Genomic DNA, 288,358 nt, shown 5'->3' on the forward strand with positions numbered 1-288,358 from the left:
GTAGAATGCTGCCATATGAAAAACTTACCCTTGCTTTATTTTCAGTCACTCAGAAAAGCCACCAATAGCCAGAAAGCAGAAACAACTCAGAATAAGAATAAAAACTCTCACTTACAGATTTCAGTTGCTGGTTGCCTACTAAGATTTACAAGTGATAGTTTCTAAAACCAGCTACAGATTTGAGGAGCCATAGTCTATACTAATTCAAACTGAAGAAGAAAATCCAACCCTAATGAATCTATCAAATTGCCTGGTAGATGTCACCTGAGTGACAGCTAGAATCTGTGGGACCATTGTATTGATCAGAATATCTATTCTTAGCTGAGTTTCTGGCCATTGGGAGCTAGAGCTCAGTGAGGACTCTACATGGAACAAATTCCAGTATGACCTTTCCTCTGATGGGATCCCCTCCTTTGCCTGCCTGATTTGTTGGCATAGCCTGTCTCTATCCACCGCACATTCATGGTATGACTCTCTGCATAAGGATCAGCAGGGAGGTCGTCAGCGTACTGCACTGTGAGGTCAGGTCTGGGGCGGGTAGGAACCATCATGTTTCTCAGAGTAGTTCTGTGTGAGGAGACAAGGCATGCTGATGGTTGGCTTTAGGTTAGAGGCAGGCATGAGGAGTTGTGGCACTGAACAGGGGAGCTTGGAATGTGAAAGGGAAGCCACACTTTTCTCAAGAGCAGGAGAGGAGAGGAGAGCAGCAGGATTGGTGAGGGACATGTGGGGAAAGATAAAGGGACTGAGGGTCTATTATCTAAATTATTTCTCTCATTTATAAAGTGCCTCAAACTGTGGAGCAACAAAGCACCAATATATACAGTAAAATAAGAATGGCAAAAGTGGGCTATGCTCTCATCCTCCTGGTATTTGGTTGCTTATACTTAAAGGTGTTTATTATTTTGTTTGCTTCTTTTCCTTTCTCATTCCCCTGCTCTTCCTTTCTTTCTACATGGCCCATTTTCTTCCCTTTCTCTTTGTTCCTCTGGGCTTTTGTTCTAGATGTGATAGAGCAGGGTACAATCCAGGCTCATGTGTAGTGTGTTACCCCTGCCCCGAAAGCTGGGGTACCCTTTACAATGGCTTGCTTCTCACAAACAGCCTCCAGTGTGTAAGTGATTCACTCCAAGCTATGCCTGTTTGTGTGCTTTAGCCAGCCAGCCACACCTTAGCTCTTACCAGCCTTAAAGTTTACCAAAGGGTGACCCCAATACACTCCCAGTCTCAGATTTTCCCCCAGCCCTCTCCTGGACAGTACAGATATACTGAGTCTGTTATTCCTTTAAGGAACTTGTTGCCCCAAATGGAGTCACCCAACACTTCAACTTGAACACCCTGGATTAGAAAAAGCCACTTTATTAACTACAAAGAGATAGATTTTAAGTGAATACAAGTAATGAAGCATAAAAACCAGAAATGGTTACAAGAACAACAATAAACCGCTCATTAATGCCTAACTTAAACTATATTAGATTCAAGCAAAGTTTCTCACCTCATGCCCCAGCAGCATTACAGACCAAACTCTCAGATCAGGACCCCTCCCCCAAGTCCAATCATTGCTTCCTTTGTCTCTTCAGGTACAGTGAATGTGATGGATGTGAGGGGGGATGCCTTGGGGTGTTTGTCCGTCCTTTTTATAGTTTCAGTCCCTTCTTGAAAAACATTTCCAGCTAGATATCAGGAGACAAAAAGTGTATGTGGAAGGATGTTCCCTGCTGTTGTTTTCACTTGTTTAAAGTTCCTTTGTCTTCCCTTCCTGCTTGATGAGTCTGTTTACTGCTTAAACAAAAATTAAGCAGAGCACATATCTCTTTGTTTAGTACAGAACTGTTTGCCAGCCTCTGTTTGAGCAGGGCTGTGGGGCATGGAGCATGTGTTAATAATACCATACAGGGGAATCTTAAAACTTCACATACAGTGTTGCCACAGATACTTTATCAGGACAATAGTGACCAACAAACTATAAGTTTTAGATATTCAAGGCATATTTTGAACAAAGATTATTACAATAGCGTATAAGGTGTGAATATGGGGGTAGGGGAAGGTGTTCTGTCTAGTAGGCTCTTGTGAAAAGGCTGAGTTTTGCATTGAGCCTAGAAGACATGCATATATCTTTTGGGATGGTGTTCCAATCTTCAGACTTGACACAAAAACTGCTTCTCTCCATGTTCTGATGGGTTTACACTGCTTGTAGCAGTGTTTCAGAGTAGCAGCCATGTTAGTCTGTATTCGCAAAAAGAAAAGGAGTACTTGTGGCACCTTAGAGACTAACAAATTTATTAGAGCATAAGCTTTCGTGAGCTACAGCTCACTTCATCGGATGCATCCGATGAAGTGAGCTGTAGCTCACGAAAGCTTATGCTCTAATAAATTTGTTAGTCTCTAAGGTGCCACAAGTACTCCTTTTCTTGTAGCAGTGTTGGAGGCTTACATATGGAAAGGCAATTCCTAAGATAGCCTGGTCCCAGCCTATTCAGATTTTAAAAGATTAGGACCAGGACTTTGAATTAAACTCAGTAGTGAGTAGGAGCCACTGGAAGGCATAGGGCACTGGTGTGAAAAACTAATGTACAAATCTGCAATCCAGTAAGGTACTGGCTAATGTGTATGTGCTCCTACCTGATAGACTGTATATGAGATTCTATCATCCTCTAGCAACTGATGTACAGAGCCTTTAAGTCCTACCACTCCTAGATCTAAAACAGATTCTCCTGTAGCTCAGGTGGTAGAGAGCTGTGTAGAGAGCAGAAGGTCTAGAATTGTACACCTGTAGCATCAGGCATAAAAATTAGCTAGTGACTATGGTCATAAATTCATGTTGGTACCTTAGTGCTGAACCCTGGGGATGAATATATTTGTCTTCCATGTTTTCTATGCTCCAAAGTCTAATTAACAAGTGAATAGGGATTTTTAATATGTTTTCCTGTACTGTTTTCTTTAGATAAGCAGAATGACTTTTCCAATGGCAGATTGGCTAACACCTTTCAGTGTGCAAAGTTATGCCTGATACCTGAACAGCTGGAGACTCTGTCAACCAGTCAGATCCCCTCTTTCATTCTTCATATTTTATCAGTAACATGTAGTGATGTAGTGTCCTTATGTAGGAACGGATTCTGCTCTCAGTTACACAGGTACAACTCCAGCTGAAAATCAGTGCAGCCAATGAAATCAGTGCAAGCGCTGTGTGTGTCTGGGAGGGCAGAATATGGCCTGTGCTGTATACTCACATCTTTGTATGTAATAGATAATAAAGGCATATATGAAGAGCCTGAAACCTTTTTGGCATCACCTATCACATTAGCTCCAGGGCGGCTTACAATAGAAAAGGTTTCTTTCCTAACCTTAGGAAAAGCTGAAAGTGTAGTATGCTGGGGAATTATACTTAATGGGTTTGTTTATCCAGATTCCCAATAACTGATAATATGTATGTCTTTTACACTAATATTGGACACTTTGGGACTTCAAATCACATATGATTAAAGCATTCTTCATCACTGTAAAATACTTGCTTAGTCTGGGGCTGGTGTGTTGAGAATTGCATCAGAATATTGTGAAAAATATATAGCAGAATTACTGCTAGCTTGAGACGATCAGAGAAAATCCTTTTTGATTAACTGGCAGACACTCTTCTGGGAAGTAAAAAAAAAGTGATATTCATCCCCAGCATCAGACTGTGCAACTACCAATAACTAAAATGGGAGTTGCACCTGCTTATTTGATCCACAGGATCTAGTATCCTGTAAATTAATTTATTATAATGGGCCAAATTCATCCTTTATATAAGTGCATTGAAAGCAGTGGAGTTACACCAGTAATGAATTTGGCTCAGTATGTCTCCTTATTTAAAGAGGAGTATGACAGAATCTTTGGCTGTATATACACAGAAAAATATCCCAATGGAAGAATCCTTAGAAGGGTGGAATCCAAAAGAGCTATTTGACAGCTACTCTTCAAGACGGGTTATTCAGCCTATCTGACCTCAGAAACATTGGGAGAAAACCTGTCCTTGCTCTAAGGAAATACAGGAGAGTAGTGGGAAGGATCAGAGAGGGTGACCATATTTCCGTAGCCTGAAAACAGGACACACGGGGCTGGCGCAAGTCACTTGGCATCGCCGCTCGTCCCCTGAACCCCTGTGAATGTTCCTCTGCGCCCCCAATTGAGCCAAGTAGCAGAGATGGGAGCGGGGGGGGGGGGAGAAATGGGTTGGGCTGGGATCTGGGTAGCAAAGCAGGATGTGAGTGTGCGAGTGTGAATACTTTTGGGCTCAGAGCCAGGAGGTGAAGCTATTGGACTATGATCCAGTTAGCAGTTTGGTGCCCCTTTGGGGGTTGGGATAGCAGAGGGGCAGGAAGGAGGCTCTGGGTAGTGGGAGGGATCAAGGAGACTCCAGAGAGCAGCCCTGAGGAGGTGTGGGAAGGCTGGGGTGCAGGGCCATTTCAGACTTTGTTATTGGAGGGGGCGATTCCCAGCCAGTGAGGGGAGGGGAGGGGAGAGAGGAGCAAGCAATGTGGGACCAGGAGGAGTCACTCCCAGCCAACGGTACAAAACTCAGGTGAGGCAGGTGTCCCCCACCGCCCTCCCTAAATGGCATCTCTGCCAGGATGTGACAGAAGCAGGCAACTGGAGGCAGACTGGGGAGGGAAACAAACTGGTTGGGTTGGGGGGGAGGCCTGGAAAGGGCTCTAGGGACCAGCCCTGAAGGACAGTGGGTGGGGAGGATATGAAGTCAGGGTGGGAGCTGTGGAGACCGCTTGGGGGGCTGTGGCGGGGGTGGGGGACCATGCCACACTTGGTGCCTCAGCACAAGCCAATATTGTGGAACCCAGTCAGGCATTTATCAGCCGGGTTGCCTGGTAGGACCTGGTTCCTGCGAGGTGCGGCTCCACGGTCTGGACAGAGAAGAGTTTGAATTAGGGCCCTGACTGCACTGCCCTCTAATCGGGTTACAGAGTGAGCATGTGTTATCCCATTGTTCCCTGATTGGAGGGACAGGCTCCTGTCCCCCTCCCCAGAATGTTGCCACTCACATACCCCAACATTCTTCCATACCTCCCTAGGGAGGCACGCCCCACTTTTTTTTCAAAACTGGGCATTTGTCCTGTTTGCTCTTGCCAACTCATTGGGCAAAAGCAAACAGGACAAATGCCTAGTTTTGCCAAAAAGGTCAGGACATCAGGGACAGGGCTTAAAAAAGTCTGTCCCAGCCAAAATGGGACATATGGTCACCCTATCAAGGAAACATCCTGACAACACAGAGGGCTGGAAAATATGTACCCTGATTAGACCTTATTGTTTTTCCAAAAAAGACACAGCATTACTCCTTCTAGTATGTGAGGAACACAGCATATTCACCAGGAGTGCCCTGTCCAGGCCCTTCAGTCAGCAGACCCTTTGGGATCTATGAGGCTTTGGCAGGCCTGTTAGCCAGTCCTCACTGCTTTTACTATCCTGCCCTGCTGCTATGCATGTGCTGTTGGTAAAACTGGGAAGGATTTTGCATATCCTATGAGGTATCATGTTGCATTTTGTATATGTGTGCATTTGTCTGTATCTTAATCTGTATATGTGGGTGTGTGTAGTGCATATTGTACACGGAGAGAGAGAGAGAGAGAGAGATTTGCATTCCTTTTTCATTTTTATTTAATTTTCCTTAGTTTACTGGAGAAAATAAGTTTTGCTGCCTCGGTGTTGCAACTTGACTTGGGAAAATAAAGTTATAATCTTTTTCATTGTATATCATTACAGATAATGAACCAGTTTCTGTAATGTGCATATTAGTTGATTGTTGGTGATGGCACATACATCAGAAAGCATACAAATAGACTTTCTCAGACTCAGCTGACGCTGAAAGTAACATGAAACTTCTTTTGACTTGTAAACTAAACAAACATGACATGGCATTGGTAGGATAATAGTATGTATGTGTCTTCCAGCCTGTGTTTTGATACAGTGACTTCTTTTTCCAGAGGAACGTTTACCATTTTTTCCAGCATGTTTCATCTTTTACTGGTTATAAATATTGTACAGCCTTTCCTTAACTGCTAAGTTATTATTCAGGTACCCACACATAAGCACTGGGTGGTTAATCTTTAACTCTTTTTGGCATTTACTTGAACACATCTAGTTTACAACTCAATTGGAAGTTCTAAGAAACTGAGTGCATGGGGAACAGAACAAATTTAATAGAAATTCAGAGTAACAACTTATAAACATTGGAACTATTTATTATTGAAAATATTTAATAATAACTGCTTCAAGAAACCAAGACAAACTCTGCAATTATTTTGAAAAGGTCTTTTTATTTTCTCAGTTAGTTTATTTTGGTGCTGTATTATTCAGGGCCAATTGAGATAATTTTCTTGTTTGCATGTTGTCACACATAGGCCAAATGGTACTATCGATTTTTAAGCAGAACTCCTTCATTGGATTCATTGAGAGGGTTCTGCTTAAAAATTAATTATTCAATATGCCTATAATATTTCCAAACTCACAAGCTACAAAACACAGTTGATGTGGACATGGATATAATCCTAACACAGAATATTTAAAAAATACACTGGAATTTTAGTCTGATTCAGTGACTCAACCGTAGTGCCCAGTCCTGCCACCCTTCATGATAATACCTGCCTCTTATCTAGTGCTTTCATCAGTAGATATCAAAGCGCTTTACTAATGAGGTCAGTATCATTATCCCCATTTTACAGATGTGCAAATTGAGGCACTGAGCAGGGAAGTGCCTAAGGTCACCCAGCAGGTCACTGGCAGAGCCAGGAATGAAAACAGAACCCAAGTCTCCTGAGTCCAGTCCAGTGCTCTAATCACTTATTGCCTTATTACCTCTCACAAATAATCCTTTTTCACATGAGTGGTCCTATTGAATTTAAGGGGCCTAATAACAGAAGTAATGACTGCTTATGTGAGTAAAGTTTGCAGATTTGGATCCATGTTTTCATTTGCTGAGTAGCTTACCATGTTAGTAACATCCCTTCCAAGTTTTGCAATATCAAAGTGTCAAGCCAGGAAGCAGAGGGGCTGTATTTACAGGAGTGAAGAAAAATCTGTGTGATGTGTAAGAGTTAACTGTATTTCTATTTATTTAAGAGTAATAACCAGTCTCCACTGTAAGGACATTTTAGGTATCATCTCCATGACTGATATATGCTGCTGAAATGAGTGCTGTCATAAAGGAATTTTTCATATAACGAGCAGAGAACAAAAGGGAAAACATGGGTATTTGTTATAGAACAAAATTCTCCAGTATTCTACGTGAAAGTTACCACTGCACTGTGCTTCAGACTATTATTGCAGAACACTAAGGTATTTTGGTCAGGCCTGAAATGATGCGGAGGTTCATTTGTGCAGTAAATAGATCTCAGAAAAACAGCTTTTATCTGTCTCTAAAGATTGTTTGTTTTGTTTTTTCAACAGAGCTACAGTGAACCTGTTGATGTTAAGGCACCCCAACCGCCTCAGATGATTAATTCAAAACAGTCAGTGTTCCATGGGCCCACACAGGCTCATTCCACACTGTACCTAAGCTCCCATTATCACCAACAACCTGGAATGAATCCGCACATAACTGCCATGCACGCTAATATCCCCAGGAATATCGCACCCAAGCCCAACAACCAAATGCCAGTGACTGTTTCCATAGCAAACATGGCTGTGTCTCCACCTCCACCGCTTCAGATTAGCCCACCTCTCCACCAGCATCTCAACATACAGCAACACCAGCCAATTACAATGCAGCAGTCCATTGGAAACCAACTCCCGATGCAGGTCCAGTCTGCTTTACATTCACCTACAATGCAGCAAGTAAGTTCTAAATCATGAGCTTTCAAGCTGTTTGGGGAACAGTTTCATTTGAATCCGTAAAACTGGTCTTCCAGTAGTGAATGTAGGTTTTTTAGATTCATGGTTTAGCTTTAATTTTGCAACATTCCAGTACTGAAGACCCAGCTCCCAGTCCTGCAGCTCTTTGAGCACGTGAGCAACTTTATTCATAAGGCTAGTTCCATGGGCTGCACCAGGACAACTCATGTGAGTAAAGTTATCCAAGTGCCCCTGAAGATTGGTTCCTGAACATTAAAATTCCATCTCTCCCATAGGAAAGGAAGTTTCTTTTACAAAAAATATTACTGTTACTTGTGAAATCAGCCTGTGAGGTAGAAAATAACCTAATGAACAGATGAAATGTTAAGGTTCCAAAAATTTTGATTTAAAGACACAGTTTATAAAGTAAGATAACGTAAATAAGGGACCAGTTCCTGATGTTCATATTAAAGTTTTATTCATTTTTGTATCAGTCCCTGCTCTAACAAATTCCCATTGAATTTCAGTGGGAGTCTGATTGATTATGGCCTCACTACATACTGGAAACCTCATAATATGGACTTTCAGATCCCAATCCTCCAGTGATGCAAAGCAGTGTAACTTCACCGACGTTAAATAATTTTACAGAGGATCTGTCTCTCAGTCAATTTTCTAAAAAATAGTCCAGAATCGACAATTTTGGGTAGGGGAGTAAGTCAGTGTGAATCTTGAGATCTCAAGATTTAGATAAAAAAAAAAGAAGTACTTGTGGCACCTTAGAGACTAACAAATTTATTTGAGCATAAGCTTTCATGTAGTTCACGAAAGCTTAAGCTCAAATAAATTTGTTAGTCTCTAAGATGCCACTAGTACTCCTTTTCTTTTTGCAAATACAGACTAACACGGCTGCTACTCTGAAACCTGTCAAGATTTAGATGTAATTGAGCCTGATTTTCCATGGCACCTTGTGTAATCATTTGCACCATTGTAAAGTGAGTGTAAAATCCTACCAAGTTAGAATGGTATATTTTACACCCACTTATTATAAATGGCTAGGCAAAGTGCGGGGCAATAGAAAATCAGGCCCATAACTGAGTTTCATGTTCAATGTTTTCTGCTCTTTTTTTATGCTCTTTCAGGTTTCTGAAATACCCAATTTGTTCATTCAAATGCCTTGTGTGCACATAGTTTGTGGGCACAATTTATGAATCCAGGATTAAAAATCTGGCCGTGATTATTCAATGGATAATACAATTATACTTAATAGAAGGTGCAATGCAGGAGTTGGATGGTTTTAAATAGCATATCTGGTTATTGGCACCATGCCATGATGATCATCATCATCACATAAATTGAAACACTGTTCCATGGTGCATTATTCAAAAAGTATATTAAATAAAATGTGACTTCAGTAGCTTCCATTACATCATGTTGAACATTACCCAGAAGGAAAGAAAAAAGTGGGACTACCACTTCTTGTAGCATGCTGTATGTATTTCAACAGTGTGAAAGAACTGCCACTTATAACAAATGCTGCTCACTACGACATATTACATATGTTGTGCAGTGCCATTTCTAGCCTGGGGCACAATATACACTGTAGAAAATAGGCATCCTGAACTCCATAAGTAGATCTGTGTTATACTGTACCTTTTGCTTTCCTGACATAACATACAATATGATAAAAAATTATGTGAACCTTTTTGCCTACTCCCCACAAAATTAAAAAAGCAGTGTAAAATATGGTATCCTGAAATAGGAATGGGAATCTTTATCCATATTTCTCATTCAAGGAATCTGACATTACTATCAAAGATACCAATGTGTTGTCAGGCACCTGGGACAGTAGGCATCATTGAATTAGATATTGTACTTTTCCTCGGACCCAGCGAAATTCTAGAAAATTCTGAACAACATATTCTTCTTGGATGTGGATAGTTATAGGCGGGGGTGTAGGGAGTAGAATGAAATAGGAAGGGATTCTTGACCAAGGGTTTTTGAAGAAAGATGTGGAAGATGGGGTGAATTGGAGGGAATCTGGTAGCTGTATCCTAAATGTAGCAGGGTTAATCTTCTTAGTGATCTAGAAGGATCCTAGTTATTGATGGTTTAGCTTTGCAGAGGGGTGAATCAATTGCAGGTTCCAAGTGCACAACCAAACCTTATCCCCTACCTCAAAGCCAGGTGTTGGCTGGTGGGACCACTTCACATACCATTTGTAAGTTGTCTTGGAGACTTCTAACTACTTCTGGAGTTCTTAGTATACCTACTAGATGTGGGCAATGAATTCAGTGACAATGGGCACAAGGGGATCTGTGGATGAATGCGAGGATGGAGACCATAATTAGCAAAGAAGGGTCTGCTTTGTGGAAGTGTTGGTGGCATTATTTTAGATAAACTCAGCATGAGGGATCAAAGAGAGCCAATCATCTTGATGATAGATTAAAAAGTAGCATAGGTTCTGTTCTAGGATCTAATTGTCTTCCTCAGCCTGACCGTTGTTGCTTGCGTGATAGGCCATAGAGGTTAGGCCATGTTTATACTCAGGTGGATGGGAATTCCCAGAAGCAGGAAATAACTATGGTCCCCGGAGAGATACCATACTCATAGGCAAGCCATGGAGATGAAAGATGTTGTTCACAAACAGGTGGGCTGTTTCCTAAACAGAGGGAAGAGCCCGGTATTCAACAAAGTGTGCCATCTTGGTTAAGTGGTTGATCACCACTAGAATTGTGGTGTGGCCTTGGGAGGGTGGTAATTCCATGGAAATGATAGCCCAAAACCGGGGCAGAGTGGGTAAGGTTTGGAGGAGACCCAGTGGTCTTGAACAGGTTGTCTTGGTCTGGGTGCAAATATCACAGGAAACTACATAAGGAACAACAAGACACACACTGCTGACCACCAAAGCTCCCAGACACTAGTTCTTACATCTTGGAACAGCCAGAGTGGCCCTCCACGGGAGCATCATGGCAGAGTTGTAGGACTCAAAGCTGAGTAGACCCTTCAGGTACATATATGCATCCTTCATGATACCAGATCCTGTCCTGGAACATGAATGCGGCAGAGGTCTGGTCCTGCTTTTGGTCTAAGGCTTGATGGATTTGGATGGCAAAGGGGTTGCAGGGCAACTACGAACAGATAGAGGTTATCAGGTTGGAGGCTATGATGGAAGAAATGAAGTTTGAGGGCTCAAGGATTATAGACCTAGTTTCTTTGCCAGGCTCGAAGTTCTCATCCTTCCACAACAATGCATCTGTTTTCCTATTTGTCCCAGAATGGTAGGTGACCACAAACTTGAATTGTATGAAGAAGAGGGACCAGCATGACTGCTGCTGTTTTCAGGTGCCTGGCCATCTTCAGGTATTCCAAGTTTTTGTGATCTGTGAGAACTTGGACAAGGAATCTATCCTCCCCAGAAGGTGGCTCCATTCTTCGAAGTCCATTTTGATGGCCAGCAGTTATTTGTCCAGGGTGTCATAATTCCCCTCAGCAGGAGTGAGTTTTTGTGAGTAAAATGTGTATGGGTGAAGCCACTCTTTTGGAGCATCAGATTGGGCTAGAACTGTCCTAGCCCAATGGTTGAAGCATCTGCCTCCACCATAAATAGTGTGGCAGGGTCTGGGTGGATGCAGATGGGAGCTGTTGATGAATCTCTGCTTCAGATTGTCAAAAGCAGCCTGAACTTCTGAGGATCATACAAATTGCATTCCCTTCCGCAGTAGGACTGTGAACAGAGCAGCCAACACAGAGAATCTTGGGATAAATCGTCAGTAGAAATTAATGAAAGCCAAGAAGTATTGGATTCTGTGCGCATCCTTCGGAGACGCCCACTCCATGCTGACTGCCACTTTGTGGGGTTCCATTGCCAGTCCGTTGGATGAGATAATATACCCAAGAAATTCAAGGCTGTCCCAGTCAGATACACATTTCTTCCACTTGATAAATAGATGATCTGGCATAGTCTTTCAAGAACACCGCCCATGTCCTGAAGAACCTGGTCCTCAAAAGAATTGAGGGTCATCAAGGAAAGTAATGACAGATTCGTCCAGTATATCCCAAAACATATTGTTCATAAAGTGTTGAAAAGTTGCTGGAGCATTGCATGGGCTGAATGGCATGACCAAATATTCATAGTGACCATACTGAGTATGAAAGGCAGTCTTCCATTTGTCTCCCTTGCACACAAACACCAGGTTATAGGCCTGTTCAGGTCTAGCTTAATGAAAATGTGAGTTGCATGTAGTCAGTTTGAGTTTGCTTATGAGGGGGAGCCGTGAGCAGTTTCGTATGGTCACTTTGTTGAGGCTCCATAATCGATATAAGGCCACAATCAGTCATCCATATTTCTTGGCAAAAAAGATCTGGACAAAGATCTGCCAGAGTTGTGGATGAAACCCTTCTGTAGGTTCTCCTGCAAATACATGGTAGGGTCTGAAGTTCTGGCATATATTTGACTTAATGAGATCTCAGCTCCAAATTGGAGGTCATTGAGGGGGTCATTAATTCTGATGGGGGGGGCAGAATGTCTGCCTTTCCCTTGTGAAAAACATTAACAAAGTCACAGTATTTGTGTAGGATCTCTGCTGAGGCAGAACTGTGAGTGGCCCTTAGGGTCCTGGTGGCTTGCTCTCTGAGGTTTTCATTGTCACATATACAGTGTAACAGTCCAGTTTTTGGACCCTGGGAGGCAAGACTGCCAGCAATATCAAGAACTAAAGAGTAGTGTCTCCTTCCACCAGCAAATCTGGAGGTATTGGATAGTAAGCCAGGGCAAACCTATGATGCCGGAGCATGGGGGGGCCCAGATTAGCCCAAATTTGAGGGTTTCCTGATGACCCCAGAGAGTGACAACTATCACTGGCAGGTCTTGTCTCCCAAGGAGAGAAGGGACCCATCAGCAGTCTCAACCAGATCTGGAGAATTCTTGTGTATGGTGGGAATTGCATAGACTTCAGCAAAGTTCAGGTCCATATAGTTACCACAGCCCACAAGTCAACTAGGGCCTCTTGGTGAATCTTGGGGCTTGCTGGTAGCTGAATCAGTAGATGTATTTGGAGCAGCATCAAAAACTGGCTTGATGGTCCTGCTCTGCCGACTGTGGCCCATGGGTGCTGGGGACTATCTGGGGACAGGAAAACCAAACCAGCACTGATCAGCTCCTTGGGGCTGGGAGCCGAGTATTTTCCAGCCTCAGCGCTGTCCAAGTCTGTGCCGGGCATGTCAAAACAAGAGAGCTGGGATCCCCTCAATATAAGCATTGACCTAACATCCAGCGCTGGTACTTCTGTGCATTGGAGAAGTGTGTGCGGGTCTAGGGGACTTGCATGGATTCCAATCCCAGGTAAAACTGATATGGCTGGGGTGTTGTGCACTAGAATGCTGACTGTCTCCAGAGAATTAAGGCACACTCTCAGGCCACTCCTCGCAGTGGTGAGTATGAGCATTGAGCAGCCAGTGATCTGCTGCAGCTTGCTGACTTAAGAGTCAGTCTGCTGGTCCTTCCAACCAATCTGGCGGTGTAACCAATCAGGCAACCCGCGGCAGGCCAACTGCTGTCGTGGGTTGCCTAGAGACTAGCTCTGCTGCAGGCCTGATTCCTACCATGCATTTTCAGAGAGGTTTCTGAGTTTCATTTATGGTGACAGGTACTTATTACCTGTTGAAAGGCTGTGCTGCTGATCTTAGGAAAATGGCTACATTTCCCCTCTAAATATCATGAAGCATGTGTGGGATGGAGTCCATACATCTTATGGTGCCATTTTGTATTTGAAGGCTACAAACTGCCTGAGACTTCTGCAAAGTCTATACACTGGACTTTATTTTGTAATGTTTGTTTAACATTCATTTATATGTTTAAGTACATTGTTAAGAACAGATAGACAACTTGTCCTACAGAACGTTATATGTAGTTTAATTACATAATGAATTTACTATATTTACAAATTTTCTTCTTTTAAAATAATTTTAAATTAATTTAAAAGAATAAAATTGTTTAAAAATAAATGTATCATTAAGAATTGTAGATCTGTAGCTGTACTAGAAACATAAGGATTGCCATACCAGATCAGACCAGTGGTATCCAGTCCACTGTCTTGTCTCTGACAATCACTAATAATAGATGCTTCCGAGGAACTTAAGAGTAACCTCACAGTGGAATATTGTGGGAATTACCTGCCCATAAGGAAAGTATTTTCCTAACGTCCTAGAATTATTGGTTGGCTTTTTGACATGAAACACTGGAAGTTGATATGCTTAATGTTTTTATCCTACCTAATACAACTGTGCGTGCTCTCATTATCCATACAAAAATATCTGCTTTTTATTTATGTATTTATTTTAAACTCTTAGTTGCAATGATATCTTGTACAAAAGCGTTCCATAGATTTGTTTTGCACTATTGGAAAAAACAAAATCCTTTATCAATTTTTTAATTTGTTGTATTTGAGTTTCATTGAAGGTTCTCTCATTCTAGTATTATGAGTGAGTGAATAGGACTGCCTGAGTTAACTCCTGTATAGCGTCCATTATTGTTATACCTCCTCTTATTCATCTTCACTCTGAACTAAACAGTCCCAGCCTTTTCAGTTTCTCCTCATATAGAGCTGTTTTATTGCCCTGATTATTTTCATTGTGCTTCCCTAAAGCCATTCTATTTCTGCTATATCATAGTTGGGATGGGGTGACTAGAACTGAACACAGTAGTCCAGGTGAGACCATTCCATTGATGTAGGAATGACTATAATATTTTCAGTATTTTCTATCCCAGTCTTTATACATCCTAACATTTTTTATTTATTTTTTGCTTTTTTCACCACAATACTGCACAGTGAACATGTATTTACATTCAGCTGTTCATACAGATGGTCAGCTTTTTTTCCTGAGTGGTTCCAGTTAATTTAGAACCCATTAATATGTACAAGCAATTCAAATGATTCCTTCTAATGTCTTGGAACTTGCATAGGTCAAAGTGAATTTCATCTATTACCACATTGCCTATACATCAAGCACTGATAGATTTCTTAGAAGTTCTTCACAGTCTTCTCTAGTCTTGGCTAACCTAAATAATTGTTGTCATCTGCAAAGTAGACCACCTCATACTTCACTCCTTTTTTCCAGATTATTAATAAATATATTAAACAACACTAATCATAGGGCAGATCCTGGAGGTGCTCCTTTGGTAACCTTTTGCTGTTTGAAATTTGACCATTTATTCCTACTCTTAACTTTTGTTCTTTGACAGTGCTTTACTTCTCACCCCATGACTTCTTGCCAGAGTTTCTTTATTCTTTCTGGTGAGGAACTTTGTCAAAGGTTTATTCAAAGTACAAATACATTTTTTAACAGATTCTCCTTTATTCTCCTTTTGACATACTCAAAGAATTCTAGTAGATTAGAGAGGCATGATTTTCCTTTTACAGAAACACTGCTGTAACACTGCTATCATATCATGATCACAGAGGCACTTACTTGCCCAGTTCCCGGGGCGGGGGGTGCTCGAGCCCCACTCCACCCCAGGCACCGCCCCCATTCCACCCCTTCCCAAAACCTCCACCCCTGTCCCGCCTCTTCCCGCACCCATCCTCCCACTCCCGCCCCACCCTGTTCCCCCTCCCCCTGCCTTTTCCTGCCCCTGCTCCTCCCCCACCCCCCAGCACCTCCTGCAAACTGCTGAACAGCTGATCGCGGTGAGTGGAAGGCACTTGGAGGGAGGGGGAGTCGCTGATCGGCGGGCCCTCTGGTGGGCAGGAGAGGGGGAGGGGGAGGGGCTGATCCATGGGACTACTGAGACTGTCAGTTCTAAGAGTAGAATTTGGCCTCCTGGAGCAAATTCTGCAGTCATTACAGAGAAAACTCCCAATGAAGCTCATAGGGTTTTTCACTGATTTAGGGAGGGCAACATTTGGCCCATAATCAGGAAAATTACTTGTGACCTGTGGATCAGATACCAGCTTTAAGCCATTGGCTTCACTTGGGCATTGTGAAGAATTCTGGCTGAATCAACCAAGATTCCTCTGAGGTTCAGGGGAAACCCATGTTTAAGTAGGAGCCTGTTTGCTGTTTGAAAGGGTATTCACCCCCGCCCTCCCTCTACACACATTGGTGCTCCCTCCCGTTAACTTCCCACTCTGAAGCTTGTTGAACTCTGTAGGCTTGTGCAGAGAAGGATGGAGACATGGTCTCGTCGTCTCCCAGCCACTCCTTGACCTCACTGAGAAGGCTAGCCTAGCATTGCTACTGGAATTAGTCCAGCATAGTTAGCACCTGCTTTCCTCCTCCGTCTCCTGATGAGCACTGGTCCTGCAGTGGGGCACAAAGTGGAGTAAGGCTCTTTATTACCTCTGTCCCACCTTTGTACACATGCAGGGGCAGCTAAAACAAGGCTCTTACTGTCTAATACCCATGGATGCAGGAATCCATATAGTATATATAGAAAAAAGGCAGAAGATTAATGTACACTGTGGGTTTTTCTTTCAATAATGGCTCATTTCCGTACACCTTTGGTTGTTGTTTTTTTAAAGAAAATAAATGTATACTGCAATGTGATTGCCTAGCCTGCCAGAAATAATAGTCTCATTTTTTTCTACTACATATTTTATAAAATAAACTCATGGGCCTGCTGTATTTGTCCAGATTTCTTCCCCTTCTTGTTACACTATGTCTTCGAATGAGGTCAAGAGAAAAAAAAAATCATTAATATCTGTCAACTTCCTTTATAACCTTAAGGAAAAATCTTTGTATGATATCACACAGACAGATTTTCAATTTCCTTGTGTAATAAACAGATGCTTTAGGATTTGGATGTAATTTAAAGGTTTAAAAAAATCACATTGAGATTGATGAATAAATCAGTTGTGAAGACAAAAATATTGATGCCTGTTGAAAATACCTCTCCAGACAGGCAGGAAATGAAATTAGTTCCCAGTAAAGTGTGGAGATGAGGATCACTGTTTAGTTCTGCTGCAGGCTTTTTAGGACTTGCTGTAGTGGCGCAACAAAACAGCTAAGGCTACAGAAATCTAATTAAAGAGCAAATGTCCCTTCTGACACCAAATTAATCTTTATCAAGTTCCCTATTTTTATTTCAGTCTGGCACAAGAAAATGAAATTTAAAATTCTAGGCATGTTGCAAAACAGTTGGTGATTTTCTTTTGAGCATTACAATGAAAAACATTCAGCATTGTTTAATTAGACCTCCAAGCACTCATTTTCTGAACACTTTTTATTTCATCATTGTGTGTTAAGGACTTACATAAATAATGCACAAATATTTACTACAGGCCTAATATGAGGCTATCTTCCTATGTTATGCAGATATATATTTCTAGGGTTCTTACTTGAAAAGGCTGAAATATTTATTGTTTACATTTTGGATATGATTATCATTTATTGGTCCTTCATTTTGAGTTGTTCTGGGATTCTTAAATTATCTTTTGCTTTGGTGTATATGTGCTCAACAATGTAAATTATCATTTGTATTATAGTAGCTCTACAAAGCCTTAACCAAAATCAGTGCCCCATTTTGCCAGGTGCTGTACATACAGAGTAAGAGACAGTCCCTACCCCCAAAGAGCTTACAATTTAAAGGCATGTCTTCACTGCAGTGTTAGCTTGAGATATAACTCAAGTGGGGCCCATAACCCAGCTCTCATCCACACACAAAATTTTCTTGCTCCACTTAAATAGGCCTTTAAACTTGAGCTAGCTGACCCGTCATGGAATGTGGGTCAAAGCTCAAGGGCTGTGGGCTGAGGGCAGAAATGTATTGGAGACTCCGTGCTGTAATCCAAACACTCTGTGCAGCTTGAGTGTTGTTTGAGCTTCTTTGGAGTTGTTTATTGTGAGCACGCTCACCTGAGGTAGGCTGACGCAAGAGGAGTTAATTTGAGGAGAGCAGATAACGTCAATGAAGCCCGGCATAGACATGACAAACAAAGGTTGCAGAAGAGGAAGAATTATTGTCCCTGTTTGACAGATGGGAGAATTGAGGCATAGCAGGATTAAGGCTCTGATCCAGCAAAGCACTTAAGCATAGGCTTACATTTCAGCACAAATAGTACCACCTGTGTCAGACTATTCATGTGCACAAACTTTGCTGGACTGGAGCCAAAGTGACTTGTCCAAGGTCCCATAGGAACTCTGGGGCAGAGCCTGGAATTAGAGCCCAATCAGTACCAGGCCAGTGCTTCGACACAGAACAGTCCTTCCTCTCTGAAGATGTTTATTCATCCTTAGTCTAGCCAAAGTGTTCATAGTGTTGTACTGCTGTTCTCTTCCTCTGACCTTGAGGAACCATCTGTCTTAGATAGAAAGTATATTTGACTCTCTCTGCATGTTCAGCTCCATGCTTCTCTAAAACAGGAGGTACCAACCCTATTGGATGGTCCTGTGTATATGTTTGCTTCATAAAGACTGGAAATAGATCACTAAGGAGGCTGTACCTTCAAGGTATAAAAGTAATTCTAAATGCCCGAGAATATGCTCTTTTATGTAGTTTCCTCTTGCAACTGAATTAGATATGGCCCCAAGACTAGTGTTTTTTATACAAATTATGATAATAATATTACAAGACCCAATTCTATGGTCTTCAATCAAGCAAAACTCTGATCAAAGTCAATGGGAGTTTCGCTCAATTAAAGAGCACAGAATTGTTTGTTATTATGAAGCATTATTTGTAGTCCTGTAGTGCCTCAACTAGGTTAACATAATTCACATTCAGGAAGACAGCATCCATACAACTGAAGAACTTTCAGCCTAAGACTCCAAATGGAATGAGAGTTGGCTTATACAGTTTGTCTTGCAGGATCAGGGCCTAAGAAGACAAACAACTTACATAATGAGGGTGAAAGAGTAACAACAAAAAATGTATATATCTTTTGTACACAACCATCTATATGTTACACATCAGCTATACCCATTATCCCTCAACCTATCCACCATTAGTTGGCCAGTTTCTTGCAGGCAGCCCTCACAGAAGAAGTGGGTCTTCTGGAAGGATCTGAAAGAGAAAAGGGTACTGACCTTATGAATCAATTCATGAAGGTCATACTATCATAGGAGGCAGTGTGGAAGAAGGTCTGAAGAAGGTTGTAGGAGAAGTGAATAAGTTGGTGATCAAGACTAGCATTTTCGATGGAGTGATGGACTTGATAAGACACAACAGCAGATACATGGGGGGGGACAGAGCTCTGAAGGGCTTTGAAGGTAAGAATAAGAAACTTGAAAATAATGCAGTGAAAAATGGGGAGCCAGTGGAGTGATTAGAAGAGGGAAGTGACATTTTGTTTTTAAAGGAGGCTCATTCCTAGGGGCCTAACAGAAACTAAAAATACTTTTTCTTTCTTTCTTTCTTGAAAAAGACAACATGGCTCAGTTATTAAACCAGAAACAGGAAATAAATCTCCCTAGCAGCCTCTCCTACTACAAAGTGTATATAAAGCAACCACATACAAATCACTTAAACTAACAAATAAAACTGAAAAGTCATGCATTTAGTCACAAGTATGCCATATATGAACTCTGGCCAGAAAGAGTTGATTTTCAAACTAAATATGTTAGACCAAGTTCAGCCTTTGCTTTAGCAGTGCACCTTCTATTGACTTCAAAGGGAATTATACTTGCTTGCCCCAGCACTGAGTTTGATCTCCATTTTTTTCCAGCAACAACTGATTGGTTTCATACTGCATTCATATGTTCTAAACTATGAAGTACTTCTAACTTATGGAAACATTCTTTATGTTTACTTAGGGTAAACTTGGTATAGGAAATCAATACCTGATGCCCTTGAAATTCTAACAACTCTGCTAATTTTGAAAGACAGCATTTAAACATGCTACTGTATTGAAAGAATATGCCAAAAACCTTTATAGCTTCACAATTACTATTTCATTTTTTTAAAAATATACATTTCTTTCCATCCTCTGTTTGTTTTCTCCTCTCCTTGGTTTCAAACTGCTTTCACTACATTAGTCCCCCAACTGTTAAAAAGCTTTAGTTGAATTTTTGTTTAGTTGAGAAAGAAGTACAAATAAAAGAAGAAGCAGATGGTCCCTTTGTGACTGAACGAAGAAAAAGGGTTTAGAGAACAATATGTGAATAGGTGTAGTCTAATAAAACACTCAGCCACCTGCTGCCTGCATCCTTCAAAAAGATTCTGTTGCATATTCTGGGAATTAACTACTAGTGTATCCTTAGTTTAATCAAAATGCAAGCTCTAAGAAGCAAACAAACTCCCCCCCCCCCCAAGTTGATTGAGTTGTCCTCAGCTTTAAATTGTTTCTGTTCCATGGCTCTTAGTTCCATATTATAACTGTGTGTTATCTAACAGTTTGATTTGTTTTGTTTTGTTTGTATCCAAAATCAAGGAAAGGTTTTCAAAAAAATAAAAACACCCACACATGTTCTCTGCCTGTTTCAAGTTTGCCAATTCTGCTTATAAATACAAGGTCTCAAAGGGACATGCTACTTTTAAAAGATTTTTGTACCTAAATTACTGCCTGGTTTATTGTACATTGTACTTTTTCTTATAGGGATTTACTCTTCAGCCTGATTATCAGAATATCATCAACCCTACATCTACAGCTGCACAAGTTGTTACCCAAGCAATGGAGTATGTTCGTTCAGGGTGCAGAAATCCTCCAGCACAGACTGTGGACTGGAATAATGACTACTGCAGTAATGGGTAAGCAGCCAATGAATGCCACCTGGTGTTGAGCAACCTTTATGACACAAATGTCTGGCAGGGGGTGGGAAATAGCTCTGTTGTCTGTTTTGCTTTTGATTTTGATTTTTTTTTTTTTGGAAGGGCATCTGTATTGCTGCTGTGTTTATTCAGTAGTTGAAAGCAACACATACAGTATTAAAGATTGCTCTCAAATAAGTGCATTTTACTTCTGGGAAACTTTAATCTGCCAGAGAACTGCAATTTGATCATTAAAGGATAAGATTGGGAGGGCCAGACCAATCCTTCCTGCTTGACCAGGGCTGTGCTAAGAGGGCAATGTCACAAGTCTCCCCTCATAGAATTTTCTTATAGATTCTTCCATCATTGGGTAGAATTTTTTCCCCCATTGGAACAAGTGCCATGATGCTCAGATATTACAGTGATGGGCATGGTATAAGAACAGAAAAGATTGAATCTCAGGGGATTCAACAGAGAGTCTACACAACCACCCGACTCGGGCTCGCTGGGCTCGGTTTGCAGGGCTGTTTCATTGCTGTGTTGACTTCTGGGCTCAGGCTGGAGTCCAGGCTGTAGGACCATGAGGGGTGGGAGGGATCCAGAGCTCGGGCTCCAGCCCAAACCTGAAAGTCTACACAGCAATGAAACAGCCCCGCAGCCCCAGCCTGAGTCAGCTGGCTTGGGACAGACGCAGGTTTTTCTTTGCCGTGTAGACATACCCGCACTGTCATCCTCACAGAAGCTCTATTCCTCTACCATGGTGCCCCTTCAGACCCTCTCCTCTAGATCCCATGCAGCACAACTTCAATGGAGCCATGATGACAGACTCCTCAGGCTACTTCAGGAATCCCTGATGTGGGGGGGGGGGGTGTGGAAGGTGGCAATTCAAGGAGGAATATTGCTAATAGCTATCTTACCTATTGTATGGATTCCTGATCAGTCTTCAGCAGGTAGTTACTGTGCCTAATATACTCAGACCCTAGCCTTCCCCTTCCCAGCCTCTGGCATGCCTCCCCACCACAGAGGCTGCTAACAGCCCCTCTTCACATCATACACGCTGCTGTACAAGAAGGTGGAGATCTATGTACAGAGAAAACCTTGGGTGAAGGCCCTCTTGGGAGCCAGGAAACAATAGTTCTGTGCTTGGGTCTACCACAACCTTCCTGTGTTATCTTGAGCAAGTCACTTCACCTTTCTGCACCTCAGTTTCCTTATCTGAAAAATGGGGATCATAACATTTCCCTACCTCACTGGGTGTTGACAGGTTATTTCAGTCAGATAGGTAGTGCACTTGGAGATTCTCCAGTCGTGCTCTGGAGGTACAAATGATGGTTAGTATTTTTGGTTATTTTTGTTAGAGCAGTGCAACCAGTACTTCAGTGGGAGGCTCGAACTAGCGACGCCCAAAATATGACAAGTTTCTTTCTTGTGAGATGGTAGGACTAATAAAAATTTGACAGGTTTAAAAAGTATTTGCTCTATTTCTTTTTGAACAGGGGCATGCAGAGGGACAAAGCACTGTACCTTACCTGAAAATCTGGAAAACCTCTCCTTTCCATTGAGGATTGCAGGGAAGTCTTTTCATCATGGATTGCTTTATGCAGTCAAGGCAGTTGTGCATTTTATTAGAAAATACAAGTTGCTAAGCACTTAGGACTATTTGAGCTTGTGGGTCACCCACTCTGGAAAAAATAGTCTTGCTTCTTTCTTTCTTTTTTTATTTTATTTTATTTTTTTCCTCAGAGATCCTTTAACGGACATTGCTTTCCTTCTTTCCTGAAGGAAAATTGGATTACTCAGATTTTATGTTGATTTTTGCTGTGAAGTGCTGCGCTAGTAACTGCCTTAGCAACTGTAGATAAAAGTCCTGGATTCTCCATTGGTTTTCATAATGGGTGTTTATATGAAACTACTAAAGACTTTTTAAATGGCTTGATGTAGCAGTCATAGCAAGTTTGTAAATAGCATCTATGTTACACTCTCCTAGAGTATAAAATGTGAATGTTTTTGTAGCTAATTGTAATTGAAACTGGCTCACAATAGGGGTTAAATTGGCAAACATTCATATTTTTACTTCATTTTTAAACAACTGACTAATAGTTCTATATTTTCAAAGTATTTGGAAAAAATAGTATTCCCAAATGAGGTTAATTAAAAATATTGGCATTGTCTCATTAAATAGATAAAAGGGTGAAAAAACCTAGTCTTGGGAAAGAGCACAAACACATTTATTTTATACTGCCTAAAAATGCTTTTTTTAAAAAAATCACTTTACGTGTAATGGTTAGTAAACATCATTTAAGTCCTTTTATGTATAAAACTGCCAAATGCTTACCTGATATTTTATTAGATGCAGAAACAGATTGGAGACAGCTAAATTATAATCTTTACATATGGCTATGTATTATTGTTTCTTCATACTGTGTCTGTATTTAATCTTTTTTTTTTAATGGAAACTGTTGCGCCTATTTATGAAATAATAAATATAGGTGTTTGTAAGTAAACTTGTTAGCATTTTAAAGAGGTTTCTTTGTGTTAACTTTTGCTGGCAAAAAATTATTCACAACTGATGTGAATATTTTATTTAGTTTTTCAATGACATGAATCAAGGCAAACCTGCTTTTTCTGAAAGTACCCAGCATTTATTTCTGCATTTCTTTGGCTGGTGGAAAATGGAAAAAAAAAAGATATTTTAAGTACTTCCCTTTTTAATGCATTGTAACAGGGAGTTGCCCAAAATGAACTTCTAAGCCAACAAGGCTAACTAAACGGAAAGGCGCCGTCTGTTAAATGCTGCCTCTTGGAGCTCAATCAGTTTTGGTTAATCAGTCAAATGAAATAAAAATAAATAAACTGGAAAAGTTAATAAACATGCTTCAGCCATTTTATCATGAATGCAATAAGTCTTGTAATAAGAGATGAGTGACTTTGCTCTGAGCTTGAGGAGGGTATCACAAATACTTACTAAAATGCCAGGTGACTAACAAGGCAGTAGGATAAGGAGTAAGAAAGCCAAAATAGAACATTCTCAAGGTTTTAAATCAGGGATAGCTGGGGAAACCTGTTACTGGGGGATGTCAACTGGGATGCCTGTCCAACTGATGATGAATACCACTGATTTGTATTTCCTATGTGAAATAAAAATGACAGTTCTGATTCAATATATATTGTGTAATCCAGTCAACATTTTTAAAAAACAAAAGGTACAGTATGCTTGTTTTGAAATGATTTTAGGCAATGTACAACCTGAATCACTTGAGCGTGTAATAACTAATAAATAATGCAGATCACATGTGATTACTCAAATGACTGTAGCTGAGAGCTCTAATTTTCCTGTCTTGAAAACTGTATAAGAACTCGTGATTAAGTTCACAGTTTATTGTTTGTCTATTTAGTCCTTTAGAAATATACCAGCACTGCTAATTACCCAATGTCTTCTATTTATTATATTATAATAAACTACATTTTCCACTCTCATCAGTTCTAAAATGAGAAGATAATTATTGGGACAGGAAAAATCAGCTATAACTTTGACAGGCAGATTTTTTCTTGTATGGGAAAGATCTGTGTTACCTTAATCTTTTTAGAGCAGCTGCGCAGACAAGGTGTAAAAGCTGTTAATTACAATATCCAAGCAGAATTCAAAATACAAGCAAAAATTAATGTAAATAAAAATGCATCATGAATAAAATACTTATTCTGTATGAAATCACCGCTACTTGGTCTTAGTCTTTAAGAGGTTGAACCTACGACACGCTGAGCACTCTGGCCCCAATCCAGCAAAGCAGTTAAGCCCATGTTTAGCTTCAAGCACATTACTGGTTCACATTGACTTCAGTGGGAATTCTGTGCCTGAAACTGTGGTAGGGCCTGGCCTTCAGAAAGAGCAGCAGTGTTTATCTTGTCTACATGGCATTCACCTGAAAATGCCTTGAGTCCACATGCAACCTGTTTTTAATCCAATTTATTTGGCCTCTTAGGTTGCAATAAGTAATCTTCCTAAGAACAGGAGTGAATCCATTGTGTCATGAGTGTGTTCATTTTAAGGTTCATGTGGACACAGTCCTAACTATTCTGCCTCTGACTCCCAACTACTCTCCCATGTTGCATCGCTTCACATGCAGGTCAACCTGTCCTTGTGCGCCCTGCACTGTTCCAGGGTCATTTTGACCAGATGTCACTTTTCTGTTGAAATGCTGGCAGGGAGCAAAGAGTGCCTTTTTCAGTACCAGGTAGTAGTGAGTTCACATACCTATTATAGCAGCCATGCCCCACAAGCCTTCAAGTGGACATCTTTAGAAGTTCTGGCCTAGACTGCCCTCTTTGGAGAGCTACGTGTTCGTCCTATCTGGAGAAGAACTGGGACTGAACATATATTAGTGGATGCCAGGAGAGGAATCCTGGGAGTTTTAGTATGAACTCTCAGGGCCAGAATTCTTTTAGTTTCTGATAGATGTCCCTCCCACAATGCACCACAAGAAAAATCACAAATTATAGAGCTGAGTGGTAGAACATTGCACTATGGGAAATCTGCTCAAAATACTGAGCAGTTCATTCAAAGGAGCACAGAACTGTGTGGATGCAATGATTACCAACGAACATACCTTAAACCAGCATAACAAAGCTGTGTCGATGCATTTCAATCCAATATAGTTAAATCACTGCACTTGGAGTGAACAAACTGAATCGATGTAACATCCCTGTGCCCATTGGCCTTAGTTCCAGAGGAAAGATCTAGCATTGAAGCCACAATGGCAACTTTTTGTGGCTGATCTCAGAAGAAGCAATGGCTGGTTACTATCTGCAAGGAGTTACTTGATACGTTTTTCAACTGCATATTAGCAGATATAAAGGGTCAACAGCAGGCATCCAGAAGATGGAGACCCAGGGTCAAAATTAGCCCTTGGAGCAGGTGAAACTCCATGGAAGTCTATGGTGTTGCAACCTTTCCTCCAGCTCAAGAATGCTCAGCTAAGGCACACGTGTAGAGCCAAGTGATAGGTGAAGAATACAGGAATAAAAACCTATCAATTAAAAAAATACAACTAAGATAAATAATGCAAACCTGGCAAAAGCATCCAACTTTGATATCAAAATAACAGACACTGATGGAGATCATTTCTTCCATTAAAGCAAATTAACAACCATTTCCATTCTGATGACTTGTAAAAGGCAGTAAATTGTCACTGAAAACAGATCTGGTCAGGATGATAGTAACACATGAGCTCCATAAGATCAGAAACCTGATGGATTGTCCCCAAGGTATGGAAGAGCTCCCAGAAGGAAAATCTTTGGAATTCACCTCTTGCAATTGCCCAACAAATCCTGGAAACACACTACCCGCTAGGATCCCAGTCCTGATCTCATTGAAATCAATGGGGGTCTTAACAAATAATGGGCCTGATTGCCACCTCCGACAGTAAATCCCATGGGAGGAGAGGGAAACGCTGTTAGGAACCCACTGTAGAGTTTCTCCCCACTCATTTTTCCAAAGCCAGCAGGTCTGGCTGGATGCATAAGGGGCCAGGGCCATCTACAGTGGGGCTTGTGTATTCATGCCCCAGTGCACCCTCCACCTCCCATTTGGTGACTCCAACAGAAGGGCCTTCACTGGGAAGGTAAAACAGCACCAGGCTTATCTTTCCTACAGAATCACTGCAGAGCTGGTGAGGGGACAGTGCACATCAACCAGCCCCTGTCCAGTGCTGGGCTACCAACTGCCTGGCCCTATCTGCTTAATCCTCACCCCTCCCATACACATCCTAACCCCATGGAGTGCCCTTCACATGCTCTGAGGGAACAGGGGACAATGCCAGTGAGGTGGCTGACAGAGTGAACAGTGAAAGCAAGAAGTAGCTGTATGGAACACACCAATTAACCTAAAACTTGACCTTCTTTTTAATACATTACACACACACACACACACACACACACACGCACAGAGTCACCATGGTAAGTATTTGGTTTATTTAGTCTCTTTGATTCTTCTGGCAATAGAAGAAAACATAAAACTCATATCCCTCACACTGCTAAGTCTCTGAAGTTAATGGGAGGGGAGTGCTCTCAGCACCTGGCAGGATGCACTCAGCACCTCAAAGAATGCAGCCCTTGCTTTGTATCAACACTCTCATATTACAGAATTTGCCCTCCTTTCCAAAGTCATGTGTGCTTTGTTTGGTTTTCTATTATCCATCAGCAAAATAAATCACAACTCAAATGTAGTTCTTATTCCCTAGACTCAGCTTGTGTAGAGCCAAGTGACAGATAAAGAATACAGGAACAAAAACAACCTATCAATTAAAAAAATACAACTAAGATAAATAGTGCAAACATGGCAAAGGCATCCAACTTTGATATCAAAATAACAGACACTGATGGAGATCATTTCTTCCATTAAAGGTAATTAACAACCATTTCCATTCTGATGACTTGTAAACGGCAATAAGTTGTCATTGAAAACAGACCTGGCCAGGATGAGGGGACAAGTGAGAACAGTGACTTGGAAATTTCAGAATCTGTCACGGTACCTTCCTACTTAAAGAAACCTACCAGTAAATGTACATCCACATGGATCATACAAAAGTCAACATTTCACATTCTATTAAGGGTTTGCTGGGAAAGACGCTTTATAAGGCAAATTTAATTCCCACTAATCCAATGCAAGGGAAAAACATAGGTAGCTAGAAAAATAAAATAGCAGAAAAAAGCTTCCTGTTCTGAAAAAAGGCTCTGTTCACAAATCTACAGTATACTGCAGATCAGAGCCTCGCGTGCTGACAGTTGTGTGTTTACAATGAGCCCGAGCATAATTGCCCTGATGGGCTGTCAAGGAAAAGATTAATTTGGCAAAGATTAGCATTGACTTGCTGTTTATTAAGGCTTTTAAACAGCTGTATCTGGCAACATTCCTGTAAGTGCCTGTCGTATCTGAAAATCAGGCTCACACCCGGGTGCGTGCCAGCTGTTACTAAACAATCTTATACCACTTTGAGTAGTTTTCTCCAGGCCAAATAGCAAAAGCAAAGTATTGCCAAATGAGTCTCTCTTTTTCTCTCTCACTCTCTGTCTCTTTTGCCCCTCCTGTCACTTTTTTGTGGGAGGGGAAAGCTGAAATGTCAGTTTACGGCTGATGGCTGAGCTGATAACAGATACCGGAAGCCAGTAGGTGGTTAGAAAGGTGCTAGAAGAACATGGCCCACATGTAGAGAGTGGGTAATGCTGTTAGTCACCTCATGAACACAGACAAACCACAGTTTGCAACTGTTATATGAAAAGAGTTTTTAAAACTGCCAGAAACTGTGATCAAAGGTTTATAAGAGACACAATTCCAAAATTAATGCTTCCTCAGGCTTTTGCACATGCACTGTGGGCCATCATGGATTAAAGAGAACACAGTAGTATGATGTGTAAAAGTATAGACGACACCATTAATCTTTATAAAATGAACCAAGGTTTTCATCTACAATTCTTTCCCAGTCTGCAGATAAACAAAGTCATAAAAGGTACACATAGTATATCTTGGGTCAGTGGAAACTTGTAAAAGGAAAAATATAGGTTGGTGGGGGGGGTTTTGATGTCACTGAAAAGGCAGTTTAGCTTTTGTTATAGATGATAACTGATAGCCCAGAATCAAACAAATAAGGCCAATGGAAAAAATACTATTCCACTGCAGCTAAATGCCAATATCAATACCAATGTGTTACAATTAAAGTTGATTTGGCCTTTCCCATAGAACTCTGATTTGCTGGGATTAATCTCGACCTTTTCAAGTTGCATCAGGCTGAAATAAGTTGTCAGAACAGATGTGAATTTTGTATGCAAAGAACAATTATGATCTAGTAACCCTTAGAACGCCAGCATTTTCCAGGCTGCTGGCCAGAAGACTAGTTAGGATAGCTATGGACAGTAGTATGGTATGCCCACAGCAGGCAGAGCCAAAGGGCTCATAACAACATGCATAACAACGTGGAAGCTGAAATCAGAACATTTCAAGCTGGACATAAAATGCAATTTTTTTTAACTGTGAGGGAAATTAGATACTGGAAGAGCTTATCATGAGACGTGATAGATTCTCTATCATGTGGCATCTTTAAATCAAGACTGGGTGCCTTTCTAAGAAATGTGCTCTGGTTCAGCCACAAGTTATTGGGCTCAATGATTGAATTACTGGGTGAAATTCTATGGCCAGAATGCTGCAGCAGGTCAGTTAAAATTATTGTAATGTTCCTGTATGGTCTTAAAATCTATAAAGCTACGAGGTGTCCAATTATTATGTGTTTTAGATGCTGTTTCAAACAGGTTTCCCCAAGATCCCAACAATAAATGACTCCAATTTTTAAAAATAAACTTTTGTTCATGGTTGGTTCTTACATATTTTGGTACCAAGAGTCAGAATTTTCTGAGGTGCCTGGTGCCAGTAGAACTAAAGTGGACCATGTTCTGTCTGTTCCTGAGCGGGTGAAATGGTAACAGCCAAGATGTATTCATTTACATATTAGCTACATGTCAAATGTGCAAAGCAACAGGGATATTACTGACTTTGCAAAGACACAAACTGCTGACCTTTTCGTTAGTTACACTAGCAAAAAGGTCGGCAGTTTGTATCTTTGCAAAGTCTTGAATATCCCTGTGATTGCAGTACTTAGATTAGGGGAATATAGGTGACTATGCCCCACTTCTCAATGGAGCAAATTTTTTTCCTGATTCCTATACGATCACTGTTTAAATACAAATGTGACTTCCAACATACATTCAAAAATAAACAAAGGGTATTCAGCAGTATAATTAGCACAGTGATACTTGATATTTCAATAGTTCTTTTGGTTCAAAGATCTGTAAGCCATTACACATTAAGGAGCTAAGCTTTACAGCACTCTGAGGATAAAGAATAAACTGAGAGCACTGCAGTGTTTCAGGCAAAAGGTCACAAGAGTTCCAAGTAGGGTGACCAAATGTCCCTATTTTATAGGGACAGTCCCAATATTTGGGGCTTTTTCTTATATACTGATTACCCCATCCTGATTTTTCACATTTGCCATCTGGTCACCCTAGTTCCGAGGTCCCACACTTTAGTCACTAGGCTACACTTCTTTTCTTCATCTTAAACAACTTTATTAAGAAAAAAGAAAAGAAAAGAAAAGAAAAGAAAAGAAGAAACAGTGGTAGAGCATTGCCAACCCCAAACATACAAAAATCCGGAGTCAGTCCCCACCCCGAAAAATCACAAGATTGGCTTAAAATCATGAGATTTAAAAATAAATAAATGGGTGGGTCTATTTCTTTGCTCCTGGTATTTTTTAATCTTTAAGGTGCAACCAAGTGACATTTTCCAGCTTTTCTCTGCAACTCTGAGGGCTAAGAAGCATCATTTTAAAAGAAAAAAATGGAAACTGTGATTCTCAAGTAATCACTTGTCCCCAGGTGCTTGGACTTTAAGTTAAACATCAAATCTCATGAAACTCAAAATTAAATCATGGGAGTTGACCACACTGAAACTACTCTTGCTCGTTGCTTTACTTAGAGCTTCTGCCTAGTATTCCCCCAACTTACTTTTTGCTTGGCTTCCTGCTATAGAAACAGTACACATAAAGAAACAGTACACATATCCTCAAGCCTGTATGATTCAGTAGGTGCATGTGTTTCAGGAAGAGTGAGGTATTCCTGTTGGCTGAATAGGACTGGCCCAGCTGTCAATTCCAAAACAGAGCTGCCACGTGAAAGCAAGATGCAGATTCTTTGTGCCTTGTGCAAATATCAGTCTTACAAAGCGCTTTCTGGAGTAAGGGGAGATTATGCCATGGAGGCAGCTGATCCTCCACATGTGGGAGGGAGGGAGATCTTCACAGGGAAGGGTTGTATGATCCAGACCTTGGATAGAAGAAGATCCAGGTCATGGGGTAACTCTCTGGCCTTATGTAAAGACATCAGAATTTGCCCCCCAGTTAGGACAGGAAGTGAAGTGATGCTGTAGTTGTTGGTTAATTCCTGTTAAACACAAATCATCTTGTGTGCTACAGTAACTCGGGCTATTTTAACTTTGGGTTTCACAGCTTGGTTTTACAAGAACAGAAAAAGCAAAAGTGAGTGTCATTCTGTGTAGTAGTTTCCTGTGGAGGTTTATTTAAGGGGAAAACCCTCCTAAACTGCTCTTCTCCCCCCCTTTCCCCCACCCTGCCCTGCCTCCCAACCCCAGCACACTGAGCAGTTTCCTGAAATGAATTTGGCTTGCATTTTTGGGAGCGCAAACCTTCATGCAAAGACAGCACTGCAAACGGGGCTAATCTTTGTTGCCAATGCAAAGCTAATTGGCCTGAAATGCACTCCTGTGAGTGGATGGAACCACAGATAAATGAGGGGAAAGAAACAGGATTTTCTGTTTTTAATGTATAGCAGTCAAAAGTAGTCTCTGAGGGCTTCCATACGTGACTTCACATTTTAATGCCTCTCCACCAACAGATGGTTTAGCTAAAACCTATTAGTTTCATTTGTGCAAATGGTTTCATACAAAATATGCCTATTTTTAATGTTTTTGCCTCAGGGCTTGGATTTAACATTTTTTGCAGAAATGGGGAAGTGGGGAAGTTTTGCTAGTGTCTAATATTTTAATCATCGTCATTCCTGTCGTCAAATAAGTGTTCCTACCAGAATGTGACTGAGAAGTCCTTTTAAAGGGAATTTGTCACAAAAGTGTGTTAAAATTACTTTGTACATTTGATTTATGTATCTTTTCACACAACCTTTGTGTGTGTGCAATTTTCCATGAGGTTAGTTATGATCATTTCAATTTCTGTATAAGTAGCAGGTATGCTCTGTCAAACATAATGATGCAAGCCCTTTATCTTGCTTTTCTGGCCTGATGGCATTACTTTGGGGAATATGTTCAGTGTGTGAAAGCCGGACAGCGCACAGTACTGGAAACCCCCTAATGACTGTTATGGGCAAATCCAACCCATCTCTGGAGTCACAGATGCTGCTCTGGCCACTAAACTAGTGTGGCTCTGCGATGTGCGAGACTGGGTTTGAAGAAGCAGCACAGAGGTTGTTCCAGCTCTGTGGGATATCCTTGTATTGTTCAGAGACTTGGTTGGAGGCAAGGCAGGGCTGAGCCAGGGAAAAGGCCAGAGGACTACTTCAGCCACTGGAAAGAAGTGGAAAGGAGTACTTGTGGCACCTTAGAGACTAACAAATTTATTTGAGCGTAAGCTTTTGTGAGCTACAGCTCACTTCATCAGATGCATGCAGTGGAAAATACAGTGGGGAGATTTATATACACAGAGAACATGAAACAATGGGTGTTACCATACACACTGTAACGAAAGTGATCAGGTAAGGTGAGCTATTACCAGCAGGAGAGAAAAAAAACCTTTTGTAGTGATAATCAAGATGGGCCATTTTCAGCAGTTGACAAGAACATGTGAGGAACAATAGGTGGGGGGGAAATAAACATGGGGAAATAGTTTTGGGTGCTGAGCCACTCTGGGGCTTGAACAGAGGATTCCTATGGAGACACCCAGCATCACAGGCCCTTCCTTGGGCTGGGACACTGGGTCCAGGATGTACGATGCTGATCGCTAAATCTAACTAAAAAAGGTTAAAAACATAAATCAAAAATTGCTGTGTCGCTCCCCCTCACCACCACCACCCTTTTTCTTTTCTTTTTTTTACTGTGACTCTCTCTTCAGACCCTTTTCTGGAAAATAATAATATTTGTGGCAGAGTAAAGCAATGTGGCTGCATTGGGAATGAGCTGGAGCAAAGGAAAAAGCAAGGGAGCAAGGCCCCTTTTCTCTGTATGATTCTGTTGAATGTGCTGCGAACTTGAGCATATGTGAACAGAAACCACTTTACAGAACTCTCCATGCAATAAGGGGATTTCCATTAATGAGTCTACTGGTTGCAGGAATTTCACAATAGGGTGTCAGACCCTGATTTCATATGTATATAGTCATATTATTTTACTTGTTATGAGGCTCATGAGGTTGTAAATTAGTGAACAGCCGGGTATGTAAAAACCCATGTGGTGCTGTCGGGGCTAATCCATGTCGCTGCTTAGAGGCAATGATGGAAAATAAAAAATCTCAGTGCATAGCCACAGGAAAATCTAAGCAAAGGTGTCACAAGGCCCAGCGATGTACAATGAAAGCAAACATAGTCAGCGGACAAGAAGAAGGTGTTAAGCCTATGTTTAGTTTTGTAGTGATATCACCTGTAGATTTTACGTAGTAACATGGCAAACAGGAGCATTATGGGACACAACTCTTTATGGTTACTCCCCAAAAGGAATCCAGACCAGCTGCCAGCACCATAAATACAGTTATCAGGAGTTTTTCAAATACTTTGTCAAGAATCAATATGTCATACATAGGCAATCTCTGGCCTGGCATCATAGCTGGGCAAGTCCTGGACATAGTTATGTATTATCCTTGAATTCAGACTCCTTCTGCTGGTCTGCAGCAGTATTGCCCCCTGACACCAACTCTGCCTCCTTCTGAGTGAGTGTCTTCAGGGTCACAGCACTTCTCTCCAGTGAGTCTGGATCCATACACCTAAGGTTATAACGTGTTAAACAAATATCTGAGTCAGAGGAACTCAAAGAGGAGCATCTAAAGCTGGTGAAATTTTGTAAAAAAAAAAACACTCTGCCAAAGCTCAATGAAATTTCTAAACTAATTAGTTTGTGTGAGCTTGCATCCCTCCCACTCCACACTGTTCTGCAAAATAGCAGGAAAGTTCATGAATACGGAGCAATGTGTGGCTTTTGAATGTGTAATCATGAGTATTTGCACAAGAAAACTGCTTTTAAGAGTAATGCACGTCCAACCAGAGAACATAAACCTATCATGTAACCTGTGTGAGCATTCAAAAGAACACATAGTTTGAATATTGACTGCTCTCAATGAACTTCTCGAGAACAAGCTACAGACTGAGATCTATTAACAGAAATCTGTGGTGAAGAATTGTGAAAATTGGTCTTGTAGTATAAATTTGCAAATAGCAAAAAGGTGCAATTCATCAAATCAATAATTTGTTATGAATTATTTGCACAGATTTAGAATGATCGTGTTTGCCCCTGTGGGAAGGATAAGCGGGAATTTCTCTTGAATTACTCAGACTTTTTCCAACAGGAATCAGAATTTTTTTCCTAAGGGAAACATCCAGTTCAAGAGGTCTGAATCCACACTAATCTCTTAGAAAGGACCTGTTCCTGTACCACTGGAATCAAAGGGAGTTTTGCGATTGCTTTGAATGCACATAGAATCAAGCCCAGAAAGAGGCTTCTAAGTGTAGGAGAGCTTAGGCTTTAACCAAGAGCAGAATGAATGTGTTGAATGCTGTGTTGGTCTGATGCATCACTAGTAACATCATCCTTTGAAAGGCAAAATATCAGCAAATAAGCCAATAAACACTTTCCAGGAACCAGCTCTGTTTCAAGAGAAGGTAGAAATTTTCTTGTGTTCTCAAAACAGAGCCTTCCTTCTTAGCCTTCAGCAAGAGCCCCCTTCAATCCAGTTAATGTGCAGCATAAGGAGAAGATGCTCCCATTTATAGTTGCACTGATAGAGATATATATTTACAGTGTTACAGTTGAAAGTTCCATCGGCACTGGACCTAGTGGAGAAAGTCAAAGGTCCTATCCTTCCTCCTCAGGACAGTGCTGCCATGGCCCACCGGCTAGAATCTAAGCTTCAAAGATAAGAGGTACAGCCTGAGATGACTTCCTAGCAGTGCCAGGCTACACAAGGCGTGATATCCAGTCCACTGGATGCCTTAGTATGAGAAACAAAAATGACAGGTAGCGAAACTAATTTCCCCTTAAGAATTAGTCACCTTCATGCTTAAAGCCACCTTAATACCCTTCCCCCTTTTCAGTGCCCAGCAGAAAAGCAGAAACCTATAATGTGGCCCAATATGACCTTCAGACACATCTAATAATATACTGAGGGGAGGGGTCTTACAAATTGGTACCATGATGTAAGCACCAGAGAAGAAAGACCTGTAGACTTGTTCTTGCTTATCATGTATCTAGTTAGAGCCCAGATTAGAGAAAATGAATTAGCAGGTGTGGTGGGGGTGGAGAAGTTTTAGTTTCCAAGTAGAACAGATAAGATACAATTTTGACAGATTTTGCTACAGTAATTCATAACATTTGTAGATAAAATAGGATTTTTTTGTAACTGGTGCCAAGCATATTGTAGCAGTTAAGGCAAAACCTAGAAGGAATAAAATAAAACAGTTTATGAAAGAATATAATGACTATGAACTGAGCCTATGCATTTGACAGTTTCCCACTGCTGAGTATTATTATTATCAGTAGCACTATATTCAGCTATGTGAAATATCATCGTAGTTATGCTTCATTCTATAATATGAAAAGGCTATGTTTGAAACTGCTGATCGGGATAAATTATGCAGCTCATAAGTAATTTCTAATTTATGTTTTGTCTCATACTGCAACTTACTGTGATAGTGATATCTTGATCCCAACACACTTACGAGTCTGTTAGATAAAACACTGGAATACAGTTATTCCACAAGCAATAAATGTACTGTCATAGGGAGGTGGGGGATTCCACTGTGCCACTGATCTGGCTCGCATCACAGCAACCAGAGCTGGTAATGACTGGGATATTCGGAGGTTCACTACTTAGTCATAATCCTGTCACTACCAACTTAAATAAAAGCACAAGAGTTTACCCTGTTTGGAGGACTAGGGCAAGTAGTTCCAGGAATCACACAGGTGCAGCTGGAGCGATCCAAGAAGAGGATCAGTTGGGAGAAGAGGCAGACTTGAATGATCTTGGAATGATTCTGTCCTGGAGGGGTGCTTATTTTGGGCATGTGTACCCAGGACATGCGGGGTTAGTGCACTTGCTTTCTATCTTCTCCTCCTCACACAGACTTCAACCAAAGCTGAAGAGTGTCTTTTCCAATAAAGCATGAGCCAGAGAAGCAGCGGTATAAAGTGACCTGCTCTCACAGCGCAGGACATGACCATAATAGCATTCATATGGTAAGGCTTCACCATTTATTATTATAATTGTTATTAGTGTCAAAATGGTGCCAAGAAACTGCAACCAAGATCAGCACTCTGCAAATACATAACAAAAGGCATTCCCTGCCATGAGATGCTCACAGCCTAAACCAGACCAGATGGACAAAGGTGGGAGTAGAAACAGATGCACAGAGCAGTGAAGTGATTTACCCAAGATCACACAGCAGATCAGGGGCAGAGATGGGGTAAGAACCTAAGCTCAGCCTTGCCACGGCATCAAACTGCCACTCCCCCCATTTACAACAGATTGTAAGCTCTTTGGATCAGATTGTTTGCTGTAAGTGTGTACAGTTCCTAGTAAAATTGAGTCAGAGATTCATAGGTTCATAGATACTAAGGTCAGAAGGGACCATTATGATCATCTAGTCCAACCTCCTGCACAACGCAGGCCACAGAATCTCACCCACACACTCCTGCGAGTCCTGAGTTTGGATCAGATGCTGCTGCAATACAAATAATAATAGTAATAACAGATTGGGGGGTGACTGCATGAAGTCCCAGCATACCACGGTCAGGACATAGGTAGTCTCTGGCTCTGACTTGCCTATGGTGCCAGCCTTAGTGGATGGGTGCACAGAGCTGTCCAGTTTATCAATACATGCTGGTCCAGATTGTACTTGGCAAGAACTTACTGTTTTGGGTTGAACTGAGTTTAGTTCAATTTATTATTAATAAAGGCTGCAGCCAATTTGACCCAAATGTCTGTCTTTATTGGTTGGCCACTTGTTGTTAAAGAGATGTTATAAGGCCAATAAGAAGCAGTGAGGAATGCTCTCTATCCAATAGTACATGTGCACTTGATTTGTTTATTGTAAGACCCACAAGAAGTCACCTGCCATTTTGTTTTTCATTTTGCCCAGATCAGAAAAATCAGTTTAACAGAAACAAGAACATGCCCACAAAGGTAAAAACCCAGAGGAGGAGATAACCAGATGGGACACTGTCAAGGTAGATTGCATATTTCTCAAAACGTAACGGTAAACTCTTAGCATTGATAAAATCTTACAGCCAGATTTCATTTGATCTGAAAAAGCATTTGTGTGAGGGAAGCATCTGTTCATTATCACTCATGGGTTTAATTGTGTTTCTTATCACCCAGCGGTGTTTGTATACTTACCACATGCACTTCCTTATGTCCTACTTCAAAGAGAGAACAAAATAGCATGGAGCTTTTCAGTTGCTTATTTCACAAAGCAAGGTAGTTTCAAATAAGTTCATTTTCTTTAGAGGAATTAGAAGAGGACCAAATCTAGGGAACAGAATCTTCTACTGGAGGTTAGAGTGAGAATAGTAGGGGACTTGTAAGAGTACAAGAATTCAACGAGTTTTGAATGCTTCTATCTGTGCTCACAGGAGATAAAATATGACTATTTTTTTCCAGTAGAAAGCCACCATTTTTGCCTCAAATTTAAAAAGGAAAGGTTTTTGTTACTTCTTTGGAACAAGCAAATAAAGATTTAGAAATGAAAAGGCATTAGAGAAAAAAAGTTAAAAGATATCAGAAAGGAATGGAAGAAATCAGGAAAGAGAACAAATTAATTTGATGAATGATAATATTCCAGATGTTCCATCAGTTACTTCATGCAGTGCTGACCACTTCATTGTATATTCCCTCTCACCTCATGCTCTGCTCCCCAGCTCAGACCTGTGGCTTTAGCATTGGTTTCCATTGCTCTGTATTTGAAGCCTCCAACATCAGAATATTAAAACGTTCACCAAATTTTTCATCTCTTCAACTGGCATTTCTTACTTTCCCTTGAAAGAAAGCAATAATCATTGTAGGGCTAGAGTTGTGGTCTGGGTGTGAGGTTAATTGAAACAGGATAGTCTCCAGGAACTCCATCCTAATTCTCCTCAAAAACAGTGTAGTAAGTAACCCCACAGCTAGAGTTGACGGATTTATTTATTTATTATTTATTTATTATTTATTACTTCAATCTCAGACTTTCAAAAGTCTTTTTTGGTAATTCAGCCATAAGTCAGCTGATTTAGGTGCTTCAATTCTTTTTTCCCTGATGATTTCCATATTATTCTGTATTTCCGAACAACATGTACATGAAAAGAGAAGAGGTAATCTCTGATACCTACTTGAAAGCTCAAATTAAAAATAATATAGTGTCATCATTTTATTTCTTTTTCTGTAGGTTTGTACCGTATTTGCAATGTTCAGATGCTAAGGTGTTGAGCGAGAAGTTTTTTTCCAGAGAGAGCTCTCTCAGTGTACTCTTCTGCTGAACTCTGATCAGGAGTTGCCATACACTACATTTTCATGACATAGCACATTTTTAAATACCTTTGATTACATTACAGAGACATCTGAGGATACCTTCTCCCTAATGTCATAAGGAGCTTATTTAACATATGCTTGTATGTGCTGGTGTAAAGCTACATTGCCACAGACTTGATGTATAGGGAATAAAGCAGCCAAACTTTGTTTTCAAAATTTGCACCTCTCAGATTTCACCAGCTGTTTCTCCTCCAATTTAGGCATTTCACCAGCATTGTATCATTTGTAGTTTTGAACATATCACAATTCTCAGATTGCCCTTCTCTGCTTCTCTTTTCCTGTGATCACCAACACTCTCCATTCTGTTCCTACTTAGGCTCAGTGCAGCTTTTGATACTATCTATCACTTTGATCTTGCAAACAATTATCCCTAGGAGTGAAGTTATTCCCATGTGGAGACTCATTTATGCTTCTTGGGTACTTAAAGCATTAAGGTGGTGTTTCCAGCTCTTTTTTCTTCCATTTCAAATTCTAAGGGTTAGCTCCTGAGTTCTGCTGGAGCAGCACTCAATACAGCTGAGGGGAGTGGGCAAAAGTAGTTTTCTACCACCTGTCGCTTCTTATGCCCCCAGCTCATTCTGGCACTAGTTTGACCCCCAGCACAGATTAGAGCAGCCTTGGATCTGCTTTAAACTTTGCCTGGCTGCACCAGCTCCCATCCAGCGATAATTGAAATGCAGCAGCATTCTGGCCTTATCCCCAGTTTGTCCCCTATACTGGGACTGGGGTTAGAGTGTCATAGAGCTGTCTAGGCCAAGGCTCTACCATCTAAGGATTCCCAGATGCCAAGTGAATCCCGGTGGTAGTTGTTAAACCAGACTTAAGGCATCTTTGCACCACCAGAGAGGCAAAAAGCAGCTTTAACTGGGGCCGTCTCACCCTAAATCTTGAACTTTTTAAAGAACATTCTTCGCTCAAGTTCCATTTTAAAGTTTTCAACTGCCTCCTACCAATTCCAGTGAGTTTGGAACAGAGCAAGAATCGGTTGATCTACCAGTTCCTGGAGTTCAGTATCCAAGGGCTCTTTGAAATAAAAATAGACCAGAAGAAGGATTTTCATGGAATCTGCTGGAATTTCCATTTGGCTTTATACCTTCCCCTGTGGTTCTCATTCTTTCTGTTACAGAGCTCTGCTGGGCTCTCCCTTGACCATTTCATTCCTCTGTTTCCTCAAAATGGCAGAACTCAGTGGAGATCTCCATCTCTTCATCTTCATCTCTGGAGATCTCCTCTACACTGAGAATTATTGACAGTACAACTCTCCATTACCTTGAACTCTGAGCCCTGCATCTCCCCTCTAGCCACACTTTGCCAGTTCCTGGCTAAGCCATAACTTCTTGCTGCTGAAAGTTTCAGAGAAGAAGGTTCTTCTTCTGAGTAAAAGTTCCTTCATCCATTAGCCCTGGCTCTGATTTTACTCTTCAAATCAGAATTTAACTCTGCTCCCACAACTAGAAAGCCATGAGCAGGAGCTTCCTTGTTCTTCTTCCCTTTTCCCCTTGCGGGTAAATCAGTACAGCCACGGCCTTGAGAGAAGTGCCAGAACTCACTTGGTTCTGTTTCAGCTAAACCTTTATTAAATCCAAACTGCTGTATTAATGCTATAGTAAGTTTGCAGTTAAAAATTAAAAAAATAGGGTATGCAAAAATTAAGCTTCTAGTGGTAGCATTAACTCAGCTGCACTGAGCCTCATATATGCTTTCTAATAGACATTTGACTACATAAAAAGTAATACAGAATATTAAGCTACACATCAAACCAGAAAAACAAAAATACAGACTATACTACATAAGTATTCTACAGCCAAGCCAATGCTGCTGAGGGCATCTTAACTTTTGCATTTCTTGACTTTTTGTGATTTTAACTGGGCAAATTTAATATTGTGTTAATGCAGATAGTTTACATTTCATGGCCTAGATTTTTTTTTTAAGAAAAGAGGAGAATTTTTGAGTTATTTAACTTATGTAAATGTCTAGGAATTGTTGATGCCAATTCCTAAACATTTACATAAGCTGGCAGAAATTTCAGGGATTGTGTCTTTTTCCAGCGCAGTCAGAATGGCAGTCTTCACACACCATGGACAGCATTCGGGTGTCCATCCACCCCGTGATTTTCAGACATCCCTTGGCTTATTAAACCATATACTGATGACACCAGCCTTGACAGGTGTTGCTTCAGCTTCCATCCCATCAAGCGCAGAATAGTAGAACAATATACATCTAAAAGGATCCAAAACAAGCACAGTGATTTTGCTATTGAATATATTATCACCATGATTTCTAAGTGCCATATTCTAGTGTTTGGGAAAGAAAAGAGGGTGATCCACAATTGAGGGACCACAGAGGAAGAAATGGGTGAAGAATTTCTCAAGCCAGAGTGAGAATCACTTGGTCAGGGCATTTCAACAGCTGCCTGTAATTGCCAGGCTAGTATTATAATAGCCATTGGGCCAGATTCTCAACTGGTGTAAATTGATGTAGCTCCACTGATTTCAAGAGAGCTGTGCCATTTACACTAGCTGAGGATCTGGCCCATTATTTGTTACCTTTTGCCAATGGAGATGCAGGGGACTCTGGTGGGGATGACATTCTTTGTTACCAATATTTGTATAGTTGTTCTGTTAAAGATTTGCTGGTTCTTTGACCCTGTCAAGACTTTGACAAGTCCCATTTTAATCACTTGTAACTTTTAGCTGTTCACTTTATCTGACCAATGAAATGATCTCTGTTGGTGAGTATTTTCTTTTTAACTTACATACCCATCCTATACTCAGTTTGACATCAGCAGAGTAGAAGGCTATTTTTCTTTCTACATGTAAGCAAACAGGGAAATGAAATGATTTCTGTTGCTTGTCATTTTGTTTTCAATGTCCAAGCATTTTAACATCTGCAGGTGGGCAAATGTTTGTTTTTTCCTGTGTTTTGGTAAGGAGGGAAACAACATTTTCTCTGGTGATGGAAGAGGCAATAAAATTGCCTGTTAATACATTTCACATGTACACAAAGGAAAGGCCACTGGTAATTGTATACATAGGTAGTCCTTGCTCAGGTGTCTTAGAGCGTACTATGACAATATACATATAAAAAAGGGACAAAAGCTATTCTTTTTCTAACAACTCATATGTAGCTGTGCTGCAGTAACTATAGGAGACACCACAGGTTCCTCAACCAACTGCAAACTACATTATATTTAAATCCAATGAAAGCTAATCTATGACTGAATGGACTTAAGGATGGACTTAATGGACTAATGGACTTCTCTCCTGGTTTTGCTCAATATGGGTTAGAACCATGCTTCTGGATGGATCATTGGCAGCAGGAGGGAAGTTGGGACCTCTGGTTTTAAAAGCTTAAGCCTCAGCTGCCTGAAGTAAAAGACCCAGCTCTGTGTAGCAGGTACACTAACATCTAGACATGACCCAGCCACCACTAGAGAGGGACAGAGTGCCATACTGATGATGGTTATGGGTGACACATGCAGAGAGTAGGCTCATTGAAGAGTGGGAGAACTGAAGGAGCTCCAGAATGTTACGCGGCAGTCCTGCTGCTTTGCATTGGTGGAGACACGGTAATGAGAGCCCTAACAAGGAGCTGAATGAAAGAAAGTGGACGATGAAAGATTCAGGACATTCCTGGAGTGGCACAGAAAAGATCAGGAGGAGGATCGTAGGAGGTTGAAGGAGTACTTACAGCTGATCTAGGGCATGTTCCTGCACCCTTTGAAGCTCCCATTGACTTCAAAGGTGCAAGACTGGCCCCACAGTGTGGAGGCAGGAAAGTGAAGAACCACTCACTCAGGTCCCAACTCAGCAAAATACTGAAGCTTTGCTTAATGTTAAGCATGAGCTTTTAAGTCCATCCCTTTTTGGCAAAGCCCAAAGCATATGCTTAAGTCCCACTGACTTCAGTTAATGGACAGAGAATGACAAAATGAGCATGAAAATGAAAAACAAAATTGGAGGCCATAGTTTGACAATAACACCTTGTTCAAGCTGTGAAAAAATAGATCAAAGCATGTTGGATAGAAAAGAGATGGGGAAGCTATTAGCTGAGAAATATGAATGCTGGATGGAGGAGAGGATAAGGATGAGATAGTTATCGAAAGTGTAAATTAGAGGTGGTGGCTGCAAGCTGAAAAAACAGAGATCACAGGGCAAAAAGAAGGGCTCTTTTCTCTGCTAGATGCATAAGTGCATTATTCCCATTACTGTTAATTAGAGAAGCCAACAGGCGCCATAAGTGAACTGAGGGGTAAGAGTCCAATTTCTGAAATAAAAAATCCAGTGATGTTAAACTATGGACAACAACTGGAATCAAGCAATGATAACAGTAGCAGGCTATTTGGGCACAAGATAGAGGGTTTGTTCCTACACTCATTGAAGTCAATAGCAAAACTCCCATTGACTTCAATAGTGTAAGATCAGACCTATAGACATCTAACTAGGTAAAATGAGAAGAAGAAAAAAGTGCTTATTACCTACCGGTAATTATTAATCTTTTAAACTGGTCTGTTTCTTTGCTGTGTCTTTGAGACCAGTTTGCTACTCTCAAAACTATAAGGAGCTATGCTGTGATCCATTTTATGGAAAAGGATCAGCACCAAGTTCCGCACAGAGGTGTCAATTCAACCTTATTCAGCAAAGCACTTAAGCACACGTTTAAATCCTGTTGATTTAAAATGGTTGCAGATTAGACTATGGGCATATTCCCAAATAGAATTTCCTCCTATAAGATTTAAATATGTGCTTAAAGGTGTTCATTTTCACTGAGTATTTTGTTGTTCATTCATTCATTTTTTTTTAATTCTTATACTCACAAACCAGTACTGGACCATCAGAATGATTAGTATTCTAGTTATGGTATAGGACATGGTGAAAAAATGTCACACCCTCCGTTTTCCCAGTCCCAGGTTACAAGAAGAGGTTGCTTAGCTAATAGCAGCTAAATGAAGAACAAATACAAAGAAATTTTTATTTCATTCAATGTATGGAATTCCTAGCCCCAAGAGACCATTGAGTGAAACAGTGAATTTTATGACTGGATTCTAAAAAGTTATAGATAAATTATGTGGCCCTTATTTGCATTTGCATTTAAGATAATAAAGTATAATAAGTATAATTAAGCACATGTCATGCTTGCTATCAGGAAGGATGTTTTCTTATAAGGTTAGCATTGCACAATTGCCCAAGTGCACAATGTTTTTGATGTGTATTTTGGTTTTTGACATTTGCAGCCAGACTCTGGTCACAACTGGTGGCAGAAAGCTAGATTTGATGGACCAATGATGTGCTCTAGGCTAGCTTTAAATTGCACAGCCCACATATGAAACTGAATTTCAATATTTATCAAATATTCCAAAAATTCAAAATTGCCATGAAGGAAATTCTACTTGGAAATATGCCTATAGCCTAATCTGCAATCCCACCTTCTGGTCTCCCTTTCAAAACCATCTGTTTAATTGATGGGCAGGCTGATTTTAGAAGCCAGATGTGTTTTTTCAAACAAGAAGCTGTTGATCTAATAGGGGGCAGAAATCCTGACAAAAGACAAAAAAAAAGTGTTGTTCAAGTCAATGTTTGAATGGAGACAAAATTAAGTATATCTTTTATTTAAAAAAATCAGTTTTGCACTTGAATGGCTCTCTGGTATTTACAAACTCACAAGCCTCTCCTAATGCATTTAGCAGACAGAATTTCTTGGTTTTTTTTAAAAAACAATTAAATAAAAAAACAGATGTCATTCTTTTACTATAGAGAGACACCTAGCACTGTATTCACTCCTTGCTGCCGCAGAGGTTATGGGCCTGATCCTCTGTGTAGTCATTTATATATGTAGTGATTTACATCTGTGCAAAGAGGGTGTCAATGTTGTGCACCCCTTTTACACTGAATGACCTGCAGGATGCAGGGCTACAGTTCCTCGGGTCCAATACATCTGTGGGGCTAACTACCAGAGGGAGACCAGTATCTGTTTGCACAGGAGTTATGGTGCAAAGGAAGAGTCAAGCCACTGGCAATAACCTCTGTTCCTGTGTGGCCGATTTTTAGCATGCGCTTATAGAAGACAGAAGCATGTTCTCACTAGAAGGGAGTGTGGAAAATGAGAGGAAAGCTACACCAGGTGTAAAGAATCATTGACTTGAAGTGCAGTTCAGTATGTGGGCAAAAGTGCATCGTCCTTGAGAGTGTTGCAGTTGAGAGCCTCAGCTAAAGTTTTCAATTAGCAATAATCACGCCTCAGTTTAACCTCGCAGATTATGATATTGCCACTGCACATGGCCCATGAATCCAACAATTTGATGACCTCTGTCTTAAATTATTAGCTTTACCTTCACTTTTCTGATCAGTTATTTGGCTCATATGATTGTGGTTGGATTGTGCTAATATATTTATTTTAGCTGACATTATATGTAGCTGAATTGTCTGCCTCCAACAAGTCAAAAATGAAAGAAATGGAATAACAAAAGGAAATTGTTAATAAGCCACATATATATTGTAAAAAATAGAAACATAATAATAAATGCTCAAAAAAATTCTATTAGAGTTTAATCTTGCATACATTGGTATACTTTTACATTCACTGAAAAAGATAATTTAGGTAGGAGCAAAAGCAACCCTTCAAACCTTACAAAAATATTTCTCTTCCCCTCTGCCTTAATTTCTGCTCTTTTAAACGGTCAGTGATCCCAGCGATGGCCCTTGTGTGCTCCATAACTGAGTACTATGCACCAGTATGGACCAGAAGAAGCTATACTCATCTTGTTGATGTCCAACTGAACACTACAATGTGGTGCATCACTGGAACCCTTAAGTCGATCTCAACATCTTGGATGCTGGTGCTGTTGCACATTGCTTCCCCCATCCATTTGCTGTAATGCCACAACTCTTCAGGAATTCCAGCAGATCGTGGAAAATGAATGTCACCCCATCCACCAGGACCTTAACAACATCCCTCATCACTGCCTGAAGTCGCATAAGCCCTTTTGGACCCATGCACTTATGCAACTTCAACCCTGATGAAGCTTGGAAAGCCAAACGGAGTTCACAAGAAGCCATAACTAAACACCATGTGAAAGACGCGATGCAGAAGGACCCTGGCTTTGATCTGCCACAAAGCTCATGGACAACCCTAAACCGCATCTGCACACACCATGGCAGATGCGGATACTTGCTGCACAGTGGAAAATTAAAGACTACAGTGTGTGACTGTGGTCACCCAAAACATACCATGGAACATATAACAACTCAATACCCCTGCTCTGATGGGCTGGCCCTGCTGGAGGAAGGACTTCCCCTCAGTAATTGACAGAAGATGCTCCTCCCAGTGGTGCCAATTAAGCCAAGTCAAACCAAGATTAAGACAAATGTCAGGGTATCAAATCCTAATGTATGTTTACCTCATTTCATGGTCTGAACAGCTGCTTGCTTTCTGTCATTGTGTGTTTTCCTGATTGCCGTTTTTTCATTAACTTATTGGCTGGCCCTATCTATCATCATCAAGGACAACATAAGGCCTGATACCAAATCTGGGAAGACTAGGTAGGAGAAATTGCTCCTAATGGTGAGATTAGGGATGGGTGTTCAGAGAAAGATTGGAAGGGTCTATTTGGAAAGTAGTTAAAGCAGTACCTAGGGATTGCAAAGGCTTATAAAGGACTTGTGATCCCTAGATGGAAGGCACTATAGAAGTATAAAGTATTATGTTTAAGTATTCAAACTTTGGAGACTTACTTGAACCCGAAAAATTGGACTAGCAATCATATGCAAACTGGCTTTGTTGTAAGATTTCTGTTATTTCCTGTTAATAACCAGGTTGAAAAATAGGCAGGAACATCACTCTGGCATATTTCACTATTTGGCATCCAGAATAATCAGGAAGTAGAGAATCACAGAAAACTGGATGGAAAAAGAGAATCATAAAAAAATATTAACCACACTTTTATGAACATCAACATATCATTGAATTTGAGATAGAAGGTTCAGTTTGGTTTATTCTTTGTCTGAACAAGTTCAACCCTTCCTTTCTGGGATTTCAAAGAGAAAATTAAATGTTGTTTTTACCTTGAGAAAGAATGACTCCTGGTGTGGGAAATGCTGAGTATCAGATGTTTTAGAAATGTGTACCAAGTAATGGAAAAGAACAGTACAAGAGGCGGGGCTGCAGGTAACAAGTTGAAGGACAAGGCCAGAAGATTTTGGCTGGACTGAGGACTAAACTTTGGCTGAACTAAGGACTAATGATATAAGCAGCACCTGAGAGTCTTTACCACCACAAGATAATGGAACCCAAAGATAAGAATGATGAGAACATTGGGTGATAAACAACAGAAAAGGAATAAACAAGTGCTGTATATATATGGCTGTGGGAAGGGAAATAAAGTGCTTTTTACCAGCAACTGTTTCAGTTGTCCTGTAAGCCAGCCTGCTAGCAGCAACAAATGGTGACCCCGACGTGATAGAATTCTGTGAATTTGGTACCACGGACAGAGGAAGAAATAGCAGGGACCGCCACTGCCGGAGTCCTCCGTTCGGGTGAGGAACCGGGACGCCCAACTGAGGCGGGGGGAGCTCCCACTGAAAGGTGAGCGGCGGGGAATATCTCTCATAATGGGAGTGGCAGCATCGCCAGATGAGCAGGCCGTGTTTAAGGTCTTAAGCAATCTGCTTAATAACCAGGGAGAAAAATTTTCCCCAGAAGCTCTGCAAAAATTGCTTCGGTGGGGAAAGCGACGGGGTTTCCTGGTTAATGCAAAGAATGTGTTTGACTCTTCGGTGTGGAAAACATTGGGGGAAGACCTGTGGGACTCTGTGGGGGTCGGAAATAAAGAAGCTACTGCCTTGAGCCCTATCTGGCGGACTGTTCATCGAGCCGTTACCACCGCAGCGGCTCAGGCAAGGGCGCGTATTGCATTACGCGAGGCATTAGAATCATCAGCGAAAGGGGCCTTCACGGTAGGAGCAAAAGACTTTTTTGGTAAAACAACGCCTATGATTCCTTTGGCGCCGTTGGACCCCAGTGAGGTACCATTGCCCTTGGAGGATGATGACTCAGATCGGGGCGAACCGATGGCCGTGGATCAGCCGGTGTCGGGGGAATTGTCATCGGGCAATCCAGAGAACCCGTTACAAGGGGGCTCAGGATTGCCGCCCGCGGTTGTGCCACCAGCCCCTCCCCGACACGTTCGGATTATTGACTTGCCTAAAACTGGAGAGTTTGATAACTTGACGCAGGACCAGATAATTCGGTGGTTATATAAGGAAGGTATTGCAGCTCAACAGATGATGGATGAGCTGGATAGAAAGGAAAACAGACCGCAAGGATCGTCACGATCGCATCTGCTACAACAGCTTCAAGAGCACGGCATACCTGACCCCTCACATTTGCCCCATATTTGTAGGTTGTGTGGGTATTATGGTTGTACGGAGCACCTCACTCCCGAGGAAGAGTTGCAACCGACAGTAGAGGAAGAATATCGCAAAATTTATGCCCCCGCTACGCAACCGGTTCGACCAAAAGTGAAACCTCCGCCACCTACGTGTTCTTCAATTGGACGAGGGCAAGAAGAACAGGGGACGGGGGTGATTTGGAGGGATGGAGGGGGAGGAGCGGGATCTCCTGACCCAATTAAGCGCTGGCATGGATTGATAAAGGATGCTATAATTGAAGGGGAATTTTTGGATGCCATGCCGGCTACTTTCCCGGTATTGGTATCAAGGGAGGGGGTTAAATCTTGGGTGCCGTTAGACTGGAAATTGATGAGGGAGGCTCAGAAAGCTATTGTGGCATACGGCTTGAAAAATCCGTATGTACAAGCATTATTAGAACAAATATTCTTGGGGCAAGCGATGTGTCCCTTTGACGCTCAGAAATTTGCAGATATGTTGTTAACACCCACACAGAGATTATTATGGAAGGATTCATGGAGAAAGAAGGCTGAGCACGCGGCAGTGCTTAATTTAGATAGACCCCAGGACGACCCTCTCCATGTAGCAACTATAGACATGTTGTTGGGACAGGGGCGATTTGAAGAGCCTCAGCTACAGGCGCGATTGGTACCCCAAATATTACAACAGTCTCAGCTTCTAGCATTGGAGGCATTCAAAGAGCTCCCTGACTTGGGCGCCCCGTCACCTCCCTATTTAAAAGTCACGTAGGGAGTGGGCGAATCTTTGGCCCTCTTTTTGGACCGCCTAAGGACGGCATTGGATAGGGCCGCTAATTTAACACCAGACGCCAGATCAGCATTGGGGGTAGATTTAGCCCTTCAAAATGCTAACCCCACGTGTAAGAAGATTTTGGTGACTTTACCCAAATCGGCCTCCCTAGTCGACATGATTGAAGCCTGCACTCGTGCTCCCTTGGTGGTGGAGGAGGATAAGGCAAAGATTCATGCACGCGCCTTGGCGGTAGCCTTGAATACCTCCAAGTCGAATTGGCATAGAGGAAGGGAGGGGGCGTGTTATCAGTGTGGAAAGATGGGTCATTTAAAACAGGATTGCCCCAAGAAAAGAGGTCATCCACAAAACCATGCACTTCCCTCCCCATTTCCCGGGACATGTAATTGATGTGAAAAATTCGGTCATAAAGCTACTGAGTGTCACTCCCGGTTTAAAAAAGATGGGACCCCTTTGTCGGGGTCGGGAAACACCTCGCGGAGCACCAGCCGGCAGGGCGTGAGGACAAACAATACGCTGGCTGCTTGGACAGCCTCCGCGGGGCAACTTCCGGCAGTGCCGGAGTTGATTTGGCCACCGCCGCCGATGTCTCCCTAGAGAATGATAGGGTGACGCTCGTTCCATCGGTGGCATCTGGACCGGGGCATGGGTTAAGCGCATTGTTAATAGGTAGATCATCCGCCTCCTTACAGGGGCTTTTTGTGCTTCCAGGGCTAATTGATGCTGATTATAGAGGGAACATTGGGATTATGGTACGAGCTATATGCCCGCCTATTACAATAATGGCCGGAACCAAAATTGCACAATTAATACCCTTTCGTGCGAATGTTCCTGTGAAGTCATCCCAGATAAGAGGAACTGGGGGCTTCGGGTCGTCCAGTCAGGTAGACCCCATACCACTAACCACGGCATTTGTTTTGTCAGTGGGACAAGATCGTCCCACTAGATTAGTTCAATTTAAGGGCTCAGATGGTGATTCTTTCGAGCATCAGGTCCTTATCGATACTGGGGCAGATGTGACGGTGTTGCCCCTGCAGGGTTGGCCAGTGACATGGCCACTTCGACCGGTAACCACACCTCTTCAGGGCATTGGCGGACAGCGTGAGCCCATGCTAAGTGAATTTTTTATTGACATTATTGATGCTGCCGATAATGCATTGAAGGGGTCAGTCCGCCCTTACCTTGTTGATACAACTATTTGGCTGTTGGGGAGGGATTGCTTGAGTCAATGGGGGGTGGTGATCAGCTCCCCCCCTTTCTAGTAGCGGCCACTGAGGAGCGGCCAACCCTGGCATTGGAATGGAAATCCGATGAGCCGATTTGGGTTGCTCAGTGGCCGCTGCCAACAGAAAAACTTGCCGCATTAACAGAACTAGTAGAGGAGCAAGTACGTCTTGACCATCTAGAACCCTCAGTTAGTCCATGGAATACACCTGTATTTACTATCCTAAAGAAATCAGGAAAATGGCGCTTGCTCCAAGATCTGCGTGCCATTAATGTTATTATGGTCGACATGGGTGCTTTACAGCCCAGTTTACCTGCCCCATCCATGCTCCCATCGGGGTGGCCATTACTAATCATTGACCTGAAGGATTGTTATTTTACTATTCCATTACACCCGAGAGACAGAGAGCGCTTTGCTTTCTCTATTCCGATGGTAAATCGTGAAGCACCTTCCGTACGGTATCAGTGGAAGGTTTTGCCCCAAGGAATGAAAAATTCCCCTACCATCTGCCAGCTCTTCGTTGCATGGGCAATACGCCCAATCCGAGTGAAATATCCCCAATGGAAAATATATCATTACATGGATGATCTTTTATTTGCGGCACCAGTAGCCTTTGAACCCATGATTATAACACAGATCACCTCCACGTTAGCAGAAGCTGGTCTGTTTGTGGCCCCAGAAAAGGTTCAAACTAAAGCCCCTTTTTTGTATTTGGGACTTCAGATCTCTGACTGCACCATACGCCCCCAGCAGTTGAAAATCTCCCCTCATGTTCGCACACTGTATGATGCACAGAAACTGCTAGGTGAACTGCAATGGCTTCGCCCCCTTTGTGGCATCACAAATCAGGATATAACTCCTCTTCTTCCCTTATTAGAAGGGGGGAGAGCCCCTGGAGATAAACGACAACTGTCGGTACTACAGAAGCAAGCATTACAACGAATAGGACAGAAGGTGGGGGAGGGTTATTCCGGGAGATATCAGGAAAACTTACCCTTCGTGGTAGCGGTCTTTAGCCTAGATGCAGTATTGGAAGCGCTATTATTTCAGTGGGATACTAGGGATAAAGACCCCCTAGTCGGTTTGGAATGGATATTTCCACCGTGTAAAAATGTGCGTACGGTAACTTCCAGAATTGAAAAAATAGCCATGCTAATAGTGCAAGCGCGGAAAAGAGTAACTGTAATGACAGGAATTGATCCGCATCAGATTTTGTTGCCATTTTCAAAAACGATGATTACACATCTGTTGATGTATGACACTGTGTTTGCTGTTGCCCTCGCAAATTATCAGGGACAATTGAGTTGTCATTACCCTCCCCACCGCCTGTTTTCTTCCCCGTTGCAATTGGAAAAACACCTTATGAGACAGGAGAATCCAGTGACAGGAATAACAGTATTTACCAATGCGGCGGGGCGAACAGGGAGAGCAAGGGTAGTCTGGTGGGAAGGACATACTTGGGCCCATAAGAAGTTTATTAGTGAGGGGCCGGTACAGATATTAGAACTCCTAGCTATACTTTTGGCATTCGATCACTGGAACCAAGAAGCGCTCAACGTGATGAGCGATTCTAAGTATGCCGTGGGTTTAGTAAACAGGCTGGAGAGAGCTATGCTGGGAAAGGTTCATAATCCAGCATTGCAACAGATACACTTGCGCCTTTGGCATTGACTCAATGAAAGAAAGTACCCATATTTTATAGGCCATATAAGGAGCCATACTGGCCTGCCTGGATACTTAAGCACGGGCAACGATCAGGCGGATGCACTGGTGGGATCTGTAGTAGTACCCAATCGGTTCGAGCAAGCTCGCCTGTCTCATGGATTTTTCCATCAATCAGCGAAAGCCCTAGCGCGACAATTCTCTCTACCTATATCCCAAACCCAAAGTATTGTAGCCTCTTGCTCAGAATGTAATAGGTTGACACCCACCTTTCCCGCTGGGGTTAATCCCCGAGGTCTAGAGGCTTTAACATTATGGCAGTCAGATGTCACCCAATATAACCAATTCGGAAAGCAGAAATACATCCATGTGTCCATGTGGAGTTATCTGGGCTACACCCCACGTGTCCACGGGCAGTAAGGATGTGATAAAACATTGACAGGCATGTTTTGCTGCATTAGGGGTGCCCCGATCGATAAAAACAGACAATGGAGCTGGGTATGTGGCCAGGCGCACTGCAACCATTTTGCATATGGGGGATAATACACAAAACAGGAGTGCCAGGCAATTCGACAGGCCAGGCCATTATTGAACGATCTCATAGTACTTTGAAAGGAATGTTGGATAAGCAGGCACAAACTGGACAGGATGCAGTAGTTCAGACACCAGCTGGGCGATTAGCTAAAGCGGTATATGTCCTTAATTGGTTGCAACCTAGTAGTGCTGATAACAATCATGATCCAATGCAAAGACATCTAGGAAGTATTGGGATAGAACATAAGCAGAAGAAACCTAAGGTGAAATGGTTTGATTATGCCTCTCAACAATGGAAGGGGCCAGCACAATTGCTAACCTGGGGACGGGGTTATGCTTGTGTCTCCCTTGATGAAGGTCCTCGGTGGATACCTGCTAAGTGGGTGCGGCCGTGGCTACAGCAACCTCGCTCGCCCTTGAACCCGGCACCTGGAGAACAAGATCCCGCGCTTGGAGGGGAAGCATCAGAGGAGGTTGTGCTTGTGGCCATATCCTGTTTATTTCCAGAATGAGGATGTGGGTTATCGATATTGTTATAGTGTTATTGCTTGGGTTACAGGGTGGTTGCCTTCTTTGGGGTGGCTTCGGCAATTATTTGGAATTATAGTTTTTGTATGTATTGGCCTTATTTGCCTATGTTGCTGTTTGCAATGTCTCCCCTCCTTGTTCAATATGTTCCGTGAAATGCATCGCTCCGTGCCTGTTGGGTCGCCCTTGCTGATGAATGAAAATTGGATGGAACTATGCAAGTAGCCGGTGGTTCGTGTATCATGTAATAATAAGGGGGGAGATGTGGGAACATGGTGTATTTGTGAGCTAGTTGGGAGCGCGGTGAATTTTTAATGAACTTTTGGTGAACTATTGAGAGGTAGCTACAGGTTGACCAATTTGCAGCGTTTTTTGCCTTTGGTGTTGCTATTATGGAAAATGCTTTTAATTTAGAGAAACTAGTGTGTTGGAATATTAAACAGTGTAATCTAATTGCGTTATTAACCGATGTAGATAGCATTTGCCATGCAGTTTTACAAAATTGTGCTGCAATTGAATTTTTGTTATTAGCACATGGACACGGATGTGAAGATTTTGAGGGTATGTGTTGTGTTAATTTGTCAGATCATTCTCACTCTGTTCATGAGTTACTTGCAAAATTAGAACAAAATATGAATAACATCATTATAGCACACTCTTTTATTAATTGGTATCTGTATTGGTATAATTTGTTTGTGTGGTCAATATATAGTTCAATGTATGCGTTGGGGAATGTCACGGATGATTCAATCTGCTTTTAAACAAAAAGGGGGAGATGTGGGAAATGCTGAGTATCAGATGTTTTAGAAATGTGTACCAAGTAATGGAAAAGAACAGTACAAGAGGCGGGGCTGCGGGTAACAAGTTGAAGGACAAGGCCAGAAGATTTTGGCTGGACTGAGGACTAAACTTTGGCTGAACTAAGGACTAATGATATCAGCAGCACCTGAGAGTCTTTACCACCACAAGATAATGGAACCCAAAGATAAGAATGATGAGAACATTGGGTGATAAACAACAGAAAAGGAATAAACAAGTGCTGTATATATATGGCTGTGGGAAGGGAAATAAAGTGCTTTTTACCAGCAACTGTTTCAGTTGTCCTGTAAGCCAGCCTGCTAGCAACAACATCCTGGTTTGACTTTCCAAACTTCCTTTCAGAGAGCCTATTATGGATTATATAATTACATTTGTTCTTGCTTTATAATATGTGTGGAATATAAACTATCTTGGGGCATGCAGCTAAATAAATCAGCTATACAATATTACACATTTTATTCAATGCCAATGAAGATACTAAACTTGCCTCCTATAAAAAAAAAGGAACTTCCAACCCATCCCAAAAATCCCCTTAATCAAATACCTGTGTAAACTGATGAACCTTACCGGGGCTCAGTTAGAGCAGGAAGATGGGATAGTTTTGGGGTCAAGGCTTTTCTACCACCGGCAGCCTTGAACTGAACATTACCTCAAGTGCCCCAAACTAAGCTCATCTTCTGCAATATCAGAAGAGAGGTGAAGTCAGATTTGCTCTGCAGCCCATTTATGCTTATGCTGGGTGCAGCAAAGATGGGAGGTTATCAAGGAGCCTATTATGGCTCCTTCATTCTCTGCCTAGCCCCAGGTGCAGGTTAGAGAAGCCTTGTCGGATGATTATGCTCCCCTACTTAGCATGCACAAGCTAGAGATAGCAGGAGCACTTTTCACTCTGGCCATTCCCTGCGCCTTCCCCACCCCCATCCAATACACCAGCAGTACCTGGGACTGGGAGGGAAGTTTTAGGAGTCAGCTGTGCTGGCTGTACACCTACTGAGTCTCATCTACACTATGGGACTACCGAGAAGGGGTCTTGCAGTAGCTTGCCACTACTTTGCATTGTCTGAGCAGCATAAAGGGAGCTGAGTAGGTCTGAGAATCTGTTCCATCGTCTATAAGGCAGCCAGAACTCAAACGATATTGGGATTTACTGGTAAAAAACAACTTGAATTGCACATAAAAAAATGAAGAGCAAGCACAGATGTCATGCATTCCTTTTAACAAGCTTCACAAAGTGAGTAGAGCACCACAGCCTGGTTAAAGATTCTGAGTAGTATTTCAAGCACCGTGCTGTATCATGAGATGACAAGACATGGCTAACCATGCTACGATCTGAAAGGAAAAGTTACAGTCTCTTAGCCACAAAAAATAAAATAAAATAAAATAAAATAAAATAAACCAACCATCCTGCATTTGGCCACCTCAGCAACTTGATCTTCTAAATGTAGCTAACTGCTTACTTTCCTAGAAACAGGTGGGCGGAACCACTCTATGATGGGTCAGATAACAACTCCTCTGTCTCTTTGAGAAATTTTCCTTGGCCATTGAGCATCAGATCCACCTTTCTTAGCTGGATTGAGTCTCAGCCAAGTAGCTCTCACTGAGGCCTCAGTTTTAGCTAAAATTGGCAAAACTGAGGGAAAGCCCACTTGGCTTAAATGAAAGAGACACAAAGCTGTGATATCAGCCTGATGGCACTGGCATTCAGACTGCCTCACTTCATCCCTCTGTGGTCTCACATAGTTACTGAAAAGGTGACAAAATTATCTGTTGTATATATATGGCCCCCTTCAAAGTAGTATCTGAGCATAATTTTGAAGCAGTTGAAATGAGAGAGACTTTGAATAGCAAACACTCAACATTAACCTTTGGGTTCTCTCAGAGAAAGGAAAACAAAGTGCCCATGTGCCTCCATCCTTCCAGAGTCTGAGGCCATGTCAACAAACCCTCCTGGTCAGTGATGTCAAAGGCAGCTGACAGATTAAAGCTTCTGTCTTAATCTTGTTCAGATCTGAGGGCCACCCAAGGAATATTGCTTTCTGGTCCTTATAGGTGCCCTACATGTTTCAAGAAAGTTGTGTGTTACTGGAATACCAGCACACAAAATCTTTAAAGACTCATTTCTTGCTAAACTGCTTTAGCTTCAGTCTGCCGGCTGACTGGGCCCAGCCTGGGTTATATTTCAGTCACTTTTCCAAAATCCACTACTCCTGAGACCTGGATTATCCATCTCTAAAAATTCAGTCCTCCTGTATCTGAAGGTGAAATTCGGTTTAGCTGCAGGAAGGTGTTAACATGACCACATTATGGAGATTAACATTATAGCAAATCATCAAAAGAACCAGAAATATCCAATGCACTCAAATGGTCTATTTCTGGTGAAAGTCTCAAGAAAGTAACAAGAGAACAGTACTGTATAGTAGGCCAGTTATTAATTTTTCTTGGAATCCCAACAGAAACAAGACCTGTCAAGAATCAACATGTCTGCACTGTAATTTTTTACTTTTTATTTCATAACATGATCCACATATCAATTAACTTTCTTTGCTCAGCTAAGTATTGTTTCACCTGCTTTTAACTAGGAGCTGCAGTTATTTTACTACATGGATAGAAAGAGTATTTAGTTTCACTGTACTTACTGTATGTACCTTTGTATTCTGTAATGAAGTGTCAGCTTGTGATACCTCACAGCAATATTCCTTAGTGAGTCATAACAGTAAGCCATACAACTCCCATAGTTAGGGCCAGGTTGTACCCAGCTGTTGCATGGTGGTACAAGAGAAAATGTTAGAGCGTGAAAGCATTCCCTCTTCCCTGTTGTATCCCTGAGCAGGACCATATCTGCAATCCTTGAGCTTCTCTGGGAAGTCAGGATAATCCTGGTTATTACCTCTAGCCATCTCAAAAAGAGTAAGAAAGTTGTGGAAGAGGCAACCATGGCTACCTTTCTCCCAGTATTGGCCAGCTATATTGGCTGAGCTTGGAAGGGAGTACACAGTACATCTTCTGAAAAGGTAGCTATGCTCCCTGGAAATTCTTGGAGCCACACATACAATGCCATGGAGCTCCTGGTAGGGCAGTGCACCTCTCCACCACTCTCAATGCATTGCTGTGCCTCCAAAGCACAATTGAGACCTGAACCAGTAAGAGAGTCTACATTAGACAGGGGACTAGCAAAGGCAACTGTATGTTTAGTAAACATTCCAGAGGCAGGAGAAGATGCACTTTTTTAAAAAAAATTACTACTCAATTCAGTCGAAGTCTCCTCTTGCTTCTAGCAATGTCTAGTTCACAGTGGGCATGCTCATAGGTTACCATATCTATTATCATAGTCATGCCAGATCATATGCCGAGCCTCTGACCAACCGTAGAGATGTGGGACATGTATGGCTGCATTTGTAAGGCGCTGGCTAGAGTATTTATGGAATTCAGACAGTATTTTGTTGGTATGTGCAAACCTTTCAAAGAAATGGTGGACACACCACTACTTCAACAAGGAGTCTGGATACAGACTAACATAGCTACCCCATGATACTTGATACCACTACTTCAGTAATTTAAACTAGACTGGTCAAATAATTGAGAATATACTACAGGGGAAAGTCTTGAATTGCCAAGAGAATGCATATCACCTAGAAGTTATCAATGGGAAAGGCCTTTTATGATGCTATTCTTTGATTCATATATTTGAGGCAGTGTGGAGAGCAAAACATTCATGTTTGTAGGCCACGTATGGCAAAATTCATACCAGCTGCATTTGTTACGAGGGATATTCCTTGTGATACTCAATATTGACCAAGTAGTAACTGAGGAGGCACAATGAAAATAATTTTCTAGTATCTATCTATCTATCTATCTATCTATCTTATTCCTAAGGCCAATGCTGCCAAACCTACAGTCACAGCAGGTCTCCTGGTCATTAGGGCCCCATTCCATCAGGGACAAGTTGAACAGATATTGAGATGTTTACCGACCATTCTCCTGTGATATTGGTATCAGGTACAAGCTGACTATGATCTCTGTAGAGATCATTCAATCCCCCGAGGGGAAATACATGCACCAATTTTGAACATGTTCCCTAGTGTCACCCATTCAATGGAACTAACACTCCATCTGATAGGGCAGTGCTACTTTAGGTAGGTTGTGGGGGGGAAAGGTCATTACTTGTAAATAGGGGCCCAAATGAATGGTTTGTTGGAGCCACTCCTGTCTCAGGCACATATCTAAATGTTATTAGTCTGTGCAATCTTTCTGTGTGAGGATTGCCTCACTTGAACTCAATGGTTTCACTCTGGCACTTCTATTATGATGAGAAAGAAAGAAAGGACACACACAGCACTATCATTGTTCTTGTTGCAGTAGACAGAAGAATAAAAATAAACCAAGGTGTGACCACTGTCATCTGCTCTAAAACTTACAGTATGTGAACTCCAGTACAGATGGTAGTCATGCATGCTCATAATCATGTTAAAACTGAAAAACCATGAGCCTAAACTCAGACTCAAATAGCAGTTCTCTGAAATGACTCAGACAACACATAGAAGGGCTTTTCCTGAGTAGTTTCTAGCTTTGCTACATCATATCCTCATATACTGCATTGGTGGATCAAGAGGAAAAATATGATTAAGGTATTTCAAGCCCGACATGAATATTTTTCCAGTGGAAGGAGTTTTGATAGTGTAGATTTGTGGACTGAATTTGGAATTTGCTTTGCTGCTGTAATTGTGCTTCTAATGCTTGGAGAAGAATCAAGGCTTAAGAAGCCAAGTAAAAAAAATATTTCAAATGAATGCTCATCTGTGGTACAGTAAATCTATTCGACTACTGAATATCTGTTTTAAATTATTGTATATCAAATCACCTGAAGACCATATGGCAAATGGAAATTTGTATCTTAACTTTTGCTGCCTTTTACAATAACAAGAAAGAATCTTTGTTGTTAGTTAAGCCTATATCATTTTTATACTAATATGCCTTGAACTTTTTGTAACCGGTAATTGAATGTCAATTTTGATCTAAGTGGATCAATTACACATAATTTATCTGCCAAACAGTTAGATAGAAAATATGGTTACATTTTTCAAAAGTGGGATTTTAAAGTTAGGCAGCTAAGCCAACATTCATCCACCTAATTCTTAGAGGTAATGAGTGAAGTGGCTGTTGTTGAATTCAGTGGGGGGTTCAGCACCTCTGAATAGGAGGGTAAGATATGGATTTAACAGTGCAAAGTATTTCAAAATAGGCTCCCTTGTTTGAAAATTTCAACCTGTTTATCAGTCAAAGCACTGGCTTTCAGAGAGCACTCTACCTCTAATGCATTCCCATTAGCTATATGGATGTGTGGGGAGGGGAAGCAGTTGATGAGTTTTCTTGCATGGGGCAACCCCTAACCCTGGACAGAAGATTCAGATAAAATGCTTAAGGGAAACCTTGCAGAGTTTCCTAACGCCTATATGGGTATTTTTGCATGAGTGCATGATTTGGCCCTACTTTAAGTATGACGCTTACCTAAAACTCTTACATGGTATAGGAGCCTTTGCCATCACATGATAGGATTTGGATTTGTGAGCATGCCAGTGTCCGATCATATGTCCAGTCAGTCTCAGGGATGTATATCTAGACCCAGAAGTCTTGCAACTTCTTCGCTAAATCTAGGCTCTTATCTATCCTAAAAAGTCCACAGTAGTAGAAACTAGTTTAAAGTTCACTTAATATGGCTCAGATTTCCTGGTCTTTCCTAAAACATATTCCTCACCACTGAAAAGGAGCCTTTTGTTTCCCTTCTTGCTGCAGGGATTTTAATGTTCATTAGAATAATATCCTTGAGATGGGCCTTTTGTTATAGGTTTGGGCAGTCCCCACTCAAGACCACTTGTAAACAAAATAACTACCCTGGGCAGATATGTAAGGCAGATATTGCATTGAATTATTCCCTCATGTATACATTGAAAACAATGATAATTGCACCTGTGTAACTGAGCACAGAATTTGGCTCATTGATTTTCAGATAAAATTGACTCAGAGGTTTAATATGTCCTCATACCTCATATTTTCAGTCACTCACAGGTTGTTTCTCTGATGCTTCTCTGTCTTTTGTCTTCCCACAAGAGAGGATCTGTGTAATATAATAGCTCTGCTACAAAGCACTTATCTCTTTAGAACTACTAGTTGGTTTATTATTCATGTTCAGCTTTGTCCCTGTGAGAAAAGAAGAGCTTTTCTAGATCTAAGGGGTTATATGATCCATCCTGTCTAATGAGACATGAAACTTTACCATAGCTAAAAGAAAAGGAGTACTTGTGGCACCTTAGAGACTAACAAATTTATTTGAGCATAAGCTTTCGTGAGCTACAGCTCAGCTTATGCTCAAATAAATTTGTTAGTCTCTAAGGTGCCACAAGTACTCCTTTTCTTTTTGCGAATACAGACTAACACGGCTGCTACTCTGAAATTTACCATAGCTATATCATAGTCCATTAGCTGGGATGTAACAAAACAATGTGTTGTACCTACATCTCAAAATTAAAAATAATTTTATTTTTTTTAAATGACATGACCTGAGAAAGTTACTTTACTTTAACCCTAAAAAATACACGACAGCCTGATTTCTCTACTGCTGTTTTGATACGTTTTGAAATCATTTTTGCACGGTTACAATAAAGGTATTTGTCTAACACTTGACTGGGATGAATCCCTTTTCTGTTTTTAGGACATATTTGTGCAGGACTGCATCCTGGGTGCTGCATGGTGCTGCTTTGCAGCATTACTATGTACTCTTTTGGCCTGATCCTGCATTCCTTGTACATAAAAAGCTTCCATTGATTTCAGTGTTAAAGAATGCAGGACTGTTTATATTTAGTGTAATTACGTATACATTGTGCCTGATTCTCCACTCACATTGGTTTGATCTCTGTGTAATTCTACTGACTGCAGTGGAGTTATTTCTGATGTTCACCAGGGTAAGTGAGTGGAGAATCAGGCCCATTATTTCTTATGCTCACCCAGGGTAACTGTAAAATAATCTCCTCTGCAAGTTTCCAGGCCTCACTTGACTAAGGGCTTGGGGTGTTGCATTGCCAACTCTAAGCACTGTAATTTTATTTCTTTGCTAAAGACCATTAGGTCTTGCATGCACTGTTAAAGATCAATTAACATTAAAAGATTCTTTATTAATAGAGAAATGGAGAGTTAACACAGAGCAAAAATCTTTATTATTGCCAGTGCTTTTAATTTCTGAAGAAGCAAAACAAACTGAATTAAATCTGACGTTTCATGCAATTTTTCATGGATGTAGATCTTGGTATGGAACAAAAGCATGCACTTTGTGTGAACTCCATACCCTCATTTTTTACTTTTTTATGATTTTTTCTTTTGAATTCACAACATGTTTCTGTTTCTTTTATGGAACGATACGAGACCTTTCCAGTGGCCAAAAATAATATCTCTAAATTCTGATGGCTTTTAACCAAAGAGTATGTAGCCCAGTGGATAATGCCTCTGCCTTATATTCCAAAGATATTGAGTTCAAATGTTATCGGTGTTGCATTTTTATTTTTAAAATTTCATGGGCCAGATTCTCAGCTGGCATAAATTGAAGAGCTTCATTGACTCCTATGGAGTTATGCTAAGTTATACTAGTTTAGGATCTGGCCCCATATCTTTTTTCTCTCAGTATCAAATGCAGCATTCAGTATTCATACACTAACGATTTGTTTGATGTCTGTAACCAAATGTTTTCATTGTCAGTATAAATGTACCCTGTGAATTCATGAAAATGACTAGGCTGTATGAAAACGGGATCGTGGGCATGAAATTATACTAAAATTAGAACTTCCCCAAGCAGATACCTCCTGACATCTATAGAAAAATTGCCTGAGTAGGGACTGAGAAATCCTAACTGTACTGAAGTCAATGGGAGTTTTACTATTAATAGCAATGGGGCTAGGATTTTAACCCATCATCTTTTGTCTAAATACCTATGAGGTTCTGGGCCTAAAGGACTGAAAAGGACGAGGTCAGAGAACAGAGCCATGGTTCTGGTCCTGTGAATGGCCAAGAGAGCTAATCGGGGCAAAGGAGGGAAGATGGTTCATGAGTAGTGCAGTGAGTGTTCATGAGTGTCCTATCAGAGAGTCCCAAGGAGGACCTCTGATTGAGTCAAAAGCTTACTCTAAATTTTACTCAGTCCTTACTCAGGCGAAGGTTAATTTGGGATCTGTTTGAGTAGGGAGCAAAGGATTTGGTCTACACTGAACAGGAACAATGCAGGTAGCAGCACTGTTCTGTCAACATGTTGCAGTGCTGTAGTGGAAGGTCTCTATTTAGGAACAAGAGGATAGGTGAATTTCCAGGTCCTTTCAGTTGGCACATAAAGCAGAATCTAGCCCTTAGTGAAGGGATGGGGGTTAATATTTCTTATCAATATCATTATAGACTGATTACTTTTAGAATTAGCCAAGTTTATACTATTTCAACAAATATGATTTAGGAGATAACCGTACTATCATATGAGGAAAGAAAGCTTCTGAGCTGCCATGAAAAATTAATTATTCTGGTTACAACTATAATCAAGGCCCTGCAAGTAATTAAAATGATAATCATTTTTACCATGGCTGTAAAAATTAGTTTTCTGTGTTCTGTGATTCAAGCAGGCTTATGGAAAGTATTAGGAAATTGTGATGTGTAATATCAGAATGCTTCCATGACTGCCTGTAGTTTTAGAAAAGATTTTAATGGGCATCTCCTTATCCTTCTGATGTTTTGGCTTATTTCTGTGAGTGTTGGTTCCAGAGATAAAATACAGAGTTGGTTTCCAGTACTCCTATTGTCTGCAAAAAAGGCTAAAAATGCACATATTTTTTCTGGCACTTTTGAAAAGATCTTGATAATGATTTTAGAAAGAAAAGTTGATTGTTGCTACAATGAATGGTATGATTTTCAAATGGTTTGTATTAGTGTAGCTCACATTTATTCAATTTTATGATCAGATTAAGTTTTGTTATATTTGGATGAAATTTAGTGAGCCTATATTCAGAAACCAACAAAAAACTAGTTACTTTTAAGGAGAATGCCCAAATTCTTCCCAAATATATCTCCTGTGCAAACGCATTAACATCCCGGTTGTAACTGAGGCAGAGTTTGGCCCAGTATGCTGAGGAAATTAATGTGAGTTTTTGCCAAAAAAACCCGGCAACAAACACAACTGAGCTTTAAGTGGATGGAGTCACATTAGGTCACAGAGCCAACCAAATATTTTGATAAGGACTTCCTGATTGAGCAGCGACACATTTGTCATAGTTAAGGGCAACTGTACCTGTATTTCCCCCATGTGATCCAGCAAGGGCACCAACTTTTAAGTTCCCAGAGAGCGGAGCGGAGACCCACATCTTTTGCCCTCCTAGCCACTGTTTTTCCAGGCTGTGCAGCTCCTTGCCTACAGTATGAGTTCCCCAGTAAGTCAGATTGCCTCAGCAGGCCTGTTTTACTTTCTTGTCAGAGACTATGAAGACTATAATTGCCCAGAGTTATAGGTTACTGCACAGCCCCTTCTACACAAGCACATTTATTCTTAAGGTGAAAGCATTATAGAGAAACTTTAAAAATAATAAAAGAACCTACACACATGTTAAGAGCTTACCAGAGGTCACTTCCAATTCCAACAACAGCTCTGGCAGGTGATCAATCCTTCAAACCCCACCAAGGGGATTTTTCTATGGTTAGGAGTCTATTACAGCTGTTAGCTCAGAACAAGCACACCTATGAATCTGTGAGTCAGTCCTTTGTACAATTTGGGTCTTTGATCTTGAGACCCTGGGAAAAACATCAACAGGCAATCACCCTTCTGAGGGCATAGTTTCAAAGGGATGGGTATTTGCATAACCAGAGATGGGAGGGGAAGAGAAGAGGGAAACTGCATTCTCCCCCCACCTCCGATATTTCCTAGGAAATCCACTTCACACGTATTGTCCCAAAAGTTCATTCTTGTCTGCCACATTGTTCAGTACAGTTCTTTGATGATCTAGGCCTGTAATACATAATCTTTTCTGTTTGACTCCAAAGATACTTAAACTTAATTCAGTAAGCTCTCCCAAAGATTGCAGGAAATTGCCATCTCTGTCACAAGACCCACCATGCAAAAAACCATACACTTCTTCATGTTTGAAGTATCATAAGTGGATGAGAGGAAGAACTGAAAATCATTAATACCCACCCCCTGCAATTGTGTAAAATTGGTATGTGAGAAACATCCATCTGATCCTAATAGATTAACCCTGCTCAATGCTCCACAAGTAGTTGTAAATCGCTTGGTGGTTTATCCTTCTGCCAGGATCATCAAAGTTCTGTAGCACAAGGAGTTACAAATATAGTCAGTACTAAAGCAGGAAGGGAAACAAAGCAAAAAAAAAAAGTTAAATGTAATTCTAAAACTTCTTGATGGAAAAAGAATTGTTTTAAAACACAAGGGCAAGGACCACATTTTGTCCTCCAGTTTTATGACTGCAAGAGAATCTGCCCCATTAGGTCAAAAATTGGGGTAAGAGTTCGAAGCATCATGGAATCACCTCTCTGTATTCAACTCGGTGGAAGTCAGGCTGTGCAAACTCCCCTCAGTTATGGGTGCTCTGATTTTAGGAGTGTGGCTAGGTGGGGAGCAGTTGCACTCCACAGCATCATTTCCCTGAAAACTCCTCTGAGGGCTCCATGTTTCTAATGGGGAATTAGGGTTCTGAAGAGAACCAAACGGAGTGCAGACATTTTCCTGGATAATCCAGCTATCCTAAATTTGAGTTTGGGGGGATTTCCTTGTGGCTTTTGGGATTTGCACAGGTCAGGATGGCCGTGTTCCCTGCCCACTACTCAAATTGGTCAGACCAACCACCTGACTGCATAGTTTAACAGAAACTCCATGGTCCTAAGACAGCAAATATTTCTATCTAAGATTTTGTGTGGGAAGGCAGGATTTGGGGTTTTATGTTTTACATTAAACTACTGTAATTTATTTGCACACTGCTATATATTACATTACTTTTCAGATTTTTAGAAATACTCCATTAATTAACTTTTACAAGACAGGTAAGAACACATAGGAGAAGCAAAAAGAAAAGGAGTACTTGTGGCACCTTAGAGACTAACAAATACTCCTTTTCTTTTTGCGAATACAGACTAACACGGCTGCTACTCTGAAACCTGTCATAGGAGAAGCAGAGACTTAGCCAAGCAGATGAGTTTTGTTGATCTTTTGGAGATCTTTTTTGTTCTGAGGTAGAATTTCACAACTGATTTTTGGTTTGGTTTTGTTTTGTTAATCTTATTATATGTGGATCTAGCCCTGAGCAAAACTAAGCACTTTGCTTCAGGCCAAGCATTACAAAAGTATACTAGCAAATGAATCTTCTTATGTTGTGGGTGATTAAAATGATACAGTGTTAGTTTAGTGCCATCAAGTGACCAAAAATGTGAAACAACGCTTCTACATTTTGTAATCAAAGGAAAACTGAACTGTTACCCTTTTCATAAAAGAATGGGGAACTTTCTGAAAAGTTTTATTAAAACAAAAGGTATTTGTAAAAAGTGAAAGAATCTAAAAGTTAGTTTCAAAGTCTCTCACATATTTTGATAAAACTAGGCCTCCACTCCTTACTAGCTAAATTTCTTTGAAGAACATGAACTCTTGGGGTAAAATCCTAGTTCCATTGCCACACACACACCTACCTCTTATTCCCAGTTATATCCCCTGACTCTTCACTCTGATTTGGGATTTAGGATGGAGTGCTCTCTTCATTTAGTGAGGAAGACATTTGTTTTCCTCAAGTTTAGCTCTGTATTTGTAAATCAGCCAGCACATCCCTCAGGAATCAATCACCTCTCACGGTCAGTACTTTCTGTCTGCAGATAGACCATCAACCTACCTAGCGTTCCATAATTGCAGACCCTAGAGAAAAAAAGGGGTGTGGCCAAGCTACAAGGGTTAAGGAACAATTACCTCAGTGTGGCATATTTTCCCTTTTTCATGGCCCTAATACTATGTTAAAACCAAGATTTTCCAAACTGGTATGTAAATCCTTATGTAAGTCCCTGACATATAGTACTGGGGCCTTTTAGAAACAGGATACTAGACTACATGGATACATAGATCACTGGTCAGATTCAGTATGACAATTGCTGTTTTTCTAGAATATATGATGCTGCCCCATCACAAATTCATCTAAACAGTACAACTTTTCTACAAATCTATCCATCTAGATAATGAAATCAAAATATTTCTATAGCACACTTTGCTGTAGTAGCTAAGCACTAACAAGTTGCCATTTTGATTTTATTGAACCATTTTAAAAATAAACTTTTATTCTGAGATGAAGTACTGGCATATTTCACTTTTTAGGGTGGATGTGTTGTAATAGCATCACACCAGTACGGGGAGCTCTAAATCAAGCTGCAGGGAAATATTAGAGCCCCCTCCCTCCCCTCCTCCCCCACACACAAGCAGGAAATACTGTAATGCAATCAGATAGAGAACTTTAAAACACATTTGATAAGGAGGGAAATTATCAAATGTGCTGAGAAAACCAAGTGCAAGTGCCTGAAAATCAAAGGGAACACACAAGAAGTATTCACAGTAGCAGCTGTGTTAGTCTGTATTCGCAAAAAGAAAAGGAGGACTTGTGGCACCTTAGAGACTAACTAATTTATTTGAGCATAAGCTTTCGTGAGCTACAGCTCGCTTCATCGGATGCAAGAAGTACTAAATTATCACCCTTGTGGAGTTTGATTGTTGCCACAAGGATGGATTAAAAATTATGTAGTAGGGGACAGCCCACCCTGTTAAAGTGGTAGTGCAGATATAACTAATAAGGCTATGGATGACTTCTAAAGCTATTTTGTCTGTAGCATCCAATACCTCTAAATATATGCGTGGAACAAACAGGAAGCAGGAAGAATGAAGCTCCAGTGGCTTGACCATTTTACGAGAGCCTGTTATTTATAGGTTTCAGAGTAGCAGCCATGTTAGTCTGTATTCGCAAAAAGAAAAGGAGTACTTGTGGCACCTTAGAGACTAACAAATTTATTTGAGCATAAGCTTTCGTGAGCTACAGCTCACTTCATCCGATTATGCTCAAATAAATTTGTTAGTCTCTAAGGTGCCACAAGTACTCCTTTTCTTTTTGTTATTTATAGTTGTCTACTTTTTTAAAATACTAGGATTAAAACCAAAAGCCTTATATGTGTGCCCTTTAACGTTCAAAGTGTTTGGTATGTTGGATGTTAGGGTTCCCATACACGTTAGTGACAGTCGTGCACCAGCCCAATGCCTTGAACATTTAGCATCACTGTAAACTTTCAAATGGATATCTAACCATTGACATCCCCTTCCTCTCTTCTTCTTGCACTTGCATTGGTTTGTTCCTCTACCCTTCTACTTCTCTAGTTTTTTCATATGAACGAGTCAAGTGAGTATGTTAAAGACAGCTTCCTTTTCACCAGAGAAGTTACTTAAAGCCCTGTGGAGAGAGCCAATGCGGGGAGCAGGATACGAGTGCCCTCCTACTCCCCGCAACCCTGGCCATGTGGGGCTGGAGCTGTCCCCCAGGAGGTGGCTTTGGCCTTAGGGTGAGCACCTATCCTTAATTGGGCGGGAGAGTCCCAAAGTGTAGTCCCAGGCTGAATCACTCCGAGGCAGCATTTGTCTCAGTTTCCCAGTGGCACTGCTCTGTGCCTGAGGTTCAGGGGCAGCGCCAGCCTTTTCCTGGTTGGGGGGTTGGGGGGAATTAGATGGGCCTTAGCCCCACAATGAGGCCCTGTCCCCTGCTTCTCCTCTCCTTCCCCCCACCTCCCAGGCCCCGCCTCCTGGCCAGGCCAGAAGCTGGAGTTGGGCCACTGTATTTTCCATCAAATGCATCCGATGAAGTGAGCTGTAGATCACGAAAGCTTATGCTCAAATAAATTTGTTAGTCTCTAAGGTGCCACAAGTCCTCCTTTTCTTTTTGCAAATACAGACTAACATGGCTGCTATTTGTAAGCCACTGAGGTATCCCAGGTTGCTGTGGGGATTCCTGAACCCTCCACCTGCTCTTTGGCACACCCCAGGGGGTGGTGACACAGGCCAGGGGCTGTTATTGGGCACCCCAGCCCCCCGTGCAGGGCAGGTGGAGGGTCATGGGCTCCCCACAACAGCCCGGGCTCCCTGGGTGGCTCTTACCATTGTCAGGCTCTGGCTTCTGGCCTGGCCAGGGTCGGGGCCTCAGGGGGAAGAGGAGGAGCAAGGGGCAGGGCTCCAGCATGTGTCCTGCTTTTGCCTTTTAAAAAGGTGATCACCCTACTCAGCCTATGTCTTCTTCAGGAAGGCACAGAGCAACAGAAGCAAAGGAACACAGCCATAGAGGTGCCCTCTACTGTGGAAAGAAACAAGGGGGAACACAGCTAAAACATCTTCTCTTCTCCTTCACTGCCAGATCCCCTCCACTTCTATGAAAGATCCCAACTCTCTGTGGAGGGCAGAGTGGCAGTAGAAGCAGGAAACAAAGTGTCCCAGCCAGAGAGGCCCACCTCCCCACTTGCTAAAACCTTTCGCAGGAAATAGACAAAGTGGGGGAAGCAGGGCCCAAGTGTTTTTCCTCATCCACTGACTGGAGTCCTCATTTTCCCAAGAAAGACACATAATATTGGCAACAGCAGCAGCACGGACCAGAAGTCCCAGTCAGAGAAACCCCACTGCCAGACATGCAGAGAGAGACAATGGCAGAAACTGCGCCCAAAGGCACTCTCCCTCTGCCACCAACCCCTGTCTCTCACTCAGTCACCAGTTTGGCAACCTTGGCTTTGAGGAACTGTACTTGAACACCTGACTGAAGCTGAAACATGGAAAGATAGAGACAATACTGGTAGCAAGAGGAAGTACTTACAAGAATTTGCTTCCTGCAGAACATCTCCCCTGTAATCAAAATATCTGCTCAAAGATTGCTAAACTGAATCACAGCTTTGGGGTCTAGCTGGACTCCACAAACCTACTGAGATCCCCAAATAGCCATGGCAGGGAAAAATATCTACTGCCATCTGTGGCTGCCTAAAAGATTGCATACCATCCACTGGGCAAAAACTTTACCATGATGATCCCCATATTCTTGAAACCGAAGCACGATTACTATGACTTTTGGTCCTGCTATGTCATTGAGTTTTGATGACACTCAATGCTGTAAACCAAAATGCTGGCTGCTTTTATTGCCTGATTTCAGAACTACTGAATTCACACAGCTCCCTTTGAAGTCAATGGGATCTGTATTCAGAACCTCTGAAAAATAGCCAGTCTCCTTTGTTTTATTTTTTTTAAAAACTCTTCTTAGCTACTTACTGGATGCCATTGCAACATCTCAATCCTTTAAACTATAACTCTTATAAATGCGGAGCCAGTCATTGCTTGACTGCCTGAACCTTCTTTCCAATATCTTTCTTTACAAAGGTGTGAGTGTCATGCTTCCTGGAGTGGCTCAGGACCATGAGTTCCCACCTCAGGGCAAACTGTCAAAAACAGGGCAGATACCTCAAACTGGTAGTATGTTCTATAATTAGGGCCCTACCAAATTCACAGTCCATTTTGGTCAATTTCATGGTCACAGGAATTTTAAAATAAATTTCATGATTTCCGCTATTTAAATCTGAAATGTTATGGTGTGTAATTGTAGTGGTCCTGATCCAAAAGGCATTGTGTGTTGGGGGGGAGAGGAGGGTGCATTGTAGTCTGTGTTGTGGTACTGCTACCCTAATTTATGCACCGCTGCTGGCGGTGGCGCTGCCTTCAGAGCTGGGAAGCTGAAGAGCGGCAGCTGCTGGCCGGGAGTTCTGAAGGCAGAGCCGCTGCCAGCAGCAGCGCAGAAGGAAGGATGCCATGGTGTGGTATTGTCACCCTTACTTCTGCACTGCTGCCTGCAGAGCTGGGCCCTCAGTCAACAGCTGCCATTCTCTGGCTGCCCAGCTCTGAAGGCAGCAGTGCAGGAGTAAGGGCGGTATGGTATGGTATTGCCACCCTTACTTCTGCACTGCTGCTGGTGAGCATGTGCTTTTATTAATGGCTTTTTCCTCTTAAGAATTTTTTGAATGTTTTAATTACTGGAATATAGTATGAGGAGCTGCTTAATTTATTTCCTGCATATTGCTGAATGATGCAGTTCTGAGTAGATTCTCACACATTGTACTGTTTCAGCTCTTTGAACATAAGGCCACTGAACTGAACTGTGATAGTGGCATAAATATGAATCCTTCATACATACATTCATACATACAGCCAGCTATGCCTGCTTTACATAGCTACTTTATACTCCCTGACCAGAACAAAGTGACATGGAGCTGAGAACCTGACCCTTAGTTTCTGTATACATTAACATGCTGGTGAAGAAGAGCTGCTAGTTATGTTAAGGAAGGAGTAGAGCATTCTAGAGTTTATTTATTGATTGCTGAATGCTTCTCTGTATAACAAAATCAATATAACTTCATGACCAAATCCTACTCACTTTAAACATGTGAATAGTCACAGTGAATAAGGTGAATTGGATTTGACCCTTATTTTGTATAGAATCTTTCACCCCAACTGTTCCCTAAAATACTTGTACAGAATTATCTCCTCCTGTACTGTTTTTGAGGTTGTCAGCAGTGTTACAATATAAGGGATGCCCCTTTTTTAAATAAAAAATTGCATGCCCCATACTAAATGGGTAGGGGATGTCTTTTATCCTATATTTCCTCTTCTGGCCACTCCCTCTCTTTTTGCAGGCACATCTAGGCATGCTGAAGAATAAAACAGGAAGAGTTCATTGGTTGCTTTTTCCTTCTGTACTAAGTTCTGATTGGTTGCTCTATCCCCTAGGAGGTGGGGATATTGGGGAGGCAGCCAATCAAGAGGGCCCTCCCTACAGCTAACAGAGCCAGCCCCTGCAGGGTAGCTAGGCTTGGCTGAGTCAGAAGTCAGCGGTGGAACTGGGGACTGGCTGGGGAGCTGGGAGAAGGACCAGAGCTGTTGCATAGCCAGAAGCATTCAATTGGAATGCCTGCATTGTAAAGGTCCTTGTGTGTGTTTTGCCCCACCTACCGGGTAAATAAGGCCTTGTTTAAAATCAAACAGTTAAATTGGTTTAAATAAAATAAGATTTTAAAATCAATTTAATCAAAGTGGTGCACATTTAAACTGGTTTGCAACTGACTTATATACATTTAGCAGAATTAAATATAGAGTGACCATATTTACCAAAGGGAAAATGGGACACCATGTGGGGCGGGCCTGAGCTGCTCGCCTGAGCCCTGCATCCCTCATGTGCAGAGCTCTCAACTGAGCCCAGCCGTCTCCCCATGTGGGACTGGCATCGCTGCTCACCCAAGCCCTGCCTGCCCCCTCTACCTGGCTAGTGTCGCTGCTCACACGGACCCTGCCTGCCCCCCGCACATCAGTTGGCAAGAGCAAATAAGATAAATGCCCACTTTTGCCAAAAAAGTCAGTACGGCCAGGGCAGGGCTTAAAAAAGGGACTGTCCTGTCCAAAATGGGACATATGGTCACCCTAACTAAGTAGATATAAGCCAGTTGTAAACTGATAATTAAGTTTGTTTACATCAAGGTTTTCAATGGTTTAACTAAATCAAATTAAAAACTGATTTTAGTTAAACTAATGTAACTTTTGTGTGTAGGCAAGGTTGTAGGCATTCCTCTGTGCAAGACAATAGATAGCACAAATTTTTGTTCCTCAGACACAGTGGGCCAAACTCATCCATTATTAATATTTATTATTATTGTAGTAGTATGCAGAGGCATCAGTCAGGGATTGAGCCCCATTGTGGTAGGACCTGTACACATACATAATGAAAAGATGACACCTGCCCCAAAGAGCTTACAATTGGAACTCGCATTACAGAATTTAGCCCAAAGAAAGCTATTTTTTAAAAGAGCAAAAATATTAACTCAGATCTTCTCAACATAAACTACTATTCCCATTAATGTATCAGTTAGTTGCAAAATGTGAGAGAATTATAAGAGCTCATTTGAAAATGTAAATTTCAAAATTTCAGTGAAAAATGGTGTAAAATTATCTGATTAAAATATGACCATATAGATCATTGTCGCAACAAATCTTGTACAAAGGTTGTCAAGTAAGGTGTCTATGGAAAGGTTATAATTTGGTGAATATGATTATGCTATTTGTATGCATGTATGATTTTTGTATTTGAAGTTATGAGTATTGGCTCTATACCTGAATTTCAAATGTTTGCTCCTGGGGTAATGCCCACAAGGTATTTAGCCTGCACATTTTGGAGGGACTATTCAGATTAAGTGGCCCATCAAGAAACCCTTAACTGACAATGGACCAGGGGAGACGCCCATCTACACTGAATGGACTGTCCCGTAAATGTTCTGTCTGGGGTATAGGTAATGATTTCCTGCTGTGACTAAGCAAAATTATGCATGGACATGTGACTTGCCCATGTGATTCCAAACACCATCTTGTTACTGTAATTTTCCACAGTAAGGACAATGGGATTCCCTCCACATGGCAGAAGATATAAAAGGCCCTTGAAACATCTCCATTTAGCCTCTTTCCTGCTCCAGCCTCTGGACTATGGATTTACACTACTGGGAGCATTCTAACCAAGGAATTGAGGACCTTCCAATGATTTGGAAGCAACCAGAGACTTGACTTAAGCCAGCAGTTTGTTCCATCACTGCTGAATCTAGAACTTTCCAATTATTGTATGTATTTGATTCCTTTAATCAATTTTAACTCTAACCTTTTCTTTCTTTCTTTCTTTCTTTCTTTCTTTCTTTCTTTCTTTCTTTCTTTCTTTCTTTCTTTCTTTCTTTCTTTCTTTCTATAAATAAACCTTTAGATTTTAGATACTAAAGGATTGGCAACAGCATGATCTTTGGGTAGGATCTGAGTTGTATATTGACCTGGGTGTGTGGCTGGTCCTTTGGGATCAGAAGAACCTGTTATTTGATTAAATTGGTTTTAAAGAACCACTCATCTATAAGTCTAGTGTTTTTGGTGGTGGTACAAGGACTGGAATGCCTAAGAAAACTGCTGTTCTTACTTCTTGTTAGCCAATGTGGTAAAACAGATGTTTACTTTTGTTGCTGGTTTGGTATATCTCGTGGGAGAATAACTTCCAGTTTTGGGTGTGTCTGCCCTATTTCTCAGCAGTTTGTCCTGAATTTAGGTATTCTAAGTTGTGACCCATGAAGACACGGTTACAAATGGCAACAAGTTTCAGTGCAGTTTTTCTTGGAAGGTTATATTTGCTGACCAGCTCTAGTAATAATTAATAGGCCAGAATATCTCATTCCAACTCCACTGTTATATAATACACCACTAGTTGCCTCTTGTCCACCGCTTAGTGAATTTGAAACGTCCTCAGCAGTGGCCAAATATTGCTCCCATTAAAGAGCCAATGGAAGTTTTACTGTTGACTTAACCTGAGGCAGCTAGGACAACATTAAGCACTTCAGAAAACTTTACTCATACTAATTTTATAGACATCCTGTGAGGATCCTAAAATGATCCTTAGCACTGAAAGCTAAACAGGAAAATGCCTTACTTATATCCATTAAATGAGATAACATGTTCTGCATACATATTACCCGAGACACCCCTGCTAATAAAATACTAACCACACCTGAAACATGACACCTATATTCACATCCACAGTAATGAATACTAGGCAGGTGGGGTGGGGAGTGTTGTGCATATATTCTCCCCTCTCCTGAAAAGATTTATGCACATGCTTAACTTTATGCTTTTAGATAATGCTGATCAGAAATTTTATGACTAAACTTAGTTTAGTAGAAAAATGCCAATTTGATAGAACTAGTGCTTAATGTCTGGAGGACTGAGGTAGGTTGTGGAGGGGTCACAGATCTCAGATTTTTTTTTTTAAGTTTTAGAAGGTCACTCAGGGTTAAAAGCTTCTACTAGAGCTGCTGACCCACACAGCCCCTGGGCTCTGCTCCACGTGGGCAGGTACTGCCCACTCACTGGCCCACCTACCCATCCATCATGCATACAGGGGTCTGTATCCCTGGGGGAGTAGAGTTGAGCCCAGGCTGTGAGCAGCAGGAACCAAGGGAGCAGTAGATGTAACTTGGCTGGAAAACATTGCAAAGATTTTGGGTGAGCTAAACTTCATTAGACAGGAGAGCATTTTGTTAGTTAGCATTAGTCTAGGAGCTAGAATGTGTGTTAGGATTTTATTTTACATGTAACCATTTCTTTTCAATATTTTTACTTGCTACTTCTTAAAACTTTGTTTACTTTGTTAAATACATTTTTTACTTGTTTTCACTATAAACATGTCTACGATCTGTTTGTTAAAGGGGGTGGTGATCTGAGGTAAAACTGACAAGCAGATGTGCACTAATTCTTTGTGAGCAGCAAATCTGTGATTTCTTTGAGTGTCCAGTGGACCAGGGGGTGGATACTCTAGGAGGACACTCTGAGGTCATGGGGCTTGGAGTGTGCCTAATGCTGATTGTAGAGAGTGGATCCTGCACAGTCCCAGAAGGGAGTGCTTGTGTTGCCAGTGGCCGGTGGAGTGTGGGAGCTGACCTGCAGTGGGCTTCCTCACACTAAGGGCAGGTGGTAGCAAGGAGCCTCACAACCCTAGGTACTGTCACACCCAGCCTCAGAGACTCCCCTAACCCCACTGTCACTGCACCCCCATGAATGGAGAGAACCCCAACCCCACTGATTGCCACTTTAACCCAATTCCCAGAGAGACCTCCAACCTCACTGAATATCACTGCACCCCATTCCCCCATTCCCAGAAAGACCTCCACCAATCTATCACTGCACCCATTAGCCCCAGAGAGATGCCACTGAATATCACTGCACCCCCAGACCCCTCTCCCTAGAGGGGCTCCCCAAAACTCACTGAATCTCACTGCAGCCTGAGCCCTCTATCACCAGGGAGACCTCAGTCACATTAAATTTCACTGCACCCTCCAGACCCACCACCTCCCAAACTTCCAGGATTGTATTTTAATAATTTGTATGAATCCCATTGCCACATTTAAAAACAGTAACTATAAATAAGCATAAATAGCTTAATGAGCTACAATTGCATGCAAGTATGTAATATATGTATAAAAGAATTTGTGAATTGTCTGTACCAAGTGCATGAAAATTGACCTCAGATGGGTTATGACAGACCCATACACACACTATTTTTAGACTGGGTAGAGAAAAATGTTTCACTGAATCTATTACAGATTACATGAAACACAGGAAGGTTTCCACCTCTCTCCCTTCTAGCTCCAGGAAATGGAGAAGCACAGAGCTGGTGCTCTGCCTCCCTGTCTGCCCCATCTCCATGGGACAGAGCAATCCAATACTCTGCCTTCCTACCTAGCTCTGGGAAACAGAGAAGCTCTGGCAAATAAAGAGACACGGTATCAGGCCACTCTCTCTCCCCACTACATTGAAGGGATGGAGAGGCAGAGTACTCCGCCATCCTGCCTAGCTCTGGGGGAAGGACTCCAAGAACTGGATGGTTGGTTGGGAGACAGAGCTCCCAAGCTCTCTGCACCTTTCTCCAGCAGCCAGATGGAAGGCACTTGTAAAACTGACAAGAGCCTTCCCTGAGGGCAGCTGGCAGAAAATTTTCATTTGGGGTCTCCTGAACTGAATTAGTCTTTAAAACCTTTTCTCAAACAAATTTTGTGTTTTTGATGTTTCTTCCTGCTTCAGGATGAAACTTTTTCTTAAAAACACATAATATTTTGTGAAAGGGATTCCCTTTTTTCAGCCAGTTGTACTTGTAATGCCTTGACTGACTGGGACTACTCGTTAAGTGGGCACTACTGGAATACAAATAATAAACTGATGATGGGAGTATGGTCTAATGATTAGGGCCCTAGCCTGTGGCTTCAGAGAGGTGGGTTCAATTTCCCTATTCTGTCATGGACTTCCTAGGTGACCTTGGGCAAGTCTCTTAGGTGTTCTGTGCCTCCATTTCCCATCTCTAAAAATGGGGATAGCAGCACTTCCCTACCCCATAGGGATGTTGTGAAGCTAAATATAGTGAAGGTTGTGATATGCTCAGACACTATGGTGATGGGGGCCATTTGAACTAAATATAGTTAAGGGTAAAAACACTTGGAAGTTTGGATGTTTGTCTACCTTATATGTTACTTTTCTTAGATTTGGAACCCAGTGGTGTAGGAACTGTATCTTGTATGTGTGGGCAGCCCCAAGCACATTGTGGGTATCACTGGAATAAAATAAAGTAAAAATAATTGTACATGGAAAATACTGCATTTGCACTCTTTATTTTAATAAATCAGAAATTACTTTTTTAATTCAAAACATTTATGGTTATAAGAAAGATAAATTAAAGGCCAGTTAATGAACAAATATCCAAGTGAGTTAATTAGCAAGATAGGGCTACTTCTATTCTAACCCTTGGCTTTTTCAAAATCACCTTTCCTAAAAGATCCTAAATTGTTGGGTCAGATACTTCCTGGGTGTAACTCCATGGCCATGGATTTACAACCCGTGATGAATCTGATCTAGGGCTTTCGATTAATCGCAGTTAACTTACGTGATTAACTCAAAAAATTAATCGTGATTAAAAAAATTAATTGCGATTAATCACAGTTTTAATCACACTACTAAACAATAGAATACCAATTGAAATTTATTAAATATTTTGGGTGTTTTTCTACATTTTCATATATATATTATATTCTGTGTTGTAATTGAAATCAAAGTGTATATTATTTTTATTATAAATATTTGCACTGTAAAATGATAAAAGAAATAGTATTTTTCAATTCACCTCATACAAGTACTGTAGTGCAATCTCTTTGTTGTGAAAGTGCAATTTACAATTGTAGATTTTATTTTGTTACATAACTGCACTCAAAAACAAAACTCCGTAAAACTTCAGAGCCTACAAGTCCACTCAGTCCTACTTTTTGGTTCAGCCAATCGCTAAGACAAACAAGTTTGTTTACATTTACAGGAGATAATGCTGCCCGCTTCTTATTTACAATGTCACAAGAAAGTGAGAACAAGGCATTTGCATGGCACTTTTGTAGCGGGCATTATAAGGTATTTACGTGCCAGCTATGTGAAACATTCATAAGCCCCTTCATGCTTCCATGGGGATATGCATCCAGGGGACATGCATCCATGCTGATGACGGGTTCTGCTTGATAACAATCCAAAGCAGTGCAGATTGACACATGTTCATTTTCATTACCTGAGTCAGATGCCACCAGCAGAAGATTGATATTCTTTTTTTGGTGGTTTTGGGTTCTGTATTTTCCACATCAGAGAGTTGCTCTTTTAAGACTTCTGAAAGCATGCTCCACACCTCAGCCCTCTCAGATTTTGTAAAGCGCTTCAGATTCTTAAACCCGGGGTCAAGTGCTGTAGCTATCTTTAGAAATCTCAGACTGGTACCTTCTTTGCGTTTTGTGAAATCAGCAGTGAAAGTGTTCTTAAAATGAACAACATCTGATGGGTCATCATTCAAGACTGCTATAATATGAAATATATGGCAGAATGTGAGTAAAACAGAGCAGGAGACATACAATTTTCCCACAAGGAGTTCAGTCACACATTTAATTAATGCATTATTTTTTTAACAAGCATCATCAGCATGGACACATGTCCCCTGGAATGGTGGTTGAAGCATGAAGGGACATATGACTCTTTACCGCATCTAGCACACAAATATCTTGTGATGCCAGCTACCAGAATGCCATGAGAAGGCATTGTATATTGCTAATGCTTTCATATGCATTGGAAAGGCGCTCGGGATGGATTAAAGGACTGTGGAGTGAAAGATTCCTTTGCAGGTTGCAAGAAGCTGAAGGGGGAGGAAGGGAGAAAGGAATGGGTTATGTTGATGCTCCAGCTAGGTCTGAAGATAAGAAGCTGAATCCAGCCCAAGGTTACTGCACACAACAGATTCTCTGCTACCTGCCAAAAAAGACGGGAGCCTAGATTCCAACGCCAACCAGCCATGAGAAAGGAGAATTACTGAACAGAACTACAGGGGCTGTGAAAATGAGTGAGACTGAGAAGGTCAGCGAGTGGGAAAACAACAGTCTCATGTCCCTCAAGGTGTGTTTTGGGAAAGCTGAGGAAGCTGCAGAAAGCCAGTGTGGACAGGTACAAAGAGCACAGGGTGCAGAGGTCCCTGAATGAAACACCCCAGGGCTTAAAAATCCTCTCAAGAGCCAAAGCAGGTCGGAGATCAACAGCAGACCTTGGACAGCCTGTGCACAGGACAGAACTCTTGTCCACCCGTCCCCCTCTTCTTCTTCCGTTACACCCAGGCTTGGCCGGCCTTGGGCTGTGCGCGTGAGTATGAAAGCAGATGAGGGCTCAGGCACTAATCCTTTCTTCCTTCCTTTGAGTGACGTGGGGAGAACCCAGCACTCACCGCTGTTATTTTATTAACAAAGCTTTAAACTTAAGTCACTGGGTGTGCTCCTTCATCTTCTCCCCTAAAGATCCTCAGCCCGATCATCTGACGCGGCAGGCAGATCGGTAACCTAAATCTGTCAGGTTTCAGAGTGGCAGCCGTGTTAGTCTGTATCCGGGAAAAGAAAAGGAGGACTTGTGGCACCTTAGAGACTAACAAATTTAAATCTGTCACAGGCTCAGGGCCTTGGCTCCTGCCCGGCTGGGTGGGCCTGGGCGAATCCCGGCCGGGCTCTGCGGCTCGGTTACGGGGAGGGAGGCTAGTGACGATGCCCGGCTTTGCATCCGGCTCTACATGACTGACAAGGGCTGCGAGCCCCGCTCGAGCCCGCCCTCCGGGTAGCCACGGCCGGGCCTCGCTAATAGCCAATAACAGCAGCGGCCGCGGCTCGGTGGGAGTGTCCCCCGCCCGGGGCCGGCAGCAGCAGGGCTCTGGCACACCCCCTGCAGCCGCCACCGCCACCGCCGAGCGCCGTGTGGAGCGAGCCCGGCCCGGGCCTGGCCCGCGGGGACCGCAGCCGCCCGCTGCGCGCGGCGGGATAAATGCGTCCGAGGCGGCGCGGGCGCCCAGGGCAGTGAGCGGGAGGCCGCCCAGCCCCGCCCCGCCCCGCGCTCTCCGTGCCCCGGCGGGGCCTGCAGGCGGCCCCATGGCTTTCACCCGGAAGAGGCGGCAGGAGCAGCAGCTCTACTCCAAGGAGAGGTGGGGACTCCGCGGCGGGGGCGCCCCTCCCGGGCCGGGCAGCGTGGGGGCAGGCTTCGGCTCGGCCTCCTGCAGGGGCAGGGGCGCCGACAGACACCCCCTCCCCCCCCCCCAGCAGAGAGGAAGGGCAGATTTGGGCAGCACTGACGGTTCCCGTTTCCTTTCACAGTGGAGGTGTGGGGGTGTCTCGTACTGGGCTGTGCATAGTGCAGACTCTGCCTCCCACTCCCACTCACTCGCTCATGCCCACGGCGCAGGTGTTCAGGACATGTGGGAGCGCAGGATAACCATCTGTGTATGCAAAAAGAAAAGGAGTACTTGTGGCACCTTAGAGACTAACCAATTTATTAGAGCATAAGCTTTCGTGAGCTACAGCTCACTTCATCAGATGCATTTGGTGGAAAATGCATCCGATGGAAAATTTCCACCAAATGCATCCGATGAAGTGAGCTGTAGCTCACGAAAGCTTATGCTCTAATAAATTGGTTAGTCTCTAAGGTGCCACAAGTACTCCTTTTCTTTTTGCCAATACAGACTAACACGGCTGCTACTCTGAAACCTGTTAAAACAGTAGCTGTGTCAGTTGTGTACTCAGTAGCTTAAAACATTGCAAGCATTGTTTTTGGCACACATTGCAGTGTTATATGTTTGAGGTTTTTATCTTAAAGTAGGGTCAATTTCAATTTACAAACCCTTTGGCAATTTAATATTAAAGAAGTGTCATATACAATTCGCCTGTGATTTTTATTTTTGCTGTCCCTGAGTTCTCTCTTGGTTTGTGTTCTTGTGGCTCCTTTAAACCTGGAAAAAATACTCTGAACACACACTTAATTCAGGAAAACGATAAATCTCCTCTGCTTCAGTTGTGTAGGACCTATTTTATTTGTCTTGTCTTCATCTAAATTGAGACAGCTTTTTGGAAACAAAATGTTTTGTAATTTTAATAAGTGTGATAACAATTGAATTGTTGTAAGATTATTAGACTTTAATTAGTTATCTTCCTTTCAAAGGGTATCCCTGTCTGTATTTCTAATTGGAGGGCTGCTAAGAAACAGTACTACAGTGTAATTGCCTTCCATTTGAGTAACCACAGTGCCATTAGCAATGGGGATGGAGTAGTAAACTAATCACATGTGCCCATTTTACAAATGCTATTCTTGTGAGTGCATCTTTACAGTTGTTGGATGCATTGCACTCTTCATCCTTGGCAAGGAAACCACAGAACGATGAGACAAACTGAATGGCTAATTGACCAATGGCTAATAGAAAAGGGGAGCCGGGGTGATAATTAGTAAAGCATTCTACATATGGATTAAATGCAAATATCCATTGGATTACTTTTATATTATTGAATATTTAATTCTGTTTTTTATAATAAAAAATACCACTTTTATGCTACTCTGATGCTTTTGGGGTAGTGTTGGGCACTGCCGTAGGAGAAGGGTGTGATTCTTAGGAATATACCACCTTGAGGGTGAGATGTATAAAGTAGAGGGGAAAAAATCTTGTTTGAGGAGGAGAAAAAGAACAATCCTTAAAGCTCTGATGGTGCAAAGAAGTTCTTAGAGGGAAAGAGGATAGGAAAGAAACACTAAATCTCTTCCACCAAATTTCTTATTTTGTGGAAGAATGGTTTTCTTTTGTTTGAATGGAGAACTTTTAAACTGTAAAAAAACATGATGAGATTGGGGTTGGAAAATGTAGTAGTGGCTGATGGAAAAGGTGAAGGACCCATCACCTGGGTCTGTGGGCAAACTCATGTCTAATTCATTGTCCATTATTTGTGGATTGTCATCACTGTTTCTGAGACTTCTTTTCACTCACTGAAATCTGATTATTTTTCTCCCAAATTTAATCTCACAATTTTATTGCCTACTGTTTCTAATTTCAGCAATTCAAGAAATACTGATTTCCATCTTTATTAGTATTTATAACCCCTCTCAGTTTAATACCTGTGAATTTCATTTCAAGTGCTTGCTCCTTCCCAATCATTAGTCAAAATCAAAGTTCCCTTGAGCAGTCCATGGGGCTGACCTGGTTAAGTGACGTCAATTTCATAGCCAACAGTATACAAGGTAATGATGTGGCCAGTGTGTCCTGGTGCCTTTGACTGCCCTAACCTACTGGACCAGCTACACATTTTGCAGCTGGGGAACTGGAGCTGGCCTTTCAGTGTGAAATTGAGTGAGACTTGAACCCACAACCTTCAGAATTGTGATCATGTGATTGTGCCTGTAGATTCCTTTGTTTTGATACCCAAATAGATGCTCCCGCTTTAGTATATTGGTTTGTACCCTTTTTATGACAAAGAAGACTTGAAAACATTTAAAGCAGGGGTAATCAGTAGGCAAACCCCGGCTCAAATCCAGACTGCCAGATGCTTTTGAATGAACCCTGAAATATTTTTATTTACGTATTATCATTATTGTTATTTTTTAAATTATTTTTCTCTGGAGTCTGGACCTTGTCTATACATTGACCAAGAAATTTGGACCTGGACAAAAAATAATTGACTACCCCTGCTTTAAAGTGTTTTTCTCCTCCACTGTTTTTGTTGTTTTGTTTTTTTCCCAGTAATTTAAGTCTTGGCACTCCTGTTTTTCTTAGGTGCTTTTTCGTCCCTTAATTGAAGGGCTAAGCTGTTGAATCTCTAACAGAGAACTTTTCTTCTATTTGCTTGCTGGGTATTTGTTAAAGGGACACAACTTTTGTCCAATGCCTTTATCTACTAATGTGATCTCAGGTGTTGTAACTATATAACTGAAAGAGATTTGATTTTTTTCCCATCTTATTTACTTTGTGCATTTGACAGTTTGTGTATAGTCATTTTGTTGGCTTTTTACACAGCAGCATAGAGAAATATTTAAGATGGTAAAAGTAGAAAATTTGACTGAGGCAGGCATAATACCTCAAACAACATTTAACTCTCTTTATGAAACTGACTAGATTGATAATTCTATCCTTTTAGATAGATGTCCCACAGAAAGTTTTTAAATAATCTCAATAAAAATAATTCCCTTCTCACTTAATCAAGTTTAACTTTCTTAGTATCTGATTTCATAAGCCTCCTACTTCTCCAGTTATCTACAGTTTTTCAGAAAAACAGGACAAGACCCAGAATTTCTTGTGTGTACAAACTGAGCAAATAAAAAAGCAAGACTTCTTTGTATTTCATAAAAAATGTCAAACACCACAAAAAAGGGCATAAAACCCAGTGTCTCTTTTTTTCTTTGCTGACCATCTTTAATAGGTTTGGAACAGAAATATCCCTCTCAGATGCATAGACATCAATTCTTATTTCTCTGACACTTTTTTCTCCCATTTGCTTTGTAAGAAAATTACTTGAGGGGCATGTATTGTCTCTTTTAATTGACTTGAATGAAAATCTTCTGTTTTGTACCTGCTATTTTTGCTGTATGTTTGCTATTTGAAGGAAATAAAATTAGGTTTCTAAAAAGTACACTAATTTTAGTTACAAAATTTACAAGTAAAATGATATGGCTTTATTTCCTGTAAGATCATTGTAGTATTTATGGATTGAGTTCTCTATGCTGTTGGCTGTTAATGTGAACAGATGGGAGTGGGATTAACTCATTGGTCTGACACCTGTTACAGAGGAACTTCTAAACAGATATCTTTTGATCTACATCTTGCATTCTACACTGTTTCCTGTTTTAGGAAGCATATCTGTTTCTGCATTAGTGTTCTGTTTGTGTGTAAAATATGGCAGCATACAGGTTCTGCAGGTGGATCCTAAGCAAAACAATTGTTTGGCTTTTTTTTTCCCCCTAAGCTAATAACCTTGTCATCCTCTTGGAGCAAAATATCCAAAAACTTACTGAGGGCTGTCGTGCTCAAACATCTGTAAATGAGTGCCACTTCTTATTTATGGATACTTTGTTCAATTAATAGTGTCTAAAATTTTTTATGAGTTTTAGTTTATGAATAACCTGGTGATTCCAGCCATTGCAAATGTTACTCACATTCTGATGCTGCAAGCTATTCTATATAGATAACTTCAGTGGGGCTCTGTGCAGGCACAGAGGTCCACCCATGTGGGACACATTGCAGAATTGAGGCTTAAAGCTGCACAAGTTGGAAATCCTACCTAAGGTTGCCTCCTCTCAAATAAATATACCTTTGAAAGTCTGAGAGTGAGCTAAAGGTGGAAACTGAACTTCTATTTATTTTGTCTTACTGAAGGCTTTAAAACTCTGTAGTTATCTAAAATCTTCTCTCAGTGAATATAATTGGGCTGATTTGGTAAGCAGACAGCTTAAAGACCCAGTGGGAAGGGAGAGTGGTGAAACTTCAAATTTTCAGGCGCCTACTAATCGGATTGATATCAGATCTCAGCAAGATCCAGGGAGTACCCTCTCTGCTTAGGCGCTGAGGATGGTAATGATAGAAATGGGCTTCTCACAAGAGATTGACCTTGGTATCCTCGCTTTCATATCTACCACTTTTTAGTAGGTTTGACCAAGGGGTTCCTGAGGTACAGACTCTTAGGAGAAAAAACAGCTTTTCTTAATGACGACACACTCTAGTAACATTTTTTTGCTCACAGATAGAGATGAAACCAGAGCGCTGATTATCTCACTAGGGTCTCAATGGCTCGAGGGTGCCTAGCACCCATCAGCCTTTTGCAGGAGCTCAAATGAAAGCATTATTTGAAAGAGTTTGGTTCTCCATGTTTGTGCATGTGAAACAGTTCTAAAGCACATGTGCCTATTTATATAGCTAATGGATTTCACAACACATGTGCAGAGAGAGAGGCTAGCTATTTGGAAAACTATCTCAGCATCACAAGACCTGAGGATGTGTATGGTTAAGGCTGCGAATCTGTCATGGAGGTCATGGATTCCATAACTTTCTGCGATATCCATGAAATTCTGCTGCTGCAGCGGCTAGTGTGGCTAACCCCCATGTTGCCTTAGCAACTGGTCCTGGGGTCAATTGCTCAGGTGGCTGTAGGGCCAGCCACACCGGCCGCTGCTGGAGTGGCCCCACGGCCAGCCACATCAGCCGCTGCTCGGTGGCCCTGAGCAGCTGGCCCCAGGGATTGCCCAAGCAGTGGCCGGTGTTGCTGGTCCTGGGTGCTCCCCAGAGTAGCAGGCCCCATTACAGCTAAGATTTAGTCGCATGTGTTTATAGTAAATGTCATGGACAGGTTACGGCTGTGAATTTTTTTGTTGCCCATGACCTGTCAATGACTTTTTTCTAAAAAATACCCATGACTAAAACTTAGCCTTATGGTCACTGGATCTGAGCACCACCTCAGTCATTGTAGGTTTCAACCCAAACCAGGGCAGAATCTGAACTGAAAAAAGCAGACACAAAGCTCCAATCCGCCTCTGTCAAAAGGCGGTTCTTATTTTGGGGAAAAGTAATTTGAATACAGCAGAATATTCAAAAGGTGCTGAAACCATTTTTTGAAAAGAAAGCAAACTACATAAGCAAATGCTTACTGGTAGAGGAGATGATTTGGGTGGAAGAGCAGGTGGGACTAGGGGAGAGGAGTGGGGGATGGGAGGGACAGATGGGGGAGTGGGAAGGAGGACATGAGTGACCGGGGGGGGGGGATTGGGGAAGAATAGAGGCAAGTGCCTGCCAGCCCCACATTCCCCTCCCCTATGTGTGCCATGATCAGGAGGCCCCCAGCCCATTTACAGGACTGTGACCCCCCCCCACACCGTGCCTCCCTCCCATTTGAACCAGGTTTTAGAGGGAGCTTGCCTATCTGAATGAGGAGGTCTGAGTCTGTCTCGCTGTGCTTTCATGTGAACTGCAATCTGGGGGTTCCTGTCCTTTGGGAGTGTCTGAGCCCTGAGCCATGCCCTCGTGGTGTGCCAGGATCTGGGGAGACTTTGCCCATATAAGGGGATGTGACCTCCCTTGGGATGTCCCACTCACTGCCCCACTCTGTGTTCCAGAATCTGAGTGCTCCTGCCCATCTGGTAGGGGTCTGATCCCACCATGTGAGCTAGATTTGAGGGAGGGGACTTGCCTCTCTAGGAGTGTCTGGGACTTTCTCCTTACCCCTTCATGTGAACTGGGATCTGGGTTTTCTTGTGTGTCTAAGGGGGCCTGAACCCATCTCCCTACCACCTCCTTCCATGTAAATTAGGATCTGGGGAAGCCCTGCCAGTGGGTGGGCAATTTAGGACAGGTGTGCTCAGGGTATTCCTGGACAACACACTGGGGTGAGGAGCTGAGGATGGGTATGTTTGATCCACCCCAGGACTGGAGAGTTTCTGAAATGTGGCAAGGGAACGCTCACTGACATGAATGGAGCAGTTTGTGTATCACAGAGCTATTCATAGATTCTAAGGTTAGAAGGGACCATTTTGATCATCTAGTCCGACCTCCTGCACAGCGCAGGCCACAGAATCTCACCCACCCACTCCTGTGAAAAACCTCACCCATGCCTGAGCTATTGAAGTCCTTAAATCATTGTTCAAAGACTTCAAGGAGCAGAGAAGCCTCCCTCAAGTCAACCATGCCCCATGCTACAGAGGAAGGCGAAAAACCTCCAGGGCGCCTCCAATCTGCCCTGGAGGAAAATTCCTTCCCGACCCCAAATATGGCAATCAGCTAAACCCTGAGCATATGGGCAAGCTTCACCAGCCAGATACTACAGAAAATTCTTTCCTGGGTAACTCAGATCCCATCCATCTAATATCCCATCTCAGGGGATTTGGCCTATTTACCCTGAATATTTAAAGATCAATTACTTACCATAATCCCATTATCCCATCATACCATCTCCTCCATAAACTTATCAAGTAGAATCTTAAAACCAGATAGATCTTTTGCCCCCACTGCTTCCCTTGGAAGGCTATTCCAAAACTTCACTCCTCTGATGGTTAAAAACCTTCGTCTGATTTCAAGTCTAAACTTCCTTGTGGCCAGTTTATACCCATTTGTTCTTGTGTCCACATTGGTGCTGAGCTGAAATAATTCCTCTCCCTCTCCTGTATTTATCCCTCTGATATATTTATAGAGAGCAATCATATCTCCCCTCAACCTTCTTTTAGTTAGGCTAAACAAGCCAAGCTCCTTAAGTCTCCTTTCATAAGACAAGTTTTCCATTCCTCGGATCATCCTAGTAGCCCTTCGCTGTACCTGCTCCAGTTTGAATTCATCCTTTTTAAACATGGGAGACCAGAACTGCACACAGTATTCTAGGTGAGGTCTCACCAGTGCCTTGTATAATGGTACTTAAACCTCCTTATCCCTACTGGAAATGCCTCTCCTGATGCATCCCAAAACCGCATTAGCCTTTTTCACAGTCATATCACATTGGCAGCTCATAGTCATCCTATGATCAACCAATACTCCAAGGTCCTTCTCCTCTTCCGTTACTTCTAACTGATGCGTCCCCAACTTATAGCTAAAATTCTTATTAATCCCTAAATGCATAACCTTACACTTCTCACTATTAAATTTCATCCTAGTACTATTACTCCAGTTTACAAGGTCATCCAGATCCTCCTGTATAATATTCTTTTGTTTCAGGCTGTATTAATGTCCATTGGGTGTTCTGTTTCAGCTGAGAACAAGGCCATGTCTTTACTACCTCTTATGTCAGCAAAACGTGTGTCACTCAAGGGTGTGGAAAAAAACCCACCCTCCCAAGCGACTTATGTTTCACCGGCATAAGTGGTAGTGTGGACAGTGCTGTGTCAGCGGGAGAGCTTCTCCTGCCAAGATAGCTACAGTCGCTCATTGTGGGGGTTTTATTATGTCGATGGGAGAGCTTTCTCCTGTCGACATAGAGTGGCTACACAAGCAATCTTACAGAAGCACCACTATGTTGGTACAGCGGTGCTGCTGTAAGGTCTCTAGTGTAGACATGGCCCAACTCATTGAGATGAATGGGCTCTTATCACCTCTCCGAGCCTGCTATGCTGCTCCCTTCCAGTCTCCCTCTAATTTCATAAGATATTATAATGAAGTGTCAGCTTAGCTGTAGCTATACTTGGGATTCTTGCTTAAAGGCTGACTCTTCTGAGGGTGTAGCTACACTTAAAACACTCTAGTAGTACAGATGTGCCACTGCAGCTGCACCACTGTAGTGCTTCAGGGTGAACACTACCTACACCGATGGAAGGGGTTCTTCTGTTGCTGTAGGTAATCCACCTCCCCTAGAGGCAGTAGCTATGTTGGCAAGAGATGGAAGAATTCTTGGGGAATAGAGATGCTGGAGGTAGTCTGCAATCCTCTGCCCAAGACCTCTTGGAAGGGCTGCCTTGTTTCTTCCCCCATGGTCGGACACTTTGCCATGCCACTGGGCAATGACTTCCGGAGGCACCATTGCGGCACACAGGCTAGCAGCATATGGACCTGGTCTGCAGCCAGATGCATGCAGGAGCTGTTGCCTTGTAACTTCAGTTTCTCTCAGGAGTGAGACATCACCAGCTGTGAAAGACTGAGTTAGTTTTCAGTGCAGTAGCCCTCTCCGCTTGTACTGATGCCACAGTGCTATCCCCTCCTATTGTTCCAACTCACCTGCTTCTTCCCCGGCCCATGCTCAGCATAGCTAGGGCTGCCACCATGCTCTGAGTCCCAAGGGGAAGTGAGAATGTTGTGCTTGTAACTTGTGTGGATCCAGAGGAGTAAATGAACTGACAGTAGTACCTCTGCCCATTGTTTCTTTAGCAGATGCAATGTAGCATCACAGCAACCCCCATAGTTGACTGACACCAAACTGATTCCTGACTGATTGATAGCAGTCTGGCATTGCCAGCTTCCTCGTAGTGATCACCGCTTGCTTCTCCACTGTGAATGCAGCTCTCATTTTGGTGTTGCTGCTGGGGCGAGCTCCATCCACGGTTCCAGGAAGGTGTCCTTGCCCATCCGAAAGTTCTGCAGTCACTGCTCATCATCCCATACCTGTATAATGATGCGAGCCCACCACTCAGAGCTTGTTTCTTGGGCCCAGAACTGACGGCCCCCCGTGTGCAGCTGCTCTGTAAATCCCAGCAGCAATTTGAATTTTCTTTCCATGGCACCCAGCAAGGCAAACACCAAGGCATCTTCATCAGATTCGCAGCTCAGGAAATGCTGCAGGGTCAGATGTGTTCATAATGCTCAGCACAATACTGAAAAGCAGTGCAGGATCCATGCTTTCTGACAGAGATGGTGGGCATGCAGGTTACTGTATGAAAAGTTGTATGAAAAGCCTGTTGAAAAGTGTGGCGAAACCTACATGGAATGATGGGCTGGAGAAAACTGCATCATGGGATTCTGAACCTACCCCCAGGAGGTATTGCACACCTTTTCTAAAACACCCTGCAGTATATGGTGGCAAGTTGCAAAGTGGGATAGCTACCCATGGTGCACTGCTCTCTTTGTCAATGCAAGAGCTGTTACTGTGGATGCACTCTGCTGATACAAGGAGTGTAGTGTGGACATGCAATAGGATTCCGTTTTGGTTGGATGTATTCCTGGAGAGTTTATCATTTGACATAATCTTTAATTAAAGAGTAATCTTTAATTCCTGGAGACTCCAGGACAATCCTGGAGGGTTGGCAACCTGACAGTGGTTTAATTACAGCGGCAGCTATATTGCCATAATTTAAGTCAATTTAACTTTGTAGTGTAAACAAGCTCTTAGTGTTAGGATGTTTGGCTGTTTTCCTCCATAGGTACAGTGGCTTGTGCCAACACCCTCCTCCCCTCCCCTACACAAAGTTCAAGTGTAGACGATCTGTTGCCAAGGGTCAAGTACTCAAGCAGTTTTCTGTACATGTCTTAGCATCTCCGCAGTCAAGATTTTTTTTAAAAATTTCTTCTTCAGAAATTATATTCCACTTAGTCTCCACATTGATTTTTCTTGTATTTTAGTAAATTAATCCATTAATTTAATTGGCACAGTGTAGAAAACAGAGCTATAAAATGAAAGCTGTTCAAGCAAAACTATATAGGCTGTTCTTGGTTACTACAGAAAGTGTCCTTATGTAGGCATTTTAAATTCAGTTGGTTCTGTGATATGTACAGTATTAAAAACGTGCTAAACACTTTCAACACCCACTGACATCAATGGGAGTTGAAATCACTCAGTACCTTGCAGGTTCTAGTCCCTAAATACAGATTATTTTTATGTAATCTCTCTTATACAATAGCAAATGCTTTTCAAGTCTCCAGTTACTAGGTTCATACCCCTCCATTTCCAAGTTGTATTTCAGGTTTCAGCACAACTCATGAAAGTAACTAACTAACTAACAGGCAGTCTGGAAGTCCCCCATCTCCGGTATGTTTTTTAAAAAGCTAAAACAAACATGTATTAATAGCCTTTAATAATCTCATTACACCATTTCAGGGAGATATCTATGTGAGCCAATATACACCACGCTTCCTGTTTCACAATCAGTCTGACTAGGTTAATTTAATATCAGCTGAATTCATTTCCATAAACTCACATCATCTTCTCTTTTAATGTACACATCGATACTGATGTGCATCCTAAATGTTCCCCCCCCCCCACTCTCAACAAATATTTTTACCTGAAGACGTGAGACCAGTTTGTGATCTTAGGTAGTCTCCAGAGTTTCATTGATGCCTTCTGATTGCCATGAACACTTCCTGGAGACTATTTCTGTGGATGTAGCCCCTTTGCAGACATGGTGTATATTCAATTGAGATCCCTTACACTGGCTGCTTGCTGGTATCGTTAAGTTGGAGCTGGTAGGATAGTCGCTTCCACATCCAGAAAAAAATTATATTGAACAGCAGAGTTCCTGGAACCCCAACCAGGGGTATTCTGTCTGCTATCCAAGATCCATAAACCTGGAAATCCTGGACGCCCGATCATCTCAGGCATTGGCAGCCTGACAGCAGGATTGTCTGGCTATGTAGACTCCCTCCTCAGGCCCCACGCTACCAGCACTCCCAGCTATCTTCGAGACACCACTGACTTCCTGAGGAAACTGCAATCCATCGGTGATCTTCCTGAAAACACCATCCTAGCCACTATGGATGTAGAAGCCCTTTACACCAAAATTCCACACAAAGATGGACTACAAGCCTTCAGGAACAGTATCCCCGATACTGTCACGGCAAACCTGGCGGCTGAACTTTGTGACTTTGACCTCACCCATAACTATTTCACATTTGGGGACAATGTATACCTTCAAATCAGCGGCACTGCGATGGGTGCCCACTTGGTCCCACAGTATGCCAATATTTTTATGGCTGACTTAGAACAACACTTCCTCAGCTCTCATCCCCTAATGCCTCTACTTGTGCTACACTGATGACATCTTCATCATCTGGACCCATGGAAAAGAAGCCCTTGAGGAACTCCACCATGATATCAACAATTTCCATCCCACCATCAACCTCAGCCTGGACCAGTCCACACAAGAGATCCACTTTCTGGACACTACTGTGCTAATAAGCGATGCTCACATAAACACCACCCTATACCGGAAACCTACTGACCGCTATTCCTACCTACATGCCTCCAGCTTTCATCCAGACCACACCACACAATCCATTGTCTACAGCTAAGCTCTACAATACAACCGCATTTGCTCCAACTCCTCAGATAGAGACAAACATGTAGAAGATCTCTATCAAGCATTCTTACAACTACAATACCACCTGCTAAAGTGAAGAAACAGATTGACAGAGCCAGAAGAGTACCCAGAGGTTACTACAGGACAGGTCCAACAAAGAAAATAACAGAATGCCACTAGTCATCACCTTCAGCCCCCAACTAAAACCTCTCCAATACATCATCAAGGATCTACAACCTATCTTGAAGGATGACCCATCACTCTCATAGATCTTGGAAGACAGGCCAGTCCTTGCTTACAGACAGCCCCCCAACCTGAAGCAAATACTCTCTAGCAACCACACAACAGAACCACTAACCAGGAACCTATCCTTGCAACAAAGCCCATTGCCAGCTGTGTCCACATATCTATTCAGGGGATACCATCATAGGGCCTAATCACATCAGCCACACTATCGGAGGCTCGTTCACCTGCACATCTACCAATGTGATATATGCCATCATGTGCCAGCAATGCTCCTCTGCCATGTACATTGGTCAAACTGGACAGTCTATGTAAAAAAATCAATGGACACAAATCAGACATCAAGAATTATAACATTCAAAAACCAGTCGGAGAATACTTCAATCTCTTTGGTCACTCGATTACAGACCGAAAAGTGGCAATTCTTCATCAAAAAAACTTCAAAAACAGACTCAACGAGAGACTGCTGAATTGGAATTAATTTGCAAACTGGATACAATTAACTTAGGCTTGAATAAAGACTGGGAGTGGATAGGTTATTACACAAAATAAAATTACTTTCCCTTGTTTATCCTCCCTTCCCCGAACTGTTCCTCACACGTTCTTGTCAACTGCTGGAAATTGCCCATCTTGATTACCACTACAAAAGGTTTCCGCTCGCCCCCACTCTCCTGCTGGTAATAGCTCACCTTACCTGATCACTCTCGTTACAGTGTATATGGTAACACCCATTGTTTCATATTCTCTGTGTATATAAATCTCCGCACTGTATTTTTCACTGAATGCATCCGATAAAGTGAGCTGTAGCTCATGAAAGTTTGTGCTCAAATACATTTGTTAGTCTCTAAGGTGCCACAAGTCCTCCTTTTCTTTTAGCAGAGTTTGAGTTGGCAGATTGTGTTGATAATGTCAAAAAGGGGAAACTGTACTCCTGTGGTATTCTCTTGTGGTTTCCATATTAAAATGAATTTCTCTTTGCTCTGGCCTTCTACTGCTATAATACAAATAATAAATAATTATCTTAATAATTTTCACATTGGTCTCAGAAACAGTAGATGGTAATCCAATGTATCCTAGGTGTCCTGCTCTCTCTTAAAATACATCTCCAAGGCCCCAAAAGTTGGCAGGGTGGCTCAGGCAGATATAGTACCAGAAATTCCTTTTAGCTGACTAGATTTTAAATGCTCCAGTCCAATATATGAAGCCCTTTCCCCTTCCTAGGCTTCATAGCCTGAGCTCCAGCTTGAGCTGCAACTTCAAAGCAATATCTCTACAGCTATGTTTAGAGTGCTAGTGTGAGCCCTGCTAACCCGAGTCTCTTGACCTGCTCTAGGAGGCTCGCTCCTACTAGTAGCTCCAAAACGTTGAGTAGAGATACTCTTTGAGCTCTTTTGAAAGCTGCCCCCTTTTGTTTAACTCATCAAAGATGTCCTTTTTCTTTGTCTTCTGTTTTAAGGGTATTGTTGCCTTTAAAAGCAGTCTACTATTTTTCATTCCAATCCCACACTTAAGATAAAATATTTAATGAACCTCAAAGAAGTAATAATTTATCAGATACTCATTGTATGATGTGTTCCTATCAATGTATTTCTGAGCAATTAAACAGCCTAGTGGTCCTACAACTTGTGGCCATAGCGATGAAAAGTGTGTTCTCTTGACTTACAGAGAAGCAACATAATTTGATTATATTACATACCCCTGGAGGAGTTCTGCACAATGCAGAATTTTTCAGAAATTTATGTGCATGCAGAATTTCCTTTTTCCCTCCACAGAAATGTAATGCAGAGATGTTGGCCGCCACTAGGGGCCGCTGGACCCAGCAGAGCCCAGCGCACAAATAGATAAGGCTAGGGGGAGGAGAAAGGGGAGGGAAATTGAGGGTTCCCAGCAGCTGCAGTTCCCAGCATGCTCTCAAGAAAGGAGAGGGCAATGCCATGCAGGAAACTCTCTGAAAGCCTTGGACCCTGCATCAGCTGTTTCTCCCTTTGGATCCCTGGGCTCTGGGGGGTAGAGGGAGTGAGCATCTGGGCTGGGGTGGCCTGCAGCTGGGCTCTGTGGGGGAGGAAGCGTAAGTGTCTAGGCTGCGGGGGGGAGCAGCTGGCCTCTGAGGAGTAGGGGATGCGAGTGTCCGGGCTGTGGGGGGGGCCTCTGGCGGAGGTGGGCTGAGAGTGTCTCGCCCTCTGGCTGGGCTCTCGGGGAGGGGGCAGAGAAACAGGAACTGGGCTGTCCATAGGGGTTTCTTTAAATCTCTACTCCTGTAAGAATTTTTGTCTGTCTGTATTATTACAGATCTATTTGCTGACAGGTATTTTGGAATAAATTACCAAAGTAATTGAAACTGGCATGATTATATAGTTTTATTTTGACAAATACAATTTGCAGAATTTTAAAGTATTGTGTGCAGAATTTTAAATTTTTTGGTGCAGAATTCCCTAAGGAGTATATTACACAAGTGCTTCCTATGATAAACTTAAAGTGACGTTTTAGTATCGGTCGCTTAGGGTTTGAGCCCAACAGTGTTGAAGTCAAAGGTGGTATTTCCATTGCCTTCAATGTGCTTTGAATCAGCTGGTTATGTATATAGTGCTGAGTTATTTAATATAATTAACAATTAGTGTTAATTAGTTAAGTGTCTTACACATGGCAAATTTCCGAAAGCAATAGTCGATTTTCACACTTCCAGAAAACTGACCACTTTTTGGTGTGAAGAGAAATCTTAGTCATCCACAGTTCTCTCTAATTTCACAAAGATCCAACAGGTAAGGGCCAGACATTAGTTTTCACTCATACCAAATAATGGGACTGAGAAGGGCTGAAACAAATTTTGCCTGAAAGTGTGTGTGTGGGGGGGACATCACCCTTTTATTTCTAATACAGAAAGCAAAGCCTTTCAGAAGGATTCATTGTTATGGTTATTCACAGATTACCCAAACAATCTTGACAGTGCAGTTTTTAAATGTTTATTATAATTTAAAAGATTATGCATATACATAATGCTTTCCTTGTAATGCTTACAAGAACATGTAAATCTAAGTGATGATGGCATAGATGATATCAAATGATTCAAGGCTATGTTGTAGAGAGAAGCCTTACTTATTTTGAAATAAATGATTGCTTCCTGATTCCTTTCAAACTGGTGTGAGGTCAGCTTCTGTGAATGGTGCTTGGTAATACTTGTTCCATGGTTTACCTTGATCAGGTTGAGCTATACTGGTCTTTGTGGTCCTGCTGGGTTCATCCAGGCAATCAGGATTGCTTTTTTGACCAGAATAGTAACAGAGCATAAAAGATTTCTTTTATGGAGTTTTAACACTTCAGAAATGCCTAAAACACAATTGTGGTATTTTTTAGGAAAATCAGTTTCCAACATGTCTTTTATTGTTACTCCTGCCCATTTGACAGTATATTTTAATAAGAACAATGCAGAGTCTGATCTCTGCATGAAGAACAAAGTTTCTTTAAAAAAAAAAAATTCCTCTCGTTTTTATTTGTAGGTTTTCGCTGCTCCTTCTTAATCTGGAGGAATATTACTTTGAACAGCATACAGCTAATCATATTATAAAGAAAGACTGCAGAGATGAAAGGTAGAAAGCCATTTGTGTTTTGAAAATTATACTGTAGTCATTCAGCTATTGGATCTCAATTTAGTTATGCAAATTTTTTTTCTTTTTTCCTTTTTCTTAGGAAAATCAGAGGTTCACTAAAAATCTGCTCAAAATCAATTATTTTTGAACCAGATGAGAAAATCCAGCCCATTATTAAGGTAGATTGTCCAGTCTGATCATTTGGTAGTAACTTAATTTCTTTTTAAAACATATGTTTAAAGAAATACATATTTCTATAACTTCCTGCAGATCCCATTGCGAGACTGTATTAACATAGAAGCACCAGAAAATAATGAAGAAAATAACTCTTTCACCTGGTATGTGAATTTAAGATGTTTAGATACTTCTATTTTTGTTTTTAATAAGTTGAATACTTGTATTTCAAGTACCTTATCTGCATTATAGGTATACATCTGGAGTGATTTCTGTTGTATCCAATCAGGTAAGAAATACATATAACAAATTTGTGGCTCAAAAATAAGAAGTTTTTTTTCTAGGATTCCTTTAAGTATTTAAAAAAAAAATATTGGACACAGTGAACTAGAAAACAATATGTCACATTACATTTCTTAACATCTTTCATAAATAAGTAAATACAGAAAAACACAAATGTTCAAATCAAACTAAGTTGAGGTTGACATGTTGAGGGCATCTCTTGAATAGATGGTAAGTCAGATACGATAAATTTACCTCCATGCTCAATTGCAAATTGCCTAGTAAAGATAGTATTTTCAGAAATGAATGGATACAGGAGGATCACTTTTATCATTAAAAACCAAGGGAGATGTATTCCAACTTTGATACTTCTTGTTTTGGTCTTTCTGCATGTGTTTCCGTTTTTCTGACTCTCCACTCTCACCATGGCTTATATTTGTCTTTTGAAAGATTCAAGTGGAAAACTGTTCAAAGATTGGACACTGTACTGCGTGCGCATTAAATTTGTCAGTAACTGGTCATGAAGTATGGAAGTAATGTTAGAGCATGGAGTGTCTTGGGTATGATTAATTCAGATTTGTAAATAATGTTCAACACTCTATGCTTCATTTTAAAAATGGAGTGGAGATAAAAATTTCAAAATTAGAAAGCCTTCAACAAAAAATGGATATGCTTTTCATGAAATCTTTTGAGGGAAAAAAATCAACCCATTTTTCATGTTGGTCCACTGGTAGATTTCACACTTGTAATCTTGTTTTTGCCCTAATAAAGAACAAATTGCTGCAGCCCAAAATTGATTTGGGCAGGTTACTAGATTGTCTACATGGGAAAGTTTTACTAGTTATACTGATGTAGTTATACCCAGTACAGTTAGTTATGCTCTTTTCAGTGTAGAGCTTCTGTAAAAATGATATTCTGCAGTTGTGGGTCCAGAGCAACAACTTCTATATAAAATGTCCTCTGTTTACAAATATAAAGATGCCTTTCTAACAACCAGTCCTGCAAACTCAGTCAGATCCCTCAGAGTGGAGCTATGTTCTTTTCCTTTTCGTCCCCACACTCCCTTGTTAAAGTTGTGAAGAACAAAACACGTTATCCCAATCTGTGGTCCAAGAAGGATTTCTCTTACAGTATCTCAAAAGTGTTTGGCAAACTAAATATGGGGTAGTTAGATGCTGCCATCTCCTCCCTATAATCAGGGGTGCTGGAACAATTTTTATGAGGGGGTGCCTTTGGTGTTTGTTATTACTACTTCAAGCCAAAGGATGCAGGAGCACTCTTAGTTCCAGAACCACTGCCTATAACATTGGTAACGTATTGAAATCCTTAGATGAAAGCTGTGATATAAAAAGTATTTTATATAAAAGAGGGGGAATTTAAAGTGTATAAAATTGACATTTTCTGATTTCTGTCACTCTGTGCAGAGAAACCTTTTAGTATATAAGAATTAGACATTATTACATCCATTTTGTAATAAGTTGTAGTTATAGTGAATTATAATGGAACATGTGTACAGTATAATCACAGACAGGATTACTTTCTCTGTAAACTCAAAATTCATTGCCAGTGCATGACTGAATAAGAAGCCTTTTGTTTTGACTGCGAATAATAGGCAAATGAAAAGCTATTTAATGCCATAATAGCTGCGAAATAAAACCTGTAATGTGAAGGTCATTGGAGGTTATCAAAACAGTATAAAAAAACTCTGTAACTTCTGCTTTCGTTATCTCTGAGGAATAACAAATTGCATTAATATATGTTAAAACCTGAAAGAGTCTTTTCTGTTATGCTTGTTTGGTAATACAGATGCTTTCAACCTTCATGTTCTATTTGGTAATTTTAAATTTGGGATTTGTATTTGAGAGCTCTCCAAACTGTAAAATATTCATTTAACATGCAGTAATACAAGCTAACTGCAATGTAAGCAAATCTTAGGTATTAGGCCCCAATCCTGAAATGTAGGCAAATCTTTGTGCCTGCACAGAGCTTTGTTGCTAGATTAGGGCTTTCATAGCCATAGTTTGATTATTACAGAGCACCTAGGAGCTCTAGTCATGGACCAGTACCCCATTGTGTTAAATGTTGTACAAAGCCGGAACAAAAAGACAGTCCCTGTCCCAAAGAGATAATAGATGTCTACAGAGATAGATGGGGGAGTACAATCAATATTGGTCAGCACAGCCCCCAGTGCTCTCAGCACACCAGTACCCATTGTCAAGATTTTTGTAGGCATTGTTGAAAAGGAGAGTTTTTAAGGAGGATAGTGAGGTAGCTTTCTGGATGTGTACAGGGAACTACTCCCAAGCATGAAGGGCAGCATGAGAGAAAGCGTAAAGGTACTTTTTTTTTAAAATTTAACAGGTGGCCAGTTGGAGGCGACATCTTTTCAATGGACCGTTCTGGCCTTGGAATCTATGAATCTTGAGAATGAATGAGAGAGAGAGGCCATGCAGGGCCTTGAAAGTGAAGACAGTTTGGAATAGTAGTTTGATTTAAACATTAAAACTAATTCAAAGAACAACATTAGAAATGTTAAATGCAAAAAAATTTCTAGGAAAGATCTGTGTATCAAACAGCTTTCCAATAAATATAGTTAGACTTCAGTGCTCTTTCTGTACATTGCATTTAATCCTCTAAATGTTGTGGAGTCTTTTAGTGAATAGAATAAAAATGCAGTAAATCAAAAAAGATATTTAAGAAATTAAGCTTCTTGGCTGAATTGAACACTTGTGCCTTTTGTAAGTGGTGGTCATATTGCTGAATAGCGATAGCTCTCACTAGCAGAAGTCACTCAAAGCAAGAATGCAGTCCTGCTTCTATCTTGCTTAATAGTAATTTACTATCTTTAAAATCAGAAAGTGCTTAAAACTTGGTAAACCTGTTCTTACATCTGTGTGTGTGTGTGTGTGTGTGTGTGTGTGTGTGTGTGTGTGTGTGTGTGTGTGCGCGCGCGCGCGCACACACATTATGAATGCCTTTCTTCAGCAGTATCATCAGTGAACCTGCCATGCTAATGACAATGTAAATTCTGGATACAGCTAATTGAGTGAAAGGCGTCATAACATAATTTAGTTAAAAACATTCAATGTAACTGACCTTCTTATTAATATTTGTTTCTATCTTCAGTCTTTTTACATAACTTAACAAAACAGTGAGGTTGACAAGTTGTTTTAACAGTCATAAATCTTTAACTTTTTGAGTCTCAACATCTACCGTCACTAAATAGTTATTGTCTGATCCCTTCATGCTTTCCTGCAACTGTGAAAATTTAAGCGATAAAAAGCTTAAAAATAAACATTGATATTATCCATCAAAATTATATAAAAAAAATTGAATTCTGCCAAGCCTAATTATGTAGGATTAGAAAACAAAGCAAAAGCTGCGAAGTTTAAGAATGGATACAAGTCCTCATGCTTTAGGGCATAAGCCAACTTCTAAATAAAGAGTTTTATGAATGATGTCTTATGAATTTCTAAATGAAGAAATTTTCCTTACAAAAAGGTAGTTCCATAATTGCCCATTTCTCGGTTTCTTGCCCCTTACTCTGAAGTCTCTGGTACTGGCCACTTTTGGCAACAGGATACCAGATAGAAATTGCCAGGAATGGCCCATGTTCCGACCCCTTTGTCACCGTCACTCCCATCCTGCTTCCACCCCAAGTTAATAAAAGATCTCTCCTCCCTGTACAGACCTCCACATACACATCATGAGCACACACACTTTATCCACACATTATCACCAAACAATGTAATTCATAGAGAATTTATTGTCCAAGCATATTCTGGCTAAATGATCTTTTATCCTTTTTCAGGCTTTTCTCATTAAAGAACAAAACATTATTGCACCCTATAAAACTGAAAGAGTAAGTAGACATTTTTCATTATTTTAACAATCTAAGGATTTTATATGAACTATGCTCTTGTTCCTGAAAGAGCAAGATTATTTATTTAATTGCCATCTGAGGTTTATGGGAACAAATGCAAAGTATTCATAATAAGTACTTCTGTGTACTGTATAATAAACGGTGTCTGGGTATTTGTCTTAATGTACGCATGATGTGTCGTCTAAGGTTGCCATGACTTGGTATTGAAACAAATTTTGAATGCAAATAAAAGCTTTTCAATTGCTAGGTTAAACTAGATCAAGGAAAGGCAAATGAAAGAAAATGCAGTGTAAAGAAACCAACTTTTATAAATTTTCTGTGAAAGAACCTAAGCGCTCAAATACCAACAAACTTCGTTCTTACCCAAAAGTTATTGGAACAGGGTGAACAGGCACAAGAATTGTTTAAATTGCTCAAGATATTCTGTCATCCTTGAAATCTTGCCCTTATTTAAGGAAAACACGGCCCACAAATTCCTATTTCTATAATGAACAGCAACATGTCTTGGAAATGCTCTCTTGCTCCCTTCACAACTTTTTTAGGTTTTTTTATGTACTCTTTATTAACTAGATCTCTATTCATAAAACATAAGCACTCTTGAAAGTTAGGGGGAAACAGTGAAAACCTTGTTGCACTGCTTTTCCCCTGATTCACCAGCAGTATGTTGGCAGTACAGAAAATAAAACCTTATTGACAGGAAAAGGTCATTGTGATGGGATGCTGGGCTGGGATTGTTGTGCTAGGTCTCTGTCATGCCAGCTCCAATTAAGGGAGGTAGATTAGAGCGGCCTAGAGAAACCTGCACCTGATTGGCAAAGGGGAAACATCTGCCAGCCCAATTAGCCTGTGGCTACATAAAAGCCTCAGTGGAAGGAAGCCAAATTGGGGCAGACAGAAAGGGGGAAACTAGAGAGTGGAAGGAGAGGGGTAGTTCTCTTCCCCCCAATTGCAGAGATTGAGAAGCTCTTAAGGCTGAAACCTCCAAGCTTTAGATGGTGAGAAGGTGGTGGGATTACACACTGTAAATAAATTGCACCGATGATTGCTGAGCCAGAAGGTCTCTGACTGGTTTTTGGAACAGAGCAGAGGCAGAAGCAAAGGAGGCCATGCTACGCCCTGTTACAATCCCGGACAACAACAAACCCAGCTGGATTGAGTTTGACGGGAAGAGATTAAGTCCTTGCTCCAGAGTTCAAACTTACTGGAGGCTAACTAATTGAGAGGACCTTCTTCAGTCCAGTTCGTGACCGGTTCAGTCTAGTGTGTGTCAATTATTTTTAGGTACTGGAGATGATGTATTTATGTGAGTGGTAGGGAATCGTAACTAACACCATAAAGGGATGAAGCTGTATTGCTGTATGTTAAAACAAGAAACCTAGTGTTTCTTCCATAGCTTCAAGGGCCCACTTGTTCTGCTGTTGCCAAACCGATCTTCCCCCTGAATGATTACTAATTCCAGACACTCATACGAGTACTTTGCTCTGGTACTAAGTTTAGGTGTATGTGTTTTGAAACTCCACTTGTCCTATCCTACATAGAACCTATGCAGTAACACACTCCAACAAATCAGAATATCCTGAATTGTTGTTTTTATCTTTCCATGTGACCAGGGAGATAGACTTTTTCTGAGATACCTTTTGCCTATGATGGCTATAAATAACCCACGACACTATTCTCTAGCGTTAGAGTTGGTCTGGAACTTCCACCTTTTCATATTTTCTGTATGTATATATATCCTCTTACTATGTGTTCCATTCTATGCATCTGATGAAGTGGGCTGTAGCCCATGAAAGCTTATGCTCAAATAAATTTGTTAATCTCTAAGGTGCCACAAGTACTCTTGATCTCCCAGAGTCGCTCCTAGCCATTGAAGGAAAGGTGCAATTCCCAAAATGTGCTATAAGGGTCGTCTTATCAGGCTAGCACCAGAAATATTTTGTTGTTCAACCCTCTTTCTCTTCACTCTAACCCCAAGTTCTTTGAGACTTCCTGTTTTCTTCACTATCATATCCAACGTTTTATTTTTATTTCCTTAGTTGGATTGCTCTCTACCTTCTGTGAACTGGGACTGTAAAACTGAATTGAACATAATCCAGATATCACTAGTTCTTTGAGCCTGAAAAGCAGCTTTTTTGCAAAATAAATCTTTCATTGCATCTACCTATATCCCAGTGTCACAAAATACTTCTTACTATTCATCTTGCCTCATTAGGTTGTATATTTAAAAAAATCACAGGAGTTTTTTGATATACTTTTATACCATATTTAAGGGTTGTCAGAAGATTCTGGGATCTCCTTGCTGTGATGCAATAGAGTGCAGACGTAAAATAGAGAGTTAAAATTGAACCTTGTTTTTAATGTTAGGTGTTTTTCCATTGTACATATTCTCCTTCCTCATTCAGAGACCTGTACTGCAATTACCTGTATAGCCTGATCTTCTAAGATGATGTAGATTAGAAACTTTTGTCTAAAAGATATACAGTAGCACTAATCGTATCCTTCAATAAAAATGTCATTCGCTAGATAATCATGTACTGGTTCTAAAGTTACAAATAAATATGTTGATCCTCTTTTTTAGGTGTACAAGCATTTAAAAGCTTTTACTTCTAACTAGGGCTGTCTATTAATTGCAGATAACTCACGCGATTAACTCAAAAAAATTAATCGGGATTAATTGCAGTTTTAATTGCACTGTTAAACAATAGAATACCAATTGAAATTTATTAAATATTATTAGATGGTTTTCTACATTTTCAAATATATTGATTTCAATTACAACACAATACAAAGTGTACAGTGTTCACTTTATATTTTTATTACAAATATTTGCACTGCAAAAATGATAAAATAGTATTTTTCAGTTCACCTCATACAAATACTGTAGTGCGATCTCTTTATGGTGAAAGTGCAACTTAAACAAATGTAGAATTTTTTTTGTTACGTAACTGCACTCAAAAAGAAAACAATGTAAAACTTTAGAGCCTACAAGTCCACTCAGTCCTACTTCTTGTTCAGCCAATCACTCATACAAACAAGTTTGTTTACATTTATGGGAGATAATGCTGCCTAGTTCTTATTTGTGACACCTGAAAGTGAGAACAGGCATTCACATGACATTTTTGTAGCCAGCGTTGCACGGTATTGATGTGCCAGATATGCTAAACATTCGTATACCCCTTCATGCTTTGCCATCATTCTAGAGGACATGCCTCCATGCTGATGACACTCATTTTAAAAAAAAAAAAAAGGCGTTAATTAAATTTGTGACTGAACTCCTTGGGGGGAGAACTGTATGTCTCCTGCTCTGTTTTACCTTCGTTCTGCCATATATTTCATATTCTAGCAGTCTCGGATGATGACGCAGCTCATGTTGTTCATTTTACATTTTATTTTTGAATGCAGGGTTTTTTTTACATAATTCTACATTTGTAAGTTCAACTTTCATGATAAAGAAATTGCACTACAGTGCTTGTATGAGGTGAATTGAATTGTTTTTTTACAATGCAAATATTTGTAATTAAAATTATAAAGTGAACATTCTACATTTTGTATTCTGTGTTGTAATTGAAATAAATATATTTGAAAATGTAGAAAACATAAATATTTAAATGGTATTCTATTTAACATTGCAATTAATGATGTGATTAATCACGATTAATTTTTATAATCACGATTAATTTTTAATAGCTTGACAGCCCTACTCCTAACACTATAATAATCTGAAAACTTGTCTCAAAATGTTTATTAAATACTGACTAGCTTGCCAATAACCACTTAAAAAGCAAATTTACTTCAACAAAGCTGCATTTTGTAATTTATTGTATATTTGTCATGGGTATGAAATCCAAAATAGTTCAAGAATGCCACCTTCTTTTAACATACATTTTGGCTAGAGAGTGTGTGGTCTTTTGGTACTGTGCTTAATTATAGTCTCTCATCCAGTACTAAACATACTTTTCGTCTTTTGTTAGGGTAAAACTGAATACCTCTTTCAGTTGGATGTTGCTGGGAAGACAGATGATGTTATACAGACTCTACTTCAGGTACAAGTGTTTGACAGCTTTGCAGACTTCACCACCACATAATCTAATTTTGGAATATGTGATACAGGTAGAATCTCTCTAAGCAAATAGTTTGAATAACTTCACCTTCTGAAGGCAAATGAAAGGATTTAGGACACTTGCCTAAGAGTACTACTGATTTGCTTGGAGAACTTGTGATAAAGTACACTAATCAAACATAGTGCTCATTTTGAAATCTGCCTTGTACGTCTCTCGTAGAAAACTTTTATTTCTTGATGGTGCTTGTCTGCATAGACCACTTATTAAAATGACTTCAAATTTGAACAGTAGATCTGAGTAAAAATTTCTTTTAAAATTAATGCACGTCATTTCTGTAAGTCAGTGTGCAAGTCTGCTGAGCGCCATCAACTTCTATTGACTGTAGTATGAATCTATATGGTATTTAATTTTAACTCCTTTTTTAATAGCTCAATCGGGCCTCTCACCTGGACAAGCTGGGAGATCAAGCTGCCATGGTAAATCCTTGACATATTTTAAGGGCATGTTGATGATGATGATGATCCAACTGCAATTAAGAACATAAAACATTTTAACCTTTTTTCATTAGATAACTGCTATATTGCAGTCACGTTTGGCTAGAACATCATTTGATAAAAACAGGTATGTTTCTAATTATTTTTTACTACGAAGTTCAAGCTTGTTTAGAGATTAACAAAAGCTAATTAGCTTGTTTAAAGTGTTTAGGAAAACCATGTTTACCACAGCATGTGCATTTTAATTTAGAGGATCTTACTTCTCTTTGCATTATGACTCAGTATTGTAGCACTTTACATTTAGCAGAGGATGGAAAATTCTCTGCTATAAAGTTAAATTTGTTACCATTTTATACATCTTCATACTGTTCTGGGTCCTTTTTATCCATGAGTTTCTGGTAGAAATAAGGCATTTCTGAACTGACTCTGGAAAATGCAGCAGTGCATGTGAAGCTGCCAATGCTTTAAAATGATAGCTGCTGCAGAATGTGATAGACAACTTTTACTTTGAAGTAGCCGGGAAGATGAGGAGAAGACTCTGGTACATTTTTCAGAGACCCTGTTTAGGCATGCAATAAGGTGCACATAAAAACATTTCTAGAGCAGTGTGTGACCGCTTCAGTTAAGCAGGAACTAGTGAGAGAGAAATTGACTTCTGTGGTATTGTTTTTGTTTTTTTTTTTGTTTTTTTAACTTTTTTCAGATTTCAAAATGTTTCTGAAACCTTGCATATGGAATGTGAAGCAGAAATGGTGACACCACTGGTGACTAATCCGGGGCATGTATGCATCACTGATGCAAACTTGTATTTCCAGCCTCTTAATGGGTATCCTGTAAGTAAATAAAACTTCATGTGTATTTTACCCCCCCCCCCCGCTCTTCTGTGTACCATATATAACTTATTTTTTCTAGATTACTCCTCGTAAGAAAATGCCTTCTCTTGGAACACATGCAATAAGTGCCTACGTAAATGTAATTTGTTGTGTTGATTAAAGTAATAACCATTTAATTTTCCACAGTTGACTGTTCATATGTAATATTATACATATCACTTAAATTGCTGGGACTCTTTCTTGGTCTTGACTATTTCATTGAAATGAAAACATAGTTCTTACTTTTTGATTTGTCAGAGAGAGATTATTTTCATTGGATTACTGGCCTAATAGCAATTATTAAATTACTTGGTAGACTTTCCTTGTCTGACTGTTCCCTGTAATTTACAATTTATCGGACCTTATTCTAAAGTACTGTCCCTGCATAGTGGAGATTTGAGTACATTCTGTGTCTGGTTAAAACTGAACAAGGTTAACTACACGTAGGAGTTAACTACTCTCCAGTTCCTGGCCTACTAAACTTTTTTTTTTCCATGGGGGTAAAGGGAAGTGTGTTGTAGATTAAACTGGTTGATCATTACTGCTTCATTCATGGGACTGTTTTTTGTTTGTGCTGTCAAATGGTTTAAAACAATTGTTTACAAATCTGTTCCAGAACCTACAATAGATTACCACTATGTCCTAAAATCAGATCCACTGCCACCTTGGGCTGTGTTAGGTGAAAGAAATGCTGTTTTATCTTTGTCCATAAGGTGGTATCCATAGCTAGCAAATATTTTTCCCAGCATGCTTACTCTTCAAGGACCTTTTCCATATTCTGACAACTTCCTCGTTTTTGTCTTCTACTGTGGTGTGACTAGTGTTGTTTGAGAAAAATTTCGGAATGACATATAAACAATGGAGTTGTCACTAAAGTTGCTTCTGAATCTGGGAAGCAGCTAATAGCAAAATAATTATTTCTCCTACAAAATAACTATTTCTTAGGAGAACACGGGTAGTTTCTTCTCTAATGTGGAGAATAAATCTTGCCTCCAGGGCATTACATGCTAACAAACAAAAAAAACCCTTGTTTAATTTCCTTTAATGTTATTGATCTCATATACAAGAACCTGTGGAATATTAATGCTTTTGGGGTATGTCTTGATTTTTATTTTACAGAAACCTGTGGTTCACATAAAGATGCACAATGTCCGTCGCATCTACAAAAGAAGACATGGTCTAATGCCATTGGTGAGCTGGGGTTGTTTGCTTTTAGCTACATATATTGCTAATACCTTTCACACTTTTTTTCTCCTGTTGGATAGATTCAGAGAAAGTAACTCCTCTTTCTTTCTGAGAAGTATGAATTAAGAATAGGACTGCAGTTTTCACCCACCATTTGTTTTGTTAGCAAGGTAGAAGTTATAAACTGAAAGGAACAATGAACTGTCTGTATGAGAGGTGAGAAGCCTCTTCCATAGTTAGTTTTAAAAAATTAATATTTCAGTTTGATGTTAGTGGGGACTAGTCCAGATCTTATGCTAAAAATCTGTTTAAAGGATTTTACTTAATTTGCTGATTATTCCGATGTGTGAATGAGATGGAAACTTAAGTAAATGCTCAGGTTCCACTGACCTATATTACAGTTATTTCACAGTGAAGTAACCGACCTACTTTCTTTTGTTTTACATAAAATAATTTGGTTTATACATTAACTTCTGCGACTTTACAGTGTCCAAATTTGGGATATGTTGACGTCCCTAATGATTTTTTTTTAAACAACATATTCTTCTGCAAAATGGCCCGCTTGGTAAATGTGAGTCCTAAAGATTATATATAATCTTGAAGTACAAGAAGGAAATTGTGTTAGGTTACATGACTGATGTGAGAGAGTGGCAAATGGGCAGCACAACAATTCTGCAGTGAGATCTTGGTTGTACATGTTCAGTGTTTTTGTTTCAGTTTTAACATAATGTAAACTCTAGGCATAACAAAATTTGAGGGGAGGGACCCAAACTTTTGCATTGTTTCAGTCAATTAGTATATATTTTATAAAGTTAAAATGTGTACTGTGTATTGTATATGAAATTTTGTTAGATTGTCTCATGTGGATCAAATGTGTACAGCTATAAATTTCCTTTCTCTGATTACAAGAAAGTGCATGTGTATGTGGTTGAGAAGGGGAGAAATCTTTACAACAGGCAGCGTATTAGCCAATAGTTAGGCAAAACTGCTGGCAAACTTCTAATATAGGAAAAGTCTTAAGTTTTGGATATCACTAACTGGAATGGGCTGTTAGTAACATGGCCAGTGGGGCTTGTTGCTGAATTTCTACATTTAATTTTTCTCCTTTAATTTCGAAGGGCCTAGAAGTATTTTGCACGGAAAATGACCTGTGTTCTGACATATATTTAAAATTCTACAACTCTCAAGATCGAGATGAGCTCTATTTCTATATTGCAACATATCTAGGTTTGAAACCATTTATTTATTAAATGTCGTCCTCCTCCTCCCCCTTGTGGGAATATGCTGGGTTCTGTTGTCTTGATGTGTGGGAAGAAGTAGGTCAGTTATGCACCTTTTTAATAGGTGAAAAGTGCCATTCCTCTGTAGACTTTTGGGCATATAGCAGGTCATTTAGAGGCCAGCTGTACCCCCTGTTCATAGAGATCAGCAACCTTCAGCACGCGGCCCATCAGGGTAATCTGCCAGCAGGCTGCAAGACATTTTGTTACGTTGACCATCCGCAGGCACTCACCCTGCAGCTCCTAGTGGCCGCAGTTCACTGTTCCTGGCCAATTACCCTGAGGACCACCTGTTCTGTAAAGGTTACTAGGTAGCTGCAGGGGAAGTTGAATGAGAGGGTATGAAGAATAACTGGTTTCTATATATTCGTGCTATAGGAGCATATATAGGCTGCCCTCTTCCCCTCACTACAGGTTATCATGCTTGCACTGTAACTAGCTAAAGATTTTTTTATTTTTGATGGAGGTTGGCAGGGGGGTTGGTTTCTAGGAGCCACCCACAGACTTGCATCTAATCTTTGATAGTGTTAAGGGACCTGTCGTCCACTACGCCACCACCCCCAAGTTGCCTGTATCTGCCTTTGTAACTGTGTCTTCTAGTTGCAGAAGATTGTATCTTCCACCTTGATTGTTGCCTTCTTTGTCTTTTTTAAAAAAGAGATGAATGCCAGCCATTCATCAGTAGGATTAAAACAGTGTGTTTGTTACCAGATTTGGCCAATATTGTTAGGGCAGTTCACTTTGTGACCACATGTATTTGTGAAATATTAGGATGCACTGTTGAGAGCTATCTCTTCACCTTACAGACTTGGTGAAGGTGTTAACAACAGGATTGTCTTAATGAATAACATAATTAATGTTCTGTGAATAATTTAATAAGAGGCTGTCATACAAATCCAAACCCCCTTAATCTGTGATTAACCCAGTGTGTGTCACAGGGGTGACATAGCAGAATCTACTTAGATATGCTCACACATAATCAAAGAAGCAGCCAACGTGGCAACAGTAACATATTCTGGAAATGGCCTTTCAGAGTTCCTTCCCCACTCTGGGGATCCGATGTGGGGACCCTGATGCAAGACCCCCTAAGCTTATTTTTACCAGTTCAGGTTAAAAACTTTCCCAAGGCACAAGTTCTACCTTGTCCTTGAATAGTATGCTGCCACCACCAAGTGATTTAGACAAAGAATCAGGGAAAGGACCACTTGGAGTTCCTGTTCCCCCAAAATATCCCCCCAAGCCCTTACACCCCCTTTCCTGAGGAGTCTTGAAAATAATATCTGAACTAGTTGGTTACAAAGTGAACACAGACCCAAATCCCTGGATCTTTGGACACTGGAAAAAAAAATCGATCAGTTCTTAAAAAAAGAATTTTATTTAAAAAAAAAAAAAAGTAAAAATCCCCTCTATAAAATCAGGTTGGAAGATAACTTTACAGGGTAACAAAAGATGCACAAAATACAGGGGGAACCCCCTCTAGCCTTAGTTTCAAAGTTGCAACAAAGCAGGGATAAACCTCCCTCCAGCAAAGGGAAAATTCACAAGTTGAGAAAACAAAGATAAACTAATACTCTTGCCTGGCTGTACTTACAATTTCTGTAATATGAAGGACTGGTTCAGAATAGTTTGGAGGAAATGGTTTGATGTCCGGTCCCTCTTAGTCCCAAGAGTGAAAGAACACAGAAACAAAGCCTTACTGCCACCGCCCCCAACTTGAAAGTATCTTTTGTCCCCATTGGTTCCTTTGGTCAGGTGCCAACTGGGTTATTTGATCTTCTTAACCCCTTACAGATAAGGAGGAAGGCTAGACTACCCTTATGGTTATGACATGGCCTGTCAGTTCAGTCCATCTTTTCCTTTAAGAGTATGGCTTGCATATCCATACTTCCATTATTTGGTTTTGGAGCTAATGGAGGGGTGGATCTCTGAGAGATGCTCCACTCGGTATTCCAGAGACAGAGATCCTCCTGTAATAATTTCCTTTTTTCAGTGTGTTGGTATTGCACCTTCATCAAATCTGTTTAAACAGGATCTCATTCACACAAAGGTGAGACCACATTTCACTAATAGATGTTAAGCAGGCACCATTAGTTACTCCATAGCAGAACAAATTCCTTTCATGTAGTCTCATCCCTTAGTAAGCCATGGTCCAGAATCTTAAGGGTCTTCTCACTGCTAAGAAGAAAATTCTTCAAATACTATAGACGTCATGTTTCTCTTTACTTTAACAAATGTTTAGTCTTTTTCCCCTGTCTATTCAATTGGACTCCTTAATTTTTATGCATTTTAAAGCTATAGATAGGTATGTTTTAATTAGATTGTTTAAACTACTACACATTTGCAGTGTATAATGCAGTGAAATAATTCAAGGTGCTGTAGAATAGAGAGAAGCTAATTTTATTTATTTTATTTATTTATTTATTACAGAAAATCATATTACAGAGCAGACAGCTGAGAGTTACATGTTGCAATGGCAGCGAGGTCATATTTCAAACTACCAGTACCTTCTTCATCTCAACAATCTGGCTGATCGGAGCTGCAATGATCTCTCCCAGTATCCTGTATTTCCTTGGATCATAGCAGATTATTCTAGTTCGGAATTAGGTAAACAACATATATAGGAGGAAAAAATAGTCTGCACATGATGTACAAATCTGAAACTGCTGCTTTTACACTGCATAAATATCATGCCACATCAACCTGAGGTTGGAGGGCGAGGAACAGGATGTTAATCAGTGTGCTAATCCCAGCTCTGTTATGTCAAACAAGTGACCGTGTCTGATTTCCCCATCTGTAAAATGGAGATAATACTTGATGAGGTGTGAAGCTTAACTAACGTTTGTAAAACCTTTTGAGATGCTTGCTGAAAGAGCCACATTGTCGTCTTCCACAATATTTTTTTAAGAATGAGTCAACAATATCTGGTGGTCAATAATCTCAACAGCTTTTTGCATTTTTTTTTTATAAGTCTATATGGACCAACCATATGATAAAGTACAGAAGAAATGAATGCACCAGATGTTGCTAGACTGGGCCATCTCCACTTTCTGAGAAACGCTTCCTAAAAAAGGAAGGTTCAAGGCAGGGTACTAACTGTCAAGGTTAGTGCCTAAACTGGCTTCCTGAGCAAGGTTCTAAGTGTAACCTGTTTGTTGCTGGTAGCTTGCCCTCCTCAGAATTGTGAATGCCTTTGCTATTAATGGGCCCAGCATGTCTTTGCTTGTGCTTCTCAGCTTCCACTCAGACACCTCCTATTCAAACAATGTTGTCATGACACAATGTAGGTGTCAAGTTATTTAAAGGATGGTGGGGGGAGATATGCCATTTATCTGTACCTCAAGGCCACTGGGGACAATATTATCAGATGGGAGATTTTTGCCTAATCGGAGTGCTGTGGAACATATAATGTTAGCAAATCCTACTCCACAGCTAGCCGTTATGTGCAGTTTTTAGATAAGTAGCTGAAAAACTAATGTTGGGAACAGGGTATATAGTCACTTAGGGCAAGTCTACACTACAAAATTAAGTCAACCTAAGTTATGTCTGCATGCAGCCACCACAGTAATTTAATAGCTTTTGCATGTCCACACTACATACCTTGTTTTGGTGGTGCATGTCCTAATCAGGAGCACTTGCACCAATTTAACTACGAGTGTAGGAAATTGTGGGACTGCTTCTGAAAGGCAGCAACAATTGATGCAAGCAATGCACAGACACTGTGTCGCCCTAACTACATCAAACTAAGCGCTACGCCTCTCATGGAGGTGGCGTTAAGTCAGTGTGATAAGTGAGTTACATCGGTGGGAGCTACTTTTTAGTGTAAAAAGAAAAGGAGTACTTGTGGCACCTTAGAGACTAATAAATTTGTTAGTCTCTAAGGTGCCACAAGTATTCCTTTTCTTTTTAACTCTGTAGTGTATGCCATGCTTAGTGTGAGAGTTCCTTGTGCCTGTAGGAAGAGGAGGAAAATGTTGTTGTTTTAAAATATTGGTTTACAAGTGATTCCTATCAGTGAGAGCAATCCATACAGATTAATTTCTTTTCTCTTTTAGATTTGACAAAGCCTGAAACATTCCGGGACCTTAGTAAACCAGTTGGTGCCCTGAATAGGGAAAGGCTGGAAAGACTACTGGTATGTGGAGTTCAGGTATTTTTTGTTCTATAATTTGTGACCTACAAATCTTACTACTAAGAGGACTCAGTTTTCCATCTAGCATCTCTTGTGAGGATGATATTTGCACAATGCAAAAATAAAATAAACATGCTTGTATGACTTATATTCAGATATTTCTAGGATTATTCACTGTATTTTCTATGTTCTGCAATTCTTAAAGCTGTTGTTGAAATGTAGACTACAAACATTATCAGAAGCAAACTCTACCTGTATTAAGTTAGTGTGGTGTGGCATTCGATAAATACATGATTAATAGTGCAAACTTAAATATCTAAGAAGCACTGCATGTAAAATATGGAAAAAAACTCTTTAAATCTCATTACAAATATGAGGCTTTATGCCTCTTTAAAATGAAGTCCAGTAGGTTAACTGTTGTGATTGCTTTTCCGTGAATACTACAATGACTAGCTATATAAAACCCTATGATAGATGGATAGATTATAATGCATAATGTAAAATAAGTGTGTGTGGATCAGTCAAATTATTTTTTAAAAACAGAAGAATCTGTTTTAACAAACACTATAGTTACAAATTAAGGTAGAACATAGGCACATGCTTCTAAAGCCATGTCTATATTTATGTCGGCAAAACTTGTGTCGCCAGAGGGGGTGCGTTTTCACCCCCCTGAATGCCATAAGTTTTACTGGCATAAGTGCATGGTGCACAGCGCTATGTCTCCCACCGACATAGCTACTGCTGCTTGTTTAGGTAGTTTTATTATGTCAGCCCAGTGGCTACATGAGCGATCTTGCAGCGGCACAGCTGTATCGATACAGCTGTGCAACCATAACCATGTGTAGACATGGCCTAAGTCTCTCAGAAAAAGGGTTTAATGGGGAGAGGAAGGGAGGAGAATATTTAAAAAAAAAAAAAATTGCAGACACATGGCAAAAGACCAGGGTAAAAAGTCAATGCAGTTATAGACAATACCACATTAGAAATTCTTTCCCATTCCACATCAGGCAGGAATTCTTTTCATGAACAATCTAACATATAGATGAAAGATCCCTTCACTAGCATTAGACTTCATGATTGTAAGTCTTAGACATAAAGCTGCAAAAATACTTTAGAGAATCCTAGTATATTCTTTATAGGACCTGTCTTATTGGCAAATTGACAGCATTAAGTTATCATAAAGGAACAATCATATGAAGAATATAAATATCCTTTTATAATTATCCCCATGTTGCTGAACTACTTACCTTGTTTATCTCTTTAAGAAGCACTGGGACAGGAAATTCTTGCCAAATCAATAGCATCTTTACTGGTAAAAAAGAGAAAAGGATTTTAAAGAAATAAAGATTCTTAATACAAATTCTGACTTCCACCCCTAAATTTCTTTGATTCTATGCTCTGAATCAGTTGATTGCTTTATTTGTATTGTAATACATTCTAATTTCAAAAGGTATCTTGAAAATATTAGTTTCTGCTAATAGATACCATTGAGTTGGAGTTGCATATGGAGAGGCAGCATGTCAAAATAAAACACTTAAAAAATCACTGTAGTTATACATGTTTGGAAACTTACATAGATTCTTAATCTATGATTGTTATGGATGATTTAAAAAAGTATAACCTTTAACTTGTCCTAAAATGTGAAGAAGGGCTATAACACTGAATGTACAGAAATGTGTTAAACTTACAAAAATGCAAACTGCCAATGTACTTGGTGTTTTTTCACTTTTAGTCTGTTCTGCTCTTTTCAGCTTAATAGGAATGCATTTCAGATCTTGTATATAGAAAGATGTATACATGGGAATACAGGAATTCTTTCCTTAGATTAAGTATCTGTAACCATACAATTTAAAAGCTTTGTATTGTATTTTTATCTGAATGAGAAGAAGTGTTTAATCCTGTTTTAAGTTTTCTGATAAACGTGTGTGTGTGTTTAATACAGAAAAAAATACTACTCTAATTTTAAACAGTTAGTCTCTTTTTCAATATGTTGCAGACACGTTATCGGGAAATGCCAGAGCCTAAATTTATGTATGGCAGCCACTACTCGTCTCCAGGTTATGTTCTGTTCTATCTTGTTAGAGTTGGTAAGATTGCTTTCATTGCAAGTCTTTTTATACCTGGTGGGTTTGAAAATAGTAGCATTTGGACAGATCTCACTTCCATTCTTATCTCCCCAGCACCAGAGTACATGCTTTGTTTACAAAATGGAAAGTTTGATCATGCTGACAGAACGTTCAATAGGTTTGTTTAAATTAAATTTAACAGATTTATTTTTCACTATATAGTGGTTTCCTTTAAATTGCATACTTATATGGGGCTTAAAGTCCTTCACTGACTGATATACCATTGACTTGTATTATGTCTAGTATTGCAGAAACCTGGAAAAACTGTCTGGATGGTGCAACAGACTTCAAAGAGGTCAGTAGCCAGAAGCTACTTGAGGTCGCATAACCTGAGTGCTCTGTCCTCCTTTTTTCCAGTTCAAAATTTTTTAATTTCTGTTGTTTTGCTTCCTTATGGTGGTGAAGACTGCCTTGCTATGCCTGGTTTGATCTTGGCACTGAAGATAGGTTTAAATTCCTTCTCTTAATGTTCACATGGCTTCTGGCGGGCTGCTTTCCTTTTTTTCCCCCTATTTTGATTGGATCATTGGTTGGAGATTAAGTGAAGATCATGAGATTATTGTACCAAGTTCCTTTCTTCATTTAAATGTAATTGGGACTTGGCTTTTATAGTGCAGTCCATTTTGAGGGTTTAGAATTATAGTGCATCTTTTTTTGGTATCTTCTGCTTTTAAGCATCATAGAAATATTGCATTTGAGGAGTCTTAAAAGCCTTCTCATTAGTTTTTTAAAAGACATTAAGAACAAAGGAGATCTGTCAGGTAGATGTTTGGAGCTGGTAAATTATGCTTCACTGACATCAGAGAAGCTTGAATTGAGAAAGGAGGCTTTTCTTAATATTGCAATCCAGTTTTCCACTGCAGAATTAGGAATGGTTAATTATATCTGATCTTAAACAACTGGCTTACCTGAAATGCTTTAGAACCTTGGCCTGTTTCATAGATTCATAGATACTAAGGTCAGAAGGGACCACTCTGATCATCTAGTCCAACCTCCTGCACAGCACAGGCCACAGAATCTCACCCACCACTCCTATGAAAAACCTCACCCATGTCTGAGCTATTGAAGTCCTTAAATCATGGTTCAAAGACTTCAAGGAGCAGAGAAGCCTCCCTCCAGTCAACCATGCCCCATGCTACAGAGGAAGGCAAAAAAACCTCCAGGGCCTCTCAAAACTCCCTCCCGACCCCAAACATGGCAATCAGCCAAACTCTGAGCACATGGGCAAGATTCACCAGCCAGATACCCAGGAAAGAGTTTTCTATAGTAAATCAGATCCCATCCATCTAATATCCCATCTCAGGGGATTTGGCCTATTTACCCTGAATATTTAAAGATCAATTACTTACCAAAATCCCATTATCCCATCATACCATCTCCTCCATAAACTTATCGAGTAGAATCTTAAAACCAGATAGATCTTTTGCCCCCACTGCTTCCCTTGGAAGGTTATTCCAAAACTTCACTCCTCTGATGGTTAAAAACCTTCGTCTGATTTCAAGTCTAAACTTCCTGGTGGCCAGTTTATACCCATTTGTTCTTGTGTCCACATTGGTGCTGAGCTTAAATAATTCCTCTCCCTCTCCTATATTTATCCCTCTGATATATTTATAGAGAGCAATCATATCTCCCCTCAACCTTCTTTTAGTTAGGCTAAACAAGCCAAGCTCCTTAAGTCTCCTTTCATAAGACAAGTTTTCCATTCCTCGGATCATCCTAGTAGCCCTTATCTGTACCTGCTCCAGTTTGAATTCATCCTTTTTAAACATGGGAGACCAGAACTGCACACAGTATTCTAGGTGAGGTCTCACCAGTGCCTTGTATAACGGTACTAAAACCTCCTTATCCCTACTGGAAATGCCTCTCCTGATGCATCCCAAAACCGCATTAGCTTTTTTCACAGCCATATCACATTGGCAGCTCATAGTCATCCTATGATCAACCAATACTCCAAGGTCCTTCTCCTCTTCCGTTACTTCTAATTGATGCGTCCCCAACTTATAACTAAAATTCTTGTTATTAATCCCTAAATGCATAACCTTACACTTCTCACTATTAAATTTCATCCTATTACTATTACTCCAGTTTACAAGGTCATCCAGATCCTCCTGTATAATATCCCGATCCTTCTCCGAATTGGCAATACCTCCCAGCTTTGTATCATCTGCAAACTTTATTAGCACACTCCCACTTTTTGTGCCAAGGTCAGTAACAAAAAGATTAAATAAGATTGGTCCCAAAACCGATCCCTGAGGAACTCCACTGGTAACCTCCCTCCAACCTGACAGTTCGCCTTTCAGTAGGACCCGTTGCAGTCTCCCCTTTAACCAATTCCTTATCCACCTTCTGATGTTCATATTGATCCCCATCTTCTCCAATTTAACTAATAATTCCCCATGTGACACGGTATCAAGTGCCTTACTGAAATCTAGGTAAATTAGTTCCACTGCATTTCCTTTATCTAAAAAATCTGTTACTTTTTCAAAAAAGGAGATTAGATTGGTTTGGCACGATCTACCTTTTGTAAAACCATGTTGTATTTTGTCCCATTTACCATTGACTTCAATGTCCTTAACTAATTTCTCCTTCAAAATTTTTTCCAGGACCTTGCATACTACAGATGTCAAACTAACTGGCCTGTAGTTACCCGGATCACTTTTTTTTCCTTTCTTAAAAATAGGAACTATATTAGCAATTCTCCAATCATTCGGTACTATTCCTGAGTTTACAGATTCATTAAAAATTCTTGCTAATGGCCTTGCAATTTCAGGTGCCAATTCCTTTAATATTCTTGGATGAAGATTATCTGGGCCCCCCGATTTAGTCCCATTAAGCTGTTTCAGTTTCGCTTCTACCTCTGATATGGTAATATCTACCTCTATATTCTCCTTCCCATTTGTCATGCTACCATTATCCCCAAGATCCTCTTTAGCCTTATTAAAGACTGAGGCAAAGTATTTGTTTAGATATTGGGCCATGCCTAGATTATCCTTAACCTCCGCTCCATCCTCAGTGTTAAGCGGCCCCACTTCTTCCTTCTTAGTTTTCTTCTTATTTATATGGCTATAGAACCTTTTACTATTGGTTTTAATTCCCTTTGCAAGGTCCAACTCTACTCGACTTTTAGCCTCTCTCACTTTATCCCTACATCTTCTGACCTCAATTAGGTAGCTTTCCTTGCTGATCCCTCCCATCTTCCACTCCCTGTATGCTTTCTGCTTCTTCTTAATCACCTCTCTAAGATGCTTGCTCATCCAGCTTGGTCTACAACTCCTTCCTATGAATTTTTTCCCCTTTCTTGGGATACAGGCTTCCGATAGCTTCTGCAGCTTTGATTTAAAGTAATCCCAGGCCTCCTCTACCTTTAGATCCATAAGTTCTTCAGTCCAATCCACTTCCCTAACTAATTTCCTTAATTTTTGAAAGTCAGCCCTTTTGAAATCAAAAACCCTAGTTGCAGATTTATTTTTGTTAATCCTTCCATTTAGTTTGAACTGAATTAGCTCATGATCACTTGAGCCAAGATTGTCCCCTACAACCATTTCTTCTATGAGGTCCTCGCTACTCACCAAAATTAAATCTAAAATGGCATCCCCTCTAGTCGGTTCAGCAACTACTTGATGAAGGAATCCATCAGCTATCGCATCTAGGAAAATCTGAGCCCTATTATTATTACTAGCACTGGTCCTCCAGTCTATATCTGGGAAGTTAAAGTCTCCCATGATCACGCAGTTTCCATTAGTATTTACTTGATTAAAGACATTAAAAAGGGCTCTGTCCATATCCAAATTAGATCCCGGAGGTCTATAGCACACCCCAAGCACTATCGTTGGAGAGGCTTTACTAGTTTTCTTCCCCAATGTAATTTTTGCCCAGACAGACTGTCTTATCCATTGCATCGCTTCTTATTTCTTTACATTCTACCTCATCGTTGATATACAATGCTACTCCACCCCCTTTACCTTTGTTTCTGTCTTTCCTAAACAGCACATACCCTTCAATACCTGTAATCCAGTCATGACTACTATTCCACCATGTTTCTGTTATCCCTATAATATCTGGTTTCACTTCCTGCACCAGTAGCTCTAGTTCCTCCATTTTGTTACCTAGACTCCTCGCATTGGTGTACAAACATCTTAATTTTTGCTGTTTGGCCTCGCTCACATTTTGTACCCTATTAGGCACAGTCATTCTACATCCAGTATAACCTATTAGACTAGTATCCACACCGCCCTCGCTCCTTATATACATTCTCCTACCCATGGCTGTATCCTTTCTTACTTCATCTTCTTCCCTCTCAATGCTAAAATCTGGCGTGGAGATTTTCTGGACATCTCCCATCCATCTCCCCCCAATTCCTAGTTTAAAGCTCTCTTTATCAGTTGTGCCAGCCTCGATCCTAGAAGTCTATTTCCTTCCCTACTCAGATGAAGTCCATCCCGAGAGAACTGACCTCTGTCCGTGAATGCCTCCCAGTGGCCAGACATCCCAAAGCCCTCCTTATAGCACCACTGCCTAAGCCATCTGTTGACAGTCATAATCTTGTCAGACCTCTGTTGCCCTTCTCTAGGAACAGGAAGGATCCCGCTAAAGATCACTTGAGCCTCAATTTCCTTAAGTGTCTTCCCCAGCCTAGCATAGTCTCCCTTGAGACTTTCCAGTGAGAATCTGGCTGTATCATTTGTTCCCACATGAAGGATAATTAGGGGATTCTTTCCCGCTCCCTTGAGGATCCTTTTCAACCTCAGGTCTACATCCCGTATCTTAGCACCCGGAAGACAGCACACCCTTCTATTCTCAGGAACAGCTTAAACCTGTTGTGTTTAAGTCAGAGTTCTATTTGCTATTTTCAGAACTTTAAAATTGAATCTATACAAGACTTGGTTTTTTATCTACTTTTAAGATGCTTTGGAGACTTTCCAAAATGTTGACAAGTTTGTTATACTGTAATGTTACAATATTCCATGTGTTTTTAGCAGTATTGTTTCAGTATATGTATTGATCTATTTAATTTAAAATGATAAAAAATAAAGGAAATCCTGAAATTTTTTTCTTCTCTCCCTCTTCCATCCTCGCACTAGCTGATTCCAGAATTCTATGAAAACGATTCCAGTTTTCTAGTAAATAGTCTGAAGCTGGACCTAGGGAAAAGACAGGGTGGAAAGATGGTTGAACATGTAGAACTTCCTCCTTGGGCATTAGGTAATGGCACTCTGAATGCTTTTACTAAACTCAATACTGTACACAGTTTACCTTTATTGTTTTCAGACTCTTGGAATCCTTTGTCTTCCCCTCCCCCCCTCAATTTTATTTTTATCTTCTGTTCTATTTTCTGTTACAAAAACTTAAATAAAAAGAAGTGCAGATATTGGAGAGGAATAATCTGAAGTGGCTATTAATAAATGAAGATCATATTCTTATATGAATGTATAAATCCAAAACTTTTTTCAGAATGTTACTAAATAGCTGGAGTAGTGTTGTTTTATTAAATCTAGAAGATTTCTCCTTCGAATGTCTTTGGGGGTGAGAGAGAGGAGAGTTCCTCCACATTTAACAGTGGTAGATTTCTCCACTGATTAAACTTTCTCTTGTTAGATCCTGATGACTTTCTTCAGAAGAGCCAAAATGCCTTAGAAAGCCAGTATGTGTCAGAACATCTCCATGAATGGATTAACTTAGTATTTGGCTACAAGCAGAAGGGAAGTGAAGCCATTGCAGCCCACAATGGTAAATTGTAAAATTCTCTAAAGAATCACTTTTTTGACATTCTAGCTAAACTCAGATGGAAAACGTAACTAGCAAGGTTTCCATGCTGCCCTGCATTCTTTTGAACCTGCATCATGCCTGTGCTTGATCCTTTGGCAATTTTCTCAATTACTCATCCTTTTCCACTGAAAATTGTGACTCCTCTTCTAAAACTTATTCCCTTTCTTGTAATGTCTGTCTTCCCGGAATACAGTACATAAATGAGAAATGTTTGATTATGTATTGTGTGTAGCTGTTGCACTTAAAATGACAGTCAAGGGAGACAGACAATATTTTTGTCATTTACTCAAGTCCATGATAATGGCAATTTGGTGCTGAAATAGTCTCTTGTATAGTTTTAAAATGGGGCTGGCACACAAACCATTTGTGTATTTCACATTTCTGCCCAGAAGTTGCAGCATGAAACTTCAGGTTCATGTGGGTAACATTGGTTTCCAAGAAGAAAGTGAGAGGGAAGGGAAAGGATAAATAGGTTGCTGGGCTTCTCTCTGTGTGCCACTTTAGCGACAATAACTCTTTGACTCGCTTGCAATGTTTCCTCTTTTTTAAAATTTTTTTTATCTTTATTTTGAGTCTTATTGTTCTGTCTTTGCTGTAATTAGCCCAGAATATTAAGGCATTGTAAATACTGAAAGAAAAGTAATACATTCTTTTTTGACAGCTTTCATAGTAGCAGCCGTGTTAGTCTGTATTCGCAAAAAGAAAAGGAGTACTTGTGGCACCTTAGAGACAGATGCCAGAAGTACTCCTATTCTTTTTTGAGTGACTGAAAACTGTTTGCAGCATCAAAAGCAGTTCTTTCATGATGAAGTTCTCTGAATTAAACTATTGAAAGTCTGCTACATCAGAAATCTGGTGTCTCGTTTAGTTGGGTTTTTAATACATTAACTAACTTCACAATGAGGAAACACAACATTTTACCATACCAAGAGGATTTCAGAAAGAGAGGGGGAGTGGATAAAACACCTTTATCTGTTCTGTCTGTTCTTCCCCTACACACACATTCTTGAGTTTCCTTTATAACCACCTCTAAGCCAAATAGCCATGTAGTCAGTTCTCTCCGGTCTTGTTACATAGCTTTAATTTAGATGTAGCTGACTGAATGTGAGGCCCATGTAGTAGTTGTACTATGCTTAGTTTTATGTCTCTGAATTACATTCAATGTTTATCTTCCTGGGGAGCAAAAGATTGAGATCTGAAATCTATCCTAGACCTATTAGCAATTGAGTCCTTCAGAGATCTAATGAGGAAGCAATATTTGGGGGAGGTGGGGGGGTGTTAATACTGAACTAACCCTAAATCACCAAGCCTCTCAGTTTATCACTTAATCACAGTTTACAAAATTCTCACTTTCTTACAGATATGGGATTAGTCCACTGTGATGATGGGCTCTTATAATGATCTGATAAGATCACTGTTGTGTATCCAGTTACTGAGAGTCTTTGAAATCACAGAAAACATGCTAGTGAAATGCACAGAGTCAGGAAAAGTGGTATCTGAAACTGTTTTTTCCTCTTTGGCCTAGCTCATACTTTTCTATGCATCAAATGGCTTGAAACAAACTATAACTTGCAATAGGTGTGAGGTGGGTGGAATTGCCTAGATGTGTAGCACAGTTAAATATTCATGTAGTTTACAGTTTGTGTGCGAGTTGAAAAAAATAAGCCATGTTTTTTTACATTGTGCAAATGGCTCTTTTCTGCTTCTTTCAGTGTTTCATCCATTAACTTATGAAGGTGGAGTGGATTTGAACAGGTAATTAATGTTTATAAGCAATGTTTGGTAGAGGCACGTATTAAATTTCTCTTTATCCCATAAAGTTCCCTGTTAACTATCTAAGTGTTCCCAACAATTGAGGTAGCCATTCTGTTTTGGACTCCAGAAGACACTGACCACCAACCTTACTATTGTGACAAAGGTTGTATTGAAGTACTAAGCTCTCAAATGTCTGTGCAATTTAAGATTTCAGTTACACTGATACAAATTGCTATATTTGCAGAGTAGCATGCCTGCAATTATTGCTTTTGTACACACAATCATTGTTATGTGCTTGCATGCAATTCTCCGGTCAACTGTGTAACAGGTCAGTTGTGTATGCCTTTACTGTGATTGTATTTTACAGCAATAACTGCACACATATGCCTACATTTTCAGAAACAATCTTTCTGTCTTAAAATATTTCACTGAACACTTTTTGGTTTTCTTAAGTATTATGGACCCCAATGAGAAAGTAGCTCTGTTGACACAAATCTTGGAATTTGGACAGACACCAAAACAGTTGTTTACAACTCCTCATCCCCGGAGGATAATACCGAAGTTCAAAAGTTTGTCTCGAACATCGAATCACAATGTTTCCATAGCTGAATCTCCAGGTAAATGTATAAAAGAATGGTAGTTATTTTTTGTATTGCTATCTGAAAACATAACTGACTTGACCTTATTTCTGGGAGGGCTGTATATCTTTTGTTTCAGAGAATCATATGTTATATAATTTGCGTGGCTGCTTTCCCTGTAAGTCATGGAGAAATAACTACACGAACCAAAGACTCTGACAGAAAACAGACTTTTGCCTGGCAACTCTTTTTATTTTGTTTTAAACAACCAGAAACAGAAGCATTGTCTTGTTGAGCTCTGATTATTCAGTTTGCCTCTTAAAATTGTTTCAAGGGTTTAAATGAACATCAGACTTTACTTCTATCATCGATATACAGGCCTATAAATATACACGTCAATAACTCCTGCAGTTAATATGCAAATTATAGCGCTTAGTTTTTGTTCTATGTGGTGGTGACTTTACCAAAAAAAAAAAAATGAATTCTGTGACCTGTGAAGTACCAGATTGACAAAAGTGGCAATCAAATTAGCCTGTCCACAGCATAGGTACCGGATGCCCACTGGTAGTGCAAGCTCCACACAGTGTCCCACTAATGTACTTTTAATCCTGTCCTGGAAGGGTCACCTCTAGGGTGAGAGAGTAATTCAGTTCCTATGTCCAGTCAATCATTTAGCCACCACTGAAATGACCAACAAGGGTGCCAGTCAAGATGGAGGCTCTTGTGATGTGGACAGTGGGCCACTTAGAATTGGACTGAAATGTCAGACCACGTATATGCTTAAAGCAGTCTCTGTACCAGATGACTGAAGGGTAGCTAATGTAGTGCTGATTTTTTTTAAAAGGCTCCAAAGGGGATCCTGACAATTACGGGCTGCAAGCCTAACTTCAGTACCAGGCCAGCTGGTTGAAACTGATAATTCTGCTTGTTACTAGACATTTAGATCAACGCAAAGAGTCAATGTAGCTTTTGTAAAGGGAAATAGCGCCTCTGCAATCTATTAGAATTCTTTGAGGGGGATCAACAAGCATGTGGGCAAGTCATTACAGTGTACTTGAACTTTCAGAAAGTCTTTGACAAGGTCCCACTGAAAGGCTCTTAAACAAAGTAAACACTCCTGAGATAAGAGAAAAGATCCTCTCATGAGTGACTAACTGCTTAAAAGATAAGAAACAAAGGGTAGGAATTAATCATCAGTTTTAACAATGGAGAGAGGTAAATAGTGGGGTCCTCCAAGAATCTGTACCAGGACCAGTGCTGCTCAACATATTCATAAATGGGGGGTGAACAGTGGGGTGGCAAAATTTGCTGCTGATAAAAAAAAAAAAAAAAAAAAAAAAATTAATCACAATAGTTAAGTGATTGTGAAGCTGACTGCGAAGAGTTATGTGGAGATCTCACAAAACTGGGTGACTGGGCAACAAAATGACCTTTGACAACAAAATACGTTGTAATGCACATGGGAAAAAATATTCCCAACTATACATACAAATGATGAAGTCTAAATTATGAAGTCCAAGATCTTGAAGTCATTGTGGATAGTTTTCTGAAAACATCCATTCAATGTGCAGGAACAGTCAAAGCTAACAATACTAAGAACCTAGGAAAGGGTTGGTTAGATAATAAAACAAAAGATATGATAATGCTACAAACCTATGGTATGCCTATTTCTGGGGTTATCTGAACCCCAGAAAATGGTAACTAGTCTGTGTTTTCTAGGCAGTTTCAGGACATAAATCACTAGGGACACAGCTTGTCTGTCTGATAAATGATTGGTATACACAAAAGTGCTTTCAACCAAATATCCTTGTTTTTGAGTCCATAGCACACACCTAAAATAACAATAGTCTTGAGCACCCCCAATATAGTTACCCAAAGTCTGAGATTGTGTCAAGTGGTCAGCAGTACATTTCCAGTGGCCAGCTTTTCTCCTAGCTGCGGGGGAGTTGTATGTCAGTCTCTTAGCTCATCAAAATCCTCTCCAAAACGTCTCTAATCTCCTCTATTGGTTGCTCAAAACAAAGCACATAACTCATAGTAACCCGTAATGGGCAAATAATTTCCATAGCAACAGCCAAAAAAAAAAATCTTATTAGCAAAGCAACGCCCACACCCAGATCCAAGGTCAGCTATCCACACTCCCTCCCCATCTCATGAGTCTGTCATTTTGTCTCCTTGTCAGCAACAGTGAAGCTGTACAGCTGTTTTGTCTGCTCCGGCAAAGGCCGCGTTATTCCTGACTATGTGGTGGTCTCACTTCCAAATAATGATGGCTGAATACACAAAATGGCTGCGGTTATGTTAATTACACTTTGTCATAACATGCACACACCTTGAATACCACATGCAGTTCTGGTCATCCCATCTCAAAAAGGCTGTATTAGAATTGGAATGCAAGATGCAATTCCAAGATGCAGAGAAGGTGTTGGAATTATTAATGTTTATGAAGGGTATTAGCGTGACACTAATTTAACCATAAATTCCTTTATTAAATTCAAAGGTCAGATGGTATTTATACAATTGCTCTAACAAGCCTATAAAATCTAACTAATAAGCAATTTGCTATACCTATAGTAACAAAACATTTTTATAGGCATTTGCTCCAGATACTTACAAATGGGCTAAATGCATCCATATTGGTTGGTTCCGAAGTGGTCAGGCAGGTATTAGCAATGAAGCTTTTAAGAGTTTCCTTTCTATACCCTTTAACAAACAAATGATGTCATTTCCAATTACTGACTTCAGCTAAAGACCAATTTGGGACAAATCCCCCTTATTTGCAGTCTTAAGAGATGGTAAACTTTATCTGGATTTTCTCCCCAAGGCCTTTCCTCCCTGTCTCTTTCCCTCCTTGCTGATCAACAGTTTTTTCTTTTGCATCTGGTTCACATCGGCCCTCATTTTTGAAATAAGACTGGTGCATGGGTCATATTGGCTCATTTAAAACTGATTCTGCTTCCCGCAGTTCCCATTGGCCGGGAATGGCGAACCACGGCCACTGGAAGTTGCGAGTGGCCATACCTGCGGACGCTCAGGTAAACAAAGCGTCTCGCGGCCCGCCAGGGGCTTACCCTGAACAAGCCGCGAATCAAGTTTGGGAACCCCTGCGTCTGAAGCAACTGGCATTGACCACTATCCAAAGAGAGGATACTGGGACTATATGGACCATTGGTCTGGCCCAGTATGGCCATTATGTTCTTATACTGTGTCAGCCAATAACTATGCTTTTGATCACCATCTTAGATTTATACCATTTTCCTCATTCCCCTATTGGGTGATCTTTAACTTTGAAGTAAAGGAGTGACAATACAGGTTGCTGTTTTAAGTAGAATATCTCTTCCAAATGACTCTCCTAGAATTAATTCTAAAATTTATGTTGGGTGATTTGTCAAAATAAGATTCTATTAAAAAAAAAAATTCTAGAAATTTAAACATTTCTAAATCGTGCTATGTATTCTCACGGCTTGGCAATTCTTATTGACTTGGTGGTATTCTTGGTAGCAGTTGCCTCATAGTTAGCTCATTTAATTTCTTTAAACCCCCATAACCTTTGAAAAACATAAGCCATCATTTTAAACCTACAACTTTACAGAATTTGACTCTTAAATACATGAACATAAAAGTGGCAGCCAGTCAGAAGAACATATACTGTCTAAAAACTTCTGATCCATTTAGGAATTAACCAGAAGATTTCTGGCTATTTATGTTCTTGAACTTCTATCAATAAATATTGTGAGACAGTTAAACAATCTGGCATAAATTCTCTTCTCTCTATATTAGAACTAGAAATGATAGAGAGTCTGCATATGTCTTTTTGTATCATTTAATGTATTCATATTTGGTATAACTTCAACTCATTTATCTGAAGTATTATCTTTTTTTTAATTTTCAATTTATGACTTCTCATTTCATGGTGGTATTTTATTTTAGTTTCTCCAAGTGAAGAATCTTTTGAAGATTTGACAGAAGAAAGTATAACGCTTGCATGGAACAACATTGCCAAACTAAAGTTAGATGAGCAACATAAAATTCATAAAGAGTAAGTCTTTGTAGTGTCCTCATCTGTGGTATAATTATTTCAAAATCTATTAATCTCCTGTAGTCATCCTGATAGTTATTGGATCACATGTTTATCTGGATGCATTGTGTGAAGGAAAGCTTCGAGAAGGTGCATTCCTTCATGAGGTTATCTGGTTGTTTGGCAGTGAAAAATGAGTTATATACTAAGAATGGGCCTGATAGCTTAACAGTCATCTTATTATTAGCTGACCCAGTAGAGGCTAAATGATTTAAGTGGATGTGGGCCAATTTAGGCTTTCACCGCCTTAGGCAGGTTCTTTTTGGTTAGGGTTGAAACTTGCTGGCAAAACAGTGGGGGGGGAAACTTGCACTGCTCCTTCTAGTTCTTTGGCAAGGTCTATTTTGTCTGTAGAATTGTGATGCGCTCTACAACAATCATCTTAATTTGTTTGTGTCTAAATTAACCCTTGTGAAGATCAAATACTGAATTGCAGCTGTAAAAAAGTCACTGTATAGTATGATTGATAGAATGAAATACCCTTTGAATTCACTTCCAAATTTATTTGCCTTGAATAGGGAAATTACTGGAATAGCAGTCTCTTGCAATGGGTCTTCAGTTTTCACTACATCTCAAGGTTGGTATTCTCATACAAGTGTCTCCTGTAAGACACTGTGATGCAAACATTGCATCACTGTGTTATAATGTCTTGGCTTAATGAAGTTTCATGAAACATCAAAAATTCATACCACTCAAAGTATACTTCCTGCTTTTTGGATGGGATTTGCGAAAGCGCTTAGCATTGGCTTAGCTCTGCTGTTCTTGAATTCATGCAAGTCACTTCACTGAAAACAGAGTTAGGCCAATGCAGTGATTTTGAAAATCCCATCCTTAGTTTGTTTGTTTGACTTTTTCAATAAAGTAATCCACTGTTTGATCTTTAGACAGGTTTTAATGACCTGTTGAATGCAAAAATCTGTTTCAGCCTGTACTCTGGAGCCACCATCAGCGTTTCCATTATGTGTCTGTTTCTCTCAAAAAACATGTGAATAGATACAGGCTTAAAAATCTTCAACAATGGTCTAATGTGGTGTGAAGGCTTCTTATTTGAATGAGTTTGGGATAGTCAGGTTATCCAGCTCATGCCAAATAAATGTTAAAACTGTGTGCCACATTACAATGTGTATTCTGCCATATATTTAACACTAAAAAACGGTATAAAAACAATTTTAGGTCACTTTTCATATACATAGTTGTCATGCTGTTGAAGTTGCATCTTGAAAATTTGCAGGTGCCAAATAACTGAGAAACTGATGATGCTGGTAACTTTTCTCTTTTTTCTAATCTTACAAAGTTCTTTGAATGATTGCTCATGTGTATTCCACAGTAGGTGTGCATGCTTGCCACGTGCACCAGTGCCAGAAGTTTTTCCCCTAGCAGTACCCATAGGGGAGAGTGCCCTCTGCCTGGTGCGGTATAAGGGGAGTTGTGCGCTCCTCCCACCCTCAGTTCCTTCTTGCCACCAGTGAAGGTGCGTCGGAACTGCTCTGCTCCAGCTTTGCTGTAGCTCGTCCCCAGAATGGTTCATTCATTCAGCGTTAGTACCTGTAGTTAGTTTAGTTTAATTAGTCAGTGAGCCTGGGCTGGGGCATGTCCAGGGGTTTAAGTCTTGCAGCTCTTGTAGGTGTTCTATGCCACGTAGTGACCCGCACACAGACTGCGCTGTTTGGGAGAAACCCATATCAGCGAAAGGTGCAAGATTTGCAAGTGATTTAAGCCTTGGACCAAAAGAGAAAGGGACATTAGGCTCCAGGCCATCCTGATAGAGTTGGCGATGACCCCGACCACGGCACATCGCTCTGAACCGGTACCTGGCACCGCGGTGTCAGTATGCGGCCACCCTCTGGTGCCATCGACCAGTCAGCACCATTCCCCATCCACGAGGCACGCCAAGAGGGTCAGGAATACTTCCTCTTCGCAGCGGCACCAAGGGAAGTCTGAGACAGAGGCTAGGCCCATGTTGGGCAGTCCTTGATCCCATAGGGCCCCAGGCCTCTGACTCGGGTTGAGCGGAGTAGCCCAGCCCCTTCAGAACAGGCCTCTCTGGATGTCAGGATGCCGTCCACACCTGAAGCCCTCCAGGTGGCCCGGGACATTATGTCCATGCTGGTACCTGGAGTGCCGCCGATGTCGGCTCCGTGCTTCAGAGGCAAGCCGCCGCTGGGATCTTTGCAGTCGCCTCCAGCCCGTTATCAGTCTTGGTCGAGGGAATGTTCCCAACACCGCTCACCAATTGCTCGGGGCAGAGTTCAGGTGAATCGCCCTCGACGCAGACCAAACTATCTGGCTGGATTCCATCCGGATGGGACTCGCGGCACCGCTCGTCCCTCAAGGAGCGAATGTTGGCGGGACCGCGGCGGGCGTCGCCATCAGTTCTTGTTTCGGAGAGGATACCACAGTCTATCACAGCACAGTCGTTGACACTGTACCTGCTTGGACGCCCGCTCCAAGTCTCCACCAAGACATCGCAGCCCTGGGCATCGATCGCCGGCATTTCGCTATCGCAGGTCCACCCGTCGAGGCTGTTTGCAAAGCAGCTGTTACCGCCAATACCGGTCCTCCACGTTGAGATCACGGTCTCGTAGTCGTCATAGATCCCGGCACTGCTGCTCCTCCCGGTCTAGAGTCAGCAGCAGATCTTATGCCAGTCTGGTCTCCATTCATAGCCGTCCTTCGATGGGCCAGGCCAGCCAACCTGAACAGCCGGCCCTACCAGTGCCACAGCAGGTGCAGTGGCATCGAGCATCGTGGCCGGCCCAATGGTAGTAGTGGGCATCGTGGCTTCCAGCGCAGCCCCCGGTGGGAGCTTGCTCAGTGGCTGGAGTTTCATAGGCATTGTTCGCCTCTCTCTCCAGACCTCCGAGAAAGGAGGCGGTGGGACGTGCATCCTTGGCACCATGCCCGGAGTCCGACCAGGTGGTGGACCCTCCAGTGCCGGCCAAAACCCAGAGCACCACACCGGCCTCTTCGCTCTGTCCAGACGAGGTGATTGCTGCCTCACTCCCTTCCATCCCGCAGGAGGACTTCAGGGCCCACCAAGAACTCTTAAAGAGGGTGCCAGCAAGCCTCCACCTCCAGGCAGAGGAGATGGAGAAGCCCTCAGACTCCCGGTTTATCGGTGTTGTCCCCATCGGCACCAGGTAGGGTGGTCTTGCCTCTCCTTGAAGGGGTGGCTAAGATTTCAAATGCCCTGTGGCAAACACCAGTCTCATTGGTCCTCATCTCTAAAAAGGCGGACTTTGTACCCACTAAAGGGCATGAGTACTTGTACACCCACACGGCACCCAACTCCCTGATGGTCGAGTCTGTCAACCGCAGGGAACGGCAGGGTCAGCCAGCCCCGACCCCAAACAACAAAGACTCTGAGACTGGACTCTTTCGGAAGGAAAGTTTATTAATCTTCGAGCTTCCGGTTAAGAGTGGCAAACCATCAGGCTCTCCTGGGCCGGTACGAATTCAGTCTGTGGGGGTCCCTGCCCAAGTTTGAGGACTCCCTCCAGAAGCGTGATAGGAAAGAGTTCAAGGCGCTAGTGGAAGAAGGGGCAGCGGCCGCTAGGGTGTCCCTGCAGGTAGCCTCGGATGCTGCAAGCACAGCCGCACGATCAGTGGCCTCCGTGGTGTCCATGAGATGGCTCCTGATCTCTGGGCTGTCCAGCAAAGCGCAGTCTTCCAGGCAGGATCTCCCGTTTGATGGGAGAGCTCTGTCTGCAGAGGAAACGGATACAAGGCTGCATGGCATGAAAGACTCCCGCACAACCCTCCACCTCTAGGCCTCTATGTCCTGGCTCCAGCAAAACCTAAGTTCAAGCCACAGCAGACTCCCGCCCAGGCCGCCCTCCCAAAGTATGAGGCTGCCCATAAGAAGCAGCGGGACTATAAGAGACGCCCTCAGAGGCAGTCTTGGCCCCTGGATCCTCCAAGGGCAAGCAGGCAGAGAAAAGGGGTTTTTGATGGGACCCTCGGGGGCACCCCACCAGCCCTTATCAGGGATCCACCCCCAATAAAGCTCCCCTTCTCCAACTGGTTGGGGGGCTTTCCTCCTGGAATGGTTGCGGCTAACCTCGGACCAATGGGTCCTCAACACCATCTCCCGGGGTTACACCCTCCAGTTTACTTCCTCCCTGCCCAACCACTCCTCACCCTGTCCCCCCTTGGGGGACCCCTCGCATGAAGCTCTGCTCTAGCAGGAGGTGGGGCAGCTCCTAGGTCTAGGAGTGATGGGGGCGGTGCCCGAGGAGTTCGTGGGGAATGGGTATTACTCCCGTTATTTCCTTATCCCGAAGGCCAAAGTGGGGCTCAGGCCCATCCTGGGCCTCCGAGATCTGAACCAGTACATGGTGAAGCTCAAGTTCTGCATGGTCTCCCTGGCCTCCATCATCCCCTCCCTGGATCCCAGGGATTGGTATGCTGCCCTCGATCTACAGGACTCGTATTTCCACATCCACATATTCGAGGGGCACAGGTGCTTCCTCTGTTTCGTGGTGGGACAGAACCATTACCAATTCATGGTCCTCCTATTTGGTCTGTCCACTGCCCCCAGGGTGTTTACAAAATGCATGTTGGTGGTAGCAGCCTACCTCGGATGGCGGGGGGGTCCAGATATTTCCTTATCTGGATGATTGGCTTGTCAAGGGCACCTTCTGGTCGCAGGTGAGGGATGGTGGTGCTGCTCCTGTCCACAACACCAAGTCCACGTTAGTCCTGGTCCAACGCATAGAGTTTAACAGGGAGCCCCTGGATACAGCATCGGCCAGGGCCTCTCTCCCGCCAGACAGATTTGAGACCCTGAAAGGTCTCATCGACTCAGTCATAAGGTTCCCGGTGACAACAGCCAGGGTTTGCTTACAACTCTTAGGTCACGTCAGCGTGCGCATATGTGGTTCGTTACGCCAGACTCAGGATGAGGTCCCTCCAGCTCTGGTTGGCCTCGAAGTTTTCCCAGGCCACGGACAGGATGGACAAGGTCCTCAGCAGCGCTGTCCTCCGCCCTGGGAACTTGTGAACTCCTACCCACCTCCAACAGATACAGCTTGTAATCACCTGTTGTGGAATACACATGAGTAGTCACTCAAAGAAGAAAAGACAGTTACCATTTCCATAACTGGGTGTTCTTCGAGATGTGTTCATGTCTATTCCACATCCCACCCTCCTTTCCCTCTGTCGGAGTTGTCTGCCAAGAAGGAACTGAGGGTAGGGGAAGTGTGCAGTTCCCCTTATATTATACCAGGCAGGCACTGCTCCAGGGGTTGCGGGGGGGCACTCCCCCCTATGGGTACTGCTAGGGAAAAAACTTCTGGCACCGGTGCACATGGCAAGCACACACACCTATCGTGGAATAGACATGAGCAACACATCTCTAAGAAGACCAGTTACAGAAAAAGTAACTCTTATCCCATTTGGTAGCTTATTGGCTCACAAGATACCTGACATCTAAACCTGTCAGTGATGCAAAGTAGATTATTGCTAGTCCTGAACCTCAGACTAGTGTAAAATTTGGTGTAGGGGATTATTTTTAAAAAAATCTCTTCCAAGGAGTATGTGTCAACTGATGGATTAGTGGTTAGAGTGTAAATGAAATGGAAAAAGGATGCATGCTCGATTGAGTTAAATTGCAGGACTCTTCAACTGCTTTTGGATACTAGATCAGCGTTACAAGCATGCAGAAGTGAGTCCTATGGGAGCTATACCTCTTAAACTTCCTGACTCTCTTGCACATTAAAGTACCAGTGATGAACAACAAATCAGAATGTTTAAAGGTTACTTCAACATACTTCCGTTATCTTGGGTTACCTTTGAATATAAAACACTAGGACTGCCTTTCCCTTCCTCATTCACTTCTTCAGAGTTAAGAAAGAAAAATGCTCAGTAGTTTCTGTATTTAACAGTAGCCTACATTGTGCCTCTTATAGTGACTTTTTAGAAGTGATGTATGCATCCCTCGCCTGCTGTTAGAACTAAATATTTTAATATTCACACAGGAGCAAAAATTATTAGTTTAGATTAGAGTATTGCAGAACAGCCCTGTTCTGTCTTCATAATTACCTTCCTAATGTTTGCATTAGATTCAACCTTGAAGATGTTTTCTAAAGAATCAAAAACACTCCAAAGAAGTATATCCTTTTCAAACATGGTGAGTAGTTGTCATCATTAAGGGAAGTCTTCCTGAAAGCTACCCACAGAAAGATGTCCCTTGTCAGCAGTATATCAATGAAATGCCAGATTTGTCTTTGTTTCCTTCTCTCTCCAGCCTTCTGCATTTTTCTCTTGCATGAGTAATTTACTGATGTGGGGTGAGGTTCAGTACTGTGCCTCCAAAGAAGCATAGCACAGCTTGTGCCCTCCTAGGTTTGGGCTGCTCTGAGGCCCAGCGTACACCTTGTGATGTAACTAAGACCGTCCAGGGGTCTGCCTATATTACATAAATTCATCACTGGTTGTCTAAGGCCAGCTATGCTGCCCAGAATCTCTGCAGCACTACATGCTCTCTCATGCTCCTAATATGTCCCCTGTACCAGGGCTTGCAAGGGGATCCTTGGAAGAACATCTTTTCTCTATCTTCCTCAGTTCTGTGCCAAGGGAGTTATCCTCCAGAGGGAGCTGAGTCTTTTAGAGCCTCTTTACACAGCTCCCGTCATTTTAGTTAACATAAAGGTCTGGAGCAAGGGTGAGAATATCACCTGTGGCATTGACTAGGCTGCTGCTACTTCTGGCTGTGACTGCTGTTTACTTTTTCTTTAGTACTTTTTTCCTAATCCTTGGCCAAGGAGCCAGTTTCTCTCATTAATGGGCCTTGTCTACACTGACATTTCTCTTAGTCTCCTACAGGTGCGGTGCAGCTACATTGCAGAAATGGTGAAACACCTAGTAGAGACTTGTAGCTGCCTTTCTGCCACTGTTACACCTAACCCTGCTTTGGGCAGGTGTAGCACGCAAGGCAATAAAAACACCAGCAACAGAACTACACAAATTCTCCCACTGTTGCTGGTAGTGCTGCTGGTTGTGTAACTGCAGCAAATTTCAGTAGACAAGCTAGTGTAGACAAAGGCCTTAGCACTAACAGTACTGTCCTTCCTTAAATTGATAGGTATTCTTCACTTGTTCAGAGCTAACAGGGCTGCTTTTTTACTTATGCACTGCAGAGAGAATACCCTTTCACAATCAGAAAAATATATAATCTTCCATGCATCCCTTTTCATGAAAATATCGTTCTCTGACTAGTAGTTATCATGAGATGGTTCTTTGGCAGTGTAAATAAAGAACAAAAGCTTCCTTTTACTTCGGTGGTTTTAGGTTTGTTCAGTATTTGCTGTGTCTCAAGTGGATAGGTTGCTGCAAAATTGAAAAGCTTGCTCATGCAAATAGGACGAAGCAATGCATTGTATTCTTGAAGCATGAACTAAGATTTACTGTATCCTCTATAACATACTGGATGGAGTTGGAACTCTTATGTGAAGCTGGTAACTCTTTTATGTTGATCATAGTGAATCCACCATCCTTTAAGGCAGTAAGAGTTAATCTCGGACACCATCTTTTTTTTTTTTTTTTTGAGAACATGAAATGCATAGGATGTAGATACTGTTTGTTTTTTCCCAAATATGTGCTAATGGACTTTAATTGATTTCTATGCTATCTGGCACTAAATTGAACACTGCTCTATTTTCCTTATAGGCTTTGTCATCTTGTTTAATCTTACCGGGAGATACCACTGTCATAAGTTCTTCGTGGGACAATCATATGTGTGTATTTATTTTGTGGATTATATTTAATAATACAGTTTTTCGGTAATTGTGCTTTATGAAACTTCTTTTGAGAACATGGAAGTAAGTCGCTGTTGGGAAGCATTTACTCTTTTTTTTCTATAATTTTTTTTTTTGGCTGATTTCTATCTGTTTAGAAATTATAGAAGCTAAATTTATTTTAACTTATTTAAAATCTATAAAAGTTTGCTCTCTAACGCTGTACTTTCATAACTCATACTTTTTTCCTGATAGCTATTTTTATTCAGTCGCATTTGGAAGACGGCAAGACACCTTAATGGGACATGATGATGCCGTCAGCAAGATCTGCTGGCATGATAATCGCTTGTATTCTGCATCTTGGGACTCCACTGTAAAGGTTTGTATGTCAGCCACTTTACTATTTATACTCATGGTTTTCATTAAGGTAATAGTGGAATACTCCAGAGTTCATGATGGTAGCTTTCCTGTTGCTAACAAAGATTGCTGTAATTGTGTCTTTAGGTCCTTTATAATTAAGGCTGCGAGTTTGTCACGGAGATCACAGATTCTGTGACTTTCCGTGACTTCTGCAGCAGCTGGCCCAGGGGCTGCCCAAGCTGCTCAGGTGGCCCCTGGCCAGCTGCACCAGCCGCAGCTTGGGAAGTCTTGGGTCACTGTCTCCTCCCCCCAGCAGCAGCAGGAGTTTGGGTGAGGTGCTGGGGATTGGGGTACAGGAGGGTGTGAGGGCTCTGGAAAGTGCTTACCTCAGGGGTGCTCCCTGGAAGTGGCGACATCCCTCTGCTCCTAGAGGGTGGCACAGCCAGGGGGCTCTGTGTGCTGCCTCCACATGCAGGCACCGCCGCCTCAGCTCCCATTGACCGTGGTTCCCGGCCAATGGGAGCGGAGGAGGCAGCGTGCAGAGCTGCATGGCCTTATTTCTGCCTAGGAGCTAAGGGATGTCGCCACTTCCAGAAAGGCACGGAGCCAGGAGGGAGCCTGCCAGCCCCACCAACCCTCTTCCCCCCCCCCCCCGCACCAAGGGGGATTCCAGGCCGCCCTCCCTCCCCCGAGCACCCACAGCACCTCTGGGTCACCCCTTCTCCCAAGAGTGAGTTAGGGGTCTAGTACAAGTCATGGACAGGTCACAGGCCGCGAATTTTTGTTTACTGCCCGTGACTTTTACTAAAAAATCCATGATTAAAACGTAGCCTTATTTGTAATAGCCCAGTGGTTTTCAACCTTTTTTCATTTGTGGACCCCTAAAAAATTTCAAATGGAGGTGTCTTTGGAAATCTTAGACATATTCCACAGGTTGAAAATCACTATTCTATGGAATGACAACTTTTGCGGACCCCTAAGACATAGTCTACAAACCCCCAGGCTCCAACAGGTTGAAAACCACGGTACCTTAAATTCACTCAAAAGTTAAAGGTAATGCACTACTTAAGTGGAATATCTTTCAATGAAGCCAGTGCTCTATGATCAGCATTGACTACCTATTGGGCTTTGAGTGGAAATTAAGGTGCTGGCTTTGCCTTATGACCATTAAATGGGATAAGATCTGCCTAATTAAAATATCACTTCTCCCTGTCTAATACTGCCATAGTTGGAATTGGAGACCTACCCCCAAACATTTGTTTTAAGAGGGGGAGCATTTGGAATTTTGAAATTCGTCACTGCCCTTAAGGGTATTCTGCAAAGCCTGTCTGTCTGTTTGGTGGATTGTTTTATCATGTTTTCTTGCTCAATGTGTAGAGGATGCTTCTGTTTGGTTGAGAGGAATATGCTGCTGCTGCTACTGACTGTTTTTAATTGGCATAGACTAAGTACTTTGTGCTTTGTCAAGAGAGCTTAGAACTCTTGACATGCAGGTTTAATGTTTAAAACAAAAGTAAAATAAGAAGAATAATTCTGAACTTAGAAACAAGGAGGAAGTTTCTTGAACTGACCTTTGTACAGTTGAACTGACCTTTGAACAGCTTTTAGTTAGCATAAACAACTTACCTAGCAATGACAGAGCTAGGTAATTAAAAGAAAAGTTAACATGACTAGTCCTAATGCTTGTTTTAACAAACTGCAATGTTGGTATTCTAGGTGTGGCACTGTGTTCCTGCAGAGGTTCTGGGCACCAAAAGACATCAATGTGAATTGCTTGCTGAGTTAGAACATGATGTTAGTGTGAGTATGGAAATGTACACATATATATAACTTCTAATCAATCAAAGACTGGAGTTACTTGACAATATCTCAATCAAGCTTTAAAAGAACTGGCATAAACCAACAAAAGTGAAAATTCTAAATTAAGACTACCATTCATCAAAGGTGTCCAGTTGCTAGATATTGCAAGAATAGCCTAAGGGGAAAGTGAAAGCTAACTCCAAATATTTTTCTCTTTTCTTAAAAGAATTGGTTCAAATGTTCACTTCGGGAGAGTGGAAAGGTTGTATAAACAAAAGAGTTTTCTTATGATTGGTCTGGCTCTTCTTGTGGTGGGTGCAAAGCGTTCATGGGCTCTTTCAGTAAATCAAAATAAATTTGTCTGAAGTATTTGCATCCTTGTGTCTTCTGCACAAATACCACATGTGCCTGTTTAGAGTTTTTAGGTAAAAGTCTGACTTTTGTTTTCCATATTTTGTGCTTTGCTATGATGTATGTTATCATAAACACCAATGTGAATATCTAAATATATTGTATGTGTTTAGCTCAAACATACAATTAAAAATAAATATGGGCAGATACTGGAATATAAACGTACCCAAATCCATTAACTTCTAACATCATTCCTGCAGAGTATTTAGAACACTTGCATTGAATTTCTTAAACCTCTCAGTGGATTTATTTATAGATCACAAGGAGGCAACAATGCCTGGTAAAATTTACCAACAGCATCCAAGGATATCAAAAACAGATGGGTTGGGCAAAGTGCAGGCTAGTGGTTTTTTAGAACTGCTTGCTATGGTTAAACATTTCTTTAACTAATTAGAAATGTAGGCTGTAATCAGTCATCTTCTCTTGGATAAGATCTTAAATGTCAATTCAAATTTCTGATTCTGCAAGGAAAAAGAACACTTATAAATCTGCTTTAAGACTCCATTTCCTGCTCACATATAGTTGGCAAGGATTTTACATTTAAAAAAAAAGTCGGGATTTTATATAAAAATATGTAATCAACTGATGTCATAAAATTAGATACTTACGGAAGACAGGCTTGCTTTGTGAACACTTAAAGGTCTATCAAGAATGCCCATGTGAGAGCTGAGTAAAGAAATAATGTGGTACTTAATTGTCTAGGTAAATACTATCAACCTAAATGCTGCAAATGCAATACTGGTGTCCGGAACCAAAGAAGGCACTATTAGTATTTGGGATGTTACTACTGCCACTATGTTGCACCAACTTTCATGTCATTCAGGGACCGTGTATGATGCTGCTTTTAGTCCTGGTATGTTGTGTTTAAGTCTCTTCTAATATGTAGGTGTTGAGAGAGATGAGAATTGCTAGAGGAATCTCTGTCTTTATATAGCTCTATTGTACATTGATATCCAGATTTTTAATGTAATTGTGGATTTTTAGATCTTCAGTTATAGTCAGACACAAATCTCTAGTCTCCAGGTTTTATCAGTGCTTTACCATACTTGATGATAGAATACTTTTCTGGGCTAGTTATAAATTGCTTCCGTTTTTTTGCTTGAAGATTTACCTACTCATTATCTGAGATGTGACTGAAATAACTGCTTTTAATTAAAGCATGTTTTCTGACATACCTAACTAATGTGCAGTATTAGTCATCATTCCTTCCTTTGACCACTGGAAATACTAGATATGCAGTACTGTACATGTTTAATACATTTAATTTTTGTATAGACAGCAGACATCTGCTCAGCACAGGAGAAGATGGCTGTTTTAAAGTAATAGATGTGCAAACTGGAATGCTCATCTCTTCTATGGCCTCAGAGCATCCTCAAAGGTAATGCTGAGAAAAAACCCTGTGTGAAGCGCAACCCCTTCTAACTACAGTGGCTGTATGGATAATTGATAGTTATGTCTCTGAATTATAGTGGCGGGGGGAAGTGGACATCTGTGTTTGCGTCAAATGCCCAAAGGGAATGTGAAAATGACACAAATATGAAACATTTCTAAGGTATATGTCATCTAGGAGAAATGGGAACATCTTAACAAGAGATGCATTATCAACAGATGGATAGAAAGGTTGGAATTCTGTGTGCATTGTCTGCTGCAGCCAAAGTTTCTCAACTTGGATGCTAAAGCTAGGCACTTGTATAAATGACCAGCCTGTCAAATGTGCTAAGCAGCTGCAGTTTTCACTGAAATTAGTGAGAGCTGACACTGAAAATTGCTACAATTAATAGATGCAATTTTGTGTGTAGTTCAGCAGCTTTAAAACATCTTGGATTCAAAACTGGTTAGTTTGTAGTATACCAAAAACTATAGAAGTGTCAGCCTTGTTATCTTACACTGAAGAAAGTGTCAATTTTAACTTGAGGGGCTCTTTCCCATCTCTCTCTACTCAAACTGATCTAGTGTTTCAGAATATAGAGCAATATGATTTGTGGTTTAAACTATCGACAGCCAGTTTTCTTCATTTTTAAAACTTTCCCTTTTACCCTTTCACCTAACTCTCATTGCTTAATTCATAGTGCAGCATTGGCCTCAGTACTAAGTAGAACAGTTTCTTTTATGCATAGGTGATGGACTAAACTAACAGGTAGAAGAATCTTAAATAATGACACCCCCTTAATGCAAATGGGATAAAAGATTACCGAATTATTTTGCAGATGTTTCAAATGGGACGGACATACTGTTTTATCAGGAAGCCAGTCTGGAGAATTGTTGGTTTGGGACCTTCTTGCAGGAAAAGTTATTGAAAGAATCAAAGGACATACAGGTGTGTGTGGAGTACTGTGTAATCTCCTAGGGCCAGATCCACAAAGGACCTTAGGTGCCTAAACCCCAGTTTTAGGGGCCAAAGTTCCAGATTTAGGCTCCCCTGTGATCCCTGTAGTGCCACCTACTCCTGTGGCGTCTAAACTCACTCATCCCCTAAATTTTTGCTGTAAATGTTCCCTCAGCATCTATGTTTCTGCCTTTGCACATGCAGACTGCTGCCTCCCTCTGGGTATCTGGACACCTATCTCCTGTCTAGGCCCCAGCACCATCCACAAATGGGGGGAAGATAGGTGCTACTCTGCCTACCTTGTCTGCGGAGCCTGATCTGGTAGACCTGCTCAGAGCAGCCTAACTATACACACAGCAACCATAGTGTGACGTGGAGGAGGACTCTCTTTTAACCTTCAGCACAATGGCTAGGGTACTCCCAGGAAAGTGAGAGACCCAGGCGAGTTTTTCCTATTGAATCTGTTCCACTTGAATTCAATGTTTGAATAATTAAATATGAATTGGGCCAGAGGGAGTGAGGTCATGTCTACACTATGGGCATTACAGTGACACTGTTATGGTGGTGTAGCTCTGTAGTGTAGATACTTCCTACCGCAGGAGAAGGGGTTTTTCCTTCATTATAGATAATCCACTTCTCCGAGCAGCAGAATGCTACGCCGGGGGTTCAGTTGGCTTAACTATAGTGCTTAGGGGGTGTGAATTTTTCACATCCTTGAGTGATGTAACTAGGTGAATCTAAATTTTAAGTGTAGACCAGGCCTCAGAGTGATTATATAGTCCACTGGCTTCAGCGCTTAACTGAGTGGGGGGAACCCCCTCTTCAAATCCTGTCCCTCATCAGGCAGAGGGGGAATTGGTCTGTGATCTTCTACATCTGAGATGAGTGCTCTAACCATTGAGCTAATGGTTATAAGGGAAGTCCTCCTTCTCTTGTTTTGTGTGGAATGAGACAGGCATCTAACTTATTGCTGCAAAAAGGGGCTTAGGCACCTAAGCTGTCTGACTTCAGGAGAGGGGTTTCTGGCTGTGGGTCATAGGCAGAGAAAGGCACCCCGCTCCAGGAGAAGGGTCGGACTGAGGATACACCCCTCTTATTGGCATCTCCCCTTGGCTGGTTTGCACAGCTCCTCATCTAGCGTGCTGGCTTTTGTGGAGCCCATTCTCTCTCTCCCCATGTTGTGTAATAGTGAGCCCAGGCACCAAATTCAGGCTTTGTGGACCACATTGTTCCAGTGATTTTCTAGGCACCTAAAAGTTAAGCATTGCAACACCCTACATACCTTTGTGAATCTGAGTCCCAGTTCTGTGCAAGGTTCCTTTTTCCAAAGGAGCACTGTACTCTGACGTGGGTCATAGAACGGTTACAATTTCTGACACAGTCGCCAGTTTAGGTGAACTGGAATTTCGAATCAAATGACAATTGGATCAGATGCTAAATTTAAGACCATAGAAAGTCTCCCATTGGTTTTAGTGGAAGATGAAGAGGATCCTTCATCTCCCTTTATAATGCTGCTGGCCCACGAATAATGGATGATATGCCCCTGGGTGACCTGAGGAGGAAGAGAAAAGATTAACAGGAGAAATGTTGAATTCTACTGATTTGGATGTTGCAGTGGTACTGATGAAAACAGGATGCTCTAATAACATGCAAGATCTAGTATACTCCAGCTCTGGCAAAATACCCAGATTTCGGCAGCAGATGTGAAATTTTGGGAAAGTCAGAGTTTGTATTTTCCACACTTAATAAAACCTAATTTTGAAAAAATCTGTCCAAAGTCCATATATTTATTTTGATGTCAAATTCAGTTTTACAGTCAGCACACTTTAAGGTTTCCGTGTGTTAGTCTGACCCAAACCTGTTTCAGGGCATCTAAAGGCTTGAAGGTAATACTATCTAGCATCAGTTTGCTTGTAAGGTTTCCCTTGCTCTTATGAGGGCTGGAAACAGCAGTGTAATAAAAGCTTACTTGTGGCATTCAGCTCTGCATGGAGGAGGTAGAATCTCAGAAAACACACGGGTTCTGGCCATATGCTCCCACTGAAGTGTATTGTAGGATTGTGTAGGATGCCAACTCTGATTTTAACGTGAGAAATGGGTCAAGTGGCAGGGGCTGAGAATGCTGTGAAGGGTCCTCTGAAAGTTGGGCTAACGGAAAACTCTTGTAGCCTTCGGCCAGTTGACTAGAGTGGAAATGGCTGTGGCTAAATTGACTCATCCAGTTCAAAAGACTGCTAAGGATATGCAGCATGCTAGAGTTAAGTATACATACTGTAAATGAGATCATTGATCCTCACTGAGCATGCTCAAGCAAGAGAAATTTTAAGGCTGTGCTGTTAAATACTATTAATTTGATCAAAACTATCCATCAAATACCTCCTGCAAACTTGTTTTTAAAATAGTACCCTTCTGATTTGTTCACACTTCTCAAATATTCCCACTGTATTTGTATCTAACACAAAATTCAATTATCTGTTTTTCTCAGGTGCTGTAACATGTATGTGGATGAATGAGCAATGCAGCAGTATTATCACAGGAGGGGAAGATAAACAAATCATGTTCTGGAAACTGCAATATTAAGTGCCTTTTCCCTCCAGATATTTAAATGAACTCAATGTATTTTAAACCAGACTTCGTAAAGGAACTTACCCATGTGCAATGATGGCTGCTGAAGGTCAACCAAAATAGAAAGCTTGGGTTATCTAAAGCTTTCTAGCTTATGGTGACTTCATTTAAAGCTCTTGTACTGTAATTTCCATACTGTAATATTTTTGTTTGTATTTCATTATGGCTGTCATATATTGTCTCAACTTGAAAATGCTTGTCTTCATTTGAGATGAGACTTATTTTTCTGTAATTAAAGAGATTTTAACTTGCAGTCACTGTGTGATCTACTTGAACTGCATCAAATAGGGTAATGTATGTTTAAATTAATAAAGCAAGCCTCTCATATTTCCACAAGGACCACATTCATATCATCTGGTGCATCTTTTTTTTTTTTTTAATTGGAAGCTTCTAAGCAAAAGCCCTTTCATAAACCTCTGTGCTCTTTACAGATTTATTAGAAGGAAACATTGTGATCTTCCCTTAGCCCTACCACTCTAAAGAGTCTTTCCCATCTATCACACCTACCTGCTTTCTAGTGTAGTAGAACCTCCAACTTCTTGTGTTGAACAGGGGCTAAAGGAGGAATCTTTATTCATGAACAAAGTGTTTCTATACCTGAGGCAGCTGTCATACTTTAATCACCTACAGGACAGCTGCAGTAGGTCCCACTTTGTGCAGGAGAAACATTTGTTCTGCTCCAAGGGAGCAGAATTGGGGGTTGTGAGAAAGAGGTTACTTACCAATAACTTGTTCTTCCAGTTGCCTCTGTATATTCACACTGCTGCCTCCTGCTGTTGAGCTGCAGAGCCACCATAAGGGTGGACATGTACATTCAAATGCAAAGGTGATTTCAGCACCTCACTCCTATATGTGTCCTCCCAAACTCGAGGTCTGATTTTTTTTTTTGTACAATGTAGAGGGGACGATGCAAGTAGTGTGATGGCAGAAGTGACTGAGAACAGTAACCATCTTATTTTAGGCCCCTGTGTACCCTCAGCAGGAGGAGATTAGTGAGTAGTGCCCCATGTTGGACTGTGAATAAGTTCTGTAGATGCATATGGACTAGCACTGCTCTCCCAACTGGGCATGAAGGTGAAGTCTGATTAATAGTGCTTGCTGATTGTATGGCTGGTGCTGCTCCGTGAATTGGAATGTGCCTGGAAAAAAAACCCAGATGCTGCAGCAGCTCTGTCAAAGTGTATTTTAATCCCAGGAGCATTGTGGTTGTAGCTAAACTATCATTTCACTGTATACATCTTTGTATCCTTCCAAGGAGTGTCAAGTTAGAGCTGAACCCTAGGTTACCAATTGATTCCCTTTGTTCCACTGGCAGAATCTAGTAAGGGACACCATGATTAACACTTGGAAAAATATTTTGCCCAAAACTTTTCCAGTAAAAAATAGATTCAGTTGCATTGAAAATTTTGCCAAATTGGGGTTTTTTGGGGGGGGGTGGGGGAAGGAGACCTTTTTAAAAAAAAAAAAATTGAAGGGTTTTGATACTTTGGAAATGCTTCCATTTTGTAATGTTAAATGCTCAAAATTGAAACATTTGATTTTTTTAATTCATTTTTGGTTTGACCCAAAATTAATTTTTTGTAATTGCCAGAAAACTGAAAAGTTGGTTATTCACTTAGCTGTCCTTGTGGTGTCCCACAAGCTGGTAAGAAAGAGCCAGGCAAACTTGAAGGTTGGCCATTCAAAATCTACTGAGCTAGAAGCAAAGGCATTCTGCCTGAAGATCCATTTCCTGCTACTCTAGTCAATGGTCATTGTGATGGGTTAGGTCACAGAAACCTCCTGGGACTGTCTATGCTGGGGCAGATGTAATGTCCTGGGGAAGGAGCTGGTCTCTTACATACAGTACTCCATGAAGGCTCTTACTGAAGCTAAGGACATAGGAGAAACTAGAGTGGATGCTGCATTATGGTGTTTCCATAATGCCTGATTGAGGATACGTTTCAAAGTAGCAGCCATGTTAGTCTGTATTCACAAAAAGAAGAGTACTTGTGGCACCTTAGACTAACAAATTTATTAGAGCATAAGCTTTCGTGAGCTACAGCTTGCTTCATTGGATGCATTTAGAAACAGTATTCTGAGATCAAGTCCTGGGATCCTCCAAACCCATCTCTGATGATGTGGAAGGGGCTCAGGATTATACCAGATTAGCATTGAAGAGCTAGGTGTGGGGCAGTATCAAATGGCAGTTGGCAAAATGGCCATTAGGCACTGTACTCAGATGGTGTCCTTGGGATTTGTAATGGTGAAGTGTTCAGGTTCATCAGTGCTAAGAGGTCCAGTGTATGAGATGTGTGGAAAAGGTGACAACTGCCATTTGAGAGGCCCCATACCAATCCTATATTGATGGGAGTGTATGCTTCCTCTTATTTACATCTCCCACCCTTGTGGGGAATTGTCCTTACTTTTTCTCCTTCCCAGAGGGTACTCTGATGGGTCCTGTGGAGCAGTTATTAGTGCTGGAGGACAGGCCCAGTACAGCACTCAGAGCTGGTGCAGATAGCAGTGGTGCTGGTTGTAGAGGTAACAAACACCTGAGTCTACACAAGAGCTTTTGTAGCCTTGTGAAACAGGACTGCCTTCATCTCAGTGCTGTACTATGAATCAACATTGGGGCAAAGCAGTGTTGGCTGATTCACCCCATGAGTGTTACTGATGAACTCCCACCTCTTTGGTGGAAGGGTGTGCTGAAGCCAAAGTAAAGGGGGGGGGTGTATCTTCCACCCCACAGGGTAAATACTTATCCCTGAGGCTGCACTTGGGCTATGTACATTCAAGGCCAGATGAGCCTGGGACCTCAAGTCTCAATCCCTGCTCATCTGAGGAGCAAGGGTACAGCAGACTGGGTGAAGCTTACTCACCTCCATGATGTACAAACAGCATCAGCTATGGGTATCAGATACCAGCATAATCATGTTTGTCTACACTGCAGCTGGGAGCAAGCTTCCCACCTCAGCTAGACAGACTTGTAGCAACAGGCTTGAGAGCCCATGCTGCAATGACATCACTGCTATTTTTAGCATACTAGCTAAAGCTCTGCACCCATGAATCTGGTCTAGGTGATTTACTCCCAGCTACAGCACAGCCTGATGGGAAGCAGCTCAGGCCTCAACATGGTCCCCGTAGACGGCTTTGAGTGCTTGCAGGACAAGAAAATGGACTATTTAACTGAACAGTGCCCCCTTTCCCAGAATCTTGCCCAAAGCAGTGCTATTGCTTGACAGGAGGGGGAGTCAATCCCACAAGGGATGCACAGAGATGGTTTGAAGAACAATGTGGGGGCATAAATGTCATCCCTTCCCTGTTGCCAACCTACATAGGGAATTTGAATGAAGCACTACTGCCTAGGCCACCTAACTCCCCCCTGTAGACTTAACTCCCTTTCACACCCAGACACTCAGCTGCGGGTACAGATGAAGCCACCTAGATCCTGATGCTCCCCCAGAGCTAATGGCCTCACTCACATCTCAACCCAAGTGGGAGTCTCAAGGTAGCTATTCAGCCCCTATCTCTGCAGTGGCAGCTGGGGCTAAGCAAGTAGCCTAGCACTTAGGAAAAGCACCTGGGATATGGAAGACCTAGGTTTGAAATCCCTTCTGACTGATTCAGCCTACCTACTGAGCAGAAACCATGCAAAGGGCTGTGCCTAACTCTCTTTGAGGGGCAACACTTAGGTTCCCCTCCTTCCCTCAGCATTTCCTACTAACTAGCTTGGTTTACTGGCATCTAGGAGTTAGGTTCTTTGCCTCAATGCCACAAAGGCATTTAGGTGCCTAAGTCATGCAGGGAACCTGACTCCCTTTCCTGTCAGACTGACTCCTAGGATGATTATGGCATGCATCTGCTTCTCTTTAGGAAGGGAGGTATTTTTCTTCCTTCATGAGCAGCAACAACTCGATTGAGCCTAAACAGCTATTGCATTTTATTAAAGAGTGGGAATTTAGCAGATTCTCCTTCAACAGTCCCCCAAGTCAGCACCAACCTTCTGTTGATCAAGTGACTTTTTTTTTTTGGACAAGTTCACTGCAACAGAGATGATTTGCAGCTTGCAAACAACCTGAAATAACATGAGTAGTTATGATTGGTGAGGCCGGAGAAACTTAAACCACTCATCACTGAAGTCAATTACACTCACACAGACATCCCCTCCTCTCAAACAGATCACAAGGGAATTACCATCTGATTTTACCAGTCTTGCTTGAAAGCTTTCCTTCCCACCATTTTTCAGAAAGCAAGTTTAGTGTGAAAGACCAGTAGGTTCTTGACAGGAAGGAGTGCACAATTAGCTGTATGTACTAGAACAACCACAAATGACCCAAACTCAAAATAGGCAAAGACTTCTTTTGTACTGAAATTGGTTTAGGAGCAGCTCACCCTCTAAAAACTTTAGCTTAGAAGATTTAGGAAGCAATGGACAACCCAATGCTCAAATAGTTGGTGTCCTGGTGTAGGAGCACAAAGCAGGACAAATCTGTGCCAATCATTGGCCTATGGCATCATCTGGCTCCATTTCATTAGTAAATATGGGAAGTAGGGCCCTATCCCTCATGCAAGTTATTTCAGCATGCATTAAACCTTCATTTCAAACTTTAAGAATGTAATGTTTGTAGTTGCCTAGATTTTGTTAAAAACTAAAATTAGAAGTAATTTCACTAATTACTCTTCTGCTGAATGCCTTTTATTTATTTCCTAAATGTTTTTCCCCCTATAGCTTGTCCTGTTTCTTTGGAAGTCTGACATAGCAAACTCCATAAAGGGGAAAGAATGAAATTGACACCACACACACGAGAAATACAGGATGCTCTTTACAATACGTTTGTTCTGCAAGTATTCAACTTGCTGTTATTTGCAACATAGGTAACGTGTATGTTTAAGTTAACAGTGTCCATTTAAGTCTAAAAAGCTCTGGGGCTGTTTCAAACCAAGACTGCTGCTAGCCAAAACCATTTACAGGAAAAGGGAAACTATTTCTACACTAACCCATTGGAACTGCTTATAATGTACAGCTATTTGAATTGTAACATTTAACATAGGGGAGATTTAGACTCTGTTGAACTACCAATAGAAAGAACCATCTCTTCCTTGAAGGAATGCTTCAATTTTTCAGATGCTGATCAGGAATAGCATTTTGCACAAAGTATCAATTTTAATTTTATTTGGATATACTTCCTGGTTAACACTTACCCTTAAACTCAAAAAGAAAAGGAGTACTTGTGGCACCTTAGAGACTAAAATTTATTAGAGCATAAGCTTTCGTGAGCTACAGCTCACTTCATCGGATGCATTGTGAGCTGTAGCTCACGAAAGCTTATGCTCGAATAAATTTGTTAGTCTCTAAGGTGCCACAAGTACTCCTTTTCTTTTTGCGAATACAGACTAACACGGCTGCTACTCTGAAACCTTAAACTCAGTTTGCTTGAATAGTCATTAATTGACAATGTTACTCTGCATTTTAAAATGTTCATCCTACATCTTAAAAAAATATCCACAAAGTTTTGCAATCTTATTTGGTTATTCCTGAACTTTATTTTTAAACATGTTTAAGGATACAGAATTTAAGCATATTAGAGAGTTACAATTTGTATAATAAGAGTAGTAAAAAGTTGAGTTTAACAATCTATTTTTATCTATATACTTTACCCTTTTAAAGCACTTCTTTAAGGTTTAATGCCAATATTAGCTAAACTTGGTTTTCAAGTGCCTTTTTTTGCCAACATTACTTGAACAAAAAGTACACCACCACTAAAATAATCAATTTTCTAAATATACTGTTCTAAATATATGGTTACAAAGAGAAGGCAATAAAAATACTTACTCATCCGAAAAAGAACATACAAAGAGCAGCAATATGTTTACATCATGGATAACCAATATCATCACTTGCAGAAGAAACACTTATTAGTTTCCTTTCATTGCAATGGCTTGTAACCATAGAAACAGTAGTAAATTAGAGTAGCATGATCCTACAGAAAAAAAGAGATCAGCAGAACTTTGTTGAAAATTTCACATTTGTAAAATCAGCATTAGGCTACAAACAAGTCTTACGGTTGTTTATTCATGCAAGATAACATGTTGAACCGTAACATTCCCAGCCATGATATATAATGTAAATGCTCAATGCAGCAAATCTCCTCTTGGACTCAAGAAATGCTCATATGCAGAATGCAGAAGTTGTCGAGTATAATAGCCCAAGATTAGCCCAGTTCTCATTACATATGCATATACAATACAATGGCTTTAAATTTAGACCTCAGGGATTGTATGGTCCATCAGACTTTTCATGATGCCAGAAGCCATCCTGGGGGAAGGGGAAAAAAAAAAGTCCTTTACTAAATTAAAAACAAACAAAAAACAAACAAACACTCCAAATCCTTACTTTGTTATTAAAAATAAGGCAAAGAAAGAGAAACCAGAGAATACTTGACACAAAAGTTTAAGACAAAATGCTTTGATTTTAGATTAACAGCAAAACATTGCAGCAAATGATATAGAAAACTAGAAGGTAACCATGCTGTTGGCATTTTGTTCTACCTTGTACATTATGAAAGAACATAGAATATTCTAATATACCTTGTGAATGGGTGCAGAACCGGCAGGTGTATTCTGCCTGATGTCAACTACAGAGAAACTGCTAAGTGTAGCAGCTAAGGATAACTTTTTTCCCCATCAACTTTGAAAGCAATGTTTTTGTCATACTGCAACCAGAACAGGTGCTCAGGTAGTAGCAGCGGCTTAAAGCACAAATGAAGATGGCAAAAATGTCAGTTTTACATAGAGAATAGTGGAGTCCTAGTCCATCTTTAACAGAAGCTGGACTAGTTTTAGTGCATCACCATGGTCTAACGGGGTGGGCAAACTTTTTGGCCCAAGGACCATATCTGGGTATGGAAATTGTTTTGCCGGCCATGAATGCTCGTGAAATTGGGGTCAGGGTATGGGCAGCAAACCACTGAAGTAGCTGAGATTTCAAATACATTGCTACATTCAAAAATCCATTAGAAGTCTGAAATATTATTTGGCTAAATTTTAGAGAGAGCTGTTACTTTGAAAAACATTAATGAAGCAGAAAGTTACATATTACTGATTTTTTTTTGTATATGAGATGTACGAGACATCTTTCAATCTGACTGGAATAACAGGATTAAAAGACAATGATTTCCCTGTCCCAAAAGACTCCATTTCAGGTTTACAATTGTTTGAAGTAAAAGGTATTCCATTTCTGTAATCAGCTACTCTAACATTACACATGAACTCTGCCTGAGTCACAGCAGGACTGAAATGAAATACAAATCTTGTTCTAAAATAATCTGCGATCTAGTCTAAACCGTGGGAATTTTGTATGTTACAGACTTCCCCCATAAAGCTATTCCAGTGTGCCCTAATTCCTTCCGTAACAGTTTACTCTTTCGTTTACAGAAAACAAGTTTTCAAACTTTTGTCTTAAAAGGATACCATGGTCATCCCCCACAAATTCAGATTAAATCATGTTAGTGAACTGAAACACATATTACAGCAATGCCCTAGCGTAAATGCATTTCCACAGCGTACCTGATGCCAGATTTGGCATTTTCTTGACTCAAAACACAAAAAATGCATTTGTGTTTGAGAGTTAAAAATTTACCCTAGAACCAAAAGGAGTAATCGTCCATTGGAATATTGTTTCCACAACACTTAAGCAGATTCGTGCAACTAATTAGCTATATTTAAAAAATGAATCAAAATTTTCTTGCTTACCTCTTAATTATATGTTCAAAGATATATGAAGGCATGATAGTAATAGTCACAACATTCCCAGCTGTTGCCAATATGTCTGCAATTTGGGGGTCCTGTTAATGAAATACAAGTGAACAAAACCTCATGATGCGAATCCCTGAAATCCTTCTGCATCTGCCTAGCAGCTACGGACTATAAACAGGGCAAAAAGAACCTTTTCAAAATGTCTGCAAGGAAGCACTAAGGGAAGATATCTAATGTAGACTAGGACCAAACAATAGTTAGCATCATTAAAAGATCCCTGGTCTTGGAATACAAAGGTGAGCCTGTACCCAGACACAAGGACATCCTTGACAGTAAGCCATAAATTTGCACGGCAATCACTCCCAATGTTGATACTGGCAAGCGAACATCTAGCAAGCTGTACCTCGTGTCTCCAGATGAAGCAGGAGAAGAAATACCACACACACATTTCTTAGAGAAGCTATACTAATACAGAGAGAGTAAGAAAGTTGATGACAAAAACTTAAGAATAAAGCTAGTTAAGAGCCTAACTCTTAGTAGCCATTTCTATCTGCTAAGACACACAAAACTGGAATAATCAGATAAAAGACCTTCGGATATTGAGACGTTAAAATTTTGTTGAGCATTCTTGATTACATCGATTGGTAAAAAGTCACATCAATAAGTGTTCAGAATGACACTCTCTCATACCATACTTGTGATCTTCTAAAAGCCCCACTCCCCTCTCAGAAGAGTGTGAAGATAGGACTATTGTTACACTGAATTTGTTTTTGTAAAGCACATTACTTTACCTTCAGTCCAATTACATTCTGGCCATTAATTTCACACATGTTGTGCTCTGTAAGAAGACCATTTCTAGCAGCAGAACTGTCTTTTACTATTGAGGTTACTTTTCCATTTTTGAATATGAAGCCAACATGACCTGTGCTGTCCTTATGCATAGTAAGAGTTCGTTCAAAAGGCCTGTAAGAAATATGTTCACAACATATTATTGTACTATATTCACTAAGTATTCAACATATATGGAATAATTCCACAAGAAATTATAGAGTTACTACTAAAAACTTGCAGAGCTGTTAGTGTATCCCATTTACAATCTCTTTGACCTACAAGTATTTGTGTCTGAAATGTCTGTTCTCAATATTGGTACTATTCACCTTTCTAGCTAAAACATTTATAAAAAATTATACAGATTAAGATACAGTACATTCCCAGAAGTCAGTTTTGATTATTCAATATTATGGAGTAATTGCCATTTCAGTTTCAAGTTATGATTCACACACACACACTTCACTTCAGTGTTGAAAGAGACTATGGTATTTTAGGTGACTATGTACTCTACACACCCATACTTTTAACTATATGCTGAAAGTGGTTGGATATAACCAGCTACTCACTTAATATTTTAAGCTTATTTTTCCACTCAGGCTATAATCATTGTTCATTGGCTTTTTACCTATATTCCCCTATGCCACAGGAAATACACAAGTTTTCCACCCTCTAATATATGTACATTTACATTTTAAATTACGCGTTCTTGTAGAATGGATTGGTCAGCAAGCGTTACAAGAGAACTAAAATAGCAATGGCATATATAGTAACAACATTGGTCAGATCACTGATCTCCTTTTTGAAGGCCTAATACTTGCCCACATACAAACTTGCACTGCTGTGTTTTTAAATCAGTTTAAGTCAACAAGTGCAAATGTGTATGCAGACACTTATTTCAGTTTAATTAACAATGTCAAAAATACACCTCTAATTAAACTTGTACAAGTTTGTATGGCTAAAAACCTTGGTTTAAAGCAGGAGTGGGCAAACTTTTTGGCTCGGGGTTGCAAAATTACATGGAGGGCCGGGTAGGGAAGGCTGTGCCTCCCCAAACAGTCTGGCCCCCACTCCCTATCCGCCCCCTCTCACTTCCTGCACTCTGACTGCCCCCCTAAGAAACCCCAACCCATCCAACAGCCCCCTGGGACCCCAACCCCTTCTCCCTGTCCCGACTGCACCAACCCCTATCCACACCTCCACCCCGACAGGCCCCCTGGGACTCCCACACCTATCCAGACCCCCCTGTTCCCTGACCACCCCCCTGAACCTCTGCCCCATCTGACTGCCCCATGGGATCCCCCGCTCCCCGCCCCCTTACCATGCCAGAGCCAGCCATGCCCCCGTGCTGCCCTGTAGGAGCAGCAGGCCAGAGTGCTGGCGGCGCAGCACGCTGAGGCTGCAGGGAAGGGGAACTGCAGGGGAGGGGCCGGGGGCTAGCCCCTTAAGATATATATATAATTTTTTTCTATTCAAAGGAGGCCTAGACAGAAGTAGCAAAAACCTAACCAGAATTGCACTGGCAGAGTTTGAGAGAAACTCTGCATAATACCTGCCTGAGACAGAGTTAGCAGCCCTTGCTAATGCCAACAGTCTTAATTTAACAGATTTAGTCATGAAATATTAGACATGAAAAGGAAGCTTCTGAACTACTTGGACTGTAAGCTCTTTGGGGCAGGGATAGTCTTTGTTATGTGCGTTTGGTCCTTAAACACAAAAGAATCCCACACCTGGACGAGGGGCTCATGGTGCTACTGCAATACAAATAAATAACAAATCACTTTCCTTTTTACTTGATATAGTTTTACCTGTCACGAATTATCATCGAAATTCTCTCCCCCGAAGCCTGCTTGAGAACTTTATGGGATTTTTCAGAGCTCCATCCTGCACAGTTTTCACCATTAATTTGCAGAACTTGGTCCCCAAACCTCAGACCAGCTAAAGATGCTGGAGAGTTGGCTTGTACTAACTGGACAAATATACCCTAAATGGAATGATAAAAACTGATTTTTGAATATTAGCAGTCATAAAAAGTTCCCAGTGCCTATTTTATACATAAAGTATACATAAGCAGCAAGCAGAAGATGAGTTGAACAACTACGCCTTTTAAAAATAAAGATATACTGCAGGAGATGAATAGGCAATAATTTTTTTAATACATACAAAGGTGACCTACAAAAACTAAAAGGTCTATTAATCCTTTTATGATACAATGAAGACCTGAAATCTTGTTTTTCCATTTTTAAAAATGAAGTATTACCACCAAAGAACTATCAGGAAGACTAATCCTCACATCCCCCGATTTTACTGCAGGATCTCTTGGTGTCTCAAAGCAGGTTTATTGTGAGCTTTAAAGACTTACATTAAAGTGATGAAAGATGGTGAATCTTTAGAAATGGATTTTACATATCTCAAATGCTAGTCTGAGATAAACAGGTTAACACAATTGACTGAAAATCCCTTCTTTTCTCAACTACTCAGCTTCAATTCCTATGAGGTTATTTAGTAGTGTTTCAGTCATCATGGACCCTGTCTACAGTTTAAAAGCTAAACTAGCAATGCTGGGAGCCCTAATGTAGATGGGGTTGTGTCTGCAATTATGGTTATCAACACCATGTTGATTAGCTTTCAGCACCCTTTCATGAAAGTGAAGTGGGAGCAAATCTAAACCCCACCAGTGCTGGGGCACTCAACACCTGTTCAGCTTAACCAGCGTTGACAACAGTGGGATGTTTCAGAAATACAGACAAAGCCTTAAGGTCTTCCAAGGTAGACCACACCAGAATTTCTATTTTTAAAAAAGCTGCAAGATAACTGAACTTTTGATATCTTGGACACAAGCCCAGTTTCTCCTGATTTTGCAGGTCACTTAAGAATGTGACAAGTTAACATGTCTGTTTCACAGCTGGGAGGAGAGACAATGAAGGAGAGACTGGCTGCAGAGAAGTTAAAATGATTTCTTTGCACATTTGGTCACCACAAAGGAGAATAAGAAAAGCATACTTTGGTGTTACTCTTTGTAGATAGGTTTCAGAGTAGAAGCCGTGTTAGTCTGTATCCGCAAAAACAGGAGTACTTGTGGCACCTTAGAGATTAACATTTATTTAAGCATAAGCTTTTGTGGGCTAAAACCCACTTCATCGGATGCATGCAGTGGAAAATACAGTAGGAAGACAGACAGATATACACACAGAGAACATGAAACAATGGGTGTTATTATACACACTATAATGAGAGCGATCAGTTAAGGATGTCATTACACAAAGTAGAACTATTCCCCCCATGTTTATTTTTCCCCCGTACTGTTCCTCACATGTTCTTGCCATCTGCTGGAAATGGCCCATCTTGATCATCACTACAAAAGGTTTTTTCTCTCTCTCCTGCTGGTAATAGCTCACCTTAACTGATCACTCTCATTATAGGGTGTATGATAACACCCATTGTTTCATGTTTTTTGTGTGTGTATGTATGTGGGGGGGTGTACACACATCTTCCTACTGTATTTTCCTCTGCATGCATCTGATGAAGTGGGTTTTAGCCCACAAAAGCTTACGCTCAAATAAATGTTAGTCTCCAAGGTGCCACAAGTACTCCTGTTCTTTATAGATAGTATAGGCCAAATCAGAGCTTCACTTTCTCCATCAGTAGTATATTGTCTTAATCTAAAGGTGATGCAGGCACACTTAGTGGTTAATAGCACAATGAGAAATTAAATTGCAGTGTTACCCAGCTAAAGTTTATGAATGAAGACTAAAGCTACTGAACTAGTGAAAAAATGCCATTTAACAAGTACTATAGCAAATAGCTGAAAGGTGTCCAATATCTGTGATGCTGCATCCCATATTCTTCAGTGATATTATGATTGATTATAGTATAATTACGATGCATTTTGTACAAAATGGGTCATGTGAGGTGTCGTTGGAAAAGTTATGATTTGCTGAATATGATTCATATGCACGCATCATTTTTGTATCTAAAATTAAGAATATTGACTATGTATCTGTATTTCAATTGTGCTTACTTTGGGTGACACCCACAACTAGCCTTTCAGGTACAACAATGAAGAAACCAGACGGGGCTGATGGCCCATCAGCAAAGACAATGGATTGTGGAATAGCTTAACTTTCCTGTGGGCATTTTGGCCGGTCTGTAAACAATAGCTGCTATAACAATGCAAGGGCATGTGACCAGACCACATGTCTCTGGACTCTATCTTGGATGTCAGTATTTTTCCACAAACCAGTTTGGGAACCAAGTTTTGAAATAAAGGGTTCTTGCCATATGCTAAAACTATATAAGCGACATCATCCATGCTTCTTCCCTCCCCACACAAGACGAGTCCTGGAAACGCCCGAGGAACAAAGACTGAACTGGGGGAAGTGCTGGACCCAGGCTAAAGAGATTTCTAGCCTGTATATGAAACAACTGGGCATGCCAAGCTGCAAAGCAAGTGTAGCTTGTGCCTTAAGACTCTGTAGCCCACTTATATCATCTGTCCATGTGAGATATTGTTAATTCAAATTCTATCTTTCCAGTATGTTAAGCTTAGTTTGCATTTTTGTTTATTTACTAGGTAATCTGCTTTGTGTGCTATCACTTAAAATAACTTAAAATCTATTTTTTGTAGTTAATAAATGTTTTCTGTCTTAATGTAAACCAGTGATTTTAGAGTGAAGTGCATAGGAATCTTAGCTCAGAGGGGCTGTTGCATTTCCTCTCCAAATTGAACTGGAGGTGAACTGGATAATAAATTCATACTGGGTTGGGGTTTGGACCAGGGCAGAACAGTAACTGGTGGTTATTTTGGCTGTAGCCTCTCTATTGTTGGTTCACATGCAGTGGCTGGTCAGAGAACTGCAGTTGTGAGTTGTCCCTACCTGTGTGAATGCTGGTGGAAGCGTAAGACTGGGAGCATGTCTGCAGCTTGTCATAGCAGCATAGTGTGAAAGGGAGCACAGGCTGGTGGGTCAGAGGGCTCAGTGGTACCCCAGTTCCAGGTGGTACCCCGGTGGGGAACCTGTCAGAACCTGTACTTTTTATATAAAAAGGTGCGATGTGTAAACTTGGGTACTAAACGTACAAGTAGTACATAATGCTAGTTGCTTCTATACATTTATATAAAAGTAAATCATTATGTAGTACTTAAGTTTAGATCTCTAATCTATTATATTTTGAAAGTGTTAAAAGAAGACAAAAACAGCAGCTATAGATAAAAAGATAGAAAAAACATTATGCACCAGATAAAAGTTTACCCCATTTTGTATTAAACTTCACACTCCCATACAATTTCACTTTTCATTACGACAGGATTCAGTTACTGATCTATAGAAGCAAGACAGATTTAAGTTTCCATATACTTACATTGTCTATAGATTTAAGACGAAGTCCAATTTTTCCATCCTGATCTTTACACACAATTACTTCACGGATGCCTTGTTTAATTTCTGCTCTGCGAATTCCAACATCATTTCCAGTTACTGGAGCCACCATGTAATTCACAGCGGAAGGTCTTGTTGCCAGTTGCTGCTGATTAAAAACCACATCATATCAAACTACTTAGAACAGCAACTTGTGTAGACATCTGAACAAGACAGGTGAGTCAAAATGAAATCACATTTTCACACAAATAAATGAAATTTTAGGATGTCTTACTTCTAGTTATTTTGGGGGCAGTAAAATTGTTAAGGTTCAGTAAAAATTTCTTTATACAAAGTTCTTACTGAAAGGTAAGCTCTAGAGATGGAATGACTTAGCATCTTAAAATCATTAATCCATCCCTGATTAACTATAGTAATTACCAGAAGTATAATCCACAAATAGAATATGTGGAGTCTTATTTTTAAGAACAAGGTATTTTGTTAATAAATACCCTGTCTCTCTGCGTTTTCTAAAGACCAGGTTTACTTGAATGGTACCTACCCCCTGAGATTGTATATCTGCAACCATTAGCAAGTTTCTCTGTACCTCTTCTTCATTAAGACTCAGACCCATGTACTGAGCAAGTTCTGGGTATAGCCTGGGATAGAGGCCTATTGAAAGAAAAAAAATGCAAAGTAAATGATTCACTATTTATAATATAAAAAAATACTTAGTATTTTAGTAAATAAACATTTACTGATTTACTAGAAGAACACTCTAGATTATTCCTATATGTTACTTGTCTGTTCCAGTACTTTACCTCAAGGTCAGCTGCATCAATAGCAACAAACTTTGCCTCTGAAAGCACACGCAATATCATCCATTAGAACAGTACTGCTATTGTGTCACCCATCTTAAGATACTTTACTACTACTACATTTTACAGAAAGCACTCTCCATTGTTGAGGTAATTTTTAGCCTTTTTTTAATCCTAGTAGAATCTATGTCACGCCATTTTTAGTTTCCAGTGCTTCATGAAAACAAGGGTGAAGGGATTTGTCACCAGATATGAGGTGAGAAAGCACTTAAAAGCTAGACTGTGCTCTGGAAATCTCTGAGCAGAAGGCATGTGCTTCAGTCTTCCCAGGCCTGGGGGGGGGGGGGGGGAAGAGAAGAGAACCATTTCCCTTTCACCCCATTCCCAGGACTGTATGAGGGACTCTGCATTGGGAGGGACCCAATCTGGATGGGCATACACATGTTGCAAGGGAGCAAAGCATCAGATCAGTAGTTCTCGCAGAGACACAGGGACTGCACACAGATTATCCTTGCTTTTTGCAGATCCCCAGGCACCTGTAGAATTTTGGAAGGCAAGAGGCCATAGCCATATCCTGTCAACAAGGGAAAGAACAACCACCTTAACAGAATTCCCTCCACAGGTTTTACCAGAAGCATGCCCAGCGTGACCCTCAGTTATTTCAACTTTCTGGGGTGGCTATACTGAATATGAGTAAGCAAAGGTTAGAAAAGCACAAAATATTCATTCTCTTCAATACCTATTTGTTTTAGCAATTAGTTGATGCATAAGTGAAGATTGAAAAGGATAATCTGTCCTGAACAATAGTAATTATCAGATTTTAACTAACTGTGGTGTCAATTTCCCTAGGAAAACAAGGTATTTTGATTACTTAAAATATTTTAAGTATAAATTCAGTATTTTAAATTACTGATGAGACTATTAAGTACCCCGATACAGTGTGTAGTACCAGCAAGTTAATGGCACTATGAAAACCTTCTGAATTTCCTATCTTGCATGTTCAAAATGCCGAGTGTTACACAAAGGATTTTGAATTTAAAGCTACTGTGAATTTGCTTTTCATTGTACAGTGTTTTCAGTGTTTCACTGTACTTAATGATGAATATATTTCTGCTTTCAATAGTATCAGCTGATAGTAAACATCTTGATACTTTGCTCTAACACAATTCACTTCTTACAGCTATATGAAATTAAGGCACACAATCCACTTTATAAGACCATGTTCGGCCAAATCATACTTCCCTGGGGGGAAAAAAAAAAGCCCTTAGAAGGGCCAGAAAGCTATTAGTTGCAAGTCAGTTTCTGTGGAATAGTAACATCAAGGGAGCAGAATGTGCTGTCCCACAGAGCAAACATGGCAAAAATTGAAAGTAGTCATTGTTTTATTACAACAGGAAGAAAGTTAGTTTTGTTGAAAGGAAGTGGTATAAAAATATTTTAATACTGAGTTGGTTGGTCACTGGAAATTTCAGAAAAGCCAGGAAGATGTTTTTTTAAAAACAAAAAGAACTGTTCAAAGACATTTAACACTTAATAGTTTAAAGCCATAAAACTTTACTCAACTATGATGGAAAAAAAGCCAATTTTTTAAAGAATAGTTCTGCTCAGTAACAGTGCAGTTGGGTGACAAAAGATCCCACCAAAAAACAAATTTAATTATAATGGAGCAGCAGCACCTCTATAACTAAGGTTGCTTCACAATATCTGTTTAAAGGTTACCTTTCTTAAATCCTCTAAAACTGACATGCTTAGTCAGATTTCTATGAAATTTAGTATGCCTTGGGAGGGTGTAGAGTAGGGTTGGTGAACCAAATGGAGTCACTGAGCCCAGGGTGCCAGAAATATAAATTCCCCACACAAAAAAAATGCAATATTTTAAAAAGTTTCTAAGTGGGATTTTTTTTTGCCCAGAGCTAAAGAAGGCAGGTCAAAATAGCCTCAATCTGTCAAATCTTATCCAAGATAGTGCATGGCACCCAAGAAATCTCTGGGGGGGACCCAAACTGAGAACAGTAATAAGAAAATGCACAGATACCGAAAAAGTGCTAGGTTTCCATTACTGCCATTTTATAATCTTTGAAGCTCCACTCTTGCAAGTGCTCTCAAATTGAAATGTTTAACCGGATTGGTCTGAAATTTGGTGTGCTTCATGGGGGCACAGGATAGCATTAGGTGATACAAATTTGGGGTCACATGACCAAGGGATTCCTGCATTACAGCTCCACCCCCCACGACCAATGGTTTCCTTTTGTTGCCTTGTACTGTTAAACCGAGGTGCTAAGGATGGGATTAATCAACAGAGCTCTGGATGGCTGTGAACTCTCACCCTTCAGTTAACAAAACTAAGGATAAGTTAATCACACACCCTCCACCTAAGTACAAAAGTAGTTTTGGACTGAGTAGCTGGAGGCTGCTATAATCTGAGAGTCATGGATGACAATTTTATTTTGGGGATAATGTAATCAGTCACCGAGGAAAAAAATTAGACATGTGAATGCTTCCTGGGAGAGTAGGCGTATCAGGGAGGTGGAGGAAAAGAGGGGAAAAGGGGTTGGGGCTGCAGCAAAGAAATGAGGGTTATGTGGATGGATGGCACCTGCAGCTCTGCTAGTACATCCTGAGTCCTGTGTGCTATCAATACTGCCAGTGCATCCCAATCTGGATGGAATGCTATAGGTGACAGTGAACAGGTTGTAAAAAGGAGACAAGATGCATCTGCATTTCAGGAACAGTGGGGTGTACACAGAAAAGGTGTGCGTTAACAGGGCATATTGGGGCACTGCTGAAAGAGAACAGAGTTAAGGTTGAATGGCAATCTTAACTCTCCATTTCCTGGTTTTCAGAAGTTTGAGTTTTGCTAAACTCAATGTTTTGCAAGGGAACAACATACCACGAAGCAAACTTAATGCTGCATTAAAATATTTTTTGCCACTGAATCTTATAGTGACTAGTTCTTCACGAACTTGGGATCCATGTGGATATCATCTTGAAGTCAGAATCTTTGAATATCAGTTTCAGAAGCATCCTTGTGCATCCCCACCACAGGCTGAAAGGCCAGAGTGGCTACAACTCACCCTTAGTTCTCTTTACCTGGGATTTTGAATTGGCAAGTGAATGACAAAGGTTTGTGGGATCTATGTGGACAACAACCCATTCTCAAAGAAGCAAAATTACTTTAAGGTAAATAAACTGTTTTTCCTTTAAGTGTGTGTGCACGTGTGGATTGCATTCTAGTCTAGGTGACTAATAAGCAACCATGCCAAACCTGGGGGGGGGGGGGGGGAAGAGGAAATGCAGAAATTGACTTAATTGACTTGTGAGTTGCTTGTAGCTTTTTTTTTTTTTTTGGATCAGCTCCTAGCAAGCAGGGGAAACGGGGGTGGAGGGGAAGCAGAAGCAACAGAGTCAGAAGTGCACAGTCGGCCCACCACAGTTCCAGACTGCATGCCAGGGCGATCTAGTCATATAGAGTGTTGGGGTTCTTAGGGATTAGCTTGTTTTAGCATTGTTTTGAAATGGGATTAGCTTGATTTTTGGCTTATTATGAAAATCAGGGTGCTTATTTACCACAACTGTGCTAATAAGCAGTATGGAAGATGGGACTGAGGAATCTTAACTGCCACTAACAGTCCCCTGTCAAATTTTGCATCTGATCTCATAGCCAGGAGAAGGGCAGTGTTTAACAAAAGTAAGGGGACTACCAAATTTAGCTGCCTTGCAAATTTCAGATATGGTGATATGTCCACAGCATGCACAAAATGCAGTTTGTGCAGTAGTGGAGTGAGCTTTAGCATTTGAAGAAAGATGTATCAGCCACATTACAGAAGATTGAAATACATGCATAATTCTTTTTTATATTCTCTGGGAGACAATGGCTTGACCCTTAGGAGTACTAGAGATGACAAAAAAAAAGATGAGAAGTCTGTGCAAGAGGCTTTGTCTTATGATGAAGATACAAGAAGATCTTTGAAACATCCAGGATATAGAGTTTCTTCTTTCCTGAAGAACAATAGGGTTTTTGAAAGAAAACAGGTAAATTAATTCAAAATGAGAGAGTGACAAGTTTGGGAATAAACTTGCGAGGAGGTCTTTACACCAATTTATCTCTGTGGAACATTGTGAGAGAAGGGTCAGCCTTACGAGACTGGAGTTTGGTCATCCTTCCGGCTGACGTAATGCTGACTAAAAAGGCTATCTTGAGGGTAAGGTAGTGCAGAGTGCACTCTAAGAGGCTTAAAGGGGGACTTGTAAGGACAATGTAGAATCTTAATATTGGAGACAGTTCTCCAACTGCTGGGTAAGTATGGAGTAACTCCTTTAGAAATCTAGATACTGTGGGCTGAGTGAAAAATGAACATGATGGTACTTGGGGGGGGAGGGGGAGGAGAAGGAGGACATGAGAACACGGCAAGGTGGCTTTTGATAGAACTGAACAAGAAGTCCAGTGCTTTACGTACCAAATATAGTATAGGGTTTGTTTGTTGGTTTGTTTGGCATTTTCCCCCTTTTGTCTGGAGATGGCAGTGTGCACATACAATGCATCTGTGATCAATGTCTTCATAGGAGGAGCAGAGAAGGGAATCTCTCTGAATATTTTTGGGGTCTAACGACCCATTTGGTGCCATTTCTTATGAAGAGAAAATTTGCCTTTGGTAATATATGCTTTTGCTGGTTTGGAGTTCACTACAGCTCTTATAAACTATCATTTATGATGGATTGAGAGACAATTTTTCATAAGTTATCACGCGGCCCAGCTAGCTGAACAAGACAACCTAGTTCAAGGCTGTATTGTCTCCTTAGATCAGCCAATCATCTAGTTATGGGTAGATGTGAATGCCCTGTTTTCTTGGATGTGCCACCACTACAGCGAGGCATTTTATAAAGCATCAGTGCTATAGAGAGACTGAATAGCAAAACCTTGGATGGGCCCTACTGTGAACCTACTGTGCACCAGAATGTGTCTTCTAGGATGACAGCCAACCAACCAGTTTTGAGCATGAAGGGACAGGATGATGGAGGCAAGATACCATTTCTTCCTTTAGATAATTTTCATTAAAGGTCCCCGAAGGACAAGAAAGGGGATGGGTAGGGGTTAACAACTTCAGGAGGTAACAGAAATGGGTATTGGAAGTGATGTCCCAAGTTGAATGGGAGAACGAAAGCCAGTATCTAAAAGACAGAGTTTGGAGATGGCTTTTGAGTGACTTTAGTGTGGTTCTCTACCTTCACATCAAACCTGCTGTACTGGAAGCAGCTGTAGACTGCTCAACAAACAAGGAAGATTCTCTCGGACAAGAGAATCTCAGCTTCTCCCTCGTTGGGTACTCAGAAGACCATTGTTGAGAGAAGGCAAGATGTCTTCCTCAATTGACATCCTAGTATCTGAAGGTCTTACAATTTGGGGTTGAGGTGTAGATGCCCCCAAAAAACTGTGTGGGTCTGAAATCCTATAGGGAGTGTAGTGATTCATCCAGGTACAAGTTAAATAAATCTGTGAGGATGTGTCATTTGAAAGCAATCGCATTTCGCTGAACACCAGAGGCTTGCAGTAATGAAGCAATGGGCAGTTGCCACAGATCAAGCTGTGTCTTATTTATCTATTGCTGACCGTAAATGTTTTAGCCACAAGTCCTCTTTAACTATGCCTTTCAATTCCCCACTCAAATCTCAGAGGAGTTTGGCTAGATGGAGAATACCTGACCCCATGTGAGATATTTTGCATTTAAGCCCTGATGATTAGCAACTCATAGTTCCAGTGATCCTGAAAAATAGGCTTTTCTCCAAAATAAATCTCATTTCTTTTTGTCTTTTAGAATGTTCTTAAATTGCTTGGTCTTTTTATGAACCACATTAATCATCAACAAACCCAATGTTGGACAGATACAGAACTGTTCAAACTCCTTTTGGAGTAACCGATGTTTCTTTTCGGCTGTCTTAGCCAGAAGAGGCAGCGTGGCTGGAGCCTGTCACAGAGTCTTTGCTGGATCTAATACGCCCTCATTAATTGCGAACCTAGCAAAAACAGAAGAATGTAGAATACCAAAGAGCTTGTGAGATTTTTCTTCTATCACAGATGTTCCATCTTGAGAGTCTCAGCAATGAGGAAGAGGAGCTCCAGCCGTGCTCTAAAGTCATCGAAGGCTGATACATGATTTGAAGGGAAAGCCTCATTAGGAGAAGCTGAAGATGAGGTGTTTTGCTCAAGGGGTACTAACGCCCACTCCTCCGCCAGCTGCTGCTGTTCTTCCCTGTCTGCAGATAAAGGTCAAGACCCTCTATACTTCCTTCTATATCATTTAAGAAGGAAGGATCAGCCCTTGGATGCAGGTCCCTGGTATGCCTATAGGGCTAAGGCAGAGCATTACATTGGTAAGGCTTCTTCTGATAGGATTGACCAGGCCATTGCCCTGCCAGACAGGAAGACACTGGGGCTCTAAAATGGAGTTCCTGGTCTATAGAGAAACCTTTACCTGATCTTTACCAGAAAAAGGTTCCCTGCTGGATAGTGGAGAAGTGATACATGCTGAAGATGAAGAACAAACATCTTCCTAGAGGCAGGACCAATCTTCGAGACAACCTCAGTACTGGGAGATCAGAAATAACGCAGTACTGACTGTAAACAGGGGTGCTAAGGGTGGTGCTGGGACATAATTATCTCCTTCAACATTGAATCAGCTGGTACATTTAAGGTCTCCATTGACAGGGCCGAAGTTCATGCTGATGTTTACCAGTATTTTCAGGTATGGGTACCAAATGTGACTTCAGTTCAATGGCCACTGCTAGTCAAAGATTTTTGACCTGAGGAGCATGTGGTTCATGCAAAATTCGATGGGACCCATGTGGTCACATACTCTAAAAAGAAACATGTTTTTATCATGAAAAGTGGCAAGTCAGTTTGCATCAGTCTTTAACACCTTTCCAAACACACGGATCTTAAAACATCAGCAGGAACTTCATGTAGAAACTTCATACTGTCACACGATTCCACTTTCCTAGCTTCTCCCGAGTATTAGAGATAGGATCCCTGTCCCAAAAATCCCCCCTCATTTTATGACTGTGTATGCAGGGACGAAAAATATGCAAAGATAATGCTGACAGTCCTCAAACTTGCAAATCTCCCATGGATTTCAAGGGGGATAATGGCACAAAGCACGCATCCCACTAACTCCCCAGCTTCAGAACCGTAATCACGTGGAAGAGGTATCCACAGTGAGAGGAAAGGATGAAAATATATGTATTAACCACACAACTCCCTCTAATTACTTCATTTTAAAAAAAATTCTGTAGCCTACCACCTAAATATTTGCATTTCCAGAGGACACAGTTTGACCCTTAGTTAACAAAGAAAGAATTATTTTGTTCTCCTATACAGTACAGTTTGACTGTACTTCAAGCTCCCCTCCAAAAGAGTGTTTATTTACAAAATTTCAGGATTTTACCATTTTTTTTTCCCAAAAAACTTCAACTTTTTGTACAGTACATACACTTACTTCCATCTTGAGGGATGGGAGTGGAGGCTTCAGACAAAATTGTTGGATTGGCAGGGTTTGAAGAAAAGGCAGTCTGGGCCTAACAGGAAAAAGGAATTCACATGCATCATTCTGTACAAGAGAGACTATTAGATAGTTATTATGTAGTTGCAAGGTCAAATGTTCAGGTTTTTAGAAAGTACAGTTCGTTATATTAAAAGACAAAACTTCAGAACTCATTCTTGGATCTGAACACCAATTAATATGGACCTGAACACTAATTCATATAAATGGAGTCTTTTTCAATGGTGTTAAAAATTGCTTAATTAAATTAAACATCACTTGTCAAAGGAGCTTACGGCTGTGACTTTCTACAGGGAAAAAGCAAGGGCAACAGCACAAAGAGGTAGTACCTTATAAAGAAAGAGGGTTGGTAAATTAACTGTAAATGTACTTACTAAAACAGACTCAGAATTTAAGATATTTATATTAAACTTCTCATCCAGAATACATGATGAGAAATCTACACTAAAATACATTAAGAATACACTAAGAAATTTAAGTTGTTCTGAAATGGCACTGTTTAAATGTAATATGAAATTTATAAAACTTCAGCAATTGCAAATACTCAAAATATTTTCTTTTAGTTCAGTAATTCATAAGCACCTTCAGTCTCTAGATGTGTCAAACTCATCCAATCACACCTACCTCTTCTTGTGCGACCCACAGGGATTAATTGAGAATCAAAGCTAAAATGTCAACAATCCTTTAAGATTAACAGCTCCTATTTAGAGAAGCAGTGAACCTTCTAATTAGATATGAATACAGAACTCAAATAAGTGGGTTATTACAAGAGAGGACACAATGTTTACAGCAAATGCCCCCCCAAAATACTCTATTTATAAATTAGTATTTGCTAGTCACTGGAAGAGAGTAAATGATAAGCTTATATGTAATGCTAGATATTTCCTTCCTTTTCAGTCTCCCCATCTTTTGGTAGTTTTAGAGAACACACATGTTTTCTATGCCTCTAAATGCAAGCCAGGTACTACTGACTATTTAAAAGTTACCTTTAATCAAACTAGTTGCCACAGTTCATGGTTATCTGATATTTTACAATAGAATTAAAAGAACACAGGCATCAACACAGTGTAATACATTATGATTTAACAACCTAGTTCAACACAGTGGTCAAATTAACCAACAATTTAAGAAAATAACAAAACCACCACTAATAATGCCTTCTCTGGAAAGCTGTGGATTAGAAGTCAAACACAAGTTGCACTTGACAATAAGTCTGAACAATAAATGAAAACAATTGTAATGGTTTAATATGACAAGCCATTTGGGGGTTAGTTTCCAGTTTAACTATTCCTGTTCAAATCTGTCCTTTTAATCTATACTCACTGGCTGAGACTAGAGAATTTGTGCTTCTTTCTTCAAATGAAATTATTGAAGGGAGGGAAGGTCTCAAATCTCAACTACTACAAAAAGCTTTAATATGTATCCACACTTGACTTGGTGGGACACCAATCACTAACACTGGTAATACAAAAGAAAAAACACGTTCAAACACAGATGCCTCTAAGTGTACAAGACAACCAGGTTACTGCATAGCTCAACTTCTAGCATGGATAGGCCCTTATAAAGGCTGGTTAGCAGGATTTATTAAACTTAAAACTTTACATCAGACCACATGCTGGAGCACCAAATAGTTTAATCTTTATCACTGAGAGTAGCAGTGAAACTGGAGTGCTCCAAACCTAGAACATTAAGATCAATTGACTGTCCCCAAAACACATACATATTTGTTCAACATAGCATTCCAGGATGCAGACTGTGCTTTGAGATCAAAATTTGAAGTGGGGTTGGAAATAACTTGACAGTACTTATATTCAAGGGGTTATTTCCTTATTATGCACACTGTAAGTGAGACGTGCAAAGCGTGTATATTGACCTGTCTAGCACAGCTGAATAAAATAATTAGTTTTGTTCTAGAAAGAGAGGCAGCTTTTAATCAGCATTTTGTTACTCAATGGTTTACTGTATGATTAATTTTTATTTGCTGCAGCCTTTATCATTCAAATAAAATGTACATCTTATCTTTAAATTGTCATTTTGATATAAGCAGAGAAGTTGCTATCAACTTTGAGATACCAGCAAACAAAACTATTTGGTTAAAAAAAGCATAAGTGTTCCATATGGATCACAAGATTTACACTGAAATATTTGTAAGAGCAAGCTCTCCTAATTTAAGTATTAATATCCAATCATCCAAATAGGTGGCAAAGTACAAAAAAAATAAAGTCTTTATAGTAATTTAGTAAAGTATTAAATGTAGTACCCACACATTTAACATGAGAAACTTGTTTGAGATATGAAATTCTAATTACTAATTGAACTGTTCATTTTTAACTAGACCTCATCTGAAAAAGAAGTCTATTTCAACATACCTGAATTACCTTGTCCACTTTCAGATCTTCCAGAGAAGGATAGAGAGACATTTTTGTGCAATTTCCACTAAAGAAAAATAAGAACATTATTTTAATAATCAAGTTATTTTACTCCCAAACAATATAAAATGCCAAGTAAAGTTTGGAAGTTGGCTATGTCCAGAAAAGTGAATTTCTGTTAGCATCAAACAAGAGTAAATCATGTTATAGAAGAAAGATGAAACCCTTATTTGATCTGTAGCCTAAAGTCTTGCTTAATGTTGAACAAAAAGCTTCAGGATAGATTGATGCACAGGACATTACTGCATTACTATCATCATCATCAGACTTCTATTCTACCCACCAAAGAACCTCCAAATGTTCGATTTTACTGAAAGATAGATCTGGAATGTAAACAGAACTTCTAATGGAGATAACTGTATTCCAAAAGAAATATTTTATTCTATAAAGGTGGATTTCTAGGAAGCCAAGATTCATAGAATCACAGGTTTAGATGGGGCCACAAGGGTCATCTAGTCTAACCCCCTGCTAAAATGCAGGGTTTTGTGTCTCTAAATCAGGGGTCTCAAACACGCAGCCCGCAGGATTATTTTTTGCAGCCCGCCAGCTCCCCGCAGCCCCCCCGCCCCCGCTTCAGCACGCACCAGGAGCAAGGGCAAGATCCCCGCGTGCCTGCCTTGGCCCTGTGCCACTTTGGGAAGCAGCTGGGACTTGGGGGGGGAGGGGCACAGGGGTCTGTGTGTTGCCCTGGCCATGCCTCCAGGTACCTCCCTCAAAGCTCCCATTGGCTGAAGTTCCCCATTCCCGGCCAATGGGAGCTTCCGGGGAGGTACCTGGAGGCACAGCCGGGGCAACACACAAACTCCTGTGCCGCCCCCTCCCCCAGGTTCCAGCCGCTTCCCGGAGAGGCACGGGGACAGGGCAGGCAGGCAGGCACGCAGCCTGTCCTGCCCCTAGTGCATGCCAGGCTGGAGCGAGCCCGCCCCCAGAACCCTTCCTGCAGCCGAACCTCCTGCCACACACCAATCCCTGCCCATGGTCCCCTGCCGCACCCCGTGCCCCTCCTGCACCTGGACCCCCTGCCGCACCCCTCCTGCACCCGAATCCCCTGCCCTGAGCCCCCTGCCGCACCCTGCACCTCCTGGGGGCAGGGAGGGGCGGAGTTGGGTGGGAAGAGGTGGGGCAGGTGCAGGGCCTCGGCCTCATGGAAGGGGTGCAAGTGATGCAACCCTCAGGCCAATGTACAAATCCTCATGTGGTCCTCGTGGTCATTCGAGTTTGGAGACCCCTGATCTAAATCATCCAAGACAGACAGCTTATCCAGCCTCTTTCTGAAAACCTCCAGCAAAGGAGATTCCATGACCCCGTAGGCAGTTTGTTCCATTGCCCTACTGTTCTTCCAGTTAGGCAGTTTTTCCTGAGATTTAATGTAAATCTGCTATGCTGTAGTTTGAATCCATTGCCTCTTGTCCTCCCCTCAACTGCAAGAGAGAACAATTATTCTCCATCTGTTTTATGGCAGCCTTTCCAGTATTTGAAAACTGCTATCATGTCCCCCCTTAATCTCCTCTTTTCAAAACTAAAGGTACCCAGTTCCTTCAGGCTTTGCTCATATGGCTTGCATTCCATCCCTTTGATCATCTTTGTTGCTCAGCTCTGGAATCTTTCCAGTTTCTCTATATCATGACCAAAATTGAACACAGTAGTCCAGCTCAGGTCTAACCAGCATCAAGTAAAGTGGTATTATCACCTCCCGTGACTTGAGTGCTATGCCTCTGGTAATGCAACCCAAAATTGCATTTTCTTTTATTCGCAACAGCACCACATTGTTTACTCATGTTGAGGTTGTGATCCACCACAGCTCCCAGATCCTTCTCAGCAGTGCTGCTGTCGCCAAGTCAGTTATTTCTCATTCTCTATTTGTGCATTTGGTTTTTCTTCCCTAAGTGTAGCACCTTAAATGTGTCTTTATTCCATGTCTTTATTTCATTTTGTCTATAGCCCAGTTCTTCAATTTAAGACCCCTTTGAATTTTAGCTCTATCCTCCAAAGTGTATGCAACCCTCCACCTCCTCCCAGCTTTGTATTATCTGCAAATTTAATCAGTAGGTTTTCTATTCCTACATCCAGGTCATTAATAAAGACGTTAAGTAACACTGGACAGAGAACAGATCCCTGTGAACCCCACCTGAAGGCTCCTTCCAATTTGACATTCTATTAATAGTCACTTTTTGCAGTTATTTAACCGATTATGTATCCACTTAATGGTAGTTCTACTGAGCCCACATTTCTCCAACTTACTTATGAAAATGTCACATGGGACTGTGTCAAAAGCCTTGCTAAAGTCCAGGTGTATTATGTCCACTGCAGTCCCTCTATCCACCAAACCAATTACTTTGTCAAAAAAGGAAATCAAGCTGATTTGGTATGACTTGCTTTTAGTAATTCCATACTGGCTGCTTGTGATCATCCCTCCACCCTCCAAGTATTTGCAAATTTAATGTTTACTACCCTTGTATAGCTTCACAGGTATCAAAGTCAGGCTGACTGGTCTATAGATCCATGGCTCCTTCTTTTTCCCCTTTTTAAAAGGGGAATACTACACTGTCCTGGAGAAGGGCTTTCTCCTGTCATCCATGAGTTTTCAGGGGCTCCAAGATTTCTTCAGCTAATTTCTTCAGCACCCTGGGGTGAACAGTATCAGGCCCTGCTGAATTGAATTAATTCAAATTAGTCAGATCTCTGACATGTTCTTTACTTAGCTTGATCTGCACTGCTTCCCTTTTATTGTCCCTGATAACTTCGTCAGTAATCCTGTCACGTTATTTTATATGAAGACTGAAGCAAAGTAGACATTCAGCAGCTCTACCTTCTTATCTTCTATAGTCAGCTCACCTTCTCCACTGAGTAGCAAACCTACACCATCCCTGATCTTTCTTTTTTGCCTGACATTTTTCAAAACCCTTCTTAGTCTTGGCTTTCCCGATTTTATCCCTATACGTTCAAGCTATTCACATGTATATTTCCATAGTTACATGCTCCTCTGTCCATTTCCTGTTTGTATCCCTTTTGGTTTTTAGATAGCTAAAAAGCTCCTTGTGCTGCCACACTGGTGTCCTGTGGCTCTTATCTTTCCTCTGCATTGCAACAGCTTGATGTTGAGCCTCTAGAATTACATCTTTTAGGAACTGCCAGCCCCCGCCTCCTTTGATGCTTTTTCTTCTTAATTGGTCTCTCCCTGGAACCTATTTCTCCGAGTTGGTTGAAGTCTGCCTTTTTGAAATCCAGTGTCCTTGTTTTGCTGTTCTCATGTCCTCGTTTCTTTAGGACCTTGAATTCTATCAGAGCATGATCACTTCCTCCCAATTTCCTGACAACCTTCACATTCACAACCAATTTATCCCTGTTGATCAAAACCAGAACCAAAATGGATGACCCCTCATTGTTTCATCAACTTTTTGAATCAGAAAGCTGTTCCCTATATATGGTAAGAACTTGCAGGACATATTATATTTTGCTGAATTAGTTTTCCAACATCAGGGAAATTAAAATCCCTCATTAATAGAAGCTTGTGTGTGTTAGCTAGTCTTGTCACCAGCTTGAAAAAATGCTGAATTAGAAGTTATGTCCTTCTAATTAAGTTGAACAAAAAAGTGTTCCAAAGGTAAACATGAAATTCCAGAAGTGCCACCTTAAGTACAGTCCTATGAAATTTGTTAACAAGAACAGGGACCGAACTGCAGAATCAAAACACCACCACCAAATCCAGGCTCTCCCTGGCACTAGGACAGTGGCTCTCAAAACTTTTACTGGTGACCCCTTTCACATAGCAAGCCTCTGAGTGCAAACCCCCCTTATAAATTAAAAACACTTTTTAATATATTTAACGCCATTATAAATTCTGGAGCAAAGCAGAGTTTGGGGTGGAAGTTGACAGTTTGCAAAATCCCCCCCTTCCCCCCGGTAATAACTTCATGACACCCTAGGGGTCCCAACCCCCAGTTTGAGAACCCCTGCACTAGGACCACAGCACAGGCAGGGCTGCACAGCTGAACTATGTGCAGCCACTGGGAGGTAACAGAACAGTGGGCACAGGGCAGGGGAACGTAGGGGCTATGGGAGAAGCAGCAGCATCTGGGATTTACAGGCAACTTCTGAGAACTCACTTCTTTGCTGAGTCAGTTTCACGTCAGGAATTGCAACTCCCAGGCAGAAAGAAAAAGGAGTACTTGTGGCACCTTAGAGACTAACAAATTTATTTGAGCATAAGCTTTCATGAGCTACAGCTCACTTCATCGGATGCATTAGCTGTAGCTCACGGAAGCTTATGCTCAAATAAATTTGTTAGTCTCTAAGGTGCCACAAGTACTCCTTTTCTTTTTGCAAATACAGACTAACACGGCTGCTACTCAAACTCCCAGGCAGACTACAGCCATGCAAAAAACATTGATCAGTATAATAAACTACCATTTCTCAACCATCCCTCACCAGAACCGTGTGAACAATGGCTGGCATTTCTGTATAGCACTCATCTTGAGACCACCTCAGATCCACGGGATCTTTGCGCTTATTTGAAGATTATGAAGGGACAAGTACCTAAAGTAACAGAGGTTGCCCTACCTTACATCTTCTTCCTTGTCAGCTCTGTAGACACAGAGACGCTTTAGTAAATATAAAAATCTACTTATAGCCAAGAGGGAATCACTTTCTGAGGAAAACACTAAAAGGCTAACTATAATGTATCACAATGGAAATGTCCGTCAGAGATGGCAAAAAACAACATTTGAGTTTATGAATTTGTATGTTACTCAGCAATAAGCTGTTGATTTGATAGTTTGAAATTTAAGCATTCCTTCAAAATATAGGAAGTACTGAGTTTAATTTAAAATGGCAACAATGAATGCTGCAAGATCGGATTATTTTATGTTTGGCGCTTTTTTATTTTTTAATTATTCAAATATTAATTCAGTTAAATTGACACTACGAGGCTCTTCTGTGGACTTCTTGTGTTACTGTTCACCAGTGTCAGTGGGGTCATATTACTGAGTGCTACTTTAAAAAGTGATTTAAAATGTGTAACTTTTACCATATATTGCATATCTGCAGTATTTGTTTAAACTGTATGCTTTTTTCCTAAAATTGTTTTTTCCCATTGCAATCCAATTCTGAACATTTTTATGCATTTACAGTAGAACAACTTAACTGTTGTTAATGCAAACAATTCTAATTAAAAATCAAAGATGGAATTATTTTTAAATGAAAAAAAAAAAATCAGAAAATAAAACCAAAAACCCCACAATAAAAAAAATGGATTTCATAGGGCCCTACTTAAGTATCTGCATACCTTCTGATCTCCTATGAAGTTTATAAGATCAACTAGCTCAACAAACAATTGGATTCTACTGTCCATTAAAGCCACTTTGGTGCCATATTAGTAATAGTGAGTGACCTTAAAACAACCAGAATTAGCCAGTGGAGAATTCCCCTTATGTAAGTGAACTTCACCATAAGTGAAAAACTGACGGAAGTGGCTAGATCAGGGTTACTCAACCTTTTTCTTTTCTAAGCCCCCACCCCCAGCATGCTATAAAACCTCCCACCTATGTCACAACTGATTTTCTGCATAAAAAAGCCAGGGTCGGCATTAGAGGGTAACAAATACCGCAACTGCTTGAGGCCCCATGTCACATGGAGCCCCATGAAGCTAAGCTGCTCAGGCTTCAGCCCCAGGTGGGGAGTCCCAGGGCCTCAGACTTCAGCCCCATGCAGTGGGGCTTCACCTTTCTGCCCTGGGCCCCAGTGAGTCTAATGCTGGCCCTGTTTGACAGACCCCTTGAAACCTGCTTGTGGCCCCCCTTCACCCACAGGCTAAGGATAGGAAAAAGGCAGGTCACTGACTTTCCAGAGCCTCATTTCACCCCATGTGATCTTCCAGTGGATCTTATGGAAGTTAGAGTAGACCCCTTGCTGCTCTAACATCTGCCAGACTAGGTGGCTGAGAATCAGGTTAGACACATTATTGAATATTCTCTGCACATGAACTCCCACTGAAGTCAAAAGGAACTCCATACAAAGTTTGGAAACACTGGATCCTAAAGTTATTTGTGCTTTCCTTTCTTAATAAAAAGTATATGAACTGTCAAGAGAGAGGATTTTGCCATGTAATCTGGCATACATGGTTCAAACTTTCTGTTCTCATTTATGCAAGTATCAAGTGCCAGTTTCAAACTTAAAAGATATGGATTAATGACCTGATAATTTAAATCCTGTTGATTCACTTTGTCAAATATCGGGGGAAGCCGTGTCAGTCTGTATCCACAAAAACAACAAGGAGTCCGGTGGCACCTTAAAGACTAACAGATTGCATCTGAAGAATTGAGATTTTTACCCACGACAGCTTATGCTCAAATAAATCTGTTAGTCTTTAAGGTGTCACCAGACTCCTTGTTGTTTTTGATTCACTTTGCTATGTAAAGAAGTTAACTTCCTTGTCTGCTTTTAAACAGATTACTTATATACATCTTAACACTAGCCAAAGTGCATAGCCTAATTTTGCAGCACTACAATAGACATGCCTATGCCAGTGTCAGTCCAATCAACAACAGATTTTTGAGATTCAGTTAGCTACCTGACAGACAGCTCCTACAATGTCAATTTGGACTATAATCAAGCTTTAGAAAAAAACGCTCAAAATTCTATATCCCTGTACACTACACAGCACAATACGTACAGTATACCTATTTCTAAGGTAGCATTTAGATACACTACTGATACATGTGTCTGTAACAGTTTATGGTTTAAATTAGGCTCAATCCCAATTCCTTGTTGGTTTATTTCCCAAATCTCTAGCTCAGAGGACCCAAAACTGTGGGGCAAGCCCCCATAGAAGGGCACGGAGGAACATTTGGGGTGGTGCAGCAGGGCCCAGGCCACTGGAGGGTAGGGAGGAACCACCACCCAGTCCTGCTCCGGCCCCGCCCACAGATGCTCCCCAGCTCCCAGCCCTGCCTCAGCTTTGGCCACTGACCATGGCCCAGATGTACTCGGCCCCACCCCAGCCTCTGGCAATGGCTCCTCAACAGTCCCCAGTCCCATCCCAGCTTCAGCCCCCTCACGCTGCACACTTTGTCCCCACTCCCCTTGAGCCACATCCCCTGTCCCGGCCATTGGTGGTGGTGGGGGGGGGGGTGGAAGAGCACAACACTGAAAAGATTGGGGACCACTGCTTTAGCTGTTCCAATTGAATTAGGGGGGAGGGATAACTCAGTGGTTTGAGCATAGGCCTGCTAAACCCAGGGTTGTGAATTCAATCCTTGAGGGGGCCATTTAGGGATCTGGGGCAAAAATTGGGGAATGGTCCTGCTTTGAGCAGGGGGTTGGACTAGATGACCTCCTGAGGTCCCTTCCAACCCTGATATTCTATGAAAAGGATGCAACTTCAGCATTAAGGCCTTAAATACACTGAGCCAAAAGAGTACATTTAACCAGTTTAGAACTCCCTTTAAAACCAGCGTTAAGACTTAATTGGTTCAGGTTCTTTTCCCCTCACAGCCAGAGTGGATGAGCTCAAACAAAATCCTGCAAAATCCTTACTCATGCAAGCAGTCCTTCAGACTTCTGCTTGCACCAAGTAAGCCGATAGCGGAGATTCTTTCTCTCTCTTTCTTATAATTTTTCTTAGCAATGTCACCTGATTACAAATAGGAGAGGTGGTGGTCCCTGCAATCACAAAAGAGATGGGGAAATGGCTGGAGCGGCATGTTGCTAGAATGAGGTTCACATTATGGAAGGGTTTGAGAATCTCTTATTTATAATGTAAATTTGCAATGATGAGTCAAACATAAAAACCTTAACTGCAACCACAACAGCAGAGATCAGTATTCACTGAACGTCTCGGTCCAAACTTCTAAATAAAATTCTACTAAGAAATAGCATCTTTAATAATATTGAGTATTCTAATGGACTGAAAATTCCAATTTAAAGAAAAAATCATGTATTCAGCTGAAATATGTCATTAAATGGTCAGATTTTACAAATATTAAAAGCCACCAAGATGAAAAACCTTGAAAAAACTCCCCATTGCAATTAGCTATTGTAGTACATTGTGTAACAGCAGACAACTTCTACCACAGACTTAGTAGCTTGTAGCTAGTTTGTTGGTTAACACATTATGACAAAAGTATGGACAGAAATCACTACCCTATTATTACAGCTATTTAAAGTTATGAGAAACACTGAACAGGAAAAGGATTCTGTCTCCCCACACAATCACTTAGCTTGATTTTTGTACAGAGATGACTCAGTCCATTTTTGTTTATAAAATCTTGCATGCTGGTATGTGCTGCAATACCTAAAAAAGGGGGAATAGAAAAGTGACTTGGGAGGGGGGAGGGGGAATGAACAAGCAGACTTTAAAAAAGCTTTTCATTAAAACAGATTGCTCCCCTTTTCCCCAAAATGCTGGCCTGTAGATGGATCTTGTTGATTCTCTAATATCTGTCTTCCAGACTCCATTGAAAGCAACAGACTGAGGACAACCAGCTGTACATCCCCTAGTTCACAGACTCCACCAATGTCATCTCTATCCCTAGAGATCAGCAACTGGTTCAAATTCAACCCAGCAAGACCAAAGTAATACTAGCTGGAAGAGAGAAACACTTTGAAGAACCACCCAAGCAACTGTTCTCCCATTCCATCAAGGACATCTCTAACCTATTCACTTGAAAGGTTTGAAGCCTCACGGTCTTGTCTTAATTGCCACTTTGTCTGGAGTCCAAGGTAGCATCAATGATGAAAATGTCTTCTTATACCTCCAATTTACTGCTAAATAACTCCTTTCTCAGGCAAGGAAGATATCTTGCCAAAGTGAACCACACATTCTGGATTGCTACAACTAGTAGCATCTGCATCTGAAGGTGAAGTTTCAGCTTGTGCAGAATGCAGCAACTCAATTCTACAGTGTCACTGCAAGGCCTTAGTTCTCATCATTAAGGACATTCATGAGTCAGGACCCAGTTATATCAGCAATCATCTTCATCCACAACCCACTAAGTAGACTGTCCTCCTCTCAAAAATTTAGTTTACAAATCCAGGAGAAAATGAGAAACAGAGTAAAGTCATTTTCAGAAGAGGAGTTACGGAGTTTTCAGAGGAAAACAGTCTAATCCAGAATAGTACCATCTTCAGAGTAATTTCGGGACCTACACACAAAAGCAATCCTTTAAGAAAACAAACTTTCCAACCAACTATAGTCCAAACCCATCCTCCTCTATCAAGGAACAAGAAGATTAACAAACCTAGTCACGTTTCACAGTAGCAGCCGTGTTAGTCTGTATCCGCAAAAAGAAAAAGGAGTACTTGAGGCACCTTATAGACTAACTAGTTTATCTGAGCATAAGCTTTCGTGAGCTACAGCTCACTTCATCGGATGATGAAGTGAGCTGTAGCTCACGAAAGCTTATGCTCAGATAAACCTAGCCATGCAATCCTCATCATGAAGCTCCAAGTAGGTTACCCGAGAAGAACTTAGGCATAAAAGAAAGGGAGGGGGGTATTGGGGAAAACAGGGCTGATAACTAACCACAGACTAAAGATCTCTGCCTCTAAGAACGTAGGCATAGATAAATATTTACTATAGATCCTGGGTAAAAGAAACGTGTGGTCTCAGTAAAAAGTGAAAAGCAAAATCAGTCAGCCAGTAATACAAATGAAAAAACAGTTTATATAGGCAATCCTAAATCACCATTGTTGCAAGGAAGTGAGTTGAGCCTTATTACAAACAGACAGGTATTTATTCATCATCATCTATAGTGTTCAAATTATCTATAAATTAAAACTCTAATCCCAAATAGTTTTACCCAACCACTGCTAAAGTAAGAAGCTGATACAGAGCAGTATCTCAATGTTAGCCATGCTTCCAAGGCGATAGTTAAGGACTGTGTAAATTGTCGACATCCCAGCCATAAAATCTGTTTCTACATGGAGAAGTCAAAGCGAGTTAGTTTTGTAAAAACTAAGAGCACTAACCAAGTTATGGCACAGACGCCTGAATTAGCCACTGGATGGTTTGTGAAGTGCTACAGCGCCAGCTACGGAACTACCTGTCTTGTGAGCGCACCGGATCTATCCCAGTAACACCGACCCTTTCAAGGGGAGGTAAAAGATTGCCAAAGATACAAAAGAAAAGCCACCTTCTCCAGTAAACCGAGCCGAGCAGACGAAGCACTAGTTACTCTCGCTGGGTAATCACCAGAGAGCCCATGGGAGCAGGGGTCAGCGGGGCTCGGCTCAGCCCAGACCCCCAAAGCCAGAACTGCCTTATTTCGGGGGGAGTGTGGGAGACTTGCAGGATTTCCCATTGCGCGGTCTCCACGCTACCCAGGTCGGCGGTTTGCCTCCTTCAAGGGGCAGGATCAGGAGTTCCAGTAAATGACACGCCCTGCTCCCCCCGCTAAAAAGCCTCGTCTCTCCCCCCCCCCCCGCCGCCACCAGCGCGCGTGTGTGTGGAGGGGCCCTCAGGGCTTTACTCCCCGCCCGCGGAGGAGGGGTGGGGGAGCGCGGGGCCCAGCCCCACGCCTGGCTCAGCGCCTGCCCGAAGGTAAGGGCCGGGCCGGGCCCGCTCTGTACCCGGGCCCCCAGCCACTGCGGAGGGTGAGCGAGCCGGGAGAACGGGGGGCAGGGGTGCTACCTCCCCAGACCCCGCTCCCGCAGGGGAAGAGCCGGGCTGCCCAGCCCGACGCTCACCGCTATTCCCAGACCGGCGGCGGCGGCGGCGACGCCTCTCTGCTAAGGGAGCGGCGACCGAGGCTGCGGAACAACGGCTTACTGCGCGGCTGTGCGCATGCGCCGCCCTCGGGGCTTCGTGACACGGTGGAAGGAGGGGGCGGGGAGTCTTTTGCCCGCTGGGGGAAGCGCTTGTTCCCTCCTACCCCGCCCGTCGTGCCGGGGCAGGCACCCGCCCTCCTTGCGCGCCTGCAAAGGGCCTGGGCGGCGATCTGCGGGGGGAGGGGCGGCCGGGGACGCCCGAACCCCATTGGCTGCAGCCTGGTCCGCGGGGCTGTGCCCGCCTAGCGCGGTGTTACACCCCCCCCCCTCCGCCCCCCGCCCAGCAACGCAGTCCTCGTGCCCCACCCCAGCGCCCCCCCAGTTCCCTCACACGGCTCCCTCCCCCCGCCACCCGTGACCGGAGCTGCTGGCTCAGCGGCATGATGGTTCCCCACTTCCTTCGGTAACCCCGGCGCGTGAGGAGCCGCGCGGCGCTGGCGGTCACCTCAGTGCGTCTCTTCACACGCGGCTGGGGGCTGCCCCCGGTCCCCTTCCAGCGGCTCTGAGCCGCGCGGCGCCCGGAGCCCCTGGCCCATCGGTGCTGGGGCTAGGGCTGCTGGGCAGCCCCCGGGGGGTTGAAGTGGTTCCCCTCCTTTACAGTTTTGTTCTCTGGCGTTCAGCCCCCCTGCTGTAAAAATTGTTCCAGCCCCCGTGCCTTGGAGGTGACTGGGTTGACCATAGAGACTAACGAATTTATTTGGCATAAGCTTTCGTGGGCTGAAACCCACTTCATCAGATGCATGGAGTGAAAAATGCATAAATAAATAAATCCATAAACATATTTTTTAGAGCCTAACACAAATAAATGTGTTCGGCTCTGAAGTGCCACAAGGGCTCCTGGTTGTTTTTCCTGATACAGACTAACACGACTACGGCTCTGAAACTTGATATTACATAGTGTCAGGGCCCTGAATTACCCCCTTCTACTTTCATAGCCTTGAGGTATGGTTTTGGCATGGGGCTGACAAGAAACTAAAGCATGTGACAGTTGTGCATACTGTGAAGTTTTTTGGGTTTTTTTTAAAAAGCCACAAGTCTGGGGTAATCGCAAGTGAGGAGCCACAAGTGAAAACTGCAGCTTTTCCCAAAGTATATGAAAGCTTCATTGCACCCACCATACCCATATTTATTTATATTATGTGTGTTCGCTCTCTAGAATAAAGGTGGGGGGGTTCAGTCTTTCATCATATATTTGCCTTCTTTACTCATGTTTTTATCTTCTCAAGTCAGCGGCTGGGTGACCATCTGATTCAGTGTTTCTATTTCCATTTCTTTCTTTTTTTTTGGAATCTGTTAAATGGTTTAGGTACTGTTCTTGGTTGTGTTTGTGGTTTCATTTCCTTATAGGAGGGACTTCAGTTGCTCTTTTTGTTGCTGTCTTGTAGACAGTTTCATTTGTGGCTAGATATGGCACTTGGCTTCACCTTGTCATTGAAAGAAAGCATTTGTGGATTTAAATTGATTATTATTCTCAGAAACGTTCATATTGTCACTTGGAAGACTAATTTAGATTGCAAGGTCTTTAAGGGAGGGACCATCTTTTTGTTCTGTGTTTGTACACCGTCTAACACAATTAAGGTGACCAGATGTCCCAATTTTACAGGGACAGTCCCGATTTTGGGGTCTTTTTCTTATATAGGCTCCTATTACCTCCCAATCCTTGTCCCTATTTTTCACACTTGCTGTCTGGTCACCCTAAACACAATGGGGTCCTGGTCCATGACAGTAATACAAATAAATAATAATAAGAAAGATAATGACTCTTTTACTGCTTTTCTAGCTTTGAGTGTGACCACAATTAGTTGTTTAAAAGACGTGGACTGAAAGATCCAGAAACATTAAAGTTTACCAGGTTCAGCATACCAAGGGAGTAAGCTGCAGATGACTTAGGCCTCCACCTTATAATGAGCTCAGTGCTGGCAAACCCTTGCACCCACACCAAGTTCATTGTAGGATTGGGGCTTTAGCATTGTCCACAAACTTAAATGAAAGGCATTATATCGTTGTTTGAAATTTGTATTATTATGTATTGATTATTTTTGAGTACACAATTATGTGCTTCATAAAACCAAGTTAAGACACATTTCTGAGCCTACTTCCATTAGGCTCCATTAGTCAATGGGAGTTTTGCCACTTTCACAGAAGCAAGAATTGGGTCCACAATTCCTGCCATAAAAAACCCCAAAAACCTTATGTTTTAAGGCCCCAATCCTGTAATCTGATCTGAACAGGATGGGTCTCTCTGCAACCCCTCTCATTTCAGCAGGACTCTAAATTAGCATAAGGGTCCATCTCTGCCAGTTAGATTGCAGAACTGAGGTCTAAATTCAAGTATGACACAACAACAGAGGGTAATAAACAAGAAAGAGGGAGACAAGGAGAGATAGGGTGTGAGCTGCAATAACATCACTTGATTATTCAAGACAATCACAGATCTTGTTTCTGTAAAATTTGTTTTATGTTGTTAGTGTTTTAAAGAGGATCCACAAGGGGCAAAAATGAGCTTGTGCCCTTTTTTGCTGTTTTATGATATAAAAAAATGCCTGAAAAATGTTTTAAAAAAATTGTTGGATTTTCCTCCATTTTACAATACATACATTTTACATTAGAAATTCATGTTGTGTTTGCCTTAGAAGACTATGATGACTGGAAGAATAGTTAAATGACATATCAACAGCTGGGAGTGAAAGTTGAGCAATTGACAGAAAGGAATTTTTAGTCAGACTGTTCAAAGCTCTTTGTTTTTGTTACACCTATTTAACATCAGTATTAATTAGTCTAATTAATACTTTAGATAAAATATGTCTTTGTTAAAGATTCATGAACCCTCGCTCTGCCCTTTCAGTAAGGTATGAGGTCTCATAAGCATGCCCCAAAAGATCCAGAAGATTCTCCAGCAAAGTCAGGGATGACAGAACTTATCATTCTTAGTACTTCAAAAGTAATAAATAAACTTTTGAAGGAAAAAACAAAACAGGCCTTATTTATACATCATAAAGAGAACAGAATCCCAATTTAAAAATAATCCTTTACAGGTGACCTTTAACTATTTTCTTGTACGTTACATGGATCAGTTTAACAACATATAATACCGGAAAAGCTAGGTTATTTTAATCAACAGAGTTTTCTGAATGAGAAAATGTATCCATAATACATGTTTGATGTCTATAAAATAATCTAAAATACCTCTCTCTTCTATAAACCAGGATGTTGTAATTTTGAGGCATGATATCAGATGATTTGACAGGACTAGCAATGGATACTGTATTGATAGTACTATTCTATATTTTCATCATTGACTTGGATAACGGACTGGAGAGTATGCTTATAAAATATGCAGATGACACCAAACTGGGTGAGGTTGCAGGCACTTTGGAGGACAGGATTAGAATTCAAAATGACCTTCACAAATTTGAAAATTTGTCTGAAATCAACAAAATAAAATTCAGTAAGGATAAATGAAAGTACTTCACTTAGGAAGGAAAAAAAATCAAATGCACAACTACAAAATGGGGAATAACTGGCTAGGTGGTAGTACTGCTGAAAAGGATCTGGTGGTTATATTGGATCACAAATTGAATGAGAGTCAACAATGTGATGCATTTGCAGTTCCGTGGTGTATTAACAAAAGTGTCATATGTAAGATGTGAGGTATGATATGTGACATGTGAGCTATGAGGTAAGATATGTCATATGTAAGATATTGTCCCGCTCTACTTGGCACTGGTGAGGCCTCAACTGGAGTACTCTGACCAGTTCTGGGTGCTACACTTAGGAAAGACATGGACAAACTGGAGAGAGTCTAGAGGAGAGCAACAAAAGTGATGAAAGGTTTAGAAAACCTGGCATCTGAGGAAATGTTAAAAAAACAACAACTGGGCATGAAAAGACGACGGGGGGGGGGGGCTGATAACTGTCTTCAAATATGTTAAGGGCTGTTAAAAAGAGGATGGTGATCAATTGTTCCTCTCATCCCTGGAAGGTAGAACAAGAGGTAATGGGCTTAACCTGCAGCAAGGGAGATTTAGGTTAGATAGTAGGATTTTTTTTTTCTAATTATAAGGGTAGTTAAGATGTGGAATAGGCTTCCAAGGGAAGTTGTGGAATCCCTCTCACTGGAGGTTAAGAGCAGGTTAAATAAACACCTGTTAGAGATGGTCTCAGTCAGTGGTGGGCAACCTGCGGCCTGCAAGACAATGTATTTACATTAACTGTCCTCAGGCATGGCCGCCCGCAGCTTCCAGTGGCTGCAGTTCACCATTCCTGGCCAATGGGAGCTGTGGGCCGCAGATTGTCCACCAGTGGTCTAGGTTTATTTGGTCCTTCCTCAGCACAGGCAGCTAGACTTGATGACCTCTCAGGGTCCTTTCCAGCCCTATATTTCTCTGATTACTGGAAAAGGAGTGGGGTGTTTCTTCAGTATAATACAGAAATCATTTTTAACTCTTGTGGTTTGCAAGATATCAAAGCTTAAATCTCTCACTGATCCAGGAAAGGATATCAACCTGGACTTCAGACCAATGTAATTTGCAATTCTACTCTGACTTGATGGACATGGGTGAGAAGCAGATTTTATACACACATTTTTAAAAATCCAGGTCTGTTAATTTAGATACATTTTTTAAAAAAACAGATCTGTAAACTAGCTTCTGATCAACGTGGAACCTCAGAAGCAGTTCAAGTAGAGATCGATTAGTGAGCAAAGTATAGCTAAGGAGGCAAATGTGCAAATAAAAGAATTGTATTCAGTGGTTTCATAGTTTATTCCGTGATTGTAGAAATACGGGTATTTATTCCAATATTATCATAACAACATAGGTTGTTGTTGGTCCTTGAAGATGATCATGACATCACTGGTTGGTTTGTTTCTGTGAATACATGAGTAGCTGATAAGGCCAATTTGAGCTTTGAACTGTCTGTGGCACACTGAATAAAAGATGCCACTATGAGTTACTTGATTAACAGCGGACTTGCTTCTGTTGCAAGATTTACACTGCTGGCGCTTCTGCTCTGCCTCAGCAATTCTTCTGTGCTCATAGAGCGTAGCTCCAGTATGGATGAGGCTTTGCCAGGCAGAACAATCATGAGCGAGAGCTTCCCCAAACTCTGGGTCAATGTTGAAACGCCCCAAGGATAACTTGAGAGAGTCCTTGAAATGTGTCTTCTGACTTCCCTGAGTGCTTTCCTTCCTTTAGCTTGCCGTAAAAGATCTTAGATGAGCAACTGCCAGACATTCTGGTGACGTGGCCTGCTCATCTCATCTGTGACTTCATCAACCATGTGGGGATGCTTGGAATGCCTGCCCATATGAGAACTTCAGTATTTGGAACCTTGTCTTGCCATCATCAGTTTCCTCAGACAGCCCATGTGAAGTGAAAGTGATTCAGCTACATAGCATGGCGTCTGTACACCATCCAGGTTTTGCATACATACCTCAGAGTTGGGAACACAATGGTTTTGTAGACCTTCAGTTTTGTTTGACTGATGTCTCTATGTTCCCACACATTTGCACATATTCTGCCAAAGGCTGTGCAAATCTAGTGTTGGTTTCATCATCAATGTGAACTGCATATGACTGTATTGCTGAGGTAGGTGAACCCTCTTCATTATGATGTTCTCTGCCATGCTTCCAGATGCCTTTCGTGACTGACACCGGGACTGGCATCAGATACCGGACTGATGGCAAGCTCTTCAATTTGAGGAGACTATAGGAGAAGACAAAAAGGTACAGGAAGTGACTGTTCATGATCTTCTGTTTGTTGATGGCTGTTCCCTGAGCTAAATCTGAGTCTGACGTAGCGGGGTATGGATTATTTTTCTTTGGTGTATGACAATTTAGGTCTTACAATCAACATCAAGAACACAGAAGTGATGTACCAGCCTGCACCAGGAAAGCTTTATGTAAGCCTACTATCACAATGAATGGCCAAACCCTCCAGGCAGTGGACCACATAGGTATATATGTATATTCACGGTTACAGGGCTAGCTGAACCTCTGGTCTGTTCAAATGCATTCTTAGTGGTCTCAGGCCTTGTTTCCTAACCTCTCTTTAGGTAGAATCACACAATTCTCATTCCTTTAGACCAGGTCCTGAGTTGTACCCTGTGGATCAACTGTGCCTTCCCAGCAGGTCTGGGTTCCTGTGGTTCTTCCCTTTAGGAATCTGTGACCAGTGGGTTACAGTGACCCAGAATTGCCTTTTTAAAGCAAAAGTTTTGTTTATTTAACCATAGGAACAGAGCATAGCCTAAAAGACAGAATTTTACAACACCACAAAGGGTACTTGCATATCTATTATACCTAGTGTCCTAGGCATGCCTATTTTATCTCAGGCTCCTAATCTCAGGGATGGATGGGGGAGGGGGGTGGGTGGGTTGAGGGTCAGTTTCCAAAAACCTAGGTAAGTCCTTATGGGAGTGTGGGTGTCTTTAATTCCTGCTACGGTTCTTTGTTCACAGTTTCCTGGACTTGGACTTGCTGCCCAACATCAGTTTGGTGAGCTCTACAGGCTCAGAGGTAGCACATCCAAGCCGATGGCTCTTGTATCATTCCTGAAGTGTTTGTTGAGAGGTATATATTGAGATCCACCTCCCCTTTTGTGGGTGCATTTCCTGACAATCCTGCTATTGAATTAACTCAATATATGTATACAGTAAACCACACAGTAACCAGGTCATACATAATATTTATAAATTCATATAGGAAACTCAAAATTCATCACAACCAATGTAATTCATAGAGCTGGCTGGAGAATGAAAACCTATATTTGTGAACAAATTTTAAATTGTTTTGTTTCAAAGTTTTCAAAATGGACCAGTTCTTTTTGGGGGAGGAGTTGAACATTTTCAAGATTTTTTTAAAAGCCTTTACTGTTTTAGCTTCTGCTAGTTTCTGCGGTTCTGAATTGGCCTTGAGCAGTGACCTTTCCTGAATTGGAGAATAAGAAAAGAAGATAGATAGGAAAAAGTGGGAGTGTCTTTAACAATTATAACTTAACAAGCCTCACATACTTTGAAAATATTTGCATAGGGATAAGTACCTAAGCAACCTGAGATAAAAAAAAATATATTAAGCAAGATAAATGTAATAGATATTCTCAGTGTATGTATGACAGGACTGGAACATCATCTAAATAGCTAAAAGTAGACTTCTAAATGTTATTTTTTTTAAAATGCAACAAAATGCAGTTAAAATGCTTTTAGTGTATGTGAACAGTTCAAAAGGAGAGGACTTGCAAACATTACTCCTGAGTAGTTATACTTTACTCTAGCACACAAATCAGATAAATGTTGTATTTTTAAGGGTGTATTTAACGGAGCTGTTGTAGAACTAAAAATAGCATGCAAAAATAGCATTTTTAAAACTCTAATATTGTTTTCTTTGGTTTTGAATAGCAAGATCAAGTAGGGCTGGTTGCTTTTCAGATTAACTGTTTATGGAGAGGAGTCCTTAATTTCTTAGTCATTGAAGTTCACGGGAGTTTAGCTTGAGTAAGGGTTACAGAATTAGATCTATTGTTTGAGAGCAGAGCAAACACATGGTGAAGTCATCAGTTTTTTGATCACTTAAATTGCAACCAAAAGCTTGGTAATTTTTCTGTTGTTGAAAAACTTTTTTAAACAAACCCTGTTATTGTGCTGACATCCGGAGAATAACAGACTCTACCCGTGGGAAATAATTAGTCATCAGCAGCTGAAGAATTCCTAATAAAATAATCTATGGCAGATAATGGGGGCATTTTCCCCCTGAAACTGGAAATAGATTGTACTTTGCACATGAGAAAGCTCTCTGACCATCCAGCAGCGAACAGTTGTGAAGAGTCACTTGGACTCTACAGCGAACAAAGACATTTGTTCTCTGCCATATACATTGTTTGTATATGGCAAAGAGGGATCCAATATGTATGTAGCAGATATAATTATTAAAAAACCCTACATTAAAAGATTATTAAGGTTGCAAAATCAAGCACTCAAATGTTAGGAAATGCCAGACTGAAGGTTGCTTGTGCAATGTTAATTTGGCCCTCTTGTGCATATCCATGATGATAGTCTTTAATCACATGATCATGTGCTATTTTTTCCAGTTCTGGCTCATTCCAAGGAGGGACAGTGCTAACTGAAGAGCAGCTGTTCAGTTTTCTCTTTGTTCAACAAGAAGCCATATGACTTATTTACTGCACATTATTCAACCTGGCTTTAATGGCAGAATTATAAATTTCCTCATGCTTATCAGTGTGCTTCACAAACATTAATGAACTTATTTTCAGAGCAGCCCTATGAGATGAGGGAGTATTATTATTCCCATTTTACAAATGGGGACAGACACAGAGAGATTAAAGTAAAAAAAGTACATGAATTTTGGTACCCAGTTTGAGATGCCTATAGCCTGTTTTTTTTTCTCCTGAGAAATTAGCATTCTGCAGCACTTTATTGGTCAGTACACACCTTTTGACTCCAGATTTTTACTCAGGTTCTGGCTGCATTTTTATCTCATACCACCTGATTTATGCATATCCCATCCATGGGCCTACAAAGTTGCAGAACAGCCTTTTCAACCTCCTCCTAGCACTGGCCAACATAGCCATTCATCACACCAGGTGGAGGAAGCTAGACGGGTGGTTTCTCTGTAACTGGGGCCTATTTCTATTCCCTTGTTCAGTCATGTCTCTAGGCTGAGTTCCTCTGGGTAGTGTCCACCAATTCCTTGGACACCTTTGAGGGACAGTGGGTGCTGTCCAAGGTTCTCTGCTCAGTGTCCCCCTCTGGTTTGTTGATTTTTCAACTTTGGACCTCACTCACATTTCTGTTTTCTCATTTGTTGTCCTCTGTAATTAATTGGAGCCTAGTGTTGGTGGTTCCTCTCACTTAGTTGTGGTGGATGGCTTTTAGTTTTGGGTGGGCCTAGATGCACCTGTCCCCAGTACTTCAAATACTACATACTTTCCAACTTCAGAACCTCTTGCTGAAGTTCTGGCTACACTTTTCCTCACCCCACCTGATGAATGCACAGCCCATGCATGGTTCCATAAAGTCATGGGACCTCCTTGCCAAACTCCTCCTGGCGCTGGCCAAGACAGCTGGATGGGGGCGGTGCTCTGCAACCCTGGGGCCTATTTCTGATTCCTCATATGATCATGCCTCCAGGAGAGTTCCTCCAAGTAGCGTCCATTGAATCCCTAGCTGCCTTTGAAGAGCAGTGGACTCTGTCTGGGGTTCTTTGCTTAGTGTTCCCTTCTAGATTCCTGATTTGTTACTGCTGACCTCCTTTCTGCTTCTTTTCTTTCATCTGTGGCCCTCTATAATCAACTGAAGCCTGGATTTAGTGGGGGCATATCTCTTAGTTGAGGGTAAGGGCCTTTAATTTTGGACAGGCTCAGAATTGCCTTTCCCCAGTACTTCAAATATAATATGCCTTCCAACTCCTGCAACAAATGAGGCAGGGGCCCTACAGACAACAGCCTCTTTCATCACACAACTCTGATTTATTCCCTGTGAGAGGAGACAGGAAAGAGAAGTCAGGAAGTGGGTGGAGTGAAGCTCTGCACTTATACATAGAGGGGCTTATTGTGCCTTTTCTGTAACTAAATCACAGGTGGGGTTCCAGTGGAAGGGATAGTGACTGAATGAGCTAATATATCTTTTCCATCTCCTATCTTGTATAAGTTAATGTTTTAATATGCTAAGGCTGGAAGCTGAACTAAACAGATTAGCATTGAAATAAAGCTCATATTTGTAATAGGGTAATTAACCATTAGATCAACATACGTTTGTATGTTGGCACCACGGATGTGGTAGATTTTCAGTCTCTTGAAATCTCAATCAAGATTGCATGTCTATCTAAAAGATCAAACAGAAGTTAGGGGCTTGATGGAGGAAATACTGGGCAGGAAGTCAGATTAGATCATTATAATGTAGCCCTCAAAAATCTTTAAATAAAATGGAACAATTGAGTGTTTCTCTATTCTGCAGGTAGTAGAAGTGTAGCAAATGCTACACTATATTCAGCTGAAACTGCAGTAGTGGTTTAGTTAGAATGTTATTAAGTGAGTTGGAATTCATCCAGGACACTGGGACTTTGCAATTCTTATGAAAAGTGCCATGGGATCTTTAAGTGGTCAGAACCTCCATTTTATAACTCAGTGCTCTCCCCTGCCCCCCACATCAGTAGCACAATGACCCTGTATACTTTCCCAAAGCACTGTCTCAATACTGACTTAGAGCCGAGGGAAGAACTCTATATTAACAGTACTTTCTGCAGCTCATGGGTTTTTCTTGGAAGTCTGCCATCTAATTACTGACCAAACTAAACCTGTTTAGTTTATGAGGTCAGAAGCCTTAAATGGTATTGCTGCAGGAACACCTATGTGACCACCACTTTGTAAAGAAAATAATTTCACACATCTAAACTTTCCATCTATTTCTATTCTTCTGTTTTCTATCCCTCTTTTCATGTCTCCTCACTATGTGTAGGAACAGCTTAAGAATAAAATATACCTCTCTTCCAACATCTAGTTTTTATTTCTCTATTCTCTTCCCTCTTCTTTCAGTATATTTTTTTCCCTCTCTCCTCCTTTTCCTTTGGTTGAAGTCTTTCCCTTCAGTGCATGCTTATATCTAGGCTATATCTAAGTGCTAGTTCTACAGTCTTTACCAATTTAAAAAAAGATACAAAAAATTCTAGTGATGTTTACAGGGACAGAATAATTTGTTTACACACAACTGCACAATAGCAAAATGCAGTGTACTTAGTTTGGACAAAGGACAATTTAGCTGTGCATTTTTTGTTGCTTTTTAAATTTGTGGAGAAACTGAAAGAAAGGCTGCTTCTGAATTCATGCTCCATCTGCTGGAGTAATACAACATGGCTTGTCACATGCTTGGAGCAGATTAGGATAATTTTCTGTTGGTAATTTACATAATTTCTTCACTGTGCAGTAATTTTTTTCATACTAATAGCTACCATTTAGTGAGTTTTTTAATTTTGACTTTTTAAAAACTACTTTTTTCCTCTGTTCAACTGAGTGCTTTTAGTTATTCACTTGAAACTAATGAAAGTTATTTTTTAAATATGCTGTTTTAATGGGGGCCTTATCTTTAAACAAATGATATTGTACAAGTTTTAAGAGTACATTTTTAATGCAATAACTATTAGCCATAACCCTTCTCTTCATGCTACATTTTGTGTCCACTTCTCCAATTCTGTGTCATTTGCTACTTCTCATTTGTGTTCTCTCTTTCACCAACTTGTAGTTGGCTTCTGCTTCACCGGCTGCTTCCTCTTTTCAATTTGTTCTGAAGTGAAACTTACTAGAATCCTGATCTTTTGCATCACTGTTTGCCAATATCAAAGATGAGGAATTGAGTAGACTCCCTTTGCTACCAGCTGCCAATGGAAAAAAAAAATAAAGCACAATAAAATCATTTAAAAACAGAAGTTGTAAAATCACAATGCTAAATGTTATTAAAATCTGCTTATTTGACAGAGGGGAAACTATTTGTCCAGAAGTCATATTTCATATTGCTTGGAATTATGGAAAACCAATGATCCCAGTCCAGGGCAAATGCACCTGTATTCCCCATCCATGGTCTCTTGAGGATATTGAGTCTAGGCTCCAGGCTCCTCAGCAATTACCTCTCTTGGGCAGAGACCTGGGTCGGTCTGTCTCTCCCTCTCTCTCCCCCCTCAGAGTTTGAGGCTAGTTCCCTGCTTATAGTGTGATATCCTCAGCAAGCCAGGCTGTCTAAACAGGCCAGCGTCTATGTTGGCTTTCTCTTCTGTAACTGCCAGCATTACTACCCAGCCTTTTTGTAAGGAAGCACATTTATTCTTAAAGTAAAAAGATGACAGAAAAACACATTAACAAAAATAAAAACCTACACATTAATAAACTTACCAGAAGTCATGCAGTAGTCTTATTGGGCCTTAGTAGGTCAAGTCCTTGAAAAGGAATACTATCAAAAGTGGAAACATGGAAAAATTTCTAAGGAGGAGTATAGAAAAATTGCATAAACATGCAAGGACAAATCAGAAAGGCTGGTGCACAGAATGACTTATACTTAGCAAGGGAGATAAAAGGCAACAAGAAGCGGTTCTTTAAATACATAAGGAGCAACAGAAAGATGAAGGAAAGTATAGATCCTCTTCTTAGTAGGGAAGATGAGCTAATAATAAATTACATCAGGAAGACTGATCAGTTCAATGTCTATTTTGATTCATAGATTCATAGATACTAAGGTCAGAAGGGACCATTCTGATCATCTAGTCCGACCTCCTGCACAGCGCAGGCCACAGAATCTCACCCACCCACTCCTATGAAAAACCTCACCCATGTCTGAGCTATTGAAGTCCTTAAATCATTGTTCAAAGACTTCAAGGAGCAGAGAAGCCTCCCTCAAGTCAACCATGCCCCATGCTACAGAGGAAGGCGAAAAACCTCCAGGGCCTCTCCAATCTGCCCTGGAGGAAAATTCCTTCCCGACCCCAAATATGGCAATCAGCTAAACCCTGAGCATATGGGCAAGATTCACCAGCCAGATACCCAGGAAAGAACTTTCTATAGTAACTCAGATCCCATCCATCTAATATCCCATCTCAGGGGATTTGGCCTATTTACCCTGAATATTTAAAGATCAATTACTTACCAAAATCCCATTATCCCATCATACCATCTCCTCCATAAACTTAGAGTAGAATCTTAAAGCCAGATAGATCTTTTGCCCGCACTGCTTCCCTTGGAAGGCTATTCCAAAACTTCGCTCCTCTGATGGTTAAAAACCTTCGTCTGATTTCAAGTCTAAACGTCCTGGTGGACCGATTATACCCATTTGTTCTTGTGTCCACATTGGTGCTGAGCTGAAATAATTCCCCTCCCTCTCCTGTATTTATCCCTCTGATATATTTATAGAGAGCAATCATATCTCCCCTCAACCTTCTTTTAGTTAGGCTAAACAAGCCAAGCTCCTTAAGTCTCCTTTCATAAGACAAGTTTTCCATTCCTCGGATCATCCTAGTAGCCCTTCTCTGTACCTGCTCCAGCTTGAATTCATCCTTTTTAAACATGGGAGACCAGAACTGCACACAGTATTCTAGGTCAGGTCTCACCAGTGCCTTGTATAACGGTACTAAAACCTCCTTATCCCTACTGGAAATGCCTCTCCTGATGCATCCCAAAACCGCATTAGCTTTTTTCACAGCCATATCACATTGGCAGCTCATAGTCATCCTATGATCAACCAATACTCCAAGGTCCTTCTCCTCTTCCGTTACTTCTAATTGATGCATCCCCAACTTATAGCTAAAATTCTTGTTATTAATCCCTAAATGCATAACCTTACACTTCTCACTATTAATTTCATCCTATTACTATTACTCCAGTTTACAAGGTCATCCAGATCCTCCTGTATAATATCCCGATCCTTCTCCGAATTGGCAATACCTCCCAGCTTTGTATCATCTGCAAACTTTATTAGCACACTCCCACTTTTTGTGCCAAGGTCAGTAATAAAAAGATTAAATAAGATTGGTCCCAAAACCAATCCCTGAGGAACTCCACTGGTAACCTCCCTCCAACCTGACAGTTCGCCTTTCAGTAGGACCCGTTGCAGTCTCCCCTTTAACCAATTCCTTATCCACCTTTTGATGTTCATATTGATCCCCATCTTCTCCAATTTAACTAATAATTCCCCATGAGGCACGGTATCAAATGCCTTACTGAAATCTAGGTAAATTAGATCCACTGCATTTCCTTTATCTAAAAAATCTGTTACTTTTTCAAAAAAGGAGATTAGGTTGGTTTGGCACGATCTACCTTTTGTAAAACCATGTTGTATTTTGTCCCATTTACCATTGACTTCAATGTCCTTAACTAATTTCTCCTTCAAAATTTTTTCCAGCACCTTGCATACTACAGATGTCAAACTAACTGGCCTGTAGTTACCCGGATCACTTTTTTTTCCCTTTCTTAAAAATAGGAACTATATTAGCAATTCTCCAATCATTCGGTACTATTCCTGAGTTTACAGATTCATTAAAAATTCTTGCTAATGGCCTTGCAATTTCAGGTGCCAATTCCTTTAATATTCTTGGATGAAGATTATCTGGGCCCCCCGATTTAGTCCCATTAAGCTGTTTCAGTTTCGCTTCTACCTCTGATATGGTAATATCTACCTCTATATCCTCCTTCCCATTTGTCATGCTACCATTATCCCCAAGATCCTCTTTAGCCTTATTAAAGACTGAGGCAAAGTATTTGTTTAGATATTGGGCCATGCCTAGATTATCTTTAACCTCCACTCCATCCTCAGTGTTAAGCGGCCCCACTTCTTCCTTCTTAGTTTTCTTCTTATTTATATGGCTATAGAACCTTTTACTATTGGTTTTAATTCCCTTTGCAAGGTCCAACTCTACTCGACTTTTAGCCTGTCTCACTTTATCCCTACATGTTCTGACCTCAATAAGGTAGCTTTCCTTGCTGATCCCTCCCATCTTCCACTCCCTGTATGCTTTCTGCTTCTTCTTAATCACCTCTCTAAGATGCTTGCTCATCCAGCTTGGTCTACAACTCCTTCCTATGAATTTTTTCCCCTTTCTTGGGATACAGGCTTCCGATAGCTTCTGCAGCTTTGATTTAAAGTAATCCCAGGCCTCCTCTACCTTTAGATCCATAAGTTCTTCAGTCCAATCCACTTCCCTAACTAATTTCCTTAATATTTCAAAGTCAGCCCTTTTGAAATCAAATACCCTAGTTGCAGATTTATTTTTGTTAACCCTTCCATTTAGTTTGAACTGAATTAGCTCATGATCACTTGAGCCAAGATTGTCCCCTACAACTATTTCTTCTATGAGGTCCTCGCTACTCACCAAAATTAAATCTAAAATGGCATCCCCTCTAGTCGGTTCAGCAACTACTTGATGAAGGAATCCATCAGCTATTGCATCTAGGAAAATCTGAGCCCTATTATTACTAGCACTGGTCCTCCAGTCTATATCTGGGAAGTTAAAGTCTCCCATGATCACGCAGTTTCCATTAGTATTTACTTTATTAAAGACATTAAAAAGGGCTCTATCCATATCCAAATTAGATCCCGGAGGTCTATAGCACACCCCAAGCACTATCGTAGGAGAGGCTTTACTAGTTTTCTTCCCCAATGTAATTTTTGCCCAGACAGACTGTCTTATCCATTGCATTGCTTCTTATTTCTTTACATTCTACCTCATCGTTGATATACAATGCTACTCCACCCCCTTTACCTTTGTTTCTGTCTTTCCTAAAGAGCACATACCCTTCAATACCTGTAGTCCAGTCATGACTACTATTCCACCCTATGATATCTGGTTTCACTTCCTGCACCAGTAGCTCTAGTTCCTCCATTTTGTTACCAAGGCTCCTCGCATTCGTGTATAAACATCTTAATTTTTGCTGTTTGGCCTCGCTCACATTTTGTACCCTATTAGGCACAGTCATTCTACATCCAGTATAACCTATTAGACTAGTATCCACACCGCCCTCACTCCTTATATACATTCTCCTACCCACGGCTGTATCCATTCTTACTTCATCTTCTTCCCTCTCAATGCTAAAATCTGGCGTGGAGATTTTCTGGACATCTCCCATCCATCTCCCCCCAATTCCTAGTTTAAAGCTCTCTTTATCAGTTGTGCCAGCCTCGATCCTAGAAGTCCATTTCCTTCCCTACTGAGATGAAGTCCATCCCGAGAGAACTGACCTCTGTCCGTGAATGCCCCCCAGTGGTCATACATCCCAAAGCCCTCCTTATAGCACCACTGCCTAAGCCATCTGTTGACAGTCATAATCTTGTCAGACCTTTGTTGCCCTTCTCTAGGAACAGGAAGGATCCCGCTAAAGATCACCTGAGCCTCAATTTCCTTAAGCGTCTTCCCCAGCCTAGCATAGTCTCCCTTAATACTTTCCAGCGAGAATCTAGCCGTATCATTTGTTCCCACATGAAGGATAATTAGGGGATTCTTTCCCGCTCCCTTTAGGATCCTTTTCAACCTCAGGTCTACATCCCGTATCTTAGCACCCGGAAGACAGCACACCCTTCTATTCTCAGGATCAGCTCTAGTTACAGGCCTGTCTATTCTTCTCAATAAAGAGTCCCCGATCACATAGACCTGCCTTTTCCTGGTGACAGTGCTATTCTCCAGTCTCTCCCCTGTTCCCTGTGGCTGCAAGTTCTTTCCATTCCTATTTTCCCTTACAATCTTCTTCAACCCATCCTGTATCCTCCTGGGGCTCATATTTGGTGTAGTCTCCCTTTACTCTTCTGCTTTTTCTATAGGGCTAGCCTCTCTTCTCTTCTTCCTTACCCTTCCACCTTCAACAAGTACCTGCTGAGCCCCTTCTTCATTTTCCAACTCTGCAAACCTGTTCCTAAGCTCTATTTCTCCTTCACTAGCCCGTCTTTTTCTCTGCCTGGTTCTTTGAGTCACATGTTTCCACTGACCACTTTCCTCATCCAGTCTCTCCTCAAAATTCCCCAGCCCTGGTTCCATCTGTGAGTGTGAGCTTTTCCCTTCAGATACCTCATATCTTTGCTCCATCATCTGCTCAAAACTCTTCCTAAACTCAACCAGACTTTCCACTTGCATCTCCAAACCTCGGATCTTTTCCTCCATCAGCTCTATCAGACGGCATTTCATGCAGAAAAAACTCTTACCGGTTCCCCGCTCCAGGATCATGTACATACCACAACTTCCACATCCAGTCATCCTCAATGTGTCTTTCACTGCAGGAGTCACTCCCACAGCTGCCTCTGTATCTGTTATCTCCTTCCCACCTAAATCCTCTTAATCTGGGAAACACAAGGCACACCAAAAAGACCACCCCCCCAGCAAAAGCAAACCCCAAACAAGCACCACAATCCAAACTCCCCTTCCAAACTCCCACTCAAACTCCCCTGTTTAGAGCTCTGTTTGCTAGCTCCTCTGCTGCTGCAGCTGTCTCAATCTTCACTAAAAGGTTAATGGTGACCAGATACTCAACACAATTAATATTAACAAGGGGGAAGGAAGGAAGCCAAAATAGAAAAACAAGAAGTAAACAATATTTAGATAAGGTAGATGTATTCAAGTCAGCAGGGCCTAATAAAATTCATCCTAGGATACTTAAGGAACTAGCTGAAGCAATCTCAAAACCATTAGCAATTATCTTTGAGAACTCCCAGAGGATGGGTGAGGTCCAGAGGACTGGAGAAGGGCAAACATGTTCCCCTTTTTAAAGATAGGTACTAAATTGGACCTGGGAAATTATAGACCAATCAGCCTAACTTTAATATCTGGAAAGATATTGGAACAAATTATTAAACAATTAATTTGAAAGCATATAGAGGATAATAGGGTCATAAGGAATAGCCAGCATGAATAAAACGTGTCAGCTGTAAATATTATAAACATAACCTCCACTTCATTATCCAAGTAATTAATGAAAATATTGAACACTATCAGTCCCAGGAGTGACCTTTGAAGGATCCCACTAGATATGTCCTCCCAGTTTGACAGAGACCCATTGATAACTGCTCTTTGAGTATGGGTTTTCAACAAGTCGTGCACCTACTTTATAGTAATTTCATCTAGACAGCAATTCCCTAGTTTGCTTATGAGAATATCATGTGGGATACTGTGTCTAAAGCCTTACTAAAATCAAGACATATCACATCTATTACTTTTCCCCATCCACTAAACTAGTAACCCAGTCAAAGAAGGACATTAGGTTGGTTTGCCATTATTTGTTCTTGACAAATACATGTTGGCTATTACTTATCCTATTATTTTCTAGGTGCTTACAGACTGATTGTTTAATAATCAGTTCCAGTACCTTTCCAGGTACTGAATTTAGGTTGATTGGTCTATAATTCCTGGGGAATTCTAGATAGAAAGTAGACATCAACCTGTTCATTCTCAAGAAACAGTGGTCTATACCAGTGGTTCTCAAACCTGAGGACGTGGCAGGTAAACAAACCGGCCCAGCTCACCAGGGGCTTTCCCTGAAAAAAGCAGCGGCCCTAATTTGAGAACCACTGGTCTATACAATATTAAATTAAATTTGAAATGTTCAGTGACTACTATGTTTGGAACAGGAGAGAAAGAAAACCACTTCCCAAGATTGGACAGCTTCAGAAACACTGATTGTCCCAGTGCAAATATAATTAATTGTAGCAGAGTACTAAAACATTAACTTCAAAGATACTCCTAGGTATAACTGGCCAAAATAAAGCAGGTCACCTGGTCTCAGAGGATATGAGAGCTGCACCTTTGCCACATTGCCATGGTAAGAATCAGACAGGATTTGACAGAGCCTGAGAATAACACAGAAATCTAGAAGTAAGAGCATCATATTTTCTGATTTCTTTTGTGTAACTTTAAGGATTTGGGCATGCCTATGAAAAACTAGGGAGTCTTGGGCTAGGAATGTTTCTACTATTTATCTTTCATTTCATTTTTCCCCCAGAAAATTTATTTTCTTCAAAGACAACTGAATAATAGAATGCACTTTTTACTACAGTCCATTATAGGAAAGGTAAACAACTTCTCAGGAGCCAGTCTAATTGGGTTTTAAGTCAAGTACACAGACCAAAGGATGCAGCTGACACATAATGCCCAGAAAAAACCTGACACCTCAGACAAGAGAGGATTGGAGGGAAAAGATTGACATTGATTTTGTCAGGCTGGCAACTGATCAAAAAAACTTGTGTCTTTCAGAGGTGTTAAACCCCCCCTCCCCTCTCCCCCGACAAAAGTTTTGCTGACAAGCACCGGTGTAAACAGCTCTTTCTGCCAACAATGCCAATGCCACTCATTGCGAGTGGAAGGTTTTTGTTGGCAGGAGAGCCGACAAACAGTAGCTACACTGCATGACTTTTAGTGGCACAGCTGTAGCCACATAGCCCTGTCACTAAAAGCTGTGTAGTGTAGACATAGCCTGAGACTTATACCAGCTGTTAACATAAGGCCTGGTGACTTGTCACAGATACTAGGCTACCTGGTCTCTGAGTTCCACTTCTCAGGCCTCAAGCCATCACCTCTTTGGGGGCAGAATCTTGTGATTCATTCTCACACCAGGCCTGGGGCTGCAATCCCCTCTGTACCAACTGTGATTACCTCAGGAGGCCTGACTTGTTAGGTTCAATACCTGCAGTTCTGTACCCTCCTGGAGCTAGGACCACTGATATCCAGTGACCAGATAGCCTTCTTAAAGCAAAGGATTGTTTATTTAAAACTAAAGCATTTCAGAGCAAAAGATTGCACAATGAAGAACTGTCTATACGCATGCCTATCTTGCCTAAGGATTACCATTGCCTGGAAGTTTGGGAGGTCCCCCAACTGCTTCAGACATTCTTGCAGTCTCTGACTGTCTGTCCCCTGGGTGACCAGCTCACAAACAACTCCCCCCCAGCCCTCTCTCCAAGAAGTCTTTTTAACTGCTCAATATGCCAGTAACTTTGAGCGGCAGCCTGGAAGTAGCATTTTCACTGCTAAAAGTTCAGCTGCTTTGTAATCACTCCCAAGTGTTCATTAGGAAGCTGTTTATCTAAAACCACAGTGTTGTCTTCTTCCTTGTCTATCCAACAGCTCCCTATTAAACTAAACCAACACATTAATACACGAAAGCCCAGTAGCTCAGTATAGCTATATAATGATTGACTTGACTAACCAAGTCACATACTGTATTCACAAAAAGAAAAGGAGTACTTGTGGCACCTTAGAGACTAACAAATTGATTTGAGCATAAGCTTTCGTGAGCTACAGCTCACTTCGTCGGATGCATCCGACGACGTGAGCTGTAGCTCACGAAAGCTTATGCTCAAATCAATTTGTTAGTCTATAAGGTGCCACAAGTACTCCTTTTCTTTTTGTGAATACAGACTAACACGGCTGCTACTCTGAAACCTGTATTCATAAGATTATTACCCATTATTATTTCTAGATCATTACATTGCAGCTGCACATCCCCTACAATTTTTCATCAATGAAACTGAAATGTTGCTGTATAAAATGGTACATGTTCTACTTCTTATATGGAAATGTTCGTAAGCAAACTGGTAAGTAAGTGCTAGAGTGGCTGAAATACTTCTCTGATGGACTGTATTTACTGAAACAATGAGGAGTCCTTGTGGCACCTTAGAGACTAACAAATTTATTTGGACATAAGCTTTTGTGGGCTAGAATCCACTTCATCGGATGCATGAATGAAAATACAAGAGCAGGTATAAATACATGAAAGGATGGGGGGTTGCTTTACCAAGTTAGAGGTCAGTCTAACGAGTTAAATCAATTAACAGCAGGATACCAGGGGAGGAAAAATAACTTTTGAATTTTGGTAAAGCAACCCTCCATCCTTTCATGTATTTATACCTGCTCCTGTATTTTCACTCCATGCATCCGATGAAGTGGGTTCCAGCCCACGGAAGTTTATGCCCAAATAAATTTGTTATCTCCAAAGGGACTACCTATCCTAAATTCTCAATTACTAAGGGACAATCTACACTCATTGCTATATTTGTTTTCCACAAACTACTATTAGTATAACCTTTTATGAGTGATATACCAGAATATTTGGATGCTAATATCTAAACTGTATTGTTAAATTTATTAATCTTAATTTGGGATAGTGCAGATTATGTACTATATGTATTTTATTACTTTTAAACCAAACTTTGTACTTTTGGATAATTTAAGCATTAGTCTCTCCTTAACCTGTGTATCAGATAATTTTAGCATTAGCTTTAATAAATTTTTTAAATCTGCCTATTAGATCATCTAGTACTTTACCATGGCAATGCAGGATTGTTCTCTACAGCATATTTGCTACTACTTTCCTCAGTCTCCTTTCAAATGCTTCAAAAATGGGTCTTCATCATTTGAGACTGTTCCACAGTCTAAGGAAGAAAGAGAAGACTGAAAAAGAAAAGCGAGCTATTTTTTGGTCAATTTACCTCTGATATCACAACCCCAACACATAATCCAAAAACAATAATCTGTTGTGGGACACCTACAGAGACAGAAGGAGGCAGAGAAAATAATGGGGAAGTGGAGGATGCAAAAAAAACTACCTTTGATGTCACAATCCCATTTCCTAACCATAAGTTTTCTCTTTGAAATGGGGAGATCAGCAGAAGTTGACGTGCAACAGGGCAGAAGCAGAGTAGTGCTGATCATTCCCTCCCAGGATGGGCTATTAGTGCAGACCCAACTGCTTTGCTCATTACTAGAGAGGAAGGAGGAAATCCTGGCCCTGTGGAAGTCAGCAGCAACTCTCCCATTGACTCTAATAAGGCCAGGATTTTATCTGAACCCTCAAAGACAGAGGTGAGTTAAACTGGCAGAGTAGTGTGGGGAAGGCTACCTTTCCACTATCTGCCTAAACTACCTTTAGCCTGACTAAAATAAAGACTTCCTTCTCCAGTGCTATTAGTACAATAACTTTCAAAAGCCCTATATTTTACAAAGAAGAAGAATACCTTTAAGGAGGATACAATTATCGTTCCAAAAGGCACTTATAGTAATGGAAAGAAAACCCACAAATATCAGGAGATTAATGTATTCCACAGCAATAATAGAATTTGTCAAGTGCCAGTTCATAAAAATGCCACTAGGTGGAGATGTTATGTAATCAGTCACTTTACAGGCAAGTCAGAGGGTGCTGAGCTAGAAGCAGATACCTTGCAACTATTCTAAACTTTTGTTTCCCGTTTTTGTTCTTTATTATTCAAGTTTCCAACATGGGTTTTACACTTACATCAGTGAAATATTTATCTTCTGATTTCAATGCCATAACAATACAATCTATTGCTGACCTGTGAGCTACAGCTTTCTTTTTTGTATTGCTTTCTCTGGTTCTTTTGATGGCTGATGTTAACAGAGATCTCATAAAATATAAAGGGGAAAAGCAGCAAAAGGCAAAGTGTCTCTTCACCAGGGAGATTTGTTATCAACCATCACTGCACAAACAGAAATTATAATAAGCAGCATCTAAGTACATTCCTTATTGCCATTTATCAATTGCCTTTCACAACTCACTCATTTCCCTGCTTGCTCCACTGCACCTGAATTATGAGGCTATCACTAACAGTGGGAACAAATTAGGCCCATTTTATACACTCTAAATATTATGGGTCAAATAATGACATTACTGTGGGAGTAGTGAGGGCAGAGGAAGCAGCGTGGTCTCAGCTACACATAAAGCTGGATCATTAGTGGCCCATGAGCAGCTGCACAGAGGTGAAGAAGAAATTCTCCCACACCTGGTGTAGGTTTTGAGGGAACAATAGCAGATCCTTTGCCTGCACTGTGGAGAGAGCAGGGACTACTTGTTCAGGCTGCCATAAGAAATCCATGGCCTTGCTTGCTCCTCTACTTTGGCTCACAGAGTAGAGCCGGAGCATTCTCGGCAGACTAATGTCTGCTGCAAGGTATGCATGAACCCCCATGTGTAGGGGTGGCTCCTGGAGAAATTAGCATAATCTCTCTGGTGCTCTTTTTATGGGCAGAATAGTGCCACATCCACTCCTCCTCAATACTGTGACATTAATGCACAGTCTAACCCATATACTCTGTGGCAATTCTGCCAGCATTGGCTCTGACTCATGGCCAAGAAGGAAGTGCTGCTAGGTGTATCTTATTACTGCTAATATCTGCCTCTCGCTAGTGCATGCTATCAATCACAGTGTGTGCACTGATGCTATCTATACCCTCTCGTGGGCTTTCCTGTTGGGTCTGGGGTGCATTTTAGTACAAGGAATCCCTCTCCATGTTGTCTTTAGGGCTGGGCAGGTATGCATTGGATAGCACTATGCAGATCAGGCCTGGGACCCTATGGCAGGAAAGGCTGTTAAAAATATTTGTTTTTTCAAGAAAAGGTTGAATGAAATCCGATTGCTTAAAAAACAGAAACCCTGTTTTCTAGTACAGTTTAGTCCATACTAATTCTCACCAAACAATAAATCAATGTATTGCAGACCTGCACCACTCTTTATAACCAATATTTCTAAGGCACGAGCAGTTAAACTGAAAAACCCTATTAAAAATAATAGGGCCAAAGTCATGTTAAAGGTATACCATGACTACTTTTTTTTTTTTTAAAGTAGAAAGTTATTGGCCAAATAAAACAAGGCCCTGCACTCAGTGTGATGGCATTTCTCTGTTTGCCTGTAAGGGGTTATCTTTTAAACACTGCATCCAATCAATTCCAAAAATCCAAGGAATGTTCTAGGCATCAAAGGGCAGAACCCCATTGATTTTGGTGAAAATGGAAAAGCTAGAAATATCTGGTGTGACCAGAGTTCCAGGGGGCCACGCTGAGATTTCTCAGAGCATACTGCAAATAATGGGGCAGACAATCCCCCAAAGTGGTGGTTATTCCACTACTTAGATTCACCAAGCCAGCTTCTATAATACCTTATTGGTTACCCAGAAGGGAAAACCCACAGTTCCCTTAAAGCAACCCAGCCTTGAGCTCTCACCCAGACAGCCAAGTCAAATATGATGAGGATTATTGAAAGCCTTGGTCATCATATAAAAAGTTCTACCAATCCTAAAGGATCAGACACATTACCCACAAGGTTAATAAATATCTTTGATCTTACCCAAATACATGCTTACAGCTAATTCTTATCAAGAAGCTAAAATGTATTAAAAAGGAAAAGAGAGAGAGTATTGGTTAAAAGATCATTATACATACAGACATGAATAGAGTTCTTAGGTCAGCTTTATAGTAGAGATGGTGAGCTGTAGAGAGTTCTTTTAGAATTAGTCCATAGGTTATAGACTATATCAGGGTGATCCAGATGAGACTGAAGATCTCAATCTTGTGACTCAAACTTCCTCTGATGAAGCTTAAGCACATATGAGATAAAAGGATCAGGGCCCAAGAGTTCTTTTTATAGAACTCTGGCAGGCCATTGACAGCCTCTTGACAACAGGTGTTCCTTGGGTGAAGCATTGTGACTTTTAAGTAGAATCACCTATTTCCTATGTATACACAGGTAACTAGTTGCATTCATTAGCATAAGGTAATTATGCATTAAGCAGTTCATAGACAATTTACTACAAACTTCAAAGAGAAATATAGACAATGAAATTATTACATTCAGGTTTCATTTGCATTTTAATATTCCCTTTTGATCTCTGAATCAATAGATATAGTAACAGACAGGAACCATCTGTTTACATGGTTAACATCTAACAAGATATAAGTAAATACATACAATTAGTATTACCTCTAATTCTCTAACAATACAGGTTTGCATTTCAAAGCTTTAGTCTATTTAACATGAAATTGCCCTAATTACCATTTACATACTTTTCTAAGACATCTCTAGAGATTGAAGTTGGGTCATTTAGCCTGCTAGTCGTTTAACCCTTTCTAGCTTAATGTCACACCTGGTTTCCACTGGTATAAATCAGAGGAAAAAATCAGACACCTGTGTGGCCTATTGGGTGCTGCTGGCAGAGGAATCTCTCTGGTGCTTTCTGCTGCTGCCTACACATATCACAGGCAGCAGCTTCATAAATTAATCTTTTTCCTTGTACGGCAGTGGTTTTCAAAGTTTTTGTATTGATGACCCCTTTCACACAGCAAGCCTCTGAATGTGATACCCCTTATACATTAAAAAGGGGGGGGTTAATTTAATTTAATGGGGGCTTAGGACTGTCAGCCCCACATTGCTGACAGCTTGCAACCCCCATGTAAACACCTTGGGATCCCCCTGAGGAGTCACAACCCCCCCAGTTTGATGAACCCCTGGCGTACAGTGTGGACCACATAATCAACAACATGTGCCGCCCTCTAATATTATTGAGTACCCAAAAATTGTGCTAGGCACATCAGTGAGATCAGCCATAGTGGTATTTGATCTATTGTATTACAAAATATTTTCTTTAAGAAAAAGTGGGGATGGATTTGACTCCCCTGCCTGTAACAGCAATCAAGGTAGGATGTGTCAATGACTGAGATATGGATGGTCATGCCAGTGGCTAGAGCAGGAGTCAGGTTTACTGGCCAAAGAAGGAGTCAGTAGTCAGGAATCAGAGCCCAGAGTCAGAGGCCAGATGCCAGAGCCAAGTCAGAGTCGAAGTCAAGAACTGGAGCCAAGGATCAGGGCTGTGTCACCTGGAGTGAGGCAAGGCAGGGGCAGTGCTGGGAATAAGCAAGCACAGGAGCTATTGCAGACACAGCTGAATGCTTTGAGAGCCGCTGAACTGTTACTGGGCTTCAGAGCCTGTCTGCTGACTCTTCCAATCAATCGGGTGGTGTAGCCAATCAGGCAGCCTATTGCAGGCCTGCTGCACTCATTAGGTTGCCTAGAGACTGATTCTGCTGCAGGCCCTGCTTCCTGGCTGTACTCCCCTGCCAGCTGCAGGGTGCCTATAGGCTTGGTTTCTTGGGATACTTCCGATGGAACTCTTGCAAAAGATCTAGGGCATGGATGTTCTCTATCAGTTCCCAAGAATCATAGAACTGAAAGGGACCTCGAGAGGTCATCTAGTCCCCTGCACTCTTGGAAGGACTAAGTATTACCTAGACCATTCCTGACAGGTGTTTGTCTAACCTGATCTTAAAAATCTCCAATGATGAAGATTCCACAATCTCCCTAGGCAATTTATTCCAGTGCTTAACCAACCTGACAGTTAGGTAGTTTTTCCTAATGTCCAACCTAAACCTTCCATGCTGCAATTTAAGTCCATTGCTTCTTGTCCTATCCTCAGAGGTTAAGAAAAACAATTTTTCTTCCTCCTTCTTGTAACAACCTTTTACATACTTGAAAACTGCTTGTTCAACAGACCATAACCTTCCCAGTCCACCACATACTGGAGCCTTCCACTAATTTGCCAAAATTGAGGATCGACTTCCATGGGTTCAGACGACAGAGAGGGGACTAGCGATGGCAATGCAGAGCCAGAGGGCTGGTGGGAGCAAGGAGGACCATCTTTTTTCTTGGTTGCAGTCGGTCAGGTAGTTGTTGAACTTGATGCATAGGTCAACTAAGGCAGTGGTTCTCAAAGACGGTCCGCTGCTTGTTCACGGAAAGCCCCTGGCGGGCCGGACCAGTTTGTTTACCTGCCATGTCCGCAGGTTTGGCCAATCATGGCTCCCACTGGCCGCAGTTCACCACTCCAGGCCAAGGGGGCTGTGGGAAGGGCGCTGCTTCCTGCAGCCCACATTGGCCTGGAGCGGCGAACCGCGGCCAGTGGGAGCCGCAATCGGCCAAACCTGCAGACGCGGCAGGTAAACAAACTGGTCCGGCCCACCAGGGGCTTTCCCTGAACAAGCGGCAGACCAGTTTTGAGAACCACTGAACTAAGGGATCCAGGCTGGATGCCACCACCCATGCCAGTTCATCTTGAATATCATCACTTAGGCCAAGCGGGAAATGATAATGCCAGGCAAGCCTCATTTCACTTGGTATCTACTACCAAGTATGGAACTCTGCAGCATATTTAGCAACTGGCCGGCATCTCTGCAGCAGCACCTGATGTGTGGCTTTGGCCATATACTCATGTCTTGAATCATCGAAGATCACTGCCAAAACTCAAAGAGTGTCCTCAAATTTTCCCAGAAGGAGGCTTGAGTTTTCCAGAAATGGAGACACCCAAGCCAGGGCCTCCCCAGTAAGCAGGCTGATAATCAATCCACTCAGGCTTGGCCAGTGGCATACAACTGTGGTCATAGTAGAAATAGGAGCAGATACCAATTTAGGAACCCAGAAAACCCACTGTGGCAATCGCCTTTGAACTTGTCAGTTATGGGGCACTTGGACTATCAGGCAGTGGGATTTGGAGCAGCAGGAGGTTTGGCTTGAACTTGCATGACCCCATTCTGCACCTGCAGGGTGGCAACCTGAGCCTGTGAGGTCTGTAGGGCTTCCACTGTCTCTGTCAGAGAGATATTGTCCTTTGTAGAATCCATAGTCACCAGATCAAGGTAACTCCTCAAGGTGTCAGTGACCAAGATATGGGTGGCTGTGCCTATTTACTTGGAGTGAAGCTAGACAGGAGTAGGAGCTACCACGGCCATGGGAAAATGTTTTGAGCAGCCACTGAACTGCTGCTGCTGGGCTTAAGGGTTGGTCTCCTGACTCTTTCCAACCAATCAGGTGGTGTAGCCAATCAGGTAGCCTGATATAGGCCAGCTGCACTTATTAGGTTGCCTGGAGACTGGCTCAGCTGCAAGCTCTTCTTCCAGACTGGCTCTGCTGCAGGCTCTGATTCCTGACAGGGTGGCATCAAGTTTCTCCATAATTCCCAGCCTTGCACAATTTGATTTCTATAGTACATGAAGAAATCAAAAGGCTGCTATTTTTAGACTTGCTGCTCCTTCTTCTGGAGTAGCTGAATCCAGTTTGTGAAAGGCACAATGACATTATCACATTATACTGTACCTACACAAGTCAGGTAAGGAAATAAGGAGCAGGTGTGACAGAGCTATCTAGATGCATGTGTTATGTTGTCGTGAGCCAATGATTTTAAAATAAAGTAAGTCAATATCTGTTATATGAATAAATCCTATTACTGCTATATGACCTTCCAGCTCGTAGGAGGCAGAAATTTTTGAAGACACACCCCCTATTTATTGAAATTTTTTTTGTTAAACAAAAGACTAAGACCTGCACCTAGGAAGAGAAGAGACATTGTTTTGCATAAAGCGACATCCAGAATTGAAAGGGTTTTATCTTATTGCTCAATGTGCAAATTTCCCGTAACGGAAATTACCAGCTTGGTAGAGTGGGAGTAAGGAACATGAGTCATACAAAGTGACGGCCAGAAGAGGATATAAGGAGCAGCCTGTAAGCTTAGTTACAAAGGGGCGGTCTTTTAGGGAAGTCAAAAAAGAAAGGAGGATGTGAGATCGAACTTTCAGCTGACATGCAGAAGGAGACAGACAGCCTTCAGACAGAGAGAGGGAACTCTTTTTTTTTTTAAAAGGATTTTTTTCTTTGTTAAAGAAAATTTAAAATTGCCTCAATTACATTAGCATAGTTAAGGGCTATTTGCAGTCCCACAGCCTGCCTGGAATGTGTAGCAAGGGGACATGGGATAAGAAGATTTCTATCCATCAGATTTTCAGTCTGCTGACTTTGGCTTTGCTCTGGGAGTTTTGCCCATGGGCCAAATTCTGCAGTCCTTACAAAAGGAAAACTCCCACTGACTTTACATTTCCACCGTGCTTCTGGAGCAAATCTCCTGAGTGGGAAATTTCACATAGAAGTGAATTGCACAATGTGATATTTAGAAAGGAAAAAAAGTCTCTAGGTCCTCAATATGACATGGTTCACAAAATTAGATGAATATAAAAACCACACAATGAATCACCCCAAAAATTCCTAAAATCCACACTAGTTTTACACAGTTCTAACCAACTCATCGCTTTTGTGTGGAGTGGTGGGAATGTGAAGGTTGGGATGCTTTTCATGTGGTGGAGAAGAGTTAACAGGGTTTCTGAGTCAATTAGGACTTTATGGAAGAATATGATGTTGGTGGGCTAGGTCCTCTGCTACATTCAATAATTATACTGTAAACAGCTACTACCCCTGTGATACTCTCTAACAAAATGGTAGTAGATTGTAAATGTGTATACATTTGCATAAATTCGCAAAACCATTAGAAGCACGTATCTTCTAACTATATCTTGCAAGTGCATATCAGGAATTTCCATTTACATAGTTTAGAAGACAAAAACCAGATAATTGCTATAAAACATTTTAGTGCCAGGGCTATTTCTCAACACATGTTCTAAGTAGAGGGAAATACTGTTGTGTCTTAGACAGTAAAGCTTGAGAACTATTGGAAAATGTTGGCATTTTAATGGCAATCACTGTATAGTGAACTGGGATAAAGTGCTCACATGTACCCAATTTCATGTTCATTTACTGTAAGGGCACATGCAAAAATAAGCACACAGGTGTGCCTACAAAATGATTGTAGATCTTCAACTTCTTTTTTTAAAAAATAAGTGAGGTCCCAAATGACTGGTGAGACATCACTTACTATATGAATCTTCTAACTTGTCCAAATGCCATTGCTGATATTGGTAGGATACCAAGATTTGAGGTCCTAGTTGTAAATGTGTATATATTTGCATAAATTCGCAAAACCATTAGAAAGAGTCCAAACTACAATCAAGGCTTAATTTGTCTTGATTACATTTGTATTATAACAGCAATATTACAGCCACTCCTTTTTCCTCACTGGAGATCCAATGTCCTCATTGTGGTAAACTACTCTACCTTTGGTCTTGTAATGTAGTCACTCAGAAATCGGACTATTGACAAGAAAAAGCAGATGTGTAATGATTTTATAAAGTTTGGTTCTAAATAAACAATCTTTTGCTTTAAGAAGGCTGTCTGGTCACTGGAAGGAAGTCTTTATTTTAGTCAGGCTAAAGGTAGTTTAGGCAGATAGTGGAAAGGTAGCCTTCCCCACACTACTCTGCCAGTTTAACTCACCTCTGTCTTTGAGGGTTCAGATAAAATCTTGGCCTTATTAGAGTCAATGGGAGAGTTGCTGCTGACTTCCACAGGGCCAGGATTTCCTTCTTCCTCTCTAGTAATGAGCAAAGCAGTTGGGTCTGTACTAATAGCCCATCCTGGGAGGGAATGATCAGCACTACTCTGCTTCTGCCCTGTTGCACGTCAACTTCTGCTGATCTCCCCATTTCAAAGAGAAAACTTATGGTTAGGAAATGGGATTGTGACATCAAAGGTAGTTTTTTGCATCCTCCACTTCCCCATTATTTTCTCTGCCTCCTTCTGGCTCTGTAGGTGTCCCACAACAGATTATTGTTTTTGGATTATGTGTTGGGGTTGTGATATCAGAGGTAAATTGACCAAAAAATAGCTCGCTATTCTTTTTCAGTCTTCTCCTTCTTCCTTAGACTGTGGAACAGTCTCAAATGATGGAGAAGACCCATTTTGAAGCATTTGAAAGGAGACTGAGGAAAGTAGTAGCAAATATGCTGTAGAGAACAATCCTGCATTGCCATGGTAAAGTACTAGATGATCTAATAGGCAGATTTAAAAAATTTATTAAAGCTAATGCTAAAATTATCTGATACACAGGTTAAGGAGAGACTAATGCTTAAATTATCCAAAAGTACAAAGTTTGGTTTAAAAGTAATAAAATACATATAGTACATAATCTGCACTATCCCAAATTAAGATTAATAAATTTAACAATACAGTTTAGATATTAGCATCCAAATATTCTGGTATATCACTCATAAAAGGTTATACTAATAGTAGTTTGTGGAAAACAAATATAGCAATGAGTGTAGATTGTCCCTTAGTAATTGAGAATTTAGGATAGGTAGTCCCTTTGGAGATAACAAATTTATTTGGGCATAAACTTCCGTGGGCTGGAACCCACTTCATCGGATGCATGGAGTGAAAATACAGGAGCAGGTATAAATACATGAAAGGATGGGGGGTTGCTTTACCAAGTTAGAGGTCAGTCTAATGAGTTAAATCAATTAACAGCAGGATACTAGGAGAGGAAAAATAACTTTTGAATTTTGGTAAAGCAACCCCCCATCCTTTCATGTATTTATATGTGCTCCTGTATTTTCATTCACGCATCTGATGAAGTGGATTCTAGCCCACGAAAGCTTATATCCAAATAAATTTTTAGTCTTTAAGGTGCCACAAGGACTCCTCATTGTTTCAGTAATTACAGTCCATTAGAGAAGTATTTCAGCCACTCTAGCACTTACTTACCAGTTTGCTTATGAACGTTTCCATATAAGAAGTAGAACATGTACCATTTTATACAGCAACATTTCAGTTTCACTGATGAAAAATTGTACTGGATGTGCAGCTGCTATGTAATGATCTAGAAATAATGATGGGTAATAATCTTATGAATACAGTATGTGACTTGGTTAGTCAAGTCAATCATTATATAGCTATACTGAGCTACTGGGCTTTCGTGTACTACTGTGTTGGTTTAGTTTAATAGAGAGCTGTTGGATAGACAAGGAAGAAGACAACACTGTGGTTTTAGATAAACAGCTTCCTAACAAACACTTGGGAGTGATTACAAAACAGCTGAACTTTTAGCAGTGAAAATGCTACTTCCAGGCTGCCGCTCAAAGTTACTGGCATATTGAGGAATTAAAAAGACTTCCTGGAGAGAGGGCTGGGGGGGAGTTGTTCGTGAGCTGGTCATCCAGGGGACAGACAGTCAAAGAGACTTCAACAATGTCTGAAGCAGTTGGAGGCTTCCCAAACTTCCAGGAAATGGTAATCCTTAGGCAAGATAGGCATGTGTATAGACTGTTCTTCATTGTGCAATCTTTTGCTCTGAAATGCTTTGGTTCTAGAGAGAGAAGGGTTACGTGCAGGGTCACAGTGATCCTCTGAGGCTAGCGAAATCTGCCAGGAAATGCGGGCCCCATGGAGGCAAGGACAGAGCTTTCACAACTGGTGTTAGCCGTGGGATTTTGTTCACTGCGTGGAAGAAGAAAGAGGTTTAAAAAAAAAAGTGCACTGGGGTTTTGGATTTTTTTTTTGCTTGGTTTATTTGTTTGCTTTGTACCACAATGGAGGAGGTGGTAAGAGCTCGGGTACAAGTCACGGCAGCCTAGCAGGAGGTCACCCGGGTTCAGGCAATGGCACAACAGGAGTCTATGCGGCTACAGCAGGAAACCAATCAATTATTGAGGAGCTAGGTGATCCAAGAATGTGCCCTCTTGAGAGAGGTGGTGGACCAGCTGAAGATCCTCACCACCCAGGCCCAGGGGTCCGATGAGACGCGAACCCTGAGGGCCACTGGTTGTCTGCCGAAGATGACGTCAGGAGATAAAGTAGAGACATATCTCCTCTCATTCAAAAGAACTGCTCAGTGTGAGGCGTGCCCCAGGAGCAGTGGGCCAGCATTCTCACCCCTTTTTTGTGTGGAGAGGCCCAGAAGGCCTACTTTGACTTGCCTGCCATGGATGCCACTGACTATACCTGTCTGAAGGCAGAGATCCTAGCACGATCAGGGGTAATGGTAGCGGTAAAGGCCCAGAGGTTCCATGAGTGGAAATACCAGGAGAACAAACCCCCGAGGTCCCAACTATTCTACCTCATACACCTCACGCGGAAGTGGTTACAGCCCGAGGTGTGCAGGCTGGAGGAGATTTTGGAGACCCTGGTCATAGACCATTACATGTGGGGACTGCCTCCAGATCTCCGCAAATGGGTAGGCCAGAAAGATCCGTCCACGTATGAAGAGATGATCACAATGGTAGAAAGACGAATGACAGCCAGGGAACTGACCCGACAACCCAAGGAAGGCCCCTTTCGAAGCAAGCACCCGACCCCAACCTTGGAAGATTGGGCAGCCAAACCCCTGGGGAGTCCTAGGTGGAAGAAGGGGGGGGGGCAAAAACTAGCGGGGACTCCAGAAGGAAGGGATTGGCCTGGGGGGGAACCCCAGGACTAAACCCCCTAACCCCCGGGATAGGGGAGTGATTAAAAGCAATTATAGATGTTATGCATGTGGGGAGTGGGGACACATAGCAGCACAGTTTCCCAGCACCAAGAAGCCTATGCAATGTAACTTGGGGGATTGGGAGGTCCCATGCTCCCTTATCCACCTCGCAGGGGTCGCATTAGCCTTGCATAATTACACCAGGCGAGTGAGGATAAATGGAGCAGAGACTACAGTGCTTGTGGACTCTGGGAGTGCTATCACCCTCATATTGGCTAAGCTGGTAAAAAGTAGTCAGCTGCTACAAGCCAAACGCATAGCAGTGACATGTGTCCATGGGGCCATGAGCTGTTACTCCACCATCCCAGTGGAGATAGAGGTTCAGGGAAACCCCATTGAGGTGACCGTGGGCGTAGTTCCTAAACTCCCATATCCTGTAGTCATTGGGAGGGACTATCCAGGGTTTGATAATTTACTCCCCCTGGAGAGGCTGGAGGGAGGTGGGGACCCTGAGGACAGCGACTCATCACCGGGATCACAATGTTTGCTGAGATTTCTCAGGATCTGTTCTCAGACCCACAAAAGACCCGGAACACAAAAAAAGAGAGGAAGGCCGCGAAGGCCTTGGGAACCCGGATCCTGACCCAGGGCCAGAAGACCTCCCTAGTAGGCAGATGGACGCAAGCAGCAAACAGAGAAACTTCCACCACAGAAGGTGAACCAGAAGCTGCCCCCAGCCATGACGGCGACGAGTCATTGGAAGAAGCAGAAACCGGCCCCTGGGAGCTTAGGCAGGTTAGTCCCAGGAGAGAGATTTTTGGGCAGGACCAGGCGGAGGACCCCAGATATGATAATGCCAGGAAAGAAAGGTGGCCAAGATCGATGGGATACCGATGGTTGGGAAGGTCCGGGGTCCTGGACCTTACTTTATAGTGAAGAAAGATCTCCTGTACCGCATGGTACAAATGCAGGAGCAAGAGATACAACAACTTCTGGTGCCACGAAAACATCAAAAAGCCATATTGAGTCTCAAATACAGTCATCTGTTTGGAGGACACCTAGGGGTAGAGAAAACCCAGGCACGGATCCTGTGGAGGTTCTTCTGGCCAGGAGTACATGAAGATTCATAGATTCATAGATACTAAGGTCAGAATGTCTGGCTATACTGCACCTCTTGTCCGGAGTGTCAGTTATACATAGCCCTCGCCCGCATTTGTGGGCTCCTTTGATACCTCTTCCAATAATAGAGATTCCTTTTGAACGGATAGCCATGGATCTGGTAGGGCCCCTAGAGAAGACAGCTCGGGGCCACCAACATGTGCTTGTTGTACTGGACTATGCAACCCGGTACCCAGAAGCTGTTCCCCTGCACAACACAGCTTCCAAGACAATAGCTAGTACAGATCTTTGCCCGGGTTGGGCTACCCAAGGAGATATTGACTGATCAAGGGACACCTTTCATGTCCAAGTTAATGAAAGATCTCTGTTCATTGCTCCATGTACAAGCCCTGCGGACCTCTGTATACCACCCACAAACAGATGGCCTAGTGGAAAGGTTCAATAGGACCCTCAAGGCCATGATCAGGAAAGCGGTGAGCTGGGATGGGAAAGATTGGGATACTCGATTGCCTTACCTCATGTTCGCCATCCGGGAGGATCCGCAAGCCTCCATGGGTTTCTCTCCATTTGAACTACTATATGGGCGCCACCCTTGGGACATATTGGATATAGCCAGAGAAGCCTGGGAAGAGGAGCCAAATCCCAGAAGGAACATAGTTGAGCATGTACTGCAGATGAGAGATCAGATAGCCCGAGTTACACCCATTGTACGGGAACACTTGGAGAGAGCACAGGAGACCCAGCGAACCCATTATAACCACCAAGCGAAGCTTCGACGGTTCCAACCAGGAGATCGGGTGATGGTACTGGTGCCCGCAGGAGAAAGTAAACTGTTGGCCCAGTGGCAGGGACCCTATGAAGTATTCGAAGCCGTGGGAGAGGTGAACTATAAGGTGCAGCAGCCAGGCTGCCAGAAAATGGAGCAAATTTACCACATCAATCTTCTAAAACCTTGGCACAATCGTGAGGCATGCTTAGTCATGCAGGAGGATAACTTACACGAGTCCACCCAGGAGGATAACTTACACGAGCAAGTGAGGATATCATCCGACTTGATGCCAATCCAAAAGATCGAGGCAGCCGACATGATTTATCGCAACCGAGATGTGTTCGCTTCAAAACCAGGGTGGACGACTGAGACCTATCACCATATCCGCACAATCCCCAGAGCCAAGGTAACATTGAGACCCTACCGAATCCCAGCGGCCAAAAGAGAAGAAATCAAGGCCGAAGTAAAGAAAATGTTAGAATTAGAGGTTATTGAAGAATCTTACAGTCAGTGGTCCAGTCCAATTGTTCTCGTGCCCAAACCTGACGGTACCATGAGATTCTGTAATGACTTTCGCCGACTGACTGAAATATCACAGTTTGATGCATACTCCATACCACGCATCGACAAACTGGTTGACTGATTGGGTAGTGCCCGATTCTTGACTACACTGGATCTGACAAAAGGGTATTGGCAGATTCCTCTGATCAAAGAAGCTAAAGAAAAGACAGCATTCTCCGCCCCAGATGGGCTATTCCAGTACACTGTCCTAGCTTTTGGGCTACATGGGGCCCCAGCCACATTCCAGTGCCTCATGAATAAGCTGCTGCGCCCCCCCATACTAGTTATGCAGCTGCATACCTAGATAACGTCATCATCCATACGCCAGACTGGAGAACCCACTTGGAGAAAGTTGAGGCAGTACTGCGCACATTAAGGCGGGCTGGCCGAACTGCTAATCCTGCTAAATGCACCATAGGGCTAATAGAGGCTAGGTACCTGGGATATATTGTGGGACGGGGCATAGTGAAGCCCCGAATGAATAAGCTAGAGGCAATTCAAAACTGGCCCCGGCCGACCCAAAAGAAGCAGGTCTGTGCGTTCCTAAGCATTGTAGGCTACTACCGACGTTTTATTCCCCACTTTGCCAGTAGGGCAAGTCCCCTAACGGACCTGGTGAAGGCCCGAGATCCAGACGTGGTAAAGTGGACCAACGCAGCAGAGGGGGCATTTACAGACCTTCGGACGGCCCTCTGTAATGACCCCGTACTCATAGCCCCGGACTTTAACAGGGAATTTATTTTACAAACAGATGCTTCCGAGGTGCGGTTGGGGGCAGTTCTATCGCAAATGGTGGGAGAAGAGGAACACCCGATCCTCTGCCTAAACAGAAAGCTTCTCCCAAGAGAACAGAAATATGCAGTAGTCGAGAGAGAATGCCTTGCTGTCATATGGACTATGGAGACACTGCGTTACTACCTCTTAGGCTGGTAATTTACTGTTGTGACAGACCATGCACAACTCCAGTGGATGCAGCGGAAAAAGGAAAAGAATGCAAGGGTCACCAGGTGGTTCTTATCCCTTCAACCATTCCAGTTTTGCATACAGCACAGGGCTGGATGCCACCATGACAACGCTGATGGTCTCTCACGAGCATACTGCCTGATGTCCCAAGTTGCCCAACTCTATGGTGTTGAGCGGGGGGGGGGGAGGGAATTGTGATGGGGCAAGGCCAGATGGCTATAGAAAAGTAGTCTTATTGGGATCCGGGAAGTGGGCGGGCGAAGCCCGTCCACTGCTAAAGGATCCCCCCCAGCCTAAAAGGGGGATCCACAGGACCTAGATGCCCAAAAAATTCCGGGGGACAACTAATAAAATAACAGGGACAGGAGTGCGGTCAAAGGGTCAAAAGAAGGGAACCGGACGGGGACACGGAGCAGAGAATCCCGGACAGCGCCCACTGCTCCTCAAAGGCGTCAAGGGAGTCAGAGGACGCCGCCCAGAGGAACTCTGCCCGGATACGTGAACGGACCGAGGATCGGAAATAGGCCCTACAGTCACAGGAGACTCCATCGGCCAACCTCCTCACTCTGGTTTTGTAGATGGCCATTTTAGCTAGGGCCAGGAGGAGGTTGACCAGGAGATCCCGTGACTTTGTGGGGCCACGGATAGGGAGTGCATAAATGAGAAGGTGAGGGGAGAAGTGCAACCAAAAACGTAATAAGATATTGGTGAGGAGCCGGAATAGGGGCTGCAGCCTGGCACACTCCAGCTAGACATGTGCCAGGGTATCCCTCACGCCGCAAAAGGGGCAGATGTCTGGGATTGAAGTGAACCGCGCCAAGTACACGCCCGTGCTCACGGCTCCGTGAAGGAGCCGCCAACTGACATCCCCGGCGGGCCTTGGGACTAAGATGGAATATAGGCTGGCCCACCGGGGCTCCTCACCCTCCAAAGGTGACAGGAGGTCCCGCCATTTTGTATCGGGGCGAGACACGAGGGTGTGGGCGTGAAGGGTGTGGAGCACGAGCGTTTAGAGATGTTTTCTTGGCGCGGTTAGAAAGCAGATCGACTGCATCTCGTGCAGCTGGCTTCTAGAGAAGGGGTGAAGGGGTCGGTTGGGTCCACGGGGCAGGGGTCCAATTAAAAGGTCCGGCGGGCCTGGGGTAGAGGGTGGGCAGGGCATGCCCTCGTGCAGGACCCAGTCGAGATAATCGCGAGCAGCGTGCGGCAAAGCGGCCTTCACCTCCTGAAGTATGCGCCGGGGAGTACAAGGTCTGGAAAGCCCCATGCGCTGAGCGAAGGTTAGGGGATCCAGCCAGTCTCCCCGGTCGTAGTCCAGGAGGTCTCCGACTCTTGTGACCTCTGCCAGGACCAACCTCTGGCGCACCGAGCGGGACTCCGCCACCTGCACACGGAGATGGGGTTGGGTAGCAGGGGCTCCGCGAGGAGATCTGCCTCCTCGATGGCCGCCACGGACCTGGTCATTGTAAAGAGTTTCCAGGTCCGGAGGAGGTCTTGGTAGAAGACTGGCAGCCCGGAGAGGTCTCGCGGAAGACCTCTCGGATGGAGATAAAGGAGCTGCCGGTCGTATCGGAGCCCTCGGAAGCGGTGCAGGAAGGCGTGCGCCAGTATGCTCCACGCCGGACTAGCTGCACCATAAAGGAGCCTCTGCAGGGTCTGGAGACTGAAGACATGGACCTGAGTAAGCAGACATTTGAGGCCCTGCCCTCCCTCCTCCACAGGTAGATGGAGAACCCTGCAGAGACCCAGTGCAGTCCTGACCAAAAGAACTCCAGAATCGATGTCCGGAGGTTGGTCAGGAAAGCCGGGGCCGGGACCAGGGTGTTGAGCCGGTACCAGAGCACGGACAGGACTAGTTGATTAAGCACTAGCGCTCTCCCTCGAAGGGAGAGGCACCGGAGTAGTCCTGTCCATTTCCGGAGCAGCTCTATCACCCCGCCCTCTAAATTCTGCGTGCACTCTGCAAGCGTTAGGATCGGTTGGATCCGGGGAGAATAGGCTTGCATAGAAGGCTCTCGCCCTCTCGCACATCTCCACCGGATCCGTGAAGGGGGGTGCCATCTTCTGCCAGTAGGCAGATGATATGTTTCTTAGCCCCCCTCTTTTTTTCCAGGGTGTAGAAGAAGCGGGAGCTGCAATCCATCTCCCGAAGGAGACGGATGCGGGATCGAACAAAGGCACCCCGGGCCCGATGGTCCTCGAGGGTCCGGAGCTCCTCCCGCTTATCCCGGCACGCTCCGCAGAGGGGTGGATCCTCGGGGCTGGCGGCCAGACGCCTCTCCAGCTCTAAGACCTCCCGTTCCAACTGCTCTATCGCTGCATCCCTCCGTCGGCTGGCGCCCCGGGTATAGTCATGGCAGAAGAGCCGGGCCCGCATCTTCCCTACGTCCCACCACCGCCGTGCCGAGGGAAAGGCACGCCGCCGCCCTCGCCAGGCCAGCCAGAACTCCCGGAAGGACGCCACGAAGCCCGCATCCTCCAGCAAGCTGTTGTTAAAATGCCAATACGCCGGCCCCGGCCTCTCTGCGCAGAGGGAGGCTGTCACGGTGGCTATGTGATGGTCAGAAAATGGGGCCGGCCGGATGCTGGAGGAGTGGGCTCGTGAAAGATGAAAGCGTGATAAATAAATGCGGTCCAACCGGGAGTGGCGCGACCGATGGGCCTCCACCCGGACAAAGGTGAACGTGGAAGTGTCATCCGGGTGGTGGTCGCGCCAGACGTCCACCAGGGAGTGGTGTTCCACTATCTCCTGGAGGACGGCGACGGCGGCCGGGCTCTGCTCGGTCCCCGAGCGGTCCCGTTCCTCAAGGGTGATGTTAAAGTCCCCTCCCAGGACCAGGCACTCCTGAGGATCCAAGGTGCCGAGGAAGGCGGACGCCTGCTGATAGAATTGCAGCCGCTCCGGGCTCGCTGCTCGGGCATAGATGTTGACGAGGTTGACTACGAGCCCCTCCATGCGGACCCGGAGGTGCAGCAGGCGACCCGGCACAGCCTCGGCGACCCCCAGCACCTCGGGCCGTAGGTCAGGGGAGAACAGGGTCGCCACTCCACCCGTATGAACTGTGAGGTGGCTAAAGTAGACCCTATCCCCCCAATCCAGCTGCCAGCTGTCTTCGGCGGTCGGATCCGTATGGGTCTCCTGCAGGAAAACCACAGAGTACCTCCCCTCTCGAAGGAAGGAGAGCACCTGGGACCTGCGGAGACCCATCTTACAGCCACGGGTGTTCAATGTTGCGATGGTAAAGGGTGCCATGAGGAGGGCTGGGGGGGATCCTCGCCATCAGGGATGCTCGTGGCTCCCGGCGGGCCGCGTAGCAGTCCGTGACCCACCCCGTAGGTGAGTAAGGAGTCACGGAAGTGGCGGACCCGCTGGTAGGCCGCGGCGCCCTGTCTCCCGGTCCTTTTCCCCTCCCCCATGAGGGCCCTTGCGGCCCGGAGGATTTGATTAAAGTCCCCCCATCGCTGGAGGGCAAGCTGGACTTTGTTGCGGGAGCCACGGACGTCTTCTAGGAACTCCCGCAACTCCTCTCGCAGCGCATGGGGGGCTGGGGTTATGGTCTGGTTGCTCCCCGATGGGGCCCTTGGTACAGCCCCTTGGCCCTGCGAGACGGGCAGACGGGGTGCGGACCCTCGACGGGGCTCCTGATGGGTTGACCTGAATGCTGGGGCGATAGGGGCGGCGGAGGGAGGATAGCAGCCCCTGGTGGGTCGGGACGGGCAAACACAAAGGCCATTCCCTGGGAATCATCTGTTGGAAAGGGAAAGGAGACAGTCCCAGGGGTGGCAATAATATCTCGGGAGGCGGGCGGGATAAGGGCAGGGGCAGGGGTAGAGGTGAGAGTCTGGGTCGGGAGAGGGCTCTCACTGAGGCCGGGCGCAAGCTCTCTGGTGGATTTGGCAGCCATGGCATCAGGAGGTGGACTTTCTTCTGTAGGGTCCTCTCCCGGAAAGGAGGTCAAATGCTCCTCACCAGCGAGGGATGCCCCTGGTGGCTCAGGTTCCAGCCGCGTGGCACTGGCCGTCGCCTCAACTGGCTCGGCGGCTCTCAGTGGGGTGCCCTCTGCAGCCAGGTTGATGGAGGAGTCCAGGGGCTCCTCGGAGGTGGGAGCAGAAGCAACGGTTAGGGGGAGGGAACATGGGGAAAAGGGGGCTGGAATGAAGACGCCCAGATCGAGGCCCGCTGGCATAGGATCGTCCTCCCCCTGGGTGACCGGGGTCAGACCGAGGGCCTCGATCTCCTCATCTATAGAGGGGAAATTGTTTTCCGCTACCCCGGGATTCTCCCCGCCGGCACCTGACGCGACGGTTACTTCGGGGCACACTAGGGTTTCAGATGGTGCCTCGGGGGTCATGGAGGGGAGGGACTCCCGTGGAGGGGAGATACCGCCTTCCAGTGCTGCCACGTCTTCCCCAGCCGGCTCTGGTGGACGGAACACAGCTGTGGGTAGAGCGGAAGGCTCGGCATCGGTGCCCCCCTTCCTGGTCTTCCGGGGGGCCTCCGCGTCAGATGGGAGGAGCGGAGCTCGAGCCTTCCGCTTGCCCCGCTTCCCCTGGACTAGGGCCCAGCCCTCCATGGCATCATCCGGGGGCTGGCTAGCAGGGCTTGTGTCAGGGGGCAGAGGCGATGGCTCAGGGACTCGAGGGGGTAACGGTGGGGCAGCACAAGGGAGGGAAGATTCCCCTTGGGGCGGGCCCTCTCCCATGCTTGGCGGTGTCCCTGCTGCACCCTCCTCCACAGGCCCCGCCAGATTGCAAGCAGTGGGGGCGGGGTTCTCCCGCTCGTCTGGGCATAGTGGGGGAGGTGCCCCTTGGGCCTGAGCGGGAGCAATGGTGGACTGGGAAGGAGGAGGGGCGGTTTCGGGCACCGGGCAGCCAGGGGCTTCGGCGATGACGGGGCCGGTGTCCTGCCGGGGCTCGGGTGTCCTGGATGCCCCTTCTTCCCGGGCCAGGGGGCAGTTCCTCCGGACGTGCCCCATCGCCCGGCAGAGGTAGCACCGGGCCTCCCCCGTGGAATAATGCACCCTGTAACGGGCCCCCTGGTAGGGGACTAGGAAGGACCCCTCGAGTGCCTCTCCGTCGCGCGCCGCCGGCGGCAGTTGAAGCTGCACTTGCCGGCGGAACTAGAGGACATGACGGAGGGCGGGGTCTTTGCAGCCCAACGGGAGAGGGCTGATGACAGAGATGGGCTTTCCCAAGGCAGAAAGGGCGGGTAACAGGGCGGCATTGGGGAGAAAGGGAGGGACGGAGGTCAGGACCAGGCGGACGCCCAGGTCCTCTAGCGGCTCTAAAGGGACGAACACACCCCCCCACCGCCAGGCCCTTCTCCACCGCCTCCTGGGCGGCGGCCTCCGATGCTAAGAAGAAGACGACCTTGCCATACATTTTGGAGGCCGCCACAATGGCCGTGGGCCCCACCACCCTTGCCAATGCCCGCACATAGGTCTCCACGTGGGGTGAGGCGGGCACCAGGAGGCAACGGACGCCGTGCTTCCTGGTCATGGTGGGAAAGGGGCCCCGGCCGCTATAGATGGTAGCGGAGGCGGTGGGCTGGAGAAATGATGTAGCGGCAGGCGGGGGGGCTGCCGCCACCTGGGCGTATGCTCTGGGAGCCGAGGGAGGGACACCTGCAGAGCTGGTGGAGGGAACAGCGGGGAGGGGCGCCCCAGCTGGAGTTGGGGCCGGGGCATTGGGGGCAGCCCCTGCCATGGAGGGCCTGGTCTTTTTAGCGGGTCCCTTCCCCTTCTTCTTCCCCAGGCCCTTCCCGCCAGCTGGGGGGACTCCCCCCAAATCTGAGGGGGTGAGAGACGTGGCAGCAGTGTAGGTCACCCCGTTGCCCGTCGCTGCTGGTGCCCCAGCGGGGGCGGTGGCAGATGGTTTGGCAGCGGAGGTAGAAGCTTGGGGGGGTGACAGAGGAGCAGGCGGGGAGGGGGAGCTCGGGCTACTGGAGAGGTCTCACCCGTCTCATCCCCCGCCATCATGAGCAAGGAGGAAAGGGGGACACGAGAAGGAGGAGGGGAGAGGGGAAGCAGGTCGACCACTCCTCCCCGCTAGGCTGCAGGCAGGGGAGGAGGGCGCCAAAAGGGGTGGGCTGGACGGGGGGCAATCAGGGGTTAGGGGTCAGTCACCGACACAAAGTGGAAATTCCGGCTCCTCTTGGTGCACTACGGGGGAGGGGGGATTCAACAACATTGAGGGTGCAGTGAAGAGGGTTGCAACTAAAATGGGGAATTGCACAAGCGCATGGGAGTGGGCATGGGCACACGGAGCAAGGGGCTAAGCGGTCTGGGGGTAGAACAGGGAAACCAAGGGGCTAACTTCAGAGGCTGGGGTGGGGCAAACAAACAAAGGCTGCAGAAGGAAATGGGCGGGGCAGGCAAACAAACTGAAGCTAGTAACGGGGGCTGGAGCAAAAGAGGAGGCAAAGCAAGTGGCAAATGGGGCAGGTAGTAAAGGGCAAAGCTGGGGGGTAGGCAGTCCAGGGGGGCACATGTGCCCATGTGCACTTGCACAAGTCTTTTTTAGCTTGCTGCTGCTTCTGGCCCAAAAGGTGGAAATAGGGCGTGGCAAGCCAAGCAAGCAGCTGAGTCCAGAGGCAGGAGCTGAGGCAGATAGTATACAGCCAGTGTGGGTGGTGGTGGAGGGGGCAGCGGTGGTAGTAATAGTGATGGGGGCTGGGGGGGGACACACAGATGGATCAGGGGGCAGCTCCACGCCACACCCCCTGTGTCCCTACAAACACAGTCAAAACCCCCACCACAAGAGCACAGTTTGAAAATTACTCAGTCTTAGGGCCCCCTCCACGGTGGTCTGCAAAGTCTCTAGGTGCTGCCCCACTGGCAGATGATCCTCTTCTTCTCCTCCTCGGGCTTCAGCAGCTCCAGGCAGCGGCCTCTGCAGCAGCAGCTCCAGGAACTCCAGGTGGTCGTCCAGGCAGGCAGAATGGACCCCTCTCAGGTGGTGGTGCTGGTGGTGGTATCCACAACAGCAGTGGCTGGGGTCCCTCACGCCTCCTCTCTGGGGAGTGGGCTAGCAGCCGCTCCCCCGGGGCTGCAGTTGCAGCAGTAGCAGCACCCAAGAGTGGGGGGTCTAGCAGCCAAGTAGCAGAGAATGGGGGGTGTCTGGCCCAGCCAGGGGAGCAGCTGGAGCAGCAGGGAGAGCTTAGGGTCTAGGAGTAGCAGCTTCCCACCTCCCTCCAAGCTAGAACGCTATGGGAGAGCAGAGAGAGGGATTCACTCCAGGCTAAACAAATCCCTGGTACCATGATAAGTGAAGTGGCAGCTGCTCCAGATCAATTAAGACACCTGGTGCCAATTAAGAACTTTCCAGAAGGCAGGAAGAAAGCTAGGTTGATTGGGACACCTGAAGCCAATCAGGGGCTGGCTGAAATTAGTTAAAAGCCTCCCAGTTAGTCAGGTGGGTGTGCATGTCAGGAGCTGTGGGAGGAAGTTGTGCTGTTGGAGAGGCTTAGTAGTACACACCATATCAGGCACAAGGAAGGAGGGCCTGAGGTAAGTGTGAAGTAGAGCTTTAGGAAGTGAGGCCTGCTGTGGGGGAAGTAGCCCAGAGAATTGTACATGTCATGTTTCTAAAAGGTCAGCTACCATAGCTGATACTATTAGGGTCCCTGGGCTGGAGCCTGGAGTAGAGGGGGGGCCTGGGCTCTCCCCCCTGCCCCTTTGCCCCCTAATTAATCACTGAGATTGGGAGACAACAGAGACTGTGCAAGGAAGGTTAACTTCTCCTCACCTCCCTCACTGGCTTATGATGAAAATGGCTCATTAGACTGTGACCCTTGTCTCTAGAGAGAGAAGGATTACGTGCAGGGTCACAGTGAGCTTCTGAGGCTAGTGAAATCCGCCAGGAAACACAGGACCCACGGAGGCAAGGCTTTGTCACAGCCGCTAAAACCTACCACTGAGTCACTAAAGAATGCATAGAGAAGGTGACTACTCTGAACCCTACTCTAAGCAGAGGGAGTACCCTGACATCAGAACACACACACACACACACACACTGGATTAGTGCTCAAATTGACCCTTCTCCCTGGGTTCTTTTATTGGGAGTCAAAATAATAACACAATAAGCTAGGCTGCTCTTAGGAATTCCCTCCAGAACCTCTCTGTCCCAGATCCTAGTCATCTCTGCCCAGAAAGCCAGTCCCACCTATTTTTATCCAAGATGGTGCTATTGAGCCAGCAAGAATCAGTCAGCAGCCCGAGGCAGGATTCTAACAGTGTGTGTGTGAGGGGTAGGTGGGTACAGAGGGGTAAGAACGCGAGAGGAACAGTTTCTGAGTCAGGTGGGATGGAAGGATGTTTCTGAGCTCCAAAAGTTCTCAGCCTATAGTGAAGTAGGTAGCACAGGAAAAGGTTCTGAGCCTGGAAGTTTAGGTGAGCAGGACCTTGGGTTTTGAGCCAGAGGGAAGAGTGAGGTCAAAGGGGGTGGGGCTTCAGAGCTATATGTGAGATGAATAGGAAAGGATGAGTTCTAGGTTTTGAGCTAAGGGGAAAGAAGATCTGGAATATGGTGGGGTCAGGCTGAAGGAGATTTCTGAGCAGGAATGGGCTAGGTTAGATGGAGAATCTGATGGGGTCAAAGTTTCTGAAAGGGGAGGGAAATGGCAGAATGGCCAGGATCCCCTGGGGGACTAACATGAAAGGGAAGGGAGTCCAGGAGAGCTGGCTGTATTTCAAGGAATCCCTGTTGAGGTTACAGGGACAAATCATCCCGATGAGTCGAAAGAATAGTAAATATGGCAGGCGACCAGCTTGGCTTAATGGTGAAATCCTAGCGGATCTTAAACATAAAAAAGAAGCTTACAAGAAGTGGAAGGTTGGACATATGACCAGGGAAGAGTATAAAAATATTGCTCGGGCATGTAGGAAAGATATCAGGAGGGCCAAATCGCACCTGGAGCTGCAGCTAGCAAGAGATGTCAAGAGTAACAAGAAGGGTTTCTTCAGGTATGTTGGCAACAAGAAGAAAGCCAAGGAAAGTGTGGGCCCCTTACTGAATGAGGGAGGCAAGCTAGTGACAGAGGATGTGGAAAAAGCTAATGTACTCAATGCTTTTTTTGCCTCTGTTTTCACTAACAAGGTCAGCTCCCAGACTGCTGTGCTGGGCATCACAAAATGGGGAAGAGATGGCCAGCCCTCTGTAGAGATAGAGGTGGTTAGGGACTATTTAGAAAAGCTGGACGTGCACAAGTCCATGGGGCCGGACGAATTGCATCTGAGAGTGCTGAGGGAATTGGCGGCTGTGATTGCAGAGCCCTTGGCCATTATCTTTGAAAACTCGTGGCGAACGGGGGAAGTCCCGGATGACTGGAAAAAGGCTAATGTAGTGCCCATCTTTAAAAAAGGGAAGAAGGAGGATCCTGGGAACTACAGGCCGGTCAGCCTCACCTCAGTCCCTGGAAAAATCATGGAGCAGGTCCTCAAAGAATCAATCCTGAAGCACTTAGAGGAGAGGAAAGTGATCAGGAACAGTCAGCATGGATTCACCAAGGGAAGGTCATGCCTGACTAATCTAATCGCCTTTTATGATGAGATTACTGGTTCTGTGGATGAAGGGAAAGCAGTGGATGTATTGTTTCTTGACTTTAGCAAAGCTTTTGACACGGTCTCCCACAGCATTCTTGTCAGCAAGTTAAGGAAGTATGGGCTGGATGAATGCACTATAAGGTGGGTAGAAAGCTGGCTAGATTGTCGGGCTCAACGGGTAGTGATCAATGGCTCCATGTCTAGTTGGCAGCCGGTGTCAAGTGGAGTGCCCCAGGGGTCGGTCCTGGGGCCCGTTTTGTTCAATATCTTCATAAATGATCTGGAGGATGGTGTGGATTGCACTCTCAGCAAATTTGCGGATGATACTAAACTGGGAGGAGTGGTAGATATGCTGGAGGGGAGGGATAGGATACAGAAGGACCTAGACAAATTGGAAGATTGGGCCAAAAGAAATCTAATGAGGTTCAATAAGGATAAGTGCAGGGTCCTGCACTTAGGATGGAAGAATCCAATGCACCACTACAGACTAGGGACCGAATGGCTCGGCAGCAGTTCTGCGGAAAAGGACCTAGGGGTGACAGTGGACGAGAAGCTGGATATGAGTCAGCAGTGTGCCCTTGTTGCCAAGAAGGCCAATGGCATTTTGGGATGTATAAGTAGGGGCATAGCGAGCAGATCGAGGGACGTGATCGTTCCCCTCTATTCGACACTGGTGAGGCCTCATCTGGAGTACTGTGTCCAGTTTTGGGCCCCACACTACAAGAAGGATGTGGATAAATTGGAAAGAGTACAGCGAAGGGCAACAAAAATGATTAGGGGTCTAGAGCACATGACTTATGAGGAGAGGCTGAGGGAGCTGGGATTGTTTAGTCTGCAGAAGAGAAGAATGAGGGGGGATTTGATAGCTGCTTTCAACTACCTGAAAGGGGGTTTCAAAGAGGATGGCTCTAGACTGTTCTCAATGGTAGCAGATGACAGAACGAGGAGTAATGGTCTCAAGTTGCAATGGGGGAGGTTTAGATTGGATATTAGGAAAAACTTTTTCACTAAGAGGGTGGTGAAACACTGGAATGCGTTACCTAGGGAGGTGGTAGAATCTCCTTCCTTAGAGGTTTTTAAGGTCAGGCTTGACAAAGCCCTGGCTAGGATGATTTAACTGGGACTTGGTCCTGCTTTGAGCAGGGGGTTGGACTAGATGACCTTCTGGGGTCCCTTCCAACCCTGATATTCTATGATTCTATGATTCTATGAGTGGGGAGAATGGATTATAAGGATGTGCATGAGAAAGGGGTTAATTGATGAAAGAGGGTTTTGATCCTGTAAGGTGCTGAAAGTTCAATATATTCTTTGGAGCTTTGCTGGATCAGGACTAGAGTGTCCAGATCCAGCCGAGAGCGTGACTAAATTGGTGGTGTGCAGACAGGAGGAAGATAGATCAGGAGGTAAGAGGTAGACTGGAGGAGGGAGAGGGAGGCTAGGACTAGTCAAAAACAGCAAAATGAGCTAATGCTGTTTTCTTCTACTCCTGCCCTCTGCTGTAACTGTGTCCGTGCTTTTCATTTTGACAGTGACAGATGATTGGAGAGGGAAAACAATCTTTTTCTTTCCATTTTCCTATTAATCTCTCATTCCCAGCCCAAATCTTCCCCTGACTCCTTTAAAATTTAGTCAATCTGCAGGGAGAGCATAAGGTGTGGTAGGGTGCTGTAGCAGAAAAGTCAGGGAACTATGGTAAGTACTTGGGGCACCAGCTAGCACCGTCTGTATGTTGGCTAGTCATCTCATATATTGCTAAACTTGAACTATAAACTGTAGTTGATAAATCTACATGACAGATCAAAACATACCTGAGAGACCTTCAAATTATCAACTATTACAGCTCTTTGATTACTTTGGAATCTGCTGATACCAGCTCAAGGCCATTTCTGCAACTGTCCAGATTAAGTCTCTCAAGTTTTTTTATAGAGATATCAGTCAGAATGAAGACATAATAGTTTCTATCCAGAAATGGTTAATTAATAGCTTGCCTAGGTTATTTACGTTCAATTAAGTAAATTGATGCCCCTGATCTATATAAAAAGTGGCTGTTTGATTTGTCATTTGCATCACTCTCAGTCTTTAAAGTGTACCAAGCTACTCTTTTTGACTTGAAAATTCACTGTAATTGCCTGAAATGTTAGCAGCATCTTTGATCTGGGGAATAGTGATGATACTATGCTGTTGTTTTTGGTTTATTCTGGGACTAAGAAGGAGGTAAGGTTTCTTTTTACACATATACCAACTCTAATTTCTGTAAAAAGATAGTGTGTATATAGCTGAGACAAAACTAGTCTGAACATTGGCAGATGAATACATAAAGGATAACAACAGTGATGTTGGTGTTTGTTCTTTGAAATCTTTATATTCTAATGGCATTTTTTGTGTACATAAATTTAAAAAAACAACAACAAGCAGGCTATGCAGATCTATAGTCATGACTAACAGAAGATAGAGATACAAATAAAGGAGGAATCCATTTGTAAATGAGGTTATCATCATTTGGAACATTAAGGATCTGATTTTCAGAAGTGCTTAGTATGTGCAGCTCCTGTTGAAATCAACAGGATTTGCAGGTGCTCAGTATTTTTGAGAAATCAGATCCTACATGTTTGTGCTTCTGATGTACAGATGACTATTTTATCCCTTATACCTTTTTCATTTTTTTTTCTGTATCAATGTAGTTTAATCTGGACTGCAGCCATATTGAACTACTTTTAATGCTTGTTATCATTTGTCTTGTTTACTGTATTGAGTAAATACTCTCTAGTCTTTATCCTATTGGCATGTGCTCTGTACAGAAACAAAGAAATTCATGAATATATTTACTATAAAAAGTGGCTCTTTGACTTATCTTTTGCATCACTCTTTGGTTTTAAAGTGTACCGTACTGTTAGCTACTCCTTTCAACTTGAAACTCCTGACATTTCACTCAGATTGCCTGAAATGTTAGCAGCATCTTTGATCTGGGGAACAGTGATCTTCTGTAAATTGTAATACTTCGGCTTCATTTTGGTTGTTGGGTTTAGTGTACAGGCGCTGGGTGGTGTTGTGGCCTATGCTATACAGTTTAGATTAGGAGGTGACTGTAGCAGGATGATCTGCCCCTTTAAGGGCCTGCAGACTGTAGCTTAAAGAGAAGCCCAGCAGGCAGCTTTTGGGAACCAGCTGATCCAGCTGGGAATCAGATCCAGTCATTAGCTGCTGCTTAGCTAGATCAGCTAGTTCCCAACACAGGCTTGCTGGGCTTCTCCTTAAGCTAAAGCCTGCTGCTCCCTAGCTCCGCACGTGCTTAAGGGCGCAGACTGCCCTACTACAACAGTCTGGAGGTCTCTTCTGACTTTAAACTCTTTGACATATATTATTTAAAAGTTATTAGTGACTTACTGTGGGTGTAAGAGGAATATAGTTATTTGGATCCCAGTTCAACAAAGCACCTGAACACGTGCTTAATTTTAAGCATGTGCTTAAGTGCTTTGTTGAAATGGCGATTGTGGGCAAAACTCCCATTGATTTCAGTTGCGCAGGATCAGACCCAAGTGGGACATGCAAACAACAATACTGTAATACTCTTTCTTTGGTGGGTTCAAAGGGTTCAGCATTCAGAGTGCTAGAGAATTGTGCAAGCCAAAGACCGACCAAATAAATAAAGTAATCCCATCTTCATGTCTCTAGAAGTCCAAATGATGCTTGTTCATCCATCTTCTATTCCTCCTTTCTTTCTGTCCATTAGAACTGTTAATAATAAGTTTGTTTTTTATAGTCTTAATTGAGTGTGTATTTGAGGTAATATTATCTATTTTAGAATTTGCAGAGCAATTAAGGGCCCAATCCTGAGCAACTAAGGGGCTGATTCTTACAAAGTGCCATGCATCCTCAACTCCCAAGGGGTATTGAGGTAGTCAGCAACTCCCAGCATCAGGCGCTAGAGCAGAAGTGGGCAAACTATGGCCCGCGGGCCAAACCTGGCCTGCGGGACCATCCTGCCTGGCCCCTGAGCTCCCAGCCAGGGAGGCTAGCCCCCAGCCCTTCCCCTGCTGTCCCCCCTCCCCTGCAGCCTCAGCGCACCACGCCGTCAGCGCTCTGGCCCGCCGCTCCTGCTGGGCAGCATGGCAGCGTGGCTGGCTCTGACGTGGTAAGGGGGCGGGGGTCCCGGGGGGCAGTCAGGGGATGGGGGAGGTCGAGGAAGGGGGGTTGGATAGGCGTGGGAGTCCTGGAGGGCCTGTTAGGGGGTGGGGGTGTGGATAGGGGTCAGGGCAGTCAGGGGACAGGGAGAAGGGGCGGTTGGATAGGGAGTGGGGTCCCAGGGGGTGGGTGGGGCAGTCAGGGGACAAAGAGCAGGGGGGGTTGGATGGGTTGGAGGTTCTGAGGGGGGCAGTTAGGGGACAGGCTGTTTGGGGAGGCACAGCCTTCTCTACCTGGCCCTCCGTATAGTTTTGCAACCCCAATGTGGCCCTCGAGCCAAAAAGTTTGCCCACCCCTCCTCTAGAGGGGCTGAACCTGCACTACTTAAGGAACTTTGCCACTGACTTCAGCTGGAACAGGGTCAGGCCCTAGGTGCTTAGGGCTCTGTCCTGTTCCCGATAAAGTCAATGAGAGCTGGGCCAATGACTTTAATGAGAGCAAGTGTGGATTATTACTAACAGAAACTACAAACCAGACATTCTGGACCTCAGTCTGCAAAGCATTACTTACGTGAGGATTGCTTATTTATCTGAATTATCCCATTGAAGTCAATGGGACTATTTGCATGTTATAAGGAAGAGAATAGCAATTATTTTTCACAACACATATTCAAAAAAGTGGTTGTCTTTAAACTTTCCCATGGAAAATTTTGTATAGTTTCCACTGAAGAATTGAAAACCAAACACTTTTCATATTCAAAACCCACGTACAGCAGCCATTTTGGTTTTCAGTATAAATTTTTAGTGTCCCAAAAAATGAATCTCAATTTGTTTGTTTTTTAACACAGATTTTTTTATTTTTCTTTACACAAATTTTTCAGGTTTCAATTTCTTGTTGAAAAACAGGGGAGTTTCTACCAAGTGAAACGTTCCCTGAATATTTTCATTTGTTTCAAAAACCATTTTCTGGGAGGCCAGCTCTCTATACTCAGCTCAGGTTGGGTTGGTAAGATTGGGCCCTATAGAAAGTTACCTACAAGTCAGAAATATCAGCAGACAGGTTGTCAGGAAAAAGCAAATAAAGTGACAGGAAACAAACAAACAACCTAGTAACCAAAAGATAACCCAAATAAATGTCCCTTTCATCATGCCATGAAAACTGCCAAACTAGGGCTCTGGCAGACTGTCCTCAGGAATCAGCTCAGGTAGCAGAGCTCCTGCACCGAGCAAGCTTTCCACAGGTCCTGAAAAGTACTGGGATGGGCCCCAACAACAAAAATATCCCAGGCAATATTAACTGCTGGGAGGGGATATTTATTTAAGGCACAATTACTTAACTGCTTGCAATGAACAGAACATTACATTTTAAATGGTGGAAAAAGAACCTACTCAAAAGTAAAAAAAAAAAAAAAAAAAAAAAAAAAAGCTAGAGTGATATAGCTTCAGTTAAAAGTACATATTTTTGTTGTTATTGGATTCTAATAAGGCTTCTGTAGGCTGTTAAGGTCATTCTTTCTAAGACACCATAGACCTCATCATGGATTTGTTATGAAAAGGAGGACAATTTCCTATCAACACTGATAGAAACTGAATGTTATAAATAGGTTTATCACAATCACAATCTTCTTTAGGTTTCAGAGTAGCAGCCCTGTTAGTCTGTATTCGCAAAAAGAAAAGGAGTACTTGTGGCACCTTAGAGACTAACAAATTTATTAGAGCATAAGCTTTCGTGAGCTACAGCTCACTTCATCATCCGATGAAGTGAGCTGTAGCTCACGAAAGCTTATGCTCTAATAAATTTGTTAGTCTCTAAGGTGCCACAAGTACTCCTTTTCTTTTAATCTTCTTTAGCTGGCTCAGCTGAAGGACAGGTCTTAATTTATAACCCTAATTTGTAACATTTGTTTGTAACTTGTAGGCGTCCAGGTGAGCCGCCAGTGGAAAATGGGCTACTTCCATATCTGGGCTGCGCTTTGCAATTTGGTGCCAACCCTCTTGAATTTCTCAAAACAAGACAAAAGAAATATGGGCACATTTTCACTTGCAAAGTGGCTGGAAAATATGTTCATTTTCTCACTGACCCTTTTTCATACCATTCAGTGATACGCCAAGGAAGGCATTTGGACTGGAAAAAGTTCCACTTCACTGCTTCTGCAAAGGTACCACTTTAAAATGACTGTAGTATTTTAACATTTTAATATTTAATATTAAAAAATATCAACATGGTCAAGTTAGACTGTACTTAGTTAATCTATATGTGACTTTTCAGTATGTCTGCCTGTCTGAAAGATAGTTTGTCCCCGGCTCAAATCTACCAACAATGTGCAATACTAGAGCAAAAGTACAGCACAAGATGGTTTGCACTATTGTGAATTTATATTGAATTGACTAATTTTAAAAACAAATTACTACTTGTGAAAGATGCCAGATTAGGGGCCCTGGAAACTGAAATCCTCTGTATATCTACAGAGCAGGTCTGGCATAGACTCCCATCAGTACAAGTTTCTTCCCATTAGCCTAACATTGTTCTTCCTTCACTAGTTGGAAGGGTCACCTCTAGAAGTCTCATTCAGGTCATTCAAACCTTGGCCTTTCTGCCAACAGAATAACAGTTATGGTGTTGGCTGTTTAATGTGGAAGCCTGTGTCCTAGAATCTAAATTCTAGATTAATCCACACACTCATTTCATTTTTCAGAGTAGCAGCCGTGTTAGTCTGTATTCGCAAAAAGAAAAGGAGTACCCGTGGCACCTTAGAGACTAACAAATTTATTAGAGCATAAGCTTTCGTGAGCTACAGCTCACTTCATCAGATGCATTTGGTGGAAAAAGCAGAGGAGAGATTTATACACACACACACACACAGAACATGAAACAATGGGTTTATCATACACACTGTAAGGAGAGTGATCACTTAAGATAAGCCATCACCAGCAGCGGGGGGGGGGGGAGGAAAGGAGGAAAACCTTTCATGGTGACAAGCAAGGTAGGCTAATTCCAGCAGTTAACAAGAATATCAGAGGAACAGTGGGGGGTGGGGTGGGAGGGAGAAATACCATGGGGAAATAGTTTTACTTTGTGTAATGACTCATCCATTCCCAGTCTCTATTCAAGCCTAAGTTAATTGTATCCAGTTTGCAAATTAATTCCAATTCAGCAGTCTCTCGTTGGAGTCTGTTTTTGAAGCTTTTTTGTTGAAGTATAGCCACTCTTAGGTCTGTGATCGAGTGACCAGAGAGATTGAAGTGTTCTCCAACTGGTTGTTGAATGTTATAATTCTTGACGTCTGATTTGTGTCCATTCATTCTTTTACGTAGAGATTGTCCAGTTTGGCCAATGTACATGGCAGAGGGGCATTGCTGGCACATGATGGCATATATCACATTGGTAGATGCGCAGGTGAACGAGCCTCTGATAGTGTGGCTGATGTGATTAGGCCCTATGATGGTATCCCCTGAATAGATATGTGGACAGAGTTGGCAACGGGCTTTGTTGCAAGGATAGGTTCCTGGGTTAGTGGTTCTGTTGTGTGGTGTGTGGTTGCTGGTGAGTATTTGCTTCAGATTGGGGGGCTGTCTGTAAGCAAGGACTAGTCTGTCTCCCAAGATCTGTGAGAGTGATGCGTCGTCCTTCAGGATAGGTTGTAGATCCTTGATGATGCGTTGGAGAGGTTTCATTTCATTTCATTGAGGACCTCAATCAACACTTAGATAGTAATGACTTCTGGTCACTGTTGATTTATCCCTTTATTTGCCCTGCAATGACACCCTGAGAAGCAAATATACATTTATAAAATAGAATGTGTCTTTACAAATCAGTTTAATCTTATCTCAGACCACAAACACTAAAATGTCTCAATCATAACTTGGGCTACATCTACACTGCAGTTGGAATCCGTGGTTGGCCCATGCCAGGTGACCTGGGCTCACTGGGCTCGGGCTAAATGCATGGTTGGCAGGTATAAGAGGCTTGGGGAGACCAAGCCTCCCCAAACGGGGCAAGAAATGACAGATGTGGCACACCTCCCTTTGGAGTCAAGCTGGTCAGCTGCCTTTGGAGCACCCCTGCTAGAAGCTCCCGAAAAGTAGAGGGGGCTACTAGTGCCTGAACTGTGGCCCTTCCCGTGCTCTGCCTCAAGGCCCCGCTCCTACTTGGCCTTTCCCCCCCCATAGCCAGACCCACACTGCACATCTTCCCCCTGAGCACCCCCCCAACTCTGCCTCTTCCTGCTCCCACTCAGTCTCTTCTCCCAAAGCCCCTGCCTGCCACTTGCTTCTCTCTGCCCCTGTTGCTTGCCCCTAAGGTGGGGTGCGGGGGGCAGAAAGGAGTGAATGCTGGGCGGGAGGCCTCTGGGGAGTAAGTGGAGAAGAGAGAGTGGTGGATGGGGTGACCTCGGGAGAAGGGGTGGAGAAGGACAAGCAGCGGGGGCTTCAGGGGAAGGGCCTTGGGAGAGGGGGCAGAAAGGAGCAAGCAGTGAGTAGGCAGGGGGTCCTCGGGAGAGGGAGTGGAGAGGAGCAAGTGGTGGGCAGGGGGGCCCTGTGGAGAGGGACAAGCAGTGGGCCGGGGGGATCTAAGGGGAAGGGGCCTCAGGAGAGGGGACAGAGAGGAGCAATCAGTGAGTAGGCAGGGTGGCCTCGAGAGTGGGGCAGAGAGGAGGAAGCGGCAGGCAGGGGGCCTCAGGAGATGGGCCCTTTGGGGAGGGAGCAGAGAAGAGTGAGCAGGGGGGCCTTGGGAGAGGGGGCTGGAGAGGAGGAGTGGTGGGTGCAGGGCCCTCGGGGGAAGAGACAGAGTGAAGATGCGAAGAGGCAGAGTGGGGGCAAAGCCTTGGGTAGGGTGCCCAGATAGCAAGTGTGAAAAATCAGATCAGAAGGTGGGGGTAATAGGCGCCTATATAAGACAACACCCCAAATATTGGGAGTGTCCCTATAAAATCGGGACATCTGGTCACCCTAGCCTTGGGGGGAGGAGGCTGAGTAAGGGCAGAGCCTCAAGCCACAGTTCAGGTGCCAGTGCCCCCGCCCAGTGGTGAGCTGGAGCTGGTTCGCTGGAACCGGTTGTTAAATTTAGAAGCCCTTTTAGAACTGGTTGTCCCTTGCGGAATAACCGGTTCTAAAAGGGCTTCTAAATTTAACAACTGGCCAAAAGTGGCACCTTAGGCGCCGACTCTGTGGGTGCTCCGGGGCTGGAGTGCAGAGCCCCCACCGGCAGCTCCCTACCCCGTGCCTGGCCCCAGCTCACCTCCGCTACGCCTCCGCCCCTGAACGCGCCGCCCCACTCTGCTTCTCCGCCCCTCCCCTGCCGGTTTCCCGCAAATCAGCTGTTCGCAGGAAGCCTGCGAGGGCTGAGAAGCAAGCGGCAGTTTCGCGCTTGGGCCCAGGGAGGCGGAACGGAGGGGAGCTGGGGAAGGGGAGGTGCGAGGGGGGGCCGCCTGCGCCGCAGCAGGTAACCCGGGGGGGGGGAGCAGGGGAACCGCTGCCCGCCCCAGCTCACCTCTGCCTCCCTGGGCCTGAGCGGGAAGCCGTGGCCTGCTTCTCGGCCATCCCCGGCTTCCTGCGCGAACAGCTGATTCGCAGGAAGCTGGGAGGGGAGGGGGCAGAGAAGCAGAGCGGGGCAGAGCGTTCAGGAGAGGAGGCGGAGGTGAGGTGGGCTGGGTGAGGCGGGGAGCTACTGGTAGGGGCTCTGCACCCACCAAATTCTCCCCGTGGGGGCTCCAGCCCTGGAGCACCCACAGAGTCGGTGCCTAAGGCGACACTTTTGATGTGATCAGTGGGGGGAGCAGCTGCTCCCCCGCCCCTAGGAGCCAGAGAGACCTGCCGGATGCTTCCTGGGAGCTGCCCCAGGTAAGCACTGCCGGGACTCCCCACTTCGCCCTCCGGCAGGTGCCTCTGGCTCTTCGGGCTGGGGTGGGCACCCACTACAGTGGCCCACAAGACCCTCCTGCCCAGTTCTGGGGGTAGTCAGGGGACAGAGGAGGGGGGTGGATGGGGCAGGGGTCCTGGGCGGGGGGGCATCAAGGAATGTGTGGGGTTGGATGGAGAAGCAGTCCCAGGGGTGGGGGCAGGGCAGGAGTCCCAGGGGGCAGGGGCAGGCCATGACCCCCTCGTGGGGTGAGGAGGGAACTGGTTGCTAAGATTTTGGCAGCTCATCACTGCCCTACCCCCAGGGAGCTTCTCACGTGCCACCTATGGCTTAGGGGCTGTTTAATAGCAGTATAGACATTTGGGCTTGAGCTGGAGTCTGAGGTCCGGGACTCCTCCCGCCAGGCCTCACGGAGTCCTAGAGCCTGGGCTCCAGTCCAAGCTGGGATGTTTACACGGCTGCTAAACAGACCTTTAGCCTGAGTCCTGTGAGTCCAAGTCAGCTGGCATAGGCCAGCTGTGGGTTTTTAATTGCAGTGTACGCATACCTTATGTGACTATAGCATGGTGTCACTACACGGCAGAGTTCAGGTTGCTTGGGTGCCTTAACTGTAAATTACCATACCTTAATGTGTCTAGTTTTATTTTGAATTAAACTTCAACTCAATTTCCTGGGTTTGTAATGCTTGTTTTGGGGACAAATATAATATCCTTGTAATTTTTTTAACCTTTAAGGTGTTGAAATGTACTCTCAACCTTAACGGCAGTTTAACATCATTTTCTGTCTATGCTTTCATGCAGTAAGATCCCTATCTTGCAAGCTGCAGAATGTGTTCACTCCCTTTAATGTCAATGGAAGTTGAGGGCACTCAGCACCTCTCAGGAGATGCTTAGCACCTTGGAGAATTAGGCACTAACCCTTTTAAAAACTATCTGGTCAACTAAGGGCCCAATCAAACTCTTATTGAAGTCAGTGAAAAGATTCCCAGTGGGAACTAAATGAAGCCCTAAGGATATGTCTACACTGCAATAAAACACCCATGAGTGGCTGGGGTCAACTGACTCAGGCTTGCATGGCTTGGGCTGTGGGGCTATGAAACTGTAGTGTAGACATTCAGTCTCAGGCTGGAGCCCGGGCTCTGGGACCCCACAATGGGGGACGGTTCCAGAGCCCAGGATCCAGCTTGAGTCCGAACGTCTATATTGCAGTTTTATAGCTCTGCTGTCCAAGGTCTGTGAGCCTGAGTCAGCAGATCCAGGCCAGTCATGGATGTTTTACTGGAGTGCAGACATACCCTAAGTGATCATACTTATTTATTTATAGGCATGTATCATAGATTATTTTTGTGTACTTATTTAATACTTACAGACACTTGTGGCCAATTATCACTTTACAGAGTTGACAGTTCTTACTATATGTCCCGGTGTTAAATTTATGAAGATGACATCTTGGATATGATTTCCCTTATACATTATTATTTACCAAGGTTGTGATGATCCTCATTTATCTTTTATACAATTTATTTGGTGGCAGGCTTTTGGACATGGCAGTATTGACCCACGTGATGGAAACACCACTGAAAATATGCATCAGACTTTCATTAGAACCCTGCAAGGTAATGCCCTGAATTCCCTCATTGAAGCTATGATGGAAAACCTACAATATGTCATGCTGCAATCAAGTACATCTAAACTACATTCCAACAACTGGGTAAGAGATGGGCTGTATGCATTCTGTTGCCGGGTGATGTTTGAATCTGGCTTTTTAACGCTTTTTGGTACAGAGTTTAATTCAACCCAAGACAAGAATCTATCTCAGCGGGAAACCCAGAGAGCACTTATTCTAAATGCTCTTGAAAACTTCAAGGAATTTGATAAAATCTTCCCAGTCCTTGTCGCAGGCATGCCTATCCATGTGTTCAAGAGTGCCCACAATGCACGGGAGAAGCTGGCAGAGGCTCTGCTCCATGAGAACCTCAGAAAAAGGAGCAATATCTCTGAGCTCATCACTCTCCGTATGTTCTTAAATGACACTCTGTCTACTTTTGATGATAAGGAAAAAGCAAAAACCCACCTGGCTGTACTATGGGCTTCACAAGCTAACACAATACCCGCTACTTTCTGGAGCTTGTTCTATCTTATTAGGTAAGTAGCAGTGTTTGTAGTTTCCAAAGTAAAATAACTTCTTGACTTTGTTGCCACTCAGAAATTGTCTCAGCATTAAGGGCCAAATTCTGCTCTTGGATGAATGTCAAATCCAGGTCCCACTGACGTTAAAGGCAAAACTCCTATAGACTTCTGCGGGCCCAGGATTTTGTCCTGCATCAGTAAGACTTCCACAGAAACCCTTCTCATGCAGCCCAGGGGAGGAGATGGTACCACATAGAGTTTTTCTACATTAGAGAAATTTACTAAAAACGTCTCGTCCGATGCTGTGAGCCCTGGTATAGACAAGACTCCTGCAGCCACAGATGCTTTTAATGCTATGTCAATTAAACCTTCAGAGAAAATCTAAACAACACAGTATTAAAAACACCAGTGCCTGTGGAAGCCTTGATTATGCTAGGGCTCCCAACATTAGGTCCAGTGGGACATTTTTAGATCATTTCCCTAGAATAGACAAGGTTTTATTGCACACTTTTGTTTGTTTGCTCACCTGTTGGATTCGCAGATGTATATATTGACTGCTTTACAGAAAAAAAAATAAGGCTTCTGCAGAGCTCATGTTGATGTAGCACTGTTGAAGGTAATGGAGCTACACCAATTTGCACCATCTGAGGATCTGACCCATAGGTCCTGTTTCTTCACTCTGCTACTCTCTTTTCACTCCACTGCATTCAAATCCCCTACAGGTCTTAAAAAACCCTCAAGCTAAATTTCTAAATCTTTTCAAGATGAGACTTTACACCGCCTGCCTACATTTCTGTGATAAATTGACATAAAATTAAAAAACACCATACCTACCTGCATTAATGATAATGATTGAGATAGCACATTTCATTCAAAAATCCATAAGTGGTCTATTAACTTTACAAACATTATGATCCTGAAATCCTTGGTCACGCCCATTGATTTCCATGGAAGTTCTGTGCACCCCAAGGACTTCAGGATTAGAACCTGTATATCTGTTTTAAAATCATGTCATCCATTACTAACATCTGCCATATCTGTATGGAAGACCAGTGAAGGATACATTATTTAATTTAAACTACAGGGAGACTATTTTTTTTTTTTGGTAGGCAGAATGTAATTATCCAACTGGATATAAACCAGGACAGCTGATGATGTGAATGTGATCTAGATTTTTAGCTGCAATGGGGCTATCTCCTAATCTAGGATTGATCACTCTATTACTTATTCTTGGCATTGCTTAACAGAGATGTCATTATTTAACAGCATTATACACATTAATTTGGTCTTGCTCAAAATTGGACACTGAACAAAATCTTTGAAGACCTTTCAGTGTTTTGAACCACCAGGATTTTGCCAATAAAATAAGTATACTTATATTTTTACTCTAGGTTCTTACATAGCTTTTTTGTTTTATCAGGTTACATCCATGAATTAACAAACTACACTGTAGACAGGAAAAAATGAATATCATATTTAACAGCAAACCTTTTGTACATTCCTTAAGTTAAAAGTAAGAAATATTTTTGTTTCTGGCATATGATTTTAGGAGCCCAGAAGCAATGAAAGCAGCTATTGAAGAGGTGCAAAAAACACTGGGAAATGCTGGTGAAAAGATCAACTTAGATGGCAAATGTATCTCCTTGAATCGAAAACAACTGGATAATATGCCAGTATTAGGTATGGTCACCACATGTAACAGTACCAGCAACACCCACTTTCAGATATTTTTTTCTGTCTATAGTCAATAAAACGCTATGAAATGCTTTTAAATGACTATCCAACAGCAAGATAATAATGCTACACTGTATCCTTAGTTAGCAAAGGCCACACTTCTCAGCAGTCCTCTTGTCTATGGGAATTATCATAATTTTTAAAGGAATCCCATTTTTCCCATGTAATTTCATGTATGAGTAATGCTTAAGTGCTATGTCATGCGGCACCAATGATCTATAGGTAAGTCAAAGTAAGGTTGCATTTTATTTTTGTTAAAGGATTAAGATCAAAATGAAGGATCTTGCCATATTTGGAGTTGAAACTAATGCTTGAGAAATGTTAAACAATGAATTTCTAATAACACGGCTAAAAGCATTATTATTATGATGCATATTTTTTTAAAATATTTGTAACATTTTCAAAAGCACCCAAGTGACTGAGAAGCTCACTCCCAAGTCACTTAGGCCCCTGTTAATTTCAATGGAAGTTAAGAGCCTAAATAATTGTGAGAATCTGGGCCTTACAGCTTTTGAAATTGTTGCCCTATAGTTACTGGTGGGGGGAGGTTCAATGTACTTTTTTTTTTTTTTTTTTAAATTTAAAGCATTGTTTTTTTGTCAATATCATTCTCCTCTCTTGAGAACTAAGGCTTAGGAAGATACTGCAACACTATTCTGATTTTTTTTTTTCCTCCACATTTTTCTCCAGCATCTTTATTCCATTCCACATCTCAGTGCAGGATCATTCCACAGTCTCAAATGTTTTGTGCCTCCAGTTTCTAATGTTTCCCCGGGAGGAAAGTGGAATGTCCCGCCAAAATGATCTGCACAGCCGGTTACCTCTGCACAGATCTCACCACGCCCTAGTAGGGCAAAGAGGTGTCTGCCACCTCTGCTGCAGCATCCTCCCATCCCGACAATCCTCCAGGGGAATAGGAGCCCACAGCTGGAGAGTGGTTGGGTAGGGCTAAGAGCGGTGTATTGAGGGACCTGCAATTTCAGGTGGTGGAACTGTTTTTTTCTTTTTTTCCACAATGGTGAGGCAAATCCTTCTGAGGAACAATTTTAGCAGGAGGCCACAAAGATCTTGTCTGTTTTCTCCCTATCCAGCCCCTTTTCTTGTTTGTTTCCTTGGGAAGAGTGATCCAGGACACAGTTTTCATTTTAGGATCAAATTGACTTTTAAACACTTGAAATTGGAATGATAAACAAAAATAGATTTGCAAACTAGGGTCCTTGATTTCAAAAGGGAAAACTTTAAAATATTAAGAGACTTCGTTAGGCAAGTTGACTGGACTGAAGAACTTGGAAGGCTTGGAATTACTTTAAGGGTATGTCTACACTACGAAATTAGGTCGAATTTATAGAAGTCAGTTTTGTAGAAAGCGTTTTTATACAGTCGAGTGTGTGTGTCCCCACACAAATGCTCTAAGTGCATGTTGTCGGCGGACTGTGTCCACAGTACCGAGGCAACTGTCAACTTCCAGAGCTTTGCACTGTGGGTAGCTATCCCGCAGTCTCCACCGCCCATTTGAATTCTGGGTAGAAATCCCAGTTCCTGATGGGGCTAAAACATTGTTGTGGGTGGTTTTGGGTACATATCGTCAGGCCCCCGTTCCCTCCCTCCCTCTGTAAAAGCAATGGCAAACAATCGTTTTGCACCTTTTTTCTTGAGTTACCTGTGCAGACGCCATACCATGGCAAGCATGGAGCCCACTCAGCTAACCATCACGTATGTCTCCTGGGTGCTGGCGGACATGGTACTGCATTGCTACACAGCAGCAGTTTATTGCCTTTTGGCATCAGACCGTGCAGTATGACTGGTAGCCATCGTCGATGTTGTCCTGGGTGCTCTTTTAACCGGGCGCCTGCGCAAACATGGGAGTGACTCAGCCAGGTCATTTCCCTTGTTTCGTCTCATGGCGATTGAGTCCTACCAGCAGTGCACTGTCTTTTAATTTGCAGCCAGCAGAAGACGATGGCCAGTAGTCATATTGCACCGTCTTCTGCTGAGCACCCACAAGGTGACGATGGCTAGCGGTCATACTGCACAGTCTGCTGCCAGTATGATGTATAAAGATAGATGAAGTGGCTCAAAACAAGAAATAGACCAGATTTGTTTTGTATTCATTTTCTCCTCCCTCCCTCTGTGAAATCGACGGCCTGCTATACCCAGTTTTGAGTTCTATCCTTGAGGTTTTGAGTTCTATCCTTGAGGCGGCCATTCAGTTTCTCGCAAAGTCACCCCCTTTGTTGATTTTAATTCCCTGTAAGCCAACCCTGTAAGCCATGTTGTCAGTCGCCCCTCCCTCCGTCAGGGCAACAGCAGACAATCGTTCCGCGCCTTTTTTCTGTGCAGACGCCATACCACGGCAAGCATGGAGCCCGCTCAGATCACTTTGGCAATTAGGAGCACATTAAACACCACATGCATTATCCAGCAGTATATGCAGCACCAGAACCTGGCAAAGCGAAACCGGGCGAGTAGGCGACATCAGTGCAGTGACGAGGGTGATGAGGACATGGACACAGACTTCTCTCAAAGCACTGGCCCTACCAATGTGGGCATCATGGTGCTAATGGGGCAGCTTCATGCGGTGGAATGCCGATTCTGGGCTCGGGAAACAAGCACAGACTGGTGGGACCACATAGTGTTGCCGGTCTGGGACGATTCCCAGTGGCTGCGAAACTTTCGCATGTGTAAGGGCACTTTCATGGAACTTTGTGATTTGCTTTCCCCTGCCCTGAGGCGCAAGCATACCAAGATGAGAACAGCCCTCACAGTTGAGAAACGAGTGGCAATAGCCCTGTGGAAGCTTGCAACGCCAAACAGCTACCGGTCAGTCGGGAATCAATTTGGAGTGTGCAAATCTACTGTGGGGGCTGCTGTGATGCTAATAGCCAACGCAATCAAAGATCTGCTGATATCAAGGGTAGTGACCCTGGGAAATGTGCAGGTCATAGTGGATGGCTTTGCTGCAATGGGATTCCCAAACTGTGGTGGGGCCATAGACGGAACCCATATCCCTATCTTGGCACCGGAGCACCAAGCCAGCGAGTACATATACTGCAAGGGGTACTTTTCAATAGTGCTGCAAGCACTGGTGGATCACAAGGGACTTTCACCAACATCAACGTGGGATGGACGGGAAAGGTACATGATGCTCGCATCTTCAGGAACTCTGGTCTGTTTCAAAAGCTGCTGGAAGGGACTTTCTTCCCAGACCAGAAAATAACCGTTGGGGATGTTGAAATGTCTATAGTTATCCTTGGGGACCCAGCCTACCCCTTAATGCCATGGCTCATGAAGCCATACATAGGCAGCCTGGAGAGTAATCAGGAGCTGTTCAACTACAGGCTGAACAAGTGCAGAATGTGCATTTGGACATTTAAAAGCGTGCTGGCACAGTTTACTGACTCGGTTAGACCTCAGCGAAACCAATAGTCCCACTGTTATTACTGCTTGCTGTGCACTCCACAATATCTGTGAGAGTAAGGGGAGACGTTTATGGTGGGGTGGGAGGTTGAGGCAAATCGCTTGGCTGCTGGTTATGCACAGCCAGACACCAGGGCAGTTAGAAGAGCACAGGAGGGTGCGGTGCGCATCAGAGAAGCTTTGAAAACCAGTTTCATGACTGGCCAGGCTATGGTTTGAAAGTTCTGTTTGTTTCTCCTTGATGAAATCCCCCACCCCTTGGTTCACTCTACTTCCCTGTAAGCTAACCACACTCCCCACCTCCCTTCGATCACCGCTTGCAGAGGCAATAAAGTCATTGTTGCTTCACATTCATGCATTCTTTATTAATTCATCACACAAATAGGGGGCTAATTACCAAGGTAGCCCAGGAGGGGCGGTGGAGGAGGGAAGGACAAGGCCACACAGCACTTTAAAAGTTTAAAACTTATTGAATGCCAGCCTTCTGTTACTTGGGCAATCCTCTGGGGTGGAGCGGCTGGGTGACCAGAGGCCCCCCCACCACGTTCTTGGGCTTCTGGGTGAGGAGGCTATGGAACTTGGGGAGGAGGGCGGTTGGTTACACAGGGGCTGTAGCAGTGGTCTGTGCTCCTGCTGCCTTTCCTGCAGCTCAGCCATACGCTGGAGCATATTAGTTTGATCCTCCAGCAGCCTCAGTATTGAATCTTGCCTCCTCTCATCACGCTGCCGCCACCTTTCAGCTTCAGCCCTCTCTTCAGCCCGCCACCTCTCCTCCCGGTCATATTGTGCTTTTCTGCACTCTGACATTGTCTGCCTCCATGCATTCGTCTGTGCTCTGTCAGTGTGGGAGGACAGCATGAGCTCAGAGAACATTTCAGCGCGAGTGCGGTTTATTTCGCCTTCTGATCTTCGCTAGCCTCTGGGAAGGAGAAGATCCTGTGATCCTTGAAACACATGCAGCTGGTGGAGGAAAAAAAAGGGACAGTGGTATTTGAAAAGACACATTTTATAGAACAATAGGTACACTCTTTCACGGTAAACCTTGCTGTTAACATTACATACATAGCACATGTGCTTTCGTTACAAGGTCACATTTTGCCTCCCCGCACCACGTGGCTAACAGCGGGGAACATTTCTGTTCAGCCATAGGCAAACAGCCCAGCAGGAACGGGCACCTCTGAATGACCCCTTAAGAAAAGCATCCTCTTTCAACCAGGTGACCATGAATGATATCACTCTTCTGAGGATAACACAGAGAGATAAAGAACGGATGTTGTTTGAATGCCAGCAAACATACACTGCAATGCTTTGTTCTACAATGATTCCCGAGTACGTGCTACTGGCCTGGAGTGGTAAAGTGTCCTACCATGGTGGATGGAATAAGACTGCCCTCCCCAGAAACCTTTTGCAAAGGCTTTGGGAGTATATCCAGGAGAGCCATGAATGCCAGGGCAAATTAATCATTAAACATGCTGGCTTTTAAACCTTTTATAGTATTTTAAAAGGTACACTCACCAGAGGTCCCTTCTCCACCTGGTGGGTCCGGGAGGCAGCCTTGGGTGGGTTCGGGGGGGTACTGGCTCCAGGTCCAGAGTGAGAAATAGTTCCTGGCTGTCGGGAAAACCATTTTCTCCACTTGTTTGCTGTGAGCTATCTACAACCTCATCTTCCTCGTCCCCAAAACCTGCTTCCATGTTGCCTCCATCTCCATTGAAGGAGTCAAACAACACGGCTGGGGTAGTGGTGGCTGAACCCCCTAAAATGGCATGCAGCTCATCATAGAAGCGGCATGTTTGGGGCTCTGACCCGGAGCGGCCATTCGCCTCTCTGGTTTTCTGGTAGGCTTGCCTCAGCTCCTTAAGTTTCACGCGGCACTGCTTCGGGTCCCTGTTATGGCCTCTGTCCTTCATGCCCTGGGAGATTTTAACAAATGTTTCGGCATTTCAAAAACTGGAACGTAGTTCTGATAGCACGGATTCCTTTCCCCATACAGCGATCAGATCCCGTACCTCCCGTTCGATCCATGCTGGAGCTCTTTTGCGATTCTGGGACTCCATCATGGTCACCTCTGTTGATGAGCTCTGCATGGTCACCTGCAGCTTGCCACACTGACCAAACAGGAAATTGAAATTCAAAAGTTCGCGGGCCTTTTCCTGTCTACCTGGTCAGTGCATCTGAGTTGAGAGTGCTGTCCAGAGCGGTCACAATGGAGCACTCTGGGATAGCTCCTGGAGGCCAATACCATCTAATTGTGTCCACAGTACCCCAAATTCGACCCAGCAAAACCGATTTCAGCGCTAATCCCCTTGTTGGGGTTGGAGTAAGGAAATCGATTTTAAGAACCCTTTAAGTTAAAAAAAAAAAAAAAAAAAAAGGGCTTCATCATGTGAACGGGTGCAGGGTTACATCGATTTAACGCTGCTAAATTCGACCTCAACGCCTAGTGTAGACCAGGGCTAAGACAAAGTTGCAGGAACTATCTGGAGCCCGCATCTTAGCTCTATTCATTTTAGCAGTTTCCTTCTCTCCATAATATTGCATGTTATAGAAGATTACAGGCAATTTAAACTGTGCAGCCTCCCCAAGGGGATGCATAGATTCTTTTCATATTAATCATTTTCTTTTCTCTCTCTACAGATAGTATTATCAAGGAAGCAATGAGGTTGTCCAGTGCATCCATGACTGTCAGAGTGGCTAAGGAGGATTTCACCTTGCACTTGGATAATGACTCCTACAACATCCGCAAAGATGACATTGTAGCTCTTTATCCTCAGCTGCTGCACTTTGATCCAGAGATCTATGCTAATCCCTTGGTGAGTAATTACAGTGACATACAAACTTCCTGTTCCAGGAGATGTTAACTGCCTGTTAACAAGGCATCTGGCCTCAGTGCCCCAGTGGTTGGTGCTTCACTCTACCACACAGGTCCTGGATTTATGCCTGGGAACTCCCTGAATAGGCAGGGGTTGGGAGTGCCGCGGAGGCAGCAAAATCAGCACTGGCCTTCCATCACTCTGCAGAAAATTCTTTAGCTGAGCAAAAAAGTAGTTTTGATAGGCTTAAAGGCAGTTCCCTTCAGCCTTCCTCAGGCAGGAAGTTGTGGTGTTTCAAGAGAGGACAAGAGAAGGGAAAGTCCTTAAGGACATACAGTGGTGATGAGGGAAATGGCAAAGTCTTCCAATTTAGACACATGTACAAAAAGCTAGATTGCAGCTGTTCTGTGTGTGGGTCAGTAAAAGGCAAGTAGAGATGGAAAAAGCTTTCCAACACTGATGCCCCTGCACAGGGGTGGGTATTCTGCTACCCCAAGTGCAAGAGCTGCTCAGGGTAAGGGGCCTTGCAGAGGCTAACCTCCCCCAAAAGGGTTTGGAGGACTGGAAGCATGGCCAGCCACAGAGAAGGAGCATACCGTGCATTGGCTGCTCTTCCCAGGAGGCATTGTGTCAGTGCAGTTGCACATCCTTCCCTCCCTGCATAATCTGGCTCTAATAGACATTAAACTTTCAACTTTCATTACAGACATTCAAGTATGATCGCTATCTCGATGAGAATAGAGAAGAAAAGACTATCTTCTATCGCAACGGTCACAAGTTAAAATATTATTACATGCCATTTGGATCAGGAACAGCAAAATGTCCTGGAAGATTATTTGCTGTCCACGAAATCAAACAGTTTTTGACTTTGGTACTTTCATACTTTGAAATCGAGCTTCTTGACAGCAATGTGCCATGTCCTTCGTTAGACCAATCCCGAGCAGGGCTGGGTATTTTACAACCAACTAATGACATTCATTTCAAGTACAGATTAAAATGTCTGTAATATAAAACATTTTACCTATAGGAGAAAAAATCAGTATCAAGATTATCATTGATCTAAAAACCCCAAACAGATTACACCATAATGCTAATGCAGAACAATGTGAATAGCACACAGTGCTGGTAGGGATTACAGAAATCGTCCTTTCACCAGGCTTTTCATATGCAAACTGTGATTTTTGTACTTGGGAATCTGGCATACATTTTCTTTTCTGCCAGCAAACACAACTTCTTCCTGTGAACGGAGTAAGAATATTGCCCTCTGAGTTAAATAATTTCCCCATATTTGCTTGTAAACACATTTTTGCCATTTTCACAGATGAAAGGTCTTATTTTTTTCATTATTGTAACATTTTTGTTGTATAATGGCAGGGGGTTTTTGTTTTGTGCTGGTGGAAAATGCTTTATGTTTTCATGAAAAACTAGCACAATTTTTGAGGAAAACCTACAAAATGTTTCATGTTTTAGTGAAACTGCACCAACTTGTACTATATTCCTGGTGTGAGAATCTTTTTTCACAAAACTCTAACCACATGGGCATGAATCTAATTGACTGAGGGAGATGCTTCTCTCAGTTGTCTGCTCTTTTGTCATTTTTCAACAGTCCAATGTCATAAAGCACTGGGCTCAACCATGATTCATTTCACTATTCCATACAATTCTATTCATTTCAGTGTTCCAAACTGGGCATTTAATATCCTACAAGACCAACTAAATTTGGATTGATTTTCTTAGGAAAATTTCTTCAGGGTATAAGAGGTGGTTTTGTTGTCATCTGTCAATGAAAAGAACAAATGAGAATCTAATCTACAGTTGTCTTTTTCCCCATTCCTTGCATGTTTTCAGGGATTGAAGGTCTGATCTTGCAAACCTTCCTCATGAGAGTAACCCCTGTCCAGGAAGAGATCACATAAAGAGCTCTTAGCCATTTCTAAACTGCATATACAGGCAAAAATTCCATTGCAACTCGTAAGAGTTATTCCTAAATTAGGAATTCGGGATTGAGTCCTAAATCTGCTTTAGATTTGCCATCTGCTTCCCTTCTCACTAGTCTTTATTTTAAATATTCGTGGACAAAGAAAAGGTTCTGCTATTTGTAATTATTTATTACCCATATTTTGTCTTCTAATTTTATTTACTCACTTTTCATTTTCAAAGAGAACTGGTAAAAGCAGAAAATGACACTATCACTTCATGCCTGTCTTAGTGTTTTAACTGTTATGTACAATGTAAATGTATTTTAATTTCTTATTGTAGCTGATATGGTTGTAATGTTAAAATATGGATTCTTTTCATAGTTTTGTCAATCATATTTATGTATAATCCATTTACCATACATTGCTGCTCCACCTAAAGTGTGTTAGAAGTACAATAGTATGCTACTCATACACAGCATGGCAGGCCTTGCTGCCTTTACGGCTCCTTTCCTCTTAAAGTTCTTTTTAAAAATCAATGTCGGTGGAGGCCGTGGGATATGGTATGCAGCATATTCTTCCACTATGAAAAGTAGTAACTGGTAGAATGAAAACACAAAACAATGGGGAAAGACTATGAAAACACTTCCTCTACTGTTTTAAATATATTTATTGATAAATTAATTTTGCATTACTTTTTACTTTATTCTAGGTTCCCTGCAACATTCAGCCCCCATCTTCCTTCTCCTGTCCCCTTTAATTTAGCTGCCTTTTCAGCAGCACTTTATGGCCTAACATGCTTCTTTCAGTTCACTTTGTACTTTGAAAACTAACTTGGAAGTGTTAAACAGTTGCTAATGTTGGCCTACATCACCACCTTCCACAGAGATACCTATGGGAAAGAGAACATATGAACAAATTCTCTCCCAGAATTCCATGGTGTAGGAATTCTCTCCATGGAGACAGGTGTAAGGTCTGCATCTTGTGAAATGGGTATTGATTTTAGCCCCAAACTCTGCTGATTGTGAGGAATCCACAAGAGGCACAAAGACCTATGTTAGCTCTGAGGACCTACTAACTTTTCCCCTCCCATCGCTTCCTGGCAGTGCAGCTCCACTTGAGAAAGCTAGCAGGCTTTCCCCTGACCATGTCTTCCTCTCTTACAGGAGTTTCACACTGTACAGAGGGTGTGTGAATTCAAGTAGCACAGCCCCAGAGTCTATTATCTTTTCTGGGTAATGTCCATGGGAGGGTGATGCCAGGGGTGAAAGTAAGGCGGTACGGGCCGGTACAGTGTACCAGTAAAAAGTGTCTGCTAGTACTGGCCCCTACTGCCTTACTTTAACGACGCTGCTGCTTTTGGGCTCCCCGTCAACGGCCCCTCCCGTAGCAAAGGAACCTGCTTAAAGTGCTGCCATGGCAGTGCTTTATTGTCGCTGCCCCTTTTGCTACCCCAGGCTGCCAACAGAGGCAGGGGGACAAAAGGAGAAGCTGCCCCGGGGCTGGCGATTTTAAAAGGGCTCCAGGCTCCGGGCCCTTTTAAATTGCCACTGGAGCCCCAGGTGGCATGGGCCAGGCATCCTGGAAGGGCTGACCCCCAGCCCCGTCCCTTTCAGGGGTGGGGCAGAGCTGGCCCCTATACCAGTAAGTTTTCAATTTTACTTTCACCCCTGGGTGATGCACCCTTTCCCCCAGTCTTTCAACTTCTTCTCTAACTTGCCAGTTCCTACTACCTCTCTCCTCCTTCTAGGTAGCTGACCCAATAAAGAGTCCTGCCTAGGATTTGAGGAAGGGGATTGGGTGTGGTGCCACAGAGGCAACCAACCGCCCCATACATACTGCACAGTAGCACTTTACAAACTGTTCAGTTCTAAGCAATCTAGCCAACCCATACCTCAGGGCTGGTTCAAATGCTCCTGCTAGTGCTTCTCTAGCACTTAAAAAGAAAAGGAGTACTTGTGGCACCTTAGAGACGAACAAATTTATTAGAGCATAAGCTTTCGTGAGCTACAGCTCACTTCATCGTGAGCTGTAGCTCACGAAAGCTTATGCTCTAATAAATTTGTTCGTCTCTAAGCTGTCACAAGTACTCCTTTTCTTTTTGCGAATACAGACTAACACGGCTGCTACTCTGAAATCTAGCACTTAAGAGACTCATGTGCCCTATTTAGGGAGTGACGCAAAGCTCATGGAAGCCAATGGAAAGATGCCCATTACTTTCAGAGAGCTTTGGATAGGTCCTTAACAAGCAGAATACACCAGAGACAACCTACATATGCAAATTAGCACCGTAGTATCAGTAGCTTGGTCACCAAGGAAAATGAACATCACTTGAGTAAAGCATTGTAAAGAACACGTTAAACATACTATTAATGAACTAGAATATATTTCATACTGATTCAAATGCTAAAATTGCTGTTGCTATCTATTCTTAAAAATCTAGATGAAAAGGTACTTCCTTGCAACTTTCATATGCCCTCCAACATTTGTGATGGAAATAATCTGAATTGTACTTTAAAAAAATATATAGTTCCAATTAAAATAGTTGTAAATATGTGATTTGTGTGTGTGTGTGTGTGTGGTTTTTATTTATACAGTTGTGAGTGGGCTAAACCTTGCTGTCATGGGCCACGCATAACCACTGCCCTTGAAGATAGCTGCAAAGTAAAAACCCCTTCACCTAATACAAAAGCATATGTGAGTTTACTCAGAAATTTGAATCATGTTGGCAAAGGGTGTTTGCTGGCCATTCATTGTTTGAGTAAGGGGTGTGTGGGTGCAGGGATGCGTGTGGGGGATTGTTTGGATAAAGGGGGAAGGGGTAAAGAGCAAGACAGAGAGAGAAGCAGAAAGAAAGCCAAGCAGGCACAGCCTGGAAGCACAGCACGTGGCCCTGGGAGAAGCCTAGAGAGAGAGATATTGATTGGGATGCTGGCTGAAAAACGCCTGGACCTGTAAGCAAGGACACTGTCTCCCATTGTTCAATTCCTCCTTGTTCAGGCAAATGGGGCTTTGTAATTCTTTGCAAGTAAACAAAACTGCATCAAAGAAATGCCTGATTCTCATCAGTTTTTCCTCCTATCTGGAACAACTCACAGCACCACAATTTGGGCTCCCCACTCTGGTCCAAAGTGGTAACAATACTGTATATTAGATAACTTTGCTCTAAAAATGAGTCCTCATAACATACAAAGCATTGAAGGAAGAGAAGGCTTTGACTGTAAAAGAAATTCTATTAAAACCAGATCCAACGTAGACTAAATCTATGCTGGCATTGGGGCTGAAATGGTTGAGGGGGCATAAATGCAGCAAGCATTTCCAAGACATTTAGAAGCTGTGGCTTTGCAGTCTTCTCTCTTGTCACTGTATCCATGAACTTTGTTTTAAAAATGAGATTTTTAAATAAAATTCTAGCTTGAGACTAAATCTTGAGGGCTCTCAAAAGGACTTAGCTGTACTGGCCAACACTATTTTAAAAAGGTCTATTTTGCTGAATGATATTGTTATTCATGGCACTATGAGGGAGGTGCTGGGCTCTAAGCCCCCCACCCTTGGTTCTGGGCTGGAGCTGGAAATTTGGGCAGGTTGCACCTCTGTCAAGATGAAAGGATGGTTGGGCCAAATTTGGGAGGCACTGTGACCCTATGCACCACGTTGCAATGACACTGACTCAAATTTGGCCCAGCAACTGCCCCCCTCTCCCACATTATGACAGAGGAACATCTTAGCCAAATAATAGTGGCACTGCAACCACATGCAACAGCTTGGCCCCTCCCACTTTTGCAGTCTTTCTGGTGTCCATGAGCACCGAGCACCCTGAGAGAAGTGGAGCACAGGGCATTCCCAGTTCCCAGGAGGGTGGATCTGGGCTTTTGGTACCTCCTGGGGTAGTGGAAATGAAGAAGGAGATGGGGTCTGGGGCTCTCAGAACTGCTGGCCCCTGGTGGGGATGGTGCTCTTCAGCTTGACTGCCCCTCTGGGTAAGGGCTTGGGATTAGGTGCAGCAGGGAGAGCTCAGAGCTGGGTGTGAGGCTGTCATAAATATAAAGGGAATGGTAAACACCTTTAAATCCCTCCTGGCCAGAGGAAAAATCCTTTCACCTGTAAAGGGTTAAGAAGCTATGATAACCTCGCTGGCACCTGACCATATTGACCAATGAGGAGACAAGATACTTTCAAAGCTGGAGGGGGAGAAACAAAGGTTCTCTCTGTCTGTGTGTTGCTTTTGCTGGGACCAGAGCAGGAATGCAGGTCAGAACTCCTGTAAAGAGTTAATAAGCAATCTAGTTAGATATGCGTTAGATTCTGTTTTGTTTAAATGGCTGATAAAATAAGTTGTGCTGAATGGAATATATATTCCTGTTTTTGTGTCTTTTTGTAACTTAAGGTTTTGCCTAGAGGGATTCTCTATGTTTTGAATCTGATTACCCTGTAAGGTATTTACCATCCTGATTTTACAGAGGTGATTCTTTTACTTTGTCTTCAATTAAAATTCTTCTTTTAAGAACCTGATTGCTTTTCATTGTTCTTAAGATCCAAGGATTTGGATCTGTGTTCACCTATGCAAATTGTTGAGGATTTTTATCAAGCCTTCTCCAGGAAAGGGGGTGTAGGGTTTGGGAGAATTTTTGGGGGGGAAAGATGTTTCCAAGCAGGCTCTTTCCTGTTATATATTTGTTAGATGCTTGGTGGTGGCAACAATAAAGTCCAGGGACAAAAGGTATAATAGTTTATACCATGGGAAAGTTTTAACCTAAGCTGGTAAAAATAAGCTTCGGGGTTTTTCATGCAGGTCCCCACATCTACTACATCTTCTATAGTATCTGGCTGGTGAATCTTGCCCATATGCTCAGGGTTTAGCTGATCGCCATATTTGGGGTCGGGAAGGAATTTTCCTCCAGGGCAGATTGGAGAGGCCCTGGAGGTTTTTCGCCTTCTTCTGTAGCATGGGGCACGGGTCACTTCAGGGAGGCTTCTCTGCTTCTTGAAGTCTTTAAACCACGATTTGAGGACTTCAATAGCTCAGACATAGGTGAAGATTTTCATAGGAGTGGATGGGTGAGATTCTGTGGCCTGTGCTGTGCAGGAGGTCGGACTAGATGATCAGAATGGTCCCTTCTGACCTTAGTATCTATGAATCTAAATCTAGAGTTCAGAGTGGGGAAGGAACCTTGACATGGTGGCAGAGCGGTGGGATTAACTTTAAATCATTTTGAGGATTTTTCTGTAGGCTAACGATCACTACCATAGAACATAGGTATCCGCTTACAGCACAACCTAATTTTGTTTTGACAAGCCAAGTTTTTTGTTTGTTTGTTTTAGTTCTAACTCTCGGGTGTAAAGTTAGTTAAAAACAGAGAGGGAAACATGACAGAAACCAAGGAAAAAGCCAAGAGGCTGCCCACAGGAGAGCTATGGAGACAAAACAAAAAGAAATGGAGGAAAAGGAAAAAGAATGGAAGCATGCTGAGGACGAAAGGGAGGCTGCCCACAGGAGAGCTATGGAGGTAGAAAAAAACCAAGAGGCTGCCCACAGGAGAGCTATGGAGGCAAGGGAAAAAGAAATGGAGGAAAAGGAAAAAGAGAGGAAGCATGCTGAGGAGGAGAAGGAAAAAGAGAGGAAGCATGCACTGGAGATGGAGAAGGCAAAGGCTGAGTGGAATCTACTGGATAACCCTAACCATCCTTCCCCAACAATCCACAAATGGGAGTGACTATGTCCACAGTATGATGAATCCAGTGATATTGCTGAATATTTTCTCACCTTTGAGAGACTCTCCATAAAATTCCTGAAGCTCACAAGATGACCACATTGGTCGCAAAATTAACTGGAAGAGCTCTGGACATATTCAATAAGATGCCTATTGATGAGGCTTCTGACTATAATAAGTTCAAGGATTTGGTTTTAAAGCAATTTCAAATTACATCTGAAATGTACAGAGTAAAATTTCGAACCCTTCAGTGAGGGCCTGGACTAAGTAATGTGGCTTATCTAAACCAGATGAAGGATCTGTTATATAAATGGGTCCAGGGAAGGGTGTCACTAGCTTTGACAGAATGTGTGATTTGATATTTCAGGAGCAATTTCTGAATATGTCCAGGAATTAAAGGAAATTAGAGGAAATAAAACAGTGTTTATGGGATAAGGAAATGGACTCAGCAGAAAGTCTTGCTTCTTATGCTGATCGATATGAGCAGTCCCAGACCGCCAGAGAGGTGGGGCATAAGACAGAACAAAACGGGTGGAGGGACGAGAGAGGAACAACCCTGGTCGCAGTTGGAGCGGATACCAGAAGGGACACCCTCAGACCACACCCTATTACCGGGGGCAGCCCAAGGCCCCAACTACACACCAAGGAATACTCCAGACACCTTATTGTCCTGCCATACCATTCTCCAGCAACCCACCTCGCCCCAATGACCTGTCAGCTGGATGATGTTTTAAATGTAATGAGCCGGGGCATGTAAAGGCCAACTTCCCCAAGAACCCCAACCGATTACAGTTCATTGCACCGGAATCACACCAGAGGTTCTCAGGCCCAGATACCTCCCAGATACCCTCAGAGCAGAGGGAAACTGTGAGTGTGGGCGGGAAAAAGGTCACCGCGTGGAGGGACACCGGAGCGCAAGTGTCGGCTATCCATGCTTCCTTAGTGGACCCCAATTTAATCAACCCAGAGATCCAAGTGACAATTCAACCCTTCAAGTCCAACTCTTTCAATTTGCCTACAGCCAAGTTGCCTGTCCAGTATAAGGGCTGGTTAGGAACGTGGACTTTTGCAGTCTATGATGATTATCCCATCCCAATGCTGTTGGGGGAAGACTTGGCCAATCATGTGAAGCTAGCCAAGAGGGTGGGAATGGTCACCCGCAGCCAGGCTAAGCATGCCGTCCCACCCTGCTCTGTTCTGGAAACTTCTACCAGGACCTGGTCAGAGGTGATGGACCCGGACCCATGCCAACGTCTGCAACAGCAATAGTGGATCCAGTCCCAGATACCCAGACAGAGCCAGTCTCAGAACCGGAACCGGCAGCAGCCGATAATCCTACACAAGAGGCTCAGCCAGAGCCTGAACCCCAACACAGTGCACCAGCGGAGAGCGGTTCACAGTCAACAGAAACAGCCCCATCCCCTACATCGCTTCCAGCGGGACCAAGCATAGGTCCACAATCCAATGAGGAATTGATGTCTCCAGCATTAAGGGAACAGTTCCAGACCAAACAGGAAGCAGATGAAAGCCTCCAGAGAGCTTGGATGGCAGCACAGAGCAACCCACCACCTCTCAGCTCTTCTAATTGATCCAGGTTTGTTGTAGAAAGAGGACTTTTATACAAGGAAACTCTTTCTGGTGGACACCAGGAAGACTGGCATCCTCAGAGACAGTTGGTAGTTCCAACTAAGTACAGGGTAAAGCTCTTGAGCTTGGCCAACAATCATCCTAGTGGCCATGCTGGGATGAACAGGACCAAAGACCGTTTGGGGAGGTCATTCCACTGGGAGGGAATGGGCAAGGATGTTTCTACCTATGTCCGGTCTTGTGAGGTATGCCAAAGAGGGAAAACCCCAAGACGACGTCAAAGCCCCTCTCCAGCCACTCCCCATCATTGAAGTTCCATTTCAGCAAGTAGCTGTGGATATTCTGGGTCCTTTTCCGAAAAAGACACCCAGAGGAAAGCAGTACATACTGACTTTCATGGATTTTGCCACCCGATGGCCGGAAGCAGTAGCTCTAAGCAACACCAGGGCTAAAAGTGTCTGCCAGGCACTAGCAGACATTTTTGCCAGGGTAGGTTAGCCCTCTGACATCCTCACAGATGCAGGAACTAATTTCCTGTCAGGAACTATGGAAAGTCTTGGGAAGCTCATGGGGTGAATCACTTGGTTGCCACCCCTTACCATCATCAAACAAATGGCCTGGTGGAGAAATTTAATGGGACTTTGGGGGCTATGATACGTAAATTCGTAAATGAGCACTCCAATGATTGGGACCTAGTGTTGCAGCAGTTGCTCTTTGCCTACAGAGTTGTACCACATCCCAGTTTAGGGTTTTCACCATTTGAACTTGTATATGGCTGCGAGGTTAAGGGGCCATTACAGTTGGTGAAGCAGCAATGGGAGGGGCTTACACCTTCTCCAGGAACTAACATTCTGTACTTTGTAACCAACCTACAAAACACCCTCCGACCCTTTTTAGCCCTCGCTAAAGAAAACCTAAAGGATGCTCAAAAAGAGCAAAAATCCTGGTATGATAAACATGCCAGAGAGCGTTCCTTCAAAGTAGGGGATTAGGTCATGGTCTTAAAGGCACTCCAGGCCCATAAAATGGAAGTGTCATGGTAAGGGCCATTCATGGTCCAGGAGTGCCTGGGAGCTGTTAATTATCTCATAGCATTCCCCACCTCTAACCAAAAGCCTAAGGTATACCATATTAATTTTCTAAAACCCTTTTATTCCAGAGAATTAAAGGTTTGTCAGTTTACAGCCCAGGAAGGAGATGACGCTGAGTGGCCTGAAGGTGTCTACTAAGAAGGGAAAAGTGCTGGTGGCGTGGAAGAGGGCGTATGCAGCGACACCAGATTAAGGAGCTGTGCACTAGCTACGCGCCGACATTCTCAGCCATCCCAGGACAGACTGAACGGGCATACCACCCCATTGACACAGGTAATGCTCACCCAATTAAAGTCCAACCTTATCGGGTGTCTCCTCAAGCTAAAACTGCTATAGAACGGGATATCCAGGATATGTTACAGATGGGTGTAATCTGCCCCTCTGGCAGTGCATGGGCATCTCCAATGGTTCTAGTTCCCAAACCAGATGGGGAGATAGGTTTTTGCATGGACTACCGTAAGCTAAATGCTGTAACTCTCCCAGACAACTATCCAATGCCATGCACAGATGAACTATTAGAGAAACTGGGATGGGCCCAGTTCATCTCTACCTTGGACTTAACCAAGGGGTACTGGCAGGTACCACTAGATGAATCTGCCAAGGAAAGGTCAGCCTTCATCACACATGTCGGGCTGTATGAATTTAATGTACTCCCTTTCGGGCTGTGAAATGCACCCGCCACCTTCCAAAGACTTGTAGATGGTCTCCTAGTGGGATTAGGAGAATATGCAGTCGCCTACCTTGACGATGCGGCCATATTTTTGGATTCCTGGGCAGAACACCTGGAACACCTACAAAAAGTCTTTGAGTGCATAAAGGAGGCAGGACTAACTGTTAAGGCTAAGAGTCAAATAGGCCTAAACAGAGTGACTTACCTTGGACACCAGGTGGGCCAAGGAACTATCAACCCCCTACAGGCCAAAGTAGATGCTATCCAAAAGTGGCCTGTACCAAAGTCAAAGAAATAGGTCCAATCCTTCTTAGGCTTGGCCGGTTATTACAGGCGATTTGTACCACAATATAGCCAAATTGCCGCCCCACTGACAGACCTAACCAAAAAGAAACAGCCAAATGCCGTTCAGTGGACTGAAGAGTGTCAGAAGGCCTTTCATAGAATCATAGAATATCAGGGTTGGAAGGGACCCCAGAAGGTCATCTAGTCCAACCCCCTGCTCAAAGCAGGACCAAGTCCCAGTTAAATCATCCTAGCCAGGGCTTTGTCAAGCCTGACCTTAAAAACCTCTAAGGAAGGAGATTCTACCACCTCCCTAGGTAACGCATTCCAGTGTTTCACCACCCTCTTAGTGAAAAAGTTTTTCCTAATATCCAATCTAAACCTCCCCCATTGCAACTTGAGACCATTACTCCTCGTTCTGTCATCTGCTACCATTGAGAACAGTCTAGAGCCATCCTCTTTGAAACCCCCTTTCAGGTAGCCTTTAACCAGCTTAAAGCGACACTCATGTCTGACCCTGTGCTAAGGGCCCCAGACTTTGACAAACCGTTCCTAGTAACCACAGATGCGTCCGAGCATGGTGTGGGAGCAGTTTTAATGCGGGAAGGACCGGATCAAGAATTTAGTAGTGTTTCTCAGCAAAAAGCTGTCTGAGAGGGAAAGCAACTGGTCAGTCAGTGAAAGAGAATGTTATGCCATTGTCTACGCTCTGGAAAAGCTAAGCCCATATGTTTGGGAACTGTGTTTCCACCTGCAAACCGACCATGCTGCGCTACAGTGGCTTCATACTGCCACGGGAAATAACAAAAAACTTATTCGGTGGAGTTTAGCTCTCCAAGATTTTGATTTCGACATCCAACACATCTCAGGAGCTTCTAACAGAGTGACTGATGCACTCTCCCATGAAAGTTTTTCAGAATCAACTGGTTAAAATCGTCATTGAGATGTAGAAAATATTGTTAGTCTTTATATACTTGGTAGTATATTTAGAGGTGCATGTGTCTTATTAACTCTGTTTTCTCCTAGAGCTCCAGGACGAAATCACAGCCAGCGTTTCACCCTATCTGTGATTTGGGGTGTGTGTCATAAATATAAAGGGAAGGGTAACCACCTTTAAATCCCTCCTGGCCAGAGGAAAAACCCTTTCACCTGTAAAGGGTTAAGAAGCTAGGATAACCTCGCTGGCACCTGACCAAAATGACCAATGAGGAGACAAGATACTTTCAAAGCTGGAGGGGGGGGGGACAAAGGGGTCTCTCTGTCTGTGTGTTGCTTTTGCCGGGACCAGAGCAGGAACGCAGGTCAGAACTTCTGTAAAGGGTTAATAAGCAATCTAGTTAGATATGCGTTAGATTCTGTTTTGTTTAAATGGCTGATAAAATAAGTTGTGCTGAATGGAATATATATTCCTGTTTTTGTGTCTTTTTGTAACTTAAGGTTTTGCCTAGAGGGATTCTCTATGTTTTGAATCTGATTACCCTGTAAGGTATTTACCATCCTGATTTTACAGAGGTGATTCTTTTACTTTTTCTTCAATTAAAATTCTTCTTTTAAGAACCTGATTGCTTTTCATTGCTCTTAAGATCCAAGGGTTTGGGTCTGTGTTCACCTATGCAAATTGTTGAGGATTTTTATCAAGCCTTCCCCAGGAAAGGGGGTGTAGGGTTTGAGAGGATTCTGGGGGGGGGGGGAGATGTTTCCAAGCGGGCTCTTTCCCTGTCATATATTTGTTAGACATTTGGTGGTGGCAGCAATAAAGTCCAGGGAGAAAAGGTATAATAGTTTGTACCTTGGGAAAGTTTTAACCTAAGCTGGTAAAAATAAGTTTAGGGGTTTTTTCATGTAGGTCCCCACATCTGTACCCTAGAGTTCAGAGTGGGGGAGGAACCTTGACAAGGCAATGTGGAGTGTAGAATGCAGGCCTGAGTATGGGGCAGCAGGAGGAGAGTGTGTGTAGAATTGGATGCAGGGAAAAGAGTGCAGGTCTGGGTACAGAGGCTGTGGGGGTGGGGAGGGAGTGTGCAGGAGGAGAGAGCTTGGGGCTAGTTGCAAGGCAGAGGAGGGAGAGCTCTGGGTTCCCTCCTTAGACAAATGCTGGTTGTGTGGCTGGTGTGATTTGTATTTCCATAGCACTTGCCTCTTCAAAGTGCTGTTCAAACGTTAACCAGCTCACCCTACTAAAAATCTGGCTCCATCTCTCAATTACAGCAGACCAGCCAGCCCTTAAGCCTCCTCTGAACAAACAGAGCACCTCCCTAGCACAGTCCAACTTCCCTTATCTCATGCCCTGTTGTAGGGAGGACCAATGCCCTGCTACCTACTTCAGTGTCTGCAAAGGTAAAATGTCAGCCCTGTGTCTTCTCTTCAAATATACCTCACATTTTGATCCACTTCTCTCAGGCTTCTTCTTGTGTCCTTTCTCCTTTATTTATACTCCTCTTTGCCCTCCTCCTTTCTCCTCCTCCTCACTCTGTCCCTCCTTTAGTTTTCCTTCTCTTAAATCCCCTCTCTCCCTATCTCAGACTCCCACTTTTAGGCTTCAGCTGAGGGCCACACTCCCCAGGGGACAATATTCATGCTGTGAGGCTGAGTGCTGTTTGTACGAGCCTCCTAGCCAGCAGGTACAGTCAGGGCTTTCTGTGCTAGAAGCTCTCCTGCTCAGTTCAGAGGGAACATGGAGGGTGCATAGGAGATGGCAATGCCTGTGGCACAGAGAATGCTGTACTCTGCCAGCTGAGGAAAGAGAAGAAAAATCTGCCTGACTCCTGCCCAATGCAGTAACAGCACAGTTTGGCAAAAAATTTGAACTTTTGTCCTCGAAGAACTGGAAATCAATAAACAGAGGGAAATGGGATGTTGTGGTTTGAGGTCTTACAAATCAGCCCAGAGACACTGCTGTGGCAGAAGCAGATAGTGTCCCACAGTGCTCTTGTACAGTAGCTAGAAAATTTTCTGGGTCAGTTAGGTAGGACTATACAAACTGCACACATCTGATCAGATAATATTAATGGACTGGGCTGATCAATCACAGGTTTGATTGGAACCCAGATCTACCCTGATTATAGGTCCTAGCTAAATTTTTCTCACCACACCTTTCAGAACCTTCCCCAGCCAATCTTTCCTGTAAATTATTTTGTAAATCCTCAGTCTAACTTTCTAAATTCATTGCTTTCAGTGTTCCACCATTGCCATGCGAAAGAAGAAGTGGATTATAACTTTAGTCAGGATGTCCTGAAACACATTTATAATCAATATTCACATATTATATATTCTGGAATTTAGTTCATAATTATACCATCTTCCTTCCACACATATTTTTATTCTGTGTTCTGAAGCAACATTATTATCCAGATGTTATTTTATAAATTTCTGCACATAGATTGCTTTAGAACTTAATCACTATTTGAATGTCTTTGTATTTTGCCTGTATCGTTCACAAATAGTTTTACATATGCAAAGCAAAAGAAGAAATCTCAGTTTGTATTAATATAAAATGCTAAACCTTAGAATAGTCTCAGACTATAAATAGCTCCTTCAGGAGAAGATGAAGGAGACTTTCACTCAATTTAAAAAAGTCCATAACTCACTCATGATTGATACATGTTTGACTTAAACCTGTAAAAGCGAGGACACTCATAGATAACGCCAAGCTTCCAGGCTGACAACATGGTCTCAGCTGACTCCTTGCTACCATGGGATTACAATAAATAGGATTTATAATATAACACACTGATCTGATGCCAATGAAATATTGGTAAGTTCCCCTTCATCATGTATGCCTCCAGACTATTTCTGAAAGGCAAACTCTTTTCTCAATTCATGTAATATGGCTGTCCCTTATAATAGGCGTATGGATTTACATATTGTAAAATGCTGTTGAAGTGTTATTGAGCATGCACAGCCACCGCTTGTATATAGTAATAACTCAAAAGTTTTATAATTAAAAGCTTTCACAAAAGAGACCAAGCATGGAAGAGTCCAAAAGGGTCAAGCACAAAGTGAAAAAAGAACATTTTTTTAAAAAAGATGATGCAGTTTTTGAATATTAAATCTACAGCAGAAAAGCATCAGCCAGAAATGCAAAAGGATCCACATAACCAGACAATTACATCTGAAGGGATCTCTTTTCAGGATCAGGACCCTGTATTGCATGCTGTACAGCTTATGAACATACAATGCTCTGATACTCTTTTAAGTCATAATAATCATTGAGCACTTTTCATCTTTAAAATGCTTTTCAGACATTAAATTTTTGTAATTAATGTTTATTATTTATTTATAGGACAGTAGCACTCAAAATGTGCTCTGCAACTATAGAGTAAGACACAGGTGAGATTCTTCAGAAGCACCTAATAGAGCTAGACCTAGATTCTCAAAGGTATTTAGACATTTAACTCCCATTGACGTCAAGAACAATTTCAGTAGCCAAACAGAGAACACCTGTAAAGTGTATTTTATATTTGATACATATAAAAACTTGGGCTATTGGTACTTCGTATTTACCCACCCTCAATCTTCATTGGAACTACTCGTGTGATGAAAGAGATGCATATGTGTGTTTAAAGGATTAGGGCCTCAGGTAAAAACCAGTATTATTAATATATCGGTGTAAATAGATTAGCTGTGATGGATACTTTCAAGTAATCATTTTATATATAGACTGTGAAATGGTCATCAGTTTAAATATGCAGATAATGCTAGTAGAATGGAGACTTTTTAGCAGCAGATGGTATACAGTGAGACTCACATTTTCAAAAAAATCCTCTAACGTTGGGTATTTCTCTTTCTGGGTGCCACACCTTGGACACCTGTTGCTTGATTTTCACATATTCTCAGCAGTCACAACTCCAGTTGGAAGCTGTAGGTGTTTAGCATCTCTTTAACTCAGCCTCCTTTATGGTGCAGAAGGCACTCAAAATTAAAGGCCACTTTAGAAAATTTGTTCCTAAGTTTTCTAAGGGTATATCTACACTGCAATGTAAGCCCAGCGTTTGAACTCAAGCTCAAGCCTAAACCCTTTTCTGTCTACAATTAAATCGCACTAACCCAGGGTCCAGGATCACAAGGGTGTGAAAGGTCTGAGCTTGAGTCAAGCCAGGACCGAGGGTTCAAGTTGTATTGCATTGCAGTGTAGACACAGCCCCACTGGCCTTGTGCTCTAGGAATCCATCAAAAGTATCCCACAATCCCATGGAATGACGTTTTTTCCCTCTGGACAGCCAAGTTTGATGGACAGTCAAGTTTTCCCACACAGCATGATGAACAAGAGCTAGAGTCGCCACTTTTTGCGTGGGTACTAGGAAGTCTGGGACATGGGTGGTTGAACTTGAGCCTGCATAATAAGTGTGGACTCTGGATCCCCAGTTTGGGACCCAGGATTCAACAAATACTAACCTGGGGTTACAAAAGAGTGTAGACATTCAAGTCCTAGCTTAACAAACCTGAGGTCTGCTTACTCGAATTCTACTAACTCTGGGCTTACATTGTAGTATAGACATACTCTGAGGGTCAGTTTGAAGCTTGAAGCCATAGTTATTAGTTCCATTTCATACTCAGTCAGGAAATAAGATGTTTCTTGATGAGGAAAAGATATTTTGCCAGAGACCATAAACATCACAGAAAAGAAGGTTGGAGATGTGGCTAAAATTGACAAGATTAACAGAATTGAGACATGATTTTTTTTTTTTTTTACCAAGGGCCTAACAATAACTTGTCAGAGATTTGGTGACATGTTGTCCTCCTTCATGGACATGTCAATTGTTTCCACCAGTAAAGGACCAAATGCTTTGATCTAGCTTTAACTAGCCATGAAGGACATGTCTTCATATTACAAATTGAAACTTCAGGTTTGCCAAGTGAAATTGGCCAAAACTCAGTGAGAAAAGCATCATATTTGCCCCTGCTTTGAAATATTATTGACACCACAGAACCAGCCAATCTGTTCCAAATCCAATGAATCATATCTATGCAGTAGATAGAAGCTTTTCACAATGAGCAAAACTCCACTCTGTATCTGAGTCGAGGCAGACTGAGTTGACCATATTCTCATCACCTGGAATGGTTCCTTGGATCCAGACTTCATGGTCATTGTATCGGAGGAAATGAAGACTTACATCACAGCCACAGTATAAGACTTCACAAATGTTTCATGCCATGATCCATTGGGATCAGAGCATTTTTTCTGCTGATAACTCTCCAAGCTTCTTCATGCCTGGCTCATCTTTTGCACTTCATAAGAATCCTGTAATAGTAACCACTAAATACACACACCTGTCACATGACAGAGATATTTAGCTTTGGAGGACTGAACCAAGTCACGTGACTGGGACCAGGAAATAAAGTTTCTTATAGATTCATGGATTCAAAGGCCAGAAGGGACCCGTGTGATCATCTAGTCTGACTTCCTGTACAACACAGTACATAGAACTTCCCCAAAATAATTCTTAGAACATAGCTTTTAGAAAAACATACAACCTTGATTTAAAAATTGTTAGTGATTGAGAATCCACCACAACCCTTGGTAAATTGTTCCAATGGTTAATTATTCTCACCATTAACAATTTATGCCTTATTTCCAGCCTGAATTTGTCTAGCTTCAACTTCTAGACATTGGATTGTGTTTTACCTTTCTCTGCTACATTAAAGACCCTGTTATTAAATATTTGCTCCCCAAGTAGATACTTATAGACTATAATCAAGTCACCTCTTAACCTGCTCTTTGTTAAGCTAAATAGATTGAGCTCCTGGAGTCTATCACTATAAGAACAGGAGTACTTGTGGCACCACCATGATGGCCACGATGGATGAAGAAGCCCTCTACACCAACATTCCACACAAAGATGGACTACAAGCTATCAGGAATAGTATCCCTGATAATGTCATGGCAAACCTGATGGCTGACCTTTGTGACTTTGTCTTCACCCACAACTATTCCACATTTGGGGACAATATATACCTTCAAGTTAGTGGCACTTCTATGGGTACCCGCATGGCCACACAGTATGCCAACATTTTTATGGCTGACTTAGAACAACGCTTTCTTAGCTCTCGTCCCCTAACGCCCCTACTCTACTTGCGCTACATCGATGACATCTTCATCATCTGGACCCATGGAAAAGAAGCCCTTGAGGAATTCCACCATGATTTCAACAATTTCCATTCCACCATCAACCCCAGCCTAGACCAATCCACACAAGCGGTCCATTTCCTGGACACTACTGTGCTAATAAGCGATGGTCACATAAACATCACCCTATACCGGAAACCTACTGACCACTATACTTACCTACATGCCTCCAGCTTCCATCCAGAACACACCACACTATCCATTGTCTACAGCCAAGCTGTACAATACAACTGCATTTACTCCAATCCCTCAGACAGAGACAAACACCTACTCTATCAAGATCTCTATCAAGCATTCTTAAATACCCACCTGCTGAAGTGAAGAAACAGATTGACAGAGCCAGAAGAGTACCCAGAAGTCATTCTACAATACCCACCTGCTGAAGTGAAGAAACAGATTGACAGAGCCAGAAGTCATCTACTACAGGACAGGCCCAACAAAGAAAATAACAGAACGCCACTAGCTGTCACCTTCAGCCCCCAACTAAAATCTCTCCAGCGCATCATCAAAGATTTATAACCTATCCTGAAAAACGATCCCTCACTCTCACAGATTTTGGGAGACAGACCAGTCCTCGCTTACAGACAGCCCCCCATCCTGAAGCAAATACTCACCAGCAACCACACACCACACAACAAAAACACTAACCCGGGAACCTATCCTTGCAACAAAGCCAGATGACAACTCTGTCCACATATTTATTCAAGTGACACCATCATAGGACCTAATCATATTAGCCATGCCATCAGGGGCTCATTCACCTGCACATCTACCAATATGATATATGCCATCATGTGCTAGCAATGCTCCTCTGCCATGTACATTGGCCAAACCGGACAGTCTCTACGCAAAAAGAATAAATGGACACAAATCTGACATCAGGAATCATAACATTCAAAAACCGATAGGAGAACACTTCAAGCTCTCTGGCCACTCATTAAAAGACTTAAGGGTGGCAATTTTGCAACAGAAAAGCTTCAAAAACAGACTCCAACAAGAAACTGCTGAGCTTAAATTAATATGCAAACTAGATACCATTAACTTGCGTTTGAATAGAGACTGGGAGTGGCTGGGCCATTACACATATTGAATCTATTTCCTCATGTTAAGTATCCTCACACCTTCTTGTCAACTGTCTAAATGGGCCATCTTGATTATCACTACAAAAGTTTTTTTTTCCTGCTTATAATAGCTCATCTTAATTATTTAGCCTCTTACAGTTTGTATGGTAACTTCCACCTTCTCTGTATGTATATATATATCTTCTTATTATATGTTCCATTCTATGCATCTGATGAAGTGGGCTGTAGCCCACAAAAGCTTATGCCCTAATAAATTTGTTCGTCTCTAAGGTGCCACAAGTACTCCTGTTCTTTTTGCGGATACAGACTAACACGGCTGCTATTCTGAAACCTATCACTGTAAGGTATATTTTCTAATCTTTAATCATTCTCATGGCTCTTTTCTGAACCCTGTCCAATTTATCAACATCATTCTTGAACTGTGGGCACCTGAACTGGACACAGCATTCCAGCACCTGTCACACCATTACTAAATACAGAGGTAAAATAACCTCTCTACTTCTACACAAGATTTCCCTGCTTATGCATCCCAGGATCACATTAGTTCTTTTAACATCACACTGGGAACTCATGTTCAGCTGATTATCCACTGCAACCCCATACTCTTTTTCAGAGTTACTGCTACCCAGGGTGCAGTCCCCATCCTGTAAGTATAACCTACATACTATGTTCCAGAAGTACACATTTACACTTAGCTGAATTAAAATGCATATTGTTGCTTGCAACTAGGTACCAAGTCATCCAGATTGCTTTGAATCAATGACCTGTCCTCTTTGTTATTTACAACTCCCCCAATTTTTGTGTCACCTGCAAACTTTTTCAGTGATGAATTTGTTTTTTTCCAGGTCATTGATAAAAATGTTAAATAGTGTAAGGCCAAGTACCAATCTCTGTGGGACTCCACTGGCATCAAACCCACTCAGTGATGATTCCCTGATTACAGTTATATTTTGAGACCTATGAGCTAACCAGTACCTTACCAGCATTGCTCTCTATAAGATCCTTATTCCAAATACCAAGATGCCCTCTAAAAAAGACACAAAAGGAGGGGATACTTAGAATTCACGGTTTCAATAATCAAAGATTATCAATGTCCCTTAGAACAGTGGTTCTCAATGAGGGGTACGCATACCCCTGGGGGTACACAGAGTTCTTCCAGGGGGTACATCCACTCATCTAGATATTTGCCTAGTTTTACAAGAGGCTACATAAAAAGCACTAGTGAAGTCAGTACACACTAAAATTTCATATGGACAATGACTTGTTTATACTGCTCTATATATTATACACTGAAATGCAAGTACAAATTTTATATTCCAAATAATTTATTTTATAATTATATGGTAAAAATGAGAATGTAAGCAATTTTTCTGTAATAGTGTGCTGTGACACTTTTGCATTTTTATGTCTGATTCTTTAAGCAAGTAGTTTTTAAGTGAAGTGTAACTTGGGGTATGCAAGACAAATCAGACTCCTGAAAGGGGTACAGTAGTCTGGAAAGGTTGAGAGCCACTGCCTTTGAGGGTATCAGTAACTTAGCCCTGGTCTACGCTAGCCGGGGGGGATCAATCTAAGTTATGTAACCTCAGCTACGTGAATAACGTGAATCAACTTACTGTCTTCCCCTCAGTGAGTCGACTGCTGCCTCTACCTCATTGACTCCGCCTGCACCTCTTGCGGTGGTGGAGTACAAGAGTCGCCAGGAGAGCGCTTGGGGGTCGATTTATCGTGTCTAAACTAGACACAATAAATCGATCCCCGGTGATTGATCGCTGCCCACCAATCCAGCTGGTAGTGTAGATATACCTATAGAGAAGTTGTTTTACTTCTTTCCTGTTGCAATACTTAACCTTTAGCCAATACCTAATTTTAACACAAAAAAAGGCCAGTTCTGTCCATGCTAGGAAACTGACCAGTTGCCAACAATTGATAAAGATGAATCCCACTGAGCCAGCACTAAAAATGATTTAGCTGCTAGCACAGACAGGACAAAACCATTTTCTCACTATTATGGAGCCTGATTGAGACTTTGTGGGTATATCTACACTGCAATAAGACACCTGGGCTTGCAGGGCTTGGGCTTGCAGGGCTATAAAATTGCAGTGTAGACATCTGGGCTTACGTGGAGGTCAGGTTCTAGAAACTTGCTGGGGGGAGGGTCCCAAAGCCCAGGCTCTAGCCTGAGCCCAGATGGCTGCACTGCAATTTTATAGACCCACAGTTTAAGCCCCGCCAGCCAGAGTCAGTTGACACAGGCTAGCTATGAGTGTTTTATTGAGTTTAGACATACCCTCTGGAACCACGTTTCTGTAACAGTAATGAAAATGATTTTGTTCCATCTATATTAGCAGGTAAATCGACATCAAGGGGACTGACTGGTAACAATCACAGTCAGGAATATGTTTATTTCCTACTGTAGATGGGGCATCATTGTACAATATATGCAGAGGATAAGAAGTCTACTTCTGGCCTAAAATATAACCACATGCTGTTGTTGCAATTAGAAGATAAACATTTCCTAACACACAAGACTATGGTCCCACAGTTATTTATTTATTATAATTTAATAATGGATCAGATCCTCAGCTGGTGTAAGTCAACGTGGCTCCATTGAACTAGCTGAGGACCTAGACCTGTGGGTTCTGAATTCAGACTTAGATTTTAATGTTATCTGGACTTATACTCCTCTTAGGACAGTAGACTAGGCCTTGTCTAGATTTAAAGTTACTCCAGTTTAACTTCAAAAGAGTTAAAAAAAATTTAGTTAAATGAATGCATAACCCTGTGTGAATGCTGTTAATTTGATTTAAAATTGATTTAATTTAACTAGATTCCTTTAGACACTCAAAAATGATTTAAAATCATGTTTAAACACGTGCAAATATGTATATGAGCAAGGGTTATATACAGTCATACTGTAATCATGTTGTACCTATACTTTCTGATACATATGCACATACCAAAACTTCAGTGTGCACTAGAACCAGCTTTGAGAACACTTAACATAGATCACTGAACAGACATCATAGGGTAATAACTTTCTCTCACTGCTGATTTGGGCTGGATTTCAAAGGATGATTTATTGATGAAAAACTTTGTAATCCATTACCCATCTCCTGAGCTATCCAGACCCAAAAAGAGAAATTAATAATTTTAGAATAATGGCATCAGTGTCCTTAACAAGATTACCACCCCGCGGGAAATGCTGTTGTGTAGCAGAGGAGCCTAGACAGAGAGAGACTATTTTTGTCCCTAAATATAGTTATGTTAAACAGAATTTAATAAAGCAAGCACCAAATTTTTGGTTTTTATCCTAATTACACATTGCAAAATTTTACTCTCAGTAGACAATAGTAACCTCAGACCAGATTCTCAGCTGGTGTAAATCAGCATACTTCCAGCAAAGCCAATAGAACTGTGCCCGATGTACATCAGCTGAGGCTCTGGACTCCTTTGGATTAATTCTTTGTATTTACATAACCCATGGTAACTTTATTTTACAAGGCTCTTCGTTCAAACAACTTCAGTTAAGGACAGGTATATTAAGGCCATCTCTGTGAACCACTATTATGATAACTCAGCTAAGGATAGCAGCATCTGGGACATGGCACATCAAATAGTTAGATTGCTAATGTTTTCTTTGAAAAACAAAGGAAAAAATGGAATTTCCATGTACAAAACACACTAGTTTCATACTGGCGTTGAGAAAACAAGCAGTAAAAATCAGTAAGGGTCTGATTGAATGGGAGCTGGATTGGGTTTATCCTCCCTCCCTGCCCCCCGCCAAGTGGAAGTGGTGGGAGTTTTGCCCACTAAACCTGTGCCTCTACTGAGACCAGTGTGGAATTTGGAGGAAAGGCTGCAAATCAGGCCCATCTATAGGAAGGTCTGGTGCCACTTCACATTGAATGGCCCCTTGAAATATGTGTTAACTACTTACGCTAAACAATCTGTTCCATCTTTATTGAGCTGTGGAATTCTGAGTATGTTTCCCAGACCTGGAGAAAAGCTCTGGGTAAGCTCGGAAGCTTGTCTCTCTCACCAACAGAACTTGGTCCAATAAAAGATATCACCTCACCCACCTGGTCTCTCTATTTCCTTTTATTTTCCTCTCACTCTCCCTCAGTTCCATGACAAGACAGCTAGGATGGATCTGTTCTTGGAAGGTTTCTCCTGCCAGCTATTGGCACCTTGTGGGAGATGGGGTGGTTCAAATCACAGAGGGAGACCTCCCCAAGTTAATGTTAATGGACAGAATTAACTGAAGTGAGTAATCTGTGAATGGATGTGGGGCATGCTGGGGAATGCTGCCACAGAGAGCTGGTGGCCTGTGGTTCTAGTTTCCATGGAGCACCAGTTGGAGCGGGTTCAGAAGGCTGAACAATACTGCAGAGGCCATACTTCATTGTTCCACATATGCCACCAGGATTTTCCAAATCACAAAATCCCTCTTGCTTTTGGAAGCAGAGTGTAGTGATATGACCCCATAATATTTGACTCCATAAAGCATACTGAGATACAATTGGTATGGAAGTTATACAAGATAAAGCCATACCGTATGCTTTTAACAATACTGCTGGTTAGAAACTGCAATATGGTTCAAAAATGAAATTACATTTCACATTTCACTGTTATTATTAATTATTAGGTTAGAGTGAATTTACAAAAAGAAAAACTACAGGGCTGAATTCAGTTGTCTGCTAAATACATTTTGCACTGCTGCCCCCTGCATGTCTGTGTGCGTGGGTGCACATGTGTGCATGCAGATTCAGACTGGGAGCAAGCTGGATCTGAAAAAGCGTAATAGAGCTGAACTCCAGTATGCCTGATTACTCAGGGCAGAAGTTAGAGTAGAGCCCCTGCTGCTAAGGCTTTGGCTAGGCAGCTGGGGATCAAGGAGGGACAGCTAGTTTCTGGCAGCCTCCACTGCCCACTACATCAGAGCACAGCTCAGACATAGGGAGAACAGGGGGGAGTGCCTTAGACTTCAGAGTTGTGTAATTTTAACACTATTCAATTCTGTATTATTTTCAGTAATAAAATGTTTTGCTCCCTTTTATCTTTGCATTCCCTCTCCAATCATGACCCTACCAGATAAAGGTACTTTAAAAAGGACCCTGTAGTTTGTGCAATGCATTGCTGGTGATAGGACAAAGGGAGAGATTCTCTCTCCTTGGTTGCTACTTTCAGGAAAGTCGTTCTAAGAGGGTAGGGAGGGTCCATCTGTGTTTTGGTTTACTCCAATAGCTGAGAAAACTCTGAACTGTGTTAAACCAATGTCACTGAGGAGTGACGTCATACAGATGTGAGGGCAGAAACTGGACCAAAGTCTGATCCGATGAAGTGAGCTGTAGCTCACGAAAGCTTATGCTCTAATAAATTTGTTAGTCTCTAAGGTGCCACAAGTACTCCTTTTCTTTTTGCGAATACAGACTAACACGGCTGCTACTCTGAAACCTGGACCAAAGTCTGTAACTGCTATACCTACGCTAATGTAACCAAATACTTCAGCAATCAATACGCACTTTTTTTTTTTTTGCTACAGTCAGATGACATTGCAAGGTTGACAGAGCAGTTCTGTTCACTTGTAGTCCAACTAGTAGGTTTTTTAAAAAAATGCATTTGAATTAGTGTAGTAGACAAGAATGTCTCTCACTGATAATTAAAGACTATAAAATCAGCAAAAAATATGAGACAGATCCTGTTTGTTAGCAAATTGAGACAAATCTTCATCTGTAGCTTTTTCAAATATTCAAAAATATTCATTTTTACATATGTGTAAATACAATGTATGTAATTGTGTGTTTCCTCTTTTAGGACCTGTGTGTCAACCTCAGATTGTTAACAAAAGTGAGAGTTGATGAAGTTGAGATAAAGTCTAGAGTATTTAGCCACCCACCTCCATTTAATTTCAGTCAGAGCTGTGTTGCTGGCTACATACCCCAGTAGGTTTAGAACAATTCAACTTGATCTGCTTTGATCTCTTTGTTAGGCATAGAATCTGTTTATCTTCATTCCAGCAGTTAAAAAAAAAAGGGGGTGGGGGAAGGGAAGAGTGTAGGAAGAATTTTCTGTCCTCTCCTTTTTCAGGATTCCCAGCTGTGTGTTTTCTTATGGAGATGAGCCATTCTATAGAAAAGGGTGTCACTCATTAAATTTCTGTTAGTCAGATACAGCATACATAAGACATCTTTCACTTGCCTTTCAAATGTCTTAGTTTCTCTGGATCCTATTTTGGATTTGAAGTTGTGCACTTAGTGCATGTGCATTCTGAAGATAACAGTCTCTTACTGTTTCATACAAGAGGGTCTGAAGGAAAATGCTTACATTATAATCAAGTGGCAGAAGTGAAGGAACGAGGAAAAGACAATGGGTAAAATTTTCTGAAATGCTTAATGTAACTAAGAAATCTGAGCTCCATCTACTTCGAGATTTTGGCTTTTAAAGTTACTCGGCCACTTTTGAAAATTTGAAAATTGTATCCATGATCTTAGAGTAAATAGATCTCTATAGCAGTGTAAAAAGTTACGCACTCTCCAGGAACCAGGTGAACAATCCAATTTGTAAAGTGTGTAATATACACAACCAGCAGGCTAGACATATGGCCAAATTCTGCTCTCGTTTCATTACAGCAACTGCAATTGGAGTTATTCTGGATGCAGACCCATCATGAGGCATAAATAGACTAAGCAATTGTTTAAGGTTCCAAGCAGCTAAAGGGGACCCCCTATTCTGTTTTTATTAGGTGTTGTGTGTGGAGGGGCAAAAATATTCCTGCTTAGAGCCCCCAGGGGCCTAGCACCGCCCCTGTCTGGATGCCCGCTGGCCTGAGCAGAATAGTCTGCCACAATCTTCATTGCACCTGTTCAGATGGCTTAGGAGAGGAAGATCACTGGCAAAAATAGCTACTGCCCCCTAAGAAACTTCAGATTTAAATACTTTTGCTTTTGGTGCAAGATGTAGAAATGGTTACATAGTGTTAAGTGGACCAATATCAATGTAAACATACACTTCAGTGGCCATTGTTGACTCAAGCTTGTTTTCTGCCAAGACCGGCAACCCTACCTGACAAAACAAACTCAAACAAGATTTTTCATGGTTCACATGTCTGCCATGTGCATGTAAGTGTATGAAATCGGCACGTGTGAATATAGCACATATAGACATTCCCAAGTTAGCTTTGATCTAGTTAGATCAAATAGATACTTGAGCAAGTACCTAAGGTTCTGGGAGGGATGGGGTTAGCCCATGCAACCACTTGTGAGGCTGTAGCTTCTCCCTGCTATTGTTATTCCTGCTAGCTCAAATCAAAGTTAGCCCAAGTATGGCTACCCCGGCTGCAATCACAAGTCTGATTGCACATCCTTAGTCTGATTTACTACAGAGGCTACATACTTTATGATATTTTTCAATGAAAACTGGCATAATGTGGTTCAGAGTTAAGATAAACAAATATCTCCCAGCATTTCTTTTGTTCTTTTCAAAGATAACACTCATTTCTGAATGTAATCACAGCAGGCAGAAAATTCCTGAAGAGATTTCAAAAGCTAGCACATCAGTTGATTAAATCACCTTTTGAAAACCCTGGTATGTGGAGAGATATGGGATTAGAATCCCATTGCATTTTGTATGAGCAGATTGGAAGACGACTAAGGCTATGTCTACACTGCAATAAAAGACCTGTGGTTGGCCTGGTTCAGCTGACTTGGGCTCATGGGACTCAGGCTGAGTGGCAATAAAATAGCAGTATAAAGTTCAGGCTTGGGATGGAGTCTGGGCTTTGGGATCTTCCTACTTCACAGCAGCCTGAGCCAAAAAAACCTACACTGCAATTTTATAGCGCCATAGCCTGAGCTGGAGTCAGCTGCCCGGGCCAGCCATGGCTGTGCCATGAGGGTCTTATTGCAGTGTAGACATATTCTACATGCCTCAGAACTTTGACAGTGAGATAAGGAGGCTTTCAGTTATTGGTCACTGCTGGTCAACATCAGGACAATTCAGAAGTAATTGAGGCTAATAATCTCAAACTGGAGTGCCTACAGTTAGGTAACGAAATCTCAGTACACGTTTTCAGAGGTGCTGAGCATACCATTGCCTGATCCTTCTGTAGTAATAGACTGATAGTCCTGGTGGTCTGGGAAAGGTCCCTGGCCTCTCATGGAACTACAGGGTAACAGACTGCTTAATGTGGTCCCTAAGACACCACTCAGGGCCCGATCCTCAGTTTCCCTCTAGTTTCTTTGTGCACCTGTACTGTGGACATTATTGCATGGCTGCTGAATGTTCTATGAGTAGATCAATCTCAGCATGTCATCCGCTGTCTCTTCTCCCATGCTGTGCATGAATGTTTGTCTTATACGACGCAGAGTGCAGGAGTAGGGCCCTGGAGACTCAGAAGCTAGACAGTGGAAAGAGATCAACTATCAGTCTATCCAGCAGTTTAGAGAAACCTCTCTCCTCCACCACACCCACACAAGTGCTTTGAACTAAGGACAAATAATTTAAGAATAAGGTTGTTTAAGAGGTGATGTAAAGAGCTGCTCAAAGGAAGCTATTTGTAGTGCATAACAGCAACACCCTTTATTGCACCTACAAACCCCTTAAAAACCATGCTATATATTCCCGAGTGCCCTTTATTGGCACATTATCTATTTACATATATACAGACACAGAGCACTCTTGTAACAAAGGTTGAGATCAAACTCTTAACTGGCTATGATCAAATCCAGATTTAAAGCTACAGCTCCAGAGTTGGAAGGCCTTCCTCCATGATTGTGCAGAAGCATTCAGCAAATGATTTTTTTCCGAGACAAGAAAGGGCAGAAGACTGACTACTTAAGGGTTCTACAGTCAATACAAGGGCCAGATCCTTAGTTAATATACATTAGCATAGCTCCATTTCCTTCAATGTGGCTATGCCAATTCACAACAACTGAAAATCTGGCTGTATGTGTGGATTCTGTGAAGAAAGGACAGCATACCACCTTCCCCACGCTTCCCCACAAGGCACTTGACCTCTTAGGGGAGACACCCATTAAGGTTTACGATTTAATTTAGGACCAGATCCACAAAAGGATTTAGGCACCTAACTGCCACTTTAGGCTCCCAAATCCAACCACTGAGATCCTTATAACCCCATCTCAGCTGCTGCCTAACATGCAGGTGCTTCAAGTCTCTTGGGCACCTACATTTCTGCTCTTAACGTCACCAAGGCGTCTTAAGTTTCTGCCACTGGACATATACACAACTGCCTCTAGCCTGATGGCTAGCACCTACCTCGCACCTAAGAGCAGTCAGGCTTCTCAAGCTAGGTGTTTCCCTGACTCTCTTGTCTGTGGGGCCTGATCTGATAGGCATGCCCAAAGCATGCTGCACTCCACACAAAATGAGGAAAGGGAGGAAGAGGTGTCTTCTCTTATAACCTTTGGCCTAGTGGTTAGGGCACTCAGCCAGGGTGTGGAAGATCCTGGCTGAATTCCCCCTCTGCCAGAAGTGAAGAAGGAATTTGAATTTGGGTTTCCCACCTCTCAGGTGAGTGTCTTGACATTAGACTACAGGATATTTTGGTAGGTCTCTCTCAATCTTTCCGGAAGAAGCTTCTCCATTGTGTATAAATAATTAAACATGCGTTGGGACAGAGTGAGAATGAGGCTAGTGATTAGAGCATTCTACTAAGAGGTGAGAAAATCCCTTAGTCACATGAGGTAGAGGTAAGCATTGAACTGGGGGCTCCTACATTCTGGGTGACTAACGGGATTATAAGGGAAACCCTCTGCCTTTCCCTCCCCCACTCTGGCTGTTTTATGGGGGTTTAAGCATATACCACCAACCTTCTTCCAAGAAATGGTATAAGCGCCTAATGCAAGGAGAAGATGCACAGCTGTGAATCGTGAATGGCAATAGGCCCCTTGCTCCAGCCCAGATTTAGATGCCCAATTCTGAGAGGGGTGGGATTTAGGCCACACCCTTTCCCTCAGAATCTGTTTTTCACTTGCTTCCCATTCAGTGCGCTGGCTTTTGTGGAACACATTCTGAGGTGCCCAACTCTCCCCATGCATTGTATAGGGAGCCTGGGTGCTTACCTCAGGGCTGTGGATTTCACTAGGTAGCAAGCAGCCTAAAAATTAGACATTGCAATGCTGACCATTGCAACATCTGAGTACCTTTGTAGATTTAACCCTTAGTCTCCATGCACATTCATTTCTCTGCCTCTCTGTGCGTACTCCAAGAGCACTAATAAGGATTCTAGTAATTGTGAAGCAGAATTTGCTAGAACTGATGTCTTTATCTTTCAGGTCAACAAAACAAAATAGCTACATGTGCTAAATAAAACATAGCAGACTGAGTGTGCATGCACACATACACACGATAGCACTCTGGATCAAAAAGTTATTTGATGATAGCATTCAGCCTTGAGCATTTAGCTTTGAACAGCATTTGTTAAGGTCTTCCACTACTCCAGCTATCTCTAAACATCAATACAACAAACTGCACTTTCAATTAGCCTTGACCCTTTGTGCAGGTGTTTTCCAATAAATAATTGCCAGAAAATATGTTATATTTCAAGCTTGTCAAATAACAGCTAACAGCAGCAGCTTAGGTAAGTATTAATATTTATTTAGTGTCAAAAATAAAATATCTGGTAACTCTAAAATAAATAAGATGACATGCAGTAACCATCTGATTATGATAAAGAGATGTTAATGTTTATGGTCCCAAATTAGATTAACCTGACATTTAAAAACCAATTTAGAGGATTTTTTTATAATCTTTTTTTACCCTCATGGCATCATTATAGGGCAGAGTTGAGACTGTCTGCCTGCTTTAACTGTACATTTCCAGACATTGAGATGCTTGGATTTCTTTTACATTTAACCCTAATTCTGAATTTCCTTTGTAATGATTGTTGTAATTCTTCCCAAAAACATTCTCATGATTTTTTCTCCTCTTAAATTACTGACACGTATGTCCAGCTTTAACTTCATTTTTGCACAGTTTTTTGCATGTGAATTGTTTATATTATGTACAATTGTAATAGACTTATCAAAGGCTAAGCCAATAAAGATAGACTGGACAAGTGTGGCAATGAAAATAGGATAAGTATACATGCATGAAAAAATATTATAAGATGCTACATGTATGTAATATGATAAAAATATTGCATGATATTATTTAAGAAATAGTATAAGATGCTGAAATTAAGGGCTATGGATAAAATTTTCCAAAGTCCCATTTTCACAAGTGACCAGTGGTGCAAGTAGGGTGGTCCAGTCCAGTATGCTGTATCAGTAAGCTATTTATAGCTGGTACACCATACCGGAAAGACACAGGAGGAGCAGAACGTAGGGCCACCTGGTGGCCCCACTCCAGCAGCTCCTCTGGTGTGGCTGTACTTCCCCCAGCCCTCGCATGCAGCTGCGTCTAGTGTCTCCTGTCTGGAGTCTGTAGGCAGCCCTGCCGGAGGACTGGGCTGGGGACAGTACAACCATGCCGGAGGAGCTGCTGGTGTGCAGTCGCCGAGCAGCCTCACGTTCTGCTCCTTTCACCACTGCAGTTCCCAGGAGAGCCCTTAACCGCAGGGGTCTCCTGTGGACCGCAGCAGCAAAAGTAGCAGAATGTCATGCCGGCAGCTCCTCCACCAAGCCTCGACAGGCCCCGGACAGGACTCAGGACACACAGCTGTGTTTAAGGACTGGGGGTGAGGCTGGAGGCAGTACAGCTGCACTGGAGGAGCTGCCGGCTTGGTGCCGCCTGGTGGCCCCACGTTCTGCTCCTTTCACCACTGCAGTTCCAGAGACCTCTGCAGTTCAGAACTCTCTGGCGCAGCCGGAGGAGAGCAGAGCCCCCTCCGCTTCCCCCATGTAACATGGGAAGGATCATGGGGAGGGGTGGGGGAAGAGCACAGGGCCCTAAGCTGGGGGTGGAGTCACATGAGGATCCACACGTGGGGGGTATCACATGGGGAGGTCATGTGCCTCCTCCCTTTATCTGGTGCAGTGTCCCAGTAAGAACTGAATTCTACTTGCACCACTGCAAAATGACAAGCACTTAGGAGACCAAGGCTGATGGACTTTCAAAAATGAAACTGTATATTATAATGTGTGCACACAAAGATAGAGTTAAGATTAACTTTGGCATATCCTGATCTGAAGGTTTAACTATGCAACCTTAACATTCTCTTAACACCTTTTTTTATATGGAATTACATGTAGATCCTGCGTCACATTTCTCCAGGGATACATTACAAGCCATTGCTTTGGAGCTGCTTTAGGATAGGATTTTCCATGGGTGTTCTGTGTTGGCCTAACACAGCTCCACATGGGAGTTTTACCATTGATTTCAATGGTAAGAAAGTAAGGCCAATACCGAGCACTCTTTCAAATGCCACTTCTAACCTTTAGCAGAAAAACATAGGTAGCATTTATATTCTTTTAAAAATCACAGAGAGGAACACCCCCCAAGTATTTTGGGAGCAGCATTCTTTTAATAATTTTGTATCTGTCTTTGATTCATCAGAACACGCAAAGACAGGCCACTCAGTTGATATTACACTTGGGTGCACAGATCACATGACTGCAGCAGCCATTGTCCAAGTAAAACAAATGTTGAAGAGTGGTGAGATGCACCTTGGATAACCCCTTTATGCAAAAGGTTGGAACAGCTCAGAGGTAGGGCTCTATCTTTCTTGTTTACTTTGAAATTTACCTGAAAACAAGTTAAATTAAGGCCTAATCAAAAAGCAAACCCAATGATTGTTATTTCATTAGGCTACCGCTTTTGTTTGCTGTTTATAAAGATAAGGTACTCCTAGCTGATAAAATTGCTTCTGTAGCTGCTGACTCACAAAAGCTTTCGGGGCTATATAGGAGTAGAGATTTCTCCCTATTTGGGAGCCCCATCAAAGCCAGTGTCTCACAGAGGGTGAAGCTACCCCCATTCTGACTCCACCCTCTTGAGCTCATAGGAATTACATCAGACTTTGTAGGAAAGAATTTTAAATGAGTCTGAAGACACCAAGGAAGTCCCTGGCTGACAATTTCACTCTGCTACAGAAAACAGTGAAGGAGAAGAGTAATATTGCCATCCTCAAAGGCTAAAACAAGCATGAATCAGACCCCACCCACCCAAAATCATGAAACTAAAAAAAATAATCTTATGATTTGGGGCCCAAAGATTATATTGTGTTTTCCTTTCTGACCCCCCTCTGCCCAGATCTGGTGTGTGCACATGTGACAGCATGGCCAGCACTCCCAGATTCAGAGACTATCATGATTCCAGCCCCGCTGCAGGTGCACTTGCTAGCTGCCCCAAAGTTCTAATTAATTAATACTGTGCCCTGCATCTCATTGGTCATCCCCCACCCCAGAAGTTAATTCTGTACCCACAGCCCCACACCTGTCCTTTGCCCCTCATAGAATATCAGGGACGGAAGGGACCTCAGGAGGTCATCTAGTCCAACCCCCTGCTCAGAGCAGGACCAATCCCCAGCTAAATCATCCCAGCCAGGGCTTTGTCAAGCCTGACCTTAAAAACCTCTAAGGATGGAGATTCCATCACCTCCCTAGGTAACCCAATCCAGTGCTTTACCACCCTCTTAGTGAAAAAGTTTTTCTTAATATCCAACCTAAACCTCCCCCACTGCAACTTGAGACCATTACTTCTCATTCTGTCATCTGGTACCACTGAGAACAGTCTAGATCCATCCTCTTTGGAACCCCCTTTCAGGCAGTTGAAAGCAGCTATCAAATGCCCCCTTATTCTTCTCTTCTGCAGACTAAATAATCCAAGTTCCCTCAGCCTCGCCTCATAAATCATGTGCTTCACCCCCTAATCATTTTTGTTGCCCTTCGCTGGACTTTTTCCAAATCCTTCTTGTACTGTGAGGCACAAAACTGGATACAGTACTCCAGATGAGGCCTCACCAATGCCAGATAGAGGGGAATGATCAGGTCCCTCGATCTGCTGGCAATGCTCCTACTTTTATAGCCCAAAATGCCATTAGCCTTCTTGGCAACAAGGGCACTGTTGACTCATATCCAGCTTCTTGTCCACTGTAACTCTTAGGTCCTTTTCTGCAGAACTGCTGCCTAGCTGCTCGGTTCCTAGTCTGTAGCGGTGCATGGGATTCTTCCGTCCTAAGTGCAGGACTCTGCACTTGTCCTTGTTGAACCCCATCAGATTTCTTTTGGCCCCATCCTCTAATTTGTCTAGGTCCCCCTGTATCCTATCCCTATCTTCAAGCATATCTACCATTCTTCCCAGTTTAGTGTCATCTGCAACCTTGCTGAGGGTGCAATCCACACCATCTTCCAGATTGTTAATGAAAATACTGAACAAAATCGGCCCTAGGACCGACCCTTGGGGCCTTCTTCTTGATACCGGCTGCCAACTAGACATAGAGCCATTGATCACTACCCCTTGAGCCCGACAATCTAGCCAGCTTTCTATCCACCTTATAGTCCATTCATCCAACCCATCTTTAACTTGCTGGCAAGAATACTGTGGGAGACCGTTCGCGACCAGCTTGGCTTAATGGTGAAATCCTAGCGGATCTTAAACATAAAAAAGAAGCTTACAAGAAGTGGAAGGTTGGACATATGACCAGGGAAGAGTATAAAAATATTGCTTGGGCATGTAGGAAAGATATCAGGAGGGCCAAATCGCACCTGGAGCTGCAGCTAGCAAGAGATGTCAAGAGTAACAAGAAGGGTTTCTTCAGGTATGTTGGCAACAAGAAGAAAGCCAAGGAAAGTGTGGGCCCCTTACTGAATGAGGGAGGCAAGCTAGTGACAGAGGATGTGGAAAAAGCTAATGTACTCAATGCTTTTTTTGCCTCTGTTTTCACTAACAAGGTCAGCTCCCAGACTGCTGTGCTGGGCATCACAAAATGGGGAAGAGATGGCCAGCCCTCTGTAGAGATAGAGGTGGTTAGGGACTATTTAGAAAAGCTGGACGTGCACAAGTCTATGGGGCCGGACGAATTGCATCCGAGAGTGCTGAGGGAATTGGCGGCTGTGATTGCAGAGCCCTTGGCCATTATCTTTGAAAACTCGTGGCGAACGGGGGAAGTCCCGGATGACTGGAAAAAGGCTAATGTAGTGCCCATCTTTAAAAAAGGGAAGAAGGAGGATCCTGGGAACTACAGGCCGGTCAGCCTCACCTCAGTCCCTGGAAAAATCATGGAGCAGGTCCTCAAAGAATCAATCCTGAAGCACTTAGAGGAGAGGAAAGTGATCAGGAACAGTCAGCATGGATTCACCAAGGGAAGGTCATGCCTGACTAATCTAATCGCCTTTTATGATGAGATTACTGGTTCTGTGGATGAAGGGAAAGCAGTGGATGTATTGTTTCTTGACTTTAGCAAAGCTTTTGACACGGTCTCCCACAGCATTCTTGTCAGCAAGTTAAGGAAGTATGGGCTGGATGAATGCACTATAAGGTGGGTAGAAAGCTGGCTAGATTGTCGGGCTCAACGGGTAGTGATCAATGGCTCCATGTCTAGTTGGCAGCCGGTGTCAAGTGGAGTGCCCCAGGGGTCGGTCCTGGGGCCCGTTTTGTTCAATATCTTCATAAATGATCTGGAGGATGGTGTGGATTGCACTCTCAGCAAATTTGCGGGATGATACTAAACTGGGAGGAGTGGTAGATACGCTGGAGGGGAGGGATAGGATACAGAAGGACCTAGACAAATTGGAAGATTGGGCCAAAAGAAATCTAATGAGGTTCAATAAGGATAAGTGCAGGGTCCTGCACTTAGGATGGAAGAATCCAATGCACCGCTACAGACTAGGGACCGAATGGCTCGGCAGCAGTTCTGCGGAAAAGGACCTAGGGGTGACAGTGGACGAGAAGCTGGATATGAGTCAGCAGTGTGCCCTTGTTGCCAAGAAGGCCAATGGCATTTTGGGATGTATAAGTAGGGGCATAGCGAGCAGATCGAGGGACGTGATCGTTCCCCTCTATTCGACACTGGTGAGGCCTCATCTGGAGTACTGTGTCCAGTTTTGGGCCCCACACTACAAGAAGGATGTGGATAAATTGGAAAGAGTACAGCGAAGGGCAACAAAAATGATTAGGGGTCTAGAGCACATGACTTATGAGGAGAGGCTGAGGGAGCTGGGATTGTTTAGTCTGCAGAAGAGAAGAATGAGGGGGGATTTGATAGCTGCTTTCAACTACCTGAAAGGGGGTTTCAAAGAGGATGGCTCTAGACTGTTCTCAATGGTAGCAGATGACAGAACGAGGAGTAATGGTCTCAAGTTGCAATGGGGGAGGTTTAGATTGGATATTAGGAAAAACTTTTTCACTAAGAGGGTGGTGAAACACTGGAATGCGTTACCTAGGGAGGTGGTAGAATCTCCTTCCTTAGAGGTTTTTAAGGTCAGGCTTGACAAAGCCCTGGCTAGGATGATTTAACTGGGACTTGGTCCTGCTTTGAGCAGGGGGTTGGACTAGATGACCTTCTGGGGTCCCTTCCAACCCTGATATTCTATGATTCTATGATTCTAAAAGCTTTGCTAAACTCAAGGAACAACACATCCTCTGCTTTCCCCTCATCCACAGAGCCAGTTATCTTGTCCTAGAAGGCAATTAGGTTAGTCAGGCATGACTTGCCCTTGGTGAATCCATACTGACTGTTCCTGATCACTTTCTTCTCCTCTAAGTGCTTCAGAATTGATTCCTTGAGGACCTGCTCCATGATTTTTCCCAGAGACTGAGGTGAGGCTGACTGGCCTGTAGTTCCCTGGATCCTCCTTCTTCCCTTTTTAAAAGATGGGCACTACATTAGCCTTTTTCCATTCATCCGGGACTTTCCCCGATTGCCATGAGTTTTCAAAGATAATGGCCAATGGCTCTGAAATCACATCAGCCAACTCCTTTAGCACCCTCGGATGCAGCGCATCTGGCCTCATGGACTTGTGCTCATCCAGCTTTTCTAAATAGTCCTGAACCACTTCTTTCTCCACAGAGGGCTGGTCACCTCTGCCCCATACTGTGCTGCCCAGTGCAGTAGTCTGGGAGCTGACCTTGTTCGTGAAGACAGAGGCAAAAAAAGCATTGAGTACATTAGCTTTTTCCCCACATCCCCTGTCACTAGGTTGCCTCCCTCATTCAGTAAGGGGCCCACACTTTCCTTGACCTTCTTCTTGTTGCTAACATATCTGAAGAAACCCTTCTTGTTACTCTTAACTCCCTTGCTAGTTGAAACTCCAAGTGAGATTTGGCCTTCCTGATTTTGCTCCTGCATGCCTGAGCAATATTTTTATACTCCTCCCTGGTCATTTGTCCAATCTTCCACTTCTTGTAAGATTCTTTTTTGTGTTTAAGATCAGCAAGGATTTCATTGATAAGCCAAGCTAGTTGCCTGCCATATTTACTATTCTTTCTATCGGGATGGTTTGTTCCTGCAACCTCAGTAAGGATTCTTTAAAATACAGTCAGCTCTCCTAGACTCCTTTCCCCTTCATGTTTTTCTCCCAGGGGATCCTGCCCATCAGTTCCCTGAGGGAGTCAAAGTCTGCTTTTCTGAAGTTCAGGTCCATATTCTGCTGCTCTTCTTTCTTCCCTGTGTCAGGATCCTGAACTCGACCATCTCATGGTCACTGCCTCCCAGGTTCCCATCCACTTTTGCTTCCCCTACTAATTCTTCCCGGTTTGTGAGCAGCAGGTCAAGAAAAGCTCTGCCCCTAGTTAGTTCCTCCAGCACTTGCACCAGGAAATTGTCCCCTACACTTTCTAATAACTTCCTGGATTGTCTGTGCACTGCTGTATTGCTCTCTCAGCAGATATTGGAGTGATTGAAGTCCCCCATGAGAACCAGGGCCTAGATCTGTGATTTAGTAACTTTTGTTAGTTGCCGGAAGAAAGCCTCGTCCACCTCATCCCCCTGGGCTGGTGGTCTACAGCAGAATCCCACAACGACATCACCCTTGTTGCTCACACTTCTAAACTTAATCCAGAGACTCTCAGGTTTTTTTGCAGTTTCATACTGGAGCTCTGAGCAGTCATACTGCTCTCTTACATACAATGCAACTTCCCCACCTTTTCTGCCCTGCCTGTCCTTCCTGAACAGTTTATATCCATCCATGACAGTACTCCAGTCATTCGAGTTATCCCACCAAGTCTCTGTTATTCCAACCACATCGTAGTTCCTTGACTGTGCCAGGACTTCCAGTTCTCCCTGCTTGTTTCTCAGGCTTCTTGCATTTGTGTATAGGCACTTAAGATAATTCGCTGATTGTCCTGTTTTTTCAGTATGAGGCAGGAATCCTCCTCTCTTGCACTCTCCTGCTCATACTTCCTCCTGGTATCCCACATACCTCAGGGCTTTGGTCTCCTTCCCCTGATGAACCTAGTTTAAAGCCCTCCTCGCTACGTTAGCCAGCCTGCTTGCGAAGATGCTCTTCTTCTCTCTCTCGTCCTGCAGCACTAGGGGTTCTTCACCCCCATCTTCCCTATCCCAGTCGTGGTGGGGCGGGGAGAAGAGAACAGTCTGACCCATTGTTCGCAGAAGGAGGGAGGAGGAAGGGGCAGAGCTTCCTGAATTGCTGGGTTCTTTCTGCTCTGTGAGAATAGTGTTGGCTGCTCCTTCTCACGTCTCCCCTCCCTGACACCTCCTCTCCACTCCTGAGGGGGGACAACAGCTCTGCTTGATTCATGCCTTCCGCACCTCCCAGGCAAGAGCAGCCAATCAGAGGAGGTTTTGCCCAGGCAGGGCTGAAATACAACAAGCTGGAGCATTTTACATCACTGGGATATGTTGGCACCAGTGAGGGCCAAAACCCCATTACTTGCAATGAAATTGTGCAGACTGGTACTACTGGAAGAGAGATCCCTCCCCTTAGGCTGAAGATTTCTTGCACCCTTCCAAACCAAAATAATAATCGAAGAGTGAGGCCCCTCAAGGATTCAGATGGTTGGGAAACTCAAATGGCAGAAAAGCATTGGTTGTGAGGTTCTGTGGGGACAGGACTGGAACCTGGATCTGTGAGGTGTGGGATGGCTAATACCTACACACCACTATCCAGCAGCCATGATAAACCTGCACGTGTTACCACATAGATCCTGTGCAGATAAATACCACAGGAAGTACTACCTTGGAAGGCTGGATTGGCAGCCCTGATTGGTCCAGGCATCCTATTTAAGCCCAGGAGGAGTTTTAGGAAGTGTCTGTGTAACAAGGCAAACTCCCTGTCAGCTGTAGCAACAGGGCAGGCCTTACCATGAGGTGAACTGAGGCGGCCACCTCAGGTGCCAGACTGTGGGGGGCGCCTCTAGGACCCAGAGTGTAGAAAATTGTTTCTGCTGCTGGTGCATATGTATCCTCTCTGCTCTAGTTGTACAGAGATGGTGGAGCGCTGTGCTGGAGGAAGGAGGGCACAAGAGACAGAACAGGCAGGCAGGAGAAAAGGTGAGAGGGAATAACAGAAAGCAGCAGGGAGAGAGAGGAGGAGGAGGAGGAGCCTCTTATGGACCTCTCTAGCACCCCCAGAGCCTGGACTGATTAACACCAATTTCTCAGGGAGCTTCCTGTTTCCTGCCGTTGTTTCCTGAACCCACTTGAGGAGAACAGGCAGTCAACTGAAGTAGTAGGAGCCAGTTAGGCCCTTAAGATGCTGATATTTTCCCTCAATCAGGCCCTGCTACATGCCTGCTTATTTGTCCCCTTCAACTGAGTGTTGAGAGCCACTATAGCTGGCACAGAACAGCAGTCATGAGTAAAAGAAGAAAACGCCCCTCTGGGGCAGCATTCAGAAAAAGAAAGAAAAGCTTCCTTTGCTTTCTGTCTAAGCAGGAAGGAGCTCTCCTGAGATACATAGACACAAATGTTCTGGCCTCAGTGAGGATGTGAGTGGTGAGGAGATGCCCGATCTTCCGGTTAGTCAGAGTGCAGGTGACCTGGCAGCTACTGCAGCATCCAAATCTCCATCTCAAATGGATATAACCATGCACATTCCTGAAGAAAAGTGTAGATCACAGAAGAGTGTGGTGGAGGCACAAGAAACAGCTGCTGCTGAGTTTAGTTCCTTAAGTCTAGATGATCCAGGACTGTGGAACCACTTGAGCAGTAGCCTGAGGGACTTCCTTGTACTGCAAGGGCCACAGCAAGTGAAAAACTTTGTGTTACCCAAAGACAATGAAAATAGAAGTTTCCATCCAACACATTACTGGTATGAAATCCCCAATGGTGACAAAGTGGAGAGGCCATGGCTTATGTACTAAAAACCCCAGAATGCTGCAGACTGTTTTTGTTGCAAACTCTTCCAGTCTAATGTTCCAGCCACATTGGGTTCTACAGGAACAAAGGACTGGAAAAATCTGGCGAGAAATCTGGAATGCAATGAGAAGGCAGCAAAATCACCAGAGAGCATTCCATAGGTGGAAAGAGCTTGAGATGAGACTAAGGTTAAAGGCCACCAGAGATGATCAGCATCAAGAGAAGATTGCATCAGAGTCTCTTTACTGGCAAAATGTTTGGAAAAGGCTCATGGCCATTGTGAGAATGCTTGCTATCCAAAACCTAGCACTGCGTGGCACTTCAGATCAGCTGTGTGTGCCAAACAATGGAAATGTCCTTAAAACTGTGGAGCTGATGGCTGAGTTCCACAAGCATCTAAGAAGATTCACCACCCAACAAATGTACACACCCCACTACCTTGGAAAAATAATTCAAAATGAGATCATGCAGTTACTGGCAACAAAAGTCAAACAGAAGATTGTGGCAGATCTGAAGTCAGCAAGATATTACTCTGTTATTCTGGACTGCACACCTGACATCAGCCATACAGAACAAATGACTTTAATGGTGCATTTTGGAAAAACAACAACACCTAATGAAAATGTCCCTGCAATGGTGACTGTCAGAGAGCATTTTCTAGAATTTATTGACATTGATGATACTACAGGAGCTGGTATGACAAATTTGCTTCTTAAAAAGCTGGAAGATACGGGAATTGTGATAGCTGACATGAGAGGTCAGGGCTACGATAATGGTGCCAACATGAGAGGAAAGAACAGAGGAGTGCAGACATGGATCCAAGAGTTAAACCCTCGAGCTTTTTTTGTCCATTCAGTTCTCATTCATTGAACTTGGTGGTCAGTGATGCAGCATCAGCTTTTTGTGAGGTTGCTGAATTTTTTTAATGTAATTCAAAGCATCTATGTATTTTTCTCTGCATCAACTCATCGATGGCAGATTTTGAAGCAACATCTGGTAACATCCTCTCTGACACTGAAACCACTGAGTGCCACACAATGGGAAAGTCAAGTGGAGGCGATAAAGCCCATCAAACACCAAATTGGGAAGATAGATGATGCCATAGTTGCCATTATGGAAGATAATGCTATGACAGGAACTGTTCATGGGAGAACAGTGGCAGAGGGAAATGGAATCACCAGAAACATACACAACTTCACATTTCTGTGTGGCTTAGCGTTATTTGAAATAAATACTGTTTGAAATAAATGTTGTAAGCAAGAGACTCCAAGATATTGACCTTGATATATCTGGAGCAATGGAACAACTGGACAAAGCAAAGTCATACCTACAGTCTTACCAGTCAGATGAGGGATTTCAAAATGTTATGAACAGTGCACAGAAGTTGGCAAAGGAACTTCACACTGAAGCTATTTTCCCACCCATTCGAGAATACAAGAGTCACCGAAGAAGACGACATTTTGATTATGAGGCACGGGATAATCCCATAAGAGACCCCCAAACAACAATTCAAAGTTGAATTCTTTAACCAGGTGCTAGATTGTATAATACAGTCAGTTGAAGAACGTTTCATGCAGCTCAAGGAACACAGCAGTATATTTGGGATGTTGTACGATATTCCAAAACTCCGCACTAAACCTGAAGAAGACCTACACCAGCAATGCAGGTACTAGAGACAGTGTTGATACATGATGACATGCACAATATTGATGCGATTGATTTAGGTGATTAACTGAAAACCCTTTCAAGATACATTTCAGTGGAATCAATTCCAAAGGCTGTTCTGGAATACATGTGCACAAATAAGATGACCACCCTCTTTCCAAATGCTTTTGTTGCTCCGTGCATACTTCTAACACTTCCTGTAACAGTTGCCAGTGGAGAACACAGCTTCTCCAAGCTGAAGTTAATAAAAACAACTCTACGCTCCACTATGACACAGGAGAGGCTGGTCAGTCTTGCAATCATCTCAATAGAGTATAAGCTGGCCCAGACTGTGGACCTTCAGCAGGAAGCAGTTCAAATCTTTGCAACCAAGGTGGCACAGAAAGCACCACTTTGATTATTCAAACAGATAAAAATGCCAGTGTTTACTATGCAGACAAGAAAAGTTAACTTTCAAACGCCTGAACGGTAAATGTAAGTGTTACTTAAAATTTTTCAACAAGGCATTTTAAGTTGTTAGTTCTCCTTTATTGGGGTAGGTAGCAGAGCAGTACCATGAGAGGAGTAGAACAGGAAGAAGGCAGAATTGAGACCTTCCAAATTTTGGCCCAAGTGAGGGGACATGGGGACGTCATTTGAGCTCCCAGTCTCAGGTGACAAAATGTTGTGGGCTGGCCCTGCGTAGCAATGGTCCTGCCTCTTGAATCACTCTTAAACTCCTGATCCCTTGTGCTGACTCCAGCTCTGATTCCTGGTTCCTGACTCCAGCTCTAATGCCTGGTTCCTGACTCCAGCTCTGACACTTGATTCTAACTCCTGCTTCCCGATTTCAGGTCTGTTTCTGGTTTCTCACTGCTACCACTCTGATCACTAGGTCTGACCTCCCAAGCTCCAGTAGTGACAGTTTGGATAGACCCACACCTAACCTCCCCCACAGAAATGGCCCCAGTTGGGGGAATGAAAGCACCAGACTTCCCAGTAACCAGAGTATTCCAAAGGGCAACAGAACTGCAGGAGTGGGTTGCTCACCTCCAGGCTGAAAACCATACGCTGAAGGCTCAGGTGGCACAACTGTGGCCGAGAATCAGGGCCTTCGAAACAAGTGGCCTGCTTACGCAAAGAAAACACTTCACTCTAGGCATGGATCATGATCCCATCTTCTGAAGAAGCAGTGTACTCACCGTGTTAGAACTATCCTAAAGAGACTGCATCAATGCAACCTGAATGTAAAGTTGGAGAAGTGCGTTTTCGACCAAACCTTCAAAGAATTCCTAGGGTTTATCCTACCCCAACAGAAAATATTGAGATGGATCAGAAAAAGGTGGAGGCCATTCACAACTGGGCAATGCTGTAGTGCATCTGAGACCTCCAACACTTCTTAGGCTTCACCAATTTCTATCAGTGTTTTATCACAGTCTTTGGGCAAATAGCACCTATGACCACCTTCCTCCATAAAAATGGAAGATTTATCGAGCCCCTGAAGCAAAACATGTCTTTGCACAACTCAAACTTACCTTCATCACTGCCCTGGTACATCCACATGTGTGAGTTGATGCATCCAACATGGCAAACGAGGCAGTGCTCTCTCAGAGGCACGGTCCCCAACAGTTACTACACCCGTGCACCTACTACTCCAGGAGACTCACTGCACAGAGCAATATTATGAGATCTTGGATGCGGAACTCCAGGCAATAAAAGACGCTTTTGAAGAGTGGTTTCACTACCTCAGAAGGAACCCCATGTCCAGTACAGGTCTATACGGACCACAAAAACCTTGAACATCTACGCAAGGCCAAAGCACTGAACCAGAGACAACTCAGGTGGGTTACATTCTTCTCATGCTTCAACTTTATCACTACCTATCTCCTGGGGGATAAAATGGTAAGGCCGAGGCACTATCCCAAAATGGGGAATATCACGTAGGCCCACAAAAAGCCTAGCCAGGAGCTGCCCTGCATTGTCAAGCCCCAATATTTCCTGAATACCATCATTAAGGTGATTAGATCTTGCTGAAACTGTCTGGTCTCAGGGAAGGGGATTTCTCCTGAAGAGCTAAGAGCAGGGGGAAAGGGACAACACTCTATGCAGGACAGGATAATATATGTGACTTCCCCAGACAGTGGTGATGCCTCTGTACCATGACACTCCCCAAGTGGGGCATTTTTGGTCATCTTAAAACCTATTGCCTAGCCTTCCATTTCTTCTGGTGGCCTCAAATGCAAGCCACAATACAGACTTACATTGACTCCTGTGACTTGTGCATCCACTCCAAGACACAATACCACAAACTGCTTGGACTTCTCCTGCCCCTGGAGACTCTGCCAAGGCCCCGGGTGTCATCATTCATTGTTAAACTCCCTGAAGCCAGTGGCCTCACAGTAATCCTGACTGTTGTGGACCAACTTAACAAGATTAACTTAACCAACTTAACTTCATCCCCTGCATCCACCTACCTTTCTCTGAAGAAACAGCTCAGCTTCCAGAGAAACATGTAATCTGCCTTCATGGGCTCCTGGACCATCTTACTTAGGACTGAGACCCACAGTTCATCTTATGCTTTTGGCATGAAGCTTTCCTGCTCTTTGGAGTCTGCGTTTACACCTTGTCAAGGTTCCTTCCCCACTCTGAACTCTAGGGTACAGATTTGGGGACCTGCATGAAAACCCCCTATGCTTATTTTTACCAGCTTAGGTTAAAACTTCCCCCAGGTACAAACTATTTTACCTTTTGCCCTTGTACTTTATTGCTGCCACCACCAAGCGCCTAACAGATATATAACCGGGAAAGAGTCCGCTTGGAAACGTCTTTCCCCCAAAAATCCTCCCCAAACCCTACACCCCCTTTCCTGGGGAAGGCCTGATAAAAATCCTCAACAATTTGCATAGGTGAACACAGACCCAAACCCTTGGATCTTAAGAACAATGGAAAAGCAATCAGGTTCTTAAAAGAAGAATTTTAACTGAAGAAAAAAAAAATAAAAGGCTCACCTCTGTAGAATCAGGATGGTAAATACCTACAGGGTAATCAGATTCAAAACATAGAGAATCCCTCTAGGCAAAACCTTAAGTTACAAAAAGACACAAAAACAGGACTATACATTCCATTCAGCACAGCTATTTTATCAGCCATTTAAACAAAACAGAATCTAACGCATATCTAGCTAGATTACTTACTAAGTTCTAAGATTCCATTCCTTTTCTGTTCCCGGCAAAAGCATCACACAGACAGAGAAGTTTGTTTCTCCCCGCTCCAGCTTTGAAAATATCTTGTCTCCTCTTTGGTCATTTTGGTCAGGTGCCAGCGAGGTTATCCTAGCTTCTTAACCCTTTACAGGTGAAAGGGTTTTTCCTCTGGCCAGGAGAGATTTTAAAGGTTTTTACCCTTTCCTTTATATTTATGACACATCTCTTCAGCATACCACCCACAGACAGATGGCCAGGGTAAGCCAAATATTACAACAATACCTACAGTGCTTCATCATTTACCACTAGATCAACTGGTCTGCACTCCTGCCCTACATGGAATGCACATATAACACTGACCATAACTCCACTGGGCCTATATATATATTTTTGGCGGCCAATTTTGGGTTCCACTCGGCATTATGTGCGACTTCCCCAAACCTAGCAGCCACTGACTGCATTCAACCGATTTACCATGCCTCTTTGAGGAAGCAAACACAGCCTGCAAGTGATATGCAGACTGTTGCTGAAGGGAGGGACCAACACTTTCAGTAGTCCAAAAGGTGTGCCTTGCCACAACACCTGTGCACAGATAGGCCATCCCAAACAAAAACACCAGTTCCTTGGGCCGTATTATCTGTCAACAGAAGGAAGAAGCTGTTCTAGATTTGATTTTTACAAATAGAGAGGAACTGGTTGAGAATTTGAAATTGGAAGGCAGCTTGGGTGAAAGTGATTTAAGGATGATTCTAAGGAATGGTAAAAGGGAAAAGAGCAGAATAAAGATAATGGATTTCAAGAAGGCAGACTTCAGAAAACACAAGGAGTTGGTAGGTAAGATTTTATGGGAAGCAAGCCTAAGAGAAAAAACAGTTTGAGAGAGCTGGAAGTTTTTCAAAGAGACATTATTAAGAGCACAAGAGCAAACTATCCCACTGCGTAGGAAAGCTAGGAAGTGTGGCAAGAGACCACTCTAGTGTAACCAAGAGATATTAAATAATCTGAAACTCAAAAAAGAGTCCTACAAAAAAGTGGAAACTAGATCAGATTATAAAGGATGAATATAAACAAACAACACAAGCTTGTAGGGACAAAATTAGATAGGCCAAGGCACAAAAAGAAGCTAAACTAGTTATAGACATATAGGGTAGCAAGCAAACATTCTACAAATACATTAGAAGCAAGAGGAAGACCAAGGTCAGGGTAGGCCCATTACTCAATAGAGGAGGGAAAGACAACAACAGAAGTACTAAATGACGTTTTTGTTTCAGTTATCACCAAAAAGGTTAGTGGTAATTGGACGTCTAACATAGTGAACGCCAGTGAAAATGAGATGGATCAGGGCCAGATTTCCAGATACAGTAGGCGCGTGCCTAGGGATGCTGGTGTTCTAGGAGCACCTAAAAGTTAAAGTGGGTTAAAAGTTTAATTTTTTATGTAAAATATGAAGGTCAGCTATAGGCAGGAAGGATGCTGAAGATGCTATGCTTAGGGGCGCATAAGGTATAAATACGCCCTTTGTAGGATCTGAGGATAAAATAGGGAAAGAACAAGTTAAAAATTAGACAAGTTAGATGTCTTCAAGTCGGCAGGGCCTGGTGAAATACATCCTAGAATACTCAAAGAGCTGACTGAGGAGATATCGGAGCCATTAGTGATTATCTTCGAAAAACTCATGGAAGATGGGAGAGATTCCAGAGGACTGGAAGAGAGAAAATATATGCCCATCTATAAAAAGGGGAATAAGGACAACCCAGGGAATTACAGACCAGTCAACTTAACTTCAGTACCCAGAAAGATAATGGAGCAAATAATCAAGCAATCCATTTTGGAAACACCTAGAAGATAATACGGTGATAAGTAACAGTCAGCATGAATTTGTCAGGTTTGACATGATTTGTTCTTGACTAATTAATGCTGCCCGTTACTTATCACCTTATTACCTTCTAGGTGTTTACCCTGATAAGGCCTCAGCTGGAGTAGTGTGTCCAGTTCTGGGCACAACGTTTCAGGAAAGATGTGGACAAATTGGAAAAAGTCCAGAGAAGAGCAAAACAAATTATTAAAGTTCTATAAAACATGACCTCTGAGGGAAGATTGAAAAAACTGGGTTTGTTTAGTCTGGAGAAGAAAAGACCGAGGAGGGACATGATAACATGATATCATGATAAACATGATAACAGTTTTCAAGGACATAGAAGGTTGTTACAAGGAGGAGGGAGAAAAATTGTTCTCCTTAACCTCTGAGGATAGGACAAGAAGCAATGGACTTAAATTGCAGCAAGGGAGCTTTAGGTTGGACATTAGGAAAACTTCCTGTCATGGTAGTTAAGCACTGGAACAAATTGCCTAGAGAGATTGTGGAATATCTGTCACTGGAAGTTTTTAAGAACAGGTTAGACAAACACCTGTCAGGAATTGCCTAGTTATTATGTAGTCCTGCCTGGAGTGCAGGGGACTGGACTAGATAACCTATTGAGGTTCTTTCCAGTCCTAAACGTCTCTGATTCTATGGTATCTCATTGACTGGTGAGGTTACGGCCCTGAAGAATGCTCCTGGAAACCAGCTGCCCATATCCAAACATCTGACCTTGTGGATGCCTTTCATAAAAGCCACTCGTACAAGCCTGGTTCAGCAGGGCTTTAGGGGTGCCCCTAAAAGGGAGAAGGGTGATGTGAGGTTCTACAGGGAGAACCCGGGTCTGCGGGATGGCTTACCCCTCCACGTCACTATCCAGTGGCCAAGGTAGGGTTGCATGCATTACCACATAGACCCTGTGGAGATAAATACCACAGGACGTACTGCCTCAGAAGGCTGGAATGACAGCTTCCCTTGTGGTCTCTCTTAGGTCCAGGCACTCTATTTAAGCCCAGGAGGAGTTCCAGGAAGTGTCTGAACAACAAGGTGGACTCCCTGCCAAGCATAGCAATGGACCTGCCTCTTGGCTTGCTCTCAGACTCCTTGTTCCTGATTCCAGCTCTGATCAGATGCTGTTCCCGAGTTCTTACTGCCACTGCTTCAACCACTAGCCATGACTGCCCAAGCTCCACTCGTGTCAGTGCGGGGGGTGGGCTCACAGCTCTGTTCCATTATGGGAAGGCCTGATTGCAACTGCTTCTGTGCTAACTCATGTCTCCCTTTTGGGTCTGTAAAAGTCCCTTCCTTACTTCTAATACCCACTGTAGCCTTTTGCAATCCACTTCACTTGGAGATGCCATTGGTTTTCATGCTGTTTTGACCAAGAATGAGTGAAGTGAGCGGGTTAGGTTCCAGGCACATCTTTTACTTTCTCTACCTCCCCTAGTGGTTAAAAGACTTTCCTCTCTCTGGGGATGGATTGTGTGAAATACCCACACAACAGTCACTTGCTTAAAACAAGATTTATTAGATAAAGAGAAGCAGACCAAAATAAAAAATTATTCACATAATATACCGCATCCTTTAGCTTCATTAAAAGAGAAGAAAGGAAAATAGAACATGGTCCTGAAAGCAGGTCCTATCTGTGACCCAACTCTGGTCAAAACTGAGAGCCTTGCATAGCTGATTCTGGAGGGAGATACCCCCTCCCCCTCTCCTAACCTAGACCAGTTTTCTCCAGCTAGATACACAGAATATAGGAGTTGGTGAGCAGTTGCATTGTCTAGGGGATGTGCACCTGAGGATCAGAGGACAC

General features: G+C 42.6%; 4 protein-coding genes, 3 long non-coding RNA genes and 1 other non-coding gene across 22 annotated transcripts in view; 5 read left to right on the top strand and 3 right to left on the bottom strand.

Moving 5' to 3' along the window:
* TOX (thymocyte selection associated high mobility group box) overlaps positions 1 to 24,206 on the top strand; it is a 277,437-nt gene extending 253,231 nt beyond the window's left edge. For all 5 annotated transcript variants that reach the window (XM_038390465.2, XM_038390463.2, XM_043507821.1 and 2 more), the window contains 3 exons: positions 7,435 to 7,821; positions 20,346 to 20,497; positions 21,994 to 24,206. In XM_038390465.2, the coding sequence (XP_038246393.1) occupies positions 7,435 to 7,821; positions 20,346 to 20,497; positions 21,994 to 22,030 (576 nt within the window). In that variant the 3' untranslated portion in view covers positions 22,031 to 24,206. The remainder of the gene's footprint in view (positions 1 to 7,434; positions 7,822 to 20,345; positions 20,498 to 21,993) is intronic.
* A 19,776-nt stretch (positions 24,207 to 43,982) lies between these two features.
* On the bottom strand, positions 43,983 to 44,116 carry LOC119852396. The gene has a single exon (XR_005291647.1). It is a non-coding gene; the product is annotated as a U4 spliceosomal RNA (small nuclear RNA).
* A 33,442-nt stretch (positions 44,117 to 77,558) lies between these two features.
* NSMAF (neutral sphingomyelinase activation associated factor) lies at positions 77,559 to 139,465 on the top strand. 4 transcript variants are annotated; one of them, XM_038389797.2, is made up of 31 exons: positions 77,668 to 77,942; positions 93,202 to 93,291; positions 93,392 to 93,470; positions 93,562 to 93,629; positions 93,718 to 93,754; positions 97,559 to 97,609; positions 101,602 to 101,673; positions 102,120 to 102,167; positions 102,260 to 102,312; positions 102,889 to 103,018; positions 104,177 to 104,248; positions 105,361 to 105,469; positions 107,950 to 108,126; positions 109,575 to 109,654; positions 111,648 to 111,738; positions 111,832 to 111,895; positions 112,021 to 112,072; positions 116,859 to 116,979; positions 117,373 to 117,504; positions 119,256 to 119,298; positions 119,752 to 119,915; positions 123,807 to 123,915; positions 124,473 to 124,531; positions 130,017 to 130,084; positions 131,623 to 131,690; positions 131,946 to 132,069; positions 133,767 to 133,850; positions 134,964 to 135,114; positions 135,537 to 135,639; positions 136,469 to 136,578; positions 139,073 to 139,465. In XM_038389797.2, exons 1-31 carry the CDS (start codon positions 77,890 to 77,892, stop codon positions 139,165 to 139,167), a joined length of 2,757 nt encoding a protein of 918 aa, XP_038245725.1. In that variant the 5' UTR covers positions 77,668 to 77,889; the 3' UTR covers positions 139,168 to 139,465. The 4 variants fall into 4 exon arrangements, 3 of the variants coding, with proteins under 3 accessions (XP_038245723.1, XP_038245725.1, XP_043363758.1); XM_038389795.2 differs by having other exon boundaries at positions 77,559 to 77,942; positions 111,648 to 111,895; XM_043507823.1 differs by lacking the exon at positions 97,559 to 97,609 and having other exon boundaries at positions 77,674 to 77,942; positions 111,648 to 111,895.
* Positions 125,993 to 130,010, top strand: LOC122458681. Its single transcript, XR_006278825.1, has 3 exons — positions 125,993 to 126,003; positions 128,167 to 128,168; positions 129,676 to 130,010. It is a non-coding gene; the product is annotated as an uncharacterized LOC122458681 (long non-coding RNA).
* A 5,253-nt stretch (positions 139,466 to 144,718) lies between the features above and the next one.
* LOC119851088 (syndecan binding protein) lies at positions 144,719 to 174,838 on the bottom strand. Of its 5 annotated transcripts, none has more exons than XM_038390327.2 (9): positions 174,618 to 174,838; positions 163,875 to 163,941; positions 161,443 to 161,521; positions 153,697 to 153,806; positions 153,139 to 153,300; positions 149,586 to 149,761; positions 147,741 to 147,912; positions 146,947 to 147,038; positions 144,719 to 145,510 (listed from the first exon to the last, which is right to left on the bottom strand). In XM_038390327.2, exons 2-9 carry the CDS (start codon positions 163,923 to 163,925, stop codon positions 145,456 to 145,458), a joined length of 897 nt encoding a protein of 298 aa, XP_038246255.1. In that variant the 5' UTR covers positions 163,926 to 163,941; positions 174,618 to 174,838; the 3' UTR covers positions 144,719 to 145,455. The 5 variants fall into 5 exon arrangements, with proteins under 5 accessions (XP_038246255.1, XP_038246250.1, XP_043363761.1 ...); XM_038390322.2 differs by having other exon boundaries at positions 153,139 to 153,303; positions 174,618 to 174,825; XM_043507826.1 differs by lacking the exon at positions 174,618 to 174,838 and adding an exon at positions 174,252 to 174,331.
* A 4,973-nt stretch (positions 174,839 to 179,811) lies between these two features.
* LOC119851090 lies at positions 179,812 to 186,426 on the top strand. Of its 2 annotated transcripts, XR_006278829.1 has the most exons (4): positions 179,812 to 180,423; positions 180,538 to 180,599; positions 181,158 to 181,269; positions 182,783 to 186,426. It is a non-coding gene; the product is annotated as an uncharacterized LOC119851090 (long non-coding RNA). The 2 variants fall into 2 exon arrangements; XR_006278828.1 differs by lacking the exon at positions 182,783 to 186,426 and having other exon boundaries at positions 181,158 to 181,799.
* Positions 185,258 to 198,640, bottom strand: LOC119851089. 2 transcript variants are annotated; one of them, XR_006278827.1, is made up of 4 exons: positions 198,398 to 198,640; positions 192,943 to 193,016; positions 186,593 to 186,679; positions 185,258 to 186,081 (listed from the first exon to the last, which is right to left on the bottom strand). It is a non-coding gene; the product is annotated as an uncharacterized LOC119851089 (long non-coding RNA). The 2 variants fall into 2 exon arrangements; XR_006278826.1 differs by having other exon boundaries at positions 186,593 to 186,650; positions 198,398 to 198,638.
* A 23,457-nt stretch (positions 198,641 to 222,097) lies between these two features.
* On the top strand, positions 222,098 to 241,519 carry LOC119851087 (cytochrome P450 7A1). 2 transcript variants are annotated; one of them, XM_038390320.2, is made up of 6 exons: positions 222,098 to 222,294; positions 226,120 to 226,360; positions 231,592 to 232,202; positions 233,737 to 233,867; positions 239,976 to 240,151; positions 240,858 to 241,519. In XM_038390320.2, exons 1-6 carry the CDS (start codon positions 222,215 to 222,217, stop codon positions 241,155 to 241,157), a joined length of 1,539 nt encoding a protein of 512 aa, XP_038246248.1. In that variant the 5' UTR covers positions 222,098 to 222,214; the 3' UTR covers positions 241,158 to 241,519. The 2 variants fall into 2 exon arrangements, with proteins under 2 accessions (XP_038246248.1, XP_038246249.1); XM_038390321.2 differs by lacking the exon at positions 226,120 to 226,360 and having other exon boundaries at positions 222,133 to 222,294.
* The last annotated feature ends 46,839 nt before the right edge of the window (positions 241,520 to 288,358 follow it).

This window comes from Dermochelys coriacea, chromosome 2 (genome assembly GCF_009764565.3).
Source record: "Dermochelys coriacea isolate rDerCor1 chromosome 2, rDerCor1.pri.v4, whole genome shotgun sequence".
In the NCBI taxonomy this organism is placed as follows: Eukaryota; Metazoa; Chordata; order Testudines; family Dermochelyidae; genus Dermochelys; species Dermochelys coriacea.

Bases quoted from the DNA above. Each gene is read 5' to 3' on its own strand.
- NSMAF (XM_038389795.2), top strand. From the start codon at position 77,890: ATGGCTTTCACCCGGAAGAGGCGGCAGGAGCAGCAGCTCTACTCCAAG. The intron at 93,630-93,717 runs GTATGTGAATTT...TCTGCATTATAG, and splicing joins GAAAATAACTCTTTCACCTG to GTATACATCTGGAGTGATTT. The intron at 132,070-133,766 runs GTTTGTATGTCA...TTGGTATTCTAG, and splicing joins CTTGGGACTCCACTGTAAAG to GTGTGGCACTGTGTTCCTGC.
- LOC119851088 (XM_038390322.2), bottom strand. From the start codon at position 163,925: ATGTCTCTCTATCCTTCTCTGGAAGATCTGAAAGTGGACAAGGTAATT. The intron at 161,522-163,874 runs GTATGTTGAAAT...TTTTCCTGTTAG, and splicing joins AAGTGGACAAGGTAATTCAG to GCCCAGACTGCCTTTTCTTC. The intron at 147,913-149,585 runs GTAAAACTATAT...TATTTCTTACAG, and splicing joins TCGATGATAATTCGTGACAG to GCCTTTTGAACGAACTCTTA.
- LOC119851087 (XM_038390320.2), top strand. From the start codon at position 222,215: ATGTTAGCAGCATCTTTGATCTGGGGAATAGTGATGATACTATGCTGT. The intron at 222,295-226,119 runs GTAAGGTTTCTT...TGTAACTTGTAG, and splicing joins ATTCTGGGACTAAGAAGGAG to GCGTCCAGGTGAGCCGCCAG. The intron at 233,868-239,975 runs GTATGGTCACCA...CTCTCTCTACAG, and splicing joins GGATAATATGCCAGTATTAG to ATAGTATTATCAAGGAAGCA.